General features: G+C 39.4%; 6 protein-coding genes and 1 long non-coding RNA gene across 12 annotated transcripts; 5 read left to right on the plus strand and 2 right to left on the minus strand.

Annotated features, from left to right (window-relative positions):
* Positions 1-25,209: 25,209 nt before the first annotated feature.
* Positions 25,210-163,928, plus strand: CDK6 (cyclin dependent kinase 6). 2 transcript variants are annotated; one of them, XM_065832134.2, is made up of 8 exons: positions 25,210-25,872; positions 27,860-28,342; positions 56,541-56,676; positions 82,580-82,747; positions 121,752-121,861; positions 144,792-144,842; positions 148,793-148,928; positions 150,730-163,928. In XM_065832134.2, exons 2-8 carry the CDS (start codon positions 28,110-28,112, stop codon positions 150,874-150,876), a joined length of 981 nt encoding a protein of 326 aa, XP_065688206.1. In that variant the 5' UTR covers positions 25,210-25,872; positions 27,860-28,109; the 3' UTR covers positions 150,877-163,928. The 2 variants fall into 2 exon arrangements, with proteins under 2 accessions (XP_065688206.1, XP_065688207.1); XM_065832135.2 differs by lacking the exon at positions 25,210-25,872 and adding an exon at positions 25,911-25,983.
* LOC139827286 (uncharacterized) lies at positions 129,266-132,653 on the minus strand. The gene is made up of 2 exons (XR_011737752.1): positions 132,251-132,653; positions 129,266-130,641 (listed from the first exon to the last, which is right to left on the minus strand). It is a non-coding gene; the product is annotated as an uncharacterized lncRNA (long non-coding RNA).
* Positions 163,929-167,622: 3,694 nt separating the features above from the next.
* On the plus strand, positions 167,623-184,881 carry FAM133B (family with sequence similarity 133 member B). 3 transcript variants are annotated; one of them, XM_065831551.2, is made up of 11 exons: positions 167,624-167,800; positions 173,493-173,590; positions 174,280-174,358; positions 176,622-176,696; positions 176,870-176,902; positions 177,308-177,376; positions 177,980-178,075; positions 179,289-179,336; positions 181,111-181,206; positions 182,003-182,047; positions 183,594-184,881. In XM_065831551.2, exons 1-11 carry the CDS (start codon positions 167,777-167,779, stop codon positions 183,678-183,680), a joined length of 750 nt encoding a protein of 249 aa, XP_065687623.1. In that variant the 5' UTR covers positions 167,624-167,776; the 3' UTR covers positions 183,681-184,881. The 3 variants fall into 3 exon arrangements, with proteins under 3 accessions (XP_071661230.1, XP_071661229.1, XP_065687623.1); XM_071805129.1 differs by lacking the exon at positions 182,003-182,047 and having other exon boundaries at positions 167,623-167,800; XM_071805128.1 differs by lacking the exon at positions 176,870-176,902 and having other exon boundaries at positions 167,623-167,800.
* An 823-nt stretch (positions 184,882-185,704) lies between these two features.
* On the plus strand, positions 185,705-194,451 carry CLXN (calaxin). Its single transcript, XM_065831550.2, has 6 exons — positions 185,705-186,365; positions 187,059-187,220; positions 188,608-188,712; positions 190,163-190,314; positions 192,251-192,355; positions 194,260-194,451. The coding sequence occupies exons 1-6, from the start codon at positions 186,182-186,184 to the stop codon at positions 194,308-194,310; spliced, it is 759 nt and encodes a 252-aa protein (XP_065687622.1). The 5' UTR covers positions 185,705-186,181; the 3' UTR covers positions 194,311-194,451.
* Positions 194,452-194,484: 33 nt separating this feature from the next.
* Positions 194,485-199,896, minus strand: RBM48 (RNA binding motif protein 48). 2 transcript variants are annotated; one of them, XM_071805127.1, is made up of 5 exons: positions 199,614-199,896; positions 197,249-197,439; positions 196,984-197,129; positions 195,670-196,205; positions 194,485-194,739 (listed from the first exon to the last, which is right to left on the minus strand). In XM_071805127.1, the coding sequence occupies exons 1-5, from the start codon at positions 199,614-199,616 to the stop codon at positions 194,653-194,655; spliced, it is 963 nt and encodes a 320-aa protein (XP_071661228.1). In that variant the 5' UTR covers positions 199,617-199,896; the 3' UTR covers positions 194,485-194,652. The 2 variants fall into 2 exon arrangements, with proteins under 2 accessions (XP_071661228.1, XP_065688276.1); XM_065832204.2 differs by lacking the exon at positions 199,614-199,896 and adding an exon at positions 199,273-199,443.
* PEX1 (peroxisomal biogenesis factor 1) lies at positions 199,612-226,001 on the plus strand. Of its 2 annotated transcripts, none has more exons than XM_065832202.2 (24): positions 199,612-199,880; positions 202,653-202,796; positions 204,333-204,416; positions 204,657-204,771; positions 204,861-205,633; positions 207,026-207,145; positions 209,307-209,430; positions 209,711-209,820; positions 211,372-211,472; positions 212,228-212,360; positions 213,135-213,231; positions 214,334-214,504; positions 215,884-216,038; positions 216,848-217,037; positions 217,247-217,416; positions 218,272-218,406; positions 219,062-219,126; positions 219,947-220,089; positions 220,166-220,269; positions 221,439-221,615; positions 222,394-222,624; positions 224,133-224,333; positions 224,674-224,804; positions 225,714-226,001. In XM_065832202.2, the coding sequence occupies exons 1-24, from the start codon at positions 199,752-199,754 to the stop codon at positions 225,796-225,798; spliced, it is 3,888 nt and encodes a 1,295-aa protein (XP_065688274.1). In that variant the 5' UTR covers positions 199,612-199,751; the 3' UTR covers positions 225,799-226,001. The 2 variants fall into 2 exon arrangements, with proteins under 2 accessions (XP_065688274.1, XP_065688275.1); XM_065832203.2 differs by having other exon boundaries at positions 217,250-217,416.
* Positions 226,002-228,888: 2,887 nt separating this feature from the next.
* LOC136097730 (1-aminocyclopropane-1-carboxylate synthase-like protein 1) lies at positions 228,889-243,486 on the plus strand. Its single transcript, XM_071805514.1, is given in 18 exon segments — positions 228,889-228,964; positions 229,213-229,328; positions 230,310-230,380; positions 231,194-231,219; positions 231,222-231,259; positions 231,555-231,621; positions 233,112-233,171; positions 233,174-233,208; positions 235,506-235,613; positions 235,615-235,675; positions 235,770-235,786; positions 235,788-235,888; positions 235,890-235,915; positions 236,090-236,239; positions 236,947-236,974; positions 236,976-241,711; positions 242,000-242,224; positions 243,007-243,486. Coding segments are annotated over 16 exon segments (1,119 nt in total). The 3' UTR covers positions 237,115-241,711; positions 242,000-242,224; positions 243,007-243,486.
* Positions 243,487-243,793: the final 307 nt, after the last annotated feature.

The following is a 243,793-nucleotide window of genomic DNA, read 5'->3' on the forward strand; positions in this document are numbered from 1 at the left end:
AGCGTTGCATGAAATTGTCATGGCTGAACCTGCTTGTATCGAGGCATAGTATAATGGTAAAACCAACTCCAGCCTCACAGTGTGTAGTGGAAATTCCAATCTTACAGGCACCATGAATGGCATGTCTCACGGTGGCCATTATTTAAGGAGATGGAAGTCAGAAGCTGACTGGCAGTTTTAGTTCCTTTGTTTTTCTGGCCCAGATCTTCAGATAGGGCCCATTCAAAAGCGGTTTTTGAAGAAGGCTGCTCTTAGTTTGCTCAGGGTTTTTTTTACACAGAGCTCTGCCGTGCCTAAGTCAATGTATGATGACCCTTGTGTAGTACAATCATGAAACTAAGATATCATGGATATGAAGGTATTACTGATCAGTTAAACTGCTACACAACCCACGTGAATATTCTTTACCTATCCCATATAGAGAGCAAAATATGACTTAATATATTTTCTTAATTTTGTTGTGTTCAATCGTAAGTTTAATTATGGGCATACAAAGAGTTGTTCTGGTTAAACTTCTGTTCAAATGGCAAGAACATGAGGAAAAATGACGTTGTCCTTAATTCACATCCTACTTTAATCCAAAGTAATATTCAACTGTGGACAACCTTGAGAACACTTGCCTAATGTTCTTATGCTATCAAATAATTGCACTTAAAGAGTTAGGAGGAGAGGCCTAAATTCTGTTAAAGTGGTTTCTTTATGTCGTCAGTGTTTTCTGACTTACCCAAGCAGGCTATGCTGAATCATCAGGCTGTCTCTTACAGACCACATCTGAAGTTATAGAATGGTGAATGATATCAAACAAACAAACATTAGATTAGACAGATGCCTAAGTGGTTTGGTTGACAGAATAGCAGAAGAACAGCAGCCAAAAGATCTTCATTTAATCCCCAGTTAGGTCATTTAATATTTATTTCTCAAAAGAACATCATGATTAAAGAGGAGACTCATCATTTGGATTATACAGTTTAGTCACTTATTTGAAGAAAGCCAAAAAATAGGATTGTTGATTGCTAATAACTGAGCTAATCTCCCAAGCTGTTGGCATGACAGGCAGTATTCTTTCTACTTCAGCCGAAATGTTCAACAGGGAAATCCTATGAAAGTTCTTTTTCTTCTGAGACCTTGGTAGGAGGAACACTCTGCAGACATCTGGATTGCAATCATTAAATCAGAAGGTCACTTATAACTTTACCAAGCTCCTGTATTATTTTGAATTAGTGTGTGGTATCCCCTTCAAAGGTATGATGGAATATAATATACTGTGTTTGAAATCTATACCCATGTACTTGTTTAATAACCTAAAACAATATTTTAACTATTGTATTCACTCTCAGAAAGTCTTTGTGATTGGTCACAAATAATTATATCCATATTTAAACCTACATTTTGGAACATAGGTCTTTCTTACAGGCAGTTTTCCATTAAGTTTGTTTTAAGTCTATAAAGCCTGACATTTCTCATGCTTCAGGTCACAATGCACACTTTCATAGGGATCTATAAAATGTACGGATAAGATTGCTTTTAGAAACATATGTTGACTTTCTGAGTACATAATGGTTATGTTTTTTCTTAAAAAAAAAAAAAAAAAAAGTATCCTATCGGAAGGATCTTTGGATGAATAGCAGGAAGTGCTTTAAATTCTCAGATGTTTGAAAGTAAGTCAAATAGGCCAGGATATTTGTTACTTAACTTCCCCATCAAAAAGCTGGGAGAGTAACTGCGGAATTCAGATGTTAGCTTTGGTTTACAGTAACCATATCACACATTGCATCAACTTTTCCAGACAAAATTTAGAAGCCAAATTTTAAGATTCATACCATTAGCTAAATCATCCAATGGAGAATTTCTATGCAAATTTTTAATCTACAAAAAAAAGAAAATGTAAATTTCCTTAGAGTATTCATAAAATCTTCTGTGGATCCCACCTGTGTTTGTACATTCTCTATTCTTTTTTCTTTCTTCTTTTTTTTTTCTGTTTATTTCTTACAGTGAATGAGCTTTTAGTTTTTAGGCCTCCAGCTTAATATTTAAGGGGTGGGGGGTGGGGTGGGTGGAGGGGGAGGGGAGAGAGAAAGAAAAAATAAAATAAGGAAAAAAAAAAAGAGAAAAAGAAAAGTACCATGGCATGCAATTGTTAAGGTAGCTGATATGATAAACTCCACTTTTTCAACAATTTTATTCGATGAGTCCAGTTCATCCTTTATCTATTTCAGTTGACATTCAGTTCACAAAGGATTAAGTTATTATTGAGTGCCATAAAATGACCTTGCTGAAGTTCTTTTACAGACCAGTTTAATATTATTTCCCTACTGTTCATGCAGCAAACATAATGTTATCTTTATGTTCAAAGTTCTTGGAAGAAGGCAGCTAGCTTCTCGTGTGTTCCCACATCTATCTGCAATAAATTACAGATGCAGCTGATGTCATCTGGGTATCTGTCTGACTCAATGGTAGGTGCCTGAATCTAGAAATTAGGCAGTTACTTCTTTTTGCCTCCCTTCCTTCCCCTCCCACCCTTCCTTCCCCTCCCACCCTTCCTTCCCCTCCCACCCTTCCTTCCCCTCCCACCCTTCCTTCCCCTCCCACCCTTCCTTCCCCTCCCACCTTTCCTTCCCCTCCCACCTTTCCTTCCCCTCCCACCTTTCCTTCCCCTCCCTCCCTTCCTTCCCCTCCCTCCCTTCCTTCCCCTCCCTCCCTTCCTTCCCCTCCCTTCCCTCTTCAGAAATGTCATTTATTGTTTTTTCTCTAAGTGACATTTTACTGATTTTTTTGAAAGTGGATCATCATTTCTTGTGCAGTGTTGGGATTTATCTAGTTGGTTGATGTTAGTCAGACAGTTTTGAAAGGAAATGGAGGAAAGGAAAAAAAAAAAAGAAAAAAAAGAGAGACCAAGAAGTGATGTGCAACATAGATGAGCAAAATCTTCAGTTCATGAATGCAGGTAGAAAGCTTTAGGACAGCCTGTTAGCTTAACTACTTCATGGCACTGTCTGTGAGATCATGTGTTAACCTTGTGCAAAAGAAATAATTCATGTATCAAAATAAAGATTAGAAGTTTTAATGAAAATTTACCATATAGTCAAACACAAGGTATTAAGTTTGGCACAGGCTGAGTGACACAGACTGTGATGAAGGTAGTGAGAGTAAAAATACATGACTTGTGCTATATCAGAGGTCAAACAAAATCTCTCTGCCTCCTCCAGTCCTTAAAATTTGTCTGGAAACAGAGAACAGTCAGAATATAGGACAGCGGTCCCAGTCAGAGCTTGGCTAAAAAAATGAGGTGGTTGTAACCTGACTTTTACAAGATGTCATAGGATTAATGGGCAAGATGTCTGCTTACTTCTTATTCAAAAGATACAGTATGTTTCTCTTAGTATTATCCCAAGGACAAACCAAGAGAGTAGAGAAACCTCCCACTGAAATATCTGTCCTTCAGCACCGTCGCTTGCAGTCTCACATCCCAGTGTTATCCTAGCTTAACTCTAGACCTAGAACATGTCAACAGGTATAAATTAACCAAACTGATAGGTCAGTTACAATATTTTGTATGAATATCAGAGCATAAATTTCTGGATTATTACTATTGCAAAAACACACACACTAATAATCCGAGTACATTTCATTCTGGAATATATTCTGAAGCAACCTAAATTTAGGTGATATTACTCAATGGGGCAGGCAAGCATTGGCAATCTCAAGAAATTAAGTTGTGAAAAAGCTGAGATTTTAACAGTATAAATCATATACTCTTCAGAGTAGAAGTCGTATCTAGAATCTGAAAAGCTGCTGTGTTAATGTTATTGTATCAGTATGCATGTCAAAAAAAATTATCTAAGAAGGATTTTAGAACAACAGGGCTACTCAGGCTCCGCACAGTCCTATGGAAACTTCAAAGTGCAAGTAAACATGATATAACCTGACAGGATTTGGTTAGGTTATAAATCTGTAGATTAAAAACAACCTGGGAGATGTAATTTACATGAATTTCAAAAAGTTTTGATAAGAAATTAATAAGGAAGTCAAATAATCATGGATCATTGGACAAACAGTTTGTCTGGATTAAAAATTTATTAAATGATAAAATCAAAGCAGTAATGAACCAGTGCTCTTCAGAGTGATAAAAAATAAGAGCAAGATATGCCAGTTGCTGCTATGGGTGATGGTGTTATTTGATACATTTAGAACTCATACCATGAAAGAGGAAGTAAATTTTCATTTTGAAAAGGTATTGCAATCAAAGTTAAACAACAGCTGGAGGAATGGGAGATATAGTTGGCTATTTTGAAAGCCTATTGGCTTTGAAAAGGATTTTATAAAACCTGAAAAATGAAAGAAAATAAGCTGGTTTTCCAAGACATTTTTTCATTAGAACAAGATAAAAATGTGTATTAGGGGGAGTGGCAAAGAAAAGGAAATCTTTTTTCAGCAGTGTTCAGTCAGACTGGAATTCAACACTGCAGCAAGACTGCTGCAGTTGGATTTTTATGGAAGGATTGTGCATTAGTTGTTAGTTAGTTAATGTTTGCAGCTTCACAAGACAACCCTGTCATAAGAGTGTGCAAGCTTCCCACCTGAGGGCATAGGAAATCAAGACTAAAGCTTCCTGCATATAAAGGCAAGCAATGCCTCGTTGGAAAGATTCTTAAACTACTAAATTTAGTGGCAGCTTTCAAATCTGATACTATACAACCTTTGAACCTGCTCTTGAGGGCAGACCACCTGTGTGAATAGTTGCAGCAGCAGTTTTCAGGGTTCCCAGAGCTGGACTCACAGTGAGTCTGACCTGAGCCACCGACACAGTCAGCTTAAAGTTCAGTTCTCAGAGCAATACCAAAGAGAAGGGAATGTCTCTGTAAATGGATATTCAGTGGAGGTGGGAGAGGAAGATCTAATAATCAAACAGTGTGATGTCTGCTAGGGTTATTATCAGCTGCTTCAACATTCAAAGTCTCCTAAAATCACCATGATATACTTTTACCTCTTCTCTCTCTTTCAGTTGTCCAATCTGAGCTGTTCCTCCAGGTGCTAACTCTTGTCCTCATTCCCATGGTAAAACACATCTCCTCTTTCCATTTTCTAAACCTTCCACCCATGCCTTTGATGCACAAAACCAGTGCCCTTTTTCATCAGTTATCACCTCCCTATTTCCTGTGCTTTGTTTCCTGTTCACATCCTCTTCATTCCCCACACAAGCTCTCTTCAGGCTATTTTCTTCATAATCTTAAACATCACCATCAAAGGACTTTTCCCACTTTCTCTGTTCAGCTTGCCTCATTCCTGGGCATGAAAAAGTGTATACCTGGTGTGGGAAATTACACCAAAGACCTAGTTTTCTAGAGTACTTCTTACAGTCCATCATCTTGTAATAGCTCAGAAAAAGATGTGACACTTGGTTTATTGCCTAGACAAGAAGTTGTCCAGGCATCTTTTTGCCTTTTAATCAGTTCTACATCTATAGGTTTACACTTCCTACCATGAACATAATTGCATTTGTTTTGATACTGTGCCTATTGGGAATAATTCAAGGAGTGTTGCTTGAGATCAATATTCACCTGTTATATTCTTCTAGCTCCTCCTCATTTCCAACATTTAAATCATGTTAAAATGCACGGAAGACATAAACTGGTTTTGGATTTTTTATTTCCTGTGAACAACACGGAGTGCTGAGCACAGGGCAAAGCGTCCATATGTTAACCCCTCACTTTAGAGATGCCCATACTAATAAAGCCAACACCCCCATCCAGAAAAAAAAAAATAGTTTGTGGTTCAGAAAAGCAGCTGAGAAGAATCAAGTGAAACTTGATCACATTGGGCAGGCCAAGCCACATTCAAATCTCTGATGAGTCACAAAATATTGATATCAGTTTAGAGCCTTCTGTACGAACCGAACTGCTTTGCAATTGTTCTGCATAATAGTTTACCTCTGTGTGTCCTGTACATTTTAAGCCTTTCATAGCAGGATCTGTGTTAACTTATGGCATTCCATAAATGATTATGTCCCCAGTAACATCTGGAGATGTATCTGAACAGAGAGGTAGTAGGGACAAAACTGGCAGAGCAGAGTAGCTCATGCCCAGGTAAAAGTTGTCTCTAGGGTCTGTGCTCTTTAAATGTCCTAGAGCTTGCACGAAACTGTAAGTTTGAGGAAAAGATTTTGTGGCAGAGTTGTATGTAAACAAAGCCAATATTGTTAACAGTTTGTGTTCTGTGTAATTCCACAAGTCTGGAAGTGCATAATATCACAGTTGCATCAAAAAATGTGAAAATACTACATTACATGCACATTCTGCCTGTATGTAAGTGGAGATACAACAAGAACAAAGCCAAAATATCTTTTCTTGCTCCTGCTTAGTGGATATATTTGTTGAACTAGTTTACTATAATGCTATATTCACAGAAGTTTTTATGCATTTCTCTGGGACACATTGTGGAATTTAGGTGAGTAGCTCATATACAACCTTACAGAATAAACTCTGCTGTTGAATACAGTTGCACTGGATCATCCTGGAGGTGTTTCCAGAAACAGCACTGTGCTGTGGGCTACACCACAACTTTGAGAGAGAGATAAGAAAATCATCACATTATACTCAATTTAAACAAAGTGCAATTAAACATAGCGCTGTCATGTTTTAGCAAGGTTACTGTTGGCTGACAGGAGCTCTGTCCCTTATACAAACCACAGCAGCCCCTGTAGGAGCAGCCCCTTTGACCAGTTATGCCAGTACATGTTTCCCAGATTTGTTGAGATGCTACAGCAAAGCCTCAAGACGGTATTGACAATCCAAAGGAATGAGAATCCTTCTGCAGGTTCTCCAGTCCTAGGTTAACAAGCCATCGACATGAAAGTACAGTGAAAATTCATTCAGTAAAGTGAAAAAAGATCCAGAATGAATGGTGCCTTGGGTCACTTTGACGAGGAAAAGAGGAGAAGAGAAGGATCTGTTTAGCATGTCCCATCTTGAATGTTTGTTCCGGGTGCTAAGAGGTTGGCCAAGTCCACATTCAGCATTAGCAGATCTCGGGGAACTCTGGTGCAGAGCCAAAACTAAGCTGTAACATCTGAAAGACAGAAAAGGTCAGGATTTTTGACATCTTACAATTTGCCTAGTTTTGAACAGATCTACATAGTTCCCACAAATATCATTTTCTTGACTCAAGACTTTACCACTGCCAAATTCAAAACCTATTTGAAAACCATGGAGATATGGAAACTTTTCAAACAAAAGTAATGATATTTTAATGTAGCTGAAAGCATTAGGCATCCTACAGATAAGGGAAACTCACACTGTCCCTGTGATATAGTTGAACCATTTATAAAACAACACAGCAGAGATCCTTAGAGAGCAAAGTCAGCCTTCCTCTTCATAGGCATTGTATGACTTTTTTTTCAGAGCTGCTGTAATCCAGAAATAAAAAATTTATTATTACATGCCTGTTATATGTTATGATAGGCTTGTTCACGTATAGCTGTGTGGAGCAGTGGAAAGTACAGATTGAAGGGACAGGTAAAAGGATAGATAGTTGCACTGTTTAAAGCCCAGGGATGAAACTCATTTAAGTCAAGAACACTTTGCTCTCAGATAGCTAATAGCAAGCAAATCAGGCAATGCAGAGGGAATTTGCAATGGAAAGGATCCCTTTCAGTCTGTATTTCATGGTTCCCTTTAAGGAGGGGTACCCTCCTTTCTTTCATTTTTAAATCAATGTCTTTTACAGCAGTCATTGTGCTCCCTGCCCCCCCCCACTGCAATGACAGGATGGGTTTCAGTTCATCCCAGTGGGAGACCAGCAGCCTGGAAGCCAAGTAGTGGGATATCTTTGTAACTGTTTGACAATTCCAATCAGGACAAAAGTTCTCCAGCAGGTTAGAAGATGGATTCAACGACTATAGGGCCAAAACAAACTGAAAAATATTGGCCAAATTAAGCCCTTGGTATAGCCAATTTCTTGAATCTGGTACCTGATGTCTGGCAGTTCTGTCTCAAGAGAATTCTGACCTAATTTTCAGAGGTACCCACGTCTCCTGCCGACTCTTGTGGGAGCACTAATCACTCAGCCCTCCTAAAAACCTGGCCAGTGATTAGCTGTAAATTTTCCCACAGTATAAGATGACTTCTAAAATGCTTCCTAAGGCACTTTTTAGAATTCTTTAAAATGTATCAAATCTGGAAAGGACTTTTGAGGAGGGGGGGAACTGCATGCTTGTTCATTTAATTGCTGTGTTAACTGGAAAAATTGAACAGAAAACTAAAACAGTATACTATTCCTGAAGTCTCTAGCTCTTTCTGTACACATATAAAGTACTTTTTTTTTTTTTTTTTGGGGGGGGGGGGGGAAACACCAGACTCAAAACTTAATTTTTCCTCAAGCAACTGCCCATTCTCTGTTTTTCATGACCAAAAAAGAAAATGTATTGGTATGCCCTGAGCTAAACATGCACCTGTGCTTTGCTGCAGCTCTGTGCCATTACCTCATTGATATAACTAGGTCTTTAGTTAGGATTATATTTGTCAAGGAAAATACATTTATTCCTGAACTAAAAGAGCAGATTTACATCCTCTAGGCTTCAAGACAGTTTGTTATGGTCTACTGAAGACACTGTGGAAAAAGCTGTATTTAAGCTACAGAAATATTTCAGTCCCAGTACAACTGTTATTGACAAATGAGTCACAGAAGCTGTAGAGGGATATTGGTTTGTTCATTTACTGGATCTAATGCATTACAACTAAAAAATTCATCATATCTAACATACAGCATATTGTACATTTACTAATAACTAGTAAAGTACTTTTGTGCTTTATAAGTTCCCTTTGTAACCACACCTTAAAAATGCTAAACTTTTCAGGGCATACTGATTCAGTTCTTTCCTCGGACAAGAGTGCAGTCTCTCCTATTTCCTCAATATTTCCCCTTTATTTCATTGTGCACTGAAGCCATCATTCAGTTAACAGAAATGAATATGGTTCCAGGAGCAGTACTAATTTGAAAACTCTAGTCCAGAGCCAGAAGAGGGAGCCTAGAGAGCAAAACATTGTTATGATTTGTTTGCCACCAGCTTCAAGGTTGAGGGGTTTTTGTTGTTGTTTTCTAATAATTGTTCCCCGCTAGATCTCCATGGTGGCATATAAATGGGAATAATAAGAATTGTCCTCCTCAAGTTTCACTGTTATGCAAAATACCATCCAACACTAGAATGCATTGACTTTTGATCATCAGATTTGGAGAAGACACACAGATACCACAGCGTGAAGCTCAGCCTTCTATTTTGGATCTCAACCACTCCACTCACCATACTCCCACCTTCTTTTGCAGATGTTGGCAGGGAATAAAAATAATTTCTATCCATAATCTTCATTTTCCCCAGTCTCACCTTCAAATTCTTATTGAAGTGTGTTTGTTGGTGTCTTTTTTTTCCTTCATTGTCCTTTTCCTTATTTTGGCCACTTAAATAACAGAGAAAGGGTCCTCCTTGGTGCCACGTTTGCTCAACTGTCCCTGTCCTGTTTTATATGGGTCACAGGACTCACGCTTGTAACAAGCATAGTTCTCCTGCAGTCCCCAACCACAGAGGTTAATTCCCTCAGCTCCTCTAGATTCCATCAGGGCCACACACAATGGCCTGAAGCTGTATTTGCTGCTCCAGAGCCACAGACTCAGTATTCTTGTGTGTGATGGAAGCCAATGCTCCCTCTTAAGAAACAAATATCTTCAGACTAGATGTGAAGTTCACTAAAACCAGTTTTCCCTGTGTCTTGATACCATTGGGTCATCAATATCAATCAAGTGTGATTATGTTATATGTTATGATAAGAAGCAGCAGAGGGAAAGAAGCAGCTGATGAAATCCATCCTGAATCATTGATTCACAAAAGTGAGGTGTACTTTTGTAAGTCTTGGCAGAAACCAAGAATAGCGTGTTTCTTTTTGTTCATTTCTTTTCATTAGCAGATGCTACAGGTTGCCTGAAGAGGTTGTGGAGTTTCCATCCTTGGAGATATTCACAAGTCATCTGGACGTGGTCCTGGGCAGCTAGCTCTAGGTGACGCTGCTTGAGCAGCGGAGTTGGAACAGGTGACCTCCAAAGATACCTTCCAACCTCAACCATTCTGTGATTCTGTGGATATAATAAGAACCAACTTCAGTTTGTAGATAAAATTGAAATTTACTTGAAACTGAAAGGCAATTCTTGTTATTCTCAACTTAGGTTGGTTTATGGTTTTCACTATCTTGAAAAATATGTTCAACCTTCTCTTTCCTTTTCTTTAGTTTTAGCTTCTCTGCTTCTTAGTTGCCACAGATATCAGATCTCGAAATGCCACAGGAACAATTCTCTGATGGTATTTCTGACCCAACTGAAAATGTAAAACATCTAGAAATCTTTTTTTTTTTTCCACATTGCAGGGGGATTTCTAGATCGAAGGGGCTGAGAAGGAGTTTGGCTCAACTATATAGCAAGACTAGCCTGGAAAATAGCTTCTTTCCCAAGCTGATCACAGAATGTGATACCAACTTCAACAGCAATTCAGATGCTTGAAGAAACTGTCCATATGGTTTAATACATTTTTTTTTACATTTCCTAAGCTGTGTGTTTTAAATTACTACAGTGCTTTGCAATATCATCAAATTTTGCAAGGCTGTCTCTCATGACCAACCATAACCCTGTAAGTTCACTTAAAAAAACAAAAAACAAAAAACAAAAAACAAAACAAAACAAAACAAAACAAAACAAAACAAAAAAAAAAAAAACAAACCAAAACAAAACAAAACAAAACCAACCTGATTGAAGGAATCACGTTTATGAAAATCTGGTTTCTACACAGCTGACAAAAGGCTTGAACTGTAGGGTCCTGTTGTTTAAAGGCTAAATTCTGCTAAACCTAATTGACATAGGTTATTGTAATTCACAGTTTTCATGGAAATAGGTATAAATCACAAGAGGTTCCCTTCTAATATTAAATGGAGTCAACTTTTGAGTTGTACTCATTTCACCTCTTACTGCAGCCAGTGGATCTACCTAAAATGTAGTCAGTACAGATTTTTGCCCATAGGGTGCTAGTATTCAGCTACCTTTTTTGGCACACTTTGAGGCACAGTATTTCTTCCCATTTTCTAACATTAATCTCTCATCCTTGGACAAACCAAACAAATTCAAGAAGATTGAAGAGTCCTGGCATCCATTGCAAAAGGTAGTTAGTGGAACTAGGAGCTAAAAGCAAGCCTTTGATAAGAAACAAACCATGCTGATTTAAAAGAATGATTAATATTTCCCAGAATTTGTAATCCCTACTTCCTTGAGTCTGAAGTACTCCTTTACATTTTATAATTCTCATTCTCCCTTCTGGGGTTCATGAAAGAAGATATCTTGTATCATTATTTCCCTTTAATTAAAATTAGAAACAGCCCAGAACTGAGAGATGCTTGAAAGGGCAAGAGAACAGAACACTATGGAAAGCTGTGGGCACAGGTTCCCAGAGGCTACCCTGAATAACTTAATTTTAGGCATTTCAAAAAATCTATTTGGTTTTTAGAGTTATGATCAGGCACTATTATTTCAAGCAACTGAAAGATTTTTCAGACTGAAGCCATTAGTAACTTTCTGCTTGCATTGGAATAAGGATGAGTCTCTCTTAATTTTTCGATCTTTAAAAATTCCCAGAGGTTCAATTTTCCCCTAAAACTCCTAAGCACAGTCTTATTACTGATACCTCAGGTATTAGAGCTTTGGAGTCCAGCATTTGAGGGTAAGTTTCTAAAGCTGAACTGCTCAGGTTAGTTTCCCCATCTTAAATGCTACAGTTTACCCCCCAGAAAAATGACCAGTCAATTTTCAACCCCCTGAGTTGGAGGACACAGAGCATATATCGTATTTTGGGGGTTGGTGCAGTTCCCTTAGGGAAAGGCACATTCCTCTACAACAAAGAGGGCATTCATCTCACCTACATGTGGTGATCTCAAAGATAGGTGTTCAGTTTAGAAAGAGATAGATACTCCTAGAATGAGTCATCTTGCCTTAAAATAGATAGTGAACAGCAGTAGTATGAATGATTCTGTGGAAGTGCCCAGCCTCTGGTAACTACGGAGGGAAACAAGCTAGTTTGTTTAGAGTAGCTGCCTGAATTTCAGATAGCTAGAATTTGGGAAAATGGACCTCATTGTCACATCTGACTATTGCATGCTTTTCAGAATAGCTACATAAGCTGACAACTCCTATGAGAAAAAGGTCTGCAGCTACAGAAGTGACATTTTTAAGGTGCTTCTTCCTGATGAAAATGGTCTTTGCTAGCGTGGCAGGGAGCTGGTACCTATGCAGAACCATGGCAAATTCTTCGTTAACTTGTGTATCTGCTGTGCTAGAATACAGCCTAGAGATCTGTTTTTGCTCCTTTATATGCCAAAATGCTTATTTATTTAATAATGATATTTACTTATATAGTGTTTTCAATCCAGGGATCTTAAAACACAAATGGGGAAACTGAGGTTTAATGAAAATAAGTTCACACTTTTTCCTCAATTTCATTTATTTTTATGCACTCCCTGAGCCTATTTTGATTAATTAGGACTGCCATATATTTCTGAGGCAAGAAGAAAGGTCTAGCCTTTGACTTCAGTGGACTCCAACAGACCTGTTTACCTCGTGGGACCTTGACTATCCAGATCCATTTTTTCCTCATATGTTTACCCATGGATTCCGCTCTGGCAGTTACAGGCTTTTAAACAGTACAATACAGATCTCCAGTGACGTTGTTTCCAATTGGAAGATAGATAGTAATTAGCTTCTATATTCTGAGTGCCTGAACTGGTATGGATATACTGCGGGTGTCTTTTTTAGGCTTCTTCAGCTGTCAAGTCAAATGTTGAATTCACAGTAACTTTGTTCATTTACTTTAAAATTATAATTTTACAGACATATTGCAATGTGTGAACTTAGCAACAACTCACATGAACTCCATCTTTTTCCAGAATAATGTATATTTCCCTTTCTGCAAAAGATTGAACAACTAAATAAAAATCAGTTTCCAAATATCCAAAGTCCAGTGCACGGGAAGACAGAGGCACTTCACATCAATAATGAAACTTTGCAGTTTCATTTTAAGTTTGTATATGGGTTATTACCCTGCAATAAAAGGCAGTTATATGATTAATCTGATGTGTGCGGCACAGACAGCTTACTTTGCTGAGTCAAATTTCTTGTGTAGCTGATAAGCGATAACCACAGTTACTGGTTTCATTCCTATGTTTTTCTGTGCTGAATCATTAAGAGTTGATATAACACCGCTGAACAACGAGTCTGTTGCCGCAGTCTTAAATTTGTTGTTTTGGATGATGAGCACCAAAAGTTTCATTGATGGATAAGTGAAATTAGTCCATAATCTTTGCCCTCAGACCTCTTTCTTTTGGTGCATGAATAAGTCCCCAACCCATTATGGAGATATAAAACATGACTTTGGAAGCAGGAGCCTCAAGTTAGACATCTAAATAATAGATCTGTTTTTTTAAATCTTTAGAGTCCTTGAAAGCCTCTGAGTTCCCAGCAGCTCCCCTGGAAGCTCATGCAAGCTGCTGGATGGACTTTTGAAAACCAGGCATCCCATTTGCATGCTTTTCTCCCTCAAAGTTTAAATAGATTTTTTAGAGGAGCTGTCACATCCGATACAAAAAGCTGTCGCTTTTGATGCATCCCAGTGTCCGTAGATTTCCAGCTAGCCCTGTGCCTTCTTCCCTAGTTACAGTGGTTCCTACTTTAAAAAAAAAATTTAAAAAAACCCAAACAAACAAACTACTTTTTAAAAATCATAACTATAAATGCGAATTACCCCATTAATTAACTGTTGGTTCAGTCCTAAAGGGCACTGAGCCTCTTTTGGAGGCGCAAGAGCCTTAAACTTTCTTTGCTTTCAGCTCCTCCTTGCAGTCCCCTGAGCACAATTTTGTGGCAGCCTGAACCCAAACTCTTCAAGAATGATTCTTTTTACTCTTGTGCATCAATGCTGGTCGCTGTGTAAGGTGAAAGAGGCTTTGACACACACAAGTAGTCGTTCCCTTTCTCTCCATCACTCAGAAAGCAGCTCTACTTGTCACTATACTGTAGTTTCTGATACTTAGGGATAATTTGTGGTTTGGGGGATGGGAACATGCCTCATGTCTTGGAAAGCATGTATATATGCTAGAGAAATGCTAAAACAGTAGCAAGGGATCACTAAGACAATAAGGAAGGAAGGCATGACTGTTTCAATAAATAATTTGATTCAAGGAGCTGAGTGTACAGCAAAATGGGAAAAAGGGGGGCACAAGGGGAGGAAGGGTGCAGGAAAATGTCTGTGCTCCCGTTGCTTGCTTTGCCTGTGCCAGAAGACGGGGACAACCACTGGCAGGAAGGGGTGCAGTGGCTGGTAGCCGTGCTGAACAAGCTGGTCCCCAAGCCCTGCAGGTCTTTCCCTCCCATCCCATAGCAGCAGCTGGATCCAGCTCAGCTCTGCAGGCTCCTGTCCCAGCCCGTCCCTCAGCCCTGCTGCTCACAGCCCGTTCACAGATCAAGGTAGCAAAATTCAGTTTTTCCTTCGCTATCTCTGCCTTGCACTAGTCTTTCTTTACTCCATTTTCCTATCCATTAATTTCATGCATTATCTTTACTGAGTTTAGCAGTTTTGCAGGGCTTCACAGTGTCTTTACAGAGTACATTGAGGTTAGGTATGAATGATCATTGCCTGGCCCTCAAAACTCACTGCATGTCTACCTAAAACCCCAAATTAATAGTTTTCAGGTGTTTCCCAGTTTTCTCTAATTCAGGGGTCTATCTCAATTTTTTTTATGAACACTGCAGGGGAACATTGATCTCCTACTGTTTTCTCCAGTGAAGTACGGCCAAAAGAAGAGGCCAGGGGATGCATCCTTTGGTGATGCAAAACACAGTAAGAAAAACACCTGTCATGCAATCCAAACTTTTCATACCGTTTTTAGAACAGCAAAGAAAAAAAATCAGATTTTCCTAAGGAGACCGAAGCTCATAGAAGGAACCTTGACAGAAGCAGTATTTTCTGTGATGCCACATTACTTTTTTTCCCTTAGGCATGGTTTCAAGAGAAAAGGCAGACCTATGTAGTGTGTTTGTATTTTAGCCACCGTGTGTTCATGCAATAAAAAAGTGAAAACTGCAATAAGATTCTTATCTTGCAATAAAATCCTTTGGATAATTAGTCTCTAAAAAACAGTGGTTTAAGTATTAAAAAGTACTCTAACTAAACAATAAATGTGAGAACACCTTTAGTTTTTAACTGCAACAATCTGGTTTTCTCTGAATGGCAGGTGTTACGGCAAAGCTGTTACTCGTAACCGTTAAGAGCTTTCAAGGACTGTGGAAACAATATGTAAACGTATACTTGGAAAGAAACCAGTCGAACTTCTGACTTGAGATAGACTTATGAGAAGCCTATTGTTCGTCGCAGTTTTTTAAAATTACAGTCTTACTGGCTTTTGTACTCTTGGACATTCTGGAAATAGCTGTATTCTCAAATGCAGAAACATGAGTTACTGAATTGGGTAGACTTCAGTTTAGGCAGTAGGAAAGTGGGAGTTTTTGGGACGGGGATTATAAATCTGCACATCCAAATTCCTTGCAAGTTACATTTTGATGCATTAGTCTTTCCTGGAATCGAGCTGTATGTAGGAATGAACTGAAACATTCAGACATAGAATTAGTATGGAGAGGTTCACTTCTGAACTGTGCCAAAGGAGAGATCTGGTCGACGTTTTCAGTTGTGACATAAAAACACATCAGGGAAGTTTAACCAGTGAAGCAGAGAGACTTAGAAAGATTCCAGTAAGAGCTTCTCTTACACCAATAATGGACAGGCTGGATGAAGCCAGCTGCATATACCTATCTCCTTTATTTGTTTCTGTTCTTCCATCTGGTTTGTTTTGTTGTTGTTGTTGTTTTTTGTTTTGTTGGTTGGGTTTTTTGAGGGGTTGGTTTTATTTTTTTGTTTGGTTGGGGGGGAGGGTTGTTTGTTGGGTTTTTTTGGTGTTGTTTTTACACAAGTACTTAGAAAATATGCGCAGTAAATTTTGAACATGGCAAAGATTTTAAGAAATAAAAAAGTAATAAAATAGCTATGTTAGTCAGCTGTTAGAAATCTCAGAAGCACATCTAAGCTGATCTGCAGTGAGGAATCGCAGTAAGTCCTGGGTGCCACAGGTCCTGTCCAGCCCAGAAATCTGGGTTTACTTTCTGTGGAAAGTGAGGCATAGACAATGGGGAAAGGAGGAGGAAGAGGGAGTTGTACACACCCTGGTCTTGCCCTGACATGGAGTACTGCAGCACTCCCAGGTCTCACAGCTTAGAAGGAACTCAAGTATTCAATAAAATTTTGTTTGTAACTTTGTTATTTATTAAATCTGATTTCAACATATTTACATTATCACAAAATATGCAATTATACAGTTTAACTCTCAGGTAATTATTTTGCCATTTAATATCATCTCTTTTTAATACCTGGTGAGGTTTTTGTAGCAATGTTAGATCTTGTTCAGTGCAGAATATTTGAGCTGTGTGTGTACATGCATGTGTGCCTATGTACACCCACGCTTAAAGGTGATGCAATTTCCCATTAAAGTTTGGGATATTCTTAACTAGGAAGAGATAAATAAAGGTTTTACTTCACTGTCGTAAATAATGACAGTGCTCCCTTGTGTAGGAACCTTCACAGTCTTCACCCTGTGAAAGAGGGATAAGGGAATCACATTAGCAATGGCTGGGCTGGTGCACACACTATTTCTTATTTGCTCAGCTTTATGTACCAATAGCAGAGGCAAGGCTAGGAACCTGAACTTCAGGGTTTTAATCCCTAGTTCTAGGTATCAGACAATTTCCTTTATCTTGAAAAAGTAATAGTAGAGCAGGGAACCAACAGTACTACACTTCAGCTCTTCTCCTAGGCATACATTATTACGCTCTGTCAGAGACTGCGCTACAGAGATCTTTCTTCTGACCCACTGTAGCTGTTCATGTATATATATATTTTTTAATTGGCAGTTGCTATTATCTGGTACCTGAAATCTAATGTTTACCTCCTGTGCTTGGTATAGAAATTAGAAATGTGACATCCTGACCTAAATATTGTCTTTTAATAACTACTACACATTGCTTGCACCAGGCATGAAAATAATAAATTAATTTTCTAAAGCAGCTTAAGGAGAGTATCTCTTGATGAAGGCCAGACTGCATACTCAGAACTGACCATCCTATAATAGTGGTTGTACAAGTGGGGAATATTGGCAGGCATCCCTTGTACATAACCTACTGCATAATTATATTTCAGAGAAGCTTTCTGGTATGTGTGGATAGTAACCAGGTCATGTACTTATGAATCTGGAATGTTCCTAAAATGAGTTAGTACATGCTCTACATCAGTTTCCCAAGCCTTCTTCATACTCTAGTATTACGTTACATTTACAAACAGATTAAGCTAGATTGCAGCCTTAAGGGATACATTATTCCTGTGGACAAGCAAGGGCATTTATGCAAGTAACATTGATTGATTTTAATAGAAGTTATGCATGTAAATCTGTGTGCAATGAGATCACATTATATTCTACAGAATACTGGCAGAAATGCTTTAACCTGAAAACATACCTGCCCACTATTTGCAAGGTCTCATTTTCTTTTAAAACAGTGGACAGCAGCATTTTATAGTTGCTGTTATCTACGTGACTCCAGCATACAATGCATTTTGTGCCTGCTATAGAAATATTGAGGTCTACACAAATGTGTAGTATAATAAAACCAATAACAGTGACAATTTGGATTCAATAGCACTGTATTTCTAAGCCTATGTCATGGGCAATGTTAAAGAATTGTTTACCAGAAGCCATCAGTCCCTACCCTATGGCACTATGGTGAAATGAAGGATCCACAACAGCCTCCACATCACTTGAAAAGGCTACTATTCCTTCACCATGACATGGATAAAACTTCATAGAGATAAGAATAACATAGCCAATTTTGTAGGCAGTGTAATATATATAACATATAAATGCATCTCTTTAATAGAATTTCTAACTTAAATTGCATGAGTATTTTAGATGATGTGATAGGTAAGTTAATTGACATCACTTACCAAGATTTGCAGCATTGTGCTTGTCATTTATAACAGTTTACACATAAGTGGCATCACTGAATGCCAAATACAGGTAAATTATACTGGCTGGTAGTTTGTTGTCATTACTACTAATTTGGGTTGCTCTCTAAGTTTGCCTTCCTTCTTATCCCAGCTTTCTAATCCATGGAATTGTATAAAGCAGACCAAGTTTTTCCCTTTCCAAATCGTTGCTATGTATTTACCAGCTAACTGGGAAGAAATGGATGGGTGCACTGATGTGACACTGTAGAGAGAGTGATCAGTATCAAACACTTGCTATTAAATGCCAGAGAGCAGTTGGCTACAGAGTTTCCATATTCCCAGTGCTTTTCCATAATATATGAAAGGACTTTCTTATCCAAAATGTTATGCATTCTGTGACAGCTGTTGTTGATCCTTATACACCATTACTGTCTTTGTACTCAGGAATGGTACATAATCAGAAATGCATATGGCTGGATGAGAGACCATCTCAGAATGACCCAGTCCATCCCAGTTCCCTGGAGCAGAATTAGATCATTCCCAAAAGATGTTTGCCTCTTGTTGGTGCCTGACCCTGTGCTCGAATACTTGTACTTAACCATATGCTTGTCTTCAGAAAATGTTCTTAATACCTAAAATAGACCTGTGCTGTAAATTAAACCAATTGTTTCTTGCTATAGATCAATAAACAGCATAGATCTGATAGACCCATATAAGTTAACTGATGATACAATGTAATGCTGAGTTATTTCTACATAACAAAACATAGCTCCCTATTACAGCTGCTGAATGTCAGCCATTCCTAATCCCCTCCATCACTTGACTGATATGGTGCAATGCTGCTTTAGTGCTTTACAGCAGCAGTTTCTTACCAGCTCCTAGCAGTTTTACACTATTCATATTTTTTTTCTGCAACCAAATTCTGCATAATTTCAACTTAATTTTTGTTACATTTATTTTTACTCAACCACACCAGAGACTGTATGCCGTCCTATTTCTATGTAATTTACTGGCTAAATGTTCATTAACTTACAGTGATATCATACTTTGGGTATGTTCCTATCTCATCCACCAGTTTTTCTAGCATGCAATGACAAACGTTACTGCATTTGTCATTAAGCAGGAACAAATATGCAATTTCTCTCCAAAATGTGACTATACATATGGCACTCTGGGGTTCTGGGTGAACTGGCAATTTCCTGATCAAATTTACTTAATTCTCAAGTGCAGCATAAAAAAAGGCTTACTGGCCACCCACCAGATAAATGCTGTGTGGGCTTTGGGATAAGGTAGGTTCTTTCTGCACTACAGAAGAAAACCCAGAACTGGAACTTGGTCTATGCATTACCTGCATTCAAAGTCTGCGCCCTTTCTGTGAACCACTAACAGAAGAAAAAATTGTAAAATCTTGTATTAGTCAGTGTTACCAGCAGATAAGTCTATGTTTTCTTGGGTTCAGATCAGCTAAGTAATGTCCTGTTCTCTGTGGCAAACTTTCCTGATCACAGCCAGACTCTAAAATAAGTCATATTGTGAGTCATTTTTTAAGACCTAACTGACACAAAAAGTTTAGGATTATGGCGTACAAATTAAACAGCGTTTTCTTTGAAAGCTTCCACAAACAACACCCATTTTCACAGCTAAAGATCTGTCTCTGCTTCTCCTCTACACTGAATGGAAAACAGAGATTAAGTGTTCTACAAAAGACGTGAAGAAAAAAAGATACACTGAATATATATGCACAGATGTAAATACACTTATCTGAAGCAGATGTAAAAGCCACAGAAACAAATGAAGAGAGCAGAAAGGAAGAGGGAAGAATGTTACCCGTGCTAAATATTGCTAAAAAAAGTGTAGAATATAACACCAAAGAGCAATTACTAGAAATTAAGGAAAACACTTGGAAGAAAACAAAACAGAGGTCCATTCTCTACTGTGTCCCTCAATCACCAGCTATTGCCAACTTTAGGGTGGCAGATATTTCTGCCCCTATGAGCCCCATTCAAAAAAACCTTAATCTTGAGGCCAATACAGATACCCCTGGGCTCAGCACTGAGCTGAGAGGAGAATGCCAGCAAGAGACCACAGATGGGAGATGGCACTCGCTCCTCGGGGGCCCCGCTCGTGCTGCATGCCGTGGGGTCCCGGGATGAGCTGGCAGTGCCTGCCTGCAGCAGGTGTGCTACGGTTCATCTACCCCTCTGCTAAACTGTAGGATCAGAGCTCCAGAAATTGCCATCTTCTTGTTCTAGTTTTCCCCTACTGATCCGTGGTGTGATTTTCAGCAAATCTTTCCCCTTCTCTGTCTTTCAATTTCCCTGGCTCTGGCTGCAAGCAATTTGGTGCAAACTGCCATTCAGTGAGATGCCACATGGCATGGAGTGCAAGAGTGGACCTGGTTCCTCGCTAAAGCTTTGAAGGAATGATGCAAATACAAACAGCGAGCTGTCTTCTTGACAGCAGGTACACATTTTACCCTTGATCTTCCATTGCATAATAATCCCCAAAAGTCAACTTTCTGAAGAAAGCCACTGCAGTTTGCTGGCTCTTGCTTTAAGAGCTGGGTAAGAAAATAAGGCTGGTGGATTCACTGAAGTGTGTTCCTTGGAGTGCCCAGAGACGGCTGGAGCAGACAGGCTTGCCTTGGGCGCAGGCACGCTTCTCACACGGCACAGTTCTTGGCCACTCCTGCGACTGGTAATTACTAAAGCATACACAAACAAATACGGGGAAAAATGTGTATGCTTAAATGCCTAACATTATGTTATGGTTCTTTGTACTAAGGAACAACAGCCGCACAGTATAGTTTATTACTGTAATAACAGAAAGGTGCAACTTGTAAAACAAAATTATCTGATATAAACAAAGGCTCTGATTGAAAGAAAAATAAACCAAACAATCATACTATAATTGGCTTAGATGCCTTAAACACTGCCAATTACGCAGTGGCTGCATATATTTTACATGAATTAGACAGTATTTTCTCTCACTTGAATTAGTTAAATTATTATGTGAATGTTAATGAATTATTTTTCTCTAAACATGATTTAGATTTCTTTTGTGTTCTTGTTCCACTATCCAAGAAGGTACATGTAGAAAATATTTTGACATGTCACATTGGAATTAATTCTTAGTGTTCAGCTATGTCACATTTCTCATAACACCCATGCTTCATGAAAAGTAGATTTAAAATATTTGGTATATATTTTTAGTCCATTTTCACACACATACAACACAGCTAATGACAGGTGAAAATAATTCTTTCTCAAGTTCGGTATGAGATGTAGTATCTGAAATATGTTTTCAGGAATAATTTCCTAGGCAGTATAAATAATAATTGTTTTGTTTATAAAACCTCTCTTGGCTTGCTGAAAGGAACCTCTAAAAAGCCATGATTTAGGCTACCATTTCAAAACAAATTCTGGCTGCTGCAAGTTCTAAATATTCATATTCACAAGATCTGACTGATGTCTCTCTACTACAACAATAGTTGGTCTCTGAGCAGTTCAGGTGTTTTCTTGAGGATAAGTCCCCAGAAAAATTGGTTAAAAACCATATTAGCTGAGGCTGAAGACGCAAGTTCACAAAGAAAGCCTGGCAATAACACCCTAATCAAAGCAAACTATTTTCCAAAAGCTTTAAGAAAATCTGTACTTTGAAAAGGAAGTTTCATGCTGTTTAGCAGAACGCTTCTTGTAAGATCAAACTGTGAATCCCCAGCAGAAACTCAGCTGTTCCCAAAACACAGATAAAATACACAAAGCAAAACAATACCCTCTGTCTCATCCTTTCTGAAAGTACCGGTCTATTCATCACACTTCTTGGTATTGCCCACCACTACCAGCTTATTTTAATCAACTGCTTTATACTCATTCTGGTAACTGCTTGTTATCTATTTCCATTCCACTGGCTTATTCATTATTTCCAGCAAAATGTTACAGACCTCATTTTATGAAAATGATTTATATACAGCATATAATTTCTTTTTAGTCTCAAGTGAGTTTGATTGCAATTTAATTTGAATTCAAATAATACATTAGAATCTTTCCTTTTAAATGCATTTCAGTGTAAGTTGTTTCACGTTTTCACTGTGGTTAAAAAACATACTAGTATGAAAAATACCAGAGTGGAGAAATATTGGAAAACATATTTTCACAAAGAAAAGCTGATGGAAAATCAGAAAAAAAGCAATGTAAAAAGTTTATTTTCTTCATATTTTGATACATATTCTCAAATGTTTGTTTTACCAAAACAAAAAATACTTTAGAATTAAATAAGTTTAGAATTAGTAACAAATAGTATTCAGAATTAATTTCATAACAATATTTAATAAGCTTCTTAAAATACTAATTTCTCAACATAGCTGTAAATTTCTAAAAATTAATATATTTTTGATTTTAAAATAAATAAGGGATTTATTACCTTCTCTGTGGAGAAACCTCCATTGACAACAAATAAATGCATACTTTCCTATTCTAAATCAGAAAGGTTAAAAGTACCATATTGCTTTCATGAAAACAGAAGATTACATGTTTTAAAGGTTGTTATAAAAGAAAAAAACTTTCTTTAAAGTGTATTTTTGATTATTTATAACTATATTTAAATGTATATTATCTGAAACATCTTCTGAACTTTAAAACAAATGTAGTAGATCGTATTTCCAAATAACTCTGACAATTCAGGTAACTAATTTCAGCCTCTACAACAAATTATTTATAATATCACCCAGTTTAGCTGATGTTTATATTTAATCATGTGTGGAAATTTCTTCCTGAAATCACTTAAATTTTACATAAAGAAAACTGAGAAAATTGGTTTAGGTCATTTTAGAGGTTTGTACATCTTCTTTGTACTCTGGGAGACAAACTAGTTGGATTGCCTGACCTTCAGGTGCAGAGAAAGAATAAAATAGTCACATGATTTTTTGGAAAAAGTCACCAAAAAAAATTGAGGATCATATAAAGCCATATTAACTGTGTGGCACTTCTATGGTTTAAATTCATTGTTTGATAACACGAGTATTATAATCTCCCATGGCAATCTCTACTGACATCACCACACAGAAAGGCAGATAAAATGCTTCTAAAAGACAGAACCACTACATCTATTCCCTTTCAAATATCGGGAAAATATGGGATGAAAGGGTGAGGTTGTGTTGAAGACTGCTTATTGGTAGAATGAAAAATCAGCACATTTGAGCACAGAGGTAAATGTCAGGGGACTGCTAGAATCTTCCTTCCATATTCATCCTGAATGTGAAGCTGAACATTACCCGGCCAAAGGACGCGGGGCCCCTCTGTCCTTTCTTGCAAACAGAGCCCGACTGGAATTAAAAGATCCAGAAATCTTCAGGGGGAGACAGCAAAATTGAAGACTTTTGCATGTCAAGTGAGACACCTAATGATCATGGAACGTGAGGAGGGTTTTCTGTATCAAGCTTGATATAGCTGCCTAAATTTTGGGTTAGAAAAGAAAGAAGGAAAGCAAGAAGGAAAGTGGAAAAGCAGGAAGGAAAGTAGGAAAGAGAAGGAAGGAAGGAAGGAAGGAAGGAAGGAAGGAAGGAAGGAAGGAAGGAAGGAAGGAAGGAAGGAACAGACACATTTAAGAAAATCAAAAATGTTACACAAACAGAAGGAGGTAGTGTATGTACATGTGAAACTAATAACATGATGTGATTTTTTCACATCCTTTTTTTTTTTTTTAAATGTGTATATTTGAATCTTTGATACTTTCATATTGAGAGGTTTATGGAATTTGCCATTCACTTCAGCATCTTTTTTCTGATAAATCGTGGGCTTCAGAAGTTGTTGAGGAACTTCTGTGATTTAAACTAAAACGTATTATGAGCATAAATTAAGTTCTTATAAAGTATGCATGATCTTCTGCAAACACTCGCATGCCAGTGGCCTTTTCCTTGAAGGTGTGAATGGTATGAGTTCACTTTTCTCCAAGAGAAATCAGAAGTCTCCCTCTGGTCTCAGCCACTGCCCCATCACCAGCCCGCCGGGCGAAGGGCATGCGGAATTGCTTGGGTTGGTTTTGAAGGAAGGAAAAGAAATTTTATTTAAGCTATAGGATTTCATCTACGCTTGCTAGCACTGCAAGTCCAAATAAAGCATTTACATCACTACATTATTTCTGATATGAATTATTTTAATTTGTACAGTATTATAGCCTTTTTTTAGTTATTCCAAACCAGCATATGATACCAGGTTCTTGACACACACTTTTTGAGTTATAAATCCACTTAGTTATATTACACTTTCCATTGTAAGAGGGGATCTGGGTCCACTCTCTGAGAGTTAAACCACCATTAAGAGCTCTTTCTGGAGCTTGACTGTAATCACCCTTGAGGTCCTGGAAAGCACGTGCTGGAGGGTACCAGCTAGGAGAACTGGGAATTAGGCACTCCAGGTGTGTTTTGCCCCATGGACATGGAGCAGATTGGCAACTGTCTTGTGATTTATTATTTTCTTTTCTGCGGTGAATTTCAGTATTTGTAGGAATCGGGTCCATACAAAATGTTCTCCACGCCACAGAACGGGCAGAGGACGTGCCCAGCTTCCCCACACCCCCTGCCCTCCTCGCCCCCGTGCCCCAGGCACCTCCAGCTGCAAGCCTGTCGGGGCAAAGACTTCGCTGGGGGGGGGTGGGGGGTGGGTTCTTCAGCAACGAAGTTTCTTGAGGCTTCCCGAAAGCATTCATGGGCGCCTACTTCCTGCCGGAGCTCTGCGCCCTGTGAATGGAAAGTTGAAAAAAAAAAAAAAAAAAAAAGGCACAGAAGAATCCGCGTTTTCTTGGAGGAAAAAAAAAAAATCATTATTTCCCTGGAAGGGGAAAAAAAAATCACACCAGCAGCTTCCCCGCCCCCCAAGAAAAGAGGGGGTTATTTCCCAGCGCCGTGCACACTAAGCCCTAGGAATGAGTCAGGCTTCTCAGTGCTGCCGCAGCCGGCTGAGCCCGCGGCCGTGCAGCGCCGAGCAGGGCGGCGGGGCCGGGGCCGGGGCCGGGCCCTGCCGGGACCCCCCGGGGCGCCTCGCCCCGGGCCGTGCCTGGCCGCGGCGCTCGCGGCGACCCTTGCGGTATGCGGCTGCCTTTGGCAGAGGCACATGAAGGATTTCATTGAGTGTGAAGACAGAGAGCAGAGACAGAAAGCAGAAGGAGGCGGCTGCAGCCTTTGTAGTCGGGGAGGAATGCGGAAATGTTGAAGCACTATGTCAAACTTTTTTGAAACGGGGTCAAGTCACATTCAGCCAGCGTGGGAAAGCAAGGGGAAAAAAAAGTTGAGGAGAGGGAAAAAAAAAAAAAAAAAGCAGCAAGCTGCTGCTGCTCCCAGGCTGAACAGAGGCCGAGGGAGAGAGCGAGAGGCAGCGCAGCGCCGGGGGCGGCGGCGGAGCAGCGGCAGCGCCGAGGGCCGGTGCCCGAGCCCCGCACCGGCAGGCTGCAGCCGGCGGGGCTGCGGTCGCGGCGCTGCTGCTCCCCAGGGGCCGCCGGCCGCGATTTTTATTTCGCGTTTTCATTTTCCCCGGACAGGGTGGGGGCGGGAGGAACGGGCTGGGAGACGAGTGCGAGCTGCCTTCTGCGCCAAGGTGCAGCCCGGCGGCGGCAGGAGGATGCGAGCCGAGAGCGGCCGAGCCGTGGAGCAGCTACCTGTGTGGCCCGGGCGGCCGCTGCCGGGACCTGCCGGAGACATCGCCATGTGAAGGGGCAGACCCCGGGCCGGCTCTCCACCCCGCCTTGCTCAATGGGAGGTTTGTTTTAGGGAGGACTCACCCCCTCCTTTCCCAACCCCCCCCACCCCCCCGGGGCTGAGGATTATTTGGGGATCTGGTGGCGGTGGAGGCGGCCGTGGCGCACACCAGGTAACGCGGGGCGCCCATGTGCTCCGCGCACCCGGCCCAGCGGCGTGGCCCATACGCCGCTCCCCGCCCGGCCCGGGGAGCCCACGCCGCGCACTCCCCGGAGGACGGCACCGCGGACGCGTCCCTTCGGCGGCCGAGGCCGGGGCAGATCGCCTCGCGGTGCCGCCGCACCCCCCTCGGTGTCGGCGTGGGGGCGCCCCCCGTGCCGGTGGCCGCAGGGAGGGGGCTGCCCTCCCGGGGAACCGTCGCGGGGATCCCCTCAGCGCCCTACCGGAGCAGCCGAGCCGGGTCCCCCCCACCCTGTACCCTGAAGGGGAAGCGGGGGAACGCGGTTCCCCGCGTGTCCCCCGCCGCCACCCCACGCCGCGTGCGAGGTGCCCGCGCAGGGGATGTCGGTGCCGAGGCGGGGGGTGGGGGCCGGGGTCTGCCTCCGCTATCCTGCCGTGCCTGGGGAGGGCGAGCGGTAACTTTCCGCCCGGCGCAGCTGCCGCGCCGAGCCAGGCCCGCCACCCCCGCGGCCACGCACAGCCGCCACGCCGCTGCCCGCCGCCTGGGGGCGCCCTCCGCAGCGGCGTGGGGCGGTGCGGGCCGGGCCGGGGCGGAGCGGGGCGGCCGGGGCTCCGGGGCAGGTGCCCCCGCGGCGGCGGGCGAGGAGCGGCCGCCCGGTGATGCTGCGGGCGCGGCGGGGGGCGCGGGGTCCCCCGCTGGATGGGGCGGGGCCGGTGGCAGCTCTGGGGGTGGCAGCTGAAAGCGGTGGGGCAGGGTGGTGCCTCCGGCTGAAGCCGGGGAAAAGTGATGAGCAGCGGGTACAGGTTTCCTTCAGGCTGCTTTTTATCTGCAGCCGAAGTGTAAGATCAGCATAACTGTAAATAACTACCTCTGGCTTTATGCGTGGGTTGGAGTTGGGGGCCCCCGGCTGAGCTATCTGGGGGAATTTAATCCTAGCATGGTAAAAATACGGTGTGGAAGAGGGTTACAGCCCTGGAGGTCACAATATCATTGCAGTAAAAAGGGGCAAGAGGAAAGGAGAGGATTCATGTGGAGTTTTTTTGAGGGGAGGGTATCCACAGTCCTGCAGAAAGTGTGGATGAAACTGGATGCAGAACGTAGCACTTTTGCTCTCCAGCCACATGCACTACACAGCAGAGCATGTTGTTCCTTGAAGACCACCTTTCCTCAGGCAGCTCTGCAAGGAACTGCCAGTCACACATCCAGTGGTAGCAGTGCCTGCGGCCAAAAACCCGTGCATGTTCATAAGTTTGCTATAGTCTGCATTTCTGAATCTACCTCTAGCACGCAATGCTCGGTAACGCTATTATTGTCATTTAAAGACGTATATATTTCTCCTCCCCACAGGTGCTTTGAGGCAGGATCTTGTCTCTTGCAATGCATTCATGCAGGGCTTAGTACAGAGGAGAGCAGACCAAGGCCGAAACCTCCAAATGCTGTCATTTGCAAATAAGTAACACTAGTAAAGCGTGGGACATATTTCCAAGACAACCTTTGAGTCCTGTAATTCTGACATAAGCTCCTGGACATAACTTCCTCTCACACATGCATAGTTAGCTCTGCCACCCCCAACATCTCACAGGGCTGTCGTGTTCAGCCCATTGCTTGGTAAAATCCCACAGCATGCGGTTGCCCTATAGCTGTGTACTGTAGCCTTCTGTGCAGACCATGATAACTACATAGTGTTGTATCAGCTATGCAGGGTCGTTGATACATCTATCACCCCGGTCGTTCACGTCTTTCTTTGCACCAGGTTTTTACCTTGCATGTAGTTCTCTATTATATTAGCCTAATTTTCTCAGTTTTCAAATGATGCAAAGTAACACAGTAAACTAAACTTACTTTTCTTGCTTGGTTTGTCCTCCAGATCTAATTGACTTCATACAGACAATGCTCCCAAAGACTGTATGATAATTCCTGGTGGCTGAGAGAGGAGGCACCTTGGGGCCCATACAGAAGAGGAACGGGAACAGGAGGGCGAGAGCTTCCTACTGCCCCTCTGGCAGAGGTGCCAACTTTGCGGTGTATCTGCAACGTGTGCAAGCTACTAGTTTTCAGAAAGCGAGCAAGACTGAGAGCTGCCCCGAGGCACTTGGAGTAAGAGAAGTGGTGCCAGCATGGATAAGGACAGCACAAACCTGGCTGACCAGCAGTATGAATGTGTGGCTGAGATTGGGGAAGGAGCCTATGGGAAGGTGTTCAAAGCCCGAGACTTGAAGAATGGAGGTCGCTTTGTTGCGCTGAAGCGGGTGCGGGTGCAGACCAGCGAGGAGGGGATGCCGCTGTCCACCATCCGAGAGGTGGCAGTTTTGAGGCACCTGGAGACGTTCGAGCACCCCAACGTGGTCAGGTGAGGAAGTGGGGCAGGCATTCCAATGTGTGGGGTCCCGGTTTTAGTACATGAATTGGGCTAGCAAGAGTTTGGGAACAGAAATGGACTGGACACCAGTCTGGGTTTGTGGATGAAGTGAGCACTAAACTGTGTACATGAAGTGTGGTTTGAGGTTTCAGCAGGCCATAGTGCTGCCTGCCAGACCTCACCTCATCCCTGTGCATTGCCTCCCACACACACAAACACCCATCTCCAGAGGCATAGGTGTGTGATTTAAGTGTTTGAGTGGATGGGCAAGGAGCCATATATACACTTTCCTCAGGCATAAGAGAGAATGAAAAAAAACTAACTACTCCCTGGTTTTGTCTCTGGTATTAGTTCTACCAGCTGCAGCTGATTTTTAGCAACTTCATTATTAGAATGGCAAAGATTATGAAAGCAGTAGTAGAATGTGTGATCTACCTTTTTACATGCATAGTTATAGATTATTGTGTTAAAGAGAAGTAACAGCTTACGACTTTAAGCTTTGCAGGCGGCCTCATGGTTGAATACTGTTTGACTGGTACTAACTTCTCTGCTTGCTGATAGTTGTGCTGCCGAGAGTGTAGCAGTACAGACATCAGGCCTTGCTTGCAAAATGCTGGCAGTGGCCGCAGGATGTCCTTTCTGTCGTGTCAGCAGCGTAAACCCTGGATAAATGACCTGTGTTCTTGAACATTCTCTCAATGGTAAGGCTGGCCCTACTGCGACCTCTTACATTTTTCTGAAGCTGGAAACCTCCAGCAGCCTGTGAAGGTCTTTTATTAATATCATGAACTTTAAGTAATAAGCCTCACTCTGCAGACACCCAGGTACGCAACAATTTGAAATGGGTCAGCATCTTGCTGATGGTGCTGTAATAACAAGAATATTTCCTGTTATTTGTGTTTTTGTACACACTTATTGCATAGCAGAAAGAAAATATTTAATACTTTGCTAACACCAAGCCCCATTCAGTCCTTGAGCAACAGACACTCTGAAGGCAGACGTGACCTTCAGAATGGCTTGTAGCTGTGATCCTCCTGTTTTAGGGTCTGAGATGAGGGGTGTATAGCAGGTGCAAGAGGAAAGCTGAGACAGAGAATAATATTTAAAATACAAAAGTGAATAGCTAGAGAGAAATTAGTTCTTCTTCATCTCAAGGCAGTGTAATACAACAGTGTCATTTCTGCCTCAGCTGAACAGACGAAGCATGTGTATTCTGTAATACTGATAATGGAGTCCACGTTGGTAGAATGTCATCAGTCTCTCCACGGTCAGCAATGGGGTGCAGGCTGCAGCTCACACTTTTCCATTGCAGATCAAGCAAATCCACAGTTTGGTAAATAACCATTATTTTGCCTGGCACCTAGTAGTGCCAGAGGTTTAGTCTATAAATTTAAGAAGTGGGGCATCATAGTGTGGACAACATCTTAGTTCGATCACCGAATTAAGTGCCTTGGTTTACAGCGGAGCACACACAAGATTCTTCTTTGGCAGTAGAGATAACTGAGAGTTTTCAAAATCTCTGAAATCCAGCCCAATAATTTATGACAGTAAATAAGAATTTAGGTGTCCAGGTTTAGACATTTATGTATTTGAGAACTGTGATCTTGTTTGGGAATAATTCAGCATAAAGGTACTTATTTTTTTTTTCTGACATTTAGATCTTTCCCTATGAGGTAAAATATTTGTTTAAGAGCTTTCTAATCCTGAATTCAGCAAAATCATGAAAAACAAAATTCTTGTTTTCCGAAGAGCTATTTGATGATCTGACTATGTAGCTGCAGGCTTGTTTTACTTGGTTTTAAGTGCAGTACAATCTTGACATAGTGTTGCATAAACATATTGAAGCTTAAAATATTTTTTTAAAGTTTGAATGAAAATTCATTGTCTGCAAGCAGTAAGTATGTCAATCAGCAATATGAGAATGTAGTTTCAACATAAAAATATTTGAAAGTGTGTTCCAGGTCCTCCTCATAGTGGCGTTGTAAAGCCTGTACCTTTTGCCATAGGCAGCATTTCAGATGTGAGGGATTGGGCTGTGATCTCTCAGGATGCTCAGGACTGCAGCTGCACGCACATCTTTCTCCATAAGCAGACAGGGGAATATAAGACCAATTTCAAACATTCTATTTTCTGAAATGAGAGGAATGATATTTAAAAGCTCAGCTCTGTTTTGCATGTTTTTCATCTATAGAGCAGATGAAGCTATAAGTAGCACTTTGGAGTGACTGAAATCATACCCTTATAATGAAAGATTACTTGAAAATATTTAAATGCCCCAGTTCCGTTACAAAATACCGTAGAAGAGTTTGTAATTTATTGAAATTGAAGGTCTATTTTTGTGTTATGTAAATATACTCAGAAAAGGAAATACTGTAACAGAAGATCTGCAATTTTAAGCAACTGATCTAGCTGTACTTCATTATGCTCACTAAAATGTTCATTGTTTGGGCATGCATTCTGGAACCTGGAATTATGGCCAGGCTAGTGAATAAAGTTAATGGCAAATGCATTGTTTAGATATTGGATTGAAATGTACATCATTTTGAGAGCACTGGGATAACAACACAAATATTTGAAATCAATGTGTTTTTATTTTGAGGGGACATCTAGCTTTTTCTGTGAATAAAACAGGCAACTACCTTGAGAGAAATAATGAGAACTGCAGATATAATGCTGAATCTGTTACCTCTGAGTAATGGCGTGTGTGATCCGTGAGTTGCTCAGTGCAAACCGACAGTCAGTCTGTGAGTCAAAATTTAGACAGACTTCAAAGAGATGAGCGGCGCACACCCTGCGCTGGGCTGTGGCACTCTCACGTCAGCTGGCGGCAGGAGCAGAAATCACAGGCCACACCTCATCGTGCTGGACTCAAATGGTGGATCTGGGCCTCTCCAGAGGGTGCAGCAAGGAGCTCAGCAGGCCAGGGCTTCTCTGTTTCCTAGAAGTAGTGCTGAACACAGGAATCACAGAATGTTAGGGATTGGAAGGAACCTCAAAAGATCAGCTAGTCCAGTCCCCCTGCCGGAGCAGGAACACACAGTTGCGTAAGGAAAAGACCCAGTACTTGCTAGGTAGGTAGAGCTCCATGGCTTTGTTGGCCACAGAGCCATGGTGCAGGACCAGCATTGCTACTGCAGCCCAGGGGTGTCAGAGCAGTTGTAGATTCCCTTCCTCTCCAATCCTGAGAGACACTTAAAGCCAAAACTGGTTGCCAGTGCTTGGCATTGGAGATGGAAGATGATTTTCTCCATAAAATGGAAATGTCTAAATAGCATAGAGCAATTTTAAACAAAATATTTATCATATTTTTCCATGCTACTGCCTCCTAGTTGTGAGAGCTTTGTTTCGCATTTCCTCTGTCCAAGTCTATGGGTTCCATATTTGTACAATGAAGGGATTCATTTCTCACAGCACAGTTGCTTCTACAATGATAGATAATGAAGTTAGACAAGACTTCACTGCAGGATAAAGCAAACTGAGGTGCAAGCTAAGAAGTAAAAGGAAGTCTAATCTTCATCAGAAAAGTGGAAGTCTCTGAACTATTGATTACGATGGAAATAAGGCCTCTAGGACTGATGTAAAATTTTGTAAGGCTGTCAAAAGTAGTATACAGAAAGGCATGGAAAAAATACAGTTTAAAGCATGACTGCTATGTCCTTAAAATATTATCCTGTTCACATCTGCCCTTATATAGTGTTTCTCTCCATTAGGACACCTTACTCTATTCTACTTATCTTCACAAAGCAAAGCGAGAAGTAGACTCTTCAGGAGTAAGTCTTACTATGAATTGCTTGAAACTTAGCTACGTTGTAGGCTTTGGAATGTCTTTTGTAGCTGGTAGTGTGATCAAGGTGCTCCTCTAGCTCACTTTTCAGACACTAAGATATAGTGATTTGCTAGAGCTTTATTATGTACAGTAGTTAAATTCAGCAAAGTTGGTCCAGCACTTATGTGACTTAGTGCTGTTCTGTTTGGGAAAAATAAAATATATGTAGACAAAAGACAGACTTTGCCAGGAATAAATGAAATATTAGATTCAGGAAATTCCTGTGTGTAAAACTGAGAGTATTCCCTGCTGCGATATATCTGTAAAAATTCTTCTTACGATTATAATGCTAAATTCAGTAATATATTGTGTTAATTTTATCTCTCTCCTGCTGGTAATCAGATGAATAATTTTCCCCTAATGTTAATCATCCATCAAACTGTGAATTTGCACTTGGGGAAGGTGATGTACAAGATAGAATACTGTAGTTCTTGCTGTGCTTGCTTTCTAACATATATATTTAACAGTTTTAATAGTGTTAAACCTTAAGCAAAAAGAGAAAACCTGCAAAGCTGGATGTTTTTGCTTCCTGACCTGTACTTTTTTGATAAATACAGCTTTTTCGGTATTTTCATGGGTTAGTAAGTCTTCAACTTTAAAATAACCAAAATTATATTGATTATAATCTATTACAACATAACCTAGTCTGGGTTATTTTTCCAAAGATAAATGTCAGAAATCGTGCCATTCACGGTCATCATTACCATATCATAAGAAATTCAAAATCTTAGTTTTCTCCTTCCTGTTTGCTTGCAGAATAGGTGCTCCAGCTGATTGACTGAGGTTCAACAGAACAATCCACATAGCTGGAAGTGTCACTCTGTGCCTCAGTCTTTTTGGTATTTGTATCAGTGCAGGGGAAACTCAGTAATTATGAGTATTTGCACAATTATGCCATGTTCAAGGGTTTATTTTATTTTATATCCATTGAAATATAAATGATGTTGTAAACTGTCCTCTGGTACAGCAGTACTGTCATGTTGCTTTTCCCCTGCTTCTTCAGTCCAGTGGTCCATGCTCTTGTCTCATGGTTTGCACTTGAGAATTTGATGGAGCCCATCAACTGGTTCCCTTGGCACAGCCACCTGCATGTGGGGGAAGTGACTTTCCCATCCCCTCATGCTCTGACATAATGACCAGTGCTTGACTCTGCTCAAACGTCCCAGAAGTGTATAATGGCTTGGTGCTTAAAATTGCGTTATACTAAGATAGAAGATGTCTTTTTATAAGGGCCTTAAAATTCCCTCTTTAACCTGGTAGGGAGCACTCAGAACGTATCTGTAGCAGCTTGTCAATACACAGCTAACCTTTTGCAAGTCAATTTGAACTTCAGGTTGTTTCACTTTGTTCTGTTTGATAAACTGAAATGATACGGGAACATACAGAGGCAAAATAATTTCAAAATGCAGTAGCCAATTTTGCTTCTCTTTACAGTTTGTGGTGACGCTTGTGGCTTTATTACTGCACTGTTAATAAGCTTAAAGGATAATCTCTAAAGCACTAAGATGTTCCATCCCGTCAAGTGAAATATTTCTATTTTAGGGGGTGTTTTTCTCCAGTGAATTCTGCTTCCTTTCTCACTTCCCTTTTCTGCCAAGCTCATGTTAAACTTCTAGTGTGTGACGTTATCCTTACAGATCAGCAGTGTGCTGTGTTGTGTGAGACAGTTTATTTTTGTTTAGCCCCGCTCACATCTGTCAGGCCCCTGGAGAGAAAGAAATGGTTACCTCTGCTTTGCCAGGTATGGGGACTGTCTTGTACGTGGAAAGAGTAAAACCAGATGCAGAGATGGAGCAAAGCAGAAGAAACTGAACTTGAAACTTGCCAAGGTTAAAGGGATTACTGTGGCAGATGGGTCTCAGCTGAGGCTGAAGAGGTGGATGAGTAACGGGAAGGAAAAACTGAATGAACTTCAGAGTTGGTTTGAGTCTAACACAAACAGGATGGTCTTCAAGGCAGATGTGAAGACGGGAAGTGCCTTGGCGGGAGAGGCATTTCCAGGCTGGGGAGCAGTGGTGGTTGGAGTTGAAGGGAGATGGTCCCTGCTCTGACCAGCTACCGTGAGGAGAACAGTGCAAAGGTCTTGGGGAAGGGAGAGAGTGACTGTCTACCTGGATTATGACTTCTCTGATGGCAAGAGGACAAAGGAGAATGATGTGGCTGAACAGGGTTTGGCAGTAGGTAGGATTTGGAGAAGTTTGTTAGGTTTGCAGAGTATGTTGTGAAGTGACTGCACATGAATTTCTGGCCTGTTGTCATCTGCCCGCAATCATACAGCACACAGAATAAACACATACAGGGAAAATAAGTGCTATCCTTCTTGTCCTTATGAATGTTTATTAGTAATGGATGTGATGATTTAGTTTGAATACATGGTTTGCCAGAAACAGGACAAGATAAGAGCATGTCAGGAAGGAAGGGTTGAATATGGAATAGCTTTCTGAGCTTTAGGAAATTCAGTTTCAGGAGTGAGTACAAGCTTTCTTCAAAAAGCATTTTATCTTATTATGAATCTAAGCTTTTTACAAAACAAGCAAAAAAAAAGAAGTGTGTGCATAGATGTTAGTCATCTTAGATTATGTCCAGTGCTCCCTTCCTTCTTTATGTGTGTGGGTGGTTGTCTCTGTGCTGTTCTTGGAGAGATCTAGTCTTGCTGGGTCCTGCCCACAATGGAAAACCAACTCATTTTGCCACAACCATTTCTGGTGACAGCCTATGACTGCCAGGCAAAGCGTCAGCAGCTCCTGGGTTAAGGGACTAGGGTCCCGGGTTCAGAACTGAGCCTTGAAAAGGAGTGTGGATGCTCCATCCCAGCAAACGGGCCAGGGCAGATTCTTTGGGACTTTCCAGTTTGCTTCATGGTACCTACTGCCATCCAAGTGTGGAGCAAAGCAGGAGAAGGAAAGTTGTGACTTCCCAGGTGTTTGGAAGAGAGCAGGCTGGAGGCTGTGACTTAGCAAAACCCCAAGTGAGTCCCTCAGGTACACTCAGTTGGATTTAAGTCGTTGTTTGAAGTTTATCACAGATATAAGTGCATTATCAAATATAAATAGTTATTATATTAAGCACGCACTGAATTTTAAAATGCTTTTCTGAATAGAGTTTAGGGACAATATACCTAAAATATGAATCACAGATATTGATTCTTATTCATGTATTGCATTAACTGAAGCCTTATTTCTAGAGACTTTTTCTATTAGAAGTTAAAATAAATCATGCAGAATAAATAACATCACTATCCTGATATAACAGTAACATGAATTCAGCATCAAGAGTGGTTATTTGTCTTTGTAGTAATTCTTAGTTGACTTAATTTAGTTCTGAAGTTTTAAAATTATTTTATAAAGTTTCATAACACTAAATAAAATAGAAGTTGCCATTCATTCTAAAACTTTGTAGCTGTATATAGAGCATTTGGGTTTTAGTCTGTATGAAATCTAGTTGTTTTCTAGTTTTGCTGAACAGGTTGATTCTTGATTATCTAAAGAATTATCGAAAGATAACTGTGCCTATATACATACATAACTAAGCTGTGTGTTTTCATTCAAAAGAGAGGAAATTTCTCCTCCTATATCAGTTCTTCATATAGTTTTCCTATATGCCCCAAAATATTTTAAATTACGCATGCATGATTATTTAACAGCTGTACCTTTAAACTATAAAGTGTTTGCATTTAATAAACAAACTACTTTAGAATTTTCCAGGCAGTGTCTTTTTCCATCATGTACTTTGACATTTTCCATTTGGGAAACCTCCATTTGGGAAGCTTTTGATGAGATGATCATCAAAGAGTGGAAACGTGATGATTTCCAAACTGTTTTAAAATACCTCATTACGTCCAAATTATTGCATTGATTTTCCTATTTATTTATTTACACTTAGCCTTTGAAAATGCGTCCCATCCTTAGAAAATGTTCACAAGGAAGTTTTCTGCTAAATAATAAATTTAAAATCAGGCCCTAAAATTCTAATAACAAAATTGTGTTTTCTTTAGGCAGAACAAATAATGTTTTCTATGAGTAATACGAAACTCCTCAATATGATGCTTTAGGTGTCTTTCTGGGGTTTTAGAAGAAGGTGGGTCTCTAGCCTAAGAAGCATCACACATCATTTTAGGACCACGTGTTGATTTCAGATACCTGAACAGGGAGCGTACTGGCCTGTGCCAATCTGCAGATAGTGGTAGAGTTGCCCTGGGGTGGATTTCCCATGACATACCCAGCCAACAATTTCCAAACTTAGCAAAAAGTTGCATACTGTTTTAAAGCATTCATAAAAACACTGGCTGGTTATCACTCTGAATTATCATTAACAGGTCTCTGATCTTTTCTTAGTAAAAGAAAGTTTAAAAAAATAACTCGCATGTGAATTCATCTTTGCAGGAATTTCCCATGTTTAATGACTGAAAAGTCAATTCTGGTGCAGATGAATCATACAGAGTTTAGATGAAACCTGTTGAGTTTGGACTTTCGCAGCATTAGCCAGTGCAAAATGTTAGGTGTTTTGATAGAAACTGAGAAAGGAAGTGAGAAATACAATGGAAAAGCCTATGTGATTTTTTTCTCTCTTTTATGTGAAGTTTTGGCTAGCCTTTTAATATCTATTTGAAATACGGGCACTATAATAAATAACTTAAGGTGTCTGTTTCTGTTGAACGATGTCAGAGAATTCCCTGCTCCATTAAATAAATTAATTATAAACTTGAAATTCCAGTACTTTGTTCACTGTTCCTTAAGTTAGCATATTTCTAGGAGCTTTCTGTGAACGTAATTCCTGCTGCACTGGTGCTTTTGTTTCTCTTCGTCTGTGGAGCTGGGGCTCTACTGTAAGGATAGAATTCTGTCAGTATTTTTTTTTCTTTTTTCACATTTGATGTGGTATTTTGCATACAGCTGCAGAGTAGACAGTTACCTTTGAAAAGAACATTTGGCTGGTTTAATTTGATTAGGGCAAACCACCTCAGTCATTTCTGAACTAAGACCGTTTTCATTTTAACTTGGCAGTTGGAGTCGGGAATGTCCTGACTGTGCTTAGATGTTTGGGGGAGGACTCGCTGGGACACAGAGCTGCCGCCAAAGTGGAACAACCTTAGAGGACTTTGCCCACTCTGCTCCTTCCCCATAAAGAGGGATGGCTGTGAAGCCACTGAATGTCACATTTAACTTCTGCTCATTACAACAAGGAATCGGCCTCCTTAGGAGTGTTTCTGCAAAAAATTGGAAACTTCTAATGCATAGAAATACATAATCATACATTTTAAAAAACCCTCATGATATTAAAAACAGACATAGGAAATGACAGTCTTTTATTTACAACAAACTGAACACCCCTAGCAACAGCCATTTTGAATAAAGTTATAATAAAATCCAGCATATAAATAGAAATATGGTGAGTTTCTCATGGATATATTCTATCAATGTTTGAATTGTATCCCTTTTAGTAAGTCTCAGTGGGATTGTCATTCTCCCAGCTTTGACTTTCTACCCCTTTCCTCTTATATAAATATCTTGTGATGGTTTTTTATGTTGCATATTAAAGATGAAATTAGATTCTTCAGATTTACAGTACTATGTATTATATGTGACTTTTGCTTTTCAGTTGCCCTCACTGGTGATCAAATAATTTTCCTAGAAAAAGTCTTGTGGCTGTCTAGAATATCAGTGTGTCTCAACAGATGACAGCCCTTCCGTGAATTATAGCTGGATGGCTCCAGAAAAGATGGTTCTGATCTTTAAGTGCTCTGAGTTTGCACTAGTGGGTCATCACATATACAGTATTTTAACCAGAAGATTACAGTTGAAGGAAGATCTTCTGGTTATTCTTGTATTAAGTTCTGGAAAACAATATGCACAATTATTTGTTCATCTATGTGAGCAGCCTAACATTTGCAACTAATTTGGGAATTGCATCCATGTCTGCCAGCTAATCCAGGAATGCAATTGTAAATTTAAGGCTTTAGTTTCTGCTGGTGTAGTTAAAGTCTGTAGAGCTACACTGATCAAACAGCTCTGGTTGTTCAACTCATAAATTCCTAATGTTAAGATGAACAAAAATGCATTAGGTCAGGCAGTCTGTGCAGAGGTGTCTCATCAAGCCTGCACATTTGAGACTTTTCCATTCAGATTTTAGATGCCGCAGCTATTGAGTTTACCAAACTGGGTATAAATAAACTCTTTCATTTGGAGGTTTTTCACTGATAATGAACTCAGAGCTTCTGTTGACCTGTTTCACTCATCCCAATTACATTCCCTTTTAGCACCACAAATAATTCTTCTCTACCTTAGTATATACCATCTGAACTATTTACTGTCTACGTCTGTGTTGTCACCTGGTCAATTTATACACTGCTGTGCTTACCCCCAAACTCCAGGTTGGGTCACAGACACAGTCATTTCGGTCCTATGTACAGCTCCCTACTTCAAGAGAAAATGCTTCTGTAGCTACAAGTAGAGACTTTCTGCTTGTTGGACAGCACTGAAAGATTATGTCCAACTAGCACAGCTCTAGAACCTGTGTTATTGATTTCCAGGTTTCTCCTGAACAGTGAAAGCTCATGACCTGCATTATTTTTCTCTGCTAGGAAGTAGGTTATAAGGTGAATCTGGTTTTGCTAATTTTATCTAACAGCATACTTTCTTTGTATTTGTGATCTTTATGACACAGAGATTCAGCAGCATCTGCACTTTTAATTAGTGTGCTGTTTATCCTCAGATAACCTTCTAGATTGTTAATGGAGATAGACCTACCCACTGATTTTTGTGGTTTCGCTGCAGACATCTCTAATCAATTCGCTGCCTTAATGTTCATCTCTGCTTTTTAAGAAATGCTGAGCAACAAGTTTTGATCAAAGCAATAATACCCATATCTAGACAGGCTTGAATCAAAGACTAGATTCTGAAAATCGAAATTAAATGTCTCATTAAACTTAAAAGATTTGGCAGCCTGTATCTTTTCATTGCACGGAATCCTGTTTATCACATTGCCTTTACGTTTGTAACATGATGTAAAAAAAACGAAAAAAGGAGAGTTACCGGGCATTACTTAATCCTATGCTGCTTATTATTCATCTTGTCTCTCTTCTTAAGAGATCAGTAAGGTTTTATTACTTTTTAATTTTATTTGGTTAGATTAAAAACCATCATTTGGAGATGTCAGTTATTTCAAAAGCAAATCTTTATGCAGTAGTGAAAACATACAAACAGAAATGAGACTGGAACTGAAGACCACGGCAGTACTACAGCAAGAATAGTTAGGAGTTGCACAGAAGAGTCAAGTAACCCATCTGACTAAAAATGAAAGGTATTTGTGGCTATAGATAAAACCCAGATAGGTGAATAACACTGATGACAGAGCCTTTTTAGAAGACATTTGAAGTATATTGGAATGTCCCAAATCAATAGGATGTTGTGATGTCTGTGAGAAAATATATTTCAAAGACTGCTTGTTTTCAAGTAACCCAAAGCTGAGAGTGGACAAGACCATTCTGCAGAAACAAAGTGGAAGTCATAAAAAGCAGATTTAAATCTTCTGCCATCCTCTAGATCAGAGAAAGGCTGTTGAGCCCATAATTCTGGAAGAAGTAGGAAAGTCAGCTAAGTTTACTAAAATGGTAATAAAGGACAATTTAAGCCACTGTCCATAATGAAGTGGACAAATTAGACAAAGTTTAAAGACAAAACTTATAGACACCGTCAATTAAGCAGCTGTTCCTGGAGCACAAGGAAAAGATATCACCTTCTGCATAGCCTGAAGCAACTTACCATAGTTTAAGAAATTCTTACAGTCAAGACACACATATTGGCCACAATAATTAAACTTGATATATTTGGGAAAGGAGTGGTTCCCAAACTCGATGCAGTAACAATAGGCTTTAGAAAAGAAAGATTAAGAAACGGGAGGTAATAAAATATTCAACAGTCAAAAGGAAGGATGGGAAAATGCTTAGGTTTAACATGGCAAGTACTTAAATAGAGATTTGCAGCAGCGCATTTTGTCACTTGGGCCATACACCTTTCCCTGGAGTGATGCTCTGTCTGGTCACTAGAAGTCCTGGCTGTGCTTTGGATCTGTAGCCTCTTCCTGGGTGCTGTTTCTAGCAGGACAATTTATGTGTTGGTTCCCCGAACTCTCCAGAGGGGTGAGGTATGTCAAAGGGAGACAACAAACTTTCTCTACCCCTGTTATGGCTCTGCTCCAGTATATCATGATGGATGCACAGAAGGTACACATAGCCGTGGATAAAAACATAAAACAGGAATGTAAGCTAATTGTGAGCAGACAACTAACTGTAACCAACTGCATGTTAAAAGTATACTCCATCCTAGTCATTTAGAGTCTCCCCATAGTGAGTGCAGAGAGAGGATGCGCTTTCTGAGAATAACTCAACCCACACATCCTCCATACCCACCCTGGAGCAGAAGGAATTGTCCTCTGGAAGCTCCTGCCTTTCTCTTTTTGGCTGCAGAGAGAGCCCAGGTGGTTGATGCAGAGTGGACACCCAACTGGAGCCTCCTGCAACTGCAGAGGGTGAATGCCCGCCGCTCTGCTTCAAGCTTCAAGGCAGAAAGTGGAAACACTAGTAGGGAGATCATACAGCATATAAGAGAAATTACAAAAGCAAATAGGAAATCGTTTTGAGGGCAGGGAAACAAAAAGCTAGTCTTGAAATCAGGGGGTACTTGAACTATGAGAAATTAGAGGAGGTAATCACATAACAAATTAGTATTGTAGGGGAACTTTTTTTTACGAAGTCTGTAGTATATGGGTTGTTGGTAAGGGCTTATACGAGGCACTTTTTTTTTATCAGCTACCAAAAATGATGTATTTTTCCCAATAAAGTGTGGGTTTCTGCGAAATCTACTGACTTCAGACAATCTGCTCCTAGTTTGCGCTTGGCATTGAAATCCTGAGGGAACAGGATGTAGCTGGACTGGTGGGCACTGCCTCATTACCCTCTACCCAATTTTAAGAAGGCATTTGATCGAAACTTCTTAATCTTTTACAAGAGGAAGAGTAGCTGAAGACGTGTGTTGGAGATGGCCAGTCATGCAGCCTACCAGTGGTTTGAGGCATCTTTCAAAGCTTTCTCAGATGTAATGTCTCTTGCATATTTTTCTCATTTCCCTTCATTCTGCTATCCTGATCTCATACAGGATTTATCACTAAGCTGAATACTTATCTCATTATTGATAAAATTCTGATGCTACACATAATTTCATTGCCTCAAATTCCTTTTGAGCAAATTACGTGATTGCACAATTGCAAGTAGTTGGAAAATTCTGGTGTCTAACTTGTATTCCACTCTAAATTATCTGAGCGCTTGGAAAACAGTGGTACTGTACCTTTATCTCTTGGATATTTTTTTTTTAATATAAAATTTTATTTTTCGATAATCTCAAAACATGTCAGCCCACATTGCTCAGTAATGGCCTGCAAAATTCAAATCAGTCAATAGCGCTAACAGATTCTGCTCCATCATTTTTTTATCTTGATGTATGTTTGAGTTAGTTTTTTTATAGCTTGATTTACGAGCTCGAAAACAGCTTTTTTATTATGCAACCACTAAGACAATATAATTGTAGTAAAACAAATGATCTACTCTATTGAGCTGTTTGGATATGCGTATTACTCGTGTGTGTATATGTGGAAAAGCATGGAAATTTCAAAATTTGACTACTTTTATACCAGGAAGTTCAGAATTAGTATTTTATAACATGGATGAAAATTGTTAGACATGTAGGATTGTAATTAGTGTAAAGTCTGTGCCTTAAAAATGTTTGAACAGATTTCTTTTTTAAAGATAGTTAAAAGTAAAAATTGAAAGGGAATGAGGGCAAGCCAGGGGAAAAAAAAAAAAAAAGCCAGTTGTTTTTAAAAAGTTACATGACATTGAAAATTGGAAGTTGGAATTGAAATGCTGTCTCACTCCTAAGTATAATAAAATAGTAAATTTTATTAAATGTATTCTGGAAAGAGTAAATTAAAATTATAAAGCCTGATGTGAGTGGCAAAGAGCCCAGGCAATATCCGGAAGAGTAAACTTCTAATGGCTTAACCTAACTGAGGCACAGTCCACTGGAGCAGGCAATTGGACAGGAGATGTCAATATTTAAAAGTACCAGAACTTAATTTTGAAGCACGTGGCTTTTTTTCCTCCTGTGTGGAGCAGAAATACGTATTTTTAAAGGCTTTAGGGAATATTTAGATGATGGGATTATGTGTCGCCTTTTAATGTCAGCCCTTTTTTAATATTGACCCTTTTAAAAATCTTTAAAAATCTTGTAAATTTAAGGTCACTTTCAATTCTTTTATTTCAAACATGAAATTACCATCTTTAAACTTCATTATTCCCTCAGTTCCAGAACTCATTCATCGCAGACCACATCCTTTATACAAAAATATCTCCATATCCTCTTTTCAGCTTTTAAATGGAGTCTTAAAAAGACTGTTGAGTTCTTCAAATAATTTAACTAAAATTTTCTGAATGGACATGGTTATCATGGCATTTCTAATATATTGATTGCTATCATTTTCACAAGCCTGAAGAAGTATTCTTGTGCTTTGGAAAATCTAAATCCATGTCACTTCTCTTCCTTCTGGAGTGAAATCATGTGGACTGTACTGCACTTAGATCAATAGTCCTATACTGTAGGGGACTTGCATGCAGAGGCTTTCATGGAAATGAAGACGACTGTGTCTTCCTGGATTTAGCAAAAACAAAAAGGCTCTACTGTGCCTGTTTCTTCCAAATGGACTTGAGACAGTTATTTCTCAGTCAAATATTTTCTTAATCCAGACATAGACTCTTATTTCAGAACATACAGATACCAGTTGTGATGTTGAAAACCAAAACATGCCTGCATGAAAAGTAGGTAAGGGAAATCACCAGAAAGTTTGACTTTTTCTTCACCGAAAGTCACTTCGATTCAGTGATAACTTAGAAAGCAGCTGAATGGGCCTTTATAAAACATATGAACTAAGTCACTTTTAAGTGGAGACAGCTGGGGTCTATTTAATATCCTGTGTAAAATGGTAGAGGTCAGCTTCCTGGAATAACTTTGGAGTTTTATTTCACGAATATCCTACTGCTGCAGGGACCTGGGGTGATGGAAAGGCTCTGAAACTAAAACGGGCCATAAGGGAAAACTCCAGGCCTGTAGCTCTTGTTGTAGCTCTGCATTTGGTGTGGGATGGTAGGAAGCATCTTGTGGCCTCAGGTATCTGCATGCACATCCTCCTAAATGTCTGTTGCGTGAGTGCTTATTAATGCAGGCAACTGGTCTCATTTTTTTCTCCCAATCCTGTATTCTTATGATTTGGAAATCATGGCGAAGTGACACTTTGGACAACAAGCGGTTCTCAAATTATGATGACCCTAAATACATAGGTTATTTTGTAATCGCTTATCTTGACAGTTTTATTATGTCTTTTTTCCCCCTTGCAATTAATGCAGCCATATCTTTACTATCTAAGGTCATACATTTCCTTAATGTCTTCCCTGTATCTATTCAATTTAATTACTCTTGGCTCCTTGAGTTTGGAATCTTATTTTTATTTCTAACTCCTGTTACTCCATTATGTATTGGCCATGTGGTTAAAAAAGAAAAAATATTTGTCTTTGTAGGCCAGTGCCACTGGTAAGTGTTCGCACATGCATGCTAAAGTTACACAACGTAGCAATTTATGTAATTGGTAGTCCAGTGACAGCTTAATTAAAAGCCTGTGGTGCAATAAGCATGAAAATTCATATGAAATAGTACATAAATAAAGATGTCCAGTATCATTAGATACATTTCACAGTGTGGAAATTTGGCTTTTCCTTGAGTATGTATTTAAATAAAAGACAAATGGAAGCTCTAAAGAAGAACTAAAAGGGATAATTGTTGCTGTTAGATGGAAAAAAGGTGGAAACAAAACAAACAAACATTTAGTAGTGAGCCAGTGGAATAGGCAAGCTGACCACTGCTAGAAAAGGCTTTGTTAGACTGTGCTGCATGGTGTGTAGTGTTGCCTGTTTAGTCAACTGTACAAATGCTTGAGATCATCAGCTGTGGTATAAGTTTCTGTACTGTTTCTCTGAACAGAGGTAAATAGGCTGATTGTAGGGGTTGGGGATGGATTAGAGAAAATAATGAGGAGCAGCTCCTTCAGTCCTCAATGTCTCTTGACTTATTCTTGAAATAAAAATAATTACAGTAATAAAACAATTCATATATGGCTTAGAAAGGGTTAGAATGTTTTCCATCTCACCCAGGGTGCTTCTGAAGCAAAAAAAGAGCAGATAGCTTAGGGAGTAGTGTAAGAGCAGGTGAGACTTGAAGTGATAATTCCTGGCAAATTAAGACCCCAGACAGTTTTGATGCTGACTTACTCTATGATCTTAACTAATCTGTATCAGCTGCCTTGAAAGTCCATGCAGCATTTGCAGGTAGATACGCACCAGCCCAGCCGCATCCCCAGGCAGATGCCCCCTCGCTGGGCTGGTGGTGTCAGCTCTGCTGAGGCTCCGCCATGCCCTGCGCTGGCCACGGATCTCCCCGCGCTCAGCCTGAACCGACACCGTCTGCGTGGACGGCGCAGAGCGTGCTCGTCTGTGCTTCCAGGCCTTATTTTGCAAGATTTGTTGTCGTTCGCTCCTTTCTTTCGGAAGTGTGAAAGACATTGTCACAAAACAAACAAAATACAGTTTTGTCATGTATTTACATCTGGCACACACTATCATTTACAAAATACTGAGTTTATTTCAAAACTATCCATGCATTAAAATGCAAACCCTAATCTCACGCTGCTAAAAGACGCCCCAAAAGAAATAGTTGCCTTTGCTCTGAAGCAATAAAACAGTCGAATAAAATTTATTGCCAGCTCAAAATGCTACTAACACCTCATTTTCATTGCCAAACTCTGCAAATAATCTTTAATTTGTTTTCTTTTACATATGTGTGCAAGAGCTTAAAGGAAATACTTAAGGAGCTGTACAGCCTGTGGAATACTTCACTCTGTGTGCATTAATCTTTAAATGGCTGGCTCGCAGTGCCATGTAAATGGGCTGGAAAAGGAGGTAACATGTATTAGACATCTACCTGAAGAACTGGAGGGTGAAAGCACCTGAGAATCTTGCAGAAATAGACATTTTTGTTTTCCTTTACATGTGCCATGTATTAATTTAAAAAAAAAAATACAGCTTAGTAGAAGGAATGATGTGACAGCCAAGGAGCTTGTGTGGCCACATGTGAATGACTGTGAACTGGAAACAGAGCAGCCATGAAGTGCACATTTTTAAAAACTTGTAGGATGTAATGCTTCAAATTCTGATGAAATGTGTAAGGAATTTGCATACTAATAGAAACGAGGATCCCTTTTTATGTATCGAGTGCTTAAGGGCAATTGCCCCCTGGCTAAATTTATTAGGCCAGAAAAATCTTGTAAATTTCTGTTGAAGATTTATTGGTCCCATTTGTTTCTGTTCTGTACAACATTAATATTAAACTCAATCCTGCAAGTTTGTCACAGGTGAAACTCCCTTTCAAATTAAAGGAAATTCTGGACCTGAGCCAAAGCCAGTTAAATACATGTACTGACTGTGAGGCTTAGGTAAAGGCTTCTGTGTGCAGAGCTTTTTAGGACTGATCCTGGTCTGTGGGGGTTAAGTCAATGGGGCAGAGGTGGTTTTGGTGTCTTCTTTTTTTTTTTTTCTTTCAACTTCTCTCTCATTTTGTTTTAAGTTTAAGTATCTTCAACAATCAATTGAACATAATCTGGAATCCCACCAAGTAAAATTACTTGATTTTAGTCTTCCTGGGAGTCATTGTTCATAAATTCAGTTAAATTCAAGCATTTTCCATAGCACACAGGAAGAGACAACCCCTGCCCCCAGAGTGAATCAACTAACCTACTTCTTACCCTTGAACATATGGAGACCTACCTGACGCATTCAGACCAACCACCAAACCCCCAAGCAACTCCGTTACATGAGTGATATCTCTTCCATGGCAGCTGAGAGGAGAACTTTGTGCTCCACAAGCTCTGCCAGGCTGTTGTGTAGATGGATGGCATTTCATCTGTCTGATGGATGGCCAAATGCGAGTATGTTCAATGGAGCTGGCATTTTTCATGCAAACCTTAAATCTGCATTCTGTATGTGCTGAATTTAAGTGTTACCTTAACTTTGTATTCCCTTGGTTTTTATGCTTTGGTTTTAGAACAAATATCCCCTCACTGTGTTTTCTTTAATTTAAAAGTTATATATTACTCTCTGCCACTCAGTTTTTCTTTTGGAATGCAATTTCTGAAGAGGAATGCAATGTTGAGATGCATAAATCTGATCACTTCCCAGAACCTGGCCAAATCCTGTTTGTTTTTCTTACCCATGTGAACAATTGCCTTTTGATTTTTGGAAATCACAGGGTGTTATTTACTTTTGGGCAGGTGAGATGTGACTCGTAGCACTTTGAGTGATGGTGATAGAACACGGCACAGCACTGCTGGGAGGTTGGTTGAGTTCACTGTGCTCCCTTCCGTGTTTTGCTGAAGTGAATGGAGGAATTCCTTTTGTCTTTAGTTAATGGTGCCCTTGGCATCACAGCACATGCGCTTCTTGGGACTACATCTGACATGCAAGCCCGATCATGGTCATTCCCCATATCAAGTGTAGCCAAAAAGCACTGTGAACTGTGTGTCTATTTTTATGTCCTTTAACCTCATGCAGGACAAGCATATGTGAAAATCACACAAAATGTGATAGACTTTTTGGATTTTCACTTGATCTGTTGCTGAATGTGGCAACTGCGTTCGCCACCCAAACACTCTGCTTGCGTTGGAAGTGGGTGGACACGTCTGGTCCATTTTCCGGAAATTTTGAGCAGTTCTAGTGAATCAATAAACAGATTCTTTCAACAGACTGAGACACTTTTAAAAGTTGTTTTCATGTGGTTTAAATATCCAGTGTTAAACTGCTGTTTCCATTTGTAAGATAACAAGAACTGCTCCATTGCTATTTTCTGGACTCTCAGGAAATGATCAGGAAAGCAGCAGTTCACAGTTTTGTTCATTTCAGAATTTAAGGAGAAAAAATATTGCGATGAACTCCTCTTTGGAATAAATCATGACCATATTCAAGAATTAACTGGAGTCCGAAAGGTGATTAAAAAGTTATGAAGGAGAGACTGTGGTACAGGTGAGGATGCTGAGGTCTAAAAGGGGAGCTCATACACAGGGCCCCAGGTTGCAGAGTTGTCACTGGGCAGGTAAGAGAAGCCAGACCAGGAACCACAAACAGCATCTGTCATAGTAGATACGGGTTTACACGGCATACAGGGAATTACATTTTTCTGCCCAGGTAATGATTGGCTGACTATAAAGATAACCAAAATTACCTTTTTTGGTCTTTTGTTTTTCATCCCATGTGCACAGACAATGAAGGTTTTTTTTTTTTCTTCTCTGCTTTTACTTCTCAAAGATAGCAGGCATATAACAGAGACAAAGCTTTAGATTATGTCTGCTTCCTTAGAAGTCACTTAGGTTACTTGCATGCTGGAAGTTAAGCTCAACCGTAAGTTCTTTGGTAGTGCAGGGCTAATGGCTCATGCAAGATGGAGATCTATGACAGGTACTCTTCCTTTCTCTGCACACTACTGCCCTAGCTCCAGAATTGCTCAAAGCTTGTGTTATGTCAACTGACTGTGCTGTCATAGCAATAAACAAACAGACTCTGTAAGAAGTTTGCACCTGATTTCCCAGAGTGGTGCTTGTTTCATTCTCTTACCAAGGATTTTCTTTTCTATAATGTCACATAGAGAGTGAAGAACATTGTATTTAAGAAAGTATACATAATAATAAACCCAAATATAAAAAATAGGCATGCCGGTGAACCATGCAATGTTTTACTGTGTTTTACTCCTATGTATACTGATTGCTTTCTGTTTAATGCATGGATATGAACCATGTTGCATTAAAAAGCCTACAGATTTCCTTAATAATTCCTCGAATACATTAGAACAACACAATTCAAAGGACTAAAAAGAACTAATTTGGTTTTCAAATTAACAGCTGTCTTTACTAATATATGTGCAATTTATTTATTTCGTGCATATAAGTATTGTCAACTTTATCAAATTTAGCCTCTTATTTTTCTTTAGATTGTTTTTTTCTTCTGTTTTCCTATTTTTCTTTTGCTTTTGCTGTGGAGTTCACAGTATTGTTGAACCATGGAGGTTTTCCCTTTTCAAAAGTCACCTCTCGATCCTTCTTTGAGAAATATAGACCATTTGGTCCCTTCTTTTCCTATGAAACATTGCAGAAATGTTTTTTCTTTCAAGGCTTTAGTGTGTCAGTGTCTCACAAATCACTACAATACTTTTTCTGAGGGTCTTAATCAAAGCTGTTGTTAATGCCAGTAAAAGTACCACAGCAAGACATTTTGCACCTGGTGCGCTCTTTACTCCCCTCATCACTGTAGTAGCTTTGGGTTTCATTCAGCTGCTGCCAGCACTGGCCCTTCTTCCTACAAAGTGTCTGCAGCATCCTCAGGGCTGGGGTGTTTTTGCACCATTTAGCAAACCCCCTTACCTAGCTTGATCAGCGGCTCTGACCACTAGATTTGCTCCTTAGAAGTGCTATCAGTCAGGCTGTGGTTACTTGTGTTCCTGGGGGCTTAGTGTATGCTGGAGGGTTGGTTCGGACTCAAACAGAACCCATGTTTTGCGTACAGCCACCATCCTCTGGTAAAATTGTGACTCAGTTGATGGTAAGCATCGAAACAGTACACCTCTTCTGTCATCTTCTGTAGTACCTGCTGCTTGTTTTTTTAGGTTTCCTCATGTGTCTCTAAAAAGCAAGAGCTTGGAATCAAATTTGCATTGGAAATACCACTTAAAAATCCTGAATTAAACACCTCGGGAACTGCTGTGATATTGCAAGGATTTTAAAAACTATATGAGATGATACAGAGTATCAAACAGGCCATTTGATATTTTGCTGTGAATACTTTTTATATGGAGTGGAGGATTGTTATTTCCTTTGTTATTTTTGATGGTTTTGCATCATTAAGTCTCAAGTGTAGATAGATTAGATTATTAAGCTGCTAAAGAATGAAGAACAATTTATAGTGTTGTAAAATCTTCTGAAGATGAGTTGCTAATTTTATTTAAATCTAGGAAAACGATCATCAAGTTACATTTAGATCCTGTAGGTTTGGCACAATCAAGAATTCTAAGCGGAACTGAAATGTGGAGTCTGCACCAGTCAGTTTATCTGTGAGCTACACATGAATAAAGACTGTATTTTGTTTATCCCATCTTGCACCAGGTACAGCTGGGAGTCCAGAATAACTTCTGGGCTCCTTTTATTAGCATTAAACAAAATCAATAATCAGACATAAGCTTTAGTTGCATGTTGAGCAATTTAGGGAATGTTAAAAGAAATGCAGCTTTTCCTGAGGTAGGTGTTCTACAGAACATCTGAAAGACGTAATGAAGGATGCACATCCCCTACCGATGAATCAGAGCATCTTGAATTTGTACTCTGAACTGGAATCTTGTGGGAGCTTACTGGAAACTCTCAGTGCTGTACAACAGCAGTGTACGTGACTTTGAAAGGCAGTGTACATTTGCTTGCTCGAGGATCACATGAGAGCACTATGAATAGGTCAGACAGCTATTGCTGATCCTAAACAATCTGTCAGCGACTGTCTTCGTAACAGGCCATGTTGTTTTTCTGGTTTGGGGGTGACTTGGCCTGTCCCTTGCAAGGAGAATCTGACAGGCTGTTTGATACGGCAGCACACAGGAGTAAATGTAGGTGCCAGCAGGCTGGTATTTTCCCTCAGTAATGGCAACTGCTCAGTGTGTGGCCAGTTTGGATTTAAAATCAATTGCAACAAGCTGTTAATAGACTGGTGAGGAGTTAAGTATTTCAAAAACTGGTGAACTTGAGGACGAGTCCTGAAAGTGAAGTTCTGCAAGGAAGGATGTTGTTTGAATTACTGAGCCTTACCAGATCCATTTCTGGTCCTTGCCTATTAAAAATAATCTCCCTTCACAAAGAAGGTGAACAAGAAATGGTAGCGTGAGGGCTAAAAAAGACAGCAGGCTGCTATAAACAAAGAGAGGTGCAGAAAATGTCTTGTCAAGTGTATTTTTCCTTGAAGTAAAACTCTTTAACAACTGCATCTTTTAGTGACTTGGGTGGCACAGGGAGTAAGTGTACTTGGTCTTTTCATCTTTTAGGCATGAATCTTGGCTTCTGTTGAAAACAAAAATTACTTTTGGTGGTTTCATCAGAGCAGACATTTGTCTGCATCACAAAACCATTCAGTCTGGCACCAGGGCCCGGCGTTGCTCAAGTGGGGCCCAGCGCAGGAGAGCCGGGGTGTTGCAGGTCAGGGCTGCAGGCAGTGCTGAGCGTTGAAAGCTTGCCCAGTCAGCCCACACTATCGGACTTTAGCCAGTGCTATTTACTTCACTTTCAAGAGCATCTATTTCTCTCTGTCACTTTCTGTGTCTCTCTTCCTCACACACACTTAAAGAACAAAAACATCTTTTATAGAGCTAAGCATTTTAAATAATTTTTCCAAGTCAGAAAGGGAGAGAGACTGGAAAAAATTACAGCACAAAGCTCAGCTTGCAGATGAACGATTGCCTTGTCATCCTAATATCCCCCTTCCTTCCCTTAAACCTCACTGGTGAGTGGGCTCTAAGTGAGAATATTGGCTGGGCTCTGCTGGAGCAGGTTTCCAGGACAGGACTTTCTGCTGCCTTGCTTTCACCATGCAATTACTTCTTCGCGGTACCTCTTTCTGCACTGTGCACAGCAGATAATGAATGAGTGGCTGCAGAGTTGGAAACATCTATCTGCAGAACATCTGCCTGTCCTAGATAAATTCATTTATTTTATCCAATGTTGTGTTCTACCCTTTTCTGCTATTTGCCTGAAAGAGGTTTCTTCTGAAGGCAAGAAGAGATCCTGTTACTCTTTTCTGGGAGGGCAGCAGGGCAAGGAAAATATTCACAGACTCCGAGAACCCGGTAGAAACTTAGACGATAAGGATTTGAGACGTAAAGTTACCATCAGCAGCATAGAGATATGCAAGCCTGTTTTAATTAATTGAGTTTGACTCGGCATCTGACTGCCAGTGGATGAAGCTCCCGGTGGGCTAGTTTGCGGTGCTGCGGGCAGAGCTGTGCTGTAGGGATTCAGTACCGAGGTGGGTCAGTTGAGTATGGTCTACGTGTCTTTGCGTTGTGTTGCAGTCTGCTGTGGAGGCATATCTGAAGTGTCGATGCACATCGGTGCAGCTGCAGCAGGTGTGAGAAGCACATTGGGAAGCTCCTGAAGACCCATACGCTTTTGAAAATGGAACTTAGGTCTTGCATTGCTACGTGCTTTTACAAATATTATCCCAGAAAAAAATGCACCTAAAATAGGAGATAATTTGAATTTACAGGTCTGTTCATCTGTAAATGTTCTTTTTTAATCTAAAAGTACTTCACTGAAGCTCCTTCCAGTGAGAAGAATCTACATCTGAAATACCAGCTTTCAGAGTTATGGAGGAGTAGGTGATTGGTGATCAAGATGAGACAAAGCAGCATGTCCTGAACAAAGGGGAGGAGCTCTGTCATACATTTCAGAGTGTGAAGCTCCATTTCCTGTTTTGCTACATGGGACATGATTCTCCGAACATGTATGTTCCACTCTACTTGCCCAGCTATTGTCTTCTTCTTCTGAAATATGACCCCTTCGTTAAAATACATTGGGTATATGTGATGCCAAGCAGAGATTGCTTTCTGTTAGCAGAGACTTTTTTCTCTTCAAAAGCAAGAAAGGAGAAGGTATCTTATATTTAAAGTATGGGGAAAACTGTTTTTTCCAAGGAGTGCGTAGTTTAAAAAGTTGGGGTGAACAAAGGGCTTGCTGCTGAGTGGCTTCCAGAGAACAGAAAAGTCTACGACCGCTGCTGAAATTTGGACTCAAATGATGCCTGACTACCATTCTTCAATGCTTTTAGCTATGAGAAGCTGAATTTTATGTATGCTTAAAAATTATGGACTCATAGGATTAACTGGAGCCAAAGGCAGTGAAAGCAGAAGCTATTCAAGCTCCCTGTCACATATTTGTCAATAAAGCTCAATCATGACCTGTAACAGTCTTGGTATCCTAATCTTGTGGTGTTTGCATAAACACTGTCAATCATACATAAATTCTGTGCTGGTTTTTTGTCATGTGGATAAATGCCTTTCAGAGTTATAGTTGAGACTGCCAAACTCTTACCATCTGAGTCTTTGTCCAGACTTACGAAACCTTAAAACTGTAGCCACATTACTGTGCCACTGGCTACCACACCAAAGTCTTCTTGAACATTTCTCCTACTCATAAATTAACGGCTCCAGTTCTCTTTCTCTGTCATGCATAAGCTAGGAAGTAACTCTTCCTAGGATGACACTTCCCAAAAAGTTAAAGTAAGTTCATGTTCTTGAAAAACTTGTCAGGACAGGGAGTGTTTTTTTGGTTAGTGATGTGAGTGACCAGCAAAGTAAATGAATCTGTGTTCATCTTGCATTAGTCCTACTGCAATACAAATAATAATAAGTCTTTGGATGCTTTGGCAACAAGTATCTAATTCTTTGATCTTCCCTTTGACTATGCTTTGGGTCATTTTCCAGTGTACTTACTCATCTGTTTGACAATAGCCAAGAGAATGGATGTCCTATAGTTTTTCAGGTCTTACGGTCAGATCTGATTTTTGGTATTTCTTGCAGGTGGCTTGAGCTGGTGGGTTTGATCTCCATTGCCGTTGTCTCGGTTTGCTCAGGAAAAAATGCTTATTCCACTTGAAAATGGGTAACTTTATAGCGGTTCTCAGAGCATGTCAAAAACAAGTCCAGTAATGTTAAAGGACTTTCTAGAAGCAGTTACCAAATTAGTACCAGTCAGTAGATGCAATAGTTTTCAAATTTATTGGCATAACTGTGTCTTTTCTTATAAAAGCATTAAGCATTCAGACTGTAGATAGTAAAATGAAGATGAACTGATGTGCATTTGTCAGACCGCATGTTGTAAGAAACTATGGACACTTCAAGAAGCATCATCTAGTTTTCTGCATTCAAAAAACCTTAGGTATTTTTGTAGGAAGGCAGGTATTCTGCTAGGTTATAGTAAGATCCACTAGACTCATAAAATAAAACAGAGACATAGATTTGTAGCTGATAAGCTTTTTTTTCTTTTAAAAGTACAATTAACTCAAAAAAATGTCTGCACTATAGCACAGGTGCTCCTTAAGTGTCTGTTCAACAATGTTCCAGTTCAGATCAACACGTCGGGCGCTGTGTGACTCCAAGCCAAACATCTTGTTAAATACTTGCAGGATTTCCCATAGCGGATCTTACTTCAATCAAATAATTCAAACGTTTCTTTTTTAAGTACAATAGAAGGGCGGGGCTCGTGTTTACAAAGTATTCGGTATGGAAATCCTGTATTGATTGAGATACTTCACTTCATTTAAGACAGTGTCCACATAGTAACTCTTAAAAGGCCTTTTACTGTTCCCTAGTCCAGAGAGGCAATCACATGCAGAACTACCCCGTCACATACAGAAGATCATGAGAAACGTGCAGTGTAGACAGCAGAGATGTTCCTTGCTAAGGCAGACAACTCAATGGATGATTTTTTCACAGTGGATGTAAAATAATGTAATTTAGAAAAAGTAGTTTTATCTCTGTTGAAACTATCGAGTAACGAAGCGGTGTCTTTCTCAATCTATTTCCAAAATGGTTAGAACAGGCAATGCCAGATGTTGTTTTTTCATAATATTGTGGATTCATATAAGCTGTGCTTTAAATTATTATCTAAGGCAGCGGCTGTATTTTCTGTGAGTAAACACAATGTGCTCCCACCCAGCCTGGTGCAGGATCTGGAGTTTTTATTATTAACAGTAAAGCATTTACGGTTTTACATAAGGGGTGTATAAAAGGGAAAGATAATATTATTACTCAGTGATAATATTATTACGTGGTAATAGGTGACTAGAATTGCGTTGCTCTGAATTCCTTATTTTGCTGTGCCAGAAAATGCCCAAATCAAAACAAGCCACATGCAGAAGACTTAAACATAGAATCCACATTTCCCTCCACAGCGAGCTGGAAATTATGTGTTGCTTCTGTATTCTATACACTGAAATATTTTTTCCTTTTTTTTTTTCTTTCCCGTGAATTATAACTCTGCTATAATTGAAAAGATAATTTTGCCAGTGTATTAAATACCTGGCAAAAAAAGGTGTTTTAGAACATTTTTAGGTAAATGTAGGTCAACACAAAGGAATCATACAGTTGGAAATATTTTCCAGTGTTTATGTTCAGATGTTCAGACCTGTCTGGCTCCTCTCTATTTGCATGTGTTGGGGTTATAGGCAGTCCAGCTACATTCCACATTGATTTATATAAATATATTGCAGATTATTAACCTCCAGCCAAATACCAGCAAATTTCACTTTTCCAGGAGGTTTGCAACTTTTCATAAAACTGATTTACTGTGTAGACGGTATCTATCTTCCATGTGCACCCCATTAATGGAATCGTAAAGACAGCGGTATTTGTCTTTATGAGAAACGTGCTGAGACATTTGCTGCTACAGTCACTGTGTTCCCATAATCATTTAATTAAGATTTGTTCATATCACAATTACAGATTAAGTACAGATTGCATCCTCTTAGAAGACGTAGGGTGACTGTCTGTCCATATTCTGTAACTCTGGTTCCTGAATTATTACTCGCTGCAAAGCTTCTTTAAGCTAAAAGAAATGTGCACGTATCCATTTTCAAAACATGGTGCCTAATAAGCAATTTTTAGGTGTCTGGCCAAAGATTATTTAGGAGTGCTGTTAAAATGGGGCCAGACCCTTAACATTTTAAGTCTATATCATTTCAAGTGAATAATACTGCTCTCTTAAACCTGGATGACAGTCTTCATAGATAGTTGTGCCAATTCTTCCTTTCTCTTGTGAAATATTCTGAGTTTTAAGGTAAAAAGTAAAAACTCAGTACAAAGTGTTTTCCAATTCTGTTTGTCAAGTGGCTTCTTTGAAAAGCAGTGACCCCCAAGGCTTTGTGCGTGACCTGTTGTCTACAGATCCGGCATATAAAGCCTTTAGTCCCAGGACAAAGAACAAAAATATTACTTGATAATGTTATCAGAAATCCTGCACTTTGCATAAAGTAAGGAAGCAGTTATTTGAAGAGGATAAAAAGTACATGTAGTAAAACCATGTAACTGCTGCGATGTTGACCAAATAAGCAGTAGCATCAACGCTACTTTTGGTTTATCGATGATAGGTTATTCACTTTATAGAATTTTTCTCAATAATTGTATTCATACATTTTAAAAAATCTACTAATAAAAGTAGTGATGCTGTCTTGCTTCAGAGAGAAAGGCAATCCGACATGTAAAATTTAAAACTAAATGAATGAACGCGTTAGTAAAGTATGTGAGCAGGGAACAATCATCCTTCCATCTGTAAGGCGGTTTCCTGTTGTGATTTTGTGGAAGTGGGACTGGAGAAACAATAGTGAAAGTCACTGGTATGAGCAGAGATGTGAAGCATAGAAGCATGGGAAGACGTTTGTGAAAATCCTAATTAAAAATATAAAGAAATAGAGTAATCAGGTAGGAATGTGACAGTAAGAAGAGCTTTTCAAATTAGTTTGAATTTGATGTTGTGCAACAAGGTGAAACAATAAAGAAATTTAAGTAAAAGAATGACAGAAAGGGATGAGAGAAGTGGGTTTTCATAATTGCGGCATCTTGCGCGCAGTTTTTTTTCCAGACCGTGTCCTGACAATGAAGGTATTCCTTGTGTTCAGGAACTTGCAAGAGTAATCAGCACAAAAGTCCTACTTCTGCTGAGGGATATTTAATTCTAAAGCCATGCGATGGTGAACATGGGACTTATGTAGGTACACACTGAAGGTGCGTGCAAACACCTGGTATTTTTTTTCTCAAAAATGTTACTTTTTTTTTTTTTTTTTTTAGTGGTTACAATAGATGCAGCATAGAATGTGGATACATATCATTTTCTGTATTAATTCTAGTTGTTCTGACCAAAAATATTTTCTTTCCATGTAATTATTTTACTTTGAACAGCTGATGGATTCTTAATACTTCATCCTATTTCAGAATGCACACGTGACATAGAGATATGGTATTACTGATGTATCAGTAGTTATCTGATGAATCAAGAGCTCAAAGATTGCTCAACCCTTGGAAAGCTCTTTTTTCCATTCTATATACTGTAAGAAATTTAAATAGATGTTTATGAGCTGCAAGGTACATATGTCTGTAGTGGTTCCTGTATACTTACCTCCTCTTTTCCTCCTCTCAGATTGTTTGATGTGTGCACCGTGTCACGAACAGACAGAGAGACCAAGTTAACGTTAGTGTTTGAACATGTGGATCAAGACTTGACTACTTACTTGGATAAAGTTCCAGAGCCTGGAGTGCCTACTGAAACTATAAAGGTATTTAAGAAGATTTTGGGTATTATTTCAGAAAATATTAGATACAAAGGGCAAAGACATAAATCACAAAGACAAACTGCATTTTGATTCTGTGGGATTTTGTCATATCCAAATTGAGTAATGCCCAGGTTGGGACATAAACTGCAGCACAAAGATCTGTATTCACTGACAGATGTATTCTCTTTGTGGAAATGTTGCCTTTGGTTTTTTCCCTTTTAGGTTTATAAATCCTCTGAATCTCTACTGTTTTACCAAACGTAACATTCCAAATCATTAAGAAAGACCTTCTCTTGCATCTGTAGTGAGATTGTTCCAGTATTGTTTAATCAAAGACTACTTGAACCTTCCCTAGAAGGCATCTGGCAGGGTGCTGGTTATTGTTAGAACGGATAAGATAAATCCTGTGCTCCTATCCCCTTCCCTTTGCCTTTTGTTTCCCCAAGAGACTCCTTTCATTTCCCATCCCTCCTGCCAGAAAGGTTTCTAGATGTCCCAAGAGCAGGAAATGTTCACTGTGGACCTGTGGTGAGCTCTGCAGAGGATGGGCTCAGGAAAGGGGGTAGCCATGACCAGTTGTTGTACAAGCTGGGAAGGGTGTTCTCTCAGTAACTGGAATGATGATCACAAAGTTTTCCCATCATGTTATTTAATATGCTGCATCTGTAAGGGAGGACCTCTTCCCAGAATAGGACATGCTTGCATTATTGGTACTAAAATATGTATACCAGCTCCTTCTCTCCTGGGAATTTCACAGCAAAGTGCTACATTGAGGATCATAGCTTCAAATATCTGACAAAATATTTAATCTCAGAAAGAGAAGCAGAGGGATTGATGTTCTGACATTTTGACTGTGTCTGTTTGACATTTCTTTTGATTTTTCTTTTTCTCATGAGAATAAATAATTTATGCCTTTAGAGACGGATTATGTTGCATTTGTGTAAGTACATTCTGGAAGTATGTTGTGTCATTTTAGTCTGGCAAAAGTCCTGAGGGAGGAAACGAAAACATGAAACCTATCTGAAATTCAGTTGGTTTAATATTTTTTTTGTTAACAGCTTCAAACTTAGGAGTTGTTTGATCTTTCAGTGTAAAATTAGACATAAAACTGATAGAGATCCTTTCACTTGTATCAAAGTCACGAATGTATAACATCAGTGAGTTCCAACAACTATGTTTTTTAAGCAAACTTAGTGGATAAAATATTATTTTCTTTTAAATGGATACAGCTTTGATTCAGTCCCAGCAGAAGCCTGGAATGTACCTCTTGCATTTGAAGGACATTTAAGATAAGGCTTCCAGGGTTCTACTTCCTTCTAGGGCTTTGAAGCCACTTAAGGGAACCGTACTTCAATGTAACTAACTGTGAAAATAACATACAAGGGGACTGATGTATTATCTAGCTAAATATATTGAAATGCATGGGAACCGAATGACCAAACTTCTGAAATCTCAGTTTGAGATACCTTTTGAGCTATGTTTCATTTAAAGCAAGTAGAAGAGGTGAGCCTTGGACTAAAACATCTGTGATTTTTTTCTAAAAGCCTGTTCTAATGTTTGCACTAGTAAATCGTAATATGTATGTGTGAACACATATGTCGTGGAGCTTATATACTGATGAAGGAAATTATTGCATTTACTTTTGAAAAGCACTATTCTGTATGCAAGGTTTACTAGTTCAGCCCTGTTGATATATATGATAATTTGCAACAATAAAAGAGAAAAAAATAGCTGCACAGAAAGAAGGAGGAGCTATTCTGGTCTTTTATAAACAGCGCAAGTTCCATTGCAGACAGTGAAATTAGTGAGTGTAAAATTCAGCTTGTGGTACATACAGCTCTTTTTAAATGGGTGAGGAAAAATGTAAAATTGCTGTTTACTTGGTCACCTCTGTTATTTCAGCATTTTCACACTAGCTGATGTCTTATTTCTTGAATTCTGTTTGGCACAGGAAAAAGAGAGATTTGGTTAACTTGAGTTGTACCCTGCTACTTCACTATTTGTGTGAAAACACCCAGTTTATGGAGGTACTTTTGCTGATAGTCAAGGTTGATCACACGAGAAAGAGTCTCCTGACTTGTTCCTAATGCATCTTGATACCTTTCTAATGGTACAGTTTTTCTGGATATTTCTGGAAGAAACAAAAGCAAAGCATAGTTCTCCTGGCTTCAGGGAAATATTGCCATTTTGCAACAACTGAATATTTAACCCAGAGCACATACATAATTAAATGACTAATCTGACTTTTTATAGTTTGGCTTTTGAGGTTAATATGGATTTGTAGTTCATTTATTTTCCAGAATTGAAGACAATTTGTGTAGGGTATTGCCCCTCACTGCTAGCTAGATACAAAACAACTGCCAGTATTGTAAGACCATCTGTTAAAGTTCTGCATGTGTCAGCAACACAGAGGTGCCAAATGGACCAAGTAAGCTCTGGATAGCTTGAAGTTGAAGGATCTAATACACCTCTTTGGCACCATGGTGTAAACTCAACAGTTGTTAGTGGAGATTGAATGACAAAATCACTATGGGAGAAGTATCCGCCCCAAAAGATCTTTTCTGTGTGAATTAGCTGCCATCATTACACACCATTTGGGGGAGGGAGATTCAGCTTTTGCTGTTTTGGGGCATGCTGGGGTTTTTAGTTACCAGCTGTCAAGGAATACAAGTGACACCAGTACCATTTTAAGAATTTCCTTTGTGTTTAGCAGAGAGTAGTCAGACTGTAGCAGTTCAGAGAAGCTAACTGTACCGATAATTTAAACACATATAAAGCTTTTGTCTTAATATTGCTCAGCAATGTCCTTCTGATGTCTAAAGCCCTCCAGTGTGACTCACCCCAGAGTGTATTTTAGGAACATATCCACAGGTGCCGATAAAATGATAGGAGAGAGACAGTTTTCCTTTGAAGCATTGTCTGGTCATGGCAATACTTGCAGAGGATGTAGGGCAGACATGCTCACTTTCCATCCCTGTACCAGGAGCTGGAATGCTGTAGCCCATTTCTGTGGCTACCAAGTTCTAGGTTATTCTGGACAGAGGCATTTTAAATTTTCTCTTGTGAAGCAGTTCCATTATTTTTTAGTGGAGTGTACATCAGGCTAGAGGGATGGATAAAATGATTACAAATACTCAGGGACATGGCATTCACCTTTTAATGAGAACTACGTTCAAGCCCTTAATCTAATTAATATGTCTTTATAACTACTGGATTATGGTCCTGCTCACCCTTCCTGGCTTCCTCTGTCAGACCTGATTATATATTAGTTCCATACAGGATATGCCAGAATCAGCAATGACAACATCTTCCTTCTTTCCTCTCTACCCATCGTCTCCTCCCTTCTTTTCTTCCTGGGATACTCTTTTAACTTCAGGGCAGTTTATTGGGAAATGGAAGGTATGAGTTCAGTTTCCTTAGGACACAGCTGTTAGTCATGCACAGGTCTCTGGTAATGTTAATCATGTTAGTAGTTGAGCCTCCCAGAGACTTGGCTCATTAGGAACTTTTGTTAGTTGACATAAGGGTAGCGGTAATGGGAATGATGTGTCTCTGCCACAGAATGATTTTTCAAAAACAAAAAGGTTAATGAACCACTAAAGCATTTTGATGTGTTAGTCTTTGGGGCTGAAGCATGTTCAAGCTGGTAAGTCACATTTTGATATGATACTTGTGAGACTTGCATGCTGTTTGATCCTAAAGCATTTGGATATGGATATAATTTTTATAACACTAATTACTTTTTTAATATAGAAATCATGTGCATGCAAACAAGTTGATGTTTATGGATTTAAGCTTGGTATACCTAAGCTATTGCAGCAAATATAAAAATATTTAATATATGCATGTGATGGTTTGGTATATAGAGCTCTGAAAGATATGGTTTGGGAATGGCTCTTTGGAGTTCCCTCCGGTCATCTTGTTTTGCCAGGCCAAGGATTCTGTAAGAATGAGAGAGGATAATAAGCTGTTACTGAGATTCTTAAATTTTAGTATTGAACAAAATCAATTTTGTGAAGTAAAAATAAACTTGCAGCTTCTTGCAGTGCTTTTGTTACAACTGATCAGAATTTCACCCACACAAGCTACATATGCTAACTGGGCTGTGTCTGTTTCAATCTGACAGTCAACAGAGGAGGAAACAGAACAAAGGGCTTCGGTATAGCAGGTGCATATGTTATCTATCATGGGATGTCAGAAGAGCTGGGAATGACCTTCTACCCACGTCTGTGTTCTGTAAATCTTTGTGGTATTCCCCACAGCTTGGAACAGGGCAGCCAAATCACAGCAAGAGCAGGGTTTAAGGTATCTCCTTTACTTTGGTGTTTCCTGATTCCTCACCCCAGTGAAATGACTTCTGTGGATATTATTCCTTTTCTCTTTTGCATAGGAAGCCTAGATCTCTGATTCAGGGATACAGATTTTGCTCTTTAGATGCCTAAAATTTAGACAGTACAGCAGTGAACCTGATTTCCTTTTGTGGATTTATCTGATAGCAGCCCATAAATTGAATTTTAAAATATTACCTCCAGTCCTACAATAAATGTTGCTGTTGCATCTCTGTGCATTTCCTGTAACTTACATTATCTGCTAGCAACCCCGGCAGACTACTCACATCTTTGCAAGACTCTTAGAAAATTAATATGAAGATGTTGCTTCTCAGAAAGCAAACCAGTGTTCAGTGTTGTGAGGTGAGTCATCAGCCATCTGCTACGCTTGTACCTACTCAGTTGATCACGTATGAGATGTGGAGCAGATGTCACACAATCACTCAGTTCTGAAAACAACACAAGATATTCCAGGAAAACAGATTCGCCAGTACTGAGAGTTTTCAGAGTGTGGCCATATTTAACAACATCAAAGTTAAAAGTCACTAAAAAAAGAGCCTACTCAAATTAATAAGAAAGATACTAGGAGATGAGCTGTTACTAACATTTTCCTGTTAGTACATTTGTGGTAAAGAAAGAAGCAAAACTTAGTGAGGAATTTAGAGTCCGCAAATAATGGATCAAATCCCCATCTGATACTAAGAAGTGTAAATCCATTAGCTTCAGTAAAATTATGCCCGTTTACAGCTGCTAAGGATCTTGTTCTTTGTGGAGCATTTTGCAACGAATTTTGTTCTGAATCCACATTATGAATGAAAGAAGAGTTGCCACTGTAAATAAATGTAAAACAAAACAACTGAACTGATATAATTTTGAGAGATAAATCTTTTATTTTTTTCTCTATTATCCTACTACTGGGGGTTGGGCTGCAGTGAGGAAGGGCAGTGGGAGAGAGAGCAGGTGCCCCGCTTTAAAAAAAGGATATTCTCCAAAGAGGGGTGGTTCCTTTTGTTGCAGGTGTTGGCATTTCTTTCCCCTACTGTGCTGCATGTAGAGACACAGCCGCATCTCCTTTGGTGCGGTGGTGCAGGTCATAATGTACAGTCTGAGCAAGGGGCTAGGAGTCAGGATTTGAATGGAGACACTGCTGAGCATAGAATGCCACAAAATGTGTTGTACACATACAGTTACTTCTCTAGCTTGGACCTTTTTACAGTCAAAGTTCAGCCACTGATTTTAATTATGGTGGCATTAAATATCTCCAAATCCATACCATTTCCAAATTCAAACACAAACATTTTCAAACTGATGATAATATGGGTCCAGAGGAGGCCACAAAAATTATCAGAGGGATGGAACACCTCTCCTATGAAGACAGGCTGAGAGAGTTGGGGTTGTTCAGCCTGGAGAAGAGAAGGCTCCAGGGAGACCTTATTGTGGCCTTTCAGTACTTAGAAGGGGCCTATAAGAAGGATGGGGACAGACTTTTCAGCAGGGCTTGTTATGATAGGACAAGGGGTAATGGTTTTAAACTAAATGAGGGGAGATTCAGGCTAGACATGAGGAAGACATTTTTTACAATGAAGTGGTAAAACATTGGCCCGGGTTGCCCAGAGAGGTCGTAGATGCCCCATCCCTGGAGACATTCAAGGCCGGGCTGGATGGGGCTCTGAGCAACCTGATCTACTTGAAGATGTCCCTGTTCATTGCAGGGTTGTTGGGCTAGATGAGCTTTGTAAAGTCCCTTCCAACCCAAAGTATTCTATGATTCTATAACATATAGTTGGGTTTTTTTGCAGTGCTGTAGCCCAGGACTGCCCAGATCACCATTGCTTGCAAACTGAGAGCTTGTAAAAATGCGAGGCACTCCAGTAATTTTAAATCACTCTGTCCTGACTAGGATGATTTAAAATCATTGGAGCGCTTCACATTTTTTCAGTTGTTCCAGTTTGGAAAGCAGTCAAGCAACATTGTAGCATAATGCATGAAAGCAACCTGCCTGAAATAATAATTTTAGTCTTTCAAAACAATGACATTGAATTAGAAATGTCACTGTGAAAAGATGTCCATCAAGGACTCTCTAAATAGACGTCTCAACCTATTTTTCTTTTATGGCCCAAACTCTCAAGTCAGCAGTACAGTCCAGTAGGGCCCTAAGGGACATGTCCTTTTTGAAGTCAGAAGGAGGCTATTGTTTTCAATAGATGGAGAGCCAGAAATCATCTTTATTCAGAAAGTCAAAGGGAATTAAGAGACTGAAGAGATTCTGAATTGTGGGCAGGGATGGAGATTGAGCCTTTGGTAGAAGAGAATTTATGACTGAGTCATTGCAAAATTGCAGTGTTACAAACACTGGAAGCGAAATGTTGCTATCAGCTCATTTCATTTCCATTAATTCAGCAGAACTGGACATTGATGTGATGCAAAAGAAAACTTATGGATCCTACTGCTCTGGATTCCCTTGAGATGCTCCCAGATTATTAGTGACACAAGGTTTTTGCTATTGGAACATCAATGTGGTAGCAATTGCTATGTGAAATGCTTTGATGCCACTGAAAGAAAGGGAGCACGTGGTAGGCATAATGCTCAAGCAGATGTAAAAGCGGGGCTGGACTACCAGGCAGCATGTCAGAAACAGCGCCGGACTGTTCCACAGCGAGCCAGTGGCAATTCCTCAGCATGGGGACTATTTTTGAGATGCTGTCCTTTGTCTCGTGGTGATGGTGTTGTATAGTCGCAACTTGCTCTGCAAGTCAGTCCTGCCTCAGTGACCAGCAGAAGCATCACGCATGTTTTCAGAGTCTTTCTCTTCATCAAAGATGAAATGCCATGGTTAAAGCAATTAAGAGAAAGCTGTTGCAGCTCATGATGCACATAAAGCAGTGGCAGAACAACAGATTGAAATATTTGCATTTACTTTGCTTACAAGCTATATGCTACTGTTGACAAGTAATTTGAAGTTCACACTGGAGCAGATGTGAGATAAAGAGGAGATGTTCAAAGAGCCATTCTTGATTTTTATGGGGGCTGTCCGGGTTTAATCCCAGCCAACAGCCAGAACCACACAGCCGCTGGTTCACACACCCCCACCTTCCCCAAGAAGGATGGGGGAGGGAATCAAAAAGGAAAAAAATACTCGTAGGTTGAGAAAAGAACAGTTTAATAGGACAGCAAAGGAAGAGATCATAATAATAATAGAATATACAAAAAAAGTGATGCACAATGCAATTGCTCACTGCCCACGGCACTGATAGCCCATTCATTCCTGATATTTGCCCCCCCCGACCAACTCCAGTTTGTATACTGGACATGATGGAACATCCCCTTGGCCAGCTTGGGTCAGCTGTCCTGGCTTTGCTCCCTCCCAGCTTCTTGTGCACCTGATAGAGCATGGGAAGCCAAAAAGTCCTTGACTACCCGGCAACAACCAAAACAGCAGTGTATTATCAACATTCTTCTCATACTAAATCCAAAACACAGCTACTAGAAAGAAAATTAACTCTATCCCAGCCAAAACCAGGACAGGAGCAGGTAGGAATCACTTGCTTAATAGTAGTTTCTACACTGGAAGGAAATCAGGCCCCTATGCCTCTGCATACCCACAAAGCCATATGTCACCCCAAAACAAGCACACAGAGTTGGGGAAGAGGTGACAGAATGACACAAATTGTGACAAGGTACATACTTGGCAAACCTGGCCAACATATCTTTTCTTGTTGAACTTCAGATTCTAAGGATTGAACTCAGCTGATCTGGGACAAGAAGCACTGTGGCAGGATACTTTCCCATCTGAGCCAGCCCAAGTTATTGCAGCTCAGATTATCTATACTAGAATATCCACAAAGTGTCCATATTTAATCACAGCAAAATACAACTGTAGTCTAAAATAATTCAAAAGTTGGCCACAGACAACTCATAGCTAATAGAAGACGACAGAGTAATCAAATAAGTTTTTTTTTTATAAAACTGCCTTCTCTCTTCCACCCCAAGAGAAATATAATGCTCTTGCACTAACTGTATGCGCTGCTTTTATACCAGTGAGTAAGCAGGTTATTGTATTCCACAGTAAAAATTAATTTGAAGCATGTTAGTTTAGTGGCACACTGATTTAATCAAGATATGTTGTATTTGTTTTTTTTCCTCTGTAACAGATGCATTTACCTTATGCCAGAGAACAAATTCCTATAAAAATGAATAGGGGTGGAATTTTTCTGTATTGCATGTTCTCATATGTAGAACTTAAAATTAGCTTTAAGAATTTTTGCATTATTTATATATTTATAGACACATAAACACACCGATATATATATATATATATATATATATATATATATATAAAATTATTATGAAAGTCCTCTAACATATTTGCAGAAAAAAAATGTTGCTATTTGAGCAAGGGAAAGGGAAATTCGATGATCATCACACTACTGTCTATGAAGTTCATGATCTCAAATTAGCTGTGGGCCAGAAGAGGCCAGAACTGGCAACTCGAAGAGTCAAAGGTACAAGAATACAGAAGGGGTAGCACCAGTCCTCCTCCTGTGAACGTGTATACATGTGAAAGCATCCTACGCCTACATCTACATGTGTGTGTATATATATATATATATATATATACACACATTTATATCTGCTGATTCAAAGAGTCCATCCTGTAGGCTTATGTTTCAGCTCATCATCAAATAAAGCTAGGCTGGAATGAGGGCTGATAGTCATAGGGAAGGAATAAAATGGTACCCAGCCAAATCTGCTCCTCTCCTTCCTACTCAGTGTGTCAGATCAGAGACACATGGAGAGCTCCTGCCCTATCAGCCAAAACTTCTGAGACTCAGGGAGCTTCCAGTGATTTCAACTCAATGTTCTCTGCCACTGCTAAGGCCATTTTTCCAACCCTTTCTTCCTTCCATCCTTCCCTGCCACTTTAATTTTTTCTCTTGCCTTTCAATCTGTATTTACAGTATATGGCACTCTTCTGTTCTTTCCCTCCCTCCAGAACTTTTTTCTCCATCTCTTTTCTTTCCATTTTTCTTATGCCCTTCTAATTGACTCTACTCCCACAAAAAAGTAATATCATGGAACTGTCACACTGTTTCTCCACCTGGGGTCTGTCTTGTCCATTTTATTTGTGAGCTTTTAGTGGAAGAGGCTGTGTGAAACCCCTTGACTGTATAGTGCCCACCATAATGCATCCTGCTTTTTGTCTGGCCTTTACACAATACCTTGTTAAACATGAGTCATGATAATCAGATCCTACAACAGCACTGTTTGTCTAAATAGTGCTTTTCCTCTGCTCTGCTGTTTCCTCAGCACAGCCACTTCACACATTTACACAACTGCTTCCTTTATATATCAGTGCTCTGTAATCAGCGTATGGTTCATGTTACAGGTTTCTCAGGTTGCAATGTGAAATAACCTGAGTTTTCTTCCATTTTGAGAATATCCTTCTGTTTAAGAAGTCCAAGCAAAGACACACATTATTAGGAAGTTCAAAAGCAACTGCCAGAAGACAGAAAATTTTGGAATGGAAACACAAGTGAAATAACAGAAATACTGTTTGTTGTTTTTTCTTCGTGCAACAGCAAGGGAAAATATTTAGAAATTAAAATTATGAATTTCTTTCTAGTTTTAATAGAGTAGACGTGGTTTTGTAATATTTGCCAATATTGGTACTCCAGAGAACAACTGTGGGTCATATCCTTCTGTGGTGTTACTGTTGGCTTCTTAGGGTTCCTGCAGGGGTGAGTGTGGTGCAATGCTATTAGCATCAGTTAGCAAGCAGTCTTTCATTTGTTTTCATGCAAAACCTGAACAGTTTGCAATTAAGAAAGAGCAAATTACAAAGGCTCGGGCTCCTAGATCAAATCTGTCCTTAACTTCAGGGTTGGAAGCCTTATCCAAAGACTCATAAATATCAGTATTTTAGGTTCTTTTTACTTCTCTGTTATCGTTACAGCTATATATTACTACCATTTATGTCAGTACACATGAAACATTTGAACTCCTTCTGGAATATATACCCAAACCTTCTAGTTCAACTTCAGACTTTAAAGGAGAAACCCCAAAGGAAGCAGAGGCTCTGTTCCAGCAAAGTGCTTAAGCTTCTGCTCAATTTTGTGTAAACAGGTTGCTCCAGCTTTAGAAGCAGTGAGATTGAAAGACTGTGAATTAGAGGAGCTGACAGAGAAGAGTCAGTTGTTATCCTGTACTAGTGACCTGATGAATTCCAAGGTTAGAGCAAAGAAGAACTGAAACCATTGCTTCTGTAGTCTCAGCTTAGTCATAAACATGCGTTTTGCTTGTGTTTAAACGCTTGGTCAGAGAGAGGAAGTAGTCTTCCCTCAAAACTTATGTGTAAGCAATGTCTGTGCCTTTGGAACCAGACTCCTGGCGATTCACAAAAGCGTGTCATAGTTGGTCATCGCAGCAAACTGACTCAGTCATGGAAAAGGGTTCCAGAGGGTCACAGGTTTGACAGACTCATTTGTTTCTCTTTTTTCATTAATATCATAACTGTTCTGCCCACAGAATTCATCCCATCTGCCTTTGAAAATCGTGATCCTTGAGAATACCAATTTAAAAGAAGAAGCTGTTTTTTACCATCGTGACCAACTCATTAGAAGCCAGTACATTATGTATTTATTAATGTTGAGCAGTGCCTCATACCATAAAGGGCCCATAGAAATTAGTGGCTTAATTGCAAAGAAGGTTACTGCTCAACAGTTTTCACCGTTGCTAAATATGTGACTTTACAAACAGCCCCATAAAAATCCTAAGTATTTCTAAAATGTCCCACTTCTTTGGTCCATGCAATAGGAAGCATTGCACTCTAACTTTAAAATGCCAAAAATAATCAAGAAGACATGTTAACCATCTCTTAAGAGTGTTTCATTTCCAAGCCAATAAATTCAGCTGCTGAATTTTTGTCCTTTGTTTTAGGATGTGACAGTTCTGTTGCATAACTACAATTAAGGAATCTCAGAAGGCTCCGAAATGTTACAATATTCTGTGGATGCAAACGCAGAGTCGTTTTTTGTTTAGTTTTACAGCAGGGAAGGGGCACTGGAATGGCAGCATGTTGCCTTTTTTTAACATCTAGTTTATGATTCATTCTAAAATATTCTTTCATTTGGAATTAGCTTCAGATATTCCTGTTCTGACAAGCAGAGTAAATATTTTAGCAAGGACTTTTTAGAGAGAAATTTTGACAGTAACATACTCCTCCCTGAATGTTAGAAAGGAACTACTTGCTATCCAAACCCAGAGTCGGCATTTTAGTGGAAATGGTTGCAAAAGTATACGTAGGATGTTACAAATGTAAAATGCATTTAATGAAAGAGTATACAGATGTCTTTCATACATTTTAAATAAAAATGTCTAATTTGAGACTTGAGAAAGTCAACAGCGATCTCTGAGCCACATGCTTGTTATTACAATAGTATGTTGTGTGTAACTGTCATTCAGTGAGAAGCAACTCAGACCAAAAAGGAAAAGACATATAAAAACATGAAGTTAGGGAGGAGAGACCATCTTACAAAGCATTTTTCGTTATGTTTTGCCTTGATTAGAAGGCTTTTCCTTTGCTCACATAATTCCTGCTCATGTCTATAGGGCTTATTGAAGACATAGGAAAAGGAGAATAGAGGCCAAGCTGTGTGGGCTATAGTGAACCAAAACTGCAAAGAGATGCATACTTGACAGAGAGTTTAAAATAAAAATAAACCACAGTTTCTTTGCTTGGTTTCTGGAGCAGAAAGTCGCAAAACAAGCAGAAAACTTTTGGTTCTTGATGAAATGCTTAATTTAGCTTCCTTACCTCAACTGCTCTGAGTATTTCAGACTTTAACCTTCATTTCAATGAAAAGAATTTAGACCTGATTTGACTTAGGTTTATGTTTGTGAAACTGGGGCCTTGGAAAATATTTCATAAGTAGCTTTAGCCTTATGTTTGCATCTTGTTCTTTTGGAAGTGTGGAGGTAACCTTGATTTGCTAGTTAGTGGAGTCATGCTGTATTGTGACAGAAAACTAAGAACAGTCCTTCAATGACAATAACAAAGACCTACCCCATGGTGATTGATGAGAACGTTGTACAAGTGAAATGAGCTGGAAAGTCATCATCTTGTCTTTTCCTTTGCTACAGGAAAAGCATAACAGAGAGATTTCTTTTATTCTGGTCCTGATAAGGAATCTAACGAAGCATAAGGAGAGGTTACACAGCATGGAAATGCGTTAAACCCAGCTGCTCACTAGCTTCCAAAGCTGCAGTAAATAATACAGTTGCTATTTAATAAACAAAAGAAAACAGAAGTCCTTTGATAGTGATCCCTGGCCTCTCTCATTTGCCCTTCTGAAGATACAGTTTGTTTCTACTTAATTGACTGTCATTTTGCAATAACATAGAGTTTGATATTGTATCGCATGATTTGTAATGTTTGGGTGGTTTTTTTTCTCTGACAGGGAAAACAAAAGACTCGTCTTTCTAGGGCCTGATTCAGCAAAGCACAGATATATGTGCTCCAGGTTGTCTAGATTGTGGCTACTTTTAGTCTCATAGGTTTTCCATGAATGGTTACAGTGAAGATACACAAGACGACATGTAGTTTTATTTTCTACATGGGCTTACATGATCAATACCATGCTTTTTTGCTTGTCACAAGTTACCCTTTTGAGAAGCAACAATGCATTTATCACAAGTTATATTTGTCACATGCATCATTTGTGACACTTCACTTTCAAAAAGCTACTTTTTCATGGAAGTAGTTTGTTCCACCGATTGGCTCTTTTTACAAGTTAACTTTTAACATACCTTTGCCTTTTTATTAAAAATATCTGAAGAGTTTGTTTTGTTTAGCATATGGGGAGGTGGGGGAAGAGAGAGACTATTGTGCCTGTGAACTATTGGAGGCAATCTTCTCCCCTTTCAAGAAGACGACCAACTCTCATGTTGTACCTTCCCCTCCATCCCCAAGCCTCACCCTCGTGCCCAGAGCAGAGCTGATATTTCTCTATTGTGCTAACATTAAGAAATAAGTAGGCTCATCACTCATTGTGTCACCACGACTTGAAGATGCCTTCTTTTTTAAGAACCAGTCAAGTGTTCAAAAGAAAACAAGGCAAGGTTTACACTAATTTACACTGATGTAAATCAGTGTCGTTTTGCTCAGAACTGAAGGGGCTATGGCCCACGGCACTTCAGAGAGACTTGGCAGATGTGTGGGACCATATCCCACCACTGCAGCCACAGCAAACACCTCAAGCACATCACTGCCTGTTAGAGTTTGTTATATCTGAGATCCAGAGATGACCTCCTGAGGCATGCCAGTAGCTGGCATCTTCCACTAATCTACCTTGCTCGGTAATCATCTGGCCTGTGGGAGAAAGTAACCCGAAGAGATGGACCACAGGACCTGAGAGTGAATGTGGTGGGAGAGGAAATACCTCAGTGGGTTGGGGTACAGTGAAGGCATGAAGAGAATGGCCAGAACTGGAGATGGGGCAGGAAAGGCCAACGGGGCACATGAAAGGAGAAAGGAAATAAAGGAAAAGGTAGGAAATGAGAAGAGGAAGGAGATGTGGTAGACTGTGTAAGTGAAAGGGAATGGGCAGCCATTCTCTCCTTGTCTGGTGCTATGAGCATCTTCTGATGCTTTCAGTGAAAATAAAAGATTTCATGCAGTTGCTTGACTCTTCTTGCAAAATCTTTTCTCTGTGCCTTGTCTGTAGGATGAAGTGTTTGCCTATTCCCCTTGTAAAGCTGTTTGTTCAAGAGCTATTAATTTTGAGAATAACTCGATCTGCTGAGTGCTCCCAAGAAACAATTCTTTTTTTTCCACTACTTTTGATTTGGGTGTACTAAGGCATCAGCAAGTTTCTCATCCTGAAGACCATTTTGACAGTTCATACAATGCTACAGCAGTGTTGCAAGGCTATATGTACAGTTCTTGGACTGGGGGTCCTGGCCAAGCTGATTCCAGTAGGCCACTGTCCCCTCTTGACTCCTCCTTGAAGCCTCCTCCTATCCGCAACTTACACGCAATAAATCTTGCCTCTTGTATATATCTGTGGTTTTCTTGAATGCTTTTATGTCTGTCTAACTAAAAGCAAATTCTAAATCTTTGGAGTACTTAATAAGCATTAACCAGTTAATCTTTGCAACACTCATGAAGTAGTTGACTGGTATCGCCGAATTTATAGTACCAAGCAAAAGAGGCAGCAAAGTTAAATGAACTCCTGTAACTGGAGCTCAGGTTGTAATTGACCACAATGTTGAGCCATTGTACAGCACGGATGAACATCATGATATTTCTGTCATGCAACTACATTACAGGCAAAACAACTATTGAAAAGTGGCTTTTAAAAAGTGCACAACTGAGCTTTATTTATTATGTATTCTCTGGAGAGGTCAGGAAGGGATTGTCTTCTTACTATCCTCTGTGTTCACATCTTTAATAAAAACTGTTAACTATTTACTACTGTTAACTATTTACTACAAGAGTATCTAGCTCTAGAGAATATCTGTATTTCAGTGCCTGGTGTTGTGCTGTCACTTTTGTCTCAGAGAAGGCTGGCTACCTCTCTCTGAAGGTCCTGCTGGTTCCATAAACTGTGGGAGGAGGATGGAAACATTAAAAAGTGGCAGGACCAGCTCAGGTCTTTGAAAATTGATGGATAGAGCCCCAGTGACTTCATTGGGCTTTGGTTGTGCCTAATATGAAGCCATCTTCTTCTTCAGCATGCAGGTGCTCTTCATGACTATGCTGAATTCCTAGATATTTTTGTGTTGGAAGCAATCAAAATTAATTAGTCCTAAAGTCCAAACTCTGCATTAACCCCAGTTTTTAATTCACAAAAGTGACTCCTCTATCCTACAGACCTCTTTTACAGTGCCTTTAGCTCTAATGTGTCTCTATATGTCACAAAGTATGTTTCCTTATCTATCAGGAAATGGAGCAGGCCTGTGTTATAATAACTTTAAACAAGTTTTCTATTAAAAAAAATTTCTGGACTGAGTTCATAACTTTGAAGGAGCCGTAGGAATTATGTGCCCAAGTCCTATTGATTTTAAATGACGTTTGGGTTTCTAACCTGTCGGATTCTATTGACTGCTTTTTACTCAATTTTAAAAAAGCATAACTTATTTTCTTGTTGCCATGCAGGTGTTTCATAAAAACCCCATGCATTGTTAGAGAATGCTGCTTAAAAAAACAGCTGAGAAATTAAAGGAACAGTTGTCTTGCGCCCTTTGTGTCTAGCCAAGGATTTGACGGTTTTCAAAAAAGTCATGCTGAAATGTTCAAAGCTTCCTTGGGTGTAGGAGATCTGGTCATCCAAATCCCCTGGGATACTCCTAAAATCTCACCCTTTGTTGTTACGTATCAGCATATAAACAAATCTCAGCCTTCTTGATGGCACACTGCAGACAAATCGAATGAGAATTTCTGCAGAAACGTCAGTAATGTTTCCAAGGTGTTGATAGACCTTTAGGAAAATAGTCTGTCATAAATCTCAACGTATTTACATAATTTAAATGCTCCTCTGGACCAAAATGCATGTGGTCTATGCATTTGCACATGATTTTGAGCATGTTGTTAGCCTTTTTTCTGAGGTAAGCCCTTCTTGTGCTCAGGTGACAATTGCAGGGCAGTTATCTTCCAGGGCCTTCCACACTACCTCTAATGTTAGCTTAAGTTAGCAATCCCCAGCAGATAAATCTACAGATTTACTCTCTGAGAAGACTTTACCTCCTAAGTCTGAAGCTGTTTTTCTTGATGTATGTGCATAGCATTGTTTCAGCTTTCTAATCACTGACCAGCTGGCTTGTTAGCGAATAGAGCTGCGGGCCCCTTGCCACGTTTCATGTGAGGTCTTGGCTGGGTGGCCAAGCAGGCAGCCTGCAGCCAGTGTCAAAGCAATTCAAGAGGTATTGGCACAGCAGTGTCCCCATTAATTTCTGCTTGTCACATGCTGTCATGCAAGTTACACCAGAGAGGAAATGACCGTTAAAAAAAAAAAGTATGCTTGTGGCACTTGGTCCCCTCCAGACCTTATCCCTGAGGTTAAACAAGTGGATACAATTAGCTGCTATCCACAGACAGCTGCAGGGAAGGAGAAGCCGAGATCTGGGCCCCACAGCAACGTGTCTTTCCTGTTAGCGAGAAGTGTTGCCGTCAACATATGCTATATTTTTAACCCTTCACGTAATCTGAGTAAATTTGAAAGAGCTATTATGACCAACAGTGTCACAAAGGTTCTGGTAAACACCTGTAGTGCTGATTGAGCAGCGTTCTCCTCTAGGGAAGGGAGTTTGTTAGTTGATACCATGTCTCATAAGGACCAGTGCAAGCAGTGCTGGAGGAAAATCAGCTCGTCAGTAGCTGATAATTTACTTTGTAGATTATAGATTTTGTAGTTTGTAGATTCTGGCAAGGAGCGAGAAAGGGATTTCCATGAACTCCTCTCAGAAGCATGCTGAAGTAGTTAAAGGGAGGCACATCCAGATTTGTGGATTTTCTGCGTGGACTAATTTCTCTGATTACATCAGGAGAGCTTCCACAAGGGTTGCAATAAGTGATGATATGCTTAGGATGTCCAAAAATGCAGCTTGGGAATGTAGAAGCAAAGTTTATGAAGAGGAAATGGCAATGATGTGCCACAATGAGAGAAGGAAATATATTAGAAACAATCAAAAATCTTATTTAAAAACTGAAAGCACTAAGCTCTACTGAGAGGTGATAAACATAGGGGAGTATACACAGTGCTCCAGAGCAGATTGACTTAGTCAAGTGAAAGTCTGGGTTTTACACCAGAAGAAAGAGGCTCACAGCATCAGTTGAAAGAAGGATGACTTGCCTTGTTGAGGAACATGACCATTAAAGAAGATGGAATTACATGAAAGTATACTGCAGAATTCAAACTGCAACTCTGCCCCAGCCATTCAGCTTGACCTGATGTGATGCTTAGATGCCAAATTTTGGCTGGTGTCAGTCCCCAGACGTGTGCCGGAAGGGGCTTCAGAGCCAACGTGTGCAAATCACAGATGCTATTTCAAGTCATCTGCATGGGGCTTACCAACCGGGTGAGCCAGTAAAGGTTTGGGGGATTTCTTGGTTCATCTTAGTCCTCATATCTTTTTCAGATGGTATGAGGAATAGCAACTGTCAAACCAGGATGTGCTGTGACTACTGTCTCCAATACAGTTTTATGAAAAACTTGTAATAAAAGAAAATATGTTTCCCGGAAAGTATTTGGGGATGTACAGAACTGTGATGATATCATCCAGAGATACAGGGAAAAATCTGTTTGTTTGCTTATCTAGGCTCAGATCTATCAGAGCTGTGCCTTCTATTGTGTTTCTCTGCTGGACACAGAGTGGAAAGGTTTGAGCAGTGAAAAAGATTGTTAATCATAAAGTTACACTTACCTGCTGTAAGAATTTCACAGTCAGAACAGGTCTTGGTAGCAGTGCTACATTTGCCAACTTGTGTCAAATTATTAAAACAAAATTCCCCTCTTTTGTCATGTAATTTGCATGTATTTTCTCTTAAAAATACCAGTAGCCAGGTAGAAAATGTTATGTGTTTCATTTGCATGTCTGGTAGTTCCACTTTGATAGGAATTTTTGGTGCAATGAATCACTGAAAATAAGTAAGTAGGACAATAATTGTATAGGTTTCCTTTCAGTCATGCAAATTCTTATCATCAAATATGAAAAGTAGCAGCTGATAAAGTAAAACTTGAAAGATCTGTATTGCGAACTGACTTGACAGATGTTGAGATATAAAAAGAGAAATTTGTGAGGAAAGACCTATAAACAAATTAATATTGATCTGGCCAAAATGAATCCATCCACATATGCTGTTACACGTGTATGTACATATGTATCCCACAGATGTTAAGTACACATTTCACATGCTGAATGTGGTCTTTGCTTCACAACTACTGACATTGGTATGAAAATCTGATAGTATTAAGATACTGATAATACAGACATGTACTAAGACTGAAACTTTTAAAGACCTCTAAAATATTAATCCGGGTCTCTGTTTTATGGAAGGCAGACTGAAGGTTACTCAGAATTCTGAGTTCGTTGAACACAATCAGGTGCATCTGTTTGTCTTAATCTCGTCTTATTTATGTCACCTTTGCTGCCGGTGAGCATTGGTGTTTGGGGAGTTTGGAGCAGTCCAAAACGTGCTTGGTCAGGATCTCCTCTGGCACTACAAATTCAGTTGTTCCTTTCTAACTTGTGACAGTTGGTGAGTTTAAGCAAAGGGATTAGAACATGTTAAACCTGCTGTGGTGGCTGTGAATTGAATACAGTCTACAGAGAGGAGCAAGACAATAAAAGGAAAATAATGCCTCAGTATATTGAAAGCTATTATATACATATGTAAAATTCAGTCATAAACCTAAGGCAGTGTAATAGCATTGTCAAACCTGAGACTTTTTCAAAGACTGCCATAAAGTTTTATAATTCAGTTAAAATTTAGTATTTTTCCTGAATCTAATGCACACTTGCTGTACTTTTGCTCGAGGCTCACATATAATGTCCATGATATACAGGCAGGTCCATGCATAATAGTGACATTTGCAAGTTTTACTAGACACCAGACTATTAACTGATTGACTGATTATTGTATTCCACAGTAATTTATTTAGGACTTTCTAATCTTGGTTACCTTACTGCTTCTAAGAGCAACAAAAATGGTCTTCAAAACAGTGTTTTAGAGACTCCAGTCCTTCAGGTATTGTATCTTTCAAATTGCTATACAGACAATAATAGACATTAAAAACAAAAACAAAACAAAACAAACAAACAAAAAACACAGAAAAATCAACCAAACAACCCAAAACAAACAAATAGGAAAAAATAAAAACAAACTAACAAAACCCAGTTATATTCATTTCAGTGTTTGTACTTTTGTAATGGATTAGTATGGATAACATTACCTTCAACGGGATTATTCAACTGGATAATCCAGACTCCTCTGTCTGAGATGTGCTTTCTTTCTTATAAAAGTAGTTTAATATAGATAAGAAACCGTTGATCAGAATATATTTTAAAATATCCATTTATCTACTCGAAGTGTATTGAAGTATCTTTGATATGATCAAAATCATTTTACAATTGAAAAAGAATTAAACAAATATTTTACTTCATATTTAAATATATATAAGGGTTAATTAAGTTTCAAAAATTGTTTACCTTTAGGGCAGCAACATACGAAGCAGGAATAATTATTAGACCAGTTCCTTGCATAAGCTTGGCATGTATTAGTTTCCTTCTGCTAATAATACACTAAATAAATTTGCTGTATTTTTCTCTCTGCACAGCATTTTATTCTATGACCAGAAAATGAACATTTTATCTTGTACAGTAAAGTTGATTAATACGACTAAGTGAACGGTCATTTGGATTTATTGTTCTCTTATCAAAACAGTGAACTTATTTAAATTGAACCTGCTGTGAAGTTCACGTTCTCTTGGTACCCTCTAGTTAATTCACAGGAATATCCCAGCAGTCTTCTCTTCTGAGGGACAACCCTTACCCTGTGAATACTTTCCTGGAAAGCAATGGGACTACTCTGAGATGATAAACTGTTACCCAATATAAGAAACAGAGCTCTCTGTCCTGGGTGTATATGGGGTTGGATCATGGGTGACTCCTGAGAGGCAAAGAATGCAGCCTCCTCCAACTCCCTTTTCTGAATGTCCTGCAGGGAGACGGATCAGAATAGCTTTCTCCTGAGAGAAGAAGGAAAAGGGCGCAGGGGCAGGGATGTATCTGCTTGTCACTGTGCCCCAGACACTGCACCGAGCAGCTGCATGGATATCATCTTGCAGCTCCACAGGCTGGGGGCAAATTGGTTCTCTGCCCCCACCATTGCAGTCGTGGCATTCTAGATAGACTGATGTGATGGGTTCCCAGCCCAGTGTGAGGACAAGATTTAAAAAAAAAAGAATCACTGCATTTAACAGGGAGTCACTACATTATTACTAATGCCTCTGGGATTCAGTGTAACAACATTAATCATGTCTTTTGCTATTCATGTATCTGTACTGCGTAATTCCTCAGGAATGCCATTGTTTTTTTGGCATTAATTAATGTTGACTGTTTGTTACAAAGTATAACCATAGAAGTGCTGTAATTATTCTCCTTCAAAAATAGGCCCTAGAAAATGTGAAAACTCTTCAAACTTTCTTTTCACCGTTTTTAAAGAACACTCTTTAAAATGAAAGCAATTTGATAAGTTCTGTAAAATCCTGTAGGATACGAAGGAAGCTTCATCCTTCTCTTTTGCTCAGAGGAGGTCCTGCTGTTCAGTGAGAGGCAGTGAGCCTTTTCATCAAACTAGCTCGACTGATTTATTACACGTTGCTGTCTAAAATTCATCCCCTTTGTTTACACTCGTGGTTCTCTTACACAAACACTCCTACAGGAAATGTTCACAATGAGTATCCCAGCACCTGCCATCCAAAATAGGGACATTCCATTCTGCTTGGCAAAAAGAGGAAAATGAATTACGAATAAATAGAAAGTCTGGATGAAGGATGCAGGTTGTTGTACAGGTGCGTGAGGTGCTCCACAGAGGAGCAGCAGAAATGTTAGGAGATTCCAAAGGATTCTTGGGTTTTACCAAATGTTAGCAAGGAAATTGAGCAGGAAGAGGAAAATAGGCAGGTAATTAAAAAAAAAAATTTTTTTTTTTTTAAAGGCTGTTAAACTGCTGTGCATAAGTACAAATGTAGGGTCTGCTATAGCTGAAAAGCATCTGTATTGTGTCGCTTTTGTTTGGTGATACGACAGTATATTTGTGGGCTTCCACAGACTCATTTTCTCTGCTATTAGGAACTCCTGTCACCATGACCGACCCTTTCACCGTGACCAAGGGGCACCTGGTTAAAGGTTTTTGTTTCTTTACATACTAGTCAAAGAAGGAAATATGTGAGCTTCACATGAGGAGCAGCCATTCATATGTGCCTGTAACTGCTGAGTGCTGATGTTCTCTGAAGACATATTATTCATAGTGTTTTCCTTCAGGTTGCATGACACTGTCCCCCCCCTTTACAAAGACAAAATCTGTCATCTGTACCTTTACCAGGGTGGTGGGTTAGCCTAGCTCAGCAGCTGAACTCCCACCCAGCTGCTCACTCGCTTCCCCCACCTCAGTAGGATGGCTACAGAAAATAGAAGAGAACAAGGAAGAAGAAAGGTTGTGGCCTGAGATAAGACAGGGAGATTGCTTACCATTTACCATCACGGGCAAAATAGACTCACCTTGGGGAAAATTAACTTAGTTTAATGCCAATTAAGATAGGTATTTAATTAGTAATTCAAGGGAGGCGAGGGGGAGGCAATCATTCAAAGGCAGTCATTCAAAGAACTCCTTCCCCTGTCTTTTTCCAGGCTCCACATCACTCCTGACTCTCCCCACTCCGAGCAGCACAGGGACATGGGGCGTGAGGGGCTGTGACCTGTCCATGGCAGCTTCTCTCTGCCGCTCCTTCCACCTCACACTTTCTGCCTGCTCCAGTGTGGCTCCTCTTGACAGATACTTGAATTATTTGGTCGACAGCCGTGCTATCCCCTTTTGGATTAGACAGGCAGAGTACCCCAGAGAATCTAGCTGGTCTTAAATGGCAAGTAAGTTACTGAAGACAATTGACAGATATTCTAGCTGCAAGTCAAGATGGTGGGTGACTTGTAAAGGATCGGAGTGGTATTTTGAAAACCAATGGCTTGGAAAGGATTTATGGATCAGAAGCCAGAGGGACGTTAAGAGGGGTCAGCGAGGCCCGGGGTCAAGAGGGGACGGGACAAGGAGGAGACAAAGGTCTGTAGGAGATCAAGGCTTTCGGTTCCTGCTGCCCCTCTGTTGGGAAGCGAGAGCCTCAAAGCCGACCTGCGGCAGAGGCAGCAACAGCAGCTCCTCAGCTGAACCCAAGCCTGTCCCCATCCTCGTTGACACTGAAGGCAGACTATGCAGTACATATTTCTGTGTGTTACTGGTATTCCTTGAGAAGTTCATCATAATTTGGTCCTCACATTCAGTGCTGATAAACTCAATAAATACCAGACTGAGCAGTGCCATCAGCAATACCACAGATGGTGGAACATGCAAAAGATGGAACATTTCCATAAAAGTTTTGCCCCTAACTGTTTCCATTATGAGGCTTTTATAAAACTAAAGGTTCATATTTGCCTCTAAGGAAAGTGTATTTGTTCGTTGCATCCCAAAATAGCTCAGTTTTCTGTCGACTTATGGATAAATATTACAGATTTGTGCATAGGCTGCACTGAAAATGTAGCCTGAAAAGGGAAAACATTGTAAAGCCATGATTGACTGGAAGTAATCACAGAGGAAAAATGCATATATCTTTAACTCAGGCAAAAACCATCATAGGTTTTGTGATATTAGAAGCATGGCAGAAATCTCACAACAGGTGCTATTCTGTGTCTATGTATATAAACATAAAACATCAAAGAACATCTAATAGATGTCAGTAGAGGTTTGATCACTACTCATTAGAGCTTGTTCCTCAAATCTGCAAAGGCATGAATCTTCTTGTTGTTGAGTAGAATTGATCATTTTTCAATTAACTTTTGAAATATGCTGTTAACTGTAATTCCAAAGTATGACATGCCTAGCTAGCACAGAAAATGTTTCAGGGAAAGGCAGACATGGAACAAATTAATCCTTGAAACAGATGAAGACTTTCTTGCTGTTATTTCTAGATCTTGGTAATTGAGATTATACTGTGTAATCATCACTAATAAAAATGAATGCATTTCTGTCAGATGAGTGGAATTATCTCAATTTAATTAGTTAGTGATCTGACTTGTGCATGTTTACAGCCCTTATCCAATTTACAAGCAAAGGTTAGTGTCTTCTGATATTAGTTATGGTATCAAAGAAAACACGCAGCCAAGACTTGTTCTGATATTGCTTGTAAGTGGCTGACTAAGAGTAGGGAATAATTTTCCAAAAGTGAAGCCTAATTGTTTTTGACTGGACTTATGTACTGCACAAAATTAAGCATTCATTATGGATTAAAAAATAATGTAAATGTTCTCTTCTTTGCTTTGGTATTGAAAATCTATTTGTGCAAACAAATATCAAATTCTGAGCTGCACAATTTGATATTCTGTATTTAAAGTGCATAATAATAAGCCTATGTAATGGGATTCTGGTTTCTGCCCTTTTTCTAACTGGCCGAGAATTTAAAAACAGGACAATAATGAATCACAAATAACAAATTGTCTTTTTACATCGAAGTACCCGTCTTTAAACACACAAATCTTTGGGCTGTTCTTCCAAGATAATTTTGAACTGAAGTCTGTTCACACATGTAATCAAGTAACAAGGGATAGCAAAAGAGCATAATCAACAGTCCAAAATGAGTACTAGAGAATAGCCTGTGTGGACTAACTCTGAATTTCCCGGAAGAGGAAATATAGCACTTTTTTTCCGTAGTCTTCTTTCTTCTTTCTAATACCTTTGAAATTTACACTTTCCCGGTATACTTTTTTGCTGCATATCTCATTTTTGTGTGTGTGAAGAGAACTTCAGTAAATGATATTAATCTTTTGAGTCCTGTGGGGGGAGGGAGAGATATAACAGTTTCCCTTTTCAAATGTTTTCTTTTTTATCCATGCCTGAAGAAGACTCTGAATTTAGAAACTGAAGACATTGCTTGCAACTTGCAACTGGCAAAGCAGAATCGCATTTGCTGAGCTAGAGGAAGAAAGTCGGAACAAAACCAGCATCAGTTGTAGGAAAAAAATACTCTCGATATGTTTGGTCACTGCAGGAATGAGTTTACATACTTGACAAATGAGTAGGATGCAGAAATGTCACCAGAAAGGGACTCACCAGGGTCTACTGACTAATCCTTAAGTCTTTAAATTGTTTTCTTATTTTCTGTGATATTATGTCTACCTGGATTTTTTTTTTTTTTTTTTAAAAAAGGGCATGCTCTTAAATGTTCTTGGTGTGTTCTTTACATCTGGAAGACTGATATCTAAAAACTGTTGGGATTTGATAGCACTGAGTGAGAAAATAGAACGTGTATTAATTCTACCGATGACCGAAACCTGCATAGCTGCAGTCCTAGCTCTTCCACGTGTTTCTGAACTGCAAAGGGAAATTATATGAATATAAGAAGATTCAATACACTTTGTATATTTGTTTTAAAGGAGCAAACCGTATTATACTAGTTATTGAAATTATCAGACCTTAGTTTTTCCTGGGAAAGCAAAGGGAATAAAAGTCCTGAGCTAGAAGGGAATGGGATTCTTGGTTTCTTCAGAGATGATAATAATTAAATGCTGTCACAGCATCCATAGTTCCATGATAATATTTCCACCATCAGGGTCTTCAAATAAAAAGTGATTACTTTGTGAGGTATTTTTTGAGCTATTTTTAAACCCATTTTCAGATACCATTCCTTTTAATAGTGTGCCTTAAATATCCACTTGAAAAATGCCTAAGTCCACAGAGACAACAAAAGCAATCAATTTCAATTTGTCCTTTGCCCTGTTCTCATATTTCATGCAGTCCACCTCTTCAAAATAATTTTGATTGCTAATGACAGGACTGGCGGACCCTGTGCTGTGTGGCTTATGGAAAGGGCATATGTCACCAGCAAACACAGAGCTGGAGATTCATGAACTCAAGTCAAGTGCATACAGAAAATAAACTTTTTCTTTATTTCTTTTATTTCATTTCTTACTTGTTGCAGCACCTTCTCGTAACTGCCTGTTTTGCAAATATAATTTTCAAGTTGACAGTATCCTTCTAATATGGAATTCAGGGGATTTCTAGTATTTAGTTCTGAGTCTGTTAGTTCATTCCTTTCACATTACTAAGATTAATATGAAAACATGAGTACAGATGAAATAGTTTCTTCAGCTGTGGAAATGTCAAAGAAGATTGCATCACTATAACAAAACAGAAAGCAAAATGAGAACTGTTACTTATGGTTATTACGCTGATGTAGTGCTAAACTTTGTTCTAAAGGTAGTTTCTGTCCTATTCATAAATTCTATACAACAGGTTTTTCCAGCTAAGTTTTTTCCCTCTATAACATTAAATTCCAACAAAGTTGTTGTTTAAAGAGCTTTTCTGATTGAAACAGATCCTTGTGCCTGTTGAAGTGAATGCCCACTGGGGCAGGACAAAGCATAAACTTGTAAGATGCAAATTGGTGTATGGTTTAAAGTGAAGAGCAAAGGGCTGAAACATATTTCCCTTAATTAGAAAGCATTCTTTTGAAGTTGTCTGGGATTTACAGACGTACTTTTGCTATTTCTTTTAAGTATGTTGACCAGTCTTTATACTTCTATCCATGACCTTCAAATAATTCAACTAGAACCAATACATCAGCTTGATAAGTACACCTGTTTAAGTCAGCTGGTTCTAGCAACATTCAGTCCCTTTTATATTAGTAGGTGTTTTTATCTCCTGTGCACATATTTAAGTCAATATTTATTAAATTGGTTTTGCAGATTAAGACAGGGGGCTTCTTGTTTGCCACCTTGTCTTGATAATTGCATATTGATGTTTTCTTTATATTTAGGATATGATGCTTCAGCTGTTTCGGGGACTGGATTTTCTGCATTCACATCGTGTAGTGCATCGGGACCTGAAACCCCAAAATATCCTTGTAACCAGCAGCGGGCAGATAAAGTTAGCTGACTTTGGCCTTGCACGGATCTACAGTTTTCAGATGGCTCTTACCTCAGTGGTAAGTTTCTAGAGGTTTTTGGTTTTCTTTCAGTGCAGCATTTCAGCGTGCTTTGGTCTTGATATTCCTGTTTTTTTATCCCATATTATAACACTGTTTATAAAACTATCTCTGATATTGAAGTTATTTGAGTCGCCAAAAACAATTGCATTCCAGTTAGGATTGAAGTTGTGGTTATTTCATAAAAGTAATCAATTACAGATTACTGGTTTTAAAATAAATAATATCTGACTACTGAAGGATAGGTATGTGCTAGTTTTCTGAATCTCCATCAGTCTAGCTTCTGTTGTGATAATGACTTATTTTGTACGTGAAGCCAGACAGGTAGGGTGAAAGTTTCTGAAGTGTCTATTTAAAGATAAAACTCTTGCTGATCCCCAGGCTCTTGCCTGAAAAGTGACACAGATACTTGTGGAAATGCCACACCGTCACGCCTCTGATTTGCCGTCTCTCTGAATATGGGTTCAGTGTTTGCTCCCATGTTACTGAATGGTTTCAAACAGGGCTGTGCTGGAAGCAGCTCAAGTGCATGTGGCAGGCAATCACAGCCATTTCCCAAGCCGAGTGTTGAAGAGCACCTCCAGTATCTCCAGGACCCTGCCGTTGTTGCCCCTCTCCCAGGAGCTCTCCTGGTTGTCCTTGGCTCAGACAGGAGCTTGTTCCCAGGAGGTCTGGCCCTCTTCTACATCAATGGTGGTAGGGCAGCCCTGCCAACTCCTCGCTTTTTGACCCCATTTCCTCGCCTACTGGCCCTGCCCTCAGAATCAGCTGCTGTTGGCTTGGAACAGCATCTCTGAAGTGCACTCCAGACTAACCATGCTGCATGCATGGTGGGTGTCATTTGTTTTTGTTGCCGGCACATGAGCTTTTTTGTTTCCATTTTCTATTCTGAATATCCCAACTGCTATGGCAGCATCACTTATGCTAAAGACAGGAAAGGGAGAACTGCTGAGAAGAGAAACTGAAAGGAGTCCACTTTGCATTTTACACCGTACTATAGAAATTAGCCTGGCTCACACTGATAAAAAACAATCTGTTGTTATTATTAGTTACTGTAAGAGTCTTCCCATTGTTGTGTGATGTAACTATGACATCCTGAGTTCTGACTTCAGTGTGAATGAAGGCAGGAAGCAACAGAAAATGATATCATCTTGCTAAACATAGGAAAGTATCATCATTGCATAAAGCATATGTAAGCTTGTGTTTTGAGGCTGGCTTTTATAATTGTCTGTAAGATGTAGCCTGAATTCAAAGCTGAAAGAAAGTCCCTGCTGAGGTCAGTGAGGACTGATCACGTTGTAACTCAAAACAGAGCTTTGAAGAGAAGGAAAGCTTGTTCCTGAATTGCTGTGATTTTTCATTTCCCAGTAATCAGTCAGTAGCAGCTTCAATGAGTATTTCTATGATTCATAAAATTCTTTAAGCTAAAATTGCAGAGTGTTGTAAAGCTGCCAACAGGACACTTTTTAAAAATTCTGTGTAAAAGTAGGAAAAAATAACTACAGAACTGAGAAGAAATTTGTCTGTGGTCGGGTAGCCTGTATAGGAAGGAAGGTGAAAAGACCCAGAAATAGAGTGCATCTGCTGAGGCAAAAACATAGCAAGAGCTGCTTGTAAGAGAGAACATTGCCAGAACTGCAATGTGAAGGATGTACATATGCTCAAGTATCTAATACCTGTGTTCTAGAAATTGTGTTTCAAGACCCATTAGTCAGTACCCTTAGCACTACTGTGAACAAGAGTTGTTCAGACTAAGGCTGGTCCACATGTAGGTTAGTACCTTGTTCGCACAGGTATTCAATTCTCGTTGCAGCTATGCTAAAGAGTATTAAAATAATTGAATTATTCAGTGACTGATGACAAATAAAATATATGCGCATAGGAGTGGATAATGGCTTTCACAACTAGAACTTGCTGTATCATTATTTTCTTACTAAAAAAATAGCTATGAACATGAGTTTTTTTAAGTTAAAAATTGCTTGGTTTTAGAACAGTTTGTGTTTAACACCTTCAAAATCAACTTTTGTCTGGGTATGTAGAAACCTAAATGGGAGTGTTACTCACAATGTGATAATGTGGTATGGTTTTAAATGTCAGTCTTCATTGCTCCTACAGACTGACTGCTGGTTAGAAGCTTTTACTAAATGTGTACTAGCTGACACAGGCCATCAATTTTCCTTTTCTGAATGTAACTTTTACCTTCGACTAGCTTTTTTGGTGTGTGAATTATTTTTTAAAAAAACAACCTTCTGGGTTTTAAATGTGCAGATATTCTTGACTTTAGTGTTCCCAGATAGTCTAAATTGCAGTTCTTCAGCAGGCAGTGAGTAAACTTTCATTGATTTCAGCAGGACCAGCTTTGTTTTGAAGTGTTTGCAGAAAGAAATGTTGCATTACAAAAGACAACATGTATCTACAAATATGTCAATTAATAAAAGCCTTAGCTTGTGAGGATTTCCTTTGGACTTATATTAAAAAGTGATAGTGCACACAGGCCAGTGATAAAAGGCACACTGCGTGCACTATCATTCTGATCAATACAAGGGCTTTGCAGCATTTCCTTCAAAAGAGAAGCTCGCTGCAAGATAAAGTACAAGAATCATCTTTTGAAGTATCAGATCATTCCGAAGATGCATCTTGATTCATTGCCCACAAAGAAACTCTTCAGATGGGACAAAAAAGCTTACTGTGAAAGTAATCCAGTAAAAACTGATCCAGCCCTAGTACTCTGGGTGCTGCAAATGGTAACTTCAAAGCAATCTCTCTCTGATAGCCGCTTATTTCCACAACACTAAAGAATCCTTCTGGCAGATCAGTCACCCAGGCATATTGCTGTCATTTAAAGAAACCTCTTCATATTTCCGTCAGTGAATGAATAAAAGATTCAAAGTAATGTTGCACAGGCTTGGTGGGGGGGCAAGGTGGAGATCACTACTCCCAGCTTGGTCGGACTGAGAACTGATACAGATCTGAAATAACAGGACCAGAAAGAACAAGGTCGGGCAGGGGATCTCAGATGGTGGGTAACAGGGCACGCTTTTGGTTTCATACAAAGTTAGACTCTTTTTCAAGTGTTAGTCTTGGCCCTTGGGGAAATTTTGAATAGGCTTTGTGATAAACAGAGAAGCTCTGTAGGACAGAGGACGTAAACTGATGTGACTGTAATTTTAGAGTTTGATAGCAAAAGCTATTGAACTGCCACTTTTTTTCCTGGTGTAGAAAAAAGGGTATGCAGTTCTAACCTTCTCTGAGCAAAGAAGCAAGTGGCTGTCTCGATGATCTGAAGAAATGAAAAAGAAATAAGGCATTTATCTATTTTTTTGTTGAGTTCTAACTGCCTTAAGGAAAGGAAATGAAGCTGGACCATGGCACACGAGAATGCTGAGATAAGCGCACACAGCTGTGATCACAGCATCTAGGTGGAGCTGAGGTTGTCCAACTTTTAAACCTGACCTGCATCAGGATCTCCATGAAACTGGCAAAATGTGTTTGTAGCACACTCATAATGCTTTCTTTGAAAACGTGTGCTTTACCTTAGATGGCAGCACTACTGATGGTTTTTTTTTTTTCTCCCATGAAATGCAAATAAAATTGTTTTATGTCTTCCTTTTAAAACAAACAAACAAACAAACACAACTTGTTTTCAGATGTATTGAACATCAGAAGGGAAAACATATCACTTTCTCTGCTGATGCTCTAAGTTGTTGAATATTAGACTCAGCTAAACTGATAATTAGAAAGCGAAGACACAAAAATCCTGCAGTTACTGTCAGTGAATAATTTTAGCTTATACTAGCATTTTATTTTGGTGTTTCTTTGGGATAAAAACTTTCCATCCATTTCTGGCAGTCATTTCAGCACAAATGGTTTACATGTCACATCACACAGGAACTTGGATTTCATTTTGTTGGTATAGTAGCAGGCGAGCATAAAATAATTTTCACTAACTGGGTTTACTTTGTAAAAATAAATATATAAATTAGTTACAGCAACAAAAACAACAACAAAGTTAGAAAAACCCTCTTCCAAAGAGGAGTGAGTACTTTCCTGTTTTCTGCCCACTGTTGCATTGTAATTTTCTAATAAATACCACCTGATAGTAAATAATGTGAATGTAAATTCTTGTCTGAGCTAATAGAATAGTTGAGACCACAGTCAAAGAACTTTCTTTTGCTTTGCCTTGTTTTGGGTTTTTTTTTTCCCCCTTTTTTTTCTATGACCACCTCTTCCTGATACTGTACTTTCCCAAATCCCCAGATTTATTTGTGTGTAATACACCCTGCAGAGTCCATTCCTATGTTGGGTGTGTTCCAGCAGACCTGGAGTCTGTTGCAGTTCAGCTTTAACCTGAGGGGCTTTGGGTAACCCTAAATGGGCCTGATTCAGCAATCGATTTAAAGCTTGCAGTTAATGTCAAACCGAAGATCAGACCTATGGAAATTAATCAAACACATCCTTCTGGTGAATCAAACTCAACATCTGGGCTGTGTTAAAGAGTGGCCTAATGGAATCAGTACAGTGACACTAGTTTTGTCTCTTACATAATTAGGAGCATGAATCTTCCTCTGACGTAACATTGTGTCAGAATGCACTGAGCCTTCAGTGTTGTGAAGAAGCTCATCACCTTAGGTCTGAGCCCCGATCTCCAGTTCTTTACTCATGGTGCATTTCTCCAGTCCACCCAATGTCCCTGAAAAGGGAAATCAGTCACAGACAGACATCCAGAGGATCAAAGTGTATGTTGTTGAGTTTGTCAGTGCTGCTGTTGAAAGGCTATTTAGGAAGGAAGTATGATTCAATAGGTTGCTTTATTTAAGGAAAATCTATCTTCCCTGCTAACCCAGTGTTCTGTGTAAAAAAGTCCATGTATACAGCTTTGTGAAGAAACAAGTTAATTGCTCTGATTTTTGAACATCTGAATAGCTGAAGGAATCTTTATTTCATCCTCCCAAACACTCTATAGGAAAATTTCCATTGCATAAAATGAGTCATTGATTTCCAGAGCCATCGTAAGAGCAAGTATCATTATCAGCACATAGTAATCTGTCTGCAGGTGACTAAAAACAATTCAATATATGTTTCTGTTGACTTCGCTTAGATCTGATCTTCACAAAGAGGGCTCAGATTTATATGAAAATAACAGTGAAAAACCATAATGCTTATTGTCACAATAGTATCCAAGGAAAATACAGAAATACCTGTTGGCAAAGTTAGGAAATTAGAATATAAGTTGATTTTATTCATCTGCATGATGATCATAGAAGATCATGTTTGAAACTGACTATTAACTTTTGTTGCCTGTCATAAGAAACTTTAAAGTTTTTAAGACTTGTCTGGAAGAGCAGCACTAGCTGCTCTCATAGAAAGACAGAGCATTTATGGCAAGATTGTTATTTTTAGAAACACTTCCTAGAGGTAATACTCTAAGGGTGCTGTTTCACAGTCGGCATAAGTAGATGTGACTTTGCTGCTGCTGCTGAAAGGATGGTCCTGCTTTTGACCACACGCTCCCATCACTTCCCTTGCCTCAGCATTAATGGTCACGCCCTTGCAGTCCACCTGGAAATGAGCCCCATAAAAAGAAGTTATTCATTTCTCAGGTGGATTGGCGGATGCAAATCACTGCACGGCCACGAGTGAAAGCACTGACACACGGGATGAGGGGGTGAGCAGAAAGATGGGGTCATCCACTCCCTAGACACCACAGTCTTAGATTTGTTGGAGTCAGTTATGAAACCACATCTGAAGTCTTCAGCTGAGGACTCAAATAACTAAACTAACTCAAAGACGGAAATGTTTTTCAAAACCTCGCGACTCATGCTGACTTGCACTGTTTTTAAGATATTAGATGAACCAGTTACTGGTTCACTTAAGGCTATTACTGTATCCAGCTTTAAGGAAACTTCTAAGGGTATCTGTATCAATGTTTGAAGTATTTTTTACCCCTCAATGCCAAGGCCTGGGTTCAGGGCTCTGTGCTGTTCCTCTGCAGCTGATGCCACAACTCACCCTTGAGTCCTGTCAGGAATGCAGGGAATGCAACCCTCTGTTCTCTTTCAGGCCCAGGTTTATCATGAACCATAAAAAGCCTATCTTTTAATCTTTCAAAGAAAGTAAATTATTTCACAGTAAACAAGCAAATTGGCTCCACATGAGAATGTTTTCATTGCCAGAAAACTCCTTTTCAGATCTGCAGACATTAGAATATACATCATACGATGTCAGAATTTGTCCACAAGAGCCGAGCATGTTTTGCAGCCCTGCAGCTGCACCAGTGCAACCTTGAAGAATGAATTTACCTTGTGCTGGTGGAAAAAGCGAAAAAAGGTGCAACCCCAAGCAGAGTTCATAGCAGAACCAAGGAATTTTCTGCTGGGCTGGACCAAAGGTTGACTGTGCTCACTATCAAAGGATAATGTACAACAGAGGATGCTTAGGAAGGAGAGTAAGAACCAACTTCCAGCAATCAGAAATTTAGCAGGAGATTGTATCTGGATCATTGTCTATAACAATTACTGAACTACCCATCCTCCATAATTTAATCTACTTACTTTTTGAACCATTTATACTATGGATTGCAGTTTACTTCCTTACTGTAAGTAAAGCTCTTTATTTTGTTTTAAATCTGATGCCTGATAATTTTACTTCATTTCCTCTTAATTTTGCTTTTGTGAGGCATTCCCTTCTCACCTCTGGGTGAAATTTGGTATTATTTTGCAGCAGTACAGTTCCATTGGTGCAGGAAAAATGCACTCAGTGCAAATAGGCCTTCACATGTTGATATGAAGAAAAAAAATGAAAAGTTCTCTCTTTCTCTTCTCTTTCTCTTCTCTTTCTCTTCTCTTTCTCTTCTGTTCTCTTTCTCTTTCTCTCCTCTTTCCTCCTCTCTTCCTCTCTCTCTCTCTTCCTCTCTCTCTCTCTCTTTCTCTTTCTCTCTCTTTCTCTCTCTTCCTCTCCTCTCCTCTTCCTGCTCTTTCACTTAAAAAGATACAGTAAATATTAGTAATGGTACAATACTGACTTACAGTTTTCGTACAAATATCTGATGAAGGGACTTTAGGATGTAGAAGGACTGAATTTATAAGGAACAAGCTGTAGTTAATCTGCTAAAAATGGGGGGGGGGGGTATGTGAACAGGGGAAGGACAGAAAATCACTACTGTGTATTTTATCTATACTATAAAAGATCATCCTGCTATTGTGTGACCTTACTTCTATCTTCTGTTTTCAGATATAAAAATATGTAGTGCCTTTCCCCCACCCAGTGATTTACATCTTCTTTGTACTATTTTTCTGTTGGTTTAAGCGGGTCTGTTTTTACATCTACTCCCAGAGATAATTGACTGGGTTGGATTGTAAAAACAGTTTGATTGTTTGACAAGGTCTCTCCCTGTGTATTTACAAAACTGTTCCCACATAATTTCAAACTATCCTGAAACACTGAAACACGACCTCAGGTTATGCTCTTATCAGAGCACACAGGGTAAGCAGGCATGGGCCTGTTCGGTACTTGAATGTGAGATAGGAAAAGGAAGAAGAGCTGAGAAAATAGCCTTCCCTCTGTGGAGCTCGTGCTATTCCAGAGTGAAGACAGGCGTCTGTACACTCCTGACGGAAATGCTCTTAGGGCTTAATATATAATAAAAAAGAGTTGCTGACACATTTTGGCAGTAGGAGGGAAATATCTTTAAATTTTCTCAGTGCACTGACCCAAGTCCTGCTGTAGAAAATATTTCTAACTGAAAATTGCCTTGTACAGGTACACCTGAAGGAATTTCTCTTTGCCAACCAATATTTAATATTTGTTCAGTGTCGCTGGCGTGAAATTCTAGAACTCAAAAGCAGAAGATGCATGAAATCATCCAGACCTTTACCGAATCAGGCAGGATTGTTCTATGTTATGTCACTTCTGATGTTTTGCCGATGTTAACTTTAAATGTGCCGAGAAATAGGGATTCCATCGCTTCCCATGGGAGCCTGTTCCAAAACCTCTATATAATCACTCTCAGAAAGTTTCCTTGATGTCCACCCTTTAATTTCCCATTCTTAATTTAACTCCATTATGTTCTTTGTTATTATATGCTGAATGGTAGCAGATGGCCAAGGCCTTGTAGTTGGCTTTCTGCATTAGAGAAATCAGTTAAATGTTGCTGTATACATTCACCTCTGCAAAACGTGAAAAGATAATTAATTCAATCAACAGTGGAAGTGTAATAGTCCTAGGTTATACGGATTTCAGTAGATTGTAGGGCACCAATGAATTAAACTGATTTCTATAGACTTCCCATCTTCTAGAATCAGAGGAAAATATATTATGCGAAAAGAATTAGTGAGCTATAAGGTGAATTCCTCAGTTTTGGGAATCTTACAAATAGCCTGGTAAAAAGCTGCAAAGATCACAGGCAGGCTATGAGTCACTGTTTAGATGCATGAAAAGAGCAAATGGAGCTGTTCTGCTTCTCTGTGGTTGAGAGATAATTTCGGGCAGGAACAGGCACAAGAAAGGACAAAGTTCTGTTTAATAATCAGGGAAGGGGGGACGCTATTCTCTCCAAAGCAAGAAGAATCTGACATAATTTAACAAATTAAATCATGACAGTAGGTACAGTTGATGTCTAAAAACATCAGGAAAGAGCCGGAGCCGGAGCAAGTGAGATAAAAAACCAGTGGTGGCATGAGAACTAGTTAGTTTAAGCTGGGCTTAAATAACTTTAGACAGGAAGTTAGAAAACAAGTAGTGAGATTCTGAAGTAGCATACAGTAGGGCTAATACAGGCAAGAAATATAACTGATTTGGGGAGAGAGCTTGATGGATGTCTGTGGTGCAGTTGGCAAATCTCGATGACTGAGGCAGTCCCTTCCTGTTCTATATCCTTGTATTTGCCCCTTCAAGATTTGGTGTGCATTATATAGTCAACTTTGATAAAGAGATGCACTTCAGGAGCTCTGCCTTGAAAGGAAACAGCTTCAGCAGGTCAGAAGGATTAGCATAAATGTAAGAGAAAATTCCAAAGAAAGAAATGGTGAGCTACTTAGCTTTATTAAGATGAGATGAAGCAAATAGTGGAGATGGTCTCATAAACCAAAGGAACCTGAAGTTAAAATAAAGGCTACCATGAAAGTGCAAAGAATTAAAATGAGATATAAAACAGAGAGACACTTCACTAAGGAAGCTAAAAGACAAACTGGAAGTTTCCCAAATAGGAGTGAAAGATGATCTGAAGGCAAAAATTGAATCTTTGTTGGGACAGCAAGTTGAAAAAGTCCAGATGGAGTGGGAAGTCTGATTGCAATGTTCCCCATCTGGAAATGGGATTAATCTAGCAAGTCACAGTAGTGAACAACAACCATCTTGACTGCTGAAAACCTGATCAGGAAGCTTTCCATGAAACAGAGGGTGCCAGAAAAGTTTGGATAAATTTGGAATTGGCTAACAGAAATAACCTGCAACAGGCACTTGAGCTGAAAAATCAGCATGTGAAAGTAAGCAGAAGCACAGGCTACTGTGGAAGTAAAGTGAACGCCTGGATGTAAAAATGAACCCGTTGGGAGACTGGGCTTTTTGGTTGTTTTTTTTTTTACTTAGTGTGGGTCCTGCAGACTTACATTTTCCCAGCAGTTGGTTTGCAGACAGCAAGTTCTGCTCTCCAGGGCAAATATCATCATGACATAGACATCTTGTAGTAGCTTTACAGTAAAGAACAAAAAAAAGAGGAATGACTGCATACTATTTGAAGACTCTGTACACTTTTGCTTTTAAAGTTCTGACTGATTGGAAAAAGGATCAGATTTTTGATCATTTGCTGAGCCTAAGTGACGAAAAGCAGATGATAAAAAAATAAAATTAAATTAAATTAAAACAAAATAAAATAAAATAAACAACCCCAACCCTTCCATTACAAAACATGAGCAATGAATCTAGTAAGCATGGATACAGGAGAAAACTCTGATGCAAAAAAGGAGGGAAAAAAAACACCTGCAAGTTCATGTTGATTTTATTCTAAGGTCATATTGTAGATTTATAGGAGAAATTACAAGAGCAGGGACTTTCTTCTTGTTATAGAATCATAGAATAGTTTGGTTCGGAAGGGACCTTCAAAGCTCATCTAGTCCAGCCCCCTGCAATGGGCCGGGACATCTTCAACCAAATCAGGTTCTGTTTCTTAGAAAGAAGGAGATATTATTTTTTATAATTTAGTGGATATATAAGTTGTATAATACCATGTGGGCCCCATGCAAGATTGTAAGCACAGAAACCTGCCATCTAAACAGCCAGTTCGTTGCTGACCAGCAGGGCAGAAGTAGTAAATTTTGAAGAAATATGTAGAGAGAGAGATGTGACTTCAGCTAGTTCTTGGGCTTTACCCTTAGCTATGATGCAGAAGAAAATGACAGCACCATATTTTGTACGGCTATTAACAAAATCAACACCTTTAACTTAAAAAGAATTATTGTTTATTACAATGAATAAATAGCACCCTTAATGCTATAGTACTTGCTTTTCACCTTGACTGTTAGCAGTTGATAGTGTCAGGTGGGTTCACAGGAAGTGGGAAAGTACACTAACTATCAAAAAGCTTTGGAGGCAATTCAGAGCAAGAGGTCTTTGGCTGGGACAAGTTGAGTAGCTAGCAGAAAAGGTAGTCCACAGTATTTCTTTCTCCTATTCTGCACAGATTCATCTGCTGTGCTTAAGGTAAATGACCTGGTTTTGGAAGGAACTCAACATTTTTAAGAGCCTTATTCCTAGGACAAATCATCTGAAAATACATATATTCTGTTCTGCAGAACAGGAGGAAGAATGCCTAGTGGACCATGAGTTGCTTCCAAAAGAGGTCTTTTATGTTGCACACACCATCTATGAATGGCAGAGTTTCCACTAAAGACAAGAAACTTCTGGCTGTACAGAACTGTCAGCTCAACAGCCACCCACCTGTGTTCCTGATACAGAAAGTTTATTTATGCACTGGAACAGACTGCCCAGAGAAGCTGTCAATGCCCCATCCCTGGGAGTGTTCAAGGCCAGGCTGGATGGGGCTTCGAGCAACCTGGTACAGTGGAAGGTGTCCCTGCCCACAGCAGCAGGGTTGGAAGTAGATGATCTTTAAGGCCTCTTCCAACCCCAACCATTCTATGATTCTATGATTGACCAACATTGCAAAATCATTTCAGGTGAAAAGCTGTACAATTGGACAAAAGACTGTTTAATTTTTTATTTTCAGTGTTGGAAATGGTTGTTACAAGTTCTTCTCCCTTCACCTATCCCTTTTCAAAACCCTTTTTGGCTCATACTGGGCATAAATTCTAGAGCTTATGGTTCCATGCCAATATTGACACCACATACTTAGATGATGATGTCAGTAGTATGGAAAGAACTTACACCACCCAACAAAACCCAGACATTTAGAGATAGTTAAGTATCTACAATATCTTCACTGTCATTTATATAAGAGAAAGTTTGAGGATAGGGACAGACTGAGTGCCTTGGTGAAGTTCTCATTGCAAGCTCAGCCCTAAGTGGAACTGTGAAGAATATGTTGGCAAAAAAAGTGTGTCCTCAGAAAATTTTTATATTCTCCTTTCATGTAGTTTACAGAAGGACAAATGTTTATGGCATATCCACTGGGATACCTGGAATGATCTCCTGTTCAGTTAAAAGCTTCCCAGACAAGAGCATCGTGATATGTGAATTGAAAAGGTGTTTAGCAGGTGGAATTTAGTGTCGTCTTTGGATAACACAACGCTGGTAGCAGATAGTAGTAGCCTGAAAGTTAAAGATGAGATACAGGATCAACAAGGAGTGGGGAAAAACAGCAGGTGATTAACTAGAGCTATCAGTGAAAGAAAGATTCAGCTGTGCCAGTTAAACTGTTGCACGTTTTGGGATTGGGAAATCCCTGCTCAAACTGAAGGAAGAAGTTTACTCAGCATTGACCAAATGGAAAACAAATGAAGGATATGCCATGGTTGTACAGCGAAGAAGTTTCTTCCTAGGAGAAAGGTGGATCCAGTTTGCTACAGTATCACTGAGAGTAGCAGTGAAGCACAGGGCTGCTGATGCGTTTGGACATCAGCGTGGAGGAGAAGATTATCAGTCACTATTAGCTGCTAGCAGTTGGCCATTTTTTGAGATGGCTGAGGATACACAAAACAAGGAACCAAGAGACTTGACAGTAGCGAACACTGTAATGAATTCTTCACTAGGTACAGGATCCCATGCAAATTGCACAGAAACTTAAGGGAAAAATTCTGTCAAGAATCTGCAATTTTGAAACTTTTCAGTCAAAGCTGGGGTTTAACTATGTGCCCTTGTAGAACACCACAAAAGGGACTGCAATCAGCATATAATATTCATTCTGATTGCATACAGAAGTCATTAAAGCTATAATGTGCTTCAGCATTCAGTCCAGGTATGAGCCAATGATCTACATTTATGTCATGCACACTGCATGGATCTGCATGGATCTTCTGACAGGAATCAAAGAGATTTGGACCACTTGGTTGATGCAGTAACTGTCCTGATTTGAGGAGCTCACATCGTTCTGAGGAAGAACTCATTATAATCTCTCATAAGTTAAAAATACTCGATGGCTTATAACATGGGCAGAAGCTTTTAAAGGGGTGGAAGGGGGAGGGAGAAGGGAGTGTGATACTGTCCCAGAGGGTTAGGAAAAATTAGGGGGTAAAAAACAATGCTGAAGAAATTCAGAGGGTACTTCTGTCCAGTGCTGACCTGAAGAAATGGATTGGTGAACAAGGAAGCCAATGGAAAGCTGAAAGGAAAAAGGAGGAAAAACCACAAGGGGAGTTCGAAAGTTGTTTGAATATCTCCTGACACAGAAACATTGTAAGTGGGTTTTATCTGACCAAGCGCAGACATCTTACTCTAAGCTAGTCCATTGAGTAAGTAGCCTAGTAGTAATCAAAGGAAATTCCCTAATCAGTATCATCAGTAAAGTGAAGAGTGAGTTATCTCAGCTTAAAGAAGACAGTTAACACAGGTCAGATGAATCAGATCCTGAAAGAACCTACTTCTTTCCACTGACTGTCAAGGGTGACAGGTTCAGATGTGAACATCTACATGGTATTCAGATGTGAAGTCAGCTGAGATGAATCCAGCCCAAGCCAGTCCTGGTAACATTGCTGTTTGGGCTCTTGGTGAGTCATAAAGAACATCACTGTCAAGGATTCCATCAAGGATTTTGTCAATATATCGGCAGAGCAGAGACAGCTCCCAGTGAAATGCAGCCTAATTGGAGCATAAAAGCAGTGGTGTGTTTCAGATAAATCTGTAAAAGCAATTAAGCACTCTTTCTGGAATATAGAGCTGAAATAATAAGAACCACCGCGCAAATTACACAACATATGCAAGGCCAGTTGGGAACCTAAGCTATGTGGGCAAGCAGGTTTGACTGAAATCTGAATGGAATTGTGGGAGAGCCAGTGGTGTTTGAGGAGATACCTGTGAGAGAAGCGATAGGGAGCAGCACACAAATACTTACAGGCACACAGGACACACGCCGACGTCAATAGGAACAGCCACAGCAAAATACTGAGAAAGCTAAGAGTTTCTGGTGGAGTGTTTGGAATAAGTCCTAGAGGAAAACTATATCCTGTTTGATTTGTTCAGGGAAAGGGGATTTTCTGCACCTTTTTATGAAGCAAAACAAAGAAATACATGACTTCCAGCACTTCATGTCTTCTTGCCCCTCCTCACCTAGCCTATAAAAAGTAATACAACTACCCTATTATTAAATTTTTGGGCAGAAGTCACTATAAACTAGTACATCCTGAGAAAGTCGTGTCTTTGAAAAACATGGGATGTTTTTCTTCTACATATACATTGTTACATACATAGCAGGAAGATTTTGGGTGTAATAAAATGCAATGCTTAGGTCTGTGAGTATCTTAACTACCCCTAAAAGCAAGGGATGAGCTTGAAAGTTAAAGCTATCAGGAAATGCCAGTGTATAATATCTTTGGGAGTACCATAAATCAGTTGAGGTTTTCCAGAGTGGTATGAACATCTCATAATACTGTTTAATGTTCAGGTAATAATTAAGAAATATTTTTTAATCCACTTGGAATACCAATAACTGATATAGATGCAAACTAGGTGCTAGTTTGTGCTAGTACGACTTTTGCCAACTGGCTCCATGGAACAGGCTAACTAGCCGTTTAGTTCACTCTGGCATAAAGCCTGGCACTTCTTAGATGATGGTGAACAAAAATTTTAGCTCTTTTGCAGAGTTCACTATGAAGTATGGAAAATGCATGCTTTTTCACAAAATGTTAAGACCGTTAATGGAAACCTGGTTGTTTCTGGTTCTTTTAGAGTGCTTTCTGTTGAACAGGGTAACTGCATTCTTCATGTGCAAGAAAGGAACATGGCATGGATTTCATGTTAGAGTACATAGAGTCATGTTGAAGGCTTTGAAATTCCAGTAAAAAAACAGAAGAACCTTTGAGTATGTGTTAATTTGGAGGCAGAGGGATACTTTTTCAGGTGTTCTGTTTGCATCAAAGTGTAATCAAACAAAATTTTCCTGGTTATTCTTTATTTTTGACCAGCTTCAATGTGAGTACTTGAGTAAATTTCATCTAATATTAACTAAGAGTACTAGATATTTCTTATGCTCGTTAGAGGCAGTACATTTTTGGCTACCTTGCAATTATATTATTGATCACTTCAAAGAATATGCTTCCATAACTGATATTGTAATTTAATTGACAGTATATCTCAGAAAAAAGACTTAGCTGGTGCTTTTTAAGTCTGCTTTATTTGGCTGTACATTTTTCACATTATTCTTACATGTTCTGCTTCACGCTGCATTTGCAAGGACAGAAGCAATCAAGTCATTTTTAAAATGCAGAAGATGACTGCTGGAAAATTTAAAAAACTTGGTGTGCAGTTTAGTGTGCTGGGTTGATCTGAGCGCCATGTCACATTAAGAAAAAAATATCTCAAAACATGCTCAGGATAACATCTAAACAGAGAGGATCAGAGGTGTGTAAGTATCTTCTTAATGTAATGGTATTTTCCTTAATTTTCTTTACATATTTATATTATGGCTCCATCAGATGAAAACTGCCTTGGAAACATAGCTTAAAAATTGGAAGTGCTTTACTGGTTTACATTTTCTTACAGCTATTGCACTAGGTTATAATAGCTACATACTTCAGCTGGCAAAAATCAGCATGGCTTCATCAAACTGAGCCAATTTATAAGGCAAATAAGAGGATCTACCTTTAAATCAAAAGCTAATATTTTGCATTTGGTTTATTTGTATTTTATATTTAAATTTTTTACTTAATTGCCTTTTTGTTCCTCTTTCGCTGTCTGATGCTGCTCAGATGCTATTGCTTTGAAATGAATGGGGCTATTTAAGTTAATAAAGACACAGCTGCCTCTCTATAGATTCAGTGTTAGTAAGCTATGGATAGATTTAAGTGATTTGTGACACTAAAGACATCCTGCACCTTATGTAATTTAAACACCAGAAGAATTAAATAAGGAGGGGCCTGTACATGATATCAGTTCTTGTGGGAAAATATGCTTCAGTGACTTACTGGCACTGGTTTTGGAATGTGGCATTTAAAAGTACCTTTTTACAGTGGGAAAGAATTTGGTCAAGAATAAACAGTCTGACCTTGTTAAATGGACCAATGTCTGTATGTAACCTAGTTCCAGAAAACTAGTTTTCACCAGCCTGTGAAAAAAAAAAAAATCAGTTTATAAAAAATACAGTTGGATTTTGCACAGAAAAAAGAGTGAAAAATAAATTGTTATAGCTGGCTATGAGCTTTAATCATGTTTTGAACTGTAACTTCAGAGGACATTAAAAGCAGACTGTCATACACTATAGCCAGATGAATTCAAGTCATATATGGGACAAGTGAGTGATTGTTCAACAGAAATCAAAGCCATTTGTATTACCATCAATATCCAAAAATGTAAAAACCATGAGTTCGTAGTAAAACTGCGTATATATTATGATCTAAGTTTTAAGCATGAAACTTGGCATCTCCAGACATAGTCATTTGAGTAGCAAGGATCTTTTGATACAAAGAAAAAACATGCCGAACAAGGAAATCACCCCATTTGGGGTTTAGCTTCAAATTTTGCTGAATGTGAACCGGCACACTATTAGTGAATCTCTATTGTATAAAATCCTAACTTCAATACAGTCAATGGAAAACATCCCTTTAACTTTATTGTGGCCAGGATCTTACTCCAGGTTTTCATATTCTAATTGAAAAATACAGACACTTTCTCTGAACGCGGCTTTGGAGGAGTGAAGTACACAGAGAGCAGCAATGACCTTCTGAAAACGTACTGATATTAAGTGCCTGTCCAGTTCACAGGCTTTGGTCACAGAATTCCCACAGGCACTTTGTAGAATACAGCCTCTTTTTTAAAAATCATTATTTTTTTTTATTTTTCTCCCTACTGTTAACGTAACAGTGTCAAATAACATACTAAGCTTCTCAAGGCCTTGCAGGTGATCCATTTTTAATGCAAGAAGGAATAAAAAATCTTACAATGGTTCAGGAATATGAAGTAATATTGAAAGACATTGTTGAACGATACTTTGAGAACATAATTTAAAAACTACCGTAGCCAGTTAAGATCCAGCAACGCAACAGTCTTTGCTGCATAAAAATGAAAATGTATCCAATAACTGCAGTTATTGGCAAAACTACTGAAATAGTAACATTTCCATGTTATAAAATTACATTTGAGGTAGGCAGTCATAGATGCAGCTGTTTAAAAAGCAGCATTAGAAAACACAAGTGAATCAAAGAACAAAACTATGTTTGCATCAAGTAAGTTCAGACTAAAAATTAGAAATTGTGTGCATTAAGTTTTGAGAAGTTTGGCTAAAGAAACTGTATTAAGCCAGGAAAGAAGAAAGCCTCTCTCAATGTAAATACTGTTTTTGGATTTTTATAGTCAATGTAAACATCTTCTGAATGTAGCCTGAGTTTCCTGAATTCTGTCTGGCTCTACTTTGTGTTTACAACATCAGCTATATATTTACCCTGCAGAGATTTCTTGAGGCCCTAAAAGGGGGTGGAGTTCCCATCCTGCTGAGAGAGGGCTCTGTGCATATTCTATGTATAGTCACATTTGACACATTGACTCCTGCACTGCTCCAGTATCAAATCGTCAGGTTCTCAAAATGGGAGGACAAAAACTACAGCTGTTCCTAGAATTTACTAGCAATGATACTTTTTTCCCCTAAATTTGATTTTCCTTTTTTTTTTTTTTTCACTTTATGTGCGCATGTTCTCATTTCCCTTCTGAGTGATCCTGTTTGTCATTCAGATCTGCCTGATAGCTCCAGCCCTCACCTTTTTAAAGAAATTTTACTACCAAGAATGCATTCGCCGGGAAGGGATTTAGGAGTTGTTATTTACCATTCTGTACATCATTAGTGTGCAGGATAGTGTGCAAACACCAGGTTGTCTGAGAGGGTAACTGCTGTGCTTATGCAGAATGAACTTTTCCCGCAGCTGATACACCACAAATGTAATCTGACTTTTGCACTCTTAGCAAGCAAAATGCATAGATCTTTCAAAAACTCTTCAATTCATACTGAACTGAGGAAACTGTTAGACTGATTGGAAATAAAGATATTCATTATAAGTAGACACTAATTCTTATTCATATTGAGTATTCAGTATCACTGCATGTATTGTGTCACTCTACCTCCTGTGTACTCCACTAGTAAGTTTTTCTTATGATTGTTCACACAAAGGGGTAAAAAAAAAAAAAAAAAGAGAACTATGAACATCTTCCCTATGATAGGCACATACAATCAAAAGTACTCAAAATATCTGAAGCTTTTTAAGTCATTAAAAGTCAAAGAAGTTTTTTTCCTCCATACCTTCAATAACATCACAAGCAGTGGCAGTAGGCTACAGTACACAGATAACTAGTATGAAAAAATGGAAGGTATTTCATCCTTTATCCTGAAAAACAGCTGAAGGTGAAGGGAACCATGTATTTTGTATTTAATATGCATTGAAGTAGGCTCTCTGTTCACTTGCTGCTTTCTATGAAATTGAAGTGAGTTAAGATTTTAATACAGTTGATATCCCGGTTTTCATTTTCTTTTGCAGTGTTGCTAGTCAAATCATCATGACAGAGAATTTTTCACCTTGTACCTTGAAAAGGTGTTCACATTAGATTTACATTTGATTAATAACCTGAATAACTCAATAGACTGTAGCTGTAATGAAACCCAGAAGTCTGAAAAGATAGCATGAGTATTGAACAGACAATTGTATCTGTTGGATCTAATATTTTCTTCTGAGTATTCCCTACATGTCCTTTAGGCTCCGGAAAGAATTCAGAGATATGAACACAAGCCTCTCAAAAATCCCTGGTGAGGTGCATGCTGAAATGGAGAAGAGAAGCCCCTTAGTCTTGATTCAACATTCATTTCAGGACTGAAATGTCCTGCTCTGAACACTGCTTTGGGTATTTCCAAGAATTAATATGTCTATATAAACACCTTGTCCAAGTGAGGAGCTCAACAGAACTCTTCCTGTGTGCTTCCACCACAATCCTCAGGAAATCTCCGGTTGTGTGACATGTATATGTATACATATATGTATGTGTGTATTGATTATGGATATGGATATGGATATGGATATGGATGACATTGAGACAGTATTTACACTGTAAAGGATTCCAGATTTGGTCAGTGGAATTGAGGATGATGGGCTGTAAAATGAAGGAAGTTCTGGGACTGTCCTGCCAGGCTAAACTCATTCAGAGAAACTCTGGATTTATGTTCTGACGTCAGGAAAGAACTTGTCTACAGTTAAGCCTTTGCTGTCATAATTCCCTCAGCAGAAACGATTCCTTTTGGGAGTTTTTCGTCATAGAACAGAACATCTTTGCGTTAAGAGCTGTAGAAATTTGAATCAAGATCTAGTTTTCTTTCATAGCCTTTTGAAGACATTTTATCATATTATAGATTTATGGCCAAGCATTAATTTTTTTGCTATGATAAATTCCTAATTAATATATTAATTCTTTCTATTAGTCAAAATAATTATTTTAATCAAGGATTTTAACAGTATCTCATATTCTGCAGAGGAAAGAAGATTTCTTTATGTGAGTGTACTACTCTGCTTTGATATTGATAAGCATCCATGTGTAGTTATGCATATTGCTCTTCATTCTCAGGGTTTTATCCTCAGGAATGTAATTTAAATTCATGTAAATGAAATGATTGAGTTTTCACATTAGTATTCAAGCCTATTTGATCAGGAAGGGAAATCGAAAAGAAATTTGGGATTATAGGAGGAGCTTGACCTCTGTTACATCTTCAATGACTTGTCAAAAGTGTACTGTAATAATTGTTTAAATTGTAGTATTCTGGCTAGAATACAGCCAATCCCACGTCTTTTCTGAATTCTGCTTAATACAATTCCTAACATCTTTATTTCCTGCAAATATTGTATATTTGATGGCACATCCCTAGCATTCTGCATAGAGTAAATAAAGGGAGCTGGGAGAAAAGAGGGCAAAAAGAAAGTTAGGAGGCATAAAAAGACTGGGACAGTCATTGCATTGACAGGGAAAATGAGGCCATACTAAATACAATGACAAAGACTTTTTTTCTTGGTTTGTATTTGGCTGAGTTTTTTTAATTTCTTGTTGCTTTAGGCCAAGGAGTGTTTGAATTCACTTTTATTTCCAGTTGCTGCTCTGCCTTCTGGACAGAAGATGCTACTTTTTTATAAGCAAGCAGTTTAATTTGCCACATAGCTGAAATTCTTTCCAAGTGAATATTTGAAATATTATACCCCGGATTTGCAATTAATCTGACAAATGACACAGGTTTTGTTCTATTTTCTGCTAAAGGTGCTTCACAGACAGAATCATTCCAGCTCAATTAACTGCTATTTTAGCACTAAGTGAAAGCTATTCCAGAAACTTTTTAAGTCTTGCCCTCATCTAAAAACATCATGACTTGTTACATTATCTTTGTGCCCCTGTCGCCACAACAGAAAATTTCTTGTGCTACTTTCCATTCCTATGATGGGTTGGTGCATGAACTAATCAAAACCACTAACATGTGTGCTGATCACTTGCAGACTTAACATGACAGTACACCTATTTAATAAAAGAGTAAAGTTCAGTAACATTTCCTTAGTTGCTATAGAAACCATTGCATCTTACACAGGATACTTGACCGCTTTCGGAACCCCATCTTTTTATACACCAAGTGGCTTTCTTTGCATCCTTAACGTCCTCATCGTCAGTAGAAACTGCAATCAAAATCAGGCAACAAGAACTTAAATGCTGCAACTTGAAGACAGGCAAATTCTATACTGGCTTTATCTGCTCGCATTACAACCTACTACAGCTGGATTCCTTGGGACATTCTGCAGCCACGAAGAGATAAACTGGCCACACGGAAATCAGGGCCCCAGTTCAGTGGGCTGAAATTAACTCAGATAGTGGGACCTTACAGCACCAGGTGCTTTCCCTGGCAATCAAATGCATTTTCTGAGTTGTGGGGAGCTAACTTCTGCATCACGTTAGCAAGTTCAGCATTGGTCTAACTTCAGCTGAAAAAAATGGCACCGTTTTCTGGAAAAGCAAAACTGACAAAGCACTGCCTATGTACCTAAGCCTGCACAGTCAAAATCCCAGCTGACACAGTATTTTGCGTCATATGCTGACCTTAGTATGAAAGGGAACTTCAATTAGATGTCTATTGTGTTTTCAAATATAGAAGAATGGCTTTGTGTTCAGTGGATTACCCCACTGAATAAGACAAGGAAGCAGATGCTGCAAGGGCATATAGAAGGAAAGGATTTAATTTCTCCCATTTTATTGTAGTTCAGAATCTATTCCACATACCAGAGCAATTAATACATAAAGTAAAAGCCCACAAACACGTTAAGACCATGAGACTTTCCCAATAGAAGTATTGGTACCTGTGTATAATGAAACCTTCCATGTCCCAAAAAGAAAGGATGGGGGAGGGAGGAGAATCATGAAGGGAAGTCTTTTTATTTTCTTCTTTTCACATGAAGGTTTATAATTAAAGGGGAGAGTAAATTAATTACATGAATATTAAAAGGTTACTCTTCTATTCTAACATTTGGTCACAAGTTGTCTAATGAAAAGGAATGCAGGCTGGAGGGCTGCCATGCCTTTGCTTCTTTCTGCAGAGGGCCACAGGCTGAAGCAGTGATTGTGCGTGACAGATTCTGGGAACAATGAGCCTGCGCACAGATCATCCAGATGGAGCATGCTTTTCTAAATTACACCAACAACAGGGTGGCCCACAGGCAAACAAAATAGTTAAACAATACATAATAAAGTTTTTATTTGGTATTTCCTGTGAGCCTCTGCCAGTTGCCAGGGAGTGTACTGTATTTTTCTTTTTCTGTATTAATTGTTGACCACAACTGGCAAAGACCCAAACTAGCAGGGACAGATAAGGGGGGGAAAATGGCATCTGGACACTAAAGCCTCAAGTGTACTGGGAAAAAAAAAGCACAAAAAATTACAGCATATATCTGGAATTTTCCAACTAACGATGTGCGGATGTGGTAGCGCTAGGGAAAAAGAGCCAAACTGAGCCTGCTTTGTTCACTAAGAGAGGCCCCCCTGTAACATTCCTTTTAGCTGTGCATATTTTGGCTTCAGTTGTGCAGTTTTAACTATATACTGTGTATGGAGCAGTTCAGTTGTTGCTGCATGAATCTAATGATTTTGTTACAAGAAATAAAATTATGTCAATGCACATGCATTTTTGCTGATGTGAGATGTTTAAACACAGGCTGTGTTTTAAATGTTAAATTATAGGTGTTAAGTTTTCAGAGGGAAGAGGGAGAAAATTTCATTAAGTACAGCCCATCACAGCAACAGCTGCAAGGAGGAGACCCTCAGTAGCAGTGAATGCTCCCTTTTTAGAGTCATCAATGAAATTGGTCCTTACAGTTATCTGGTTTAGGGAAAAGCCCACAATATAGCATTTACACTTCGATAAAAACAGGAGGCTGCGTAAACATGCTAGTTTGATACTGGTTTTCTGTTTTTCTGTATAAACAGTTACAGTATTAGCATCTTTTTAAAGAAGTTTTATACTCCTGATTTACTCTATGCAATGTAGTAAGTGATTTTGCTCCTACCAGTACACAGCAAAGAAGAGAATAAACAAGAACAGGTTGCTGCTTTTTTTGTCTACAGGTAAAAGAGCCTTGCAGATAGTAGGCAGCCTCTCCAAAGAAGATGGAAGGCAATGTAGACAATGTAGACAATCAACTGAACTAGACAGTGACAGGGTTTGCAGCTACAGCAGGTTTGTAGTTCAATTGATGGGGAAGAAATTATTGTTATGAGCTTAAATTGTCACATATTTCTATGGCATTTTGGGATGTACTTGGACTGTCTTCCAGTGACCAGTGCCATTGTTGCCACAGACTTGTTTTCATTTCCCAACTCACATGCTCTTTCTGGCGTTAAGTACTTTTTTTTTTCTTTGTTTGTGTTTTTGGTTTTAGGGCAGATTTTTTGTGATTGGTTTTAGCTGCAAAATATGGAAGTCATCTATTCCATTATTTCTTTGTATATGTGCAGTTTTTTTCTGTAAGAAAAACAAAGTATACCAAAAAAAATGGTTCTTCACTTGGAATTATATTCATATGCACGCTGGTTATCAGCAGGACTGAACCTATGGATCAGTCACATAGATTTCTTCAGCTTGAGCTAGCAGAATATCCATCTGAACTGGATGTCTGTCATAAATAGCTGATTAAGCTAAGAGAAGGTAGGATGTGTTTGCAGTGGATTTCTCAGATTCCCACTGACCTACCAACACAGAACTACTGCTGTTCCTTCCTCTCAGACCTATATTCCTACCTCATCCGCAGCCCAGACTCTCTACTAAATCTAGCTCCCACCCCAAATCCTCTGTGAAGTCTGCCCTCCCACTGGGCTCCAGACATGCCCCTCCCCAACCTCACAGTCTCCACTACTTTCAGTTTCAGGCCTTCCTCAGCAGTACCCATCTCCTTTACAAGTTTTTGTCTGATCCCAGTGTCACACACCTTACTGGTCATTTTTCCGTCTTCTTCCCTCCATAGCTCATAGTCTTCTTTCTCAGCCAGTGTCAGTTACCCCAATTCTCCACAGACGCTCCCATGACCCGTTGTTCTTCAGCCCCACAAGGGGATGTCTTAATCCCTTCTCCTAATCAGGTTTTCATACTCTTCTCCCAGTGCGTCCATGTATTTTCATCTCTGTGGCTGAATCTGATGAATCTGACAGATTCCTCTGCAAACAGGGGATAAACCATTTATAGAGTAGCAGGCTTTCTACACTCAGTCAAAAGTTTGAGATGCCATGATGTCCCGCTGAGCTCCCCGGAGCTGGCCTGAAGCTTGCTCGTTGAAAACAAAACCTTACAAAGTTCAATGATTATACACTAGTATAAATCCTTACTGAGCATGTGCTGGTTTTCAGATTTATGACATGGCCAAATTTAGAGCCAAGTTTTACAAGGATGGCAAGAGGCACCTCCTTGACATAGAGGCCAAGTTCCACAGCCCTTCTTCCAAAACATGAGGGCACCAGAGCTTCTCAAAAAGAAGGTCACCAGAATTTAAGATAGGCAAAGCATATATGTTTCCCTGACCTCACTCATGGAAACCCCTGAATAGCTTCAGCAGAAACCTATTCCAATAAAACTGAGTATATTCCAGAGATATCCAGCATGGAAAATGTTATTGTAATCAGTGATATTTTGGTGAAGTTAACAACTGCTGAAAACAGGGTCTTATACAGATGACTTCAGTATCAGGTCATGCTAGGAGCTTGAATATTATAATATATGTGCTGCTCCTGATGGTCGTCCCCTACCAGAAGGAATATGCAGAGTTCTGAGAGATTCTCAAAGGATTCTTTCTGTTTCTTTCAGTAAAAGCCAAGGTGCAAATTCACTCAGTTTTTACTAATATATGTGCTGTTTCCTATGCAAGGATCCCTTCTTCATGCTCTTATAACCAACCGTCGTGTATCCTACCACATGTGGGAATGGATTCTTATTCACTTTAAAGACCTTCTACACATTTCCAGTCCCTCATGGCGTCTATAAATGTAATTTATTCACAATTAGGGACATCAGTAGGAAACAAGCTGTCAAAGTGGTGTAAAAACATTAGATGAAGAAAAGGGTCAGATCTCTAGTATGGCAAGCTACTTATCACTGGCAGGCATGAGACTTCTTAAGTCCCACTGTAGTCAGTGAAGTTCAAGAGCAGATCTATGCTTAGCAACATAAATGTCCTAATAACAAAATTACTTTCCGAATTACAGATTCAACTTTTTCTGCCATGAAAATGAAAACCCATATATTTGTAACCTAGTGAGCAACTATTCATTATAAAATATGTAGAACTTCAATGGAAGTCAGATTAATTAGAATAGGCTTCGTTTCCCATAACAACACTAGTTTCTTCTCCAATCAAGGACAAGGCAAGTCTTTTAAATTTTGAATAAGAGGCTAATTTATAAATCACCTGTTATGGGAGTGGTAAGTAATCTACTTTGCACTTGACTAAGACATAATTGATTAAAATTACATTTATGCCTCACGTGTGAACTACAATACGTGGTGTTCTTGTGTACAGCATTTCCCTGTCAACTATCGTTCATCCCAGGTCCTAGAGGCAGGAATGGCAGGGTAGTTAAGAGATGTCATCTGCAGCACCCAAATTGTTTGTCGGCCTGAATATTATACCCCAGGATTGTTTTAAGGAATACTGTGAGTCTCCAAATAATTGATTGGAAGGTGTGTTGCCAGACTAACACTTCAATTATTCAAAAGAAGCACTAGAGGCCTCTTTTATTGCTGCTGATAACACCTCTTCAGTAACTGGAAAGGTTTAAAATCCCTTCTACTTTTTTTCATTAGTTGTGCTGTTCCCTTCTATTTTCTTTCTGCTGGATTAAGCTAATAGGTTATTTTAGTCTAGTTCCTACTTTGTTCCAAGCAAGTTTCATTTTCAGATTTTCTTGCAGTAGCCCAAAATAAAACGAAGTCTGTCTGGTGTTCAAAGATGCTTTGTAAACAAAAAAGAGCTTAAGAAGGGGTAATTTAGACCCATGTTTTGTAAAAGCTTCATATTACAAAAAATGACTTGGTCTAAATTCAGCCTGAGAGTATCCTTCTAAAAACAATCATACTGTTAGTAGCTCTTGAAAACACTTAGTTTTTGATCCCAGAATCATTCATTATTTTAAACAGCAGTAACATAACCTCATGGTATTAACAAAAAAAGAAAAATATTGTAATCTAAATATGTTATTTGTTTGCTATCATTAAAAAATTCCTTTTGCTTGCAGACTGCCGCTTTCCTAGAAAAAAAAACCAGATTGTATTTGTTAGATGGAATTGTATACTCTCTAGAAAACATAGGTTGTTTCTAATTTCATCTTTATAAAACTACTTTTTAAAATACTAACAGCTAAAACCAAGGGTAGATCTAAATATCAATGATTCCATGGTCTTCCTCTAACCACCCAGAACTTCCACTGAAATTTGTAGGAACTACATGCATGTAGGCTGGAATTTTTTATGAGGCATCCAGTTGGCTTTTTTAACACAGATTAATAACATTAGCCTTTTCATGCATGGCATTTTTTCCTCAGAACAAATGAGGCCCCATCAGCTTGTTCTTTACCTTCTCTACCTACCGTTAGGTTTAAACCCTTAGACCATGCAGTAGCTTTAGGGACTGGTGATCTGTGTCTGTCCCAGAGCTGCTGGCACTTGGTCTTGACCTCTCTGCAGAAGCTCTAGCTTCTAGCACTGCTTCTCTCTTCCCTCCTCAGCATCCCCAGAGCCACGCATTGAAGGATTTCCTGACTACGTGAGGATGTTATTTACAGGACTTCCTCTGAAATTTCATGAAGGGAGGTAGGATGTTGCCCTCCCTATGTGGCTGTAAGTGCTGTGAAAGTTTTCTGGAGGTGGCAGGCATTCCCTTGCAGGGAGTGTTTAGAGGGATTATTACATGGAGAGAACAGATCTTTGTGGGGAAAAGGCATGGATGAGCATCAGGATAATGATGATGTGGAAAACTGATTATTCCAAGGTCAACTGTTAGTAAGGTTGATGTTACTAGAAGAGCTCAAGAGGCAATTAGAACATTTATACTAGTTCTTGAATATTGGTTCCCATTTGAATTATTCTCCCTTTTCAAGGATGCATTGCATATTGTGATAAACATTTTAGAAGGCCTTTTTTCATATCCATTTTTATAAGGACTCTTCCTGAATAGTTAGGAGCCACGAGTGACTCACAGAGGGTGTGACACAGGAGGAGACCTCCTGAATATTGTATCTTTCATTGTCAGGCAGGAGAGGAGCAAAACCTTTTCCACACTGGGTGCTCCTTTGTGGTGTATCTCCATTGTGCCAACCACAGTTAAGCTGATCTTCTATTTTAAGTGTCATTGGTCTCCCAGGGAGAGGAGGTATTGCCCCTAACAGCAAACAACATTGCTACTGATTGGCCAGAGAGAACTAAAATGTATCTCTGTAAATTGGATGTTTCCTTCTCTCCTGGAGGCTCAGTATGTTGGGGTTTCACAATGCCAGTGCCTGTAAACTGACCTCCCTTGCCTGAAGCTGAGAACATTACCTGTGTAACACGCAGAAAACAGCTAAACCCAGCTCTGAACTGTTAAAAATACACCTCAGAGCAACAGCTCTGACAGCAAATGCGAAGCATAGATACTAGCCCACTCTCCCTGAACTGCTGCTGAAATCGGCGTCTGTGAAACAGGTGCCTGGAAATGGATTTGAACTCTCAGATAAAGTGTTTCCTCTCTAAGGCCTCTATGCATGCAACGTGCAAGGGGTTAACAAGGGAGCTCCTTTGAAAACAGAGGCAGAAGGTCATTGGCGGCAACAGCAAAGACTCCTACAGCCTGCCATGGAGAGCCTTTCACCCGGCATTTCCCACCCAGGGGATTGTAAACATTGTCTCAAAGCCGTGGAGTCCTACAGAATTTCTCTTTACTTTGAGCATATACATTTACATGTGTTAATGGAAACTGAAGCACAGCAGGTTATTCCTGTATGTCCAGAAGAAGAGAGGGAGCTTCTGTTCAAGTTGAAGAGATGAGGGAAAGAGCCATTACTCACGCTGGAATTTGAAAACATAGAGATATGCTTGTTTAGTGGTACTCCACATGTAACATAGCTGCTGTTCTCAGGCAAACTTTCTCAACTCACAGGAATGTGTAGAATGCTGTCACTTAATCAGAATCCAGATGAGCTCTTTTATCTGCTATTTGTTAGTAACTAGCAATATTGTTCTTATCTCATTGTCCTTTAGCCTGATGCAGTGCCCTTAGACATGAGAACTTGTAACATGAAAGCACTCATTACCTTGAACATTCCTGTTAGTATTGTCTTAAGCTATTATCTCTTTAGCTTAATTAAGATGCTTTGTATCAATTTCGAGAGAGGTGAGGTCACCTGTAGAAACCTCTTCTACAACATAATTCTCACAAATAGAAGATTTTCTATTTTTATAAGTCTATAACTACTCTGGAGTAGAGTCTTCAGTGATCTAGACTAATTCAGATCTTTTTCATCCAAGTAATGCAATAGGTTGTCTGTTATTAATTTCCCTTGGAAATTGGCTGCTTGAAAATAACATAAATTAGTCATACAAGCTTTAAAGTTAAAATTGGGATATAAAGCCTAGCAAGGTCAAGTATTGGCCCAACTGTCACATTCTGGTTTTCTGCTAAATCTTCAGATACTTAGTATCAGTTTAGAAAATCCTGTAGTGTTTATAAGTGGAGGAAATTTTCCTTTGGGTTCTTTAAAAATCTTGAGCTTCACTCTGTACTGTGAATCCCAAGTTTTAGCTAGTAAGTAGTGTAGGGTGGAGCTGTTGCTTCTTTCTCCACAGAATAAAACAGAGTGCCATCTTCTAGAGTTTTTATGAGTCCCATCCATCAGAGCGAGAGAGATGGAATACCAGCTGCCTAGATCCAAAGTAGAATCCAGCCTGGTTAATGTAATTAATGCCTGCTTTTATTTTTATCCAGTGATGGTCTAATGTAAAATGCATACACATTCCAGAGAGCGGTATCCAGAAACTCGGCTCCTTGCCCCTTCCAGCTGATTGTTCTTAAGCACTCAGCTACTTTCAGACACAGTCTTGCCCCATGACTCATATACTCCTGGCAGAACAGTGACTTGGCTTCAGCAAAGGCAAGAAAAGAGCAGTTACCCAAAAAACCCCCAGTCTAGTGGTCAAGGTATTTGCTTGGATGTAAGAGGTGCCAATTAAGTCCCCTTCAGGCTGAGTTTCCACTTTGAGATTAATGTAATAACATCTGTACAAGATGTTCATGTGGATGCAAACACATACTGTTTCCACCACCACTCTTAGTTACAGGTTTCACCAGGTGGGACTCCATATGGACTTCTGTTGAGAACATCCAGGTATCCAGGGTATCTGTCTGCCTAAACATGCATCACATGCAGTAGAGCTTCAGCTGAAACGCTGATCCTTGTTTCTCCAGCACAGGCCTTGCTAATGTGTGTGACCATCTGCGTTTAAGACACACAGACACTTTCAAACTAAGAATGAGAATTTGATGAGTAAAGGTGCCTACAAGGCTCATAGTCAGTGGATTGTGCCTGGCATTTTGTTGTTCTTAAGCTCAAAAAGCTGCTTAAATGTGAAACTTAGACAGCCTGAAGACTCCCCTTAATCTTTTTGTCCTTTCTATCCAGTCCTTGGTTTTGCCATGAAATTATGTGTCTATAGCAGGCCTTTGTCCTGCTGATATTTACTTCAAAACTCATCTAATTTATAATTGTCTGTGGTATGTTCAAGTATGTATAAACACATACAAGTGTCCACATATTGCATCTCTATATAGGATGTTCATATTTTTCTTCTTTTTTATTTGGAAACCTATATATTTCCAAACCCTTTTTTCTCATTTGCTTTTAGAAATAAAGATGTTTCATGAGGATTTTGTTTCCCAAATGCAATTTTAAGGAGCCCTTGAAAAGCATTTCATAGGAGTTACATCTCTATGGTATCATTTACATCTTTACTTGCTTAAGTTTAAAGCCATACATTTATTTAAAGCCATAGTAAAATCTACTGCATTCAATTTAAAATGTAGAACAGATTTGCAGTGTTTAGAGTTGCCTGAATTCTTTGTGCCATAGGTGTAAGAAGGTTCAGCTTCATGTCAGAAATCATGGTGATAATAGGATTGAAATCTACACCTTGTGAAGTAGTGAGGGCAGGTACGTCCCAAGAGCTTCTACTGCAGAGAAGCTCCTTAGTTCACAACCCTGGGTTTGCTGTAATACAGGAGGTTTAACTGTAAGCTGTTGCTTCACATGAGCATCACTGACAGACGTTGCTCCATCAGCCTTTTTATATACTGTACCAGGCTATCAATGAAATTGGTACTTTGCCTCCAGGCCCCTGTTCAAGCCTTGGTAGCATGTGTGTCACCAGGAGCACAAGTTTCTACTTCCAACAGGGGCATCACAGGCTCAATCTGGTTTTGCGAAAGAGAGTCATCTGGCTGCATAACACTCTGTCGAGTACTGTGGGAGGTCCCACCCCACCGTGCCATGCTGCTGGGGAAAGGTCACAGCTCTTAGTGGCACTGGTAGTTGAGTACTTCTCCTAGGAGTTGATGGGACATAGAAGTGAAGAGAGCCCAAATTTACAAGAAGAATTTTTAACAACTATAGCTAAAATGTAGTAGAGAGATGAAAATTCATGTATGTATCAGCTTTATGAGTTATCCAGACAAATATCTAATAAAAACAATATCTCGTAGAAGTTGTTAGCACAAAGTTTCCTGAGTCCCAAGCTGAAAAACTTTAGTTTATTCATAGTAGTCTATAACAACTCAGGATCCTAACAGAATTCTCTGTTAAACTCTGAGCTGGTGTCTACACTTGCCCCCAAATGGCGCAGAGTATTTCTTTTGAGAGCAACTCTTTTGTTCAGCTCAATGTTGATGGTTGTGTTCCATTGAAAACATTTTAATTCCATCTTCTTTATCATCTAGAAACAGCTGTAGAGTCCACAGTAAAGGCTCTCACCTACAGAATTGGCAGTATTTAATCTATTCTTTGAGGCAATATTGACTTTGTGCATTGCCTCCTTTTATTAAAGATGGTTTGAAACAAAAGGGGCACAAGTTTCATGGGAGAGAGGTCTGTTGTGACCTTCATGGTTTTGCTTTATTTTGTTTTTTGCTGTTCAGAACCAAAGTCTAACACAGTGCTTCAGGAAGCGGGGAGGCTTTTTTCTCTTAACCAGACTCTGTTTTTCTAGTAGCAATGGAAAACTGGTCTTCATTATAAAGCCAAACCCTAAGTGGTAAGTCTCAGATTTTCTAGTCTGTTGAACTCAGGAAGAGACCAGCCACAAGGGCAGCTTCTGGGGATCTCAGCATGGAGCCAACCGTGGTTTGGTCCTTGGCGCAAGTTAGAGCTACATGTTTTCCTTCTCCCAGGGATGGGGCTTAAGTGATGTGAGAGACTGCAGAAAAATTGGTGCCACCCAGGGGGAATATGTAGGGTGCTAGATGAGTTAGTTTTGTGGCCACCTAAAGACATAGGGTAGAGCAAAGCAACTGGAACAAGGCCCAAGACCTGGTACTAGAAATTATGACTGTTCTTCCAGCTACCTAATACCACCAGGCGACTGAGCCAGTGGGAACATGCCAGATTGCTGCAGCCAGTTCCAGAACAAGACCAGCATCCCAAGGCACAGTCACAGGCTGCCACATTTTCAAAGCTTTGTTTCTTTTGGTATTTTGGAAGGAATTCTCTCTTACAGTAGATGTTTGACTTGATTGACATAAGAAGCCAACCGTGTTTATTTCTTTCTGCCTTTGTGTTTTTTTCAGCTCTGAGATAGATTATTAGAATTTGCTGTTTCAGTCTACAAATTTTCTTTAAATATTGAATCTTGAAGCATGACTGAAGAATGGCTACTTTTTTAAAAAGCCTGTCACTCTTAGTGTTGTCAAGTATCTCTGTAGGTAAATACATCACAATATCAGCACAGGCCTCATTGCATGCAAAGCTGACCACCTCTATAAAGAACCAAGCTGTCCCATATTCCACAGAATGCTACTCTGCAGCTCAGAGATTAGGGCATCAGGGTTTTGATTTTAATGCACAACAAACCATGGCAAGTCTTTCTTTGACTTTCATGGGCTCTGGATCAGGTACAACAGTGATGTTGATGTTATTTTTGATTCTTTCTTGTTGTATAAAGTTAAAACACTTTTCAAGCGAAGTTTCAGGTAGTCTCTCAGAATTGTTCTCTGTATGGTCTCAGTAGAGAATCCCGTGAAGTAGTCTGCTTAATGGAAACATATTTCCTTGTATTAGTTTTGAGGTAAGTTCTGAATTACCACTGATGGTTACAAATATTACGTCATCCTGAAAGCCAGTTTTCTTTTCTAGTAGATGTTGCACACAGCTGCTTAGTGCACAGAGACTTTTGAGGTAAAAACCACTGAATGTAGGTAAAGTATCTTCCGCTGGTGTTTATATGCACACGCATGAAGTGCAAACACACACACACGTGCACTCCTACTGACAACGGATGTACCTAGAAATATTCTTCAGCACCATCACACTGGGTTATGTGGTTCTTCCTAGAAATAAAAGAAGCAAAATTCTGGTTAGTTTTGTGTGCCTAAATTATCAAAGAAATGAATGACTTCTTTATTTATGAAGTCGTCTTACAGTAGATGCTAAATCTTGCTTTCTTCAAAGCACAAATGTTTTAGTATAAAAAAAAGATTTCTTTCTAAAATAATACCTTCATAGTGGGTGGTACTTGTGATCAGGATTTGTGTCTTCTAGAAATAGATAATTTTTTACTTGATGATTTAACTAATGAGATAATAACAACCACCCTTTCACTTTTCACAAAGCAGTTAATAAGGCTTGTGCCTGCAACAGAGATGAATGTGAGTGAAGAGTTAAAATTGCTATTAGCCTGTGCACTTCATGAGACCCATAGCACTTGAAAGGATGTCATTTTTATATATCTTAAACCTTTTGTCAAGAAATAAAGTGCTTTCTAAAAGCCAGCAGCATAGCTTGGTTCATTATTTCTTCAAAAGAGAAACTATTTTAATGTTTCTATAAACAGACAAAATCTAATCATCTTTCTCTAAGAAAGAAAGGTTCTCTCCAGCCATACCTGTCTCTGCGATGGAACCAACAACAGTTGCATAATCGTGGAAGAACCACTACTCAAAACAAGAACTGAAACAAATGTAATTACTCAGGCTGATATTATCCCTGGAAACTAAAGTACATTGTATAATGTAGTGATTATTACCTTCTCCATCACAGTTACAAATAATAATAGATCTTGAGAGACAGATTAAAGAGAGTCCTAGGCTTGCTTTATAAACGCATAATGCTCAGTGAATTATTAATGGTAGTGACTGGAAAATACAGTAAGACAGTCCCAAGCCAGTAAAGCAAACACACCCCTCTTCCAAACCAGGGATGAAAAATATGTTGAAGTCATTGTACGAAGCCTAAAAACCTTATGTTGCCGTCACCTACCTTGGCCTTATTACACCTTTTGGAAGAACTGGAGGTTGCTGTAGAAGGTATTGCAGGATGGCATGAGGCATTGTCCCTCTCTCCCTTCCTTACCTCCTCTCTCCTTGCTCCCTGCTTCCAGCACACCCCAGACTACCCTTTCCCTTGTCTCCTGGGACTCACACACAAAGTTTGCCTATATAGCATAGGGGTGCTCTGCTCCCACAGGTCTTTGGAGTGTCCCTGGGGCATGGAAGTGGAAGGGGAGGTGGGGAACATCTGCACGGTGTGAGCGGAGCGGCTGGGGGCTTCAGGAGAGGGCAGGAGGTAGCCGCAGGTCTGCCCACACAGCGCAGAGCAGAGCTGTCTCAGCTGGCCCAGGGAGGCTCAGAGCAGCATGCAAGGCAAGCGTCAGAGCCCGTGATCCTGCAGAAATGCCATCACCTCATAACTTAGTGTCACTGCCTTCTGAGTTGCCTCTTGTGCCCTGCTCAGCCCTGGTTGTCCGTCACTATTCCAAACTGCAGGTGATGAAACATGACGAAGTCTTTCTTTTCCTAAGTGTTTTTTTAATATTACATTGACTTCATTTTGAGTAAAGCTACACTGTCAGACCAGTGAGCCATTTTTTAAGCATATTCCTTTAAGAAATTGTATTTCTTTTCAGACTCTGGAGATTCAACGCAGTGGTTCGAGCAAGTGAGAGGGAGGTATGTTAGTGACAGAGAGTCTCTTCACAGTGGAGACTGAAGCCAGGTTTCAATCAATACACAAGCCTAGATTTTTAGCCATCTGTGGTTGTCCTCTCTAACTAGTCTGTGGTGAATGTGCCAGGCTTTGTCATACAGCTGAGGAGAAATTTTCTACAAAGTTTGAAGAAAATTGTGCAAGTCATTTTTGAGTCCCAGACCTGAAGAAGCAGCCATGCAGTAGCAGCTCCACAATGAAGTTGGAAAGATTCCACTTCATATCCTCCTGAAGAGTTTGAAGCAATAGATTTTTTTGTGAAGTTGGGAGACCACAAAGAAACACTAAATATCTATATTCTACATACTGCTGCATTCTATAGCTATATTCCCTCATTTTTACTCAAGGAAAAAAAAATAGTCAAAAGGATGCCCCAAAGGCAATGTGAAATCCCTGCTAGTGAGAACTCTACAAAATACCTGAGCTTAAGAACCATGTTAGGGAAGTTAAAAAAAATAATCTTTCATGAGGCTGAAATTCTTTAAGCAATGAAATGAGCCAGTGTCTAATGGTGAATATAATTAATAAAATCAGCACCAAAAAGAGTACGGTAGAAACCACAATCACAAAAGCAAAAGATTTCAAAGAAGAATTTTATTTGGATTCAAGGATACTTTGAGTGTATTTAAGCATCTTGCTAATTGCTTTTGTGACATGATTTTTATGAAAGCTAATGTTTTAAAGGGTTTATAGGCCTCTTCGATGTTCTCTCAGAACTAATTCGAATAAAATTAATCTCCTTCAGCTTTAGATTTCTAAAAGGAAAATGTCTACATGTGGGCCAGTCAGTTCGATCCTCCTCACAGATAGTAAGCAGTTGCAGCATGTGTTCATCTGACCTGTACCACATACTTATGATAAAATAAGACCAATTGTTGGGTGAGATGAGGAGTAGCCCGTGCCTCCCCCACCACATCACCCTCCTGTTGCCCCCTTGAATCAGCAGAGATGGGGGAAGCACAGCAAAACACATTCTCTCCAGAGTGAAAGGAAGACCCAGGGCCACAGCGTGACTTGCTGGCTGGTAGATTAAAGAGTGCCAGGAAAACATTTGTGGGTACTGCAGCTCAATTGTCTATACTGTTAAATTATTAGAATGGTTCCTGGCACGGTTTTGAGTTATGACAACGAACCTTTCCCCAGACAGTTCCTAGGCACAGTTAAGCATGGATCAAAGACCATTCCCAGTGAGCAGTTTGCATGTGGTCGCCTTTTTGGGGACACTGAGAATTTAATAATATGGACATAGGCCATTCTGTGCCTGTTGGTCTCGGTGCCAAAGGAACATTTCCTGTCCCATTTAATTTCCTAGCACAGACGTAGCCACTGTGTTACAGTCTGATCCCTGCTTTGTTCGTGTAGCTGTGCAACTGGGCATTAGTCTGTACTTAAAGTCTGTGGCAAACCAAAATGTAGTCTTTTGTGTCTACGTTACTCAACCCCATCCTTAAACCTCTGTTTGTCTTTGTCCTTTTTGAACTGTGTGCTATTCAGACAGCAACTATATTTGGAAAGGGCTCTGTATTGTGTAGTTCCATTTAAATTAAGCAGTTATCCAAAACTGAAAATCTGCTCTGTAAAGTAAATGGAAATTAAATGAGACTGACACAATGCCTAGACCTTGTGTTCGCATTGCTAGTAAGCAGATACTTAAGACTAATTGGATTTTTCATCAGAAACAGGTACCATGAAGTGCAGGATTGAAACTCCTGGGGCTAGATACTCCCAGATGGCAACATCTGTCAGGTATAATAAGGCAGAAAGCTTTATTTCAGAACAAAGTTACCTTTCTTCTTCTGACTCTAAATGCAGCTCTTCCCTTCCTTCTCACTGAGCACATTTCCTTCTTTAGAGGGTCAGACACAACCTCAGTAGACTTCTGCAGATGTTCTTTTATTTTCTAATGCCTCTCAGATGATACACATTTCATGTATTTTCTTCCTGAAGTGCCGCCTAAATCTATTGATGTTTGAATTGTTAGAAGCAGTGACCTACTGATATCATACTTGTGTGATATCATCCCATCTTATCTGGGTAGTGGAAACATAAAACATGCACTGGACAAGGAGAATAGTTATTCCTTTCAGTATGTACTCCTTCCAGTGTATGAATTATTCTTGATCTTTCTTGTGTAGCTTAATCTGTGAAATACAGATGTCATAAGGTATCCTCAGGACAGGCAGAGTGAGCTGAGAAGCTAAAGGGGGAAAAGGAGCTAATTTAGCCCTGGAGTATTTGGAGGCAGTTGGAAGAAGAGAGGACAGAGTGTGAAATTTGAGGGAGTTTGGGGGTGCGAGAGAGCAAATGGGGAAAGTGAGGGTGGGCAGAGCACACAGGACATGGCGAGGCAGCAGGCCGTGTCCACCTGGGCGTCTGCACTTGAGCAGCAGGGGGTTAGGGACGTTGGGTGACATTGTTGGGGGGCCATTGGCATGTGGCAGAGAGTCAGAGGCAGAGGAGAGGAGCCTGGAGGTTGAGGGACAGCTGGGAGGAACTTGGCTGCTGTAAGAGAGGAGCTGGAGAGGCCAGGCAGGGTGAGAGAGAGCAACGAGGAGGCAAAGGAGGGAAGTTTTTTACATGAGAGGGTTAAAATGCAACATGGTCACTAAAGCCTACAGCCTCCAAAGTATTTAGGAGCCTTGCACTGAATTTAGTATCTCCATCAGCGTGTGACTGCAAACACCTTTTCCTACAGAGCAATCACCATGTCCCACATTACATGTGTGTCAGATTTTCAGGACAGGCAGAATTTAAGCAAAATACGCTGATGCATTTGCTTGCTTTTTTTCGTCCTACAAATGGGACCTCATCAAGCAGCTCTTTATCAAGTGCTCTATCTCTCAGGGAGAGCCTGTCTCACGGTGGTGTGGCTTACCTAAGCAAAGCATTTTTTCATTCTAAGTCAGAACCGTGCTAAAGAGGAAGCGATGATCTAGTTGTTCAGCCTCACCATATCCTGTGTTCAGAATAATTTTCATTTCTACTTATCTGCAAATGTTAATGGAATGTCCACAAATATTTTCTTGGTTTCTATGGTAAGAGAAAGAGAGTGTGAAACTTTGTCAAAACCACTGCCTCATCTGCATCATCCTGTGCTTTTCAGGAGAAGACCCTGACCACTAGAGGAGTCATCTGTGGCATTACTTGTGTGCAAACTGACATTTAGTACATTTTGATCCCTTTCAGTTCACATTTTGAAACACAGACTTGCATATTGCAAACCATAAAGGTTACGTGGTCACTTTTATAATTAAGAGAGTAATAACAGAGTATATCAAAAGAACTCAACACATATTACTTCCTCTCTGACTACAAAACAATCAGGCATTTGCTGGAATTTAACTGTAAGGCTTCTGAAATAATTTTTTTAAAGGTTTAAGTTTCTAAATTACTTAGAAGTAACATCTCCCAGTCACCTGCGTACACAGGCATGGAGCGTAGCAGGGTGCAAATGCCTGGGGAACTGTGCCAGTGAGTGGTCATGTGGGAGAAGCAGCTAACGTGTTGCACGAAGCTTCCGCAGGCTCTGAACGCAGCACTGTGCCCCTGAGTGAGCACCCAGGGACCAGCCGTGTGCTGCGACACTGCTCTCAGGAGAGGAACAGCTGTCCTGTGCCACATTTCCGTGGAAAAGGGAATTTAGTTTGGGGCACACGTTGTCAGAAGCGTTCAAACTGCCTCACAACCGTGAACCGCTCAGTCCTTTGCCTGTGAGAGTTCAGAGCCTTAGTGTGGCAGGGCTGGGGAGAATAAAGCCCCTTTCACTCTGCGTGAGAAGAGCTGTGTGGATCTCAAACCAGGAATCAGGGGGTTTGGTGGTATTCCCACAGGTCAGAGATCACAGAGCTCTTGCTCCTGACGCTGCACACAGCCACTGACAAAAAATAATGGGTTGAAATTGTTATATCTAATTTTTCCAAGCAATATTTTTTCAACAAGCTTTTCCACGAATGTCCTGAGAGAAAAAAAGGTGCAGATCAGTTCAAGAAGTATTTCTGCATCAGGAAAAAGAAGTATGTGTTTTAGGAGGAGTTCTATCTCAGCCCAATAGGGCAGTTCCAGTAAGAATCTCTTGACCTCCAGTTACATTTGCCTTCTTTCTCTGGAGTGAATCTCTGAAGAAATTTTTCTGGTTTTTATAGAGAGAAGTATTTTGGAAAAGCATCACTAGTATGGTACCAGATCAGGAGCAAGACAAATGGAGTTAAATAATGTTCAAATTCCTCACAGGAACCTGTTTCTGAGGACAGGTATCTGGAAGTTTAGCTTGCCAGTGCAGAACTTTGCACTGTGTTATTGAACTGTTTCAAAGACAAATTTTATGAATAGAGATCAAAGTGTTTAAAAGGACCGTTAGCAAATATGACCACTTGTGCAAATATCCGTGAACCTCCCTTCGACAGCCTTTTGGTGGTTCCAAAAGCTGTCAGGGCATGTAATGATTGTAATAAATGTTGTATTTGCTTTTGTTTCAACTGACTTTCACCAGCAAATTCAGCTGGTAACTTCCAATGTTATTTTTGCTTAGAAGATAATTATGTTGTTGTCATTAAAAAAAACCCCACTCTTCTTACACATTTCCTTGTACTGGTCTTGAAATTCAGAACTCACTATCTTATTTAACAATTTTTAAAGTTTTCATTCTTATCTTTGCACTTGTTCCTTGTCAGTGTTTTTACTTTGTTTCATGCTCCTCCTGGATGTTTGTTAAGGAACAAACAAACCAATAATTGCTGAGACCCTCCCTGCTCCCAGATTTATAGTCAGAGGTTTAAATTATAGCACACACTAAGAAAATGTTGGTATTTAGCTGATGATCATGTGTTGTTATGGCTGGATTATAACTGCATTCAGGAGCAGGATACTCCCCTGGCTCTAAGATTATATTCTAGCAACATAAGAGCTCATGCAGGACTCTGAAGAAGCTCCTTGTGTTCTGTAAATATGCTGAAGATGATACAGTCAGCTTCATCGCTATTTGGTCTACTTGTGGGAAACAAAAGGATAAATATAAACTGTCCCATCTCTGTTGTGGGTCCAATGTGCAGGACTCATCAAAGCACATCGACGAAGCAGTGCCAGTAAAATTCCCCCTGGGTCTCTACAACATGTTGTGACATGACCACTAGGACAAGAGCAGCCTAAAAGCAGATGCTTTGTGTGGCATGTCCCTGGAAAAGGGTGTATCATGTGGAAATAGATTGCGAGAGAAGTTAGTGCTGGTCCAACCAACAGCACATGGGCAGAGACAGTCATACAGCTATAAAGGTCATGAAAACTGACAGTATAAGGTACCTCTATGTGGGAGGAAACCACAGTGGACAGCACTGAATGCCTTTGTAAGGGACATCTTTGGGGAGGTCTTGACTTAATCTGTATCCAGTTGATAGGGGGAAAAAAATAAATATACACATGTAAGTATATATATAATTTCTTTCTGACTCATCATCACTGCAGGTATCCATACTGAGACTTTCCATACAGGATCCTTTTCTATGCACTGACCAAACCAGTTTGTCCTAATGTGTGAGATTTTACAATTTGGATTAAATTAAATTGGATCTGTATACACAACACTTAGAAGATTGTAATTCTGTAGCTGAACGTGCTCTCCCTTATGTTCCTTTTTGTTTTACAGGTCGTTACTTTGTGGTATAGAGCTCCTGAAGTTTTGCTTCAGTCCAGCTATGCAACACCAGTTGATCTCTGGAGTGTTGGCTGCATATTTGCAGAAATGTTCCGTCGAAAGTAAGAAATACAGTTTTATTTTCTTCATGATTTTTCAAATGAAATTTGAAAAAAATGTGCAGTAATGTCTGGTACAATACACTGCGTCACATTTATATTGGAAAGGCCTGATAGGATGTTTTATTTGCAGCGAAAAATGTAAATGCCTATTGTGAATTCGTACTTGTTGCCATTTTGGAGTCTTTATTTTTTGAGGGGAATATGCCTCAGCTCTTGCTAAAGCCTGTATGAGCATCATTGTATACTTGTTGCACACAAATCCAAATGCAGATAAAAGTAGGCTAGAGAGAGTGTTGATCAATTTGAGTAAAGCTGCGTTCTAGAAAGGATTTACCATGAGGAAGACAGAGCATGTTGGTCAGCAGAGTCTTTTTGCTCTGGAGTTTGTGTATTGGAGCATCAGATGTTTGCTTGTAGCCCCTCTTGACGTATTTGAGATCTCAGAAGTCACTGATTTCTAGAGATAGGAAACAGAGGTAGGATTTTTTTAAGAGTAAGCTATTTCGCCTGAGTGAAGAGAGATAGTTAAATGTAGCCCAAAACCAAAACCCAGATAAAATACTTTTTGGGGGACTGATTCGATTAAATTGGCTACAAAATATTACAGATGGATGCAGATGAGTTGTGAATGCAAGAGGAACATTTGTGTACTGGTCTTTCCCCATGGAAGGATACTAATATGGAGGTTGTACCATGTAGGGTATGAGGAGGAACAAATCCCCAAGAACCTTAACAAGGTAAATCTGTCTCGATATTAACCCAATCACCTGCATTTTGCTTGAGCTTACTGCAAAAAGTGCATGTTGTCATCACTGGGGTGATCTCCATGTAGAAACTGCATAGCATTTTGTAACACCTACTGTGAAATCAAATAATATACACAAAGAAAATGTGGAAGAAAATGATATGCTGAGTGGCTTAAAAAACAAAATCAGTATCATTTACAAGGAGAAGCTGTACTGCAAGGGCAACAAGAAATAACTAATTTATACAATATGAAGTTTAAAATAATAATTGAAGTCTTGCAAAATAGCATTGGGATTCTACTATTTATTAATATTACTATATGGAAAAATCATTTTTCTTGGGCGTCTTGCCTGGTCAAATGGCCTGGGTAGAATTATTATACTCCACCCTCTCTGTTTCTGACTCAGAAATGAGATCAGAAAATGGTTTTAGGAGTGTCAATTAAACCCTCCATTGCAAACTTTTAAAGATTTAATCTTACCCCATATACAGCCAGGTTCACAATAGCATTAAGCCATTGATATTTCTTCTGATTTAAATAGCAGAGTCAACAACTTCATTTCAGCAATTGCAATAAGAATGATACAGGACAAAAAACTGAGCACATGACTTTATTTCATGCTCGAAACTCTCATTTTTTTCTCATTTAATTTGCAGTATTCTGACAGAGGAGAAATATTGCAATACACAAGCACTACCTATTTAATTTTCCCTTTTATAATGTACAAGCCTCACTGACTCTCTAAATCCAACACAGTAAATTAAATTAGAGACAGTTAAATTTTCTACTTGTTTACAAATGCAAATATTACATTAATATTACAAAATCAGAGATAGCTTTTTAAATGGAAACGAGATCTGGCTTGAAGCAGAGTTTGATAAAACCAGGACTTCTATTATTCTTGCCAAATGCAGGGTCAGTCTGACATTCTCGGTCCTAAATTTGGGAGACTGTCAAAAACTGTAGAGGTCAGGAATCTGCCAAGTCTGTATGTACTATGCTGTTTCATTGGAAACAGTACGACTTTCACATACTTCAGCACACAAGCGTGATTTGGTAGACTAACCTAAAGCCTCATTGCCATAAAGCTCCAATGAACAGCACCGAATGCTCTCTCCATGGACTGTTGCATTGGGTTAATGTTGCAATACGCTCCGCATGATATATGTTGTCTTTCTGATTCTCCTGATGGATTGCGAAAGAAAACCCATGTTACTGTGACCTCGGTAGCAATAAACTGTAAAATTTTGCAAACGCCATGGATTATTTCCAAAGGATTGAATAAATACAACAACTATTTCTGCTGGAAAATGGTAGCACCCTTGGGTAATCGCCCATCTGCGTTTCCACTGGTGTCGATAGGGTAAGAGTACGAGAGCGCAGCTAAAGCTTAGGGGTACATGTTGGTTTGACATTAAGACAACCTTTTCTTTTTACTGTCTTACTCAGTATGCCTTCTTTCCCTACACTCTTTTGATTTCACTTTGAAAGAGTTTAAAGCTCTAATTTTTAGGAGATACACTGAGACTCCTCTGGGCTTTTTTATATCACTAGAATGGGTTCAGAGATAAAACACTGCACAACATCACAAAACAGATCAGAATCCTGTTTATGCCAAGAAGACATCTGACAGTTTGAGTTTGTTAAAGTAGTTTTGTAGGCTGTTACAAACACAGTCAGGATGCTGTAGGTTTGGACAAGTATAGGAGAGAAGTGAGCTTTGTATGAATGGTCCAGTCCCTACGTTACAGATCGCTGTGTCTCTAAGTGGAAGGCACCTTATTTAATTTAAATTACCTTTATTCCAAAGCAGTTTAAGACAAATGCAAAGTATTTGTTTAAGAAATAGATCCAGAATACACAAAACCGTATAAAAGAATTCACAGACACACACACACACACAAACATCTCTATCTAGATATGGCGAGAATAAATCTGAACATTTCTCTCATCTTGGCTCACTCAGGTAAACAAATGACATTTCTCAGCTAAGGACTATCGTCCTGTGATGTGAGGTTCGTATAAAGTCATAGCTATATTTAAAACATGCACATTTTAATTATGATGCCGATTTGTAGGCTTCTGCACACATGAATGCACAAAGGTTGTGTCCTGAAGCCCCTCACACAGGTTCCCAAGGATCCTGCTGATCTACTTACAGACCAGCAATAAATTGCTCAGTTGTCAGGTGTATGTGTTATGTATGCAGAAACTATCTGTCTTTGTGCATCTTTTTTCTGTTCATGTGCACTGCTGATGAGAGCATCCCCAAATAAAGCATTACTTGAAAATTTCCGTATATGTTAGTTTCAGTTTTTAAATTTCCTGCCTACTTAAATATGTTGCAGTGACTTATAGACACATTTGGATGGACTGTCCTTATCTAACGAAAGTGTAAACATGTTTGTCACAGTTACTGTTTTCTTTGTGATTTAAAAGCTATGGTGCATTGATAATAATAACCATTAAGGTGAATTGTAAACTGTGCTATGAGTTGTTACATCACAGAATATCTGTAATATGACTGCACATCACAGAATTCCACAGAGATACAGCTGGCAGGACTGACGGAGGCCAAATAGTGCGGGGGCCATCCTTTGGCACAGCAGGCAGATCAGCGTTTTTTGTTATGTTTAGGTTAAAAAAAGGATTACTTATAAAAGGTTTCACTCTAAGGCCGAGCATTTTCCTGGCCAGTAGCAAAGGGCCTTGTACCTCCTACTCAGTGAACAACTCATTAAAGAGAAAGGCAAAGACGGGAGTAGCATCCATGTCTGTGGATACATGAAAATCTTCCAGCTGGCTCAGGGGCTGCGGGCGGCTCCAAAGCAGGAAGTCATGACCAGTCCTTTGGGGGAAGAAAGAAATGTGTCTCTTCTTACTTGAATTAGGTAATACTTAATCAGGTGAATGAGTGTGAGAGGGGAAGAAGGCTGGAATCTGAGTCTGGGTGAAATGATCTACAAAAGAAAGCAGGGATCACCGATCTCAGACTCTCTTCCAAGTAGGCAGTCTTGAGAAAAAAATGTGGAAATATTTCAATGCTTCATTGTTAGTGCATCTATATATGCCTGGTCTTTAAAAACCACAACCCTGTATGATTTAAATCCTGCACAGGCTAGGGTGGCAGTAGGTGTGTATGTGGAACTAATAAGTCAGATATCTATATAATAATTCGAGCTACGCAAATTTTACCATAATATTGAACAAGCAATTGAGTTTATCTTTCTTTGTAGTAAAAATCAGGCTAAAAATCACCAGAAGAGACCATCAGTTTTTGTAGTCTGTGTTATATTCGTAGCTCAGTCAAACTGAAAAAGTCATATGATTGAGAGTGGCCAGTGCTGTGACTGCATGTGCAATCTTCATAAACATTACAGGTAGCAGTTCAAACCCAAAGCTTGAAACAGTCCTCTTCCAAAAACCTTTTCCACCTCCCCAGACCAAAAGTAAGACAGTATTATCTCAGTGCCCTAAGATTCTTCCAGCCAAGAGGGAAATTAATTCCATGCACATGGGCTTCTTACTGAAACTTTTCATTTGCCAGTTCCATGGTGTTTTAGTTAGCCTGCTGTTGGTAAGGTCATCAGTCCCAGAATTTCATAAGCTTCAAGATTGTCACAAATACCATGAGGATATTAGTTATTCATTTTTAAACATGAAATCATGTTTTCAACAGTTGTCTCATTTTTCAGTTTACATTGCCAGTTCCTAATACAGGAGACAGTTATTGTATTGCTTGAAAACTGTAGCAACAGAAAAGAGACGTGGTGGAACAAGTTCCCTGGTAGACACAAATAACACACATAGGGAAACAAGCTGTAGGCATATAAGTCATATTTCAGTGGTATAAATTTGTCCAGTTAGAGAATACATCATCATGTGTGGAAAAGCCATGAGTCCAGGACTTTGTTGCTCTACTAATGTATGCAGATGTGATAAAACCAAAGTTTAGAGCCTGATCTGATGATCAGGCTGTGGTGTGAGCACTGGATTTGGGACCTACAGGCTGCCTTTAATCATAAAACATGTAACAGGTTTAAAAAGCTAACAATACACCCATATTAATTCTTAAATACAATGTCTTACAGTATAGATTAATTGTGTAGCATCTTTCACACTAAAACATAGTAAATCTTTATTCCCCTTTCCAAACAAGCCATAGGTCATTAGAAGAGTTTGAAATGCAGCCATGAGATTCATTGAATGTACTTTTTCTGTGTCAACTCCAGAACCAGGTGGTAGGACAGGTCTGTGGAAGGAGATGGGCCATCCACCTGCCCATGAATTCCACCTCTACTTGTGAGCTAGGGAAGAGCAGTTGGCTCTACAGCTTAAGTTTCAGTCAATGCTTTGTGGGATAAATATGGTCAAGAGATTGCAGAATAAAATAGACAAGTATAACAGGAACACCTGGTTTTAAGGAGTCTTTAAAAACTGAAGCTGGATAGGAAAGTCTGAACTTCTGAGTGAAAAGAATAACTCTTTTTAGATGGGTCATGTGGTAAAGTCTTTGCTTCACTGAAATCATTGTTGAAATGAACCCTGACTTCAAAGGGGATTGTAACCTCACTAGAAACAATTTAGTGCAACAGAGTGGCACAAAGAGCAGTGCAGTTAATCTTTGTTAATGTACACCTTGCAGCCCTTGGAGTGATCTCTGTGAAAGGCAGTGTTGCAAACTGGCAAGGTGCAGAGGATATTGCATAGCATTGTCCCAGCTTCCATTCCTTGCGCTTCTTTCAGTGATCCTGTACAAGCTTCGCGTTGTCTTATCTGTGAAATAAAGCTCAACAGGAACTCCCTGAGACTGTGAGACTTTCATTCAAAATATAGGTTGGAATGTATGTGAGAGATAGGAAGAACTGTCCGTTGAAGAGCTGAGGCTGGAATTCATGGCGTCTCTCTTCTATTCTTCATGAAACTGCACAGCACAAGCAAAAGAGCATGTCCAAGCTAAATTTGCAAGAGTTTAAGCCTCTCTGCTAGTGTGATTGTTGTTATTTGTCTGCCTAAAGATCACACATGCACAAAAAAAGTAGTTTCAAAGGAAATCAGACAGTGAGTGTGTGAGCTACTGTGTGCATGTCCTTATCCAGAGAAGGAGGTACATACTCCCATTTGTGACCAGTAGGCAACTAAGTGATAACTCGTAACAGAGCCTACAGGTCCTCTGCTGCTTTGAATGGGACAGGTAGCTTTTATCTCGGAAGAGATCTGTAGTCCAGTTCATCCTTGAGTCTGTTCTTGTAACCAGCATCAGTTTCATCATGCACTCATTTGGTCTGAATTAGCTGTTCCTATAGGTGCTAACCTCTCACAGATGAAGTCTTTAAAAAAAATTTTGAAAAAATTAGGTATACATCTGGCACCATACATTCAACAGCAGAACCACAGGTTCTCATCTGCCTAAGCATGTTCTTCATCTGAAGAATGGAGAGAACAGTGGGCTTTGGGCAAAGTGATTAAGAGAAATTCTGCTATGACAGATAATTGCTTGGAAATTGGAAGTACTGTGTCCTCTACTCCAGACATATCCTGAGTTAGTCATTCCTTGTGATGAGTTGCTTTGCTGTTGAATGGTCTTGAGGAACAGACAATGAATCCATAACTTCGCAAATGCATACCTGATGGGAGGATTTATATGTACTTAGTGCCCTCATTTCAGATTAAGCAACAGTATGTCATCACTTAAAAATGTTTTCCATTAATATTGTTCAATTATCCAAAGCATTGGAGGGAGCAAAAACATTGGTTTGAAGCCTGTAATGAACAGTAAATATCATATACTGGAGCATCAGCAGCAAAATACTGCGCAACTTAATACGCAGCTTGTTTTTCTAAGTACCATACATATTCTTGCCGTAGCCTAAGTGCCTCAGCGCAGGCAAAGATGTGACCGAAGATAGTTTTGTTTGGATAGGACCAGAGGAGAGAGGCCACATAATCATATGATACACCATAAACAAAACTCTTTCTCAAATTGAAATGAATGGATAAACCTAGCATGATTTATGTAGGGTAGGAAATCATGGGAAAATCACCAGGATTTCTGTAGGGAAGGATTATATTCTTTGTCTTTTTAGAATTATATTTATTAAGAGTTGGTTTGCACACTGTTATGAATTGCCACCAAACTGGGTTTCTAACTTCTTGCTATGTGTATGGATATTGCAGATGAAATCCTGATCATACAGAACACAAGAGAAAGGCGGGGAACTCTGACTGACAGTAGTGAAGACTTCAGTTTTGGTTTACCCTCCTGCACATACAACACTAGTACCATGAACAGTGTCTTTAAAGAGACTCTAAAGATAACAAAGAGAATCTAAAACATGAGTTGTGCCATGCAAGGAACTGTGAGGCATACTTCTATGACACAGCTTTGTCTCACTTCAGATGTGTTTTCATTCTTTGTCAGTTATTTTACTGTGCTTCAACATATCTGGTCATTTAGTCCTCACTGTTTTAAGTGGGCACTGTGGCTATGCAGCAGTAGGAATATTTTGCTTTGCTTACTAGATCCTCTATTTCTCCATACAGTGAAGTTTCTACCTTTATTCAGCTTTTAGCTTAACCCTCCCTTTTTGTGCTCTGTTATTTTCAACACATTTCTGAAATGCCTTTCAAAAGGGAAAAAGAAGAGAGCTGTCATATATTTTCAGATCTTCTTTATGTTGGAAAGATGAGAGAAATAGAGGGAGCAAAAGAGGAATTAATGAAAGAAACAAATGATATGTATAACTGGATATTGGGAGAGAAGGTAATAAAACCAAGACAGTAGAGACATCTAGGCAAAACCAACCGAGTTAATACAGCCATAAATGCTGCTTATAACTTCAGTTTTTTGTATAAACTGGCAAGTATCTTAAATGTGGTTAGAGAGAGAACTGTTCTCTTTATCATGCAGCAATTTCAAACACAGACTTCGCAATCATATTATCTGTTGTTTTCCAGTGAACCTTAAAACAACATATCTAGTGGACCAAGAGCTCAAAACTGTAATCATTCACTTGTCTTCTTGCTCATGGTTATATTTTGGTAGCAGGAAAATTAAAACAACAACTTTTTTTTCCTTTTCTGTTTTGTCTTTGTTTTAACAAGCAAATGTAAATGTTGCAGCTTAAAACAGTAAAAGCTACACAGCCTGATTTGTAACATCTGAGCCAAGGTACTGTACAGTTCTGGCCTAAGTTTGTTTTTGCCATTTTTAGAAATTATCTTGTTTTGTTACAAGAGTGATTTAAGTTGCAAGTGCCATGAAAGTTCACCACAGTCCAGACCAACTGTACTGGGAGAAGGTTTGTTCCTTGGAAAGATCTTGTCAGCATTCAAAATTCTGTGCTTTGCACTTTTCCTCCTTTATTCTTCTGCCATTCATGTGCACATGGGCGTGTGGGAGGCTGATGATTTTTCCAAACCAGACCTAATGAAATAGGATTTTTTTCTTCCTTCCCAGATAGGTGGCCAACCTATTACAAAGATTTTTTTCAAGCATTTTTAAGTTGAATGGACCCAGGCCACAATTTAGCTTAGTGACCTTAGTGATCTGATGGAAAAACAATAACATTTTGCTTCAGACTTAACAAACAAAGAAAGGCAGAAGACTGCACTTGTTCATGTTATTCCAGTTTTTGGAGAAGCAGGGTTGTTTCCTGTTTAATCTGATCTCGAAGGTGGAACTCCCATTGGCTTTGGGCAGAGTACCAATGCACGTTAATGGAGACAAGGGCAAACAGTCAGAGTAACACCACCAGTTATTGAGTACAAAACAAATACGAGTTTCTGAGACAGCATCATACCATTAAAAGTAGAATACTGTGTTGTTTTTCAGCTCACATATTCCCTCAAGCCTTTTCTAGCTGATATCTTTCTAGGTGTCTACAGTTGGTCTGATTGATAGCCGTTAGTCAAATCCAGCAGCTGTATCAGTCTGTGGTTGGAGACGAGTGGTGAGTGAGTGCCAGGCCATTCACTTGTGGTTTTCCTTCTAGTTTCCAGCTGTGCCAGACGTTCAGTCAGAGGAATAGATCTGTTGGTAAGGGAAACCGTTGATAAACCAGAGAAACCAAAAACTGTCACTACCCATGACAAAAAAACAGAAGGGAACTTTGAGACAGGCATAAGAAGACCTGCAGAAGTGGTGTTAGCTGACCAAGTTTCATTTGACTGTTGGGCTGGGTTGGGCTGGGTGGCTCTGGGATGGCGGCTGGTGGCTCAGGAGAGAGCTCCCTTCCTGGAAAGCTTCCCGTAGCTTCAGCGTGTGCAGGTGGCACAGCACTCGTCTGAAATCCCCCAGAGCACGTCATCCTTAGAAAAATATACATTCCTTAGAAGGGTGATATAGCAGTCCATGCCAATCTGAATTAGCCTGGCCAGAGGTCAGAGGAAAAGGCCTTGTGGCTAGGAGAAAGACCACAACATGTCAGTCATGATGTAGATATTTGTAAGTCCTTGGAATTAACGTTGTAGCATTTGTAATGGATATTTGGAAATGCAGCTGGCAGCAGCAAGGTCTGGCTCCCTCATGCTGAGCTGTGCTCGGCACAGCTGTCAGCCGGTCAGTGTGAAGGTACCACCACCTTTGTGTCTCCTAGAGCGTCTCAAAGGCAAGTTCATTCCTTGGATAAGCCAGAGCAGCCTGAGGGCTCCTTGGATGGTATCCCCAGATGCAGGTGGCTTTCAGCAGTCACTCCAGCAGCCAGAGAACAGGAGGGAAGCAGAGCAATGTTACTTGTGCCCCTTCCTCTCCGGCCTGCAGAGGGACAGCCAGCTGTACACTGCCCAAAGACTTTCCTTTTGAAAGGGTCTCCTGGCTCTTGCACACAGCTTCCCTCTTCAGGAACTTGGCTGAGAGAGGCTTTGCTTTTCACCTAGAGCTTGGCCAGGGGAAGCTCTGTGTACTTTTGTTTGACTGCTAATGGAACTAAACATTGTTTTTATTTACTTTTCTCTTTCATAAGAAAATGGCTACTAAAAGGTATTTAAACTCTGAATAGTATACAGGATCCTTTCCTGGACACTGGTGCACTCCAGGGTGGGGGGGGGCAAGACTAGATTTTAACTGTCGCTCACGTTGCTGAGCTCCCAAGTGTGGGTTTTTTTCCAAACTGGCTGTCTAGTCAGAAATTTTGATCTGAACAGATTTACTGAGTTTTCTGTATGTGATTGTCCAGAAAAGAAATATAATACTTAGCTACCATTGATCAGTTGTGAAAACAGTATGTAATAGTTCATAAGTATTTAGGACAAATCTGTCTCACATTTGTGTCTTTTCTTTCTAACAGCTTCACACTAGCACTTCTCTGTATGTAGGTGGTCACCAAAGCTGTTAGATGTCCTTTATGTCTAAAAAAAAAAAAATCATAAATCTGCATGAAAGAAGTGGTGGAAAGTGCACCTAAAGGGACAACAGCAGGACTTTAAGCACAGCTAAGGATAAGAGAGCAAAACATAACAGCTTTCTGAAACGTTGTAGTACTTTGTACCAAGTAAATAGCTGGCTGTGAGAGGAGAGCTCAGAAAGTCAAAGTGAAAGCAAGAGGAAGTTTGATATTTAGATTTCTGGAAAGCCATTTCTGCAAGAGAACCACAGTGCCCAGAGGCAGCTCACCACTGTCTTTGCGGAAAAAAAAGCTTACCTACACCGTGGAGTTCAGACTGCTGCAGAGAGCTTGCCTGCTGGTCTGGGAGTCTGTGCTGTGGCTGAAGTTGCAGATGTCAAAGACCTAGATAGAGTCCTAATTTGGGGAGGAAGAGAGGTGGCCACAGCCTCTCCTGCATGTGCCTTGACTCTCAAAGAGCAGCACGCGTGGTAACCACACGTAGCTGGAGCCACCTTTGCCGTCAGTCCTCAGGGCCCCGGTGTTGGCTGGGTACTAAAAAACAGAGAAGAGGCATGGCAGGATGCAGCTCACACTAGTTCCTGTCCCTTCTTCCTTTGAAGCCACAGTTTGCCTTGTGATATGAATATGTGTTGTTGCCTTGCTTCTAGTTTTTGTTTGCACAGCGCCTGTGGCCCTGGCATCACATTCGCTTGTGCACTCTGCCTGACCTGCCAGCACGCCGGCCCTGTGCAAATGAGTCCGTGCGAGACACAGCCACCACGGTACGCTGACTCTGCTAGAGACAGAGCCAGGATTTGACAAGTCGAGAGCTCTGGATGTCAACATGTGACATGCCTGGCTGCCCTCTGAAGTGACGTGCTTCATTTTCAGTCTTTGAGGAAATGGCGGTCTGGCTATGCATGGTCAAACCATATGACTTCTTCCAGAAACTCATGTACAATGTGCTCTGCTTTGCCTTTATAGATGCACTGAAAACACACCATCCGGAAGAAACTTTAAGACAATCTCTGATGCAGTATTTCTTATTTTATTTAAATATTATCCATATTCATAACTTCTGTCTTCTTAATGGATCCAAGTTTGTCAGTAGTAAGTGCTTGTGCAATATAGACATTTGTCAAATAAGAATTTCATCCAAGGGGTTACTTAATTTCCACTCATTTATTCTGCTGAGCTGGAATAAATTGGATGAAGATTCAGTTACTATTGATTTTGACTGTGTCTGAATCAGTTACCCAAGGATAAATGACTCAGTCAGCTATATCATCCAGAATTTGACCAACTATAGTGAATTATCAGATCATTTTTTATTAGATTATGTCCATGAAACAGGTTTTATTATTACGTCGGTACAGCATACACACCGTTCTATACAATTAAATAATGTGTAAGTGCTCTTTATGTCCAAATAATTAGAGTGCAAGCTTTCAGCATCTCAAGAAGTATAAGTAGCAAGAGATTTTTCCATAATGCTCCTATCTGTAGCTGTTAAATTAAGCCTGTGTGGCACTGATGAATCATATTCTGTCGTTGTAAGAATGAAGACACTCAGTTACAACTAGATCTCACTCCAGAAGAGGATTCTGTTTTTTCAGTTCTGAGCAAATCAGATCTTTTTCAGAAATGACAGCCAACTCGGGGAACTCCTTGTAGTGGACATGAAGGTGGTAAACAACATGGTGATCTGAGGACTGTAAAGTTCAAGATGTGGGGTGGTCCAAGGAGTTACAGGCACTGAGTACTTCAGAGACTGAGAAGACATTCATTCTGCAAAGGCAGAGTTGTATGCTATTGCCCTTAAAATAGTGTCAAAAGCCCATAGATTTGTGCCATGGACAACACAGAAGCAGGGCTATGGCTCAGTAATGGCAAAGCAGAGATAATAGCATAAAAGTTGTCCTAAAATTAATTTGAGAAGCTTTGAAATACACAAATCTACAGCATAACGTGTGTTAATGCTGCAGTTGCATAGAGGAGGGTGGCATCTGCGCAGTGTCATCACCTGGAAGTTCTGTTTTGTTTTTTCTCTTTAATATGAGAAATTAACTTACTCTTATTTTTTTGTCAGAATTCAAGTGGGGAAAATCAGATTTCCTGTGAAATCACTAATAGCTGAACGGGATACATAACCAGAGAGCTCTCAATAGATGAACTCCAATTACTATACACAGCCATGGGCCAGTGAATGTAAATTTTACAGCTTCTCCAGCCTGAGTAACAGAGTGTGTTGTGTGGGACAAAGTAGCGCTTAGGACAAAATTATATCTAGTTTAAGTGGCCTTTGAAACCTATCAGTTTTCCTTGCATGGTTGCTATACATACTTTCTACCTTATATGCTTGTCTCAAGTTTTTCTGCAGGTGTTTATTAATTCACTGTAAGCTGGCACAGCTGCTATAAATTAAAGTATTTTTTTTCAGACCATCCTTCTAATCCACTTTCATGTTTTTTGACACTCAGACTCAGCAGCTGGAGAAAAAGTTTGAAGTTGAAATTTCACCTCTGCTCACATAACAGTTTAGTGTTTAGTACTGAAATGTTTTCCCTGCCTTTCTTGTCTGAAGGGTTGTAATCCCCTTTCAGAGATTTCTTTTCTGACCAAGAGTGTTTTATTACAGCTGAAGGTGATGAGACATATTAGTTGCGGGGGAGGCGAGGGGAGCGTGCAGTTCTGATGTTTCAGGTTTATCTGATAATTTAGAGAGGCTTATGGCAACAGGTGCCATTAACACCCAATATGGGGGCAACAGAAGGGATCATAGATCAAAACATTTACTCAATATCACAGAGGAGCAGCTCAAGCTCAGTCAGAGAGAAAAAAACCCAAGGATTCTCTCTCTTCACTGATAATGTTCTCCCAGAGGGAAAAAAAAATCTGTTTTTCTTACATTTTATTCTGTATTGAGAATTGTATGTTCTAGATTGTATAGAACATTTTGCATTCTATGTTTACATTCAAATATGGAAATTTTACATGGGTTGGAGCTCTCTTGGCTGAGTGTGTCCATGTGCAGCCTCTGTTACCTCATTATTACTCTGTCACTGTACTACTGCAGATGACAGAAAAGATATTGTCTTTCAGAACTTTTTTCTGATGCTTTTATAATTGGATATTTGCTTTTCTGCCTTACTCTTCCGAGCTCTAGAACTTAAAAATTTAAAAAAAAAAACAAAAAAAAAAAAAAGGTTAGACAAGTAATTTGGTCAAATAGATTTACCCTTTTACATGTAAATCATAATGATGGAACTGAAGCATCATTTATAACACTGTTCTCTATCACGCTTTTATGTTACGTATTTAGAGTATAAGCTCTTTTATCTATAGAGTATACTTTAGTCTGTGAAGTTCCTTGCTCAGCATTGTTGAGAAAGAAATAAAACCTTAGAAAACCTGGGAATATACACCTGGATGTTAATTTGCCAAGTATCTTTGGTCAGATTGAATGAACCAGTATGTGTAGTGTATGTCTTCCTTTTACATTGACTTGCTTCTCCTTTGCTATAGAAGAACCAGAAGCAGGTTAGAATTTCCTTCAAGCAATAATTATGTGTGTGTAGACTTGCAGCTGATACAAGAATGACAACACTGTTACGCATTTGTTTAAAAAGTTTGTTCCGAGAGAAATCAACCTAAAGGCACAAAATCTTTCAGTTTAAAAGCATTACTGGGAAAACAATCTGATTGAAAATATATTTAGTTTGTGGAACATGAATTGGATTTTAATTAGAAGGCCTCAGACTTGAAAACCTATTACATATCACTTTGATTAAAACCTGTTCCAGAATTAGAGATACTGTCAGAGCAAAGTCCATTTTAAAAGTGTTTTTAGACCAGTAAATAAGGTAAATGTCAGCTGATGAGCTTTCTCAGAGTCATCTTGGTATTGTAAGAAAAGTCATGGAACTATAAAAAAAATAATTCTGTATCTCTGAAAATGGTGTTTTGAACAGATTTTTGCAATGAAATTTGATACAGGATAAAGGACTAGATACTTCATGTGGAAGATTACTTTTATTTCATTTGCATAAATGATAAAGACAAGAAACAGACTTAAACTATCGCTTACCTTGAAGGTAGGTCCTTTGCTGTGATGTAGGTGTTTTAAAACCACTTCTTTAAAATACAGCATCGAAGAGCAGCTTCACACTCTGACTAAAATGGTCGTTTTGTAGTGCTGTCTGCTAGATTTTTAAGTGAGGAGTAAATTATGAGCTAAATGAAGGAGAGGTGAAAAACAGCTCTGGCATGCTCTGGAAGGAGGATTTTAGATCTTTTCAAGGAAAATATGGGCAAACTCGTTCACAGGCACAAACACCTGGAGGTGAGGATTTCCCTGAGCTCTACACAGACACGTTGCCTGCGCACGACATCCTGCACATTGACCTGCACCATTGCTCATGTGCATGAAGTGGAGAGAATACAGCCCTCTTGGCTCCTATCCATCCATATAGGACAGCTTTTATCTAATCCATAGTTCAATTACTACCTTCAAACCCTAAAACTGAATTGCACAGGAAGAACAAAGAAGCATGTTAGTTTTAGAGAGCGGAAGTTTAGAAAGGGGATGTGAAACAGATTCACTAGAAGAGAATAAAGAAAACTAAATCTCTGATCACGGGAAGAGCATGACCGTATTGTATTTGTCATACCACTGGTTAGTTCAGGATGCTATAAAAATGCAGAAGCCTGCAGTTCAGTAATATAATCAAACTTCAAACTGCTGACTGACAAGATAGATGTAATTTAACTGTGTGCGGTGATGGAGTGGGTGTTTAACACACAAATAGTTAAATCATATTGCTGGTAGCACTGTCACAAGAAACAAAAGGAATGCTTCTTTTTCCACTCTGATCAGAGATCATACGGGTTTTTTTTCCTCTTTCCAAGGTCAGTTGTGTGTGTATTTCCAGAACTTTCTTCAAATGTTGGGGCAGTTTTTAAATTGGCACTGTAATATCGTGCTCCCGGAGCTGAGATAATGACTCTTAAAGCCCTGGTGAAATAAACCTACAAATCTTCTGGAGAAGCAAATGTCCACAGATAACAGAACTGTGACGTGCGTGCTGAGGGAATAAGTGAAGGACATTCAACCTATCAAGGATTTCCATTTTAAAAAGTAGTATTGCATGATGAATGGTGAAACTGTTCTGCCCAGGAATCAATGAGATGTGTCCACATTAGAGCATATTCTGGTCAAAGATAATATCGGTGCTTACCTTACTTTTTTAGTTTCACACATGTATATGTGTGTCCTTCTGTTGAAGCACCTTTTTTCTTTTAAGAGGTTGTGAAACCAGATCTCACTTGGCTTGATCCTGCGGTCATTGATGTCCATGATGCTTCCTTTTCTGTCAGTGGTGGGGGACAAGGCCCATCATTCTGCTCCAGGGCCACCTGGGACCTTGAAACATGATGCTTACATGAAGAGCATCAAGAAAATGTTAAGCATCTAGGAAAAGATCTTCCATTGCCCAGTTCTTAAGGGAGCTTTGAAGATGCTTATATTTTCTCTCATTTATGCTCTTTCTCTTGCTTTTTCCTGAATTTTTAATCAACAACTGAATCTGCACAGTAGGCTGGCCCTGCTTTGGCTGTAAAGCTGTGCACAGGGTCTCTGGTTTCCATTTGACTAACATTTCCCTTAAAGTTAAGCATGCAAAGGGGACATGCACATGCATCTGCAAATTTCTTGTGATGGGTCCACTTTACAGCTCTGGCTCTTCCCAGGCAGCCAACTTGTGTGTTAAAAACCATTGGGAAGTCCAGCATCTCCATGTAATACAATCATTTGCAGCAAAGCAGTGCAAACTTATAGTGATTAAAACCCACACTCAGCAATCTGAACCCCGAAGTGGATTGCCAAAAAGATGCCTAATGATTTTTAGTGTGTTCTCTGTCACTGTTAATATTCTTTTCTGTTTTACCTTTTACCTTCTCTTGCACACTGTGGCCTGCAGCTTCCAGCTACATTTCTAGCACCTTTGGACCTGCATATGAACAGTCTCCTGGAAGCTCACTGTACAAGCTGAGTCTTTCCCTTGCTGGCTTGTACCTACACACAGCTCAGAAGCAACCTTGCTTTCTTAGTTCAGGCAGAAATCCCATGTGTTTCTTAGGAAATAGACTGTATGTGCATTTGGGGGTCAGAATATTATCTTTCATTTTAGAATTAATTTACTTCATTTTAAATAGCAATCGGGAGCAAATTTAACACACTAGAGCGCTGGATGATTGCAGTAGTTTTTCAGAAACTGCCTGTTTTCCTTTATCTGTTTCTGTCTACTGGGTGACATGAGAAACTCCAGAGAAAATCATAATTATTGCAATTATTTTGGTTCATTAGATCTAAGAGTGGTTTAATACTGACACAGTCCCAATGATCTTAGAGATGTAATTTGTGATTGTGGTACTATCCTACTTGAAGAATGATAGATTTTGAGTAAAAAAAAATTGAGCTGTTAAAGACTAAAATGGGAAACTCAAGATGGCTGATCTGTTTTCTGTCAGATTTTTGCCGAAGAGTATTTCCTTAGTTGTAATGTTTATCTATGTCATCTTTCTTCTTTTACTTAGGAGAAGTTTCTTAAAACTTTTGAGCAGTTTGTGATCAAGTGTAATAAGCTGTACATGAAGTAACTTCTTCCTATGCTGTGCCTGGCACCCACCCACACAAAGATATTATTAAAGGGAAAGGAGAGGGAGAAGTATGAAAAATGTTATGTTTAAAACGAGAACTCTGAATTGCACAACAGCTGAGGCAAGTCACTTGTGACTGGAAGTGGGTAACTGTCCAGAGCATGCAATGTTGTCAGCTGTGGCCTGTTTTCTGAGTAGTTTTATACTGTATCATATTCATTTTACCTATTAAAAATGTCAATGGCCTTCATCTTTAAATAGTGAAACATTTTTTTTCCCTTTTATCTTGCTTTAGTTTCTCTTTTCATGCCTGCAGTACAGACCTGTTCAGGGGATCTGTCAAAGAGAAGCAGTGGTGGGAACAAGAGTGAGAAATCAGCTCAGAAGTGATCCCTCTGAATAAAGGTTTCCACAGAGTCCAGATCATGTTCTTTCTAGTAATCTCCTAATTCCAATTCTCCTAGGTCTCATTTGTTTTTAATTCTCAAAATGAAAATATTTTCTTCATAACAAGTAACTAAGAATCTGACAAAATTATTTGCCAGCTATTCACATTTTGTAATATATAAAAAAAACACCATTTAAATATATCTCTGAGTCACAGACTATGTAGCTTGGCAAGTTTCCTATGGCACGATGCAGGATTCCTTGGCGAATGTTTCTTGGCTTTAGCATTTTTAGTTTCTTCACCGTCATCTTGTAGCTCGTATACACACAGACATAGAAACGCTCAGACTTCACTACTACAACCTTACCAACTTCTAAAATTCCTTGTACCACTTCCATGAACTGCTGCTATATTCTGTCCCTGTACATTTTTCTCTCAACTATGTCAAATTATCATGGACTTTCAACAGCTCTCCCATCTTGTGTAATGCCTTCAAAGCAGCAGCTACCTGTTCTGAAACTGCTGCTCTTCTTCCCAACACTTCTCCTTGCCATCTCTTCAACCAGACTGTCTAAGCTGTACTTGCCCACAAAGCAAGTTGTACCTTTCTCACTTACGATGCTCTGTTCCTTTTAGGGAGTATTTGTATGACTTCCCTGAGTACATGTGGATTGCCAACATACAGACTTTTCACTGAGAATGTTACATATATATTCAAGTCAGTAATCAAGGGGTTATCCTTACTGTTTTTCCATGATAATAAGAAAGGGGAAGGGATTTCCAACCGCTGTTGTCACCACGCTGAGCAGAAAGAATCCAGAGAGTTATTTTGGAAGGTTTTTTTACATAATTGGAAAGATACAACGCTTGTGTAGCACTGGAGGCAATTGTATTCACAACTCTCAAATTGTCATGATAGCTCCATAATATGTTTTGGTTTGACAGATAATTTCTTGACTTTTTTTCCCTCTTCAATGCTGTTTTTATTTACATAACCTTTCTACCATGTATCCATTTTACCTGTAGTTTAATAACCAAGCGTCAGAAATAGAAATATAATTTCCAATCAGAATGTCACTAATTGGTTCAGAATGTCAGCTGCTATCAAGAAACCTGCAGAAATCTTTTCCTGTGCCTCAATGCATGTGGTTTGATTAGACTATTTTCCTTGTGTCTGCACTGCAGCATAGCCTAGAGCAGTGCTTATCAATATCTTGAATTCCAATTTTTATGAAAATTCTAACTTTTATTGTGAAAAGTTACAGATCCTCTTTGCTTTGTAGACCAAAGGCTGAAAGTAATGTCTAGAAGTAATGTGGCCAAATTACAGCTAAACCTCATTTATCTCGCAAGTGTCATTGCATTGTCATTGTATACAATACTTTTAGAGTTGCTTTGGCATGTCTGTGGAGTTGCACCAGGGAAAATTTTTTCATGGAGACTTGCTTAGGAAATGTTTATATCTCAGATTTCACTGGGTAGCACAGACATGCAACACAGTGTCTGTAAAAGAAGGTACTCAACCTTTCAGCCACCAATGTCTAGTTCAGATAGATAGACTATTCAGTGAAGGTGAAACTCAGCATGAAACAACAACATGAGCTCCTTTGGACAGGAAGAAAAAGGCTAAAGTTGATGAATGGTGAAATCTGATGTTCAGCTATGTATAAGCATGAGAGCCTTTTGGCCAGAAGATTAATGGTGCAAGTCCTTCTAAATTATAAGCAGATGGTAACTTTTTCAGGGTTCGTGAGGTTTGACATTGCAAACATTGCAACCTTATGTTATGATCTGTATTTTTATTTCTGTATTATCACAAAATCACAGAATGGTTGAGGTTGGAAGGGACCTATGGAGGTCATCTAGTCCAAGCCCCCTGCTCAAGCAGGGCCACCTAGAACTGGTTGCTCAGGACCATGTTCAGATGTCTTTTGAATATCTCCAAGGTGGGAGACTCCACAGCCTCTTTGGGCAACTTGTGCCAGTGCTCTGTCACCCTCCAAGTTTTTAAAAAAAAAAAAAAAAGTTTCCTTATGTTCAGAGGGAACTTCCTATGCTTCTATTTGTGCCCATTGCCCTTGTCATTGGGCACCAGTGAAAAGAATCTGGCTCCATCTTCCTTGCACTCTCCCTTCAATTATTTATATACATTTATAAGATCCACCAGAGCTCTTCTCTTCTCTTCTCTTCTCTTCTCTTCTCTTCTCTTCTCTTCTCTTCTCTTCTCTTCTCTTCTCTTCTCTTCTCTTCTCTTCTCTTCTCTTCTCTTCTCTTCTCTTCTCTTCTCTTCTCTTCTCTTCTCTTCTCTTCTCTTCTCTTCTCTTCTCTTCTCTTCTCCTCTCCTCTCCTCTCCTCTCCTCTCCTCTTCTCTTCTCTTCTCTTCTTCTCTTCTCTTTTCTCTTCTCTTCTCTTCTCTTCTCTTCTCTTCTCTTCTCTTCTCTTCTCTTCTCTTCTCTTCTCTTCTCGGGGTGCACAACAACATCTGAGACTTCTTCAGCAAAAGGGAAACTAAATGTCTTAGGTGCACTGTAATTCTCTGTGTTCCATCTTCTTTCCTACTCAAGTATACATTTTGTAATAGCAATGGTGTTGGAGCCCTCAGAGCATGGATTTTGTAGCAAGCAAAGTCAGGGAAGGTTGAGAGGATCAAGGAACCACACAAAAGTCAAGTGTATCCCCATAGATAGCCCTTTTGTCCATTGGAATATCCCTCTTTCCTGATGCACCCATATACACAGATTTTAAGAGTTCTCTGAAGCCAGAGGACCGACTCTGATCTTCTGGCACAGGAGACAAATCCAGCTCCATGCCTTTCCTGAGGAAAAAAGAAGTTATTCTACAAAATCAAACTCACAGTTTAACCAGTCCTACACAGATTATCATCATAGAGAGGAGAACAAGTCCCCAAGTAAGGACTTCAGGATTCAGCTTGCATAAATAAACCTCAGGGAGTGAATGGGTAAATGAGTCAAGTGCAAGATACCAAGAACAAAGGTGAAATGTTATGATTCTGTGGCTCCTGAGTATGCTCCCAGTTCAGTGGTATTGGGAGAACCGATGTCCATGTTTATGAATAGAATATAAAAAACAATTGTCTTGACGTGAAGGTTTTTTGGGACTTGCAGCCCTGCAAAGTAATGAGTGCCAAAATGTGGGACGAGATCATTGTATGGGTGCTGATTAAGTGGATGTACTTCCCCAGTCATCTGCAAAAACTCATGAGGCAAATTTCATTACATTAGCGGTTTCTAGCCTGGAGTTGGCATTCTGTTGTAGTCATGATGGTGGGATGGATAGGAGGCTGAAAGATGAATTAATAATGCTTAATTTTGATGAAATATCAAAGTATGTTGGAAGGTCACCTTGTGTTGTATAATTATATATTCAAAATAATTCAAATTCTTGCTTCAGCTCTTTATGAATCTGAGACAGCAGCAGCGATGGGAAAAACCTCCCTTAAAAATCCCAAGAGTCATGCTTGTTTTGGCATGATACTGCCTAAGGTGATTTGCGAACAAGGCTGACTTTGCCAGACTTTCACATTAACGCAACGTTCAGCATACATTTTAAAATGTTAAATCAGCCTCCCGTCTGCATAGATAGGATTATTTAGTTGTGTAGATTTTGTTAGCTTAAAGGGTCCAAATATTCTAATGCTGGAGCCAAAATTAAATAAATATAAAAAGTAACCGTATGTTAATAATTTTAAGAAGTCATTCAAAAAAATGTTTAAGGTTGTCATATTATCTGACTTTGGAAGATATGGAGTGTGTCTGCTGCCACAAACAATAGTAGGATGGCAGGACCTAACCATTTTGAAAATCAGGCTCAAAATTTACAGCAGAAGTAGATGCTCCTGGCTGAGTGGAGTTAAGTATTGATTTTTTGTAGAAGTTAGTATTGCTGGATACCTTAAAGCCTAGAAAAACACAGAAACCAATGAGTTGAAAGAGTCTTGTCAAAGAGGCTGCAATTAGTAAATATCTGGGAAGTAGACCACACCATTATTTATGATTTATTGAGTCAAAATAAATAAAGCCCTTTATGGATAAGTAACATCACCATCACATTTTACCCCATCTGTTTCAAGATGCTGTCATATGGTTTCAAATCAGAGGTGATTAAATTGTTCTCTCTCTGTCCCTGAGCAAAGCAGTTTGCAGTGTGAGTTAATATGACATGACCTGAATGGCAGCAAAGATGAAGGAGGCAAAATACAGTGTTTAGTTCATCAGAGATGGTTAGTATGCTTTCTCTTTATTACTCTGCTCCTGTTTTTGGTGGCACAGATTTCTACAGAGATTATTATGTCTAACTGCTCTGGGTCGATGTACTGTATTTGGTGTGGACCTGCAAGACAGGGAGTGACATGGAGCTCTATGTCTATGTGAGAGTGTCAAGATGTAACGCACCGTTTTTCAGAATTAGCTTATGGGTAGTAAAAGGAAACCCAGATCCCAAACCTGCTCCCGCATATGGGCAATGAGAGGAGAAGGACTATAGCTGAGTCCTCCTCATTCTCCCAGTATAGATGGGAGAGGCCTTCTTTGAAGAGCAACAGTGAAGACTTTGGCTATCACTGTGGCTAAGGACCTCTGTCAGACCAAAGAAGAAGAGTATGCAGAGAAAGGCAGGAGAAATGACATTTCTCCATAACCAAAGGCTGCCAGTGAAAGCATGGGAATATGTGTTGTTTGTCAAGTCACCAGGTCTCGGTTGAACAATTTTGGAAACTGTAACCTAAGTTCACAGCGTGCAATGTACTCCAATAGCTGTGCTCCAGAAGAGAGGGGCAGCCTGGCTATCAGTTGACGCAAGTTAGTATCACAGTTTGCAGTGTGTCTGAATTGCATTTCTTGGAGTAATCTACCATTTGTTGAACAAAAATGGTATGCAACATCTGTGCCCTGATCTTCACAGATGTCCCCCATTCTAGGCTGGATGCTTATTCATCCATCAGTGATCTACTGGAACCTCTTGGAGGTTTAAACATAAATTGCACTGTTGATTACCCCTTACCGAATTCAACACAAAGATGGCAATAGAGCCACACAGATCTGAATTTTATATTTTACTTAGGCACTCTGGGGTGATAGTATTTTATAAATGATGAGTGAAGATATTTTGAATTGCACTTTGAAAAGAAAAAGTGTGTACCACTCTCTAAAAGTATTTTTAGTCACTGTTTTTTCTGAAACCCTTTGGACATTCAGCCTATTAATTCGTTTCTTTCCTGAACATATCTTTATTTATGCAGCAGAAGTATTCCTCTTCTTTAAGGTAAATTCTGTACCGTTTCACACCCCATTCTTTACAGACCTTCATAAATCCATTGTCATTTATTTGACCCCTTAAACTTAGGAGCACATTTCCAATATACAATAAATTTAATTTTCAGTTTATATCCATAATAAGTATTTTCTCATTTTATTATGTTTTAATGGATTGCATGAGACTCACTCGATTTTTATATCTCTAAACAGTTATTTAAGTATGTTCTTTATAGTGAAAACTATTTTGTTAATGATATAATCTGTATAATAATATTAGTTGAGATAGAGAAGGTTATTTCATTCAAGAATGCAGTTAAATTTTGAAAAGTAGCATATTCAATACTATGTCTCATCTGTCCCCTTTTTTATCAGTTTTAGTAGAAACTTGACTCACAGACTGGATAAAATGTAGAAGCAGAAGAAGTGGGGTGTCAAAAAAATAACGTTTTCACTCTATGTTGGCAGCTCTCAATGACAAATATAAATTCACAGTAATTAAAGCAAGTCACATCCTAAAAATATTTCTTTATTCTTTCAGACCACTCTTCCGTGGAAATTCAGATGTTGATCAGCTAGGAAAAATCTTTGAGTAAGTAATAACTAGTTGCATTATGTCAATATCTGTTAAACATTTAAATACTGTGAGGTTTCTTTGCCATGTTTTTTATGCAATAATGTGACTAGAACAAAGTATTCCTAGAACATATTTCCTATTGCTACTGTATGCAACACGATATTTCCGTGTATTCTGTGTCGGAGTGGGAGGAGGAAGCAACATGGAATATAGTTCTGCAGAACTAACAGCCATCATCAGGAAGTTACGAGAGGCTTCTGTTTCGGGCTTTTTAAATCTCTTAAACATATTGTGCATTTACCATTCACACATATTCCTAAACAGTTAGATCCAAAACATTCTCTTCACGTAAACAAATGCACAGGTTTCCTTTTTCAGTAATTTCTTTGTGTATTTCAGAAAACAACATTAGAATACTTCAAAGTTGTTATTAAACTGAAATCTCTAAGATGATTACCAACAGCTTCTTCGCAGAAAATACTTCTGTACATAAGAAAATATTTTAGCTTTTAAAATATACTGTGTAGCCTGGTAAAATGATTAACAGTCCATATTTTGGTTGGGAAGGTAACTGTGGGAACAGAAGAAATATCAGCGTTTTAACATGTGCTTTGTCAGCTATTAACTAATTGGCTTTATTTTATAACCATTTTACAATTCTAGGAGTTTGTGTTTTAGTTCTTCAAATATACCAAATACGTTGAAGATATGGGGAGGTTCAAAACCCCTTGAGGTAGAATAGTTCTCTTCTGAAATAAGTTCTTAGGTTTTTTTTTTAAAAAAAAAAGGAGGCAGAAAATTAAGTTATTGATATTGCTGATATGGTAATTAAGTAGGATTATATCACTTTTCCTTGTAAAAGCTCTTCAGAGCAAGGAATGTTTCTGAATGTATAAGAACCGTGTAAAATTAAGATCTGATGCACATACCACGTAATTAGGCAATCAAAGCCACATAGGGCTGGTCCCACTCCAGACAGTGAATGCCCATTTGCCCCTGCACCGCTGTCTTCCCTTTTCAAACAGAGTGGCTGCAGGGATCCAGGGATCTGGATGAAATAAGAAATAGATAGACAAAGAGAGAGAGAGAGCAAGGCTGAAATATGAGGTATATCTTGAAGGTATTCCAAAGAGAAGACAGTAAAATTTCTAGGGAGAAGAGCTTAAACAGAACAAATAATGACTTTCTCTCTTTAACCATTTTTCAAGTTCTGAAATCATAACAGATCTGTTTCTAAGCATTTTCATTATTTAATACGAGGTTCCTAAATTGCAGGTCTTGATTTCACACAGTTGACTTCCCTTTCCTGCATACCATACCAGTGTATGTGACTCACTTGCGTGGTTAATTTGTCATGCGCTGAATAGCTCTTCCTGCCCAATCCAGAAAATCAGTCCTTAAAGTTCACTTTTTTTTCTTCTGCCAAAGCTACTCCTTTAGTACTACAATATTCTGCTTTATTAAATGAAGGCAGTTTTGATACATAGGAGATATTTTATAATGGAAGAAGACATAGCTGTGATTGTTTTTAAGGATTTTGATTCGTTTATGACACTTAAAGGGAAAAATCAAAATGAACTGGGCTAGGATTAAATGCATGGCTGGTAGCGGCATCCTCCGATGGGGATAGAGGCTGAGATTACCTGTGCAGAAAAGAATTCATTATGAAGAGAAAATGCCGTGCTAATTTTAGAAGAAATTCCTTATTATACATCAACTTAAAGAGAAGGTTTAGTTTTGCTTCTTCTGTGCCATTCTCCTTGAATAGTTCAAAAGTTTATTTCTTGGGTTCCATGGGGGGTTATGCTAAATAGTGTTTATTTTGTGTTTTCACAGCTGGACAACCCCCTACAGTTAGGCATAGCTCTTCTTGTAGGAGGATTGATTCTTTCTACAGTAGTGACTCATTCTCCAGACTAATTTGGACAGAAAGTACTTTCAGGATATTCGTTCAATCTGGAGTGATGCATTCTTTCAGATAATGGGGCTGTGGCCTACCTTTGCTTTACATGTGCCTTCTGATTTGCGTCAGGTAAAACTCCACCGTGTTTGAGGGTAAATCCCTGAGAGGTGGCCCAAAACAATTTCCTGCTTTTCCAGGACAACAGCAGCATGTGGGATATCCTCATAGATTTCAGGCTAAACACTGCAACAGTTTGAGCAGACTTGTCTCCCATTGTGATCAATGGGAGTGGGAAGTACTCGGCGTTTCTCAAGACCAGGCCTGAACCTTTGGCAGGAGGTGAAACTCATCCAAGATACTCCCAAACTTAGTCACTGAAATGGTAGTGCTACCAGACCAGAGTGAGGGCATCTCCTCAGACACTCATTATTAAGAGTTTTGAGTACTACGTGAGTGTGTAACTCAAAATATCTCACCTTTCCACTCTTGCAAGGTCTTGTCCACCCTACCTGCCTGACAGGCTGCCTCCTTGTTTCTTTTTGTTAGCTTTGCCTGTGCCTGTGCTTATTCTGCCTTTTTCATGCTCTCTCACGCAAACGTTACAAAAACTGGGACTAACCAAACACATTTGAATGGCAGGTTAAACTTTGTTGTTATTTAAAATATGTAACTCCCACATCTTCCTACAGTGCTGTTTGTATTATACGTAATACAGGTCCAGATCCTCAAACAGCTAATCACTGTAGCCAAGGGAGTTGCCTCATAGCCCCACCATACCTGTGGTAATAAAAGTAAAATCCAATTTTTCACACAGATTTAAGTTGCGATTTCCCAAGAGCTGTGATGTCTTCAGATGTAGTAAAATGAAATTGTCCTGGGATTTTAATTGCTTTGCCCTTCTAGACGTGCTGTGGTTATAAGGACGTATTAATTTTTGGACATATTTTGGGTGAGCCAAATTGCAATCTAAAATCCACATAGGTAGATGTGGAGTAATTCCACTAACTTCACTGAGGTAACCTATGATTTACATCAAAGTGTTTGGCCCATGACCTCACCCTTGTCTTACTACCAACCTTAGTAACAAAGTCAATGCTGCTCCCTAGTGGCATTTGGCCTAGTGCAGACCCAAGTATTTGCTGAAGTTTTTTTATGTTCCTTCTTGTCTTACCCCGTCAGTGTTTCCATTTAAAATCTCGATTTTACAGGCTGTAAAAACTGATTTTCCCTGAAACTTGACAAGTGATGTATGGTCTTTTCCAGAATTTCCATCAGAAACTGGCATCTCAACCCGACAAATATTAGTATCAGACTAAACCACAAAATGTATGAAACATGATCCAACATTGGAGGCTTACCTTCATTTATTTGGGTTTTAAACCTCAGCATTATTATTTAATAAGTATAAATATCTTCTAGAATTTAAATAATAAAGAAATAAATTATAAAAATAAGTTTAAATATTCTATTAAACGGTAAAGAAGTACCAAAGTACAATTGAAAGTGAAAACATAAGGACACTCAAGTCCTATTCCACTACTGAACTGAGACTTTAAAACCTGTATTGTGAAGCAAATAAATTGTTTAAATTTGGGCAACAATTACTGCACATAGCTTTGAAGCATTATGAAACATCCCGTTTATTGCCTTACCCTCGTCTTGACCCACACTCTTCTCTCAGTCTCTGTTCTTGTGAATAAAGATCCTTGCATGCAATTCCCCTTTGAAACTTACTGCTTTTAATCATCCTGATGTGACATATGTTGCACCATCCAGTCAAGAGCTGAGCAACTTTCTTCCAAAGCACTCAGCCCTTTTTCAACAAAAAGGCTCAGAAAATTGAGACCTAGGCCAGAAAATTGTGCGGGCCACAGAATGATTTCTACCAAGCACACTGAGGACCTACAATCATCTCTTCACAGAGATCAATGCACCACTGTGCAATTAATCTCATTTAAACTAAAAGACTTTACTCATAAAGTAAACTGCCACTTAGCACAATCAACATAAAGGGGGTAATGCATAAATGTTCAGACCTAACATCACGTTTTTCCTTTCACAGTGTAATTGGACTCCCAGAAGAAGAGGACTGGCCTAATGACGTTGCCCTTCCAAGAAATGCTTTCACTTCCAGACCCGCACAACCTATTGAAAAATTTGTACCAGATATTGATGAACTGGGCAAAGACTTGCTTCTTGTGAGTTTCTATTTGTTGTTCTCCAAGCTGCATGATTTATAGTTCCCACTGTGTATGCAACACGCCAAGAAACATTTATGTTTCCATTTAATGGAGTTGAGCTCAAAAGTAGGTACACAAATCAATTTAAATCTGTGAAACACCAACACAAAGACATCACCTTTGGCTCAACAGGTGTAAGAACTGAGACTAGTTAGAGACTAGGAAACTATGTCAGGGACGTACTTTTGACCAGTCTTTAGACCTTGTTACTGATCACTGTTGTGCCACTGAGTCGGCCATTCTTATAGTATAAGCCTGATGTGAGTGCAAAAAAATGACCTACTATTTTTCATGGTATAGTGGACCTAGTATAAAGCAAGAAATAGGTTGCAGAGGCAGATTGCATCTGCATGACTTCTTTTGAATGCTGAAAACTTGAGATAGGGAATTCACCAGTTGTTATCTCTTAATAATGTCAGAATTGGACAGAAGCAAACACAAATTGTGCTGGTACAACTGGTAACACTGAATTCAGTTTAATGATTTCCATCATTTTTATAGATATGTTCTAAACCTCAGCCCTAAAGTTCAGTCTTCGAACAGAATATAGGGAGAAGCCTTGCCTCAGTTTGCCTTTTGCCGTGCATGTTGAAATCTAACTAAATTTGTTCACTGGAACCCTTTAGATCTTTTATCATGTGAGCTTAATAGAGTCTTGAAAGACTTGCTGCATTCCCTCAGGAAGTGCTATCGCCAACCAAAGTTATCCCTACAAAACCACAGATCATCCTCCATTGTCCTTGTGACTGCAGCTCCCAGCTGCGGTAACCTGGGCTACATCTGGACACTTGAAATGGTAGAGGAGAAACGTATCTGCTGTACTTGCAGGCAGCCTGGAAATGGAACCTAGACATGGGACAACAATTAGATTCTGGGAACAACAAGGAATAAAATATGGCAGAGAGCTCAGTGGGTGTGAGGCATGATGGGAGGGAAGAAGAAGAGAAATATCTATGCCTAGAAGGTAAGGTGGGAAGGGAAGATGTTCCTGTCAAAGAGATGAGAACTGGGAGCCACAGATGAAAGGGGAAGGTGGGACTAGAAGTCACTGAATTTAATTTCAGAACTTAAATTACAGAAATTCTGATACAAGAAAAGAAAGTAGGAGTAGAAACTGGTTAAACAGGGATAATAGAGAAGAGATAGTAGAGAAAAATACTGTTCAAATGTGAATGAAAGAAAAGAGAAGAACAAGCTATAAAACACAAGGCTATGGGAGAGATTTCAGCGATGGCTGGAATAAGGATCTGGAAAGAAGGCAAGCTGGGAAGAAGAAGGAGAAACTGGACACAAAACATTAGCATATGAAGGCTATAAAGACCCAACACCTATAGAAATACTGAGCCTAGGAATGAACCTCATGATGCTGTCCACATTTGTATAACCACAAAAGAACAGTGCATTGAACATTGAGGGGATTCAAAAGTTGTTCATGAATACTTGCTCCCTGCAGTCTGTGAGACAGATGTCCTGTTCATGTGAATTCAAGAAAACCTGAACTCTGGGATTTCTAAACTATGAAAACTTGAATTTTCTAACTTCTTATTTTTTATTTGCTTTGGGGATGCCATATTCATATACTACAGCCCCACTGCTTGTTTTAATATGGATGGTCATCTCATTGTGCACCACATACTGAGACTCAGTTTTGTCTCATACTGATTATAAATTGAAGGTGGAGTGCATTTATGTATATATGCAATGTTAGCACTGTTAACTGTATATTTTAGTTACAAACAACTTCTTTTCATACTTACAGAAATGCTTAGCGTTCAATCCAGCCAAGAGAATATCTGCCTATGTTGCCCTCTCTCACCCATATTTCCATGACCTGGAGAAATGCAAGGAGAATCTGGACTCTCACATGTCATCCAGCCAAAACTCCAGTGAGGTGAATGCATCATAATGCTGACTGAAGATGAACCATAAATGAACAAGATGTGTAGCTGACAAGGCCACTGTACCATACAAACCACATAGTTGTTTTAGTGAAGATCATTATTTGGAGGTTTTACGCACTTATCTTTTATTTTGAGATTGTCATATGCTTATCTAAGGGAATCAATCTAGTTTACTTTCATCACATCAACCCAAGGGCCAAGGCTTTGACCTGCTCCTATTGCAGTTTTATGTTTGTTTTGGTTTTGTTTATCTACCTGGGAAAACTCCAGACGAAGAGAAGCTGCTGACCAGTTTACCTGCCATTTTATCCTTTTAATATTGAATGCTGCCAGTGTGGAGTAGGATGATCGAGTCACTGCCAAAACATGATGCAATCTCTCTCTCTAGCTGCTGAAGCATGATTTGGTACTTTTATTATTATTATTATTATTATTATTATGTGATTTCTTACAGTGATATTTAAACAACGGCATTGAAATATCAGATCTCTGCAACCTGCAGTTAACTGGTATATGCATTAATACATCCAGCTACTGTTCATTCATAGCATATATGCAGGTGCTTCTCCACTTGAAGACTCGGATGGATTATTTTATCATTTTATTGCTCTATAAAAATAACGGTGATGATGATGGTCATAATAAGTGTCTCAAATTTTAGTTTTTTTCATACACAAACAAGTTATTGTCTAGCTATGTTTGTGTGCGTGTCACGAAAAACAAGTCTTTTAAAAAACTTCTGAAGTCCTGTTCTTAAAGACTCTTTCAGCTTCCTAATGGTCAGTTTGTGTTGAAATCCAGGCACGTTCTAGCCCATCATGTAACTCATCATTCCTCTCTGGAAACAGCTGCATGCACATTTTCTTTTATCTCATTCCAAATTTCCTGATATGCAGCTCAAAGACATGAGCAGAGCCAATGAAAATCAATACAGATTTTTGCCTTCAACCTGTTCTGATGATCAGCCAAAAAGGACAATAGAATAAAATCCTCTTCTGAAGCAGAGAATCCTATACGTGTAATAAGCACAGATACGTGTTTGTGCTGAATTGTATGCTGTATACTGCGCTGCCTTACCTGCAACACACCACCATGCATCACAAGTTCATGAACATTACTGTCACGAAATCCCTCAGATGTCACTTATTAAGCAGACTCGTTTTCTATGCAGAAATGCATGAGCTTCTCTCCTAAACCACCATGTGGGTATACTGGCACATGCTTCTCCACTAGGGTTAATGTGCCATTATTGAATGTCAAAATAACCAAGCAATTCACATGCCTTTACAGCACAGTTATTTTGAATATTACATTAAATTTTTATATTTAGTATTTTTACCTTAACTAAAATATGTTTTCAGTATTTTAAAAAGAAGCTTTTATTTTTTTAATACTGTACTGGTTAAAAAAAAAAAAAAAAAAAAAAAAAACTATTTTAAATCCATAAAAGCTGTTCCCTAGCATGATTTTAGTGCATTTACCTGGATATGACTTGGGGGAAAATATTGGTCCAACGAGTTAGCCCTTACTGTAAAACCATAAATATACACTATTGCAGTATATCTGATGATAAGTGAGGCAGCTAGCTTTGCTTACCTCTGGCTTACCTCTGTGATAGTCCCTTCAGCTTCCCTCTTCTTCATCTCTGTTTCATCTTGTCTACCTAGTGAGCCAGCACTATATCCTCACTCACAGCATGCTTGGCAGAAGCAGGTCCTTAACAGTGGGTTGAGCAATATAATTTTTCCAGCTGTGGCATGAGAACTTGTAGCTGTCTCCTTGGCAGGTTTCTCTACTGTGATAGACTGGCTGCTGTGGCAAACTTCACTGTTCACTCTCTTCCAGGTATCTGCACTGTCTGGGACATGGCCCGTTGCTAGGATAGTAAGTGGGTCTTATCTGTCTCTTGGATAAAGCTTTTTGTTACTGTTAGACACATAGCTATGCTATATATGGTTAAATTTAATCTGGTTTAAATAAGCCACATTTTAAAAGGATGACTTGCATGCATGCATGCAGCAGCCTGTGCTTTTCTTCATGCCCATAATGATGCCTATGCAAAACTTACCAGCATGAACAGGCAAGTTGCAAATTAGGCCTGGCAAGAGCATGCACGAGGCACCCACACACAGAGGTACTAGAGATGCATAACACAAGAATTTTGGAAGCTCTATGAGCAGCAAGCTGAAGGCCAGGGAGCAGCCACAGCAGCTAACCCTCTAATCTTGGCCTTGCCTCTGTCATTCTCGCTGTTCTGACATCCAAGAGGAACTGTGAACCCGCTGCACTGGTGTTATCCCAGCCCTATTCTTCCGTGGGTTAATAGACCTGAGTGTCAACAGGTTTGAACATTCATAGAAAAGGATAGGCCAAAGTGAAATTTTTGCTAACCATTTTTAAACACTAATTAGAACAGCAAAGCCAAAATTCAGAAGAATCTTGTGACAGTAACAAATAGAAAAGTTTTCTACACAGTTTAGCACTTGTAAAAACATACCACATTTTACCTAGCGCCCAGCTACCATACGTATGATATCAAGGCTTTCAGGTGGTGTGGTTTCCAGCAGCGGCCAGGAAACTCTCCTAGAGTTCTCTAGCAATTCTCATAGGTGAAAATGTAGGAGAGGAGAGAGTACTTTCAAATTAGGCTCAAAACTCTTAGACATGTACATCTGTTCCATGTTAGAAGAGCTTGTTGTATTAAGCTTAGCAAAGCAAAGGCTAGAGAGAATATTATTGCTGAATGTAGGTACATTATTAAGATAAAACAAAAAGGAGGGAAGAGAACACTTTAAGCCAAAGGTTTGTGTTGTTCCCAAAATTAATGAGAATATGAAAATTACAAGAAAGTTAACTACTGGAGCAGTATGTCCCAATCTGTAGTATCAGAAGAGCTCAGAGAGCAACAGGGAAAAGCAGAGGTTGGCTTAAAGAGTCAGAAGCAGAGCTTCTGCAACATGGTGCTGTACGTTGCCTAATATAGAATCAGGTTATAAATGAGGGTATTCAGGAGAACAGCTTGTGAAGGGCTACATTAATGGTTATGTTCTGGAACATCCTTCCAGTCGCACTGGACGGAACAAAACAAGAAATCTATGTTCTGCCTTGGCAGGATAAGGGAAAAGATTTATCTAATGGGGGTTCCTTGTGGTAGGAGGGGCCTAGATTCGAAGGATCAATGACTTTTCAAATGACCTCCTTTTCAAAGTCTCTTTAGGAAGAAATTCCAGTTGACATGGTGTAGGCTTACTCTTGTTCAAGTCTTCCCTGCCAAACCATGGGGCTTCACTTACGCTAGTGAACTGAGAAAGCCTGTTCTCTGGCTGGGCAAGGTACTGGCACTGGCTAAAATCATGCCAGGAATCATGCTTATTGTTAGACAGTACAGACAGCTGTGGGAGTGTGCTCAAGTCCATGCCCTTGCTCTTTTTATTTTACTGGTATAGCTCTAATATTTGAGTGCCTTTACTCATTACTGCTGTACATGCAGGTCATAGGAACTGTGCATATGAAAAGCAAGTGCTCCTTAAAACACATGTTCCAGACTGTGATGAAAACTCTTTGTACACCCTTTAAATAAGACTTCAGAGTGCAATTCTTCTTAGCAATAACTATGCCTGTATGCATTCTACAGGAGCAGTTCAACAGCAGTTAAAAACCACTAAATAACAAAAAATATGTTAAAAATAAGTATAGATGTTTAGCTCCTAGAGCACCCACAACTAGGCACTGGGCTCTTCTCAGCAGAGAACACAGTGTTCTAAGTAATGGAAAGAGCATTTTCTATCTCACACCAATCTTTTTTTTTTTTTAATCACTACTACATAACTCTGCAGGAGAACCAGATAGCCAAGGAAAAAAATCACCAAAGCCAGCTAGTGAAGTGCAAAGAGCTGAACAACAGCAATACATCTGCAGCAGCCCTTCTCTCTCTTCACCTGTCTCCACGCTCACTCTAGCTCTCTAGTTCTTCTTCAGCTCCCTTATGGAAACAGGTTTCAGAAACACTCACAGGTGCTATTTCCAACAAGATTCTTCCCAATTTTCAATAGCTACACAGTGTCAGTGTCCCCTACATCCCTATTACCAAGTGGTGCTTCTTTTAGTCCAGCAGCCCAGAACCGATGATTAAAAAAGAATCGCTTTGGGCACCTCCTTGCTTACCCTTAGTTTTGCATACACCTATATTGCATTCTGTGTGCCAAATAAAATTCTAAAAATAGGGTTTGTGCATATTTCTGTGTAGGCTATGCCCACACTCCAGGTTTTTTGCAGCCTATTAATCCACAGTGGTAAAGGTCAGAGTATCTTTCTGTCAGAGTACTTCTGTTTCTGTTCTAAAATACGCCAAAAAATGAGGAAATCATGTTCACAAAATATTGAAATTTGGTGCTATATGTACAGAGATTTTTACATGAAAGGTATCAGTAAGTCGTAGCATTTGAGCATCTTCTGCATGGGGGATGGTATCCAGTGTCGTAACTCTTATGTGGTTTTTACACTTGATGGTTCTTTTGGTCAATAAGAAGAAAATACTGTGCCATGCTACTTTTCACAGATTCCCTCACTGTCTTTGAGAAGCATGTTTTTATATATAAAATTCTCTCTGCTGTTAGGTATTAGGCCAACTTTAATACAGAAAATAGAGAAAAAACATGCTGTTCTGGTCTTTTAGCCAACAAACTTAGAGCACTTATCTGACTCACAACTGAAACCACATCAGTTGTCAACTATGTATATGAATCATAAACCACACAGTTTGGTTTAAAAGGCTACATAAATTAATTATGTTCCATGTATAAGACACAGTTGAATAATGAGAATTTTTATTCTAAGAACTCTTTTTTATAGAACCACTTGGATAGTATTTTTCATATACAGTAGTTTCAGGAATAGATTGATTTTATATATAATGTGAATTAGAGGATACTAGGTTATTAGAGTGATTTTGTTGTGTTACGCTTGAAGCTTGAATTGATCACAAGCTTAGGAACCTAACATATTTATTTTATAGCTACAAAACTGCCTCTAAATATGAAGATCTTTTTTTGATGTTAACAGGATTCCACAGTTCTCTCAACGTGTAAATTATTTTCTTGAAATTCCTATAATAGAAAAAGCATTTTTCCAAACTGCAGTTGTGCGGGAAAATTTAAGAAATATATTTTTACTTTCACAGAGAATAATAACATGTTATATGCTGAAATCTTCAGTAACTGACTGCTAATAAGCTATCACTTTTACTTCTTTTTGATTACTAAGTATTGGAGTATACAGATTACTTTCTATGAAGAAAATATTCAGAAACAAGTAAATGGGATTTTATATGTTCAGTCTCACAAGTTACATTTTATAGCCTTTTTTGTGTGTGCAAGTACAGTTCATGTGTGCAAAAACCCAAGTACTATTTTAACAGTCTAACAGGCTGTACAACTCAAATAGGAGTTTTATTTGTGATCTATTTATTTTATTATATACTTTTGCTTTGCGAATTGTTAGGTAATGGCTGTAATATAATTCTAGTTTCTGAACCAAACTCTGTAACCATAAAATCCCAGTAATTTATGTAAAAAATAAGAAGCTTTCTCATCAATTTAAGTGAACTAGGCCTTTAAAAGAAGAAAGATGTGGACCTAAGAACTGACAAATATACTTTTGCTAAGTGTTATTTCTTCCCTTTAGTGTGAAGCTTAGCAAGTATTGTATATGAATATGCAATATATACACAATATAAGAACCATAAAAACCACTTAGGAGTAGTGTGCACAGATAATACAAAAAATAGCTCATTAGCTTCCTGCAGAAACCATCTAAAAATCATTATTTTAGCCGTAACATTCAACATTTTGAACTGATATATTTTGCCATTTTAAAAACAAATCCTGAAAAAGTATGTATATGTTTTTAATTCAGACAGTGAAAGGCACCCAAACAGAACTGAATCAAATAGGAACTTGTTCTCACAATTGATTCTGCAAGGCCAAGTAGACAGCATCAGTTCTGTATGTGTTCAGTGGAAGCTGAAATTGGCCAGCACCGTGCTTAGATGAGCCTGTTGATTTCTGGGTAGAAAAGCCCAGGGTTGCCGTGAGCAAGTTAGTGGAAAGTTTGCTTTGACCTAAATAAAGTCCTTTGAGAGCTAAGATAAACCAAAACACCCTAACCGTATGGCATTATTTGCTTCAGATTAAATGTTTTCTCTGCATTAGAATATATTGATGGGCTTCGTCCAGCCCAATGTCAGTGAGACTTGTGCATGGCTAGAGAAAGTAAGAAGATTCTGCTATGGATATTTTGTTACTGGGAGATTGTGGTAGAATAGATTTTTTGTTTCAAAAAAAAAAAAATCAGACAAAAGATATTGCCTCCTTTTAAAACAAACAACTGACATTTAGTAAAGATTAAAAATGAGATTTTAGGGAACTACTGGGAAAATATTGTTGGGTTAAGGGAAAAGGAGCGTATTTACACTGTGAAAAATGTAAATTCAAGCAATGTGTATTAAATATGCATTGAAATGGACACTTTTTCACTGACCTTTATAGGGTTTTATGGAAGAAAGGAATCCACGTATTGGACTTATTCTAACTACCATTTTAATGTTCATTTGCACTAAAGCAACCAATACTAGTTGACTGAAAGGAGAAGGGAAAACAAGTAGTATCTGTCTTGTGATTTACTTTGCTGATGCCTACATGGATATGTTGTAGAGCTCTCAAGCTCGCTGTGCATTTTTGAGTGAGCTAAATCTGCATCCACGCTGTTTAGCTATCTGCACCTTAAACCCATCTACATACATGCCCAAAAAACCCACATTTCTTAGTGTTTACATGGATACTTGCTCCTATTGACATGCTCATGTTAAACTCAGGCAGAGACCACTGTCTCTGCCACTGAATGGAAAATGAATTTCCACAGACTGCCAGCTTCCTTGGTGCAATTACTGCTAAAGACTTTGTAGTTAATGTTCTACAATATGCAAGCTTTCCTTTTATTCCATGTTTCATATGTATGTCATGTTATGCAAATCCTCAGCCTTTAAAAACAAAAAACAAACAAACAAAACCACCATTCTTGAGTGTTAGGATCAATTCTGAGTAGCTAGATGAGGGAGGAAAATTGTGAAGTGCTGCAAAGATAGCAAGAACGGGCAGAGATTATGACAGTTCAGATAATTTAGGTGAGTGAATCTGATTATGTGGAAAAGTTACGTATAAGCGTAGGGGGAAAACTTTTTTCCACGTTTTGCTTTCTCTTGTCATTCACTTCTATAAGCATGAGATGATAAAGCAAGATTCATGCATGGGACTTTAGTTCCAGGTACTTATTATGCCAACTCAAATCACGAGTTTCAGAGCAGTTTTTTAACATAGCAACAGCTCTATTTTCAAATCCGAGTTGCAGAAGCTAGAGTTTTTTCTTTGCAGATATTAAAAAAAAAGTCTTATGAGACAGCTTGAGAGCAGATTAAGCTGGCCACACAGACACTGCCTGTCGCTTGGCTGCAGGCATGAGGAACGTATAGCTCTAATGCAGGAGAGCCACTAACAGCGTCCATTAGTGTGCCGTGTCATTGTGCAATGCGAGCTGACTCATGCCACAAATTGAAAATCCTTTGCCAATCCAAAATGGCATGATTTTGAGCACCTGGATTTTGGTAAGATTATCCGCATGCAGGTTTTGCTAGATCAGTCCAGGTTGTTCATCATCTCAGAGGAACAAGTCTGAGAGCCTAGCAAATCTGCCCAACACGCGGTGTAAGTAATACTGCAGAACCATCTGCCATGGGAAAAAAAAAGAAAAAGGCTTTTTGTAGGTTGTACAGCAGAAACTGAGCTTTCTGAGCTGCTGTGCCAACTTGAGAGCCACTGTTAACTATTGTTATGCCATCTCCAAAAATACAGAATATTAGGGCTAAGTAGCATTTTGTTGTGTTTAGTCCATATGTGGAGGTGGCTACGTAAGTGTCAGCAGAGAGCAGCTAATTTTGATTCTAGCATTACGTGAGCAACTAGGCTTGGCACAGAGGCAAATTTCACTGTTCCAGGAGTGAGAAACCTCTAATTCTATACATGTGATAGGTCACCCGGCCACTCACGCTGTTGGTTCCTAATCCCAGATCATCCTACTGTGACACTGTGAAAGAAGCCCTGGGGAGTCTTCTCCTCAACAGTCTTGCAACACCCTGCTTCCTCTCGCTGCAGTGACACCTAATTACCTGTCACTTGTATCTGACTTGTATAGAGATACAACAGTAGAATATGGCAAAGCGTGTGCTACTTTTACGCCCTTTGGTTCAAGCAGAGATAAGCTAGAATAGAACAGATTGAACATAATGCATTTGATGAGCCGTAACAATTTGTGATTCAGAAGATTATTTACTAAGTACAGAAGATCCCTGGACAACTGTCTTTGATGTACATGTTTACAAGAGCAGCCACTGATGCTTCTGTTGTACAGAAGTTTTTGGCAGATATGGACAAGACTAGCAGTGCCAGCCTCCTACTGCTCACCCCCCTTCCCTTTCTCTTCCCTGAGATCACTATTTCCAGGGAAAGGTTTCCTCCCAGCATGAAGTAGAACAACTACGAAACAGTTCTTCCTGATGCGAAGGTCCCCAACTCTCAAGATTACTTAGGTGCATGGAGACAATCAAGCTCATCCCTCTGCTTTTTGCTTTGGCAGTTTTGAGTACAGAGCCCTGCTACAAGTACTAGGCACTGACAGACCTTAGCCCCCAACATATTCTCATGAGGAAAAGTCTTTCCAGGACCTAGAGGGGACGGTATGCTTACAGTTTCTATGACAGTTGACTTTTTTGCATTTTAAAGAGCAGTGTTCTAAGAACTCCCCTAAGAAACCTCTCTCACTACACAAAAAGGATGACTGTGAATTCTGGACATGCTGTGGGAAAAGACAAAGTGTTTTCCAGGTGGATGATGATGTATCACAATCATTGGTGATAGAAGAAAAAAAAAGGATTCAAAATATACCCTAGGTCTGCAGTGTACTTTGTCCAGCGAGGCCCAAAATCCATCATGTTTATCTTGGAGTCCCTTGTAAAAAGGTGATTATAACCATGGGTTTCAACTACAACAGAAAGTACATCAGAAATGGGATGCTGACAAGAAGTTTGTGGATGCAGGTTTCTACAGGGTGGTTTATGTGGGTTCAGTGGGTATGTGCTTGTCTGAAAGTATGGATTGACATGCACATTTTGAACTGAAGTTACCTATCATGACAGAACTGCAGTGTCATGAGATTAGAGGCTGAAAAGACTACGAAGATTGATTCATCATTTCCTTTTTCTCCCTAGATGCCTGGCAACCCCGTGGTTTTCCATCTTTGTTTTGATTTTATTTCGCCTCCACCACCACCATTCTCCTTCCTACTGTGCATAATAAATTGAGTAGAAAAGCTTAGCTCTAGTTTACCAGAGCAGGCCAGCACTGACTAAAAATTCTGATCACTCTCTGCTGGTCAGTATTAGGTGAATCAGTTGTCTCTGTTTAGAGTTCAATAGAATTCAAGATCTCTGACACCTTCCTTGCATTCAGCACTGTCAAACCACCCTGCTGTCATTCTCTGCAAGGCTCAAAATCTCTTTTCCTGAAGACTGAATTCCCCTCTCCATCCCACCTACAGTCATAGCAATGTGGGCAAAAGACATTTCTATTATGGTGGTGCTTTTCAGTAAGGAATGAGAGATGGTTCCAATTGAAATGTGGCCCACAAGATTCTCGAGGACTGTTAGCCAGGCACCTTTCACAGGCAAGGCAGTCACTCTGTTAGAGTGAGAAACACATTTTAAAATGCTTAAGATAGAGAAAATATAAATGTGATGTTTTTCTCATAGAATCTGTTTTCTACACAAAGCTGTATGATTTTGGCACTGAAACCAAGCCCACAGGCACCCGTTTATTCTTTCCTTTTAGTCTTTAATTTCTTTGTAAATTCTTTTCAAGCATTCAGATTAATGTATTTATGGTCTATTTTATTCCAGTTCATTTAAGTAGTCTGCCATTGACTCTTCTATGGGTTGTATTTTTAATGTAATATTTAGCTGGACTTTGAACAGTTTTAGAAGTGTAATGTCTTTGAATGCTCTAGTTAAAGAAAAATTATACCCTCAAAACAATGTCTTAGAAGTTGAACTGTCTGCTTTGGAAATTATGTCTATATTATAATTCCCCAAAGCATCACAAGGTGCTTTTGTCTGTCTGTCTGTCTACTTTCTGTGTAACAGTGTGTATTTGTATTTTCTCACTAGCTTGAAACTCTTCAGTCCAAAGGCCCAAGTATGCAAACCCATGAACACTGTACCTCACCTGAGCAGCCCCACCAAGCTCAGAGGGGTTACTCATGTGAGTATAGTTGCTCACAGAAAGTATTTGCAGAAAAAGGCTTTCCTTTAGTAATTGACTGTAGTTGTGAGGACACATGGTTAATAACAGCACCAAGACACCAATAAATGGGGTCAGTGTTTATTAAGATGTGGACACATTTATCTGCAAGTTATTTGACATTAACCTAAATTATTGCTATTATAATTCAGTATGTTATTTCTTATGAAAACACACTAGTCCTGTGAAAGGGTAGTTGCCAAAAAATGTGTCGAGTCTTGCTGCTTTATTGTATATTTGCATTTAGTATATATTTTGGTTGTTGAAGTGAAGCTAGTTTCATAGAGAGGCAGAAAGCTAGACCAGTCAAAAACAAAAAAGCTCCATACTGTACATTGAGTTTTGCAACTAGACTAGTATGTGTGTTCAGATGTAGTATTTTTTATGCTTTAGAGTATTTTTTGTTTAATATGTAAAGGAATAAGCAGATTACTTTGAAATGATAGTGTAGAGCTAATTTTACACATAGTGGGGGAATGTTGTCTGAAAAATGAATATTAGAAAACATTACATAGGCTGCCTTTGGCTTTATGTTGTTTGGAGCAGGTCCAGCAGGTATCTCTCGACTCCAGATGCTTAAGCCAGTGGCCAAATTTGTGTGGCATCTTGTAACTGAAGAAGGTTTTTTCCAGTGATAAAGTTGTCTGTCTGGACTTTAAGTAAGATTGTAGGCTAAACAAAAGCATAAAGGCAGCAAACTTAGGTATTTTTTGTGCATGCACAATTGCATGAAATAGGATTGGAGCTTCAAAGTATTTAAAATCATTTAGCATAATTTACTGTTGTTGCAACTCCACTGACTACAGTTAAATTAAACGAAGAATTTGACCTGTAAGTCTACAAATTTCAGTGTCAGGCAGCTCAGGTCTATATAAAGATACTCAAGCCTAGTAAATCAGCAAGAATACTATATAAATGGTAATGTGTGATAAAAAACATTAACTCTAGTAACATTATTTCTCTCAAAATTTCTATTCATTACTCTTTTATACAAAAGTTCAGAAGTGCACTTCTTAGTGGCATTGGGATATATGGAGAAAAGTGTGATGCTGTTACAGAAACGTATCAGAAATGAGATTTAGTTCTTACTGCTCTAGACACTCCATGTGTGCCTACCTTACACATTACAAATCCCACAGAAGTCAACATAAGACATGGAGAAAGTTAAGCCTGTTTGTAACTCTCATGGATTACTGGTTTCAGAATCTGCAAGATAAGTTATGTTCTCAAAAGGCATTATGGAAACTTTTCAGGTTTACAGAATACTATGAACAGTAAGGACAGCTTCCAAGACACATCCAGAGTGACATTATTAATTGATATTATATCAGACCAACATCCATTAGCAAAACAAAATCTGTCTCAGTACCTTTGTTTCTGAGTATGATTTTACAAAAAACTAATATGAAAAAGTTAAAACAGCCTCTAATGCTGTTTGACTTCTTTTTTCCCCTTTTTTGTAATAAAATAACATTTGCTCTGGAGGTGTCTAGGATTTGATAATTCCAGGAAAACATGCAAAGAAGTTTCAAAATTTTGTTATTATTATTCACCTTAGGGCATATACTTACTCAGCTGGTGAAAATCAGCATAGTCCTGTTGACTTCTGCAGCATTGTATCAGCTTATACCAGTGAAAGAGCTGGCATGTCGAGTTTCAGCATTTCAAGTCACTTTACCTACATATGCAGTAGGATTTTCTTTTGCAAGGTGGAAAGTTACCTATGGTGCAAAATGTACTACCTAGACTACCATTGATACCTGCTCACAGGACATGATTTCACTGTATCACTTCATACTTGAAATTCAAGATGTTATTTTAATCAGGGTACAAACACGAAAAGGTGCATGTGTTACTGTTTCTTTTAAAGGTGCATCATTTTTTTTTATTCTGTTGTGCTTAATAGTTACTATTCAGTGTTCTTTACATTCTTTGCATTCAGCATTAAAATCACCTATTAGGGAAACACAGAATCACCTACAGAGGTACAGAAAAATGTAAGTGATCTCCTGAATTGTTACTCAAGTATACTGGTTTAACTTTTAGTCACCAGTACGACATCAAGGGGCTACAACATGCAAACTGTGGTATATAAAAGCGTTGCACCATTGCTGTATGCAAAATCTTGCAGCCTCTCGCCTCTTCTTGCATAGCTGCTGATTACTATATGCGCATTGGAAAAAAAATGGTGTTTCTGCTGTACAAAATGGTTGGGCAATAATGCAGACGCTTCAGAAACTCCAGAGCTGCTTTTGCAAGCTTTCAGACCAAGCCCCTTGGCCTGACCGCGTGCCTGCTCCCCAGCCCAAATCTCACCCTGCGGGGCTTCCCACTTAACACCCTCCGCTGGGGCTGCTTTATGTTGACTGCATTGAAGTTCATCGGAGCATGCACCTTACCATATAGCATATCCTTTAGTTTTTACAAGTCTGTAAAGATGGTTGACTGCAAAAATAATCATGTGTCAATACAGCAAATGAAATTAAGGCACACAGAAGGTGATCAATATTGTATTATATCAGAATTACAGTCCTTTGGAACTGAACATTTTGCTGCTGGCAGTGCAAGAAAAGCAAAGTTGTGTATTTATTGTTGGCTGCTGAGGGCTCAGTATGAAAATCAATATAATAAAAATCTTCACGGTGTCAAGCTCTTTTTAGTTGTTCCCAAATTATTGGAAAGTAAAAAGGCAAAAAAATAGTTTTGTATTTAAAACTTCTTTCCTGAGGTTTACTTCACCTTTCTAGCTATATTTTTCTTTTATCTAAAAATGTAAAATGAATACAAATGCAGTAAGTATTGTATATTAAATACGGAAAAATAGCAACATTGTTTTCTAGTTTTTATATTTGCAAGTGTTTGTCTCAACACCCTGGGTATTCCAGAAAATCAACAAACATACACACGACCAGACACAGAAACGTAAGCACATGCACACCCTTTCAAGCACCTTACAATATACCTTTAGTTTTATCAAAATCTAACCTCTTTTGTCCTAATTTCTCATCTCTAAACTACTTTATTGCTTACCTTGGATGAACTCCATTTAAAAAAAAAAAAAGAAAATTTGAGGAATCGTTTTTTTCTTTCAAAGGCATAAGATTGTTGCAATTGCTATGAATGCTATATAGTTCAGCACTAGTTTGTCTTTACTGAAATCTTCTTCATTTTGTTTTAGGCAAATTGTGATTTAATTCAGCTATAATGGCTGTCAGTCATTCATGAAATGCAGTAGTTTCCTCAAATGTTACTTGATCCAAGTGTTGCACTAATGTGCACGGTACCTGTGTGTTCCTAAAGATTCTGCTGCTTTCATCTTCCAAGAAGCTGAGCACACTTTGTTGATTGACTGTTTTTTCTTAATTGGCTATAAATATGTACAGTAACATTTCTGGGTACACAGAAATGGTAAAATTGTGTGTTTTGAGTCAAACACAGTACGACACATCAGACTCCAAAAACAGATGCGTATTTTCTGTCTTCACTCCTAATCAACTAAAAAATTCTCATCAAAACAACTCAAATAAAGCTTAACCTTATTGTAAAGATCAGTAAGTGCTCTTTAGAGCAGGATACCAGTAGTTTTTACTAACAAGATCTCCAATGAGCCACCAGACATAGGAATCTAAAAATTGTAAGCTTGAACATCCAAACAGATTGCAGCTTCTGGATGAAAGCTGCGGACAGATACGACTGCAAAGCCAACCAGACCCCAAAGCCACAAAGGATTTTGTAACTTAGAACTAAAACTTTGTGCTGCCTCTAGAAATTATAAGGAACTATGAAAATCCTTTACAAAACATAGTTGCAGATGTGATGCAGCATTCAATAAAACCAGCACCTACCCTTACATTATGTGACATTCCGAGTTAGTCTTTAAGCACATTATGAGATTATGAGCAGCAGTCCAGTCAGGGACGGACACAAAATCAACTGCAATGAGGCCTGTGGCTGAGCAGAACACTCTGCGTCAGAAATAATACCCATATTAGCCATAGCTAATGCATTGTGAAAAAGGGAAAAAATCAGGAAAATATTGAACAGATTAAATAAGAGCTGCCATACAGATCTGGATACTGTCTGGTGATTTACCTCTGACAGTGCTCGGGGCAAGATACCGCAGAAGAAGATCTAACAGTCTGAAAACAATTATAGAACAAATTCTTCATATGAGAATTTTCTTCATAGTTCTTATCTGTGAGAAGGTGACTTACACTCTGCATGAAGTTCATAAAACCCAATTATGGAAGAGAAAATTATATTTAAAAAAAAATAAATCCATTAAGCAGAATACAAAGGGCCCTGGAGAATAAGCACAAATGTCACTCTTCTCATTATTCACATAAATGTTCTCATCCTCTTCACCTCAAAATTATCTAATGACACTAGATGTCACATGCTTATCACCATAGAAACAAATATTAATTTTAAAATATTTAAATGCATTGTCTTTGTCTATCATTTGCCTGCCATTTACTGATACAAGGAAAACAAGGTTTACAGTGTTCATATCGTTCCTCATTTTACACCCATCAGTTGTGTTGCTTTTTTTCCCCCATCAATAAATGAGGTCATCTTTGAGTCTCCTGTCACACAGAAGTCCTTTCTCTAAGTATTTTCATCCATTTTTAGACATCTGATTTAGCTGGCTGAATTTTCTGGCTGGACTCCCAAGCCTCATTCACAGCCAGGGAAGAAAAGCTAATGGAAGTCTAATTAAAACATTGAGGGTGCCCAGCGCAGGACTCCCCCTCTCCCACTGCCTGCACAGGGACTGAGGGACCCCGGGACCCCACAGCCCCACCTTCTTGCAGCATCACGTCTCTGCATTTCCAGGCACCGGACACCAGCTCAAAGCCACAGAGCGCAAAGCGCTGGGTGAATCAACTCTCTTGGTTCCAATGTGGTCAAAACATTTCTGAATTCTGCCCCAGCAGACTCGACACAGCCTAGGTGTTGTCTACACTGCTGCAGCTGAGCTGAAGCCCACGGAGACCTGCAGTGCTACCACCATGTAAGCGTAGGGACAGCCAGCCAGCCATGCTCCTGTACGCCAAGGGCTGCAGCCCAAATCTGAAAATGTGTCCAGGAGGAGGAGATCACCATGCTTGACAAAAGGGGTATCATAATGCAATCAGTAATACTCCTTATTTTTATCTATTTTAATGTGGTTTGTTTCTTCTGTCTTCAATGTACTTCTCCAGCATCACTGGCAGCTCAGAGACAGCTTCAGCCTGATGTGTTTCCGAAGTAGCCATCCTTGGATTAGAACACACCAACTATTTTCTGAGGAACTAGTTATCCCTTTCCTTAAGCACTAGCTTGCAATTTTCAAGAGTAAATTTTATTTTCAATTAAGCAAATTTTACTTTCAGTTGTGGTGTGGTCATCTTGGCTTTCTTCCTCACAGCCTGCTTTCAGCTTCACTGAATAGCTTGGTATGACAAATACCCACGGACTCACCAATTTTTTCCAGCTATTGCTAAACATGATGAACATGGCAATGCTATTTCAGAAACAAAAATCACTTGTGCTTTGTGTGATTGAAGTATTAATATGTAACTATTCTTCTCCATGTATACAAAGATAACAACTGATGTGGGGTAATTTTTAACAGTAATATTTTAAGAAAAGGAAGGCTGAAATCATGAGTTTGTTGATCCTGATAACTCACAGGCTTCTTTTAGCATTTGCATTAGCCTAACCCAATATTAACCTGGTCAATATCACAGTGTTCCTTATTTTGCAGTGCAGATAGATAGATAGTTAGCGACAAATAAGAACCTTTTTTTTTTTTTTTTTCCAAATAGAACCCCATTTCACTGAATCCTATGCCAGGGTTAGGCTGCTATTTCCCATAGTCTCTGTACCTGCTGAAGGAAAAAGGAAGCACCGCAATTCCATCTGCAACTGCCCATCAGACAGGTCAGGAGGACAACACCCTCATTATGAACTATATCTGTCCTCTCCTGGGATGTCTATTCCAAACGGCCCAGGATCCAACTGCACCTTCACTTTCTGTTTCGCCGCTCAGAACCACGCTCTGCTCCCCAGCTCCCCTCACGCAGGCCGGCCCAGAGTTACCGTCCCGCTGCCGCCGACGGGAGCCTGCCCGCCGCGCCCGGCTCCCCGCCGCTGTCCCTGCCGCAACCGACGCCCTGCGTTAGAGCCACCCCGAGACTACCATCCCTGCCCGTCCTTCCTCTGCCAACTGCTCCGTCCCCGGCGCCTCCCAGCGGAGCTGAGGAGGGGCGGGGCGGAGCTGCGGCGGGCACTGACGGCCGCCCCCCGCCGGCCGACAGGCGCCGCTCCGGCCGTGGTAGCGCGGCGGCGCCGGCAGGCGGCGCTGTGTGCCCGCCGCCATCGCCGCTCTCGCAGCTCGGTGGCTGCTGGGGGCCGAGCAGGGCTCGGGCGCCGGCGGCGCGGCTTCCCGGGCGCCGGGAAAGGGCCCTGGGTTGGGCGGGGTTGACGGCAGACGGCGGCGCAGGGTCTCAGCGGCGCCATGGGCAAGCGGGACAACCGGGTGGTGAGTAACGTGGGCAGCTCGGCGGGGAGGCGGTGACCAGGCCGGGATCCGCCACAACCGCGGCGGCGGCACCTCCGGGCGGGACCCGGCGGGGAGGCTGTGGGGAGCTGGGCGGCCTATGCGGGCCTGTCCGGCCCATTCCCGTGCTGCGGCCGCCGGGGCGGGGAGAAGGGGCCGCCGCCCCTCAGCGCGGGAGCAGCGGGGCGCCGGGCCTGCGCCGCGGCGGGCGGGAGGCACTGGAGCGCTGCTGGCGGGATCCGCGGCGGCCGGTCTGCGGGACCTCCAGGCGCCGCGCTGCCGGAGAACAAAGGCGGCCCGAGCCCTGCGGAGCCGGCGGGCGCCCCGGGGAGCGAGGCCGGGGCTGCTGGCGGCCCCGTGCGGGGTGTCTCTGCGCGGGCGGGCACGCACCTGCCCGCGGTTCTCCTGAACAACCAACCCCTGATCGTCTTGTCAAACCTGTCAGCCGTCGTGACTGACGCCTGCTTTGTGAACTGCTAAATGGAGATGATTAAGATGCGGGCCTGGTCCTGACGAAAATACAATGTTCTCAGTGGGAGTTGCAGCATTTGCTGAAGCAGCTCGGATCGTCACTAAGCCGTATTTCCCTAAACTTGGCGTTCAGCTGTAGCGAGCTTAATGCGGCGCTATGCTAACCTCGGGAAGCGGGATTAGAGGCCAGAAAACGTGCTTTTAAGTACCTGACTGTGGAGCCTAATTTTATACTGTTCATGCCTCCTTGTATTTTTCTTTAAACTTTTTCATACCAGTTAGCCATTCACCTTATGCTCATGTTTCATTTAGGCATTGTAAATTTACAATTTCTGAGTTTTATGATTAAAAACAAGTCATAAGACTTTCACCCTTTTTTTTTTTCCTTTCTTACTTTCTGGTATATGCTATGAGTTTGTACTCAGATCCATTCAGGGAAATGTCTTTGTTTACATTGGTCGAATAATACGTAATAGGCATGGTGAACATACACATTACACAAATGGATGGCTAAGTGCCCTTATTTACTTCTTGAGGCATAATGAGGAAGAGCTGATGGTGTTAAACTGCAAGACCCAGCCTATTTATGAAATGTATTGCCCTTTTGCTAGGGGAAATCCCATGGGTGAGGCTGCTTGAAGGTAAAGGGGCCTGAGATGGTCAGTGTTCATGGACTGCTTCTACCAGGCTCAAGATCAGAGCATCCCAACACGTAGGAAGTCAAGGAAGGGAGCCAGGAGACCTGTGTGGTTAAACAGGGAACTGCTGGGTAAGCTCAAGTGGAAGAGGAGAGTTTATAGATCATGTAAGGAGAGGCTGGCCACTTGGGAAGAATATAAGGGTGTTGTCAGAGGGTGTAGGGAGGCAACCAGGAAAGCTAAGGCCTCCTTAGAATTAAACCTTGCAGAGGGGTCAAGGACAACAGAAAGAGCTTTTTCAAATACATGGCAGATAAAATTAACACCAGAGGCAGTGTAGGCCCACTGATGAATGAGGTGGGTGCCCTGGTGACAGAAGATACAGAGAAGGCAGAGTTACTGAATGCCTTCTTTGTCTGCTCTGCTGGAGGCTGTCCTGAGGAGCCCCACACCCCTGAGCCCACAGAGGAAGTCGGGACAATGGAAGAGTTTGCCTTGGTTGATGACGACTGGGTTAGGGAGCAGTTAGGCAATCTGGACATCCATGAATCCATGGGTCCGGATGGGATGCACCTGCGGGTGCTGAGGGAGCTGACTGAGGTCATTGCTGGACCACTCTCCGTCATCTTTGCCAAGTCTTCGGAAACGGGAGAGGTGCCTGAGGACTGGAGGAAAGCAAATGTCACTCCAGTCTTCAAAAGGGCAAGAAGGAGGACCCAGGTAACTATAGACCAGTCAGCCTCACCTCCATCCCTGGGAAAGTGATGGAACATCTTATCCTTGGTGCCATCTCAAGGCATATCAAGGATAAGAGGGTCATTAGGGGCAGTCAGCATGGCTTCACCAAGGGGAAATCATGCTTGACCAACCTCATCGCCTTTTATGAGGACATAACAAGGTGGATAGATGATGGCAGAGCAGTGGATATGGTCTACCTTGACTTAAGTAAAGTATTTGACACAGTCTCCCACAGCATCCTTACAGCTAAAATGAGAGAGTGCGGCCTGGACGATCGGGCAGTGAGTTGGACTGCGAACTGGCTGAAGGACAGAAGCCAGAGAGTTGTGGTCAATGGGGCGGAGTCCAGTTGGAGGCTTCTATCTAGTGGAGTGCCTCAAGGGTCAGTACTGGGGCCGGTATTATTTAATATATTCATCAATTATTTGAATGAGGGAATAGAGTGTACTGTCAGCAAGTTTGCTGATGACACCAAGCTGGGAGGAGTGGCTGACACGCCAGAAGGCTGTGCTGCCATCCAGCGGGACCTGGACAGGCTGGAGAGTTGGGCGGGAAAAAATTTAATGAAATATAACAAGGGAAAGTGTAGAGTATTGCATCTGGGTAGGAACAACCCCAGGTTCCAGTATAGGTTGGGGAATGACCTATTAGAGAGCAGTGTAGGGGAAAGGGACCTGGGGGTCCTGGTGGACAACAGGGTGACCATGAGGCAGCACTGTGCCCTTGTGGCCAGGAAGGCCAATGACATCCTGGGGTGTATTAGAAGGGGGGTGGGTAGTAGGTCGAGAGAGGTTCTCCTTCCCCTCTACTCTGTCCTGGTGAGACCACACCTGGAATATTGTGTCCAGTTCTGGGCCCCTCAGTTCAAGAAGGACAGGGAACTGCTGGAGAGAGTCCAGTGCAGAGCTATGAAAATTATTAAGGGAGTGGAGCATCTCCCTTATGAGGAAAGGCTGAGGGAGCTGGGGCTCTTTCGCTTAGAGAAGAGAAGACTGAGGGGTGACCTTATTAATGTTTACAAATATATAAAGGGTGAGTGTCATGAGGATGGAGCCAGGCTCTTCTCAGTGACAACCAATGGTAGGACAAGGAGTAATGGGTTCAAACTGGAACACAAGAGGTTCCACTTAAATTTGAGAAGAAACTTCTTCTCAGTGAGGGTAACAGAGCACTGGAACAGGCTGCCCAGGGAGGTTTTGGAGTCTCCTTCTCTGGAGACATTCAAAACCCACCTGGACACATTCCTGTGTAACCTCATCTAGGTGTTCCTGCTCTGGCAGGGGGATTGGACTAGATGATCTTTTGAGGTCCCTTCCAATCCCTAACATTCTGTGATTCTGTGTACTTGAGTGTCTATTTGTTCTTAATTTTCTTCTAATAGGACAATCAGGAGGATGCACCTACCAATGCCCACAAATCTTTATATTTCTTATAAGGTTCTTTATGCCATGATGGCTGTTAGTAAAGACAAGTTACAATATAGAACCTTTTGCTTCTCCTCTGTGGTTGTAGAACTTTCCACCTGTTACTTCTTTCCCGTGTCCTTTCTTAAATACACCATCGTTTTAACTATTTGGAGATGATTTTTTTAATTCACATCTGCAGGATACTTGCAAAGCAGTAACTGTATTGCTTGCCCAGAGAACCCCAGCTAACTGAATTCATGCTTTTCATGAGCATGAAAGCCATACAATGAATACCTTTCAATAACTGCCTGAGCAACTGCCAAAAGAAGAAAACAAATGTTCAGACAAGCGCTTCCTTTATTGAGAGTGCATTTCTATGCTCTCTCTGGCTAGTGACATGCATTTTGACAAAGTAGTGTAAATACTTCTAAGAAATGTTTATTGACAAATTAATTCTTCATAAATAAATGCGTTTGCAATTATAAGAACATGTTTTAATACATAAATTTCCTAATTGTGGAATATGGAGCAATATTATGTGCTTGCTGCCAGAAAGTTAAAGCCACTGAATGGAGGAAGCTTCTTAACTAGTTATCTGGGATCTGTGTGAGGAAGTAGAAAATACAACATTTAACAGTTGTAGCTTCTTCTGCAGGTAGAGAGTTTTGTTGGGGGTCAGCAGGGTGTTCGTTTCAGGTTAGCCCAGGTAAGAAAGTAACTAATTTTTATTTAAGAGCAGCGAGAAACCTTGGTTTTAGGAGTAATAATTATGTAAGAAGCTTGAGCTTTTGTATATAAATTCTTGAGTGGTAAACAAAAAGAGTTGACTCACTTTGCTCACTGGAGTAAGCCAAGTCATGAAATACGTTCCTGTTGTCTTCTCTAGTGGATCTAGTACATTGAAACTACCTTTGTTTAATTAAAACTCTTCAAATACTGCCATCCTGCATTGCTAAAGGAACTTCTCTTCCACTCAAAGCTGAATTCAGATGCAAAATTTTTACTTATTTGTAGATTTGTAATACAATAAAATGCTAGAGTTAATAATGTGAATATGTATCTTTAAGTGCTATAACTACTTGAGCATATGCATCTACCTGGCTACAAAAGAAGGTGCCAAGCTGATATTAAACTAGTTAAATTGTCATACCACAGCATTTATTTGCCTATGTCAGTTAGCCTTTCTGTGTGAATTAAAGCAACAAAACAAAGCCCCAAGAAATGGCAGCAAATGTCACCCTTAGAGTTGCAAAGTCAGTGTGAGTCAAAGTGGTCCACCTGAAAGAGTCCTCTGATTGCTTCAGTGTGATCCACCTGATGGACCATGGGATGTGCTTCCCTCTGGCCCGCTGCTCCTTCCCAGGCAGAGCCTGCAGTCCCTCTTCCAGGACTAAATGTAGCTTGACAGCCTAGCCCAAAAACCCAGCTGCAGTGTGGGGAGACAGAGAGGTGGCAGCAGCTGCTGCTCTTGGCCTGATAATAAACAGCCTTGGAGATGTAAGAGCTACACATATGGTCGAATCTTTTATTTTGAATCTACAAAATCTTGTATCTCAGACTGGGCAACCAAAGCCCAAGAATGGTGCATGTTATATTATGCAAGTTACGCAAAAGTAAATAGTGAAGTGTTGGGATGACATAGTGATAAAAGCCCATGAGGTACAGGGGTATATGTACCTCCCTTTTGCATGAGCCAAGTGTTTTCTGGATTAAAAAAATTTGAAAAATTATTTGCTAGATTAGAGTTTTTCCATTAATTGCTGAGATGGATTAGGGATTCTAGGTTTTAAATTCATCTTTTATAACCTATTACATATTTAAAGTGAATATGAAGTGGATGCATGGGTTTGAAAGATGGAATACTTCATAACATTGGGGCTTAGAGGGTTTTGTAGGGTTTTTTCCTCCTTAAAATAGCTCGAAGTCACAGAATTTTTTATATATGCATAATTGTAGCTGAGCACCACTGCTTGTTTATTTTGGTGTTACTGCAAGAAGCTTCATGCAGAATTTGTTGAATCTGCTATAATCGATTTTGAGCAGAACTTAAAAAGGCATAGGATCAGTTGTCCCAGAGAGTAAGAGCTGAAATTTGATTAGGTTTTCCTTATCCCAAGGAAAATAATTTCAGCTATCATGATGCTGTACTCAGTTTGCAAAGCTGAGGGGAATCATTGTAAGGAACAAGGTCTCTTTGTGGGTGAGTTCTTTCTGCCACAGTATAACTCAAATTGAAAGCAACTTACCTGAGTCTTTCTGCCAACTGAATAAACTTGGTTTAGTTAAATATTTTTTATTTTTAGAAACAAGTCAGAATTATTTTTCAGTGAATGAGAAAAAGCTTCTGTGAAGAACAAGAAAGACAGATTTTGGTATCATGGTGCAGCTAATGAATTTTATGTTTCTTGTTTCATATTCAAGGCTTATATGAATCCCATAGCTATGGCCAGAGCGCGAGGTCCTGCCCAAACTTCAGGACCAACAATACAAGACTACTTGAACAGGCCAAGACCAACATGGTAAGTGGTAATATTTGCCTGCCCTTGTGACCTTTTGAGTGAAAGATTTGTTTCCTCTTACTAAAATGACACTGGTATTTACCTCCTCCCCAGAATACCCAGTAATACACTTTGAAAGATTCCTTGTCTCTGGCCAAGGTGTTCTCTTCTATATATGTATTCAAATCTCCTCTTTTAAACGTGATAGTATTTCATTTTGAAATGCATATTTGTCATTTGTCTTTAGATATTTTTGTAACAGTTTCTCATAAGAGGAAAATGTTGGTCATTTTAGCTGTCTCACAAACCCTGATACCTGAAGCCTGCAGATATATGTGCTTTTTAAACAAAGTAATCTCTAGAAAAATATTTTGCTAGTATATTCTTAGAACACAGTTTACCATACCCAAGAAAATAATCACTTTGAGATATTATCAACTGCTTACCTTACATTCAGTGCATTTTGCCTCCTCTTCTAAGACATTAGAGAGCGATTTATCTCATTGCAAAGGTAGCTTTAGATCTTTCAGGGGGATTTAGCTTACTGCACTTAAGTTATTAGGATTAGGTTACCATATACATAACATCTAAGATGCTTTCATTCTTCTTTCTGTTGGAAGTTCGGCCAAAACTAAACTTCAAAAGCCCTACAAAAAGTTACATGCTGAAAAAGGCATTTTTAATTGTGATCTATCACCCTTTTTATGTAGGGAAGAAGTGAAAGAGCAACTAGAAAAGAAAAAAAAAGGATCCAAGGCATTGGCTGAGTTTGAAGAAAAGATGAACGAGGTTCGTAATGTTATTAGTATGTTAATACTTGATTCTTCTTCTCATATATGCTACTTTTCCACCATTATCTTTAATGGCATTAGGTATCCATAATAGTTCACTTCACCCAAGCTTTTAATGAGTAAATGTTTTGTTTTGTTTATATCAGAAGTTAAGGTTACCACTTTGACCAATGAAGAGCTACTCTCTGTTTAGAGAAACACTATATAAAAAGTTTTGAAAATTGCTGCTGAATAAAACTTGAACTTTTCATAAATGTACGTATAGTTATACAAATGCTTATTTTTATGTTAATAAATGGAACTCGTGCATTTGCTGGTATGATAAATCAAAGTCTGTTGTGCTAATTGTGACTCGTTTAAGGTCACACAATCTAAATACATCGAAAAGAGGTGTAGTACTGGAAACAGATGTCTTTGGCAAGGAATGTACATGTAACACTAATGCAAGAGAAGGCACAGAGAATGGCCTTCAATATACAGATAGGATTATAAAGCACTTCTCTCTCTCATCCTAAGCTGATTACATTCCATGCTGGTTCCCTGGTAGAAATGCAGCTGTTCTGATGCTTGTGTGCAGTGCCTACAGGAGATCAGCACCATATAAGAAAGTTTCACATATAACTCCTGGTGTATACATGAAAGAAGTTAGTATACAATTAATTTCACAGTTCCTCTTCCTTCTTGCATTCTGGTATCCTGGGATAAGCTTCAAGCAATAGTCTTCATTATTGTGTGGAAGTTTCTGGTTGAAGTAGATTATGTTCCTCTTCTGCTACTGGAAGGGCACAGCACCTCTGCTTTTGCTGTACCTCTTGCCTAAGAAGTTATACCAGTATTTGGAGGGTCATCGGGTGCTGTTCTGAGAGTATCAATTGTTCTGTGCTCTGTGGGGTTTAGCTTGGTGGTTTTGGTTTAGTTTTTTATCCTATTCTTTTCCTGCTTTTATCTTTGCTTTATTGTGAAATAATTGAAACTGGCACGGATAGAAGATAACGGCCTTTCATTATGGCAGAAGGGTAGGAAGGGGTGCAGAGCATTGTGAAATGGCTATGTGTTCTTCCTAAAGCTCCTAAGAACAAATCTCTGAGTGGTTGAAAAGATTTTAAGTCTCTGAATGGCATGCCATCTCTCCTATTGTACTGATAGATCTTGTGCTTTTTTGTTTGAAGTGTACCACTAGCACAATCTTAAAGCAATTTAAAGAGAACACCTGCCTAATAAAGCACAGGCTGTTGTTAGAGACCCCACAGGTAACTCTGGGTAGCTGATACATCAGTGTACAACCCACTGCAATACTGCGTATATACTGTAATACCTTGGACCATGGAAGTGCATGACGCCCAGTGCTGTTTTCTGGCTAACCCGCCGTGTCCTCCGGGCACTGTTGAGCTGATTCACAGTATGCTGACTCAGGGATCTGTGTATCACGTTGCATTGCACAGGTGTAATCTTGCTTAATTCCTGGTATTTCTGTCCCTTCAGCACAATATGTGGATTATCATTGGTTTCCAATGCAATACCAGTACAGATTCATTGTGAGGAAAGGGAGGATCAGAATAATAATAATAAAGAGGAGAGCACATGATGCGCCTGACATGGGAAGCAAAATAGCAGGCTTTCAGTGTAATGGGGACACCTTGGACATTTCAGAGCTCTTGAAGGGGGTTTTTAGGTAGACCTAGAGACCTTGTGAGGGGTTGAAATGGAGGCATAAGAGGAGACTTCTATCCATGCAATATGCTTGATCGAACAAAAACAATAGCACTTCTATGAAGATGTGTATAATAATTTAATATTCTAATCATTGTTGACACCAGCAAGGCCCAAAACAGACACTAGAGACATGCAAACATTGAAGAAGGGCCAGGAGAATTTGTCTTGAGATTTTGTTTCAGATGATTTTAAAACTTAAGACAAAATAGCAAATTTTCTGGTAGGGTGCCCTGGCTTGCTAAAGTGCTCAAGCAAGAACACTGTGATACAAACCCAAAAATACCGTAATTGACAACCTTTAAGAAAAATGACAATCTCTTAAATGCAAATAATTTGAACACTAAGGTGTGAACTAACATGGTATTTCAATGAATATTCATGTTCTGTGAAATCAAATGCATTGTAGCATTGATTAATATGTTGTTTATTTTCTATGGGTTTTGTGAAAACTGTAAAGTCAGGTAGAGGACAGGATTTTGAAAAAGCTCTCAAAAAAGCTGTTTGGAAATGACACTCATGTCACTGTTTTTGTTTGGTTTTGTTTTCAGAATTGGAGGAAAGAACTGGAAAAACACAGGGAGAAATTGCTGGGTGGAAACGAGAGTTCCTCCAAAAAGAAAGAGGTAAGTTATTTTTAATTTCATACAATCTGTGTTTGGAACTGGATTTATTATCAATGCTACCAATACAAAATATTGTCAATATGTTTTAAAAGCCAGCATCAAAGTACATAAACCTAAATGCACGAGGAAAGAACATTATGCCAAAGTAACGTTTGTTTTATTCTATTTTTAAGAAAAAGAAAAAGGAAAAGAAGAAATCTAATAGGGTGAGCAAAATTTTCAGTTTTCTGAGCTTTTTTGCTGTGAGGTTATTCCTGTTTGTCATTTAAGTTCTCTTGGAAAGAGAAAGTATAACTAATTTTGAATGTAGCTGTTAAACTGACTGTGGGGGTATTTTTTAGTTGAGAGAGGTGGCTTACATGCTATGCAAGGAGAATTTTACTTCTGCTTCAAGTGGGGGAAAGAGCATTAAATATATATGATTAAATGAAAAATGTTAGAAGTCACTTTTTAGTTTTAACTAATTAAAACTTTGTAAGACCAGATTCTTGGAAGTAAAATTTCATTGGTAATATTTTGTAAATGAAGAGAGTGTTTGGATGGACTTTTGACTATTTGCCAGACAAAATGCTGCATCTCACAAGCTTCATTTTTTGTTGTGTTTGGTCAAGTTGTCTTCATCTTCCTCTTCTTCATCAAGCTCTGATTCTTCCAGCAGTTCATCTGACTCAGAAGATGAGGTAAGAACTAACTTACTAGAATTTAACGTGTTTTGTTCATGAGACTTAATTAACATAGATTTTGGTAACACATTTTGGAATATTGTTTGAGGGCTTGGTTTGCATATAACTATGTAATTGTTATTTATTTGGTACATATAACAAAAGTTGTGAATTTTAGGTATATATGTGTCCAAGAATTTCGTTATGAATGCTATTAATTTTGGCTGACTGGCATGTAAACTGGATCCATTTCTGTTTTAACATTGAATTGTATGTTTTTTCAATAGAATCCCCCATCTAATCATAGAAATGCAAAAATACCACATTTACTTTTTAGCAAAAGTCTTTGCTACAGATGATCAGATTGTACAGCACACATCTAAATAATAAACAGAATCTTGAGAACCTGGATTTTTTATCACTTTACATTTTTAATGCAGAAGAGTTATGAAGGTCTTCCACTAAAAAAATCAATTGTAGTGTACTTGATTCCTCAAGGGAACATGATAACATGTAGGAATTTGGTGTTCCCTATTATTTACATTCAATGTAGGTCTTTAATCCTAGTGAGAATAAATTCAGGGTTGTGTTTTTCCTTTTTCCTTCAATATTTGTGGATAGGATAAAAAACAAGGGAAGAAAAGAAAGAAAAAGAAGTATCGGTCCTCACGGAAATCTTCAGCAAGCTCAACTTCTGAATCTGAGTCAGACAGCAAGGTAAATACGTGCTACCCTTGGCAAGTTTTCTTGGTCTGTGTTATAAAGACAAAAGCATTTCTGACTTTGGTATATCAATATTTCTTAATCTTCCAAATTTAAAGCCATGCATTCTTATTGTAGCTGAGCTGCACTTTTATCTTCCAGATTTAATCAAGAATCTATGTCCACTGGCCACAATGCCTCACAGAAATAATTTGATGTTTAGAAAATGAACGTGCTTTCTTGCAGCAGTTGTTAGCTACTTTTCTGAGTTCAGACATAAGGAGCTTTTGTGCTGCTCAAAAGTTTAGTTTAAATACTACATTAACAATTAAAAAAATAAAACATTCTGTGAAATTTTTGTGATTATGCTATTCAATTGAACACCATCTGTGAAAATACAGATATTGCAGGATATCAGTGGCCAGAATATTGTCTTTCTAAATATCTGTGGACAAAGTAGTTTCCTGTTGGAGAACGGAGCCTTTCCCAAATGCATATTAAACAGAGGGTGTATTTTTACTTTACATTGCTCTATTTTCAGAGCACACACAGGTTTACTCAATGAACAAAAATGAGCCAGTTTGTTCTGTTATGTTAGCGTTTATCCTGTGGTACAGTGGATAGTAACTGTACTTCTTGCATGAATATTAATAATACAGTGAGTTGTTAAGAGTCTGTGTGTAGACTTTATCACAGGCTTTCACTGTAATGCCTAATTTGGTGTGGTATAAACAGTGATGAATCACTGTCTGCACACACCTATGAATTTGTGCTAGGAGGAGTTTGAAAACTTTTGCTACGTGAACTAACACAGAGATACCCTTAACTGCTGAAACTGGAAGGCAGAAAACTCCATGGAAATATCTGCTTAACCCCTGCCTGGTCAGCAGAGATGGGTGTGGGGAGAAAATAAAGACTCCAGACTGTTACATGTCAGACATATATTCTATGTCTAGTGATAGCTGGTATCCTTTCCAGAGGATCTCTACATGTACTGCAAATGTGCCATTGTCTGGTTCCATCCAGGCCTTTTCACACTGTTGGTTCAGAACATTAGCAGCTGCATCCAAATTATGGCTTTTTCATATTTTTTTTCCTGCAAGATAGAAAAAACAACTTTGAAGAATGATCTTCAATAGACAGAGAGACAATGGTCAGACTGCTTTGGAGATTTCTGCTTTTTTCCTGAAATGATTTTGTAATGGTTTATGTTTTTCTTTCTATTTAGGACAGCACAAAAAAGAAAAGGTCAAAGGAAGATTATGAAAAAGATAAGGTATTTTAACTCCTGAAATACTTACATGAGAACTGCATTTTACATACATAATGGAGTTCGTTGTTGTTGTTGTTGTTTTAATATTGTATACCTTACTTTAGACCTATGGAAAATTTCTGTCTAAAACTACACAGTCAAAAGGTATTCAGTACCCTCAATTTGAGGCTGACTTTTAGTTGGGTTCAGCTCCTGTTTTATTAGTTGTTGTTAGTGGAAACTCCTGGGTCTGGTCTTGTTTCGAAGGTAAATGACGAAAGTATCTTAATGGACTGTAGTAGATCAGCTCAATTCTAGTTATTTTGGATTTTATCTTGAGCAGTCATATTGAGCTAAAAATACATGCGGTATGCTTGGTAGGATACTGCCTTGTTGCTGTAAATTAAGGAAGATCAAGCAGAGGATACATTTATCTAAGTGTAGTTATAGATATTGTACTTAGGACAGCTTTGAAAAATTCCAGAGAAAAATGTATTAGTTTAGGAAAAACTACCTTATTCTGTCTTTTCTTTGAGCATGAAAACCCTGTCTCCCTCCCACCACCTCACCATTTTGTACACACCTGAGGACCTTCTTCCTTCTGTTATGTTAAATGCAAATAATATTAATTATGTCTATCCTATGTGTAAACTAACAGTGCTTTCAGAGTCCACCCTAGTCTTTCTCTCCAGTTACCTCTCTTACCAGATAGGCCTCTACTGCTCCAGTCAGCAGTATTGACTTTGATGTACAAATTCTCTATGCATAAGGCAAATACGTTGATTTTTTAAATAAATATCTATTTTTTTTCTCCTTGATCCTGCTTCTGTTTCACAGTTTCAGTTTCCTACCAACTCCTTTTAACTTTGAGTAGCTTCTCTTCAGCGAGTGTCTACTATAGCCCCTTATTCTTGGTTAGGCTGTAATGCTACTTTCACGCATCTTCCGAAAGCAAAGGGCATTTGGGGACTGGAGGTCTTCCCCTACCTGAAGACGCCTTGTCTCTCCAATGGGTTGCATCATGTGTACTTTTCATGAGTACTTCTGGGAAGGGATTGAGTTACCTGTGACATACTACATAGCACGGCTGAGATGTGTGATCCCACCTTGCAAAAACAGGATTAGCAAGAATTTTTTTCAGTTTTTTGCCTTAGAAATTTAATGGAAGAAAGTAGATTCAGTCTTAGGAACACCTCCTCTGATCCAGAGTAAAGCGGGAAGTGGGGCAGGGGGAAGGAGCTCATAAAATAGATCTCATACAGCATCAACATATACAAAATCATTTTTAAGAGAGACTGTCCTTTTAAGTATACTGAGATTCTGTATAAAGTGTTGAAGTGCAGCTGGCAGGTACAGCTTGTACTGGTTGGACATAAATACAGAGGGAGCTTTTTCTTTTAATTTGACCAACAAAGCAAGAGTCTGAAGCTGCAGTGTTTAAATGTGTATATTGAGACATCTCCATTTACTCAGTGTTTAGAAGTGGTGAAACATTTTATTTTTTTTACTCCTTCATGTGTTATTATTTACATTCAAATGAGACTGCATTGTAGTATTATTCCTCCCACTTTCAGAAGGCTGCTGTATCTTGGTAACAAGAAAGGAATACACAGAAAAATATTTCCACTAAAAGCATTTTAACAATTCATGAGGCATTTTGTTGATGATGAATAATTAGTTTAATGTCAAAAATACTTAAAAATATTTCACAACTTAATATTTTAATCTAAGTTTTAAGCAGAAGTTTTGTAAAATTTGAAAGGCCTTACTTTACTCACAAATCTATTACATTGTGCAGGAAGGCAAAAATCACCGCAGGAAGAGGAAGAAAGCCGATCGTGGTGATGGACCTTTATCATCAGAATCCTTATCAGAATCGGATCAGACAGAGGAGGTCAGTGTGAAACCTCAGTTTCAGATGTTATTATGGTTTTTACCTTACTGATTTGTGTGAGTGAATGAACAAACTAGTTTAGATTTAATACATTGTTGAAATTATCTGCTGTGTAGAGTTGAATTTAAAGGGTGTAGCATATTCAAAATGGTTTGTATTTTTCTCTTTAATAAAAACTTTTAATAAGAACTGGTTAGTACAGCTCCTATCTCCCAAAAATAATTTTGAATTAATTTTCTTGAAAATTTTCAACTTCTTGTGGATATTTTAGAGCTCAATGAAATGAAGGTAAGTGATTGGTGTGGTGTCCTTCACAAGATTTCTCTCTGATGTGTGTGAATAGATAGGAGGCAGTTCTCAAGATGACTAAAATTTTTTGGCTCCCTTTTCCAGTCAATTAAAAAAATTTGGGTGTAACAATTTTGCTCTTGTATAAATCTGCTTTTAGGATTTGTATTCTTGTAGGATTACAAAATTTGGGAAGGCTCCAATGTATTGTGTCTTTTCATTACGAATTTTTACCACATTATTAGCTTAGTAATTTTATATCTCTGCTGTTTTTTGTTCTGCTGTGTGTTAAAAGCAGAGTGTGTTCCCAAATCAGATGTTTATAGGATGATATGTATTCTGGAATATAACACAGATAACCAGTGCTTCTTCCTGGGTTATTGTTCACTATGTTCTACTGCTGTTGTGCCATCATTCATTTATATGCAATAAAAGCTCAAAGTTTTGTCTGAAACAGCATTTCAAATGCTGCTCTCCCATTACATTTGATTTAACTTTTGTTTTTAAGGTGCAAGCAAAAAAGAAGAAAAACAATGAGGAAAAAGAGAAAACAGCAAGTATCCTTTTTGCTTATACTGTAGTTTTAAGATATGAATACTATGTACTTGGTTAGTTTCCAATTTCACATTTTTCAGTAATACAGATGTTTTATAGCAAGTCTACTGTCACATGAATCTAAATTATCAATTTCTCTATCTGCTGAAGTCACTTCTACAGTTTCAGGAAGAATTTGTCACTGTAGATTTTTGTCACTTTATAGATACATATGTTTTGAGATTTGTGTAAGTTTAATACTTACTGTAGCATGTATTTTACTCTGTATCAACGTACTAGAGCTACTGATACCTATATAGTAGTGGGTAAGGTGACAGTTTGGCAGACAGGTATCATCAGTGCTGTTCCTTTGTTGGTGTTATGAATAATTCTTCCTTGGTAAGGCCCCTCTACCACACCATGAAAAGAGCCTTAGGACATCATCACTGCAACATATGCACTAATATAATTCTTCCCTCAACCACATCAAAAGCTGTCAGCAATCTGTTACTTTTCTCAATTTTGTTTATTGGCTTCTGTTGGTAGAAGTGAGAGGAAGGTTCAGCAGTGATTGATACAGAGCTCAGATTCATCACTTGTACCTGAGGCGCCTCAATTAGGAGCACAGTGATCAGAGATCCTAAATGCCCACTCGAGATGTCTGTGTATCTTCTTCCTCCCCTGTCAGCAGCAGTGTTCCTAATTAGACATCTCGGTTGTCTAGATGAGTTGAAGGGAAGGCTTATATTAGTCACCAAAAAATGCCAGCATGGGAGTATCAGTGATACTCAGTACACATTTTCCACGGACTTTGTTTTTTCACAATCCTATAAGCTGTTTGCCATAATATTTCTAGTGACCATGTGTTTTTTTCTTAGAATTGTGTGTATGAGTAATATGTATAAACCAAGCTTTTATACCAGAACTGGTTTGTTTATGTAATGTCACAACTATTCAAGAGTTCCATAGGAAATTCTGCTTGCAAAAAGGCAAGATTTTACCTCTGAGCATCTGTATTACAGTAATCAGGTTAATAATTTCAGGACTGAATCCAATAGGGTTAATTGAGTGTGTTCATATTTACAATTGAAATCATAATTGTTTTTTTGAAAAAACGAAGTGCAAGTGCTGGAGAATCTAGCTAAGTGTAGTTGAACTACTTAATTTTGTACAGTAAGTACAAGCATTTACTTTTAAATATGTAAACACCCTAGTTATTCTCAAACACATAAGATGTCACTGCTTGTCAAAGCACTTCCTTATTACTTGCTCAGAAATCTGTAAAGCATGGATAATCATTTAAAAGATTAGAAAATGTAATAGTGACAGTGGTGAGAAGTATGAAATAGCCAGACCATGATGGAGATAAATTGAACGCTACTCATAATAATGCAAACTACTGGGTAGAAATCTTTTTGTGATTTCTCAATAGGCTTTTATAGAAATCACTTTGAAATGTCTTTGTAAAAGATATCCTTTCCGTGCTCTCATTTGGCATTAGCAGAATTTAATAGGTGGCAATTTTATAATACAATAACTTCAATTTAATTTTATTATTTTTTTAGGATAAAACGAAAAAGAGAAAGAAGCACAAGAAACATGGTAAAAAGAAGAAAAAGAAGATCGCTGGCTCAGATTCAGATTCGGAATGATATTTAAAAAAAACCACAAGACTATCAACAGAAGTGCAATGACTAAAGGAAACTTAAACTGTGAAATGACAGCAAACTTGTACCAAACTGCATGAGTTTTCCTGTGTTTTAGAAATATTCCTAATCTTTCAGTAGCCAGCCAGATGCAGCTGTGCTGGAAAAGACCATTGTTATTGCCTGCTGCTTAATACATGGGGTACAACTTCTATAAAATTCCAGTAAGCAGTGTTAGATGTTTGAAACAGTATGAGATGGTAATCCAGCTGAGGTGTAAAATACTGGAAAATGAGAGTTAAAACTTTTTAGATAGTAAAAGTAGGCTTTTAAGGCATTAGTAATAGTCTTTATTTGTAAATCAGGACAATAAAATCCCGAGTTCATCCTGCAGCTTAATATTATACATAAACTATTACAAGCTGGTGTCTGCTAATGGCTTTTACAAAATGGGAAATTAATGATAACATTTAAAATGCTGCCTTTGTAGAAATGTTTATCACCTGCCCCATTACCGTCTCCATGCTTATGAGAAAGGGAATGCTACCATTTTGGCTGGCTGAATAGGGTGCCTTTGCCTTTGATTCTTGCAAATCTCTGCTGGTTTGAATCCATGCAGCCTCTCTGATTCTGGTGAAGCCAGAGCTATTGTCAACAGACTTTCTGAATAAGCAGTTCAGGGCTTCTCAGCATGTGCTTCTGCATTAAGCAAGAGCAATGACATTTTGCAGTATAACTGACGTTCAAAACCTGAAGATTTTACCTCTGCTTCTTTGCAACAGTGATAGATCTTTGCTAGTAAATATGCGTATTTCATTTAATGTAATTCTGGTTTAGTTGAACACTTCTTACAAACACTGGTAGCTTTCTTTGCATTATCGTTAAAATTGTTTTGCATGACTTGTACCATTTTTAAATTAACAAAATGCAGGTAATCATTTGTTGTAATCAATTCTATGAAATATGATCCACATGCGGAGTTTCATGTATGTATTTAGTTACTCTGATAGTTAAGTTCATTGCTGTGTTTAAGTGCATACTTGCTGAAGATATTTAGCATGTAAAAAGCAGGGTTTTGATACCTTAACAGCTTCATATTGAAGCTGATTTTACTCTAAGCAAGTTCAGTGGCAGATCTGTTACGTGATGTGTCTTGTTAGATTAAAAAACCTACTGCCAGAATCTCATTAAAGATACTGTTTAAACAGTTTGTATTTATATTTTTGTACTTGAGGGCTACAGAATGTTGACCTAAATCATAATGCTGTTTTACTTTACATTAATTGCTTTAGAGATGGAACAAAGCTTTTATAAATTAAATGTGCACACACGAAAACACAAGCAACCATTCAATGTTAGTTTTGTGTGAAATTCTCATTATCACATTATCATCTTCCATTTAAGTTCCCATTGCTGTGCCTCCTGTTAGCCTTTAACAGCTGCCTGTCCATCCCGCTGGTCCACATTAGGTTGTACTCCTGAGCCGCCCCTTTTTTCGTTGCACAGGTGCCAGCTTCTAACTAATCTCTGTTGCATGCAGATACTTCAGACATCCCAATGTCAGGAATTTCAAGACCTTTGTTAAGACCTGTAACTGAAATCTAGGAGAGAAGTATTGCCATTCTACTGAGTTTTCAAATGAAGTTCTTGAGAAAGTATAAACCATTGTTGTGCAGCAATGTCCCTCTAAACCCTAGTAAGGATATTTTGATCAAATATTTTTTACTGTTGGGCTTGATGTTACCAATTCCACATACAGTTTTGTCAATGAGGTTAAAATAAAGGCAAGATGCAGTGAACAGTAGGGGTTCAGGGTTTGTATTTGGTTTTGTTGGGGTTGTTTTGTTTTTAAGTTGTGGTGTTGCAGTTTTTGGTAAAAGAACTTGTAATGAACCGTAGCATAAATGCTCTGACCTGTGTGATACCGTTTGACTTTTACACAACTACCTGCAACAGAAAGAAATAAAAACGGAAACAAGAGCCCCAGTCTTCCGAATACGTAAGCTGGTATGTTGTTTTGATTGTCTGAATATAACTATTTGCTCTGCTCAGCTGTGTGACTCCAGCGCTGCTGTCGCACTTCGGAAGTGCTGCAGCTGCCCCGGGGGCTCACGGGCTTTGCCAGTTCGCAGAAAACTGTTTCAGCACTGACGGTGAAATGTTCCTTATTCCAGTTATGTTAACAAATATCTTGTGGCTCCTCTGGCATCCTCTTCTTCCTGAAGGAAAAGTCTGGTCACAACCCTTTGGCTTTCCTGGTTTGTGCATGTCGAGTGCGTGAAAAGGTGATATGGGTTTTGGGTGGTATCAGGTAACCTCCAGGCACATTGCAAGGCGGAGCAGTCAGATGAAGTAGCAAATGAGCAATGTGGGAACGGGAGTATTTTCATAGCTTTGTCTTCTGACAGCAGATGAACAAATAGTACTCTGTGTAGTAGTTAATTTTTAGCTCTTCTTTCCAGAAGCATTTGTAGAAGTTTAACATTTCTGCAATTATTTTTTAATGTATGATAACAAGTTCCTTTGTTGTGTCTATAGATCCGTGTGTGTTGCTGCACGACCCTGCAGTGTCCCTCGCCGGCACCGCCCGCGTTGCCAGGGCAGCAGTGGCGCAGCGCAGAGGAGCGGGTGCCATGAGCAGGAAGCGGCTGCAGCAGCTGACGGAGTCGCTGGGCCGCTCCGCCAGGCACTGTGAGTGTCCCCCGGGTCCGACCTGGTGAGCTGCGGGGCCGTGCTGCCCCAGGGGCTCGAGCTGCGGGGCCGTGCCGCCCGACGGGCCCCTGCTGCTGCCGGCGGCTCCCGCTGCCCCCCGGGCTCGTTCCGTGGCCCCTGCGCAGCTCTCGCCCCGGGGAGCAGCGGGGTCTGGACGGAGGGCGGCGGGTTAGTGGTAACACCGGAGGTGTGCGGGCGCTGTACGTGCCTTGTGCCCGCTGTCTGGTGTTACCAAGTTAAGTTATAAAATATGTTCGTTTGAACATAGTTTGAAAGAGTTGGGTCTCTTCAGCGTGGAGGAGACTGAGGGGCAACCTCATTAATGTTTCTAAATATGTAAAGGGTGAGTGTCACAAGGATGGAGCGAGGCTCTTCTCAGTGACAACCAGTGATAAGATATGGGGCAATGGGTATAAACTGGAACACAGGAAGTTCCATTTAAATTTGAGAAGAAACTTGTTCTCAGTGAGGGTGACAGAGCACTGGAACAGGCTGCCCAGGGAGGTTGTGGAGTCTCCTCTGGAGACATTCGAAACGCAGCTGGACACATTCCTGTGTAACCTCATCTGGGTGTTCCTGCTCCGGCAGGGGGATTGGACTGGATGATCTTTCGAGGTCCCTTCCAATCCCTAACATTCTGTGATTCTATGATTCTGTGTTTCGATTGCACAGTTAACAAAAGCGAGGTGGAATGTCTGATCAAGCTCTTCGACTCACTGGTGGCTAAGTCCAGCTCCAGCAACCACCGTGCTGTGGTTGGCTTAGACCATGACATGTTCCGAGGCATCCTGCACAGCTCCTTTGGCCTGACTGATGACATGATGATGGACAGAGGTGAGGCTGACGGGTCTGAAAATAATGTAAGATTTTAGTTGTACGTTGTTGACCCTGTGGGCAAGGCTGGACAAAGCAGTGCCATCTCATCCCTGTGAGGACAGCAGAGGAAGATTCCATTCAGGAGCTGCTGCTGAGGAAAGATCCCTTTTTTTCATTTCTTCTTTACAAGGAATAGTTTTCCCTCAGTTCAGAACAGCTCATACTCTTGTACAAGGGAGAGCAGCCAGAATCAGGTGTTCCTTACGGAGTCACTGGAGTGTCATGACAGAAGTGGGCTGCACACTGTCACCTTTCTCTGCTCTGGTGGTTCCGGCTGCAGCCGCTGCTCTGTCCCAGAAATAGTCTGGAAGAGCAGGTAACTCCTGCAGTGAGCGGGAGTGCTGTGGGCAGCGCTGAAAGGACTAGGCAGGCAGTACTGGGAGGTCAGAGTAATGAGCCAAATAACCCCTTGAAAATACAGTGATTTCACAGATTGCTAACGTGAGGGACATATTTGTGGGTGCTGTGAAAGTCACATGTATGATCTCTGATGTGCAGGGCTCTGGAGGAGGATGAGGAGGCCTGAGTCTGCCCTTCTCTTTAGTCTCAGGCTGCCAAGAGGCACGATCATCTTCCTCTTCTTTAGCAGGATTGGTATTTGAATGCCATAAAATAAAAACTTGTTGCCACTTTATGCAACAAGTCAAGTGTTGCTTGGAAAATACCTTACATGGACATGTTACATACAGGGGGGCTGATGTCCATTTGCAAAAGCAAACCTATTGTTTTCCGATTCCAAAATGCTTGGCTCTGAGTGTAGAGCCACTCCTGTAGCAAACTTACTCATTAGCATTCTGAAATATGAATTATTCTGGATGTTAGTTGATGCTTTGAGTTATATCTTGGATTTGAACTATTCTATTACAGGCTGTATGAATAGTGAAGCTGCAAGACTGAAACTTTATTACATCAGGGAAGGGAGAAGAAAAAAAGGAGTTATTTTTCTTTGTATGCGTTGTTTCCAGGATTACTTTCTCCAGGATTTTCTGAGACAAAACATAGTAATTAAAATCCTCTTTGAGATGTAAATATGCCTTGGTTTATTTGATTTACATCTGCATGGAAGCATAATCCCTGGAGTTGTTTAAGTCAAGAGAGCAACAAATCAAACAAAATGTTCTGTCCCAGCAGGATCCTGGAGTAGAAGATCAGTAAACTGAGGGGCAAAATCCTCTTAATTGTTTTGGCTTAGAATGGTTTCACAAGGGTAATCATACCTCAGAGAAAGCAAAGAAACATCTTTAGTAAAAATATGGGTTTAAATTTTCTTTGAATTTAAACAAACATTCTGTTGGTCGTGTTTCCCTATTATATACATTTAAAATGTATCTAATACACTTCCCAGTCTTCCGCATATTTGATACCGCCTGCAATAACTGCATCAGTGTGGTGGAATGGGTGGAAGGCTTGTCAGTATTTCTTCGGGGGACACTGGACGAAAGGATTAAATGTAAGATTTATCTGTATGGTAGCATTTAGTAATAATCATTGAATTTATAACCATTAAATTACATATTGCTTTTGTTATAATTCAGTAGTTACTCTTGTAAAGTATTAGGTAATTTAAGAGTTTTCTTCTGTACGGTTTAATCCAGTTAAACTGAATTCTGAAATGGCTTCTCTGAGACAGAGTTTTTCCTGCATAAGATGCCGTTATCACAGCTGCCACCTTATTTTGTTGCTGACAAAAACCAGCATTTGAACTGAAGCTTGTTCTACAGCACACAGTTTTGACAGCATACATTTTTGTACTCACACACAAAACAAGAAAGAAGCTGATGTAGCTCAAGCAGCAGGGGACAGAGCAGCAGTTGCATTAATTTTAGCAGTTCTTCAGCTTGGAAGATGGAAAAACTGAGTCTGTAAGATGGTCACGAGAACCTCTGCAGTAATGATGGAGAAAGATAGGTGAGAAAAAATAGCAAGAAATCTAGAATTTTAAGAAGCAAGGGATAAAAACTGATGTAGGGAAAAGTATAGCAGAAAAAGAATGACAGCATGTAGTTTCCACAGTTTCCAGGTTGCAGCATCAGCCATCCCTAATGCACTCTGTAATAAATTCATGTGGAAGGTGGCCTGGGATGTCACAGCACTTGGTTGTGTGCCCAGGATGTAGTTCAGTATGTTAGTGCAACTACAGGCAGTAAATATGCAACCCTGCTGTAAGCAGTACGGAATATACCAGTATGTGGTGACGCAGTGTTGTCTGGCCAAAGTGTGTGCCAGTAGTTTTTCACTGTAGGCTTTGTCAAGAAAAAAACAAACCTCTTGTGTTCCGAAACGGAAGAGCTTTATTTGTTCAAGTTTTGTGAAGGATAGTAAAATTTATTATGGTCTTAGATTTCTTATTCCAGAGAAATAGAAACAATTAGAAGATAAATTAAGCAGATACTCAAAATAGTCTGTTACAGAGATTTCCTCTTTGCATTAAGGGATACTTCAGTTCTCTTTTCCATGCTAGTACAGCTTAGTCTTCTTTTTCCTTTTCTAACCCAGCTTCTGAAATAACTGGGATGTGTTTTGTAGGTGCAAAGCCCTTTGATAAAGACAGGCGGTCCCTGCCATGGGAGACTGGGCTTCCAAGCCAGAACCTCATTTATATTCTAAATTGACTCTTTTAGAGAAGTTAAGATCTCTAAGTTACCTTGGTTTCTGTGAACTGAAGATAATTTATTTCAGCAGAAATATATTTTAACTATGAAGGGTAAATAGCCAATAATTTACTTGTCTATATATCAAAATGTGACATATATTTCATATATAAGTAGTATATATGGTAAATATGGCTCAATAGCTATGCTATACAACATAAAATTCACATTTTCTGTCTATAGGTGACAGCTGTAATGGTGTGTGATATAGTTTATATGAACTTTAAATTGTTTTATCTTTCAAAAAAGTCTGTTTTGAGGTTTATGACCTGAATGGTGATGGATACATTTCAAGAGAGGAAATGTTTCAGATGCTGAAAAACAGCCTTCTCAAGCAACCAGCAGAAGAAGATCCTGATGAGGGAATTAAGGACCTGGTAGACATAGCACTGAAGAAAATGGCAAGTACTTACTCATTGTGATACTTGACTGTCTTTCAAGTATTCATTAACTGAACCTCAGAGCATTCCAGAGGTAACTAAATACTGTGACTGCTTTACAGTGGGGTTCTGAGCCACAGGGTTAGTTACACACATGATATAAATGAGTCTCCTACAGAAAGCCAGAAATATAATCCAGATCTAATGAGTCCCAGTCCAGTATCCTCTCATGAAACTGTTAATTTATTTTGTGAATGCGTTATAAACTTTATGTATAAACTAGCATGCATAGGTATGCATACACACATATGCATGCCCAGTCAAAAACGGAAAATTCAAAAGCGTAACCTGTATTTATTCCACTGTTAGGCATCTGCAGTAGCTTTGTTATTAAGTACATTTGAGTTTTATCAATTGATCATGAAATGTCTTAATTGAATTTACATATTCTATTAGACTAATAACCTCAGGATTATCAACATAAAACTTGTGTTGCTGTGATTGATCTGGGATATCCAGATCAGCCAGGGACTGTGTGTCAACATTTTCATTGAACCAATAAATATAATCTCCCCTCCTATGGTGGTGGTCAAAAATCTCACTTAAAACAAGGTCTTGAATTCCAACTTCTTTTATTTAACCATGTGTTTTCTATTTCTCAAACCCACCCATATTGCACACCCTCAGCTTAACAGAGCTGAGCCTAGTCTCACACAGAAAGCAAGCTCCAGCTCAGCAATTTGTTAATCTTTGGAGCATGTACATGCTCAGCTTTCCTGCAGGTTGCAGCCGAAATGGATACCCTCATGTCTGGCCAGCTGGTAGGTGGGCTGTGCTAGTCCACGCACAAGCATAATGAAATCTCCATATATGTAAGAACATAAGTAAACTGATCATGTCCATAATCCTATTGCATAAAAAGAAAGCTCTTACACTAGTTTGAAGAATGTCCAGACTCAATTTGGTGGCTGGGCAGTTGTCTGAGTAGGATATTTCTGATTGCTGCCCATATCAAATAACTAAACAACTAATGATTTGATATTCAAAAATGCATTTGTGGAGTGCATTGCTCAAAGGAGAAAAAAGTACTCTTTGAGCAGTTGCCTGTAGGTACAACTGCATTGTGACAAAGTGTACATCCAGTCCCATGATAACCATTTTCATACTTAAAAATATTGGTAATGAACATGCTCCTGCCCTCCTCTATGCTGAGGAGTGTCCCTCTCACGCACCCAGCAGCCAGTGTTCCTGTTCAGAAATCTCTGCACAGCTCCTTGCCCCAGCTTTTCTGGCCATTAGAACCTGTGCTCCCTGCGTGTTCACCAGCTGCACTGGTTCCATGGCTTTCATCTTCACCCTCTGCCTTGAACACTAGTCATATCTACTCATGTATCTTCACTTAAAGCCTTTATTTGATATCATTTAAAAAAATACTTACGCTCACTGGAACCCTTTTTGGTGTTTTAAGCTGCCACATCAGTAGAAATAGGAGGTTTTTTAATTGCAAAAGTACTAAAAACACAAGGATGAAAACCATAAGGGTAAAGTACATCCAATCTCATGAATAGGGTGTAAATACACTCATGATATAAGTACATATACAGAATATATCCTAACATCATCACCTGCTTTTAAGTCTCCTACTTTTAATTTATTTCTGTGCTTGAGATTTGTCCATGCAGTTTTCAGTTCAGCTTCTTTCCGTATTAAAGTTTGCCTTCTCTGGAATACTGTTAGCAAAGCCATGAGAAATTATAGTTGAGCTTGCTCCACCTTTTATGCTTTTTGTAGAAGCAGATGATACAGATCTTGCCTGAGCAGAGACTAACGGCCCAAAGAAAATTATTTTTGCATACAGTCAAACAAAATAGAATGTGTCAATAAAACACCTGTTAAAACAAAAATACAATTAATGCAAGTAATCATCCTCTGCTGAAGAGTTCTTTTCCTTTTGCAGGACCATGATGAAGATGGCAAGCTTTCTTTTGCAGACTTTGAAAAAGCAGTCAGAGATGAAAATCTTCTCTTGGAAGCCTTTGGACCATGTTTGCCAGACTTAAAGGTACATCAGCCTTGAGTTTTTAAAAAAATGTGCAATACTTTTCTGTGCTATTGGTGAGGAGACATATGTATTATGGTATTAACTGTCATTACATGGGGCCTGCTGAAGTCAACTGATAATTGCTTCGGTTGTGAGATACGAGCATGCTGAGTTCATAAGCTGCCTCTCACAGTACTGATGTACCACAGAGTAGAACACACCTCAGGCAGCAATGTAATGAACAGTCCTCAGCGAGCACTCTCTCAGAATAAGAAAATGAGACCATTCTTTTGAATTGTTTATCCAAAAGCTCTCTAGGAATTCAGTTTTTCTTTCTTCAGTGCCACTTGCACCACTGCCATCACCTCGCTTTTAGCCTCTTTTGGGAGAGGCTGGTAACTTTCCAAAAAAACTGCCCTGAGAGTGTTCTTCATCTCAGAGTGTGGCACTGCTGGTTTTTTAATTACATCTAACTGAGCTTTATTTATTAGCAATACATCTACAGTAATTAAAATTGGAACTTTTTTTTTAAGATGGTAAATTAGAACAAGCTCATGTCCTCAGTTCAACTGTAAAGAGCAGTCTTGCTCTTATAATATTTTTTTCCTAATCCAATAATCATTTTTCTATTTGAACTGCATGTCATTTTTAAATACCGAAAGTAATGCCTTCATAGGGATGAAAAAGACAAAATTCTGAAATACATGCAGTGATTCCTAGAAACAGAAAATGTGTGTAAGACTGCCAAGAACAGAGCAAGTTTTCATTTGCTGGAAACCTCCAGTTCCTGCCAGCTCAGCTGCCCAGTATGCTGAAACCAGGAAGAAGGAGCCTTGTAGCCATGATTGCAGACTGGTTTGTTTGCAGGCTGTATCATATCATGTCAGCTGCAAAACAGCCGTTTCCAAAACACCAGACTTGTCCTGGCAGGCTGTCAAAAGACTTTCAAAGGTTTGGGAAAACCCAGGTAAGAACTCTGGTTTTTACACCAGTGAAAAGGCTTTAAAACACTTCTGAACAAAATTACTTTCACTAATCAGAACAGGAAAGTGACTTGTTTTCTTTGTGTTGGTGATAAAGCAAGTACACGGTTCTGGCTAATCCTGGCAAGAGAGGGAAAACTTGACTTGTTTCTTGCTTAGAGTATTGGTGTCCTCTCTTCTGTACCCTGCCCGTATGTTGCCTTTTTACTAGGTCTCCAGTTTCACTGCTAAAAGATAACTGTTTATATGTCCTTTCAAGCCCTAAACGCAATACATAAATTTCAGCTATGAGCTTTACATGAAGCAAACCCCTAATTTACTAGATTTCTCAGTGGGGTCGTGTTGGGCAGTTTCAATTTTACCCCTTGACACAATTAAACACTCATTTGTACTTAAAATACATATTTTTAAAATGTAACTAACAACTGATTAGAGTCCTACCACCATAAGCAGTTCTACAAGGAGTCAGCAAAGATGCGCCACGAGCCAGTTCCTTGTATCCGCTTGCACCAGCACCCATCCCGTGAGTGTCAGTGTGGGGCACCTCAGCCCAGCCCTGGATCGTCCCCCAGCAGCAGTTCCACTGCCCAGAGGTGGCCCCTGAGCGCTCCCACTCTACACAACACTGTGGTTGTTTACCTCTCCTGCACATTAAGTCATCCCAGCCTCTGCCATTCCTGCTCCCAGCTGGGCCGCCCCATCCCCCCGTGCCAGCTCATTCCTTGCTCAGACATTACCACTGCTGAGCAGTTACAACTAGAATTTCCCCTTCAGTTATAACTTTGAATGTTGTGACTGGTCTCTCAGTGATGACATCATTCATGCTATGGTAGTGTAAGGACTGTCACTGCTTACACATTTCAGTTTAGCATCTTTTTCAATTGCATTTAAGTCCTTTGGTTAATTTATTTTTTCCTTTTTTTTTTTTTTTTAATTTAACAGAGCAGTATGGCATTTGAACAGAAAACTTTCCGCAAAATCCGTGAAGTGTAACTCCAAGTGGAACACTAGTGTAAGAGGTTTTTTCTTCACCATTCTTCATGGTACAATAAAAAACAAAGCAACTTGAAGCTATAAGTTTCAATATTTCTTTACTGTAAAAGTAAATAAATAGAACTTATTTCTGTTCTTCAATGAGTTATGAAATAGAGCATGAGGTACACAGGATACGATTGTGAGAATAATATATTTGGTCATTCCAAAAAACAAATTGATTCAATTTTTAACAGGGAATTGCTTAGAAATTACAGTATCAAATTATTTTTTTACATTAAAAAATGCATTTTGAACTATATCCTTCACAAAAGGAGTATTGGAAGACGCTGCCAGCAGTATCTATATTCTTCTTCTCTGCTTTACAAGGGGTTTGGCTGAGCTACTCTCTGGCTTTTCCACAGATGTTCTTGAAACAGAATCTGCTACCTAAAACAGGAAAAAAAATCTCTTAATAAACTGTAAGCACTCCTTTTTTATGCTAGTTTTAGAGTAAGGCCATGTCTCCAACACCTGAGTAGTGGGAGGAATATATTACTATAATCCCACTTTTATTGTATTTTCCTGCAGAAAAAGGGAAAAAATAACGCCAATGGCAGCATTGAACACAAGAGCTGAAACTTACAAGTGTTAGGAGTACCATTTTTGTATTTTAACCCCACAAACTGATTTCAGATACTCAGCGACAGAGTGTTGCATATCACACCTCTCCCTACCAGAGGCATTTTAAAGTAAGGTTTTGTATGCTTTTTAAACTCAGGTACTTCAGGAAGGGAAAGCAAAAATGTGTGCTTTGGCACACACATGTATTTAATCTAAGGGGTGCTTATTTCTAAATTTGACTGGAGAACAGTTCTTTCAAAACAGACCAGTTAGTTATAGTCAAGGGAGCGTTTTCATATCTTAATTTAAATGGAAAGTTATCTCAGGAGTGTTTGACCTGCTGATTGATGAATATCCTCCATAAAAGGACATGCTTCTCAGGATAGAATTTGTGGTTCTGTACATCTCTTAATGCCACAAGAAGTGTTGGAGCAAAATTAAATTGAACCCTGACTTTGTTATTACTGCCAAAGTTATCATGTCTCCCCACACAGAAAAAAAGTGCAGCTTACTAAAAATCAGCTAGGACCACGCACTGACATTTATACTTTCTGAAGGGTGGATAAGAGGCATGGAGTAGAACAGCCTGCAATATTCTGCATTATGAAAGAGTTAAGCAGTAAGAAAGCTAGCTTTAAGTGGCAAATAAACTGATAATACTGAATAAATGTTGAATTATCTTAGGGTCTTCTATGGATAAAAAGCACATAATATGTATGTTTGAAATGAAAACATCAGAATTTTCAGAATCCATACCTCTTTCAGTTTACTTCGAATTAATGTAGCTGAAGTATTCAACGAGTCGTCATCCATGTCCACTTTAGGTATTTCTGGTAGCTGTGGACCAATAATGACCTCAGTATTGTCCGCGCTTGTTCCAATGAGGGAAAATTTGTTACCTTCTTCCCTCTTCCTCTTACGTTCTTGCAGGTGAGTTGTACGAGGCATAAACCTCTCGACTCCATTATCAATCGGAACTGTTCTTTGCTGCATTAAAGGAGTAGGTGGAGTACATCCCCCTGGATGTACACTTCCAGTTAGGGATGTGTTTTGACCAAAGTACCCAGAAGTTTCTGCACAACCATTATCATCCTGGGGAAGCGTGAACAGGCTCTGATGCCGATTCCCAGATGGGTGCCCTGTGTTGTGGGACACCCCGTGAGAAGTTGTAAAGCAGGACGGACCCCAGTTACTGGTTGCATGTGATCCTGACGTACTCCACGGACATCCACCCTCAGAGTTCTTTGAGATTGTCTTCTTAGGCCCCTCTGCTTTCTTTAACACAAAGCAATCTTTAAATGAAGAAAAAAGTAGCTTTACTATTTTATGTCATAAAAATAAGAAAAAACATGTAATACAATTACAGAAACAATAGCAGTGATATTTCATTCCCAGACAGCCACCTTTCTGTGATTCTTTTTTCCTAAGTGACACCTTTCAAACTAAAGTTTTCCAGCCTAGTCCCTCTGCTTGTTTGAGAGGAATGCCTGAGCACAAGAACTTCAGCAGTTCTGAGAACACAAAGAGAAGATTTCCAATACTGCAAATCAATTATTTTTACTTCCAGTTAAGATTTCATGGATAGACTGTCTTGCAAAATTTAAAAAAAAGGTGTTTTCATGTTAAAAATCAATTATTTTACTCCCTTTAAGTATCCTCATGCAACAGATAATGATGCCAAAATATAAAAGCACAAAAAGGAGCAGCCTGTGCATGGCCATTTGCTCATTTCTCAGCTTGCTCAGCCTTCAGTGCTGCCCAGAACCCTGCAGTACAGCAGCCTTCGTGAAGCCGGTGCATTCTCAGCATTCCTCCGGTGCCAACACATATGCTGGAGGAATTTTTTGTTGAAGGTTCTGGTATAGTCACCTTCCTTACAAATTGTCCCTTTGGGCAAGCCTGAATAAGCTAGAACAAGGGTGAAAAGATGATCCTAGAATTCCTGTCAGTGCTTGAAATTTCTGATAACATTTTGAAAAGAAAACAAAAAGGAAAGACTTCACTTTAAGTAAAACCCCACCCACCCCTGAAGTGAGATGTTCAGATTCTATAGAAAATTTTAGTACAAACCTCTCTGATTTGTTGCTTTTGCTATATACTTTCTTCTGTCCTGCAACTTCTCCCTGGTTTCTTGGACTGTTTCAAATTCTGGAGCATAGCACACATGCAGCAAACTACCAAAGAAACTTCGTTCGTCCATTTTTTTCTTGGCCACCCTGAAGGGAATTAAATTGTATTGGCAAAACTGAGGATTTTACTTCAACTTTCTAGTATTTTAACAGATTGTAAATAAAAGATTAAGACAGCAAGAGGCAGATATTGCCCTGTCGAATACCTTGCACATTGCAGTTTTTGGAATTTTATAAGATAAACCTCAGTAAATTGTTCTGCTGGATATTCATCTAGAGCATGATACTCTTCAATGGCACCATATAATGCAAACTGTTCAACTAATTCCTTCATAACTCCTAATGCAGGGACTCCTTGTATTAGTAAATAACGAGATTCCAAGTTGATAGTATAAACCTGAAAAAAGAAAAGAACCAGTGAGAATAGTGTTTTAAAATGTTTACATTCTTGCTTTACTGCAAAAGTAAGGAAATTTTCTTTGCATTTTCATTTGTTCCTCAAATTCTGTCAAGGTGCTGAGAATCCCTCAGTGCTCTGTTTTGACTTTGGACTCTTGCAGGAGCACTAAGTGCACAGTTATCTGGGACTTCGTCATCACTGAGCGGGAACTGAGCTCAAGTTTCTAGTCAAACTAGAATACAAATTAGAGTTGACTTTTCTCTGCCAGGTCAGAGCACTGCCACTTGCTGAGTAAAACATGTAAGTCTGTGACAAATTTCCTTGCGATACTGACTAGTAACCAGTTAATATGAGGCACTGTCAAAATAAAGAAAAAGACACTGTAAAACCTGCCTTGTTCACAGGCAGAGAGGCCACACAGTTAAAACAGAGGGAGGAAAAACAAAATACCGTGATTTCTTGGGGCAGATCACGTACGTACAAAGCTGCCTCCTCACTACGTTGATCAAGCAGCATGTGTTTTTAAGACAGAGAGATAGAAGTAAGATGCTGAGAGAAAGAAGGTCTTTCCCCAGCAGGTTAAAAAACCCAAACTACTCTTTTCTGCTTAGTGTAATGACTGACACACAACACAGAAAGTTCTGTGACAGCTCACAACATATCCTAGGCAGCTAAACCATAAAATCAAAGGCAGTTCATTCTGATTTTGTTAAAATAGACAAAAAAATACAGATTGCATGTGCTACACATCCTTCTCAAAAAACAGCAAATGCAGAACAGAGTGGAAAAACAGCTGTCAACTTGCCACTGTAAAAGATACTCTCTGCAAACAGGTTACATAAATTGTTCTGATAGTAGCTTGCTACCTACTTTCTTTCTCAAGTCAGCCCTAGAAGGTGCCCTTACAGCACACCGTACGCTAATGGCGCACACAAAAAACAGACCCAGCATTTCTGCTGCTGTAAAAAGCCATTCCTGCTCCGCAGCAGGCAAGGCCCACAATGCGTGTCCTTGCCCTGCTTTCCCAGGGGCTGCTGGACACCAGAGCACCCAGAGAGGCGGCCTGTGCATGCTGGTCCTGCCCAGTTCAGCAGCACCACGTACCCAGCAGCTCCTGACAGCAACATTCAGCTCCTCAGCATCCTTTGCACCGCTACTAACCTTTGCTTTTATATTTTTGCACAGAACTAGGCTACTTGCGCCATGCGTGTTTCTTACAAAACACAACGTGGGAGTTACTAGGCTTACCAGACTCAAGCCAAACTCTTTCTTCCAGTATCTACTATGTGCTCTTTTGCATTAACAGGTTAACATTTTAAGGTTTCAAACCCTTGTGGCAGGGCACCGCACGGCTGCGGGCCCGGGCACAACAGCGCTCTGCCCTGAAAGGGACCACAACACAACCCGCAGGGTAGGTTAGCTAGTGAAGGACATGAAATGCCCAAATAATAAAAAAGAAACTCCTCTAAGAAATAAAACCCAAGTTTCCGCGGTGATTTTGCGATCCCAAACAACCAATTCCTCCTCACGGGCGGGCAGATTTTTGGAATAAAGATCATTAGGACGGGACAGTTCCGCGCAGTAAAGCCCAAGCCCGCGCCCCGGCCCCAAGGAGGGAACCGGGAAACATCCCGAACGGAGAGTGAGCGGCGCCGCGGCTGCGGCTGCCGGGATCTCGGCGGGGCAGCTCCGGGACACCGCACCCAACAGCGACGGGTTCCACAGCCCGCCCGGGGGACACAGGGACCCGGTGACAGCCTCGCGCAGCCATCCCCCCCCGCGCAGAGGCAGCGCGTGCCACGGCGCGCGGGAGGCGCCGGCCGGCCCCACCTTCACGGCGCGCGGTCGCCGCCCCTCCCGGTACTTGGCGCGCGACTCGCAGACCCCCAGCTGCGCGTGGTGCCGGCACGCATCGCCCGGGCCGCCGCTACCGCTGCTGCTGCTGCTGCCAGCCGCCATCTTCCCATCGCCCACCGCGTAGGCCGCTCTAGCTGCTCGCCGAGAGAACAGCCAATCAGGCAACGGACAGAACTCTCATTGGCTCCCACTGAAGCGGAAATCGACGGTGTCGATAAGCCAGACAGAAAGAGTCGAAGCCCTCGATAGAGCAGCCAATCGGAGGCAAGGAATGAGTACATGCCGCGCCCGCATTGGACGGCAGTGGGTCATACCATTGTCTAGGGGGAGAAGGGGGAATCTCGGGAAGGCCTGGCCCGCTCGCCCGCCTCCGAGCAGGAAGGTCCCTGCGGGAGCGGAGCGGAGCGGGCGCGCAGTGGCGCCAGGCTGCGGGGCCCGTACCGGCCGGCGGCATGTGGGGTAGCGGCAATCCCGGCGGAGGGGGAGCTGGAGCCGCCGCGGTGACGGTCGTCCTGAGCGGGACCCGGGACTGCTTCCTGCACCTGCCTCCCGTGCTGGCCTCTCACCTCCGCCTGCAGCAGGTACCGGGCCGGCTCCACTCGGGGCCTGGGCGGAGGGGCGCCTTGCTCAGAGAGGATTATGGGAGAGCGCCGTCTCCCCCCCACCCGCATCCCGTTGCCATGGTGACACGGAGCGCCCCTCCCTCGCTCCCTCCCCTCCCGCGTCAGCCGTCCCGCCGGCGGCGCTGCGGTGCCCGCGCGCGAGCGTGTCCTGCGGCCGGGCCCCGCACTCACGAGCGCAGCTGCTCGGTGGCCATGGCAACGGGCCCCGCGCGCCCCGCCTCAGAGCGGGACCGTGCGCGGCCCCGCGGTTCGGGGGGGATTTGGGGAGCTGCCCTGCGCGGTCACCCGTTCTTATCAGTGAAATGCGGTGCAGGATGGAGCTAACCTCCCAGCGCAGCCTTGCGCTGCTGGCAGCCGCCTCTCTCCCAGTACGATGTATTTTATACCAGCTTCCGCGATCACGCACCAGCATTAACCGGATAATGTGTAAATTAATTGGCCAGGTAGGAGGTAAGGTGGTAAATCCAAGCAGAATCACCCTTCTCCATGCACGTTAATCTTTCGCCATATATTCCCTTACAGAAAGGGACTCCTGTCGGCCAAGGTCGTATTAAGTGCATGGATCAGTTGTGGGAAGCGCACCTTAGATTTTTAAATAACGTCTCACGTGTGACAACAAGAGCAAAGCCTGCGTGCATCACTGGTGTGATGATCACAAGGATTAAGCATGTGCTGGCAGAATAGCTCGGAGGAAAAATGGCAAGAACGAGTGGGTGAAGAGGAGGAGGAGGGGGCTGCTGGCTGCAGTCCTGGCAGAGCCCTTCACAGCCTGGCTGCTGTTGTCCCAAAACCAGGGCTCTTCACCCGGTGTGCATACCAATGAGCCCCGTTCAGCACACAGTGATGAGACATTGTTTATTACAGAGTTGCGCAAGTCCGGGTGCTGGAATAAAGCCAGTGTGCCAGCAAGAAAAGTAACTGGCATTATATGCAAAATCTTATCACTGCATTCACGCCCTTAAGAGCCAATTGGTTGCACATTCATGTGTTGCATAATCCGTTTGGTGTATAATGGGCAGCATTCAGCTAAAGGACCCTTTATCCAACAGTCTTGAGATACGTGTTAAAGCAAGACTCAGCTAATTGTGCAGGCTTCAAACTGTCTAAAGTTGCAAGGTCAGTAGTGTCTGTAGTTCATGATTAGGTGTTGTGCAAGTCAGTCTTATCTTTGTTATATGAACAGACTGACCTAAACGTGAGAGGATTTACGTATCTTTAGGTTAGCAATTCTAGACAGGATTCATTCTTTTAAGTGATGAGAACAGTGTCACCCAGCATGCACAATCTGTGATGCCATGCTACCTTCCTGTGGCCAGAAAGGAGATTTTGCAAAAGCAAAATCATCTAGACTTATGAAAACTTGTTCTTTTTCCTTTGGAGTGGTAGAAGAGAGGTTTGTGGAGTTGCAAGAGGTTGCAAGAAATCCAAGTGCTAGCTTTGTTTCTGCTGCAGTTTCTGAATGTTTTACAAATTTGCTGGCAAGAAAGAGGAAAAAGGAGTGTAATTGCCTTGAAGTCTGGTAGTGTCATTCTGTACCTAATTGGTTATGGTGGGCTCCTGCTTTTACTTAACATGATCTGCAAAAGGAAGATATATGATCTCCAAAATCTTGATGGAAATAGCATATTAAATGCCAACTCATCAATAAAAATGTTTAAAGTGGGATAAATAATTATGTTAACATATTGCACTGAGTAAATCATAAACTTAAATTGAATCAAAAGCTAAATCTAATTGCAGAAGTGGGTGATTAAATGGTCTATGAAACTTAACATGTGAAGGTTAAGACACTCAGGGAAAGGCTTTATCTGTGTGAATACAGGTAAGAGCTGTAAGTTAAGTATTACATTGAGTAAAAGGATCATGGAACCATTGTAGATATTATCTGAAAATGTTTTCAGAGTTTATGAGAAGTCATAATATTTGGAATTATTAGGATGCAGTTGAGACCAAACCAGAAAATATCACTGTGTTAACAAGTAAATCTGTGGTGTATCCACAGTATATTTTGTCTCAATCACTTGGTTTTTATAAAATAGGCATTTTTTTAAAAAATACAGAAAATGTCAGTTGAGTCTTTTCATATGGAAACTGACAGATCATGTTAACATTCTTCAATCTGGAATCAAAATAGTTGAGTGGTTCTGAAACAGATTGATAAAATCATTTTGTCTGAGTTTCTGTGATTTGTGACTGACTTAAATATTTCCCAGCTCATGGGAGCACTCTTTGAGTCCATGCAAATGTTACAGTGCGTGCAAGGTTTAAGCATATGCTTAAAGGTTTTTTCCGCAGTTGGGAAACAGAAATGTGTAGTTATATGTTTCTGTATGATATTTTTTTGATAAGCTAGAATACCAAAGAAGGGAAGAGGAATTATTTACCTTTCTCAAAAATACTCCATAGAAACGAAAAGCTATTTAATAATTGAAACCAACACACACTTCTTTGTTGAGAGTTGTGCAAATAGGTAATGTGGAGAAGAATTCTAAGGAAGGTCTTGGTTATTAAGAAGTTGGCCGATCTGCTGTCATTGCTAATAGAAACATTCTTTACATGTAAATGCTGCTAGTTATTGTTAGAGAATATTAATTAAAATAAGGCATGTAAAATCCAGAAATTATTTTTAATTCCTTTGATATCTCTAATCAAATAGAGTTTAGATTGATGAGTAGTAATATTTTTTAGCTTGTTTGATGTTAATTTATTTTCTTTCTTTGAAACTCATAGGGCCAAGCTGTGAAAGTATCCCGTGGTCATCAGCCTATATTTTTGAGCTGGATGGAAATCAGACATCGAGGTCACCAGGGTGAAAATATTGCAGAGATTAACAGACAGTTAGCAGAGAAGCTTGGCATTAAAGACGGAGAGCAGGTTTGAAATGGAATCTTTTTTTCTTCTTTAAATAAAGAATATATTGCAAGGGACCTGAAAAAGTAATAATTTACAAGTTAGCTATGAACTTCTTGTTTCGTGTGTTTAAACAGTTACTTCATTTATATCTGCTCATAAGAAAAGTTAACCCTTATGAAACATCTCAAACATGAAAAGATGAAATCATTAACAATTTCCTAAACAGTGTTAGGATAGGCTTGTGGGTAGGTCTTTGCAGTTTGGAGCCTCTATCTATCTGCAGTGCCATTAATGTTAGGAAAATGCACTTTTACAGAATCACAGAATGGCTGGTGTTGGAAGGGACCTCTGGAGATCCTCTAGTCCAACCCACCTGCTAAAGCAGGTTCACCCAGAGCAGATCACATAGGAATGTGTCCAGGCAGGTTTTGAATGTCTCCAGAGAACGAGACTCCACAGTCTCTCTGAGCAGCCTGTTCCCTCAACGTAAAGAAGTTTCTCCTCATATTCAGATGGAACCTCCTATGCTTCTGTCTGTGCCAGTTGTCCCTCATCCTGTCATTGGGTGCAGACTGAAAGGAGTCTGATCCCATCCTCTTGATACCCACCCTTGAGATATTTATAAACATTGGTAAGATCCCCTCTCAGCCTTCTCTTCTCCAGGCTGAACAGATCCAGCTCTCATAAGACAAATGCTCCAGATCTCTAATCATCTTTGTAGCTCTCTGCTGGACTCCTTCCAGTAATTCCTTGTCCTTCTTAAACTGGGGAGCCCAGAGCTGGATGCAGTACTCCAGATGTAGCCTCACTAGGGCAGAGTAGAGAGTGAGGATAAACTCCTTTGACCTGCTGATCACACTTTCCCTAATGCACCCCAGAATACCATTGGCCTTCTTGGCTGTGAGGGCACATTGTTGACTCATGGTCAACCTGTTGTCAACCAGAACTCCAAGGTCCTTCTCTGCAGAGCTGCTTTCCAGCAGGTCAACCCCTAACCTGTACTGGTGCCTGGGGTTAGTCCTCCCCAGGTGCAGGACCCTACACTTGCCCTTGTTGAACTTTAGACAATTAAATGATTTGGGAATTATCTGATGAGAATATTTTCTCTGGCGTTCATGTTATTTTAAAGTAATTATTGACTTACTGCATATTTCATCTTGTTCGGCTTTTTGGGGTTTAAATTTTCATCCTTTTTTCCCCCCCTTCACCATGTGTGCCTGTGGGTCCTCTCTCTTTGAACATGTATTTAAATTGGCCTCTTACTCTTGAAGACTGTGTTAAACTTCTTGTAAACAGTTCTTTAATTAGACAGAAGTAGAAGAGATTATCAAGATTCAGGGAGAGCTTTCTGACATGGAACTATTAAAATCTCAGCATCCAAGGGTTTTTTTATATTAATAGGAAGAAATTTAAACAAACAAGAATAAGTAAAAAAAAAAAAAAAAAGAAAGTATTACTCTACACGAATGTCAGTTTTCTAGTTGAATTAAAGATGGAACTTTTATGTGTTTAAAAATAAAAAGTTAACTATTTTGAAGTGGTGTTACTTTTTGCCAGGTATTTCTTGAACCCTGTTCCCATGTCTCCTCCTGTCAGCAAGTAGAAGTGGAACCACTCTCAGCAGATGATTGGGAAATTCTGGTAAGACAACCTTTTCCAATGTTCCTGTCCTTTTCTTGCAGATAAGAGATTTTGACACAAGCAGTTTTTTGCACAATGCCTCGTTTTTTTCAGCTCCTAAGGAAATACTAAATGTGGTGGGGTTTGATTGTATCTTATGTTTCAAATGGTGTATTAGAAAGAGATGTAGAGTTTTTATCTTCAAACAAATGTTAAAAATGTATGCAGTGTTTAATTTATAATGATATCACATTTTCCCAGGAACTGCATGCTTCCTCTCTTGAAAAACACCTCCTTGACCAGATTCGAATAATATTTCCAAAAGCCATCTTTCCTGTATGGGTTGAACAGCACACTCACATTTACGTCAAAATCGGTAAGCAACAGTGCAGCCTCTTGTGTCACCTTGAGTAAGCTGTTTCGCAAGAGCGGATGCGTTCATTGACCTACTTTGTTCATACTCAGGTACACTTATGCCAGCAGCCCCCTATGGGAGATTAGAACCATGCACGGAGCTTCTGATATGTCCCAAAACACGCGAACCTGAGGAAAACATTACCAGCACACCTTCCACAGAACGTGACATCTTGCTCAAAAGTTTTCTGAAAAATAGCATGGAGCAAGAAGAAACAGTAAAGGATCCTTTTGCCAAACAACCTTACTTAAAGCCAGGAGTCCTTGAACAGAGTAAGGCTGATGCAAACGTGACATTTGGCTCAAATGTTCTGCCAAGTATATGGAATTTCATAGGGAGCGTTTTCTCTCATACATCTGACCAGAAACAAAAGACTCTGTGTGATAAAGATGAGATAAGCACCTTCAAAGACAAGCGGCTGAACTTAATTCGCATGGATTCAATTTTTAGAGTATGTCAGTCTCAGCCTCCCAGCGTGCAGAAAGCATCCACCACTCATGCATTTCTGAAATGCAACGCAATTCACATTTTTCCTTGGAATTTAGAATTTATTGATTTGGATCCAAACCCTGTAGTAACTTACGGGAAAATTAATGAGCTGCTTTCCCCAAGACAGCGTCATCAAGAAGCAAAGCAAAATCTGCCACTTGAAAATCAAAAGCAGTTGACTAGTACGCAAGACAAAAATCATTCTAATTCTCATAGCAGTCAAGCATCCAGTGAGGGATCTGTTGTTCAGATTGTTTGGAACGCATTTGAAGACCTAAAGAGTGTCATAGAGCATGGCCACACTGGGGAAGCCCTGCATGTTGGAAGAGTTTGGGTCAGTTTGAGCACACTATCTTTTGGGCTTTTTATCGGATAATATTTTCTATTGGGTAATTGTGGAACTGGCTATTTGGGGTCTGGACTTTGTGTGAAGTTCTCAAGTAGCACACATTAGAATCAAATAGTATTTACTAGAGCTGTGCTTTGCTAAAGTATCTCATTCTGAACTGTGTTACTTATTGTCCTCCAAGATGTACGGTGTCCTCTGGGCTTCTGCACCCTTAGCATTTTTGCACCAAATGGGGGAAATTCCTCAGTGTTTCTGGAGGGAATGCATGTTTTCTTCAAAATCCATTGGTAGCTACTGTATTCGTGAGAACGTGAAAGTATCTACTTACGTACATTCAGTACTGCTTAATGAGATTCTTTTCATCAGTTATCACTTTAAAACATGCTTTGGACTCTAGATGTCATCAAACTGTAAAGTGATGGGATCACATATCTTAGTGCTGCATGATGTTTGCAAGTGTTTTTTGTATACTCTTTAATAACTAGCTTTTATGTCATTTAAATTATTTTAGTTTTTATATACTATTTGGTAAGGTGACACAAGTCCCAGTGTGCAGACACTGACATTTCAGCTTGTTCTGTTCCTTCTTTCCTGGAAGCACATGTGGAATCAACAAAAATAGATAAAATGCACTCCAAATCACCATTTGACTATTTTGATGTAATATATTTCTCACCATTCACTTTCTTTTTTTTTTTTGTTGGGAATGAGACCAAGAGCCTGCAGTGGTCTTTAGCACTATATCTTTCGAGAGCCATGACAATTTTCTGAATGCCAGCAAGCATAAGTCTTTCAGACTTAATAAACATTTGTGAGATGTTTCAAACTTGGATATACTTTCAAAATAACACAGAATATTTGAAAAGTAGTTTCCTTTTTTTAAAAGGACAAACTGACTCGTATATTTTAGGGAAAGTGGGTTTTCTCTGTCTGTGTTGCAGACATTCTTAGTTCTGATCTGTATAATGGCCTGTTTACCTGCTTATGTAAAATTAATTTTAATCAGTAAATGAAAGTAGAGTTGTTGTTTTTCTCCAATACTAAAAGCATTCTTACAACATTATAACAACTCTTCCTAATTCTTCTTTTTCAGTCTTTTGGTTTTTATTTAAAGAAGCTAGTAGACGGTCAGCTATAGTGAGCACTTTCACAAATTGAGTAAATGTGTGCATGAGAGAACAAGATTTGAATACCACCACAGATTTTATGGTTTCCTTCTTAATTCTCTTGTAGATTACAACTTATAAACAGATTGATGATCAAATATAAAGGCTCTATTAGTGATGAAGAAATGGATGTTGTACTGTATATGCAATGTTGTAACTGTTTTACTTTCTGATATTTCCTTTTTCTTTGCTTTTATTTTAAATTTCTCAGATTCCAGATTCCCTGAGGAAAAAACTACATATTGAAAGGCATTCAACAGTCAGAATTCAGTCACTTGAATCTGTTCCTAAAATTCCTGTGTCTCTTAGACTGCAACCCAAACAGAACTTAGTGAGTTGATATTCTTGGTCATTTTTTGTATCTTGGAAAACTGATGATGTTGCTCTAGTCAAGGTGGAGGGGCGGGCAGTGGGTGTTACTTGTTTTCATTTGTTAGATGATAGTCTGGAAGTTGTCTGTTATAGAATCATGGAATCATTTTGGTTGAGAAAAACTTTTAAGATCATCTAGTTCAACCATTAACCTAACACTGCTAAGTTCATAGTCTGATGTATGACATCATTTCAAAGGAATTTCTTTTTTTAATAATTCCTTGTTTTTCTTTTTACTATATAAATAATTTAAATTAAGAAGATGCTCTGATCTGCTTAAACAAGCCTCATCTAGTGATACTGTTTTGGATTTTGATCAATGATACTCGGTAAACATCAAGCTGTTGACTATTGTTTTGCATTTGTTTTCAAATAATTTGACACTTTATCTGTAACAATCTCCTATTTAAAGGAACTGGCAGATGTCACAGAGGGTGGAGGAAATAAAACTTCTGAATTTTGACTCCTAGTTTCCTGAAACTGTTAGAGGAATGCTGTGTTGTACCTTTTAACTCAGAGAGTCTTCTGCTATTCTCAAATTGTGAAAATTTCTGATGTCTTTCTTATTAAAAAGGATGTTGACATCATGAAAGAAAAACACAATTGGTATGGAAAATATGCATTTTCTGTTTAATTAGGTCTCAAGCATAAACAACTGTTGTCAAAATAGCAACAAGAGTTGATGATAATTTTGCATCAGACCCTCATCTGCAGTATATGAGTACTGATTCCGACATAGTATATTTTAAGAATATATATTTAAGCCTATAAAAACAAAACCAAAAATTAATCATAAAGAGGGAATAATCTATTTTAAGTCTTCTGAGAGACAACATGCTTATACTCTTAAATACGGCAATGCCCAGTGGATTTCCTAAGATAATTGCAGTCAAATTATTATAATTTTTAATGTGCTAGTTATTTACTTCCTTTTAATGCTGATTTTCCCCCTGCCCCTACTCATGCTAAAGATCTAATTTTCTGGCTATATCATTGAATCCCTCTGTTTTCCTGTAAGACATATTCAGTCTTCTGAGTGGGCATCTGTGACAGGAAGAACATACTTGGTACCAGGTCTGTCAGATGTAGCTCTGGACTCCTGTATTTCTTTATAATATTACCATACGATTGTTTCTATGTGACACTGGACTGATTATTTCCCATGTTAGCTGCCCCAAAACTTTAAATACAGCACTTCCCATCATAGTAGGGCTTATGCAAGTTTATTCCATATTCTCAGTATTCTGATTTGGTTTCTACCTACAGAAGAATGGTTGAACTGTATTGTTTTTTTCTATATTATAGTTAAAAGAAGTATTCTGGCAGTAATCTGCTAAAATCATAAAAAAGTAGTTATGTGTTACATGTTTTAAATACAGATTTCTCCCTTTCCTTGGTAATTCAGTTGAAGTTGGGTTTTTTTTAGTTCTTGGAAAAAAATAGACATGCAGAAAGAAATATGATGGTAACTTTCATTTTCCTTTCTGAACACTGCTTCTGTGATCTCAGCTGATTCTCCCTTTTTTAGACAGGAATTATGGTTCTCTGATTAGGAACTCAGGCAAGACATATGCGATCTAGACTCAATTTCTTTTCCTATTCCATTTATCTAGGTGATCCGCGGTAAGTTGTTTGTTCTCTTTGCTGGCCTGTTGAAGTTTGTTGATGGTGCCCCTGAGCTGGATGAGCCCAGGGTTCTTTGAATGGGAATCAGGGTATCCAGGGAAGAGAGGGTGTAGTGTGCACCGGAAATAAGTCGCATTGGTGTCTATCTTGGATGCTCTCTCAAACCCAAGAGCTGAGTAGTGCTTTTGAGTCTGGCAATACAGATAAGCAAAACGAAGAAAAGCTTTTCTTTGCCCTCACATCAGTGTCCAAAGACAAAATCTTTAGAGGTTGTGAAAGATTCAACAGTTGCTGTAGCAAGAGCTAAACAGATGCTTTCCACAGAACAATTGATAGAAATTGTGTTTGTTGACAAAATGGTGTTTTCTAAATAAATAAAACTCTTGTATATTCTTCTGTCACTCTGCTACCGTAAGAGAAACAAATGCTTTATGCATAGGAATAAAGCAATTTTATGTACCAACACCTTTGTTTTGTTTTTTTTTCCTATTTAGCATGAAGATATACATGAAGATGATGTTAAATCTGCTTTCAGTTCTTGGCTGCAGGAGTCCACTACTGATGATTACCCATGGATAATGACAAGCACTGACTCTATACATATGTCCGTTAAAGAAGGTAAGGATAATACTGTCCTGTGCTGTAGCTGTCTTAACTGTCCATTGTGGAATTTACTTAGGCAATATGCCATTTAATTTCTCTATACACTATTTAACACATCAGCTATCTCTTTACACTCAAACTGTATGAATTATGCTTTAATAATGATTAAACTTGTTTATTCTTTCATTTTGGATTATATCATAGCAATTCAAAATACACTGATCTGTTTCATCTTGTGAGGGATAAAAGCTGATTTTATTTGGGATTTTAATAGTTGCTCCTTGGGTTTTTACAGGAATGGAGGAGTTTGTCCTTACTGTAGTGCATCCTGTGCACGTTGAAGAAAATAAGTCTGAGGATATTTTTATATTGAGTCCCAGTTTGCTGCAAAAGACTAATATACAAGTAAATATCGCATAGTATCAGGTATCAAGTAGTTTAAATTGTTATATTGGGCTAAAAATACATTACTTTTTTATATAACATGTATTGGTTTCCCTTTTTTAAATAATATCAGTCTGTTCATTAAATTATATCTGCATTCTTTATATGTTATTTTATAGCCTCAGCATCGGTGAGATTCCAGGCATGCCATACTAGTTACTGCTTTTCATAGTCTGTATTAAACTCTCAGAAAAATCAGTTAGAACAGAGGAAAGTCAGTACTGTCCAAGTTTGAACATACCATCTTTATGCTTAGTTGTTCTTTCCTTTAATACCTAAACCACTATAAAATCACTTCACAGTGTGTCTGGCAGTAATAGTAGCTTGTTCTGATGAAGATGAGACATATTCCCCTTTCAAACCTACCAAGCTCACACTCCCTTCTCTTTTAAATAGGTTCTGTGCCTTCTGTTTCTTCAGTCTTTCTTTCACAGAATAAATATTTCTATTTAATATTAGGATTACTGTTTTCATTAATAATTCTGATTGAGACAGTGCCCATAACTCTAGGTTTATGGTTGTAGGAGTGGGATAATATTTTTCATTTTTAAACTGATACAGTTAAATTTTAGCAGAGAATTAAAATGTCCTGTTTCGCCTGTTTAGAATAGAGCTTTTCTGCAAAATTTAGGATTCCTGTTCCAAAAAAATAAGTAAAACAAGAGCTTTATTTCTGTTGGTAGTAGAGAAGTACAAGAAGGCTTCTACAAATTTTGCTAGTGACTGGTACTAAGACGAATGGGTGAAGTGCATTTCTTAGTAGCAGTGTCAGCATCTAGACATGAGGTGACATTTTTTACAATGAGGGGATAGAACACTGGCCTAGGTTGCCCAGAGAGGTGGTAGATGCCCCATCCCTGGAGACATTCAAGATGAGGCTGGACAAGGCTCTGAACAACCTGATGTAGTTGAAGATGTCCCTGCTCATGGCAGGGGGCTTGGACTGGATGACCTTTAAAGGTCCCTTCTGACCCAAACTATTCTATGATTCACCTCCTACCAGCCTGTTCTTACCTGTGAACTTCCCTGTTAGCCCTTTTGGCCTGCTTAGCTTTCTGTAGTAGCTCCCTGGTGAAACAGACCGAAAAATTCATGTGGGTGAAAAAAGCCAGGTGTTTTGTCAGATTACTTTTCAGCCAGGTCAGACTCCTTATCTGATTCACTCTCCTGCCTCATGAGTACTGGCACCAGCAGAATGGAGGAGAGCACAGGAGAAGGAACAGATAGTTACCCATAGGGAAAGAGATGATGGGCTGCATCATCTAGTATAAACAGCACGTAGCCTAACATCTAATCACAGGTTGTTACATTGCTGTAAACACTGGATTGTATTTTGGACGTAGTTGTATTGGTGCCGTTTTACCAATGCATGTTTCTTTCAAGTGTGGTAAGCTTCAGCAGAGCATACATGCAACATTTTCATTACACAATTCCAAAAATGGCTAGTCACTTCTATACCCTTCTTCTATAGGTATATTGAATGTAAAGTATTCACTCTTTCCTTTGTTTTAGGTTCTTTTACATCCTATAACTGGAAAAGCTGATGGTGACAGCCAGCCACCTATGTGTGATGCAGACAGGAGCTTTCATTACCACAAACTAAAAGATTTAGGGTGAGACATTTTCATAGTAGAAAATATGGGAGGGGATGGAAATTTTAAAAAAATAATAAAAAAATGGTGGAAATGCAGGTTTTTTGAAAACTAAGCCAGACTCTCTGCACCTTTTGTCTTGTGTCAGGCTCAGACCTTATCCTAGTGTATGTATATAGATAATTTTGTCCTCTGGATAGTCTTACTGAAGCAAATAGGAAACTTCAGGTAACTAAAGGTACTCATGTAGGGAAAAGTTCACCATGTGTGACAGTAGGATGTGGGAGATCTCAGAACTGCATAAGTTGCAGAAGAAATACTGATAGTTCAGTGAGTCTTGCGGTGCTGCTCAGTGATACAAAACAGCTCTGTGCAGCAGTAAGGGCTGCTGAGGTTGTTGAAGGGTGCTCTTAGCTGGGGTTTCCAAATGAAGTAGAACTTACAGTATGTTGCAGTCTCTCTGTCAGTCTTCTTCCCACAGTAAGTTAAACCTGTTTACTTGTTCAATTAAATGTAATAGTATGGTTCTCAAAGAAACTTATTTCCTATCCTTAGTTTTATCAGAATCGTCAGCTGAGCAGAAAAATTCAGAATTTTGCCTCCACTGGCATAAAGTGCAGTGTGAGCTGAACAGCTATGTGATCAACCTGCTCACTTCCCAGTGGCAGAGGTGTGGGCTGGAACTAGCCATAGGATATATGTTCTGCAAGCCGTTGCTATTTACATTGTGTGTATTGATGCTCCCCTGAGCCATTAATGTTTTATTTGCTCTGCAGAGGAGTGGACAAATTAGGAACATCTTCCTTTGAACACATAAGCCACAGTCTTCTGGGGCGTCCTTTATCTCAAAAGCTGGCTGCTGTTGCCGTGGGACTGCGAAGTGGAGGGGTGCTTCTCACAGGAGGAAAGGTACACGCTTTACTACTCTCTAGTTGTAAACCCTCCCAGACTGTTTTCTCTAGTTGTAAACCCTCCCAGACTGTTTTCTCTAGATACAAAACTATTTTCATTAGTTTTCTTTGATACCATGTGAATTCCAAAGAATCGAAGAACAAGCTGAAAAAAGAGCAGTTAACTTAACAGAGTTAATTCAGTAAAACATTATGTACGTGTATACACATTATATGCACAGTTCATCAATATATATTCTTATTTCACGTATATATTATGTATATATAGTGTATGTTTTAAAGATTGCTACCAATGCAGTTTCAGTTTGTTCCCTTAGGGGATTAATCTACTTTGTGTTTATAGTACAATAAACACTTTGTGTCTCTGAAATATTTAAATGAAAATAAGAACATAGTATTTTCTCCTGTGTTATAACATAAAATAGCAGTGGAGTTGATACTCTTTATTTTCCTGTTGTGTGTTACGGTGATCCATTTAATACCATATTCCATTGAAGCTAACAGATATCTTAACACTGAACTCCGCAGACTCAGAACACTATCTGTAGTGGATGTATCCACTCTGAATTTGTTTATACTTGCTTCACTCCAGCGCTTTGGTCTCTACCAAGTGATATAAAGACAGAATATGTATATGTTTTTGGTGAGGAATAAAATCAGTGTGCATACAGCTTTGCCACCTTGTTAACTGGTGTATACTGTGACAAAAACTCCACAGAAACAGAAGGAAATAGTTCTGCCAATGTACAATAGCTCATGTTTATTTTTGTAGGGAAGTGGAAAGTCAACTTTAGCAAAGGCCATCTGCAAAGAAGCATTCGATAGGCTGGATGCTCATGTAGAAGTAATTGATTGTAAAGCTTTAAAAGGTATGTTGTTGGGTTTTTTTTTAATCTCAAATGTTTGCTGTGTAATGATACAACACAATTATAAAGTTATTATATTTAGTCTGAATAATTTTTCTAGTGCTTTACTGCTTTTTACTGCTTTTTCTAGGATATTTGGTGCCCCACAATGAGCATCTTTAACAGTCTAATGAAAATACAGCTGCCATAAGCTTATTTCAGACTTTTATCAGTTTCTGTCCCACGTACCACCACCAAATTCAAACCATGCTTGCCATGAATATTTTTGATTGTTACAAAATAAGAAGTTGCAAGTTGAACTGTGTGTTCTTTCAGCTGTGCTAGCTTGAACAAATGTTATGTTAACAAATCATAAGTGTTATAAGATACCTGGATTATTCAGGGAAAGGATGACAGAGGCACCAAAGACAGACAGAACAGCCAGCTGGAACCTGATTTACGATGGCTTATTTACTAACCTAGTGTATGTTGGCAATAATCATCTAACACTCGTAATTATAGATGATGATGAGATGAATCCTTAAGTTTTGTGAGTTCAAATAAGGATTTTACACCAAAAACAAAAGAGGACAAAAAAGGCTTTTTTTACTCTCGTTCACTGGCTTTCCAAAATAGTCTTGGTGTTACAGAGGCAGAGAATACGCAACTGTTTTCTTACAGAGCCCTTATACTGCGTGGCTATACTCTTACTTAAGTCCCTACTAAGCTCCTTGCTCCAAAGGAAAAGAGAAAGATTGATAGAGAGTTAGGTCCTTTGCTCTGAAAAATTCTTCCAGTTGCAGGACTCTTTGTAGCTAATTTAGAGTGCTGCTGATACTGCTCTGGTTTTAACTGTCTAGAAATTAGACCTGTAGGCTTCCATAGCCGTTAGTGAAAGATGATTAATCTAATTTTAGGACAGGTGGATCCTTCTAGTACTTTTTTGATAGAAGATGTGGAATCTTCACTCACTGTTGACCCTGGTTTAATCTTGGTACCTGGATTTAGAGGAGTAAAGCTAAGCTACACAAATCAAAACATTATAGTATTATATGAACAAGATGTAGTCAGTCTGATTTTTTTTCCTGATACGTTTTTTTTCTCAAAAATTGTATTTCTTTTTTAGGAAAAAGATTAGGAAACATAAGGAAAAATGTGGAAGAAGCTTTTTTAGAGGCAGCATGGAGACAACCATCCATTGTTTTGATGGATGATCTTGATCACATTGTTGGAGTACCTTCCACACCAGAGCATGAGAACAGCCCTGAAACCATCCAAAGTGATAGACTTTCTTACGGTAATACTGTGCTACCCATGTCTGGATAAAAATATAATGCAGCTTAGAATTTCTTGTACTGTATTGCCTTGATAATTCAGTCTGTATCACTATTGCCTCTGGACCATGTGGTATTTCACGGCAGGGATTCAAAAATTATGTTATGTAGGCCATTGGTGGACCACTAGCTGAATCAAAATAGTCCACTCAGGAGTTCGGAGCAGTTATTGCCAGTGGTACAGACACCACCGCTGTTGATGGCAACACCTGTTGTGCCAGTGGCAGAGGCTTCTCGGTTCCTTTTTACGTTGTTCATGCACAAGTACGTTGCACTTGCTTACAAATTACACATGAATCTTTAACTGATAAGTATTGATAAGATCAATATTATAATTGACATATCATTAAAATTTATACTTTTTTTCCATAGTTACTATTTACAGAGATACATAAATTTGATAATTGTTGTTTAGAACCAACTTCTTTTAGCCTAATATTAACTTATTTATCATCCTGCTTGGTATACTTTGTAGAACTTCTATTTTATTTTACAATCTAACAATCCACACATTTTAAAAATAAATTATCTGTTGTAGTTTGAAATCTTGTATATGGTTCCTTTTTACACCCTTATATCTAGGCAGTGGTAAGTTGCAAAATAAAATTAAATTATCAAGATTAATATATTTATTTTTTAAACTGTATTCAACTCTGTTCATGTAAAATTCAAGACATAGCAAAAATATCTTATATTTCTTAGCTCAGTTTGAGGGAGTTAGCACAATTTTTTATTAAATTACTTTTGAAGTTTAGAAAATCTTAACATAATTTATTTTTTTAAATAGTGCTCTTAAGTTACTTGCAGAACTGTTTGTGTTTCTAATTACTTTATTTACAGATATAATGTATACAACAGAGGTTTAGTTTTTTAAAGATTATTCCTTGAAGATCTACCTTGCATCTGTAATTTATTTGACTTTCTTATGTTATTTTTTATAGATTGCCTTTTTTCTAGGCTTAGCATCTATTTTTATTCTTATAGCTTTCCCTTTTTTGTTTGCATAGAAGGAATAGTATTTCTAAAACAGGGATCATAGGACACACACAAAAAATCACATTTAATATCCTGTGGGTAGACATCATCAGTGAAATTTAGCTTTTAAAGAACACTTCTCATGGCATTTTATTAATGGAGTGTACTGTCCTAGAAAAAAATAACTGTATGTCTTTTTTTTATTATTTTTTAAAAATCCTGTAAACATGGGAATAAAACAAGTATATAATAAGATGTTACATTTTGCGCGCCCTAATACTGCTCTTCAGTACAGCAGAAATGTCTATTATGAATGCAGAATCTTCTGTTATTTTGCAATTCATGGAGCAATGTCTTATGTGTTTAGTTTTGAAAGATCTGATAAAAGAAGTTATTTCCATGGGGAGTATGATTGCATTAATTGCCACAAGTCAGTCTGAACATTCCCTGCATCCTTCCCTGGTTGCAGCTCAAGGAACACACATATTTCAGTGCTTCAAATGTATCCAGTCTCCAGATCAGGTAAATTCAGGTTTTTATGCATTTGGTTAAACCGTTGTTTGCCTTCTCTGCATCTTCAAATACAGTACTGGAACAGCTGCAAAATTACTAGGTTACACCCAAAGATGAGAAAAAATCTGGAAAGAAGTTCTTTCATGATGCTTAAATACTTGAGAACTTACATCTGTTATTATAAAGTTTTTTAAAAAATCAAAGTAATCCAGTGAAAACTCCCAGTTGGCCCCAGTTTCCTTATTTTCCGTGGTGAGAGAAGGGTGCGTTCAGAGGATGTTTCAGTTCAATGTAAAACAAGTCAGGTTATCTAACATAGGTGAGATATTCACGTCTCTTTGTTACCTGCAAGGGGATTCTACAGGAGCAGCTTTGAAAAAACATGTAAGTTACTACAGTTAGGTAAATGAGATTAAATCTAAGTCCATTTTTTCACTGCTCAGAGGAGTAAGTATGCCCCTAGAATGTTTATTTTGAAAATGTTATTAAAGCTAAATGTTAATTTTATGGGAAGGTTTTGGCTTGGTTTTCTACATAAATTATATCCCTCTACTTTTGAATATAGACTGTTCTGAAAAGTAAAAAGGATAGAGGGAAGAAAAAATAGTATAACTTCATTGCAGGAGCAATCAGCACTTCGTGTAACAGCCACCTGTGCATGCCCTAAGGGCAGGACACAGATGTGGCAGCTGGAGTTATTCCTGTCTGTAAATATATAAGGAAATTTTAGTAACTCATATGTATTTACTTTCTGAATTTCTTAAATCCATGTGAATAGTAAACTTAATATACACTTGCTGCACAATTCTGTCTTTCAGAAGCAAAGATGTGAAATGCTGTATTCCATAATAAAAAATAAGCTGAATTCTGATATAAAGGAGTTCTCTGATCTTGACCTCGAATGTATTGCAAAGGAAACAGAAGGTTTTGTTGCCAGAGATTTTACTATGCTGGTTAATCGTGCCATTCATGCCTCTATTTCCAACCAGAACGCACTTCAAAATGGTGGTATGTTGACAACAAGATGTCTTATTTCATACTCTTACTTCTCTTATCTAGCACCTGTGGAGTAATACAGAAATAAAAAGCCAGTTTTATGTTTTATGTTTAAAATGCATTTAATTGTTGCATATTGTGAAGACTTTGTTACTGGTAGGCTGTGTGTTCTTTTGTTGTTGTTGTTGATTTTTGTTTGTTTGTTTGTTTGTTTTTTTAAGCAGAACTGAATCTGTCAACTATGGATTTTCAGAAAGCTCTGAAGGATTTTACTCCATTAGCTCTGAGAAATGTTAACCTTCATAAACCTAAGGATGTTGGCTGGGACAGGGTTGGTGGCTTAAAAGATGTGAAGCAAATACTTATGGATACCATCATGTTACCTGCAAAGGTACCCAGTTCTTTTAAATTAGTTATCTGAATTTTTTACATAGTGATAGTAGCGAAATAATTATTTTTAAGGTGTGACACAATATTTGACAGAAATAAGACCAGTATGATTTTAGGTTACTTTTGTAGCTTCCCAGTCTTCAACTGTCTTCAGCTACTGGAAAACACTTTCTCCTTCTCCCTCCCTCTTCCAAATACGAAAGGCAACAGCTTGTGTTTTTCTGCAGATCGAGTGTTGCTCTAGAATATTGCAGTATTGCTGACATCATCTTTGGTACACTCGCTGTTGCAGGATTTTTGATTAAGCTCTGTAAAGATAACATTTCCAACTGTCTTCTGCAGCACTTTTGCTAAAGGGGTACTCTCTTTTGGATGAATGCAAATCCATCAGTTCCCCTTTATTTTACTTTGGCCTTTCTGCCTTGCTTGAAACTTCCATCATTGAGATGAGCCATTCATTTCAGCCTTCAGAGAAATGATTGAACAGTCTTGCGTATAATGAACAGAATCTTTTACTGTATATTGATATAATTTAATCATATCAGTCAGTGATTAAAATAAGAATTTAGAAGTGCCAATATAGACATTATAAAGCTTTAGTGCATCCCTATTCCGTCCTGTTTCCTCTTGATAGAAAATGTCCCTTGTTTGTATTTTAAGTTATCTGTGAAGCCTAGGAACCTACTTCAGCTCCAAGTGAACTAACAAGTCCAAATGAGCTCTTGTGATAATAATGTGGATAAAAGAAATTAGACACATTCTGTTTAGACAGAAATAAACACTAGTCACTGGTGTTACAGGACACTGCAGAATACTTATATATTTTAGAATATATTTTGTTGAAACTCTTTTCCAGTATCCAGTGTTATTTGCAAACCTGCCCATACGACAGAGATCAGGAGTCTTGCTGTATGGAGCACCTGGAACAGGAAAAACATTGTTAGCAGGAGTAATTGCTCGAGAAAGTGGGATGAATTTCATCAGTGTCAAGGTATCAAGATCTTGAAGATTAACTGATTCATTTTATTTACTGAACGAAATAGCTTCACATAATACCTGTGAGCATGTGCTTGCGAAGGCAAAACACTAAAGTGAGAAACTCACACTTAAAATCTGGTATGTCTCTGGGTATCCCACCATTCGACTTCTGGATCTTCCCAGTGTTTTTTTTTTTTTGTTCGGTAGAATGAGAAATTTTTTTTAATAAATGATAAATGATAAAAATTATAAAAATGATAAATGATTAAAATGATAAAATGATAAATTTTTTTGTTAGGCAGAATGATAAAATTTAATTAGATATTCTTAGTTTCCATTTTTTATAAAAAGAGCCTCGATTTTGGTTCCACTGGACAATGAAGTTGAGCAATACATTTTAAAAAATTTCAAAATACAGTGCAAACCATTGCCTTGTGATACTGTAACACATTCTGTTATAGTAGAAAAATGAAATTATTACTTAAAAATAAGTTGGAATGCTTTAAACATTATTTTGGCTTATCTAGACCCCTTGGCTCTTCAGCTCAGTGATGTCATTCTTTTGATTAAAATAAAATTCATATGAAATCTACACTGATGTTGAATTACACATTAAAACTGAGAAACATATTATTAATGTTCTTTTCTGATTTTCTTTTTTTCCTTAGGGACCAGAGCTGCTCAGCAAATACATTGGAGCAAGTGAGCAAGCAGTTCGAGATATCTTTAACAGGTTGGCTTTGTAAAGATATGTGATGTCATCAATGAATTTTAGTGGTTGAAGCTCCAAGAAATAATCTTGTTGTCCAAGGACAGACATGGCATCAGATCACAAAAGCATCTGAAATAATTAGTTGTTCAGATCTTGGCAAGTTCAACTTGATTGTCATTATTTAAGAACTGAGCATTTCAGCTCAGATGTGGAGTGCACTTTTGAAGCTGAACTCCCAGTTCTCTCCATTTACAGTGCATTGGTTCACATCACAGAACTGTCTTGGAACACACATGCTGAACTCCTTTCAGATGATTCCAGGAGGCAGTTGAGTGTGCTCCAGCTAGTAATGAACACTCAGTACACAGGATCATACTAGACTTGGTACTGATGTCCAGTGGTTTTGTTTTTACAAATCTGCCTTCACAAACCTTCAGTGCTCACTGATGTAAACATACCCTACGTAGCTTTTGCTTCTCGTGTAGCTTACTGTGTAGACAGTCTTTGTGTTAGGTGTACATAAGCCAAGACTTCATCTCCAGTGACTGGATTTTAGAGCTCTCATATATATTGACACGACAGTTGAGTACTTCAGAAATCATAAAGAGAGTGCAAGGTGTGTCATAAAAAATGAGCAATGATTCCATTGCAATCCAGTTCTTCAGAACCTCTTTAGTTTCCGCAGAAAACAGATTTTCTGTTCTCTCATTAAAGATAACTGTTCTCTGAAGCAAAAAGCAGTTACCTTTAATATTTCTAAGCAGTTTTACCTGTGACCCAAACTTAAACAGGATAAACAGGATTAACAGGATTAAAGTATTGCCTTTTTTTTTTCTTTCAGAGCTCAGGCAGCTAAGCCTTGTATAGTTTTTTTTGATGAGTTTGATTCTATTGCTCCTCGCCGAGGGCACGACAACACCGGAGTTACAGACCGAGTGGTTAACCAACTCTTGACTCAGTTAGATGGTGTGGAAGGATTACAAGGTAATAATTCATCTGTGTGCTCCTTTTTATCAAAAGTTTAACAGAATTTAATGATATTTTTCTGTACTTTTCTAAGGGGTTTATGTGCTAGCAGCTACTAGTCGCCCGGATTTGATTGACCCTGCTTTGTTAAGGCCAGGTAGACTGGATAAGTGCGTGTACTGTCCACCTCCTGATCAGGTGAGGAAACAAAACCTTTTACATTAAAAGCAAGGAAAAAAAATGAAACTAATGGGATTTATTCTCCTTTTCTTTATATATAGTAGCATTTCAAACATGGACAGAGTGGACTTGACTGCCCAGCTCCAGTTATACAACAGTATAAATTCACTGATTTTACTGTCAATGTGTTCACATAAAATTGGGGAAAGACAGGGCTTTTAAGACTCTCTTCAGGACCAAATCACATTCCTGTGGATGTGGCAGATTAAAAAAAATAAATAAATAAAAAAGGAAAGTTGTCTGCAGAAGGAAATTGGGTGCAGGGTAGTGTTCATCATTTTCTATGCCTTTTTCTGAATTATGAGTCCAGTGGATCAGCTGTTTGCTTCAACTGATGAACCATAGCCATTCCCAACCCAACTCTTGAATTACCTGTAGTTTGCAGAGCAGTTTTATTCCAAATCCAGTTGATCCCACTCTTCTTTACCCACATTTAATTTGGAGTATTCAAGCTCTTTTTAAGTCAGATGTGTCACTAGTTAGCAAAGGAACGATCCCCATTGATTTTGGTGGCATTTGGATCAGGCCTTTGAGGCTGTTCTATGTGTGTCTTTGATTCCCCGTTTTATGAGAAAAAATTAGTGCTGTTCATTTTCAGATAATTTGACACATTTAACAAATAAACTTATAATTTCATTCTGAAATACACATGAAGAAGATGATCCTGTGCATTAGGAACACTGATATACTTTTTTTTTTATTTTGTAAACTTCTGATTTAGAATATGATCATTCAAATAAACAGAAGATTTTCACTTTTCTCATGTGTCTCTTTGCAAAAGGACATATGAGTAGCAGAGTTCACCTTCAAATTTCTATATATTTCATGCATAAAAATCCGAGATATTAACTGGATATTTAGGTGAATGTATTTCCTTGTATATTGCATTTGGTAGAGTTTCTCTTACAATCTTCAAGAAAATGTACAAAATATATGTGTATACTTTAAGGCTTGATAACAGTATATCCTATAGTACTATTATTGCGGTAACCTCTTTTTTAAAAAAAAAGATCCTTCCTTCCTCAGATAGGAAGTTGCTTGTGACAGGGCCAAAGCACTATATAGCAGTCAGGATAAGGAAAATAACAGGTTGTTTTACTGTCATTTTTCTTTCTCTGTTTTTACAGAATTCACGCTATGAAATCTTAAAAGCTCTCAGTCATTCTCTGTCCTTGGCAAATGATGTGGACTTTCAGGATTTGGCAGCAAAAACAGAACGGTTCACAGGGGCTGACCTAAAAGCTTTATTGTACAATGCCCAATTAGAGGCAATCCATACTAATTTAGGTTCAGGTTTAGCACAGGTAAATAAAACTGATGAAAAAGAAATCTCTCCTCTTTTTACTTTGATGTTGATACATTTGAAAGGGTTAATTTTACATACTGTTAGCAAAATTATGATTAATATGATTTAGTTTTCCTGTATTTATATACAGGGGATTAAAATCTTAATATGTTTGCAGAAAAATGAAAGAATGTTACAAATTAGTTTTCATTTTAGTACTTTAATACTTTATATAAATATATAAATTTGCATATATTTGATGGAGTGTGCTCGTGATTTTTTTACTGCTGGGGTGTACAATCAAAAATGTTTGTAGACGCCAGTGTAAAGCAACAATTGTGATTTCCAGATGAGCACTTAAAGTGTGTTGACTGTGACTAAAGATGAGTACAGCAATTAGGCGCTATAAAAGTAGACTCACCACAATCTCCCAGAGCACTTTACAGAAAATACTAAATTACCTGGAGGAAATGGTTGAGATGGAAGTGATACAGTTCTACGACAGAAAATGTGCATAAAGATTCCCAACACTTAATGTTACCGAGTGAGACAATTCAAAGCAAGCAAATAAAACCTTAAGATTTTCTCCTCAAGTCATTTTTCTAGCGTGAAGTCAGAAAGTTCTGCTTAAAGGCATTGGATTTTCTCAGCAAAATATTTTGAATATACTCCCATAGAAAGATTACTAAAACCAAATGTAAATTATATTTTCATTTACCCTGTATATGAATTTTTTTATGTGTTTTAGATTGTAGTTACTTCAGTTAACACTTTTAATGTTCTGTTCTTTGTTACAGGAATTTGGTTCTAGTTCTGATAGTGACTTCAGTCTCTCTTCCATGGTTTTTCTAAACCACAGCAGTGGCTCAGATGATTCGGCAATAGATGGAGAAGCAGGACTAGAGCAATCTCTTATTTCTTTAGACGTGTCTGACTTGCTTCCAGAAGATTCAAGGTCCAACATGTATCGTCTTTATTTTGGAAGCTCTTATGAATCAGAGCTGGGAAATGGAACTCCTTCAGAAATGGTGAATTACTCACTTAATACTTAGAGTTTTCTAAATATTATCAGTTGTGAAGCAGAAAAATTGAACTAGGCAAATCGAAATTGAACTAGGCAAATCATATGGTTTTATAAATGCAATTCTGTCTACTTTGTCCAAATTGTCTTCAGCCTATACCTTATGATCCATGGTGCATAAGAAGATGGAAGGATGTGATCTGACAAAATACAATACAAACTTCTCTGCAGCTTTGCAGGACTTCAAAATCAAAATCGTAAAATACTGCTTAGTACCCTATAGTCAAGCAAAATGCGTTTTACAGCCTGGTGAAATGACGTGTTGCTTTCCAAAGTTTAATACTAAAACAGTTTTTTACTGGTGTTCATTTTTGGTTTTGGTTATTGGTTTTTTTGTGTGTTCTTTTTGTTGTGGGTTTTTTGTTTGCTTTTTTTCCTTTTTTTTTAAATTTAGTGTTATTACTAAGCAATGATGACCCAGCTTTCAAGAATTCAGTCATAATCTTAAGAATCAACAAACAGTATTCAGTTGCCAGTAGAGTGTGCGTTAATGGAATAATCTGACCATGGGATTGTGTAAACAACAGAAGCAGACCATAGCTTCCATCACTGCTCTTAAGAGGCAGAATTCCCTTTGTTGTAGCATCCCACTGCACAGAAAGCAGCACGTTCTCTGGCTGGCTTGCAGATAGGGATGTGCTGGTTTGCTGCCCAGCACCTGCATAGTGATCTCCTGGCCAGCTTGTCTTGCTTGGCTGCCAGATAAGCAGGAGAGAATATGCTGCCTCTGAGCTCGTTCTGGTGAACAAATAACTTTGGAGTTGGCATGTGATCCATGGGACACTCATTTCTAAGATCTGTTGTAGAATTGCTGTTATAGGTTAGTTATGAAGATTGTAAGACTCTTGTTTTCAAAACTGTCTTGCGTTGATTCATAAAGCCAAACAGAACTTAACATCAGAGAACTAATTACTGACTTCTAAGGTGCTTTTGTATGTTTTATCTTGCATTATAGATGATACTGTTCCATTCATCTATCTTTAGAGACCTTGTTTTTCCTCTAACTGTGTAAAAGTGTTTTAGCCAGGCTACAAGGACCCTGATCTCTTAAAGTTCTTGAACTTGAAAGTTCCCGCTTATCAAGTGCACAGAAAATTTGGAAGTGATGAATGCTCCAAAGCTAACTACATAAATTTGCCCAGATTTCAGAACCACTGATATACATATGTAAATAGAACAAGGGACTTAGTAGACCTTTGCAAACACATTTAGACCTTTTCTGAAGATGAAATGCTTTATTTTCAAATTTGTACTTTTTCCCCAAACATCATGGCAAATTAACCTAAACATTCTTTTCAAAAAGTTATGCGTGTGATACATTTTTAAGAGAAAGTACTGTTTTTGCCAGTGGGGGCAAGCTTATACTGAATTACATTTGTAAGTTAAATCTTAATGGTGGACTTGCCCTTTTGGATCCATAACGAGTTATGGTATTTCTCCTTGTGATCAATTTAGAGCTCTTTGTGTTTGTCTGGACCAAACTCCATAACTCATGATTTTACCAGCGTGACTCAGAGAGACACAGCATCATCACAACCTGCAATGCCTAGAACAGCTTCTCAAGAAGACTCCCTTGAAAATAACCAGGAGCAGCAAACGGAGCACCCGAGGACAGAAATCAATGCTATCAAAGCCAATTACAGGAGCAAGAATGGAGTATGGCAGTTTTTTCAGTTATTTAGTCTTAACACTTTTCTGTTGTTTTCCCACACTTCTTGGTATTTCAATAAATAATTTCTGCAATAATATTAAATATAATGTAAGAAAAATAGCAAAGATAAGTGATACCTAGTTTGAGGAGAAGTAAACCAGATGTTAACATTCATGTAACTAAATAGTTATTGCTGAGTTATTAATACTAGAGGGTGGAGGGGGGGGAGTTGTGATTCTATTTATAATACCTTTGTCTGTACATGTAATGAGGAAATTCCAGAGATACTGATATCCATGGCACTATGTAGTAATTTCTCATTGTCTCTTCATGGCTCTTTTCAAGGAGAACAGCACCCTTAATCAGTCAGTGCTTGCCAAAACCACTTACATTATCACCCAGTCCCATCTGATGAAGGCACTTGAGGGCATAAGACCGTCCATTAGCCAAGATGACTGGAAGAATTTCACTGAACTGTAAGTTTGTTTGTTTGTAATTTTGTACTCAGTGAAGATTTGGTCTTTTCACATTTCTTATTCATCAGAAACACAATAGTTATTTAATGTGGGGAATGGCAGTGTTGAATAGCTTCTCACAGCATTTTTTTTCAGAAATATTAAATTACATACAAAAAAATGTACCAGTGCATTGTCTTTTATTGTTTTCATGAATGTAGGACCTAGAAATTCTGATCACAGACCAGAAACCCCTTGCATTATGTTCAGAGCTATACCAGTACAAAGAGGAACTGATTTTTTGAGACTTAGAGCTAGAACCTTCCAGCTCCCAGTGAGAACGAGCCTCTTACCTTTTCAAATTGTTGAGTTTTGGCTCTCCACATAGTGGTTTTTGTAGCTGTTGTGTTTGGGAAAAGGCAATAATCTACAGAAAAGGAGAATGTGTTTCCTTAGACTTGGAAAAGACTGGAATGAAAAAGCTAGAAACTGGCACTGGGATGTTCTGTGATCTCACCAGTGGGTTCTTCCGATATGAAGCTTGTTAGGAGTTGTCTTCCTCAGCTGACACATGGATAAATGAGTCTGACAGAGAGAGAAGGCAGGGACAGGAAAGGAGGAGAATGGGAGATGCTTCCCAGGAATTTATACTACCCTGCCCATTTCTGTTCCTTGTCCTACGTTTTCCCTCCAGCCAATAAAATAAAATAAATAAAATAAAAAATGAAGCAGGACAGAAAGCTCTCTGAGTTAGGTTTGTGGATGGAAAGTCCTCCAGGTCCCCAGGTCTGAGGAGACATGCACTCTTTATTTCCATAAAAATAGATGTAAACATCTGTAGTTGTGTATTGCATTAATGTGTATATGAAGAGGCATATGCAAACAATGGCGTTTCATAAGAATTTGCTAATATGTTTTTTCTGTTTCTAGGTATGATAATTTTCAGAATCCCAAGAAGAGGAAAGGACAAGTTGGCTCAACGTTCAGACCAGGACAAAAAATGACTCTAGCTTAGTAGCTTGTATTTGCTTGTAATTGCTAAAATGTTACTGGAAATTACAAATGTGATTAAATCAGATTATTTATATTCATATGGATTTATTAATGCAGCAGATTAAGATAAGTTTCTTTTAAACTTACATGCTGTAAAATCACGTCACATTTTATTTTGAAGAAAATTGTCTTCCTTCAGATTGATATTAAATTTTTGAGAGAATATTGGTTATGTTCTGTCCAGTTGTTTATCACATAAAACTTTAAATTTTGCTTTTTGTCAATGTATTTGACAAAACCTAACAATGATTTCCTATCCATTTATTTCCTCACAACAAATAGATTCTGTTTGAATGAACTGTAAGATCTAATGGTGGATATGCTTTTAAAAATTCTATAAAGCAATCTTCTAATAGTCTTTTGGACAGGTGTTAGAGAAGGGTGGCACTTCGTATGTTTATTGGTAGGCAACTAGTCTAATACTTCCAGAACAACTATAGCAAAACCAAAATTAAGACAAACCAAGATAAAATTATCTTGTTTTCTGCCACTGTTTATTATTCAGAAGAATATCAAGTTGCATTTCACAAGAACCATTATCCTCTTATCCCAATATTTTCATCTTGGAAACTGTTCAGAATCATCTCTCACGTTAGGAAGCTTGCTAGTGTTACATCCTGAAATTATTCCCTAGTACTGTCTCACATGAAGATTGTTAAAAGAATTGTTGTGCTTGGCTGGTGCAGAGATAAGCAAATGTTAACAGAAAGGGGAAGAAGGAAGGGGCGGGAAGGGAAGAAAACTAGAGATGTTTCCCAGGAGTCTATGGCACCCTTTCACAACATTTTGCCAATACTGGGGGGGTTTGCTTGGTTAGTTTTTCACTAATCCTTCTTCCCTACTTCTGACCTTCCTGAGATAATTAGAAAACACTGGGGGTTTTTTGTTGTTGTTTTTTGGGGGTTTTTTTGTGATCTTTCATAGCCATTATGTGCCTTTTGACACCTGTATCGCTTTGGGCCACTGGGCATTATTACCTTTTCTGTGGTCAGGTAGTATGTCCAGGCTTCCTCTGACCACTTGTTCAGGCACATCAGTTGCAGCCGCCTTCCTCAAGCTGTTCCTAAATGTTTGATTATATCATGCTATATCAGTAATTAGAAGAACACACCATATAGACCGTATGATGATATTGTTTACTGCTGTCTAGTTCCTATTCCCAGTGCCAGCAAATAACCCAAAGAATATATGATTTGTATGTTTGTTCTTGCAGCCTGGTGCAGGTGAAGCCTGTGTATGCCGTGAGCCTTGAGACACTACAGGTCTTCGCTTACAGCAGTTAATACACCTGATTTTTTCATTTATGCTGAACTATTGTTTTTTACTTACACTTAACTCTTGCTTCAGTAGGTTTTGAAACTGAAAATCCAGATTGCATTACTACAAAGCTCTACTATTCTGTATACCACTATGTCATTAACATCATACTAATTTTTTAAAAGTGGATGTATGCTTAGCGTTAGAGCCATATCCTAGCTTACCTCTAACCTTGAGTTCATTTTTCTTATATAGTATTGTCACTTATTTCCTTGTTCACCTTGTTTTAAATGGCTGTGGAGGTGAATATGAATAGGGCTTGAACAAATAAACAATTTGCTGCAAAGAAGCAAGTCATTCCCTGTCAGATGCTCCAAGGTAACTCACATTTATACTGTGGTAAATATAAGGTATTTTGAAGAAATTTTTCTTTTAATGGAAGAGGGGCAAAAAACATGGGTATTGCTAATGAAGTGCAGAGCTGACAAGCCGTAACTAGTTATTGACAGGTTATTCTGCTTTATTATTATTATTATTATTATTATTATTATTATAGTTATTCTGCTTTGTTTATGTGTCAAAACTCAAAAACTTCATGGGTTTTTTAAAATTTCCTTTTCCAGGTCCAATAATTCATTTTGGGTATTTCTGGTCTTCAGGGTGTAGTTTATTTGTTTTTCAGTTACCTGTCATCTTTTTTCCAATGATTATTCATCCATTGACACATTGAGCTCATTCAAAATACTTCTCTCTCTTCCTTGAGCTTCAAACTTCAAATAGTTTTCATTTCTAACCTAAGGAAATTATTTGTTATCTTATAGTCAAATACCTCCATTTGGAACTTGAGCCCAGTTTTTTTCATTGGTTAGTTCCTATAGCTTCTCAGGTAGCTCTGGAGCTTTTCACTTGTTCTTCCACCTACTAACTTAACGATTTTTCAGTCAAAGGTTCTTTTCTACAACTAGCACTTCTGTAAGAAGGTGGTCTTCTAGCTCTTTCCTTGCCAAAATTGTTTAAAGTACATTGCAGTTGATTGTTGGAAAGTAATCTCTAATCACCGCAGTTGATGACATCTTTTCTGTTTGGTAAAGAAATCTTCAACTATTACAAAAACATCTAGATAAGCCCAAATTAGTAGTAGCATCTCTTCTTTAACTTATGTCTAGATAATGGAACTACCAGATTCATTAGAAAATGGAAATGATTTAACCTTCCTCATAATGATAATCTCATAATGCATTGATATTTAAATCTGAAAAGACCAGTCAGAGGCAAATCGTAATTAAAACAAAGACAGTACAATAATCTGTGCAATTATCTTCACACTTGGTATAATTTAATTAGTATCCTATACTTCAATGCCAAGTATTATATTGTAAAGTTAAAGAGGAAAGCATGCTTGCATTAGGCTGTATGTTGAGATCCTATCAGTCCTCAACCAAAATTAGATAATATATTTTTTATGGTAAATGTTCTTAAAAACCAGGAAGCCAGGGTTCCAAATCTGCTTTCCAAATCTGTGTTTTCCATTTCTACATGCAAGGAATTTCACCAGTGTGCGGAACTAACACACACACCCCCCGTACAGGTAACTATTGCTGTGGGTAATATCATTTGATCCTATAAAGTAGATCACTATTAATAACCAGCTGCTGTTAGATGATCTTCAGTTACATTCTTATTTATAATAACATATAATCTTAGAAGATAGTAGAGTATCTCAGTGAAGCCTGACTGAGACCTGTTACACACGCATGGAAGTCCAGCGTATGGGTAGCATAAAGCCTATAGCTACATGGAGGATAATCCCACTATACTTGCGTTGTGCAAGAAGCCTCAGCTGGCCTGGGGAGGCTCTTTCACAAGACCTGGTATTAAGAAATGTGCCAAGAGTGAAAAGGGCCCAGTAACAAAGGTTGTTTCACATTCTATAGGGCAGCAGGGATTTAGCAGCAGTGACTTGTGAACAGACCACAGGCAGCCCAACAACGGGTGTTGTCTTTGAGCCTTTTGACCTGGAAAGCTGCTGGCTGCCCGGTACCTCTGGGTGGTGGGTTTGTCTGGGTCAGCTCAGAAAGCCCCCCTGGATATTGCAAGTGCAGTGAAGGCAAATGAGAAGTGAGCGGGTGCTTGCCCCCTGCACTGGTGTCACTTAACAACTGTCCTCGCCTCCAGGGCATCCAGAACTTGGGCTCAAGTGGGAACAGGCTTTGCTTTGACTTAACAGAGCAGAGAGTAAGTGGTGCAGTCTTCTGACTAACTGGGGTTTAATCACCAGTTCATCTTTGACAAGTTTAAAGCGTCTGGTTGACAATTCAGCATAGGAAAACTAATGTATGGGGTAGGATACGGACAGTGCTGTGATAAACAGTTTTCACAAGGAAGCACAATTTATATATTTATATATGTACTGCGCCGACTACACACTCAGAAAAAAATTTCTTAAGTAATATTTACACTGAAAACTTGCCTCTGCTTGAAGCACCAGAGTAGTCTTGGTTTTGCTTACATTTCATTCATGTTTGGTTGAACATGGACTCCAAATGGAACTGATACAAGAGTCTGTTCCTGTTTCAGCAGAAAATACTGCTTTGGAGTAGTAGCTTTAAGGAAAAAGTGTGGGTTTGGAGCAGAAAATTATGGCCTGATAAAATGCTCACTTGTCTGATAGCAAAGCCAAAACTTTGGCTGAAAATGCTCCATACATGAAATTCAGACCGAGCAAAAATTAAAGCTGCAACCAGATGTTGTTTTGCTGTGCACTGCAGTAAGATCCAGTCTCTGAAACACAAGTATGGGAAAATTGCATGTTCGTTAAAGGAGGTATTTTCCCTGGATTTGTTAATTCTAGCTAACCTGCTGGAAAGCGTGGTGTTTGGCATTATGTGTTAGTAAAACAAAGGTCTAGTTGCCAGGCTAGCTTCTGCAGGTTGCACATTACTCCTGCTCCTCCTTCTTCCTTCCATGAGGTAAGCAATTAGCACGAGTGCAAGAGCTAGTGCACTTGCAATGCTTGTGACAGAGGGTCGGGCATAAACTCGGTGTACAGATTGGTGAGCTGGTAGTGCTGGCAACAGGAGGGGGATTTTTTTCTTACTAACAAGCCAAAATCAATGCCACAATGAATACAGGACTGAGCCAGTTTGAAGGGGGGACGCCTCTTTTGAGAGAAAACAAAACACTGTGTTCTACAGTGTCTCTCTTTCATATCACTAGCTCACAAGACCTGACATGAATTATGTGGAGCCTGATATTTTCCAGTATTCTGATACACAAGATACTAGAAGGTAAGAAGTTCATTTTCACGTCTACCTCATTGCTCGTGGTCAATGCCAGTCATGGCTGGTGTGAAGCTGGGTGCAGTGTCATTCCTGTGGTAAACCCAAAGGATGGGTGTTACTGATCCTGCACGCTGGCAGCCCGCTGGGCACCTGCTCAGGAGTTCTCTGGATTTCTGTTCTGGTTTCCTCCCCACCTTTACTGTGCCACAAAGACCCAGAGTGCTGAAGAGCAAAGATCCAGGGGCTTGTTGTCGAGGAAGAGAGCATGTATTGATGTTTCCTCCAGAGCTATGGTGAATCGCTCCTGGAATGATTCATTCTGGTCTGTGAAGGATAAACTGAAACTCTGGGGGCTGTGAAGAGCAAGAGGTGAAACTGGCTCCCTGAAGATCGATAGGAACCTCTTCATCGTCTTCACTTGGGCTGAAAGCCTGTCTTCATCTAAAGTATCATCACTAATTCAGATTTCACTGTTTGTGGTACCAAATTCTTGTCCTTTCTCCAAAACCAGGTCCCACTCAGACTCAAAGATCCTTTATTTTCCTGTTTTTCTAGTGTACAGCAAGAATAGTTGAGTCACAGTCACTGTTACTCAAGGTAACAGATGGCTTCTGTGTGCTTTTGTCTCACAAAATGTAGCACACTGGATGTCTGAGGAAACTATATTATTTAATCAAAATCTTCAAGGCATTCATAACAGAATTAATGATGTGTTTGTTTTGGTTTCAGTAAGCTTTATTCTTGTGTGTATATTTTGTGCCTTTTGTTTTTTCCCTGAGAAGTACAAGATTGTATAGTGACTTTAATTCTATTTTTTAGCTTCAGAGAAGAAATTGTCAAATTTCTAACTATGCCAGGGCTGCAAAAGCATTGAATCCAGAACATGTAAGAAAAGTGCTTTCTCTTTGCATCTTATTTTTCTTAAACTGACATAGATGAGTAAATCTGAGCACAAATGTCAGCAAAATACAACAGGAGGGATATATGCAAGATTTGCAGAAGTCTTAGTGGGCTTAATTTTCAAGGACTAGTGTTACAGGTGCAGTAGTGTGACGTTTTCACTCTGTTTTTTGGAATACAAACTAGTGCTGATATCTCTGAATTTATGGATTTAAACAAGTTCTGGTATTTCTGCAAAATCTTTCATTGCTAAATGAAAACTTGTGCTACTTTTTTTCAGATGACTGTTATGGATGTCTGTCGTGCTGGTTTTGCTACTCTGTCAATTCTATTATGTGCCCCTGGTGGTGAGTAAAAATTTGATTATTTTACTTAAAAATGTTTCTTAGCAGTGAATACAATAGTGACTTCTGACAACCCACTGTTACTCTAGCTGCCTGAATGAAGAAAGACATGGTATTTCTTAGTCACTGGCAGAGTGTTTTTTAAATAACACCTCTGTTTCTAGAGTGGTGGAAAATGTTTGAGCCCACTCACTTTCTGGAATGCAGTCTGTAGTTTTTTAAGAGTGTTACAGGAAGAGAAGAAGGTATCGAGAATGCAGTGCATTTTGAAAAATGATGAGAAAGAGAGGTGGGAACCATAGTGGAAGCTGGAGGGAGAAGGCACCCAGGGAGGGAGGTGGACTGGGTTGAAATCAGGGATGCAGAGGATATTTGGATAACTGGGTAGGGAAAACACATAGAAGGAATCTGGGACAGGGGAATGGAGCTGCAGGAAAAGAGGAATTCCTGGTCAAACAAGGGTGGTGGTGAGGAGGAGACAGAGGTGGGAAAGCAAAGCAGGAGTGGTGTCCTGGGAAAAAACCCGCTCACAGTGGCGGTGGTCAGCGGGAGGCCAAAGACAGCTCAGCCAGGGAAAGGGGTTTCCTCGCTGGTTTGGAACAAGGAAAGCAGCAGAGAATCCATGAAGACCTGCCCAGGAAGGGATGTGAGGACGTTGCCTCCCTTGCAGGAGGCTGTGGCACCCAGTACCAGCACTGACACCCTGGGGAGCAGGGTGGAGTGATGTAGAGTAACGTGGTGCCATGACTTCAGCATATTGGTGGCAAAAGCACTGGGAAACCAATGAGTTTTGTTTAGCTTCAAGTGGCAGTGCTTACTGAAGGCTATTTGCATCTGTGTCTACTTTAATGTGTTCAGATTTCATTGTATTTGCACAGTTGCAACAGGAACTGTTTCCCTTCAACACTGACAAGCTCCTTTTTACCAACCGGTTGATGCAGGAAGCCCCTTCTGTCCCCTCCAAAACCCCACCTCACAGGGCTTTTGCAGCACCTGTGGGAGAACACCAACCTGGGGCTGCTTCACAGCAAAAAAAAATGAGGAGGCAAACAAGTTCCATGGTGCTGTAGGGTCCCTTTGGCAGCCAGAAAGAAGCAGTTGGGGTTTACAGCAATTCCTGATTAAAAAGTGATGGTAACAGAGCATTAGCAAAACATTGAGAGCAAGATCGTCACTTGTCATAATTCTTAAAAGAAATAAAACAACTAGTTGATCAGGTCCATTCCCTTTTACTGAAAATGTATAAGGATGTTGAATCTGTTATCACAAATGTTAAGGAAGAAAATCAGGACGGAATTCAGGTTGATTGGTGTAAGCTAAATTTTCAGTTTTGTTTAAACGTTGGTTTAGGCTATAGTGAAGGTTTTTGAGAGTAAGTCAGATGCCACATTCTTAGATTGTCAGTTTAGTCTATTATTGTCAGTTTAGTCTATTAGACTATAATGAAATAATTACTCATGAGAACTGTTCCTTTCTTTTTTAAATGTTTTTAGATGGATATCTTATTCCAGCTCCATACTATTGTGTTATAAATTCCAAAATATGGCTATATGGCAGAGTAAGCCTGTTCACATGCCCTCGTTCAATGAAGTAAAGCTTTAGTTATTCACATACTTTGACAGACATTTCACAAGGAACAATAAAAAAAAACCCTGAAAATGCAAACTGAGTCCAAATGAAGAGACGGGGCCAGTCTGGCACTTCTAGAGACAACCTGTCTTTTTCTGTGACTGCAGCGTGACAGGAGGCGGCTGCCATCAGATGTGTAGGATTATGTTCGTTCTGTGCAGACGCTGTTCTGCATTGACGTGCTGAATTATAACTTGTCAGCTCTAAGTCTGTCACTCCTCCCATGAGGAAATTTGTTTTGCAAATTTTTCCCTTTAAGCACTGAAAGATCTCCGGTGTAACATCGGTTTCCCATTTGAAAGCTCAGTAATCTGTGAGGCAAGTCAAAGGGAGGTAGCACCAAATCATACAATCAGAGGGGAAGAAAAAGTAATCTTTAAAGTGCACAAGTTTTGCTGTGAGTTGCTGATAGTGTAGTCCTGGCAAGGGCAACACTTAAAAAGAAAATAATTGAGCTATATAGAAAAGACTGATCTTAGTTTAAGACTCTTTTCTTTTAAAATTGCCAGTAGCAATTTTGTTTTCACTAGGTGGGAGTGTTTCTTCATGGTCGTCTTTTATTTTTTTTATATTTTTAGTATATTTTTATTCTTTTGTTTTGTTTTGTTCTGTAAATGACTGATGAAGAAAGTTACTCTTTCCGGTAACAATAGATAAAGCATATAGTTCCAGGGAAAGTTGCTTACAGAGGTCAGTTATAAGTAAGGCCACATATAAAAGGTGGGTACTTCGGATGCATGGCAAATGCATGCATAACATTTTTATAGATATGTTGATGTTGTCCTTGTTAGCTAATTGCTTAATCAGCATGGTGCCTGTGTTTAGACACCGTCTGTATGTCTGTGCTATCTGTCCGTGCCTTTGCCAGCCTCTCCGGGGCTGCCGGCAGCGGGAAGCAGCTGATGTCCCCACTCTTTACTGGGGTGAACTGGCTGGGCAAAGCGCTGGGTCACACATCCCATTAACTCCTTAGAGGTCTGCATGTGTTTGTCACCGTCTACAGCTGAAGCTCTTCTCACCAATGAGACTGGAAACATCTGCTTCAGATACATATAATGTAATAAATATCTGGAGGAACTAGACTAGAAGAGCAGCTGAGAAACTGCCGTGTCACAGCAGTTGCTCCTGTGCACAGCAATGCCTCACGCAGCAGCTTTGGCCTGATGCACCTCAGCTGTCAAACACACTAAATAGGCTCTTAGGCGAGGAGTGCTTGTGAAATGGCTGCTTGTGCAACAGCTGCTTGTGCTCAGCATTCGCATCTTGTTCCGTTTCCTGGAGCTGGAATCAACAGCAATACGCTGAAAGTTCCTTTTGTGTGAAGTTCTTGCTCACCACACCCGTTCAAAGAAATTGCACATGGCAAGGAAAGCAACTATCAGGGCTTCTTCATCACAGAACTTGATGTACTGGAGTTTCTGGGGTGTTGGTCTTTGCAAATAGTCTCCTTTGGAGGAGGCTTGGGTGGAGTGAGAAATGGCAGTGGGTGAGGTTTTCTGAAAATTAAAAATGCAGAAGCAAAAATTACTAGTTTCATTTCAAGTTCATCCCAAACATGAAGTGATAAAGCAACTCCTCATGTTGATATATTTGAAGTCTTGAAAGTTCCTGCTGTAAGCATTGCACTGTTTGATTTTGTACAATAAAAATATATTTGCTGCATGTAGCTTATGTTAATATACGTTAAGGATTTCTTTAACAAATAGAAAATAGATGATTTTCTGAAAAATACCCATAGAGTTAAAAAGACTGGTTATCTTTGTATTTGTAATCTAATTTTTGATCATGTGAGACTCCTCTGATTACACATTGGAATATTTACAGTCTCTTAGAGTAGTTGACTAAAATTTGTAGTTTCTGTGGAGAGAATTTCTGTAACAGAAATTCTGTAGTGTTGATAAATATAACTAAAAAGCAATTATTGCCCCAAACCTCTGCACATCTCACAGAACACCAGCTAATTATTTTTCCATCTTCTGCAGATTCTATTACTTGTTTAATAACAAGCACCATTGAAAAATCAATTAATTGGCAGGTTGTTACATATGAAAGTTCAGTTTCTGCTCAGCTTTCCCGTGTTTATCAATAGTAAGCTCCCTGCCACAGGGTTGTTTAGAAGTTGCTGGCTGGTTTTTATCACACTAGGGACTCCATCTGCAATGCTGAGAATTTACTCCAGAGGATTTTTTTCCCTATACATCACAGTGTCTCTAGTCTTGGTGGCTTGACAAAGCACAAATATAAAGTAAAAATGGCACCTCAGTCTCTTCTTTCTGTCCTCCAAGGATGTTGGTATGAGTGGTATTGGAGTTGGAGTATTGTACTCCAGAAATCATGAAATTCGGAAAGCTGTGAATCAACTGGCTTGTTTTCCATAGCTGTCCTGAACCTGGTCAGCGTGTTCTCAATCAGTTCCTCAGGGACAGAGGTAAGCCACGCTGGACATGTTTCCATTGAACCCTTTTCTTTTTCCATTGCAGGTGGAAATAGAACAATTATATTTTTCTTTCTTGGTTTGATAGGTTGCTTGGGTAATGTCTTTTTTTCCCATCAAAAAAAAGTAACTTAGAGAAGCACAGAATATTCTTGTTGATGAGCTTGCAGATGGTGGAATCCCCCTGCTCAAAAGTTCAAGTGGCCTCTGTGTGGGCAGACTTCAGAAAAATATGTAAGAAATTTAAAGAGGGGTGGGAATGTAAAACGTTGAAGTGTAAAAATCACTTGTGTGTGTTGTTACACACTTGATCAAGTCCTGGTAAATCATTTCAATGAATGTATGCACTTCTTCAACCTTTAATTAAAAATATATTTTCTTCTTTTAGTATTTAATAAGTTTAGTTAGTAAATTCACAGATGTTTGAAGCTGAACTTGAATTATGGCAGAAGCTCCTTGATACAAAACTCCTGATTAGTTCTGGAAAAGCTGTTCATTGTTAGGAATCTGGATGGTTTGGACTGGTTTCCTCCAATTCTGTAGAAAAGATTTACTTGGGTAAGTGGGTTTTACTTCTAATATGGCATGTAGTAGCACACGTTTTAAGAAACGTTAACATTATAAGTAATGGTTTCAAATCTAATTATTCTCTCTCAGTTTGTGAGGGGCATTTTTGGAATTTGTATGAATGGAAAAAAGTTAGACTGGCCCAGAGCATAGCTTACAAAGCACCTATATCAGATTATGTTAAACCTCTAAAGCTTTCAGAATTTAATTTTGAAATTTATTTTTACTCTATCAGAAGGAACCAAATTTTATGTGAAAGGATTTTTACCCTGTCAAATTATGCTTTATAACATGTGGTAATTCCCCACCATCCCTAATTTTTATGTGTCTTATGCTGGATATGAAAAATGTATTCATCTCTTATGCTATAAAATACTTAACCTTGAATGAATGATTTATATTGTTGGCAAACTGGATGCTGGCGAAGCACCTAGAGCATATAGAATTACAGAAAAATGTAGATTGAAAGGGAATTCTTATGTCATCTTGTACAACTTCCTGCTCAAGGCAGGGCCGGGTTCTATTATAAGTCAGGGACCAGGTTGCTCAGGACCTTGTTCAGTCAAGTTTTGAGACTGTCTAAAGATGGAGATTATGCAACCTGCCCGAGGAACCTGTTTCAGTGTTTAATCACTCTCATGGTGAATTTCTTTTCCACATGTGCAGTCGGCATTTCTGTCTGTATCTCCTTTCTGCAGGTATTCAGAGACCTGAGCAAATGTTGCACAGACGCTGCTGGATCAGTCACAAACAATGCATCTTCTACTGCAGATGCCTTCTGCAATCCAGAAAAAGATTCTTCAGGCAAACCTGCAAATACACCAGGAAATAATGTCTCCCAGCTAAAACACATACTTGTTTATTAAAATCATACATGCATTTAGTGACTTGATATAATTTAGCATACTTATGTTTACTAAGGGTGTGTATGACTTCAGTGGTTTTGGCTGTAACCTTGCATAACACACTCACTTTGCTGTGACCTGGCATTAGTAATCTTGCAAGTGGACTTGCTGAAGTTGAATTTTAAGGCAAGTGGACCTCCTGAATGTGGTGAAATTAGCCCCCGTTAAGGATAGCACTTGGTTTTACTCCATTTCAAGTGTGCTGTGTGTCAGTAAAAGCAGTGTCTTATACACTTGCACGGTTGTTGAATTACGAAATTTTGAAAACATTGATTAAATGGTTGTGCGTGTTACTACATATTATGGACTGTATATTTTTATCAGAATACTGAAAGTTCTGAATTAGGTGTGTCATGGTTTAACCCCAGCCAGCAACTAACCACCACACAGCTGCTCGTTCATTCCTGCTGTCTGAGAATCAGGAGAATAAAAGTAAGAAAACTCATGGGCTGAGATAAAGACAGTTTAAGAGGTGAAGGAAAAGCCACACACACAAGCAACGCAAAACAAGGGATTCATTCACCACTTCCCATCAGCAAGCAGGTGTTCAGCCATCTCCAGGAGACCTGGGCTCCATCATGCGTCATGGTTACTTAGGAAGGCAAATGCCATTACTCTAAACATCCCCTGCTTTCCTTCTTCTTCGCCCCAAATATATACTGAGCATGATGTCGTATGGTATGGAATGTCTCTTTGGCCAGCTGCCATTTTATACAGCTTTTTTGTATGCCTCCCTTCTGAGAAAGCATTTAGATTTTTTGTTTCTGAGCTCACTTTCAGATTATTTCTGTATGCCTGTATTCATTGGATAGTATTTTCATATGTTAACTATAAAAAACCCTTGAAGGTCTGTAATGTATACTCATTTGACAGAGTTGTATGGGGACTTTTTTTTTTTGCTTTGTTTTTGATTTTTTTTTTCTTTTTTTCAGTATTTGCGGAATTAATTCACTATTTGCTCCGTTATTTAGGTTTGGTGAGAGAAAACTAGAACTGCAAAATTAACTGACTGCTGCTGTAGAGGCTCAGTAGGAGGACCGTCTCACTGTGGATCCCTAATAAACTTGGAATTTGTGCTTCTGAATAGTAGCAGCTTCTGACCTGTTTTTTGTGGTGTTTAAACTTCGCAACCTTATGCTGTTCAGCCTGATAACATAAAGATAAATAATCTACCATGCAGCAATTTTTAAAGCTCATAGAACCATGGAATAATTGAGGCTGGAAGGCAACTATGGAGATCTTACAGTCTGGAGATTGTACAGTCCCTGTGTGGAGCAGGGTCAGTCAAGAGCAGGTGAACCTGGACTGGGTCTGGTTGGGTTTTGAGTGTCACCAAGGGTGTCACCAAGGGTGGAGGCTCCACAGCCTCTCTTAGCAGCTTGTTCCAGAATTCAATCACTCTTTTTTACTAAAAAGTTTTTTGTTATAATTAAACAGAATTTCCTTTTCTCATTTTGTGCCCATTGCCTCTTGTCCTGTCACTGGATACCCAGAAGAGCCTGGCTCCATCTTCCTTAGGCCCTCTTGTCCACTATTTATACACACTGATAAGATTTCCCCCAAGCTTTCTCTATTCCAGGCTGAATAGTCCCAGCTCTCTTGTATTTCAGATGTTCCAGTCCCTTTATCATCATTGAGGCCATTTGCTGGACTTATTCCACTATGTCCATGACTTTCTCATACTGGAGACCCCAGAACACAGGGCCCCAGAATACAGGGCCCCAGTTGTGTCCCACTAGTGTTGTGTAGAGAGGTCTGTGGCATTTAACACACTCATCTGGTCTTGGTGGGGACTGAAGAGTGAAACAACCAACAGGAAAAAAAACCCCTACTATGCTTTTCAGGCCTGTAAAAACAAAGGTTCATAATAAAACGCTACAGAAGACCTTCAGAAAACGTGCTGACTGCACTTGGCAGTTAAAATTTACTGTGGGTAAAAGCAAAGGAATAGCAATTTGAAAGGGTGTAACGATAATTACTCTTCAGTGATGATCCCCCATGAAACACCAGCTGCTTGTTAAGAGGAATTAGAATGTTGGACATTATTAGAGAAGAAATAGAAAAGACTTCAGAAAGCATTCTGTCATTATAAAAAAATCCAGTGTTCCTGCACGTGTGCTGTTGAAGGTTATATGCTGTTTAGGTCCCCTTGTATCAAAAAGGACACGGAATGGGGAAAGTCAGTTCAGTCTGCTGAGGACTCCTAAACAGGCACCTCTGAACTACAAGAGCATTTTGGGAACTAATATGGTGATTGCCTGGGTCTTCATACCCTTCCCAGAGGCCTTATGCAGAGTTTAGGTTTCCCCCAATGCATCTGTTCTTACATTAATTTGAAACTCTGCTCCTGTGCATTGGGGAAAGAGAATTCGCCACAGAGAAGTGAGGGTTGCTGTGGACAGCAGGGTGTGTGCCAGCACCAGAACCAGCGCAGGAGTGAAAGGCACGGGCTGCACTGACAGTGATGGACGCTGCACTGATAGTGATGGACGCTGCACTGATAGTGATGGACGCTGCTCCCCGTCAGTCAGACCCCAGCGTGGTGCAAGCCCAGCTGGTGACACCCTGACAAGACCACAGCACAGGTGTCTCCTCAACAGAGGGCCCTGTGCTCTACAAGAGGAAGATAGCAACAGGCCAGCATATCACACGTGCCATTCCTTTATGGTGTTTATGTGAGTGTGTAAAACCAATTTGTTAAGAAATTTGTTAAACAGATTTTCCCCAGATCTTCCACTGAGCCTTGTTACCCGAATTTCCTACAAGAGAAATTGTTACTTGTTTTGACCTTGAAGTACTGTGATGAGTTGGTCAAAAACGTTGTTGGTCACTAAAAGCTGAGGTGATCTTATTTCCTTTTCTGAAGGTCTCAACTTATTTGAGGTGAGCTGCAAGGCATTAGAAACAGGTTATACTCAACTTGAGGAAATATATTGCAATATGTATTCTTGTAATTATCCCACAGTATTTGTTTCTATTTATAGCTTTGCATTGATGTGTTAATCCAACACATCACTTCCACTCACATCACCAAGGGAGCAGCCACAGTCAGATTCTGTGGAGGGGTTGCTGTTAGATGGAGATTTGTTACTGAAGCAGCCAGGAATTTCAAAGCTAGGAACAGGACCTGCTGTGGGAGAGAAGCAACTCTGAAATAACAAGGCCCCAACATGGTGTAAATCAACGGACCTACCAGCAGTGAGACTCCAGCGTGTGGGCAGCTCGTGAACATAGATGATATCCAATTAGCGAATGCATGCTTGGAGCGTGGACACGTGATCAGAGAATAGTTGCATATATTAGGAGGCAAAATGGGTCAAGCCATGGCTGAATAAAGACAACAAAGATTCAATGGATGCAGATGGACAGGAGCGAGATAAGTTGTGAGGACTGTTTCAGATGTAAACCATGGATCCTAATTCAGTGTTATAGATGCTCACAGACCTGGTGGTCTAGAAGCCTATTAGCAAGCAGGTGGTGTACCTTCTGTGGAGAATGGCAATTTGAACAATCAGCAGGAGAGCCAAAAGTGTGATATTACACTTAGATAGTCAATGCAAAAATGAGGTAAAGTTATGAGACATTCTTACAAAATCACGCAGTTATAAATTTTCTACTTTTAACATTAGGATTATGGTTGTGCTGTATTAAATTGTTTGATTATTCTGAATCTATTAGTAAGTGTTTTAGGCAAACTAGAACAGTACATTAATAAGATTGCCATAATAAAGTTAAGGTTTGACATATAGCTTATAAGTTTTGGAATAAGTGGGTAGTTGTTTGATCTTAATAAATAAGGCTTAATTGCATTATATGTAACTGTAATTATTGTGTTAATCATGTGCTGTATATTGCAGTGTATTTCAAAGATGGTTCAGCACGCTGTAAATGGGGCCTGGCTGGTTCAAGAACAAAAAGGGGGAATTGTGGAGGGGTTGCTGTTTGTTAGATGGAGATTTGTTACTGAAGCAGCCAGGAATTTCAAGGCTAGGAACAGGACCTGCCGTGGGAGAGAAGCAACTCTGAAATAACAAGGCCCCAACATGGTGTAAATCAACGGACCTACCAGCAGTGAGACTCCAGCGTGTGGGCAGCTCGTGAACATAGATGATATCCAATTAGCGAATGCATGCTTGGAGCGTGGACACGTGATCAGAGAATAGTTGCATATATTAGGAGGCTTGTTTCTGTAATAAGTGGCTTTGCATGATTCACATTGAATCAGAATGCTGAGTCCTTTATTGCTCCAACAAGACTCCGCAGGTAAGCAGCAGTTACTTTTGGTTTTGTTTTGGCCAAGAATAAATGCAGCATCTACTTCCATTTCCTCCACAGTTTGTGATCAGCTTCTCATGAAGAAGGGGACAAATCTTTTCTCTAGCAGCAGTCTGTTACCTAGCAGCTTAGAAACAAAGATCTAAGAAAGCAGGAAGAGTGAAAGAGAAGTTGTTAGGATCAGCACCATGAAAACCTATTGATCCTCCTGACACAAAAGCCTTGCTTTCTCACACAGCGCATGACCATCCCACTTTTGGTTGTATGCAAAAGATGAACACAGGTAAGTTTTTCAATAAGCTTTACTACTTGATATTTATTTGTAATCCTTGCTGGTGTTCTGACGAATGTGTACTTAATTTTTCAACACTTAGGCCATGACTACTTTGTGCCATCAGACTTTACAGCTGGCTTACACAACCAGCACAACCGATGGGTGCACGGACATGACCAGGGCCTTGTTTCTTGAGAAATAGTGACAAAGCTTTCCTTTGGCAATTCATTATGCTGTCTTTAGTCAATTCTCATTTTGAAGTTAATAGTCACTAATTGTTTTGTAACATTTTGTAAGGCAAAAAATATGTGGAAAAAACAACCCGTCACAGCACATCAATCAGTCCGATGGATGGGTATCTGTCAGCAAGATCCAGGCAGACGGAGCACTGCACCAAGAGACCACAGAGGGAAGACCTCCTGGGATTCTACCTTCGTATGCAAGATGCAAAAAAAAGAGGTTCTTCTATAGACAAGCAAAATGACATTTTCACTCTTCCATGTCCTGACTCCCTGAGGAGAGGTAACTGGAAAATTCCATATGTGGATTCCTGTACTTTGGGAAATAGATAGATACTCTCAAGAAAGGCAGGCTGATGAAAAGGACAGGGTATCTTTGCTTTAATTCTTAATGGCCTAGCAAAATCTATAATAGGCTTGGAAGAGAAGAGGTTCCCAAATTCTGCTTACATATTTCAGATTCATTGCCACAAAGCAGCCTTACAGTGTGCTTTTATCCAAATATGACCTTATCAGCTAGAAAGGGATCATTGATTGTGTAGAATACTACATACATTGAAAAGGATTATCAGAATTCGACATTCTGGAGACGAAAATAAATGTTCCTACTGATGTCCCCTAGAGAAAGATTTGTGTTAAGAAAAAAAAAAAAGTGTGTTTTGAACCTGGATCTGTTAACAGAGCCAGTTTACAGCAAGGCACATTTACATTGACAAAGGCAAAGAGGCAACAATCTCCCAGAAAGAGGTGGACACAAGGTCTATGATCACAGATTGCGTAGGTAGGCAGTAGGAACTTCTGAAAGTAGCTTTACCCCTAAAGGAAATCTAAACTGCTTTCTGAAAAAAGAGGAACACTTCTGCTCTGTTCTCCCTAAGTGAAAGAGTTTGGAAGATTTTGAAGGAGCCCAAATTGCCATCTGTAAGGAAGCAGACACCTGGGTTTACTGTTCTGAGTCAGCTAGAGGAGGAATGCCCAGCACAGTATAATTTTGATGTTTTTCAGGTAAACACAATCTTTATACCCACAACTAGGTTCCAATTATATTTCTGTTTCATTAAACAGACATTGAAGCACTTCAACGCTTCATCAAGATGCATGAACCACCTGGAGATGTTGTCCGTGAAGAAATTGTTATTGTTACTGAAGAGACTGAATTTATCAAAGAGAAGTAACCAAAGAAAAATAACCTCAGTGAAGCTGTAAGCCAAATACAAGAATAAAGAAGCCAGTCAGCAAGCATATGCTCCCCAAGAACCAGCGTTAGAATCACCAACTAGAAGGGATAAACCAATAAATTCATGTAAGCTTCCGGACGGTAACAGTGACTGTGTGGGTGAAAGACAGACTCACAAAATACAAGATTCTGTTGTCAATGATTGTGAGATTCTGTGGCAGGGAGCATGCAGATATAACTAGTAACTACTATAAAAATATTTCTGCTTGAAACATCATGTTTATCTTTCATAATTTTGGAGATGTACTCTGTTAGCTAAGAAATGTACCAATTCTATCTGTGTGAAAACAGATTAAAACTACAATTTATCGGTCTGATCTTTTTAATTCAATAACTGTAAAGAGCACTCAAAATGACAGTACTAGATCAATTATTTTTTTCCTCACTTCTATAAGGCCATTAAGGCCTTTATTAATCATAATCATAATCATAATCATAATCGTAATCATAATCATAATCTGGACGATCGGGTAGTGAGTTGGACTGCGAACTGGCTGAAGGACAGAAGCCAGAGAGTTGTGGTCAATGGGGTCATTAGGGGCAGTCAGCATGGCTTCACCAAGGGGAAATCGTGCTTGATCAACCTCATCGCCTTTTATGAGGACATAACAAGGT

Source organism: Patagioenas fasciata, chromosome 2 (genome assembly GCF_037038585.1).
Source record: "Patagioenas fasciata isolate bPatFas1 chromosome 2, bPatFas1.hap1, whole genome shotgun sequence".
NCBI classification, from domain to species: Eukaryota; Metazoa; Chordata; class Aves; order Columbiformes; family Columbidae; genus Patagioenas; species Patagioenas fasciata.

What these genes read in the sequence shown, in the direction of transcription:
- PEX1 (XM_065832202.2), top strand. Translation starts at nt 199,752, where the DNA reads ATGTGGGGTAGCGGCAATCCCGGCGGAGGGGGAGCTGGAGCCGCCGCG. An exon ending in TGCTTCTCACAGGAGGAAAG is followed by an intron (nt 212,361 to 213,134) that starts GTACACGCTTTA and finishes TTATTTTTGTAG; the next exon opens with GGAAGTGGAAAGTCAACTTT. An exon ending in ATTACAGGAGCAAGAATGGA is followed by an intron (nt 224,334 to 224,673) that starts GTATGGCAGTTT and finishes GCTCTTTTCAAG; the next exon opens with GAGAACAGCACCCTTAATCA.
- RBM48 (XM_065832204.2), bottom strand. Translation starts at nt 199,401, where the DNA reads ATGGCGGCTGGCAGCAGCAGCAGCAGCGGTAGCGGCGGCCCGGGCGAT. An exon ending in GGCGACCGCGCGCCGTGAAG is followed by an intron (nt 197,440 to 199,272) that starts GTGGGGCCGGCC and finishes TTCTTTTTTCAG; the next exon opens with GTTTATACTATCAACTTGGA. An exon ending in CAAAAACTGCAATGTGCAAG is followed by an intron (nt 197,130 to 197,248) that starts GTATTCGACAGG and finishes AATTCCCTTCAG; the next exon opens with GGTGGCCAAGAAAAAAATGG.
- CDK6 (XM_065832134.2), top strand. Translation starts at nt 28,110, where the DNA reads ATGGATAAGGACAGCACAAACCTGGCTGACCAGCAGTATGAATGTGTG. An exon ending in AGATGGCTCTTACCTCAGTG is followed by an intron (nt 82,748 to 121,751) that starts GTAAGTTTCTAG and finishes TTTGTTTTACAG; the next exon opens with GTCGTTACTTTGTGGTATAG. An exon ending in TGGGCAAAGACTTGCTTCTT is followed by an intron (nt 148,929 to 150,729) that starts GTGAGTTTCTAT and finishes TCATACTTACAG; the next exon opens with AAATGCTTAGCGTTCAATCC.
- FAM133B (XM_065831551.2), top strand. Translation starts at nt 167,777, where the DNA reads ATGGGCAAGCGGGACAACCGGGTG. An exon ending in AAAAGAAGAAATCTAATAGG is followed by an intron (nt 176,903 to 177,307) that starts GTGAGCAAAATT and finishes TGTTTGGTCAAG; the next exon opens with TTGTCTTCATCTTCCTCTTC. An exon ending in AATCTGAGTCAGACAGCAAG is followed by an intron (nt 178,076 to 179,288) that starts GTAAATACGTGC and finishes CTTTCTATTTAG; the next exon opens with GACAGCACAAAAAAGAAAAG.
- CLXN (XM_065831550.2), top strand. Translation starts at nt 186,182, where the DNA reads ATGATAACAAGTTCCTTTGTTGTGTCTATAGATCCGTGTGTGTTGCTG. An exon ending in TGACATGATGATGGACAGAG is followed by an intron (nt 187,221 to 188,607) that starts GTGAGGCTGACG and finishes TACACTTCCCAG; the next exon opens with TCTTCCGCATATTTGATACC. An exon ending in CATGTTTGCCAGACTTAAAG is followed by an intron (nt 192,356 to 194,259) that starts GTACATCAGCCT and finishes TTAATTTAACAG; the next exon opens with AGCAGTATGGCATTTGAACA.